Here is a 265860-nt window from a genome sequence, read left to right as displayed (position 1 = left end):
TCAGATCCATTTCTTGCACATGCACCCTGGGAAGGAGGGAGGTGATGACTCAAGGACTTGGGTTCCTGACAGGCTTGGAGACACTGGCTCCCGGCTTAGGCCAGCACAGCTGGAGCTGTTGCAGCTCTTTGGGAAGTGAACCAGTGGGTGGGAGTGCTACCTCCCTTACTCTCTTCTCTCTGCCTTTCAAATACAGAAACATCTTGAGAAGAGAGAGACAGAGACAGGATCAGGCGTTGTGTGGCCCCTGATGAAGCGCCCTTGGGAGGCCTGCATGTCGTACCAGAGTGCCCGTTGAAGCCCTGCTGCTTCCCTCCCTCAGCTCCCTGGGATGCAGTGGGTGACGACCCCTGCACTTAGGGCCCTGCCACCCAGGTGCGACCCGGATGGAGTTCCTCCTGGTTTGCCCAGCTCAGCCCAGTGAAAGCATATGGGGAGTGAAGTAGCAGATGGGAGACCAATCCGAGGACTTCCCTATCTTTGTGTCTCTCTGCCTTTCAAATCAGTACATAAATAAATAAGTCATTCAAAACAAAATTAGGCCGGATCCGCAGCTCAGTAGGCTAATCCTCGGCCTGCGGCGCCGGCACCCCGGGTTCTAGTCCCGGCTGGGGCACCGGATTCTGTCCGGTTGCTCCTCTTCCAGTCCAGCTCTCTGCCCTGGCCCGGGAGTGCAGTGGAGGATGGCCCAGGTCCTTGGGCCCTGCACCCGCATGGGAGACCAGGAGGAAGCACCTGGCTCCGGGCTTCGGATCAGCATGGTGTACCGGCCGCAGCAGCCATTGGAGGGTGAACCAATGGAAAAGGAATGAGCACAGCATGGGGTTGCTGTCATGGCGCAGGGCCCTGTGGCTTAGCCGTCTGCACCTGGCATCAAACTGGAGTCCCTGGCACTCCACCTCTGACCCAGCTCCATGCTACCAGCCTGGGAAAAGCAGGGGACGGTGGCCCCAAGTGTTTGGGCCCTTGAACCCACCTGGGAGACCTGGGTGGAGCCCCTGCTCCTGGTTTCAGCCAGGGTCAGCTAAGGCCTTTGTGGCAGCAGAGCTGTGGGCCGGCAGATGGAGGATCGCTCTCTTTCCCTGTCTCTCCCGCTCTCTTGGAAGTCTTTCAATAAATCAATAAAAGAGAAGGAAGCCTGTGTTCCCACGGAGCCCACCCCGTGAATGTTCACAGCGGCTGTCTGGGCCTTAACCCAAATGTCCTCAAGGCGTGCACGGACCACGTCCGGCCTTGCCCCAGAGAGGAGTCGAGTGCTGCCGCCCAGCCCCGCCCGGATGAAGGGGAAGGAGGCATCTGCACAGACTGCACCGACGACTCCATGGACACGACGTTCCTTTTGGGATTTACTTATTGGAAAAGCTGAGTTGTAGAGACAGAGACATGGAGAGAGAAAGAGAGAGAGGGACAGAGAAAGAGAGGGACAGAGAGAGAGAGGGACAGAGAAAGAGAGGGACAGAGAGAGAGGGACAGAGAGAGATCTTCCATCCAGGGTTCACTCCACAAACGGCTTCGAAGGCTGGGACTGGGCCAGGCTGGAGCCAGGAGCCTGATTCCATCCTGTGTGGCACAGAGGTGGCAGGCACCCAGGCTCTGGGGCCATCTTCTGCTGCTTTCCCAGGCACTGTAAGAGGGAGCTGGACTGTGTGGCAGGAAGGAACAGGGGAGCCCTGGCTCGGCTGGGCCGCAGTCCCTGTCTGAAATGCCCGTGTGCGCTCCCTGTGGACTGCACGCTGGGTTTTGCCTTGCAAAGACTGTGTAAAATGTGCTTTCCTGACTGCCGGGTGTGGGGCCCCCTCCCCCGGCTCTTCCTCAGATTCCCAAATACCAGGACCCACTTCTCGCACATCCCCCGCATACGGCCTCGGCGCAGGTGCACACTCATGGCGTCAAGCTGGCATGGCGGTGGACAACGCGGTCAAGAACATGGACAACTTGGATGGCACGCTGTCCACGCTGAGGCACACGCTCCCCTACATGCTTCGCGTGGACCCGGTCAACTTCAGGGTGAGCGCAGAGCGCAGACTCCCTCCTGTGGGCAGGGTTGGGGTCTGGGGCTGCCCACCCGCCCTGACTGTCCCCTGCCACGCAGCTGCTGCCCAACTGCCTGCTGGTCACCCTGGCCGGGTACCTGTCCAGGGACTTCACCGCCGAGTCGCACCTCACCTGGGACAAGTTCCTGCGCCACGTGTTCATCATCCTGACCGAGAAGTACCCCTGAGAGCACTCAGCACCCCTGGACAGCCGGACACCCCTCCCGTGTCCCTGACCCGCCCGGGCACCCTCTCCACTCCCCAATAAACTCATGCAGAAGGATGAGCTGTGTCCCGCGTTCCTTGTGCCAGGGGAAAGGGGCAGAAGCTGTGCCCAGCGGGCCGGGTCGGTGTCCACAGTGCGGGCCGACTCCCGCGACCCTAGCGGCTGCACTGGGGATCCGGCTGCTCCCTCCATCCCGGGGAGCATCCCCAGGTCCCTCGGAGAGTTCGAGCGGCACAGGCGCTCTGAGTCCCGCAGGCTGAAGGCTGGGCACTCCTTTGGCACAGGCCGGACGTTGATCTCATAAGGTCATGCAGGGCGGTGGCGCTGGCGCCGGCCAGGTACAATAAGCGCACCCGCCACATCCGGGTCCCGCTCCAGATCTCTGGCCAGGATCGCACATCCGGGAGGTGCTGGGGCACAGTGGGTCCTGCGGGGTTACAGACCCTCAGCGAGGCCAGAGCAGGAACTCAGTTCAGGAGCAGGGAAGAGCTGTCACTAGCCGTCAAGTCAGCTAAGGCCTTCGTGGCTGCAGAGCTGTGGGCCGGCAGATGGAGGAGCTCTCTCTTCTGTCTCTGCCTCTCTCTTGGAAGTCTTTCACTAAATGAATAAAATAATTTCAGCAAAACACTTGTACAAATATTCACCAGAAACAATAGAGCAGAGCAAATGAGCACACCCAAGGAGGCGTCCATGCTAGCAGAGGCACAGGGTGAGCCACAGGGACACACGACGGCATGCCCGACAGGACAGCCCGGAGGGACACGGTGGCACATTGCAGGCCGTGGCCCGTCCCTTCATGCCAACAGGGTGGGAACAGGGCAGCTTCCTAGGATGTCAGAGACACACGTGTCTACCCTGCTGGGAACCCTGCACAGAAGGAAGCCTGTGTTCCCACGGAGCCCACCCCGTGAATGTTCACAGCGGCTGTCTGGGCCATAGCAACCCAAATGTCCTCAAGGCGTGCACGGACCACGTCCGGCCTTGCCCCAGAGAGGAGTCGAGTGCTGCCGCCCAGCCCCGCCCGGATGAAGGGGAAGGAGGCATCTGCACAGACTGCACGGACGACTCCATGGAAACGATGTTCCTTTTGGGATTTACTTATTGGAAAAGCTGAGTTGTAGAGAGACAGAGACATGGAGAGAGAAAGAGAGAGAGGGAGAGAGAGAGAGGGAGAGATAGAGAGGGACAGAGAGAGAGGGACAGAGAGAGAGAGGGACAGAGAGAGATCTTCCATCCACTATTCATTTCACAAACGGCTTCAAAGGCTGGGACTGGGCCAGGCTGGAGCCAGGAGCCTGGACACCATCCTGTGTGGCACGGAGGTGGCAGGCACCCAGGCTCTGGGGCCATCTTCTGCTGCTTTCCCAGGCACATTAGGAGCGGGCTGGACTGGAAGAAGAGCAGCCCACCCTCCAACCGCTGCCCACATGGAATGCCTGTGTCACACACAGTGGCTTAACCCACTGTGCACGGTGCTGGCCCATATAGGACATTCTTGCAAAACACAAACTTGTAGTGGTTTCCAGAGGTTGGGAGGGGAGGAGGGCAGCCAGAGCGTGGCTGAGGAGTGTGCGGGTGATGGAGCTGGCTGTGTGTGGCAGCTGCTGGTTACAGCCCAGACAAGCCTAAAGCGACGGAGGTGACTATCTTGTGCTGGGATTTTTCTTCTATCTCGTCGTGTGGGGAGGCTATCGGCCTCACTGCTGGGAGAGCCGGGTCAGGGCCCACCTCCACTCCTGCTGGTGTGGCCCCGGGAGGCAGCACTGACAGCTGCACTACCTGGATTCTGCCACTCCCGCGGGAGACCTGGATGCACTTCCTGGCTCCTGGCCTCAGCCCTGGCCCAGCTCCTGCCGTCCAGGCCCTCGTCTGCCTGGCAAGTACACAAAGGATCTCGAAGACATAGAAGGCAGGTGCCCGTGCTGCAGCAGCCCCGCCCAGGGCAACACTGGGGTCCCCAGCAGCAGCACGTGACCTCAGGTGGCTGATCTCCCATCAGCCTGCCGGCTCCTCCCAAGCTCAGGGCACAGAGGGCTCCGCTCAGCGCCCCAGGGAGAGCCGTGTTCCTGGAGGGAACTCAGGGTCACAGACACCCGTGGGTCGGCCTGACCAGTGCCTGGGTGGGGTGGCCCGAGGGCGGGCAGCGGCCCCTGCTGCTCTGGTTGTCCCCATTTTGTGACTCTGGGAGGATGAGGACAGTGCAGCACAGCCATGCCGGGATGACCCCTGGGACGGCAGGGCCCCTATCTCCCCTGGACCCAGTGGAGAGACTGCGGCCAACGCCCCTGGAAGGCCCAGCAAGAGTGGTAGCCCCTCACCCGCCTCCCCCACCAGGCCCTGACCGCCTCTGTCATGGTGCCCAATAACAGACCCCACCCCCACAGCCCCTTCTGCTCCTCCCCTCTTCCCAGAAGCAGCCAGGGCCTGGCTGGACTCTGCTCCCCGTATATAAGGGAGCCTGCGGGCTGAGCACCACCACACCCAGTGCTCAGCACCTCCAGCCCCTGTGCAGCAGCCCAGCCCCGGCCTCACCATGTCTCTGACCAAGAGCGAGAGGACCATCATCATGTCCCTCTGGGACAAGGTCTCCTCCCAGTCTGAGGCCTTCGGCGCAGAGGCCCTGGATAGGTAGGTGCCCCATGGGTCACAGCCTGAGTGTCCAGACCAGGGACGGGGAGAGGTCAGGAGGAGGGACGGTGACGCAGTGGCCAGTCTTCCTGCTCACGGCCTCCACCAGCAGCTGGGGACTGAGTGGCAGGAACAGGGGAGCAGGGGCTGGGCTGGTCCGCACTCCCTGTCTGAAATGCCCGTGTGCGCTCCCTGTGGACTGCACGCTGGGTTTTGCCTTGCAAACACTGCGTGAAAGTGGGCTTCTCCTGACTGCTGGGTGTGGGGCACCCGCCCCCAGGCTCTTCGTAAGCTATCCGAAGTCCAAGCCCAGCTTCCCCCACTTTGAACTGCAAGAGGGCTCCGCGCAACTGCGGGCTTATGGAGCCGAAGTGGCGGCCGCGCTGGACGACGCAGTCAAGAACATGGACAACTTGGATAGCGCGCTGTTCTCTCTAAGCGACCTGCTGGCCTATAAGCTGCGCATTGACCCGGTCAACTTCAGGGTGAGCGCAGAGCACGGGCGACTGGGTGGGACGGGGCCTTGTGGGCAGGGCTGGGCGCGAGGTCCAGGCCGGGATCGGGGTTGGATTCGGGTAGGCTCTTGGTGTCTACCTCTCCGCCTGCTGCTGACCGCCCCCTGGCGCACAGCCCCTGTCCCACTGCCTGCAGGTCACCCTGGCCAGGAACCTGCCCAGAGACTTCACCGCCGAGGCCCAAGCTGCCTGGGACAAGTTCCTGGGCCGAATGTCTGACGTCAAGACCGCTAAGTAGTCCTGAGCGTGGCTCCGCACCCCTGGACAGCCGGACACCCCTCCCATGTCCCTGACCCGCCCGGGCACCCTCTCCACTCCCCAATAAACTCATGCGGAAGGATGAGCTGTGTCCCGCGTTCCTTGTGCCAGGGGAAAGGGGCAGAAGCTGTGCCCAGCGGGCCGGGTCGGTGTCCACAGTGCGGCTGCACTGGGGATCCAGCCGCTCCCTCCATCCCGGGGAGCATCCCCAGGTCTCTCGGAGAGTTCGAGCGGCACAGGCGCTCTGAGTCCCGCAGGCTGAAGGCTGGGCACTCCTTTGGCACAGGCCGGTCGTTGATCTGATAAGGTCATGCAGGGCGGTGGCGCCGGCGCCGGCCAGGTACAATAAGTGCACCCGCCACATCCGGGTCCCGCTCCAGATCTCTGGCCAGGATCACACATCCGGGAGGTGCTGGGGCGCCAGTGGGTCCTGCGGGGTTACAGACCCTCAGCGAGGCCAGAGCAGGAACTCAGTTCAGGAGCAGGGAAGAGCTGTCACGGAGCCTCACGGCTGCCTGCAGGTGCTCCTCCCAGGAGCTACAACGGGAGCAGGGGCCTGGCTTCATTCACCCCGAGGCACTCCCTGTGGTCCGTGTCGTTCCTGGGTCTTTTACTTTAAACATGCTAATATACCTCGTGATGTGACAGAGTTTAGACATTACGGGTTTTTTAAAGGAGATTTATTTATTTGAAAGGCAGAGTTACAGAGAAAGAGGCAGAGACAGAGAACAAGAGATCTTCCATCTGCTGGATGGCTCCTCAAATGGCCACAGTGGCCAGGGCTGGGCCAGACCACAGTCAGGCGCCAGGAGCTTCTTCCAGACCTCCCCGTGGGTGCAGGGGCCCAAGCACCCAGGCGTCTCCCACTGCAGTCCCAGGAGCATCAGCAGGGCGCTGGGTCAGAAGTGGAGCCCCCGGGGCCTGAACTGCTGCCCACACGGGACTTGGGCTCCACAGGCAGCATCTTTCCCCGCTACGCCACTACTCCACCCTTAGCCTGAGTCCTAACCGCCTAGCCACACACGGGCCTGAAGGGATGTTGAGGGCAAGCTGAAGGCGGTGCCATGCAGCCTCGTGCCCCCCCTCGGCCCTGTCCAGGGGCCCCTCCCCCAATCCGAGTCTCCCCGGGCCCCAGTAAGGAGCTAGGGTACTGGGGCTCCCAGTCTTGGAAACAACTAACACAGTGAGGAGATCCTGGAAGACAGCTCCTGGCTGAGGATCCCAGACTGTGCCGGGGCCGCCAGGCAGATGGCACCCAGCCCTGAAGAGGGGTCCTGAGCTGGGGTCTTGAGCCTGTTGTGCAGAGCTGCCCCTCCCCCACATACTGAGATCCTGTTCCCAGAACTGTGAGGGAGGGGCTTAGAGAACTGACCCCACGTTACCTGCAGATATGGGTAAGCTGGACCGGGGAGTTCCCCTGCCTTCTGCCCCCTGCACCCCCCATCCCCGCAGCCCACCCCTGGTCTTTGAATAAAGTCTGAGTGAGTGGCCGACAGTGTCCGTGGAGTCTGTGACCTGAGGTGCAGGGCCGGCCTGGGGACACGTCCGTGCACGTGCCGAGGCCCCTGTGCAGCTGCAGGGGACAGGAGTGGGCAACCGGCTGGTTCCTTCCTTCCTGCTTGCAAGTCCACGAGGGGCTGCTGAAAGAATCCCCCCCCCCGACACATGCACACACTCGTGCCACTCGGCTGCCTCCAGCCTGGGTCCCCGGCTCCCCCAGGATCTCGGGGGGGCACTGGCTCTCCCTCAGCCTCCCAAACGTACCCACCCACCCACCCACCCACCCACCCACGGTGCAGACAAAACCGGAGGTCGAGTGCAGGCTGCAGATCCCAGCAGCACCCGGGGACGCTCACTCCTAAGACCCTTAGGTCGCGCTTGGGGCCAGTGAGGCCCGGTGCCCACGCGGCCACCCTGGGGCTGGCACCCCTGCACTGAGGCAGCGGGGGCCCGGGGTGGACAGTGCCCGCGGCAGGCTTCCTTCCTGAAGAGGGAGGTTTGCCGTGCCATCCAGCCCCTGGCTAACACCAGTGTCCTCTCACGCCCAGTCTGGGGCTCCTCCTTGGAGGACACCGTGGCAGCCCCTTGGGCACCTCGGGGGCAGTGGGAGCCGTGGGAAGGGGTGTCTTTGCTCCTTGAGAGGAAGGGAGACAGGTGAGGGCGGGTCGCGACAGGTGCACCTGAGCAGGTGAGTGGGCAGACTGTGGTGCCGCCGTAGCCAGGAATGGTGGGGCACCGCCGTAGCCGGGAATGGTGGGGCACCGCCGTAGCCGGGAATGGTGGGGCACGGCTGAACCTGCAACACTGCCTGCTGAGGAGCAGCCGGGTGCAGGAGCCCACCCACTGGGGTAGAGACCCCGCTTCTCCAACCAGACGCCCAGCTCCGTGCAGCTCAGGTTGGGGAGCAGTGGTCATCGATGACCAGGCTGGAGACTCGGCTTCTTAGCCGCTGGCTTGCTTCCTCTGCTCCCGCCTGGGTTTTGTGGTCAGTCAGCAGAAGGGCGGGGGGGGGGGGCTCCAGTGCCCAGGTCTGTGGGAGGGGTGGAGGCACTGTGAGGGGACCACTTGGGGGTGCGGCTGGCAGGGCGTGACCCCATGTGCTCTGTGGGTCTCCTGGAGTTCCATTCAGGGACGTGGCCCCCACAAGTGCCAGGGCTCAGCAGTGGGAGACACACTGCCCGGAGGCGGCACACCCACATTAGGTGGACCACAGACGCCAGTCCTCTGCTGGCCCCGGCTGTGTCCGGCTTCCCCTGACCCCCGCGTGCCCTCTCGGGTCCAGGGCCACCTCTGCAGCAAGCAGAGGCGCTCACTTGCCTGGAATCACGGCAGGCCAGTCCTGCTTGGTTTAACCCAGAGTGGACACTGATAAGTGTCATAAGTAGAAAGTATAGCTAATTGGCGTCATGGGTATACAGCTGCTATTTAGTAGGTTAGGAATTTGTGTGTGTGGCTGTCTCTGTAATTACAATTACAACCTCAGTGCCTTAAGTCATCAACACTCAGCTTATAATGTCTGTGTGCATCTTGTTTCATAATTGGATAATGAATCTATATTCAAATTAATGTAACATTGATTTCTGTCCAAGAAAAATAAATGCAAGCATTTAAAAAATCTATGACTTTTTTTAAAAGTCCACATGTTGAATAATCCCATTTATTAAACACACACACACACACACAACAAGCAAATCCGTGGAAACAGAGAGGAGGTTGGTGGGCTGGAGGAGGGGCTGGAGGCACTGCCCCGGCAGTTTGGGAGTAGAGGTGGGGAGGGTCGCACGCGCTGGCTTGACAGCTCAGTGTGGGAGCTGCAAGGCTCGGCTAGGCACTCAGCAGGTGCAGGTGTTGGCCGCCCGCAACGGAACTCCTGCTGCGAGCCACCCCGACCGACCGCGCGGCGGCCCAGCCCGGGAGTCGCTGTCACCATCTCGCGCAGCGCCCGCGCTCTGCCGGGGTTCCGCGTCCTGTCCAGGTCTCCCTCTGCGCGTGTGCATAACATGTGTCTCCGCTGAATGTTTCAAATGTGTGTTTTGCTGAAAGGCCTGGGGTTCAGAGCGAGCCCGAAAGTGGCGGACCGAGACTGCGTGCGTGCGCGGGCCTCCGGGTGCGCGCGGCGGCGCCGCGGGGCGGGACGGGCCTGCGCCACGCCCCCAGAGGCCCGCGGGGACCCGGCCCGCCGCGCCCGCCGCGCCCGCCGCTGCCCGCCGCTGCCCGCCGCTGCCCGCCGCTGCCCGCCGCTGCGGGATGGCGCTGTCGGCGGCGGAGCGGGCGCTGCTGCGCGCCCTGTGGAAGAAGCTGGGGAGCAACGTGGGCGTCTACGCGACCGAGGCCCTGGAGAGGTGCGCACCGGGAGGGCGCCCCCGGCCCGCCGCGCCCCGCGCCCGCGGGGCCCCCACACGCACCACATCCCCCTCCTCCCGCAGAACCTTGGAGGCCTTCCCGCGCACCAAGATCTACTTCTCCCACATGGACCTGAGCCCGGGCTCCGCCCAGGTCAGAGCCCACGGCCGCAAGGTGGCCGACGCGCTGACCCTCGCCGCAGACCACCTGGACGACCTGCCCGGCGCCCTGTCCGCTCTGAGCGACCTGCACGTGCGCACGCTGCGCGTGGACCCCCACCACTTCGGGGTGAGCGCCGGGACTTCGCCGGGGAGGGGGCTCCCCTAGGCGGGGTGGGGGAGGAGAATCGATGGACCGCGAGCGGGAACGACCCCTCCCTGCAGCTGCTGGGCCACTGTCTGCTGGTGACCCTCGCCCGGCACTACCCTGGAGACTTCGGCCCCGCCATGCACGCCTCGGTGGACAAATTCCTGCACCACGTGATCTCGGCGCTGACCTCCAAGTACCGCTGAATGGAGGGTGGGAGGTCGTGGGACGCCCCGCCCCCCGCGACGCCGTCGTGTTGGAGTAAAGCCCCGGGGCAGCAGCCTGAACCGAGTGCTCCCTGGGGATGTGTGTGTGGGGATGGCCTCGGGTCCGCAAACCAAGGGGCTGGCGGGTTTGGGGCACCAGGTCCCAAATTCGAATTCCTTGGCCTTGGCCAGGAGGGTGGCAGGCAGGAGGTGGTCGGGGGGCTGTTGACGCCCAGTCCAGGCCCTTCGCAGTACTGCTCGCTTAGTCCTCCTGGACTCCGCTCAAACCCAGCTGCACAGGCCTGGTGCCAGGCCGAGGCCCTTCTGTCTCCCGGGGCGGAGTCCGGCCTAGGCCCTGGCAGCCGCACAGCGGACAATCGGGGAAGGGAGCCCCCTGCTGCCCAGCGCAGGAACCGGGCCCTGGACGTCGGAGGTCCGTGGCGAGACAGGACCCCTGGACCAGCCTTGCAGCCCACGGGGCTGGCGGGACCCCACCCCTCCCTGGAAAGCCAGAGCTGCCCTCGCCCAGGATTTTGCCTCAGATGTGCAGTCACGGCCACTGCAGAAACTCCACCTTCTGACCTACTTCTTCGAGGTCCACGTGACACTCGGCAAACTCACTCCTGCACGGCAGTACCGCTCGGCAGAAGCAGCCACATGGAGACACACAGCATTCTTTTGAGAGGGTTGATTTGAGAGGCAGAGTGACGAGGGGTGGGGTGGGGGAAGGTCTTCCACCGCTGGTTCACTCCCCAGACCTGCGATGTCCGAGGCCAGGAACCTGGAGCTCCATCCGGGTCTCCGACCGCATCTGCCCTCCCCGGCACCTGGATCAGAAGTGCACAGGAGCTGGGACTTGAGCCAGGCACTGCTACGTGGGACAAGGATGTCTGTAAACTGTGGTTTCTGGGGCGCCTGCGAGGTGTTCCCAGGAGAGAAGCGAGCTCAGGGGAAGATCCGCCGGCGTGGGTGTCGGGCCTAGCAGCCGAGATGCCCAGGCTGTGCCAGGACTTGATGCCTGGCTCCTGCGGACTCTGGGGGGTGACAGTCACTTCAAGCACCTGGGCCCCTGCCACCCATGTGGGAGCCCTGCATTTCCAGTCTGGGCTCCTGGCGTTGGCTTGGCCCGGCCACCGCCACTGCGGGCACCGGCAGTGAGCCAGATGGAAGGTCGTCCCTTTCACATAAATATTTGTGTAGTTTGGTGCGGTTTAGTGTATTTGCAGTGCTGGGTGCCCTGGCTCACCACGTTCTGGAACTTTTCTTCTTTAAAGATTTGTCCATTAGTAAGCAGCTGGGACTGGGCCAGGCTGAAGCCAGGAGCCTCCGGCATTCGTGGCAGGGGCCCAGCTGCTGCCTCCCCAGGGGCGTTAGTGGGACGCTGGGTTGGGAACGGAGCAGCTGGGCCTCAAACCAACACTGACACGAGCTTAACCCGCGGAGCCCCATCGGGGCACCGAGACCGCAACTTCTAGAGGACCACAATGCTGACGACGGTGCTTTGTCTGCCAAGACGCCCATGCAGTGTGGGGCAGGTGTTTAGCTCAGCTGTTAGGGAGCTCCTCGCTCCGGCTTCTCGCGCATGTAGTGCCGGCTCAAGTCGTTGGGTTCCTGCCCCGCACATGGGAGACCCGCACTCAACTCCTGTCTCCCAGAGAGAAGTTAACTACTGGAGGAGGGCTCTCCATTTACCTCCGAAACAATAAATTTAAAAACTATTTTTAAAGATTTATTTGAAAGGCAGAGTTTCAGGGAGAGACAGAGACTGAGTGAGATCTTCCATCTGATGTTTCACTCCACTAACGGCAGCGATAGCAGGAGCAGGGTGGATCCCCAGCTGGGAGCCAGGAGCCGGGAACTTCCTCCAGACCTCCCCGTGGGTGCAGGGGCCCAAGCACCCAGGCGTCTCCCACTGCAGTCCCAGGAGCATCAGCAGGGCGCTGGGTCAGAAGTGGAGCCCCCGGGGCCTGAACTGCTGCCCACACGGGACTTGGGCTCCACAGGCAGCATCTTTCCCCGCTACGCCACTACTCCACCCTTAGCCTGAGTCCTAACCGCCTAGCCACACACGGGCCTGAAGGCATGTTGAGGGCAAGCTGAAGGCGGTGCCATGCAGCCTCGTGCTCCCCCTCCCAGCCCTGTCCAGGGGCCCCTCCCCCAATCCGAGTCTCCCCAGGCCCCAGTAAGGAGCTAGGGTACTGGGGCTCCCAGTCTTGGAAACAACTAACACAGTGAGGAGATCCTGGAAGACAGCTCCTGGCTGAGGATCCCAGACTGTGCCGGGGCCGCCAGGCAGATGGCACCCAGCCCTGAAGAGGGGTCCTGTGGCTGGGGTCTTGAGCCTGTTGTGCAGAGCTGCCCCTCCCCCACATACTGAGATCCTGTTCCCAGAGCTGTGAGGGAGGGGCTTAGAGAACTGACCCCACGTTACCTGCAGATATGGGTAAGCTGGGGTCGGGGAGTTCCCCTGCCCCCTGTCCCCTCCCGCATCCCCACTCTGCACCCCACCCCTGGTCTTTGAATAAAGCTTGAATGTCAGTGGAGTCTCTGTGTCCCTGAGGTGGGGGAGATGGGCTGGAAGACTCCACGGGCACACACTGACCCCCTCTGCAGCAGCTGTGGGGCAGGGTGGGCAGGGGAGGAGGCCCCAGATTCCTCAGGGGGAAAGGTGTCCTGGGGCCAGCACCCTCCTTTGAAATATGGCCAACTACATCACACCCACCAAACAGAAGCAGGCTGTCCTACACAGAGGCAGCCACCAGAAATCCTCTCTCACTGACACCCATCCCCTGGAACCAGGGCCCCGGGTTGGAGAGTTCGTGTCGGGGGCTCCCCTCCCCTCCTCTGTTGCACAGCCCCAGAGCCAGGCCCTGGGCAGGCCCCTGGTGCCCTGCTTCCTGAGTCCTGCAGGCTGGCCAGGAGCTCACTGTGTGCCTAGGCCTCTGGCATCTCCCTCGTCCACGGCTGGCACCCCTGGAACTGGCCCCTGTCCTAGTGCAGACAGCCCAGACTCCGGCAGCTCTGGCACACCCTCCTGGCTGAATGCCCTGGGAGCGCCATCGGGCGTCCAGCCTGGCCCAACCCAGCACAAGCCTGGGCACCAGCCCTCGTAGCACTCTGGGCAGTGTCAGGCCCTGGCACCGCTTTCTCTGCCATGGCCCCGGCTGAGCCGTTGGCAGCTCCCTCCCCACCACCAACTCCCCCTGCACAGCCCCATCCATCTTCACTCAATATAGAAAAACACTGAAGAAATAACCAGGGGTGGGTGTTGGCACAGTGAGAAGTCACACCCACATCCCTGAGTGCCTGGGTCTGGGTCCTGGCTCCATGTGCGTCAGATCCATTTCTTGCACATGCACCCTGGGAAGGAGGGAGGTGATGACTCAAGGACTTGGGTTCCTGACAGGCTTGGAGACACTGGCTCCCGGCTTAGGCCAGCACAGCTGGAGCTGTTGCAGCTCTTTGGGAAGTGAACCAGTGGGTGGGAGTGCTACCTCCCTTACTCTCTTCTCTCTGCCTTTCAAATACAGAAACATCTTGAGAAGAGAGAGACAGAGACAGGATCAGGCGTTGTGTGGCCCCTGATGAAGCGCCCTTGGGAGGCCTGCATGTCGTACCAGAGTGCCCGTTGAAGCCCTGCTGCTTCCCTCCCTCAGCTCCCTGGGATGCAGTGGGTGACGACCCCTGCACTTAGGGCCCTGCCACCCAGGTGCGACCCGGATGGAGTTCCTCCTGGTTTGCCCAGCTCAGCCCAGTGAAAGCATATGGGGAGTGAAGTAGCAGATGGGAGACCAATCCGAGGACTTCCCTATCTTTGTGTCTCTCTGCCTTTCAAATCAGTACATAAATAAATAAGTCATTCAAAACAAAATTAGGCCGGATCCGCAGCTCAGTAGGCTAATCCTCGGCCTGCGGCGCCGGCACCCCGGGTTCTAGTCCCGGCTGGGGCACCGGATTCTGTCCGGTTGCTCCTCTTCCAGTCCAGCTCTCTGCCCTGGCCCGGGAGTGCAGTGGAGGATGGCCCAGGTCCTTGGGCCCTGCACCCGCATGGGAGACCAGGAGGAAGCACCTGGCTCCGGGCTTCGGATCAGCATGGTGTACCGGCCGCAGCAGCCATTGGAGGGTGAACCAATGGAAAAGGAATGAGCACAGCATGGGGTTGCTGTCATGGCGCAGGGCCCTGTGGCTTAGCCGTCTGCACCTGGCATCAAACTGGAGTCCCTGGCACTCCACCTCTGACCCAGCTCCATGCTACCAGCCTGGGAAAAGCAGGGGACGGTGGCCCCAAGTGTTTGGGCCCTTGAACCCACCTGGGAGACCTGGGTGGAGCCCCTGCTCCTGGTTTCAGCCAGGGTCAGCTAAGGCCTTTGTGGCAGCAGAGCTGTGGGCCGGCAGATGGAGGATCGCTCTCTTTCCCTGTCTCTCCCGCTCTCTTGGAAGTCTTTCAATAAATCAATAAAAGAGAAGGAAGCCTGTGTTCCCACGGAGCCCACCCCGTGAATGTTCACAGCGGCTGTCTGGGCCTTAACCCAAATGTCCTCAAGGCGTGCACGGACCACGTCCGGCCTTGCCCCAGAGAGGAGTCGAGTGCTGCCGCCCAGCCCCGCCCGGATGAAGGGGAAGGAGGCATCTGCACAGACTGCACCGACGACTCCATGGACACGACGTTCCTTTTGGGATTTACTTATTGGAAAAGCTGAGTTGTAGAGACAGAGACATGGAGAGAGAAAGAGAGAGAGGGACAGAGAAAGAGAGGGACAGAGAGAGAGAGGGACAGAGAAAGAGAGGGACAGAGAGAGAGGGACAGAGAGAGATCTTCCATCCAGGGTTCACTCCACAAACGGCTTCGAAGGCTGGGACTGGGCCAGGCTGGAGCCAGGAGCCTGATTCCATCCTGTGTGGCACGGAGGTGGCAGGCACCCAGGCTCTGGGGCCATCTTCTGCTGCTTTCCCAGGCACTGTAAGAGGGAGCTGGACTGTGTGGCAGGAAGGAACAGGGGAGCCCTGGCTCGGCTGGGCCGCAGTCCCTGTCTGAAATGCCCGTGTGCGCTCCCTGTGGACTGCACGCTGGGTTTTGCCTTGCAAAGACTGTGTAAAATGTGCTTTCCTGACTGCCGGGTGTGGGGCCCCCTCCCCCGGCTCTTCCTCAGATTCCCAAATACCAGGACCCACTTCTCGCACATCCCCCGCATACGGCCTCGGCGCAGGTGCACACTCATGGCGTCAAGCTGGCATGGCGGTGGACAACGCGGTCAAGAACATGGACAACTTGGATGGCACGCTGTCCACGCTGAGGCACACGCTCCCCTACATGCTTCGCGTGGACCCGGTCAACTTCAGGGTGAGCGCAGAGCGCAGACTCCCTCCTGTGGGCAGGGTTGGGGTCTGGGGCTGCCCACCCGCCCTGACTGTCCCCTGCCACGCAGCTGCTGCCCAACTGCCTGCTGGTCACCCTGGCCGGGTACCTGTCCAGGGACTTCACCGCCGAGTCGCACCTCACCTGGGACAAGTTCCTGCGCCACGTGTTCATCATCCTGACCGAGAAGTACCCCTGAGAGCACTCAGCACCCCTGGACAGCCGGACACCCCTCCCGTGTCCCTGACCCGCCCGGGCACCCTCTCCACTCCCCAATAAACTCATGCAGAAGGATGAGCTGTGTCCCGCGTTCCTTGTGCCAGGGGAAAGGGGCAGAAGCTGTGCCCAGCGGGCCGGGTCGGTGTCCACAGTGCGGGCCGACTCCCGCGACCCTAGCGGCTGCACTGGGGATCCGGCTGCTCCCTCCATCCCGGGGAGCATCCCCAGGTCCCTCGGAGAGTTCGAGCGGCACAGGCGCTCTGAGTCCCGCAGGCTGAAGGCTGGGCACTCCTTTGGCACAGGCCGGACGTTGATCTCATAAGGTCATGCAGGGCGGTGGCGCTGGCGCCGGCCAGGTACAATAAGCGCACCCGCCACATCCGGGTCCCGCTCCAGATCTCTGGCCAGGATCGCACATCCGGGAGGTGCTGGGGCACAGTGGGTCCTGCGGGGTTACAGACCCTCAGCGAGGCCAGAGCAGGAACTCAGTTCAGGAGCAGGGAAGAGCTGTCACTAGCCGTCAAGTCAGCTAAGGCCTTCGTGGCTGCAGAGCTGTGGGCCGGCAGATGGAGGAGCTCTCTCTTCTGTCTCTGCCTCTCTCTTGGAAGTCTTTCACTAAATGAATAAAATAATTTCAGCAAAACACTTGTACAAATATTCACCAGAAACAATAGAGCAGAGCAAATGAGCACACCCAAGGAGGCGTCCATGCTAGCAGAGGCACAGGGTGAGCCACAGGGACACACGACGGCATGCCCGACAGGACAGCCCGGAGGGACACGGTGGCACATTGCAGGCCGTGGCCCGTCCCTTCATGCCAACAGGGTGGGAACAGGGCAGCTTCCTAGGATGTCAGAGACACACGTGTCTACCCTGCTGGGAACCCTGCACAGAAGGAAGCCTGTGTTCCCACGGAGCCCACCCCGTGAATGTTCACAGCGGCTGTCTGGGCCATAGCAACCCAAATGTCCTCAAGGCGTGCACGGACCACGTCCGGCCTTGCCCCAGAGAGGAGTCGAGTGCTGCCGCCCAGCCCCGCCCGGATGAAGGGGAAGGAGGCATCTGCACAGACTGCACGGACGACTCCATGGAAACGATGTTCCTTTTGGGATTTACTTATTGGAAAAGCTGAGTTGTAGAGAGACAGAGACATGGAGAGAGAAAGAGAGAGAGGGAGAGAGAGAGAGGGAGAGATAGAGAGGGACAGAGAGAGAGGGACAGAGAGAGAGAGGGACAGAGAGAGATCTTCCATCCAGTGTTCACTCCACAAACGGCTTCAAAGGCTGGGACTGGGCCAGGCTGGAGCCAGGAGCCTGGACACCATCCTGTGTGGCACGGAGGTGGCAGGCACCCAGGCTCTGGGGCCATCTTCTGCTGCTTTCCCAGGCACATTAGGAGCGGGCTGGACTGGAAGAAGAGCAGCCCACCCTCCAACCGCTGCCCACATGGAATGCCTGTGTCACACACAGTGGCTTAACCCACTGTGCACGGTGCTGGCCCATATAGGACATTCTTGCAAAACACAAACTTGTAGTGGTTTCCAGAGGTTGGGAGGGGAGGAGGGCAGCCAGAGCGTGGCTGAGGAGTGTGCGGGTGATGGAGCTGGCTGTGTGTGGCAGCTGCTGGTTACAGCCCAGACAAGCCTAAAGCGACGGAGGTGACTATCTTGTGCTGGGATTTTTCTTCTATCTCGTCGTGTGGGGAGGCTATCGGCCTCACTGCTGGGAGAGCCGGGTCAGGGCCCACCTCCACTCCTGCTGGTGTGGCCCCGGGAGGCAGCACTGACAGCTGCACTACCTGGATTCTGCCACTCCCGCGGGAGACCTGGATGCACTTCCTGGCTCCTGGCCTCAGCCCTGGCCCAGCTCCTGCCGTCCAGGCCCTCGTCTGCCTGGCAAGTACACAAAGGATCTCGAAGACATAGAAGGCAGGTGCCCGTGCTGCAGCAGCCCCGCCCAGGGCAACACTGGGGTCCCCAGCAGCAGCACGTGACCTCAGGTGGCTGATCTCCCATCAGCCTGCCGGCTCCTCCCAAGCTCAGGGCACAGAGGGCTCCGCTCAGCGCCCCAGGGAGAGCCGTGTTCCTGGAGGGAACTCAGGGTCACAGACACCCGTGGGTCGGCCTGACCAGTGCCTGGGTGGGGTGGCCCGAGGGCGGGCAGCGGCCCCTGCTGCTCTGGTTGTCCCCATTTTGTGACTCTGGGAGGATGAGGACAGTGCAGCACAGCCATGCCGGGATGACCCCTGGGACGGCAGGGCCCCTATCTCCCCTGGACCCAGTGGAGAGACTGCGGCCAACGCCCCTGGAAGGCCCAGCAAGAGTGGTAGCCCCTCACCCGCCTCCCCCACCAGGCCCTGACCGCCTCTGTCATGGTGCCCAATAACAGACCCCACCCCCACAGCCCCTTCTGCTCCTCCCCTCTTCCCAGAAGCAGCCAGGGCCTGGCTGGACTCTGCTCCCCGTATATAAGGGAGCCTGCGGGCTGAGCACCACCACACCCAGTGCTCAGCACCTCCAGCCCCTGTGCAGCAGCCCAGCCCCGGCCTCACCATGTCTCTGACCAAGAGCGAGAGGACCATCATCATGTCCCTCTGGGACAAGGTCTCCTCCCAGTCTGAGGCCTTCGGCGCAGAGGCCCTGGATAGGTAGGTGCCCCATGGGTCACAGCCTGAGTGTCCAGACCAGGGACGGGGAGAGGTCAGGAGGAGGGACGGTGACGCAGTGGCCAGTCTTCCTGCTCACGGCCTCCACCAGCAGCTGGGGACTGAGTGGCAGGAACAGGGGAGCAGGGGCTGGGCTGGTCCGCACTCCCTGTCTGAAATGCCCGTGTGCGCTCCCTGTGGACTGCACGCTGGGTTTTGCCTTGCAAACACTGCGTGAAAGTGGGCTTCTCCTGACTGCTGGGTGTGGGGCACCCGCCCCCAGGCTCTTCGTAAGCTATCCGAAGTCCAAGCCCAGCTTCCCCCACTTTGAACTGCAAGAGGGCTCCGCGCAACTGCGGGCTTATGGAGCCGAAGTGGCGGCCGCGCTGGACGACGCAGTCAAGAACATGGACAACTTGGATAGCGCGCTGTTCTCTCTAAGCGACCTGCTGGCCTATAAGCTGCGCATTGACCCGGTCAACTTCAGGGTGAGCGCAGAGCACGGGCGACTGGGTGGGACGGGGCCTTGTGGGCAGGGCTGGGCGCGAGGTCCAGGCCGGGATCGGGGTTGGATTCGGGTAGGCTCTTGGTGTCTACCTCTCCGCCTGCTGCTGACCGCCCCCTGGCGCACAGCCCCTGTCCCACTGCCTGCAGGTCACCCTGGCCAGGAACCTGCCCAGAGACTTCACCGCCGAGGCCCAAGCTGCCTGGGACAAGTTCCTGGGCCGAATGTCTGACGTCAAGACCGCTAAGTAGTCCTGAGCGTGGCTCCGCACCCCTGGACAGCCGGACACCCCTCCCATGTCCCTGACCCGCCCGGGCACCCTCTCCACTCCCCAATAAACTCATGCGGAAGGATGAGCTGTGTCCCGCGTTCCTTGTGCCAGGGGAAAGGGGCAGAAGCTGTGCCCAGCGGGCCGGGTCGGTGTCCACAGTGCGGCTGCACTGGGGATCCAGCCGCTCCCTCCATCCCGGGGAGCATCCCCAGGTCTCTCGGAGAGTTCGAGCGGCACAGGCGCTCTGAGTCCCGCAGGCTGAAGGCTGGGCACTCCTTTGGCACAGGCCGGTCGTTGATCTGATAAGGTCATGCAGGGCGGTGGCGCCGGCGCCGGCCAGGTACAATAAGTGCACCCGCCACATCCGGGTCCCGCTCCAGATCTCTGGCCAGGATCACACATCCGGGAGGTGCTGGGGCGCCAGTGGGTCCTGCGGGGTTACAGACCCTCAGCGAGGCCAGAGCAGGAACTCAGTTCAGGAGCAGGGAAGAGCTGTCACGGAGCCTCACGGCTGCCTGCAGGTGCTCCTCCCAGGAGCTACAACGGGAGCAGGGGCCTGGCTTCATTCACCCCGAGGCACTCCCTGTGGTCCGTGTCGTTCCTGGGTCTTTTACTTTAAACATGCTAATATACCTCGTGATGTGACAGAGTTTAGACATTACGGGTTTTTTAAAGGAGATTTATTTATTTGAAAGGCAGAGTTACAGAGAAAGAGGCAGAGACAGAGAACAAGAGATCTTCCATCTGCTGGATGGCTCCTCAAATGGCCACAGTGGCCAGGGCTGGGCCAGACCACAGTCAGGCGCCAGGAGCTTCTTCCAGACCTCCCCGTGGGTGCAGGGGCCCAAGCACCCAGGCGTCTCCCACTGCAGTCCCAGGAGCATCAGCAGGGCGCTGGGTCAGAAGTGGAGCCCCCGGGGCCTGAACTGCTGCCCACACGGGACTTGGGCTCCACAGGCAGCATCTTTCCCCGCTACGCCACTACTCCACCCTTAGCCTGAGTCCTAACCGCCTAGCCACACACGGGCCTGAAGGGATGTTGAGGGCAAGCTGAAGGCGGTGCCATGCAGCCTCGTGCCCCCCCTCGGCCCTGTCCAGGGGCCCCTCCCCCAATCCGAGTCTCCCCGGGCCCCAGTAAGGAGCTAGGGTACTGGGGCTCCCAGTCTTGGAAACAACTAACACAGTGAGGAGATCCTGGAAGACAGCTCCTGGCTGAGGATCCCAGACTGTGCCGGGGCCGCCAGGCAGATGGCACCCAGCCCTGAAGAGGGGTCCTGAGCTGGGGTCTTGAGCCTGTTGTGCAGAGCTGCCCCTCCCCCACATACTGAGATCCTGTTCCCAGAGCTGTGAGGGAGGGGCTTAGAGAACTGACCCCACGTTACCTGCAGATATGGGTAAGCTGGACCGGGGAGTTCCCCTGCCTTCTGCCCCCTGCACCCCCCATCCCCGCAGCCCACCCCTGGTCTTTGAATAAAGTCTGAGTGAGTGGCCGACAGTGTCCGTGGAGTCTGTGACCTGAGGTGCAGGGCCGGCCTGGGGACACGTCCGTGCACGTGCCGAGGCCCCTGTGCAGCTGCAGGGGACAGGAGTGGGCAACCGGCTGGTTCCTTCCTTCCTGCTTGCAAGTCCACGAGGGGCTGCTGAAAGAATCCCCCCCCCCGACACATGCACACACTCGTGCCACTCGGCTGCCTCCAGCCTGGGTCCCCGGCTCCCCCAGGATCTCGGGGGGGCACTGGCTCTCCCTCAGCCTCCCAAACGTACCCACCCACCCACCCACCCACCCACCCACGGTGCAGACAAAACCGGAGGTCGAGTGCAGGCTGCAGATCCCAGCAGCACCCGGGGACGCTCACTCCTAAGACCCTTAGGTCGCGCTTGGGGCCAGTGAGGCCCGGTGCCCACGCGGCCACCCTGGGGCTGGCACCCCTGCACTGAGGCAGCGGGGGCCCGGGGTGGACAGTGCCCGCGGCAGGCTTCCTTCCTGAAGAGGGAGGTTTGCCGTGCCATCCAGCCCCTGGCTAACACCAGTGTCCTCTCACGCCCAGTCTGGGGCTCCTCCTTGGAGGACACCGTGGCAGCCCCTTGGGCACCTCGGGGGCAGTGGGAGCCGTGGGAAGGGGTGTCTTTGCTCCTTGAGAGGAAGGGAGACAGGTGAGGGCGGGTCGCGACAGGTGCACCTGAGCAGGTGAGTGGGCAGACTGTGGTGCCGCCGTAGCCAGGAATGGTGGGGCACCGCCGTAGCCGGGAATGGTGGGGCACCGCCGTAGCCGGGAATGGTGGGGCACGGCTGAACCTGCAACACTGCCTGCTGAGGAGCAGCCGGGTGCAGGAGCCCACCCACTGGGGTAGAGACCCCGCTTCTCCAACCAGACGCCCAGCTCCGTGCAGCTCAGGTTGGGGAGCAGTGGTCATCGATGACCAGGCTGGAGACTCGGCTTCTTAGCCGCTGGCTTGCTTCCTCTGCTCCCGCCTGGGTTTTGTGGTCAGTCAGCAGAAGGGCGGGGGGGGGGGCTCCAGTGCCCAGGTCTGTGGGAGGGGTGGAGGCACTGTGAGGGGACCACTTGGGGGTGCGGCTGGCAGGGCGTGACCCCATGTGCTCTGTGGGTCTCCTGGAGTTCCATTCAGGGACGTGGCCCCCACAAGTGCCAGGGCTCAGCAGTGGGAGACACACTGCCCGGAGGCGGCACACCCACATTAGGTGGACCACAGACGCCAGTCCTCTGCTGGCCCCGGCTGTGTCCGGCTTCCCCTGACCCCCGCGTGCCCTCTCGGGTCCAGGGCCACCTCTGCAGCAAGCAGAGGCGCTCACTTGCCTGGAATCACGGCAGGCCAGTCCTGCTTGGTTTAACCCAGAGTGGACACTGATAAGTGTCATAAGTAGAAAGTATAGCTAATTGGCGTCATGGGTATACAGCTGCTATTTAGTAGGTTAGGAATTTGTGTGTGTGGCTGTCTCTGTAATTACAATTACAACCTCAGTGCCTTAAGTCATCAACACTCAGCTTATAATGTCTGTGTGCATCTTGTTTCATAATTGGATAATGAATCTATATTCAAATTAATGTAACGTTGATTTCTGTCCAAGAAAAATAAATGCAAGCATTTAAAAAATCTATGACTTTTTTTAAAAGTCCACATGTTGAATAATCCCATTTATTAAACACACACACACACACACAACAAGCAAATCCGTGGAAACAGAGAGGAGGTTGGTGGGCTGGAGGAGGGGCTGGAGGCACTGCCCCGGCAGTTTGGGAGTAGAGGTGGGGAGGGTCGCACGCGCTGGCTTGACAGCTCAGTGTGGGAGCTGCAAGGCTCGGCTAGGCACTCAGCAGGTGCAGGTGTTGGCCGCCCGCAACGGAACTCCTGCTGCGAGCCACCCCGACCGACCGCGCGGCGGCCCAGCCCGGGAGTCGCTGTCACCATCTCGCGCAGCGCCCGCGCTCTGCCGGGGTTCCGCGTCCTGTCCAGGTCTCCCTCTGCGCGTGTGCATAACATGTGTCTCCGCTGAATGTTTCAAATGTGTGTTTTGCTGAAAGGCCTGGGGTTCAGAGCGAGCCCGAAAGTGGCGGACCGAGACTGCGTGCGTGCGCGGGCCTCCGGGTGCGCGCGGCGGCGCCGCGGGGCGGGACGGGCCTGCGCCACGCCCCCAGAGGCCCGCGGGGACCCGGCCCGCCGCGCCCGCCGCGCCCGCCGCTGCCCGCCGCGCCCGCCGCTGCCCGCCGCTGCCCGCCGCTGCGGGATGGCGCTGTCGGCGGCGGAGCGGGCGCTGCTGCGCGCCCTGTGGAAGAAGCTGGGGAGCAACGTGGGCGTCTACGCGACCGAGGCCCTGGAGAGGTGCGCACCGGGAGGGCGCCCCCGGCCCGCCGCGCCCCGCGCCCGCGGGGCCCCCACACGCACCACATCCCCCTCCTCCCGCAGAACCTTGGAGGCCTTCCCGCGCACCAAGATCTACTTCTCCCACATGGACCTGAGCCCGGGCTCCGCCCAGGTCAGAGCCCACGGCCGCAAGGTGGCCGACGCGCTGACCCTCGCCGCAGACCACCTGGACGACCTGCCCGGCGCCCTGTCCGCTCTGAGCGACCTGCACGTGCGCACGCTGCGCGTGGACCCCCACCACTTCGGGGTGAGCGCCGGGACTTCGCCGGGGAGGGGGCTCCCCTAGGCGGGGTGGGGGAGGAGAATCGATGGACCGCGAGCGGGAACGACCCCTCCCTGCAGCTGCTGGGCCACTGTCTGCTGGTGACCCTCGCCCGGCACTACCCTGGAGACTTCGGCCCCGCCATGCACGCCTCGGTGGACAAATTCCTGCACCACGTGATCTCGGCGCTGACCTCCAAGTACCGCTGAATGGAGGGTGGGAGGTCGTGGGACGCCCCGCCCCCCGCGACGCCGTCGTGTTGGAGTAAAGCCCCGGGGCAGCAGCCTGAACCGAGTGCTCCCTGGGGATGTGTGTGTGGGGATGGCCTCGGGTCCGCAAACCAAGGGGCTGGCGGGTTTGGGGCACCAGGTCCCAAATTCGAATTCCTTGGCCTTGGCCAGGAGGGTGGCAGGCAGGAGGTGGTCGGGGGGCTGTTGACGCCCAGTCCAGGCCCTTCGCAGTACTGCTCGCTTAGTCCTCCTGGACTCCGCTCAAACCCAGCTGCACAGGCCTGGTGCCAGGCCGAGGCCCTTCTGTCTCCCGGGGCGGAGTCCGGCCTAGGCCCTGGCAGCCGCACAGCGGACAATCGGGGAAGGGAGCCCCCTGCTGCCCAGCGCAGGAACCGGGCCCTGGACGTCGGAGGTCCGTGGCGAGACAGGACCCCTGGACCAGCCTTGCAGCCCACGGGGCTGGCGGGACCCCACCCCTCCCTGGAAAGCCAGAGCTGCCCTCGCCCAGGATTTTGCCTCAGATGTGCAGTCACGGCCACTGCAGAAACTCCACCTTCTGACCTACTTCTTCGAGGTCCACGTGACACTCGGCAAACTCACTCCTGCACGGCAGTACCGCTCGGCAGAAGCAGCCACATGGAGACACACAGCATTCTTTTGAGAGGGTTGATTTGAGAGGCAGAGTGACGAGGGGTGGGGTGGGGGAAGGTCTTCCACCGCTGGTTCACTCCCCAGACCTGCGATGTCCGAGGCCAGGAACCTGGAGCTCCATCCGGGTCTCCGACCGCATCTGCCCTCCCCGGCACCTGGATCAGAAGTGCACAGGAGCTGGGACTTGAGCCAGGCACTGCTACGTGGGACAAGGATGTCTGTAAACTGTGGTTTCTGGGGCGCCTGCGAGGTGTTCCCAGGAGAGAAGCGAGCTCAGGGGAAGATCCGCCGGCGTGGGTGTCGGGCCTAGCAGCCGAGATGCCCAGGCTGTGCCAGGACTTGATGCCTGGCTCCTGCGGACTCTGGGGGGTGACAGTCACTTCAAGCACCTGGGCCCCTGCCACCCATGTGGGAGCCCTGCATTTCCAGTCTGGGCTCCTGGCGTTGGCTTGGCCCGGCCACCGCCACTGCGGGCACCGGCAGTGAGCCAGATGGAAGGTCGTCCCTTTCACATAAATATTTGTGTAGTTTGGTGCGGTTTAGTGTATTTGCAGTGCTGGGTGCCCTGGCTCACCACGTTCTGGAACTTTTCTTCTTTAAAGATTTGTCCATTTGTAAGCAGCTGGGACTGGGCCAGGCTGAAGCCAGGAGCCTCCGGCATTCGTGGCAGGGGCCCAGCTGCTGCCTCCCCAGGGGCGTTAGTGGGACGCTGGGTTGGGAACTGAGCAGCTGGGCCTCAAACCAACACTGACACGAGCTTAACCCGCGGAGCCCCATCGGGGCACCGAGACCGCAACTTCTAGAGGACCACAATGCTGACGACGGTGCTTTGTCTGCCAAGACGCCCATGCAGTGTGGGGCAGGTGTTTAGCTCAGCTGTTAGGGAGCTCCTCGCTCCGGCTTCTCGCGCATGTAGTGCCGGCTCAAGTCGTTGGGTTCCTGCCCCGCACATGGGAGACCCGCACTCAACTCCTGTCTCCCAGAGAGAAGTTAACTACTGGAGGAGGGCTCTCCATTTACCTCCGAAACAATAAATTTAAAAACTATTTTTAAAGATTTATATGAAAGGCAGAGTTTCAGGGAGAGACAGAGACTGAGTGAGATCTTCCATCTGATGTTTCACTCCACTAACGGCAGCGATAGCAGGAGCAGGGTGGATCCGCAGCTGGGAGCCAGGAGCCGGGAACTTCCTCCAGACCTCCCCGTGGGTGCAGGGGCCCAAGCACCAGGCGTCTCCCACTGCAGTCCCAGGAGCATCAGCAGGGCACTGGGTCAGAAGTGGAGCCCCCGGGGCCTGAACTGCTGCCCACACGGGACTTGGGCTCCACAGGCAGCATCTTTCCCCGCTACGCCACTACTCCACCCTTAGCCTGAGTCCTAACCGCCTAGCCACACACGGGCCTGAAGGCATGTTGAGGGCAAGCTGAAGGCGGTGCCATGCAGCCTCGTGCTCCCCCTCCCGGCCCTGTCCAGGGGCCCCTCCCCCAATCCGAGTCTCCCCAGGCCCCAGTAAGGAGCTAGGGTACTGGGGCTCCCAGTCTTGGAAACAACTAACACAGTGAGGAGATCCTGGAAGACAGCTCCTGGCTGAGGATCCCAGACTGTGCCGGGGCCGCCAGGCAGATGGCACCCAGCCCTGAAGAGGGGTCCTGAGCTGGGGTCTTGAGCCTGTTGTGCAGAGCTGCCCCTCCCCCACATACTGAGATCCTGTTCCCAGAGCTGTGAGGGAGGGGCTTAGAGAACTGACCCCACGTTACCTGCAGATATGGGTAAGCTGGGGTCGGGGAGTTCCCCTGCCCCCTGTCCCCTCCCGCATCCCCACTCTGCACCCCACCCCTGGTCTTTGAATAAAGCTTGAATGTCAGTGGAGTCTCTGTGTCCCTGAGGTGGGGGAGATGGGCTGGAAGACTCCACGGGCACACACTGACCCCCTCTGCAGCAGCTGTGGGGCAGGGTGGGCAGGGGAGGAGGCTCCAGATTCCTCAGGGGGAAAGGTATCCTGGGGCCAGCACCCTCCTTTGAAATATGGCCAACTACATCACACCCACCAAACAGAAGCAGGCTGTCCTACACAGAGGCAGCCACCAGAAATCCTCTCTCACTGACACCCATCCCCTGGAACCAGGGCCCCGGGTTGGAGAGTTCGTGTCGGGGGCTCCCCTCCACTCCTCTGTTGCACAGCCCCAGAGCCAGGCCCTGGGCAGGCCCCTGGTGCCCTGCTTCCTGAGTCCTGCAGGCTGGCCAGGAGCTTGCTGTGTGCCCAGGCCTCTGGCATCTCCCTCGTCCACGGCTGGCACCCCTGGAACTGGCCCCTGTCCTAGTGCAGACAGCCCAGACTCCGGCAGCTCTTGCACACCCTCCTGGCTGAATGCCCTGGGAGCGCCATCAGGCGTCCAGCCTGGCCCAACCCCAGCACAAGCCTGGGCACCAGCCCTCGTAGCACTCTGGGCAGTGTCAGGCCCTGGCACCGCTTTCTCTGCCATGGCCCCGGCTGAGCCGTTGGCAGCTCCCTCCCCACCACCAACTCCCCCTGCACAGCCCCATCCATCTTCACTCAATATACAAAAACACTGAAGAGATAACCAGGGGTGGGTGTTGGCACAGTGAGAAGTCACACCCACATCCCTGAGTGCCTGGGTCTGGGTCCTGGCTCCATGTGGGTCAGATCCATTTCTTGCACAGTGCACCCTGGGAAGGAGGGAGGTGATGACTCAAGGACTTGGGTTCCTGACAGGCACTGGAGACACTGGCTCCCGGCTTAGGCCAGCACAGCTGGAGCTGTTGCAGCTCTTTGGGAAATGAACCAGTGGGTGGGAGTGCTACCTCCCTTACTCTCTTCTCTCTGCCTTTCAAATACAGAAACATCTTGAGAAGAGAGAGACAGAGACAGGATCAGGCGTTGTGTGGCCCCTGATGAAGCGCCTTTGGGAGACCTGCATGTCATACCAGAGTGCCCGTTGAAGCCCTGCTGCTTCCCTCCCTCAGCTCCCTGGGATGCAGTGGATGACGACCCCTGCACTTAGGGCCCTGCCACCCAGGTGCGACCCGGATGGAGTTCCTCCTGGTTTGCCCAGCTCAGCCCAGTGAAAGCATATGGGGAGTGAAGTAGCAGATGGGAGACCAATCCGAGGACTTCCCTATCTTTGTGTCACTCTGCCTTTCAAATCAGTAAATAAATAAATAAGTCATTCAAAACAAAATTAGGCCAGATCCGCAGCTCAGTAGGCTAATCCTCGTCCTGCGGCGCAGGCACCCCGGGTTCTAGTCCCGGCTGGGGCACCGGATTCTGTCTGGTTGCCCCTCTTCCAGTCCAGCTCTCTGCCCTGGCCCGGGAGTGCAGTGGAGGATGGCCCAGGTCCTTGGGCCCTGCACCCGCATGGGAGACCAGGAGGAAGCACCTGGCTCCGGGCTTCGGATCAGCATGGTGCACCGGCCGCAGCAGCCATTGGAGGGTGAACCAATGGAAAAGGAATGAGCACAGCATGGGGTTGCTGTCATGGCACAGGGCCCTGTGGCTTAGCCGCCTGCACCTGGCATCAAACTGGAGTCCCTGGCGCTCCACCTCTGACCCAGCTCCATGCTACCAGCCTGGGAAAAGCAGGGGACGGTGGCCCCAAGTGTTTGGGCCCTTGAACCCACCTGGGAGACCTGGGTGGAGCCCCTCTCCTGGTTTCAGCCTGGGTCACTTAAGGCCTTTGTGGCAGCAGAGCTGTGGGCCGGCAGATGGAGGAGCTCTCTTTCCCTGTCTCTCCCGCTCTCTTGGAAGTCTTTCAATAAATCAATAAAAGAGAAGGAAGCCTGTGTTCCCACGGAGCCCACCCCGTGAATGTTCACAGCGGCTGTCTGGGCCATAGCAACCCAAATGTCCTCAAGGCGTGCACGGACCACGTCCGGCCTTGCCCCAGAGAGGAGTCGAGTGCTGCCGCCCAGCCCCGCCCGGATGAAGGGGAAGGAGGCATCTGCACAGACTGCACCGACGACTCCATGGACACGATGCTCCTTTTGGGATTTACTTATTGGAAAAGCTGAGTTGTAGAGACAGAGACATGGAGAGAGAAAGAGAGAGAGGGAGAGAGAGAGAGGGAGAGAGAGAGGGACAGAGAAAGAGAGGGACAGAGAGAGAGGGACAGAGAGAGATCTTCCATCCAGTGTTCACTCCACAAACGGCTTCGAAGGCTGGGACTGGGCCAGGCTGGAGCCAGGAGCCTGGACACCATCCTGTGTGGCACGGAGGTGGCAGGCACCCAGGCTCTGGGGCCATCTTCTGCTGCTTTCCCAGGCACATTAGGAGCGGGCTGGACTGGAAGAAGAGCAGCCCACCCTCCAACCGCTGCCCACATGGAATGCCTGTGTCACACACAGTGGCTTAACCCACTGTGCACGGTGCTGGCCCATATAGGACATTCTTGCAAAACACAAACTTGTAGTGGTTCCCAGAGGTTGGGAGGGGAGGAGGGCAGCCAGAGCGTGGCTGAGGAGTGTGCGGGTGATGGAGCTGGCTGTGTGTGGCAGCTGCTGGTTACAGCCCAGACAAGCCTAAAGCGACAGAGGCGACTATCTTGTGCTGGGATTTTTCTTCTATCTCGTCGTGTGGGGAGGCTATCGGCCTCACTGCTGGGAGAGCCGGGTCAGGGCCCACCTCCACTCCTGCTGGTGTGGCCCCGGGAGGCAGCACTGACAGCTGCACTACCTGGATTCTGCCACTCCCACGGGAGACCTGGATGCACTTCCTGGCTCCTGGCCTCAGCCCTGGCCCAGCTCCGGCCGTCCAGGCCCTCGTCTGCCTGGCAAGTACACAAAGGATCTCTAAGACATAGAAGGCAGGTGCCCGTGCTGCAGCAGCCCCGCCCAGGGCAACACTGGGGTCCCCAGCAGCAGCACGTGACCTCAGGTGGCTGATCTCCCATCAGCCTGCCGGCTCCTCCCAAGCTCAGGGCACAGAGGGCTCCGCTCAGCGCCCCAGGGAGAGCCGTGTTCCTGGAGGGAACTCAGGGTCACAGACACCCGTGGGTCGGCCTGACCAGTGCCTGGGTGGGGTGGCCCGAGGGCGGGCAGCGGCCCCTGCTGCTCTGGTTGTCCCCATTTTGTGACTCTGGGAGGATGAGGACAGCGCAGCACGGCCATGCCGGGATGACCCCTGGGACGGCAGGGCCCCTATCTCCCCTGGACCCAGTGGAGAGACTGCGGCCAACGCCCCTGGAAGGCCCAGCAAGAGTGGTAGCCCCTCACCCGCCTCCCCCACCAGGCCCTGACCTCCCTCTGTCATTGCTCCAGATAAGAGACCCCACCCCCACAGCCCCTTCTGCTCCTCCCCTCTTCCCAGAAGAGCCAGGGCCTGGCTGGACTCTGCTCCCCGTATATAAGGGAGCCTGCGGGCTGAGCACCACCACACCCAGTGCTCAGCACCTCCAGCCCCTGTGCAGCAGCCCAGCCCCGGCCTCACCATGTCTCTGACCAAGAGCGAGAGGACCATCATCATGTCCCTCTGGGACAAGGTCTCCTCCCAGTCTGAGGCCATCGGCACTGAGGCCCTGGAGAGGTAGGTGCCCCATGGGTCCAGACCAGGGACGGGGAGAGGTCAGGAGGAGGGACGGTGACGCAGTGGCCAGTCTTCCTGCTCACAGCCTCCACCAGCAGCTGGGGACTGAGTGACAGGAACAGGGGAGCAGGGGCTGGGCTGGGCCGCAGTCCCTGTCTGAAATGCCCGTGTGCGCTCCCTGTGGACTGCACGCTGGGTTTTGCCTTGCAAACACTGCGTGAAAGTGGGCTTCTCCTGACTGCTGGGTGTGGGGCGCCTGCCCCCAGGCTCTTCCTCAGCGTCCCGCAGACCAAGACCTACTTCCCGCACTTCGACCTGCGCCCGGGCTCCGCGCAGCTGCGCACTCACGGCGCCAAGGTGGCGGCCGCGCTGGACGACGCGGTCAAGAACATGGACAACTTGGATAGCGCGCTGTCCCCACTAAGAGACCTGCTCGCCTACAAGCTGCGCATTGACCCGGTCAACTTCAGGGTGAGCGCAGAGCACGGGCGACTGGGTGGGACGGGGCCTTGTGGGCAGGGCTGGGCGCGAGGTCCGGGCCGGGGTGGGGTCCTGGATCCGGGGAGGCCCTTGGTGTCTACCTCTCCGCCCTCTGCTGACCGCCCCCTGGCGCACAGCTCCTGTCCCACTGCCTGCAGGTCACCCTGGCCAGGAACCTGCCCAGAGACTTCACCGCCGAGGCCCAAGCTGCCTGGGACAAGTTCCTGGGCCGAATGTCTGACGTCGAGACCGCTAAGTAGTCCTGAGCGTGGCTCCGCACCCCTGGACAGCCGGACACCCCTCCCGTGTCCCTGACCCGCCCGGGCACCCCTTCTACTCCCCAATAAACTCATGCAGAAGGATGAGCTGTGTCCCGCTTTCCTTGTGCCAGGGAAAAGGGGCAGAAGCTGTGCCCAGCGGGCCGGGTCGGTGTCCGCAGTGCGGGCCGACTCCCGCGACCCTAGCGGCTGCACTGGGGATCCAGCCGCTCCCTCCATCCCGGGGAGCATCCCCAGGTCCCTCGGAGAGTTCGAGCGGCACAGGCGCTCTGAGTCCCGCAGGCTGAAGGCTGGGCACTCCTTTGGCACAGGCCGGTCGTTGATCTGATAAGGTCATGCAGGGCGGTGGCGCCGGCGCCGGCCAGGTACAATAAGCGCACCCGCCACATCCGGGTCCCGCTCCAGATCTCTGGCCAGGATCACACATCCGGGAGGTGCTGGGGCACAGTGGGTCCTGCGGGGTTACAGACCCTCAGCGAGGCCAGAGCAGGAACTCAGTTCAGGAGCAGGGAAGAGCTGTCACGGAGCCTCACGGCTGCCTGCAGGTGCTCCTCCCAGGAGCTACAACGGGAGCAGGGGCCTGGCTTCATTCACCCCGAGGCACTCCCTGTGGTCCGTGTCGTTCCTGGGTCTTTTACTTTAAACATGCTAATATACCTCGTGATGTGACAGAGTCTAGACATTACGGGTTTTTTAAAGGAGATTTATTTATTTGAAAGGCAGAGTTACAGAGAAAGAGGCAGAGACAGAGAACAAGAGATCTTCCATCTGCTGGATGGCTCCTCAAATGGCCACAGTGGCCAGGGCTGGGCCAGACCACAGTCAGGCGCCAGGAGCTTCTTCCAGACCTCCCCATGGGTGCAGGGGCCCAAGCACCCAGGCGTCTCCCACTGCAGTCCCAGGAGCATCGGCAGGGCGCTGGGTCAGAAGTGGAGCCCCCGGGGCCTGAACTGCTGCCCACACGGGACTTGGGCTCCACAGGCAGCATCTTTCCCCGCTACGCCACTACTCCACCCTTAGCCTGAGTCCTAACCGCCTAGCCACACACGGGCCCGAAGGCATGTTGAGGGCAAGCTGAAGGTGGTGCCATGCAGCCTCGTGCCCCCCCTCGGCCCTGTCCAGGGGCCCCTCCCCCAATCCGAGTCTCCCCAGGCCCCAGTAAGGAGCTAGGGTACTGGGGCTCCCAGTCTTGGAAACAACTAACACAGTGAGGAGATCCTGGAAGACAGCTCCTGGCTGAGGATCCCAGACTGTGCCGGGGCCGCCAGGCAGATGGCACCCAGCCCTGAAGAGGGGTCCTGGGGCTGGGGTCTTGAGCCTGTTGTGCAGAGCTGCCCCTCCCCCACATACTGAGATCCTGTTCCCAGAGCTGTGAGGGAGGGGCTTAGAGAACTGACCCCACGTTACCTGCAGATATGGGTAAGCTGGACCGGGGAGTTCCCCTGCCTTCTGCCCCCTGCACCCCCCATCCCCGCAGCCCACCCCTGGTCTTTGAATAAAGTCTGAGTGAGTGGCCGACAGTGTCCGTGGAGTCTGTGACCTGAGGTGCAGGGCCGGCCTGGGGACACGTCCGTGCACGTGCCGAGGCCCCTGTGCAGCTGCAGGGGACAGGAGTGGGCAACTGGCTGGTTCCTTCCTTCCTGCTTGCAAGTCCACGAGGGGCTGCTGAAAGAATCCCCCCCCCCGACACATGCACACACTCGTGCCACTCGGCTGCCTCCAGCCTGGGTCCCCGGCTCCCCCAGGATCTCGGGGGGGCACTGGCTCTCCCTCAGCCTCCAAACGTACCCACCCACCCACCCACCCACCCACCCACGGTGCAGACAAAACCGGAGGTCGAGTGCAGGCTGCAGATCCCAGCAGCACCCGGGGACGCTCACTCCTAAGACCCTTAGGTCGCGCTTGGGGCCAGTGAGGCCCGGTGCCCACGCGGCCACCCTGGGGCTGGCACCCCTGCACTGAGGCAGCGGGGGCCCGGGGTGGACAGTGCCCGCGGCAGGCTTCCTTCCTGAAGAGGGAGGTTTGCCGTGCCATCCAGCCCCTGGCTAACACCAGTGTCCTCTCACGCCCAGTCTGGGGCTCCTCCTTGGAGGACACCGTGGCAGCCCCTTGGGCACCTCGGGGGCAGTGGGAGCCGTGGGAAGGGGCGTCTTCGCTCCTTGAGAGGAAGGGAGACAGGTGAGGGTGGGGCGGGACAGGTGCACCTGAGCAGGTGAGTGGGCAGACTGTGGTGCCGCCGTAGCCAGGAATGGTGGGGCACCGCCGTAGCCGGGAATGGTGGGGCACCGCCGTAGCCGGGAATGGTGGGGCACGGCTGAACCTGCAACACTGCCTGCTGAGGAGCAGCCGGGCGCAGGAGCCCACCCACTGGGGTGGAGACCCCGCTTCTCCAACCAGACGCCCAGCTCCGTGCAGCTCAGGTTGGGGAGCAGTGGTCATCGATGACCAGGCTGGAGACTCGGCTTCTTAGCCGCTGGCTTGCTTCCTCTGCTCCCGCCTGGGTTTTGTGGTCAGTCAGCAGAAGGGCGGGGGGGGGGGCTCCAGTGCCCAGGTCTGTGGGAGGGGTGGAGGCACTGTGAGGGGACCACTTGGGGGTGCGGCTGGCAGGGCGTGACCCCATGTGCTCTGTGGGTCTCCTGGAGTTCCATTCAGGGACGTGGCCCCCACAAGTGCCAGGGCTCAGCAGTGGGAGACACACTGCCCGGAGGCGGCACACCCACATTAGGTGGACCACAGACGCCAGTCCTCTGCTGGCCCCGGCTGTGTCCGGCTTCCCCTGACCCCCGCGTGCCCTCTCGGGTCCAGGGCCACCTCTGCAGCAAGCAGAGGCGCTCACTTGCCTGGAATCACGGCAGGCCAGTCCTGCTTGGTTTAACCCAGAGTGGACACTGATAAGTGTCATAAGTAGAAAGTATAGCTAATTGGCGTCATGGGTATACAGCTGCTATTTAGTAGGTTAGGAATTTGTGTGTGTGGCTGTCTCTGTAATTACAATTACAACCTCAGTGCCTTAAGTCATCAAAACTCAGCTTATAATGTCTGTGTGCATCTTGTTTCATAATTGGATAATGAATCTATATTCAAATTAATGTAACATTGATTTCTGTCCAAGAAAAATAAATGCAAGCATTTAAAAAATCTATGACTTTTTTTAAAAGTCCACATGTTGAATAATCCCATTTATTAAACACACACACACACACACAACAAGCAAATCCGTGGAAACAGAGAGGAGGTTGGTGGGCTGGAGGAGGGGCTGGAGGCACTGCCCCGGCAGTTTGGGAGTAGAGGTGGGGAGGGTCGCACGCGCTGGCTTGACAGCTCAGTGTGGGAGCTGCAAGGCTCGGCTAGGCACTCAGCAGGTGCAGGTGTTGGCCGCCCGCAACGGAACTCCTGCTGCGAGCCACCCCGACCGACCGCGCGGCGGCCCAGCCCGGGAGTCGCTGTCACCATCTCGCGCAGCGCCCGCGCTCTGCCGGGGTTCCGCGTCCTGTCCAGGTCTCCCTCTGCGCGTGTGCATAACATGTGTCTCCGCTGAATGTTTCAAATGTGTGTTTTGCTGAAAGGCCTGGGGTTCAGAGCGAGCCCGAAAGTGGCGGACCGAGACTGCGTGCGTGCGCGGGACTCCGGGTGCGCGCGGCGGCGCCGCGGGGCGGGACGGGCCTGCGCCACGCCCCCAGAGGCCCGCGGGGACCCGGCCCGCCGCGCCCGCCGCGCCCGCCGCTGCCCGCCGCGCCCGCCGCTGCCCGCCGCTGCCCGCCGCTGCCCGCCGCGCCCGCCGCTGCCCGCCGCTGCCCGCCGCTGCGGGATGGCGCTGTCGGCGGCGGAGCGGGCGCTGCTGCGCGCCCTGTGGAAGAAGCTGGGGAGCAACGTGGGCGTCTACGCGACCGAGGCCCTGGAGAGGTGCGCACCGGGAGGGCGCCCCCGGCCCGCCGCGCCCCGCGCCCGCGGGGCCCCCACACGCACCACATCCCCCTCCTCCCGCAGAACCTTGGAGGCCTTCCCGCGCACCAAGATCTACTTCTCCCACATGGACCTGAGCCCGGGCTCCGCCCAGGTCAGAGCCCACGGCCGCAAGGTGGCCGACGCGCTGACCCTCGCCGCAGACCACCTGGACGACCTGCCCGGCGCCCTGTCCGCTCTGAGCGACCTGCACGTGCGCACGCTGCGCGTGGACCCCCACCACTTCGGGGTGAGCGCCGGGACTTCGCCGGGGAGGGGGCTCCCCTAGGCGGGGTGGGGGAGGAGAATCGATGGACCGCGAGCGGGAACGACCCCTCCCTGCAGCTGCTGGGCCACTGTCTGCTGGTGACCCTCGCCCGGCACTACCCTGGAGACTTCGGCCCCGCCATGCACGCCTCGGTGGACAAATTCCTGCACCACGTGATCTCGGCGCTGACCTCCAAGTACCGCTGAATGGAGGTGGGAGGTCGTGGGACGCCCCGCCCCCCGCGACCCCGTCGTGTTGGAGTAAAGCCCCGAGGCAGCAGCCTGAACCGAGTGCTCCCTGGGGATGCGTGTGTGGGGATGGCCTCGGGTCCGCAAACCAAGGGGCTGGCGGGTTTGGGGCACCAGGTCCCAAATTCCAATTCCTTGGCCTTGGCCAGGAGGGTGGCAGGCGGGAGGTGGTCGGGGGGCTGTTGATGCCCAGTCCAGGCCCTTCGCAGTACTGCTCGCTTAGTCCTCCTGGACTCCGCTCAAACCCAGCTGCACAGGCCTGGTCCCAGGCCGAGGCCCTTCTGTCTCCCGGGGCGGAGTCCGGCCTAGGCCCTGGCAGCCGCACAGCGGACAATCGGGGAAGGGAGCCCCCTGCTGCCCAGCGCAGGAACCGGGCCCTGGACGTCGGAGGTCCGTGGCGAGACAGGACCCCTGGACCAGCCTTGCAGCCCACGGGGCTGGCGGGACCCCACCCCTCCCTGGAAAGCCAGAGCTGCCCTCGCTCAGGATTTTGCCTCAGATGTGCAGTCACGGCCACTGCAGAAACTCCACCTTCTGACCTACTTCTTCGAGGTCCACGTGACACTCGGCAAACTCACTCCTGCACGGCAGTACCGCTCGGCAGAAGCAGCCACATGGAGACACACAGCATTCTTTTGAGAGGGTTGATTTGAGAGGCAGAGTGACGAGGGGTGGGGTGGGGGAAGGTCTTCCACCGCTGGTTCACTCCCCAGACCTGCGATGTCCGAGGCCAGGAACCTGGAGCTCCATCCGGGTCTCCGACCGCATCTGCCCTCCCCGGCACCTGGATCAGAAGTGCACAGGAGCTGGGACTTGAGCCAGGCACTGCTACGTGGGACAAGGATGTCTGTAAACTGTGGTTTCTGGGGCGCCTGCGAGGTGTTCCCAGGAGAGAAGCGAGCTCAGGGGAAGATCCGCCGGCGTGGGTGTCGGGCCTAGCAGCCGAGATGCCCAGGCTGTGCCAGGACTTGATGCCTGGCTCCTGCGGACTCTGGGGGCTGACAGTCACTTCAAGCACCTGGGCCCCTGCCACCCATGTGGGAGCCCTGCATTTCCAGTCTGGGCTCCTGGCGTTGGCTTGGCCCGGCCACCGCCACTGCGGGCACCGGCAGTGAGCCAGATGGAAGGTCGTCCCTTTCACATAAATATTTGTGTAGTTTGGTGCGGTTTAGTGTATTTGCAGTGCTGGGTGCCCTGGCTCACCACGTTCTGGAACTTTTCTTCTTTAAAGATTTGTCCATTTGTAAGCAGCTGGGACTGGGCCAGGCTGAAGCCAGGAGCCTCCGGCATTCGTGGCAGGGGCCCAGCTGCTGCCTCCCCAGGGGCGTTAGTGGGACGCTGGGTTGGGAACTGAGCAGCTGGGCCTCAAACCAACACTGACACGAGCTTAACCCGCGGAGCCCCATCGGGGCACCGAGACCGCAACTTCTAGAGGACCACAATGCTGACGACGGTGCTTTGTCTGCCAAGACGCCCATGCAGTGTGGGGCAGGTGTTTAGCTCAGCTGTTAGGGAGCTCCTCGCTCCGGCTTCTCGCGCATGTAGTGCCGGCTCAAGTCGTTGGGTTCCTGCCCCGCACATGGGAGACCCGCACTCAACTCCTGTCTCCCAGAGAGAAGTTAACTACTGGAGGAGGGCTCTCCATTTACCTCCGAAACAATAAATTTAAAAACTATTTTTAAAGATTTATATGAAAGGCAGAGTTTCAGGGAGAGACAGAGACTGAGTGAGATCTTCCATCTGATGTTTCACTCCACTAACGGCAGCGATAGCAGGAGCAGGGTGGATCCGCAGCTGGGAGCCAGGAGCCGGGAACTTCCTCCACGTCTCCCAGTGGGTGCAGGGGCCCAAGCACCCAGGCGTCTCCCACTGCAGTCCCAGGAGCATCAGCAGGGCGCTGGGTCAGAAGTGGAGCCCCCGGGGCCTGAACTGCTGCCCACACGGGACTTGGGCTCCACAGGCAGCATCTTTCCCCGCTACGCCACTACTCCACCCTTAGCCTGAGTCCTAACAGCCTAGCCACACACGGGCCTGAAGGCATGTTGAGGGCAAGCTGAAGGCGGTGCCATGCAGCCTCGTGCTCCCCCTCCCAGCCCTGTCCAGGGGCCCCTCCCCCAATCCGAGTCTCCCCAGGCCCCAGTAAGGAGCTAGGGTACTGGGGCTCCCAGTCTTGGAAACAACTAACACAGTGAGGAGATCCTGGAAGACAGCTCCTGGCTGAGGATCCCAGACTGTGCCGGGGCCGCCAGGCAGATGGCACCCAGCCCTGAAGAGGGGTCCTGTGGCTGGGGTCTTGAGCCTGTTGTGCAGAGCTGCCCCTCCCCCACATACTGAGATCCTGTTCCCAGAGCTGTGAGGGAGGGGCTTAGAGAACTGACCCCACGTTACCTGCAGATATGGGTAAGCTGGGGTCGGGGAGTTCCCCTGCCCCCTGTCCCCTCCCGCATCCCCACTCTGCACCCCACCCCTGGTCTTTGAATAAAGCTTGAAAGTCAGTGGAGTCTCTGTGTCCCTGAGGTGGGGGAGATGGGCTGGAGGACTCCACGGGCACACACTGACCCCCTCTGCAGAAGCTGTGGGGCAGGAGTGGGCAGGGGAGGAGGCCCCAGATTCCTCAGGGGGAAAGGTGTCCGGGGCCAGCACCCTCCTTTGAAATATGGCCAACTACATCACACCCACCAAACAGAAGCAGGCTGTCCTACACAGAGGCAGCCACCAGAAATCCTCTCTCACTGACACCCATCCCCTGGAACCAGGGCCCCGGGTTGGAGAGTTCGTGTCGGGGGCTCACCTCCCCTCCTCTGTTGCACAGCCCCAGAGCCAGGCCCTGGGCAGGCCCCTGGTGCCCTGCTTCCTGAGTCCTGCAGGCTGGCCAGGAGCTCGCTGTGTGCCCAGGCCTCTGGCATCTCCCTCGTCCACGGCTGGCACCCCTGGAACTGGCCCCTGTCCTAGTGCAGACAGCCCAGACTCCGGCAGCTCTTGCACCACCCTCCTGGCTGAATGCCCTGGGAGCGCCATCAGGCGTCCAGCCTGGCCCAACTCCAGCACAAGCCTGGGCACCAGCCCTCGTAGCACTCTGGGCAGTGTCAGGCCCTGGCACCACTTTCTCTGCCATGGCCCCGGCTGAGCCGTTGGCAGCTCCCTCCCCACCACCAACTCCCCCTGCACAGCCCCATCCATCTTCACTCAATATACAAAAACACTGAAGAAATAACCAGGGGTGGGTGTTGGCACAGTGAGAAGTCACACCCACATCCCTGAGTGCCTGGGTCTGGGTCCTGGCTCCATGTGGGTCAGATCCATTTCTTGCACATGCACCCTGGGAAGGAGGGAGGTGATGACTCAAGGACTTGGGTTCCTGACAGGCTTGGAGACACTGGCTCCCGGCTTAGGCCAGCACAGCTGGAGCTGTTGCAGCTCTTTGGGAAGTGAACCAGTGGGTGGGAGTGCTACCTCCCTTACTCTCTTCTCTCTGCCTTTCAAATACAGAAACATCTTGAGAAGAGAGAGACAGAGACAGGATCAGGCGTTGTGTGGCCCTGATGAAGCACCCTTGGGAGGCCTGCATGTCGTACCAGAGTGCCCGTTGAAGCCCTGCTGCTTCCCTCCCTCAGCTCCCTGGGATGCAGTGGATGACGACCCCTGCACTTAGGGCCCTGCCACCCAGGTGCGACCCGGATGGAGTTCCTCCTGGTTTGCCCAGCTCAGCCCAGTGAAAGCATATGGGGAGTGAAGTAGCAGATGGGAGACCAATCCGAGGACTTCCCTATCTTTGTGTCTCTCTGCCTTTCAAATCAGTAAATAAATAAATAAGTCATTCAAAACAAAATTAGGCCGGATCCGCAGCTCAGTAGGCTAATCCTCGGCCTGCGGCGCCGGCACCCCGGGTTCTAGTCCCGGCTGGGGCACCGGATTCTGTCCGGTTGCTCCTCTTCCAGTCCAGCTCTCTGCCCTGGCCCGGGAGTGCAGTGGAGGATGGCCCAGGTCCTTGGGCCCTGCACCCGCATGGGAGACCAGGAGGAAGCACCTGGCTCCGGGCTTCGGATCAGCATGGTGTACCGGCCGCAGCAGCCATTGGAGGGTGAACCAATGGAAAAGGAATGAGCACAGCATGGGGTTGCTGTCATGGCACAGGGCCCTGTGGCTTAGCCGCCTGCACCTGGCATCAAACTGGAGTCCCTGGCACTCCACCTCTGACCCAGCTCCATGCTACCAGCCTGGGAAAAGCAGGGGACGGTGGCCCCAAGTGTTTGGGCCCTTGAACCCACCTGGGAGACCTGGGTGGAGCCCCTGCTCCTGGTTTCAGCCTGGGTCAGCTAAGGCCTTTGTGGCAGCAGAGCTGTGGGCCGGCAGATGGAGGAGCTCTCTCTTCTGTCTCTGCCTCTCTCTTGGAAGTCTTTCACTAAATCAATAAAATAATTTCAGCAAAACACTTGTACTAATATTCACCAGAAACGATAGAGCAGAGCAAATGAGCACACGCAAGGAGGCGTCCATGCTAGCAGAGGCACAGGGTAAGCCACAGGGACACACGGCGGCACGCCCGTCAGGACAGCCTGGAGGGACACGGTGGCACATTGCAGGCCGTGGCCCGTCCCTTCATGCCAACAGGGTGGGAACAGGGCAGCTTCCTAGGATGTCAGAGACACACGTGTCTACCCTGCTGGGAACCCTGCACAGAAGGAAGCCTGTGTTCCCACGGAGCCCACCCCGTGAATGTTCACAGCGGCTGTCTGGGCCATAGCAACCCAAATGTCCTCAAGGCGTGAAGGGACCACGTCCGGCCTTGCCCCAGAGAGGAGTCGAGTGCTGCCGCCCAGCCCCGCCCGGATGAGGGGAAGGAGGCATCTGCACAGACTGCACCGACGACTCCATGGACACGACGTTCCTTTTGGGATTTACTTATTGGAAAAGCTGAGTTGTAGAGACAGAGACATGGAGAGAGAAAGAGAGAGAGGGAGAGAGAGAGAGGGACAGAGAGAGAGAGGGACAGAGAGAGAGGGACAGAGAGAGATCTTCCATCCAGTGTTCACTCCACAAACGGCTTCGAAGGCTGGGACTGGGCCAGGCTGGAGCCAGGAGCCTGGACACCATCCTGTGTGGCACGGAGGTGGCAGGCACCCAGGCTCTGGGGCCATCTTCTGCTGCTTTCCCAGGCACATTAGGAGCGGGCTGGACTGGAAGAAGAGCAGCCCACCCTCCAACCGCTGCCCACATGGAATGCCTGTGTCACACACAGTGGCTTAACCCACTGTGCACGGTGCTGGCCCATACAGGACATTCTTGCAAAACACAAACTTGTAGTGGTTTCCAGAGGTTGGGAGGGGAGGAGGGCAGCCAGAGCGTGGCTGAGGAGTGTGCGGGTGATGGAGCTGGCTGTGTGTGGCAGCTGCTGGTTACAGCCCAGACAAGCCTAAAGCGACAGAGGTGACTATCTTGTGCTGGGATTTTTCTTCTATCTCGTCGTGTGGGGAGGCTATCGGCCTCACTGCTGGGAGAGCCGGGTCAGGGCCCACCTCCACTCCTGCTGGTGTGGCCCCGGGAGGCAGCACTGACAGCTGCACTACCTGGATTCTGCCACTCCCGCGGGAGACCTGGATGCACTTCCTGGCTCCTGGCCTCAGCCCTGGCCCAGCTCCTGCCGTGCAGGCCCTCGTCTGCCTGGCAAGTACACAAAGGATCTCGAAGACATAGAAGGCAGGTGCCCGTGCTGCAGCAGCCCCGCCCAGGGCAACACTGGGGTCCCCAGCAGCAGCACGTGACCTCAGGTGGCTGATCTCCCATCAGCCTGCCGGCTCCTCCCAAGCTCAGGGCACAGAGGGCTCCGCTCAGCGCCCCAGGGAGAGCCGTGTTCCTGGAGGGAACTCAGGGTCACAGACACCCGTGGGTCGGCCTGACCAGTGCCTGGGTGGGGTGGCCCGAGGGCGGGCAGCGGCCCCTGCTGCTCTGGTTGTCCCCATTTTGTGACTCTGGGAGGATGAGGACAGCGCAGCACGGCCATGCCGGGATGACCCCTGGGACGGCAGGGCCCCTATCTCCCCTGGACCCAGTGGAGAGACTGCGGCCAACGCCCCTGGAAGGCCCAGCAAGAGTGGTAGCCCCTCACCCGCCTCCCCCACCAGGCCCTGACCACCTCTGTCATGGTGCCCAATAACAGACCCCACCCCCACCGCCCCTTCTGCTCCTCCTCTCTTCCCAGAAGAGCCAGGGCCTGGCTGGACTCTGCTTCCCATATATAAGGGAGCCTGCGGACTGAGCACCACCACACCCAGTGCTCAGCACCTCCAGCCCCTGTGCAGCAGCCCAGCCCCGGCCTCACCATGTCTCTGACCAACAGCCAGAGGACCATCATCGTGTCCTCCTGGGACAAGGTCTCCTCCCAAGCTGAGGAAATATGTACCGATGCCCTGGAGAGGTAGGTGCCCCATGGGTCGCAGCCTGAGTGTCCAGACCAGGGACGGGGAGAGGTCAGGAGGAGGGACGGTGACGCAGTGGCCAGTCTTCCTGCTCACGGCCTCCACCAGCAGCTGGGGACTGAGTGGCAGGAACAGGGGAGCAGGGGCTGGGCTGGGCCGCACTCCCTGTCTGAAATGCCCGTGTGCGCTCCCTGTGGACTGCACGCTGGGTTTTGCCTTGCAAACACTGCGTGAAAGTGGGCTTCTCCTGACTGCTGGGTGTGGGGCGCCCACCCCCAGGCTCTTCCTCAGCTTCCCGCAGACCAAGACCTACTTCCCGCACTTCGACCTGCGCCCGGGCTCCGCGCAGCTGCGCGCTCACGGCGCCAAGGTGGCGGCCGCACTGGACAAAGCGGTCAAGAACATCGACAACTTGGCCGGCGCGCTGTCCAAGCTGAGCGAGCTGCACGCCTACGTGTTGCGTGTGGACCCGGTCAACTTCAGGGTGAGTGCAGATGGCGGGCGACTGGGTGGGACGGGGCCGGGTGGGCAGGGCTGGGCGCGAGGTCCTGCCTGGGGTAGGAGTTGGGGTCCGGAGCGGCCCGCGGCGGCCACCCCTGCCTGTCCCTGACCGCCCCCTGCCGCACAGCTCCTGTCCCACTGCCTGATGGTCTCCCTGGCCCTGCACCTGCCCGCGGACTTCACCGCCGAGACCCACGCCGCCTGGGACAAGTTCCTGTGGCTAGTGTCCGCCATCCTGACTGAGAAGTACCGCTGAGAGCGCTCCGCACCCCTGGACACCCCCGCCCCATACCTCTGAACCCCCCGGGCCCTCCCTCCACTCCCCAATAAACTCATGTGGACGGACGTGCTGTGTCCTGTATTCCTTGTGCTGGGGGGAAGGGGGCAGAAGCTGTGCCCAGGGGGCTGGGTGGGTGTCCCCAGTGAGCCTTCCATGCACTGAGTCAGGAGCCTGGCACCCTGTCACCCGTGACCCCAGTGTCTGAACTGGGTTCCAGCTGCTCCCGCCGTCCCAGGGGCATCCCCGAGACCTTGGATAGTGGGAGCAGCTCTGGAGCAGCTGTGGGGCAGGGTGGGCAGGGGAGGAGGCCCAGACTTCCTCAGGGGAAAAGGTGTCCTGGGGCCAGCACCCTCCTTTGAAATATGGCCAACTACATCACACCCACCAAACAGAAGCAGGCTGTCCTACACAGAGGCAGCCACCAGAAATCCTCTCTCACTGACACCCATCCCCTGGAACCAGGGCCCCGGGTTGGAGAGTTCGTGTCGGGGGCTCACCTCCCCTCCTCTGTTGCACAGCCCCAGAGCCAGGCCCTGGGCAGGCCCCTGGTGCCCTGCTTCCTGAGTCCTGCAGGCTGGCCAGGAGCTCGCTGTGTGCCCAGGCCTCTGGCATCTCCCTCGTCCACGGCTGGCACCCCTGGAACTGGCCCCTGTCCTAGTGCAGACAGCCCAGACTCCGGCAGCTCTTGCACCACCCTCCTGGCTGAATGCCCTGGGAGCGCCATCAGGCGTCCAGCCTGGCCCAACTCCAGCACAAGCCTGGGCACCAGCCCTCGTAGCACTCTGGGCAGTGTCAGGCCCTGGCACCACTTTCTCTGCCATGGCCCCGGCTGAGCCGTTGGCAGCTCCCTCCCCACCACCAACTCCCCCTGCACAGCCCCATCCATCTTCACTCAATATACAAAAACACTGAAGAAATAACCAGGGGTGGGTGTTGGCACAGTGAGAAGTCACACCCACATCCCTGAGTGCCTGGGTCTGGGTCCTGGCTCCATGTGGGTCAGATCCATTTCTTGCACATGCACCCTGGGAAGGAGGGAGGTGATGACTCAAGGACTTGGGTTCCTGACAGGCTTGGAGACACTGGCTCCCGGCTTAGGCCAGCACAGCTGGAGCTGTTGCAGCTCTTTGGGAAGTGAACCAGTGGGTGGGAGTGCTACCTCCCTTACTCTCTTCTCTCTGCCTTTCAAATACAGAAACATCTTGAGAAGAGAGAGACAGAGACAGGATCAGGCGTTGTGTGGCCCTGATGAAGCACCCTTGGGAGGCCTGCATGTCGTACCAGAGTGCCCGTTGAAGCCCTGCTGCTTCCCTCCCTCAGCTCCCTGGGATGCAGTGGATGACGACCCCTGCACTTAGGGCCCTGCCACCCAGGTGCGACCCGGATGGAGTTCCTCCTGGTTTGCCCAGCTCAGCCCAGTGAAAGCATATGGGGAGTGAAGTAGCAGATGGGAGACCAATCCGAGGACTTCCCTATCTTTGTGTCTCTCTGCCTTTCAAATCAGTAAATAAATAAATAAGTCATTCAAAACAAAATTAGGCCGGATCCGCAGCTCAGTAGGCTAATCCTCGGCCTGCGGCGCCGGCACCCCGGGTTCTAGTCCCGGCTGGGGCACCGGATTCTGTCCGGTTGCTCCTCTTCCAGTCCAGCTCTCTGCCCTGGCCCGGGAGTGCAGTGGAGGATGGCCCAGGTCCTTGGGCCCTGCACCCGCATGGGAGACCAGGAGGAAGCACCTGGCTCCGGGCTTCGGATCAGCATGGTGTACCGGCCGCAGCAGCCATTGGAGGGTGAACCAATGGAAAAGGAATGAGCACAGCATGGGGTTGCTGTCATGGCACAGGGCCCTGTGGCTTAGCCGCCTGCACCTGGCATCAAACTGGAGTCCCTGGCACTCCACCTCTGACCCAGCTCCATGCTACCAGCCTGGGAAAAGCAGGGGACGGTGGCCCCAAGTGTTTGGGCCCTTGAACCCACCTGGGAGACCTGGGTGGAGCCCCTGCTCCTGGCTTCAGCCTGGGTCAGCTAAGGCCTTTGTGGCAGCAGAGCTGTGGGCCGGCAGATGGAGGATCTCTCTCTTCTGTCTCTGCCTCTCTCTTGGAAGTCTTTCACTAAATCAATAAAATAATTTCAGCAAAACACTTGTACTAATATTCACCAGAAACGATAGAGCAGAGCAAATGAGCACACGCAAGGAGGCGTCCATGCTAGCAGAGGCACAGGGTAAGCCACAGGGACACACGGCGGCACGCCCGTCAGGACAGCCTGGAGGGACACGGTGGCACATTGCAGGCCGTGGCCCGTCCCTTCATGCCAACAGGGTGGGAACAGGGCAGCTTCCTAGGATGTCAGAGACACACGTGTCTACCCTGCTGGGAACCCTGCACAGAAGGAAGCCTGTGTTCCCACGGAGCCCACCCCGTGAATGTTCACAGCGGCTGTCTGGGCCATAGCAACCCAAATGTCCTCAAGGCGTGAAGGGACCACGTCCGGCCTTGCCCCAGAGAGGAGTCGAGTGCTGCCGCCCAGCCCCGCCCGGATGAAGGGGAAGGAGGCATCTGCACAGACTGCACCGACGACTCCATGGACACGACGTTCCTTTTGGGATTTACTTATTGGAAAAGCTGAGTTGTAGAGACAGAGACATGGAGAGAGAAAGAGAGAGAGGGAGAGAGAGAGAGGGACAGAGAGAGAGAGGGACAGAGAGAGAGGGACAGAGAGAGATCTTCCATCCACTATTCACTCCACAAACGGCTTCGAAGGCTGGGACTGGGCCAGGCTGAAGCCAGGAGACTGGACACCATCCTGTGTGGCACAGAGGTGGCAGGCACCCAGGCTCTGGGGCCATCTTCTGCTGCTTTCCCAGGCACATTAGGAGCGGGCTGGACTGGAAGAAGAGCAGCCCACCCTCCAACCGCTGCCCACATGGAATGCCTGTGTCACACACAGTGGCTTAACCCACTGTGCACGGTGCTGGCCCATATAGGACATTCTTGCAAAACACAAACTTGTAGTGGTTTCCAGAGGTTGGGAGGGGAGGAGGGCAGCCAGAGCGTGGCTGAGGAGTGTGCGGGTGATGGAGCTGGCTGTGTGTGGCAGCTGCTGGTTACAGCCCAGACAAGCCTAAAGCGACGGAGGTGACTATCTTGTGCTGGGATTTTTCTTCTATCTCGTCGTGTGGGGAGGCTATCGGCCTCACTGCTGGGAGAGCCGGGTCAGGGCCCACCTCCACTCCTGCTGGTGTGGCCCCGGGAGGCAGCACTGACAGCTGCACTACCTGGATTCTGCCACTCCCGCGGGAGACCTGGATGCACTTCCTGGCTCCTGGCCTCAGCCCTGGCCCAGCTCCTGCCGTGCAGGCCCTCGTCTGCCTGGCAAGTACACAAAGGATCTCGAAGACATAGAAGGCAGGTGCCCGTGCTGCAGCAGCCCCGCCCAGGGCAACACTGGGGTCCCCAGCAGCAGCACGTGACCTCAGGTGGCTGATCTCCCATCAGCCTGCCGGCTCCTCCCAAGCTCAGGGCACAGAGGGCTCCGCTCAGCGCCCCAGGGAGAGCCGTGTTCCTGGAGGGAACTCAGGGTCACAGACACCCGTGGGTCGGCCTGACCAGTGCCTGGGCGGGGTGGCCCGAGGGCGGGCAGCGGCCCCTGCTGCTCTGGTTGTCCCCATTTTGTGACTCTGGGAGGATGAGGACAGCGCAGCACGGCCATGCCGGGATGACCCCTGGGACGGCAGGGCCCCTATCTCCCCTGGACCCAGTGGAGAGACTGCGGCCAACGCCCCTGGAAGGCCCAGCAAGAGTGGTAGCCCCTCACCCGCCTCCCCCACCAGGCCCTGACCTCCCTCTGTCATTGCTCCAGATAAGAGACCCCACCCCCACCGCCCCTTCCCCTCTTCCCCTCTTCCCCTCTTCCCAGAAGAGCCAGGGCCTGGCTGGACTCTGCTCCCCGTATATAAGGGAGCCTGCGGGCTGAGCACCACCACACCCAGTGCTCAGCACCTCCAGCCCCTGTGCAGCAGCCCAGCCCCGGCCTCACCATGTCTCTGACCAAGAGCGAGAGGACCATCATCATGTCCCTCTGGGACAAGGTCTCCCCCCAGTCTGAGGCCATCGGCACTGAGGCCCTGGAGAGGTAGGTGCCCCATGGGTCACAGCCTGAGTGTCCAGACCAGGGACGGGGAGAGGTCAGGAGGAGGGACGGTGACGCAGTGGCCAGTCTTCCTGCTCACAGCCTCCACCAGCAGCTGGGGACTGAGTGGCAGGAACAGGGGAGCAGGGGCTGGGCTGGGCCGCAGTCCCTGTCTGAAATGCCCGTGTGCGCTCCCTGTGGACTGCACGCTGGGTTTTGCCTTGCAAACACTGCGTGAAAGTGGGCTTCTCCTGACTGCTGGGTGTGGGGTGCCCGCCCCCAGGCTCTTCCTCAGCTTCCCGCAGACCAAGACCTACTTCCCGCACTTCGACCTGCACGCGGGCTCCGCGCAGCTGCGCACTCACGGCGCCAAGGTGGCGGCCGCGCTGGACGACGCAGTCAAGAACATGGACAACTTGGATAGCGCGCTGTCCCCACTAAGAGACCTGCTCGCCTACAAGCTGCGCATTGACCCGGTCAACTTCAGGGTGAGCGCAGAGCACGGGCGACTGGGTGGGACGGGGCCTTGTGGGCAGGGCTGGGCGCGAGGTCCAGGCCGGGATCGGGGTTGGATTCGGGTAGGCTCTTGGTGTCCACCCCTCCGCCTGCTGCTGACCGCCCCCTGCCGCACAGCTCCTGTCCCACTGCCTGCAGGTCACCCTGGCCAGGAACCTGCCCAGAGACTTCACCGCCGAGGCCCAAGCTGCCTGGGACAAGTTCCTGGGCCGAATGTCTGACGTCAAGACCGCTAAGTAGTCCTGAGCGTTCTCCGCACCCCTGGACAGCCGGACACCCCTCCCGTGTCCCTGACCCGCCCGGGCACCCTCTCCACTCCCCAATAAACTCATGCAGAAGGATGAGCTGTGTCCCGCGTTCCTTGTGCCAGGGGAAAGGGGCAGAAGCTGTGCCCAGCGGGCCGGGTCGGTGTCCACAGTGCGGGCCGACTCCCGCGACCCTAGGGGCTGCACTGGGGATCCAGCCGCTCCCTCCATCCCGGGGAGCATCCCCAGGTCCCTCGGAGAGTTCGAGCGGCACAGGCGCTCTGAGTCCCGCAGGCTGAAGGCTGGGCACTCCTTTGGCACAGGCCGGTCGTTGATCTGATAAGGTCATGCAGGGCGGTGGCGCCGGCGCCGGCCAGGTACAATAAGTGCACCCGCCACATTCGGTCCCGCTCCAGATCTCTGGCCAGGATCGCACATCCGGGAGGTGCTGGGGCACAGTGGGTCCTGCGGGGTTACAGACCCTCAGCGAGGCCAGAGCAGGAACTCAGTTCAGGAGCAGGGAAGAGCTGTCACGGAGCCTCACGGCTGCCTGCAGGTGCTCCTCCCAGGAGCTACAACGGGAGCAGGGGCCTGGCTTCATTCACCCCGAGGCACTCCCTGTGGTCCGTGTGGTTCCTGGGTCTTTTACTTTAAACATGCTAATATACCTCGTGATGTGACAGAGTCTAGACATTACGGGTTTTTTAAAGGAGATTTATTTATTTGAAAGGCAGAGTTACAGAGAAAGAGGCAGAGACAGAGAACAAGAGATCTTCCATCTGCTGGATGGCTCCTCAAATGGCCACAGTGGCCAGGGCTGGGCCAGACCACAGTCAGGCGCCAGGAGCTTCTTCCAGACCTCCCCGTGGGTGCAGGGGCCCAAGCACCCAGGCGTCTCCCACTGCAGTCCCAGGAGCATCAGCAGGGCGCTGGGTCAGAAGTGGAGCCCCCGGGGCCTGAACTGCTGCCCACACGGGACTTGGGCTCCACAGGCAGCATCTTTCCCCGCTACGCCACTACTCCACCCTTAGCCTGAGTCCTAACAGCCTAGCCACACACGGGCCTGAAGGCATGTTGAGGGCAAGCTGAAGGCGGTGCCATGCAGCCTCGTGCTCCCCCTCCCAGCCCTGTCCAGGGGCCCCTCCCCCAATCCGAGTCTCCCCAGGCCCCAGTAAGGAGCTAGGGTACTGGGGCTCCCAGTCTTGGAAACAACTAACACAGTGAGGAGATCCTGGAAGACAGCTCCTGGCTGAGGATCCCAGACTGTGCCGGGGCCGCCAGGCAGATGGCACCCAGCCCTGAAGAGGGGTCCTGGGGCTGGGGTCTTGAGCCTGTTGTGCAGAGCTGCCCCTCCCCCACATACTGAGATCCTGTTCCCAGAGCTGTGAGGGAGGGGCTTAGAGAACTGACCCCACGTTACCTGCAGATATGGGTAAGCTGGACCGGGGAGTTCCCCTGCCTTCTGCCCCCTGCACCCCCCATCCCCGCAGCCCACCCCTGGTCTTTGAATAAAGTCTGAGTGAGTGGCCGACAGTGTCCGTGGAGTCTCTGTGACCTGAGGTGCAGGGCCGGCCTGGGGACACGTCCGTGCAGGTTCCGAGGCCCCTGTGCAGCTGCAGGGGACAGGAGTGGGCAACTGGCTGGTTCCTTCCTTCCTGCTTGCAAGTCCACGAGGGGCTGCTGAAAGAATCCCCCCCCCGACACATGCACACACTCGTGCCACTCGGCTGCCTCCAGCCTGGGTCCCGGGCTGTCCCAGATCTCGGGGGGGCACTGGCTCTCCCTCAGCCTCCCAAACGTACCCACCCACCCACCCACCCACCCACAGTGCAGACAAAACCGGAGGTCGAGTGCAGGCTGCAGATCCCAGCAGCACCCGGGGACGCTCACTCCTAAGACCCTTAGGTCGCGCTTGGGGCCAGTGAGGCCCGGTGCCTACGCGGCCACCCTGGGGCTGGCACCCCTGCCTTGAGGCAGCGGGGGCCCGGGGTGGACAGTGCCCGCGGCAGGCTTCCTTCCTGAAGAGGGAGGTTTGCCGTGCCATCCAGCCCCTGGCTAACACCAGTGTCCTCTCACGCCCAGTCTGGGACTCCTCCTTGGAGGACACCGTGGCAGCCCCTTGGGCACCTCGGGGGCAGTGGGAGCCGTGGGAAGGGGCGTCTTCGCTCCTTGAGAGGAAGGGAGACAGGTGAGGGTGGGGCGGGACAGGTGCACCTGAGCAGGTGAGTGGGCAGACTGTGGTGCCGCCGTAGCCAGGAATGGTGGGGCACCGCCGTATCCGGGAATGGTGGGGCACCGCCGTAGCCGGGAATGGTGGGGCACCGCCGTAGCCGGGAATGGTGGGGCACGGCTGAACCTGCAACACTGCCTGCTGAGGAGCAGCCGGGCGCAGGAGCCCACCCACTGGGGTAGAGACCCCGCTTCTCCGACCAGAAGCCCAGCTCCGTGCAGCTCAGGTTGGGGAGCAGTGGTCATCGATGACCAGGCTGGAGACTCGGCTTCTTAGCCGCTGGCTTGCTTCCTCTGCTCCCGCCTGGGTTTTGTGGTCAGTCAGCAGAAGGGCGGGGGGGGGCTCCAGTGCCCAGGTCTGTGGGGGGGTGGAGGCACTGTGAGGGGACCACTTGGGGGTGCGGCTGGCAGGGCGTGACCCCATGTGCTCTGTGGGTCTCCTGGAGTTCCATTCAGGGACGTGGCCCCCACAAGTGCCAGGGCTCAGCAGTGGGAGACACACTGCCCGGAGGCGGCACACCCACATTAGGTGGACCACAGACGCCAGTCCTCTGCTGGCCCCGGCTGTGTCCGGCTTCCCCTGACCCCCGCGTGCCCTCTCGGGTCCAGGGCCACCTCTGCAGCAAGCAGAGGCGCTCACTTGCCTGGAATCACGGCAGGCCAGTCCTGCTTGGTTTAACCCAGAGTGGACACTGATAAGTGTCATAAGTAGAAAGTATAGCTAATTGGCGTCATGGGTATACAGCTGCTATTTAGTAGGTTAGGAATTTGTGTGTGTGGCTGTCTCTGTAATTACAATTACAACCTCAGTGCCTTAAGTCATCAACACTCAGCTTATAATGTCTGTGTGCATCTTGTTTCATAATTGGATAATGAATCTATATTCAAATTAATGTAACGTTGATTTCTGTCCAAGAAAAATAAATGCAAGCATTTAAAAAATCTATGACTTTTTTTAAAAGTCCACATGTTGAATAATCCCATTTATTAAACACACACACACACACACACACACAACAAGCAAATCCGTGGAAACAGAGAGGAGGTTGGTGGGCTGGAGGAGGGGCTGGAGGCACTGCCCCGGCAGTTTGGGAGTAGAGGTGGGGAGGGTCGCACGCGCTGGCTTGACAGCTCAGTGTGGGAGCTGCAAGGCTCGGCTAGGCACTCAGCAGGTGCAGGTGTTGGCCGCCCGCAACGGAACTCCTGCTGCGAGCCACCCCGACCGACCGCGCGGCGGCCCAGCCCGGGAGTCGCTGTCACCATCTCGCGCAGCGCCCGCGCTCTGCCGGGGTTCCGCGTCCTGTCCAGGTCTCCCTCTGCGCGTGTGCATAACATGTGTCTCCGCTGAATGTTTCAAATGTGTGTTTTGCTGAAAGGCCTGGGGTTCAGAGCGAGCCCGAAAGTGGCGGACCGAGACTGCGTGCGTGCGCGGGCCTCCGGGTGCGCGCGGCGGCGCCGCGGGGCGGGACGGGCCTGCGCCACGCCCCCAGAGGCCCGCGGGGACCCGGCCCGCCGCGCCCGCCGCGCCCGCCGCTGCACGCCGCGCCCGCCGCTGCCCGCCGCGCCCGCCGCTGCCCGCCGCTGCCCGCCGCTGCGGGATGGCGCTGTCGGCGGCGGAGCGGGCGCTGCTGCGCGCCCTGTGGAAGAAGCTGGGGAGCAACGTGGGCGTCTACGCGACCGAGGCCCTGGAGAGGTGCGCACCGGGAGGGCGCCCCCGGCCCGCCGCGCCCCGCGCCCGCGGGGCCCCCACACGCACCACATCCCCCTCCTCCCGCAGAACCTTGGAGGCCTTCCCGCGCACCAAGATCTACTTCTCCCACATGGACCTGAGCCCGGGCTCCGCCCAGGTCAGAGCCCACGGCCGCAAGGTGGCCGACGCGCTGACCCTCGCCGCAGACCACCTGGACGACCTGCCCGGCGCCCTGTCCGCTCTGAGCGACCTGCACGTGCGCACGCTGCGCGTGGACCCCCACCACTTCGGGGTGAGCGCCGGGACTTCGCCGGGGAGGGGGCTCCCCTAGGCGGGGTGGGGGAGGAGAATCGATGGACCGCGAGCGGGAACGACCCCTCCCTGCAGCTGCTGGGCCACTGTCTGCTGGTGACCCTCGCCCGGCACTACCCTGGAGACTTCGGCCCCGCCATGCACGCCTCGGTGGACAAATTCCTGCACCACGTGATCTCGGCGCTGACCTCCAAGTACCGCTGAATGGAGGGTGGGAGGTCGTGGGACGCCCCGCCCCCCGCGACGCCGTCGCGTTGGAGTAAAGCCCCGGGGCAGCAGCCTGAACCGAGTGCTCCCTGGGGATGCGTGTGTGGGGATGGCCTCGGGTCCGCAAACCAAGGGGCTGGCGGGTTTGGGGCACCAGGTCCCAAATTCCAATTCCTTGGCCTTGGCCAGGAGGGTGGCAGGCGGGAGGTGGTCGGGGGGCTGTTGATGCCCAGTCCAGGCCCTTCGCAGTACTGCTCGCTTAGTCCTCCTGGACTCCGCTCAAACCCAGCTGCACAGGCCTGGTGCCAGGCCGAGGCCCTTCTGTCTCCCGGGGCGGAGTCCGGCCTAGGCCCTGGCAGCCGCACAGCGGACAATCGGGGAAGGGAGCCCCCTGCTGCCCAGCGCAGGAACCGGGCCCTGGACGTCGGAGGTCCGTGGCGAGACAGGACCCCTGGACCAGCCTTGCAGCCCACGGGGCTGGCGGGACCCCACCCCTCCCTGGAAAGCCAGAGCTGCCCTCGCCCAGGATTTTGCCTCAGATGTGCAGTCAGCCACTGCAGAAACTCCACCTTCTGACCTACTTCTTCGAGGTCCACGTGACACTCGGCAAACTCACTCCTGCACGGCAGTACCGCTCGGCAGAAGCAGCCACATGGAGACACACAGCATTCTTTTGAGAGGGTTGATTTGAGAGGCAGAGTGACGAGGGGTGGGGTGGGGGAAGGTCTTCCACCGCTGGTTCACTCCCCAGACCTGCGATGTCCGAGGCCAGGAACCTGGAGCTCCATCCGGGTCTCCGACCGCATCTGCCCTCCCCGGCACCTGGATCAGAAGTGCACAGGAGCTGGGACTTGAGCCAGGCACTGCTACGTGGGACAAGGATGTCTGTAAACTGTGGTTTCTGGGGCGCCTGCGAGGTGTTCCCAGGAGAGAAGCGAGCTCAGGGGAAGATCCGCCGGCGTGGGTGTCGGGCCTAGCAGCCGAGATGCCCAGGCTGTGCCAGGACTTGATGCCTGGCTCCTGCGGACTCTGGGGGGTGACAGTCACTTCAAGCACCTGGGCCCCTGCCACCCATGTGGGAGCCCTGCATTTCCAGTCTGGGCTCCTGGCGTTGGCTTGGCCCGGCCACCGCCACTGCGGGCACCGGCAGTGAGCCAGATGGAAGGTCGTCCTTTTCACATAAATATTTGTGTAGTTTGGTGCGGTTTAGTGTATTTGCAGTGCTGGGTGCCCTGGCTCACCACGTTCTGGAACTTTTCTTCTTTAAAGATTTGTCCATTTGTAAGCAGCTGGGACTGGGCCAGGCTGAAGCCAGGAGCCTCCGGCATTCGTGGCAGGGGCCCAGCTGCTGCCTCCCCAGGGGCGTTAGTGGGACGCTGGGTTGGGAACTGAGCAGCTGGGCCTCAAACCAACACTGACACGAGCTTAACCCGCGGAGCCCCATCGGGGCACCGAGACCGCAACTTCTAGAGGACCACAATGCTGACGACGGTGCTTTGTCTGCCAAGACGCCCATGCAGTGTGGGGCAGGTGTTTAGCTCAGCTGTTAGGGAGCTCCTCGCTCCGGCTTCTCGCGCATGTAGTGCCGGCTCAAGTCGTTGGGTTCCTGCCCCGCACATGGGAGACCCGCACTCAACTCCTGTCTCCCAGAGAGAAGTTAACTACTGGAGGAGGGCTCTCCATTTACCTCCGAAACAATAAATTTAAAAACTATTTTTAAAGATTTATATGAAAGGCAGAGTTTCAGGGAGAGACAGAGACTGAGTGAGATCTTCCATCTGATGTTTCACTCCACTAACGGCAGCGATAGCAGGAGCAGGGTGGATCCGCAGCTGGGAGCCAGGAGCCGGGAACTTCCTCCAGACCTCCCCGTGGGTGCAGGGGCCCAAGCACCAGGCGTCTCCCACTGCAGTCCCAGGAGCATCAGCAGGGCACTGGGTCAGAAGTGGAGCCCCCGGGGCCTGAACTGCTGCCCACACGGGACTTGGGCTCCACAGGCAGCATCTTTCCCCGCTACGCCACTACTCCACCCTTAGCCTGAGTCCTAACCGCCTAGCCACACACGGGCCTGAAGGCATGTTGAGGGCAAGCTGAAGGCGGTGCCATGCAGCCTCGTGCTCCCCCTCCCGGCCCTGTCCAGGGGCCCCTCCCCCAATCCGAGTCTCCCCAGGCCCCAGTAAGGAGCTAGGGTACTGGGGCTCCCAGTCTTGGAAACAACTAACACAGTGAGGAGATCCTGGAAGACAGCTCCTGGCTGAGGATCCCAGACTGTGCCGGGGCCGCCAGGCAGATGGCACCCAGCCCTGAAGAGGGGTCCTGAGCTGGGGTCTTGAGCCTGTTGTGCAGAGCTGCCCCTCCCCCACATACTGAGATCCTGTTCCCAGAGCTGTGAGGGAGGGGCTTAGAGAACTGACCCCACGTTACCTGCAGATATGGGTAAGCTGGGGTCGGGGAGTTCCCCTGCCCCCTGTCCCCTCCCGCATCCCCACTCTGCACCCCACCCCTGGTCTTTGAATAAAGCTTGAATGTCAGTGGAGTCTCTGTGTCCCTGAGGTGGGGGAGATGGGCTGGAAGACTCCACGGGCACACACTGACCCCCTCTGCAGCAGCTGTGGGGCAGGGTGGGCAGGGGAGGAGGCTCCAGATTCCTCAGGGGGAAAGGTATCCTGGGGCCAGCACCCTCCTTTGAAATATGGCCAACTACATCACACCCACCAAACAGAAGCAGGCTGTCCTACACAGAGGCAGCCACCAGAAATCCTCTCTCACTGACACCCATCCCCTGGAACCAGGGCCCCGGGTTGGAGAGTTCGTGTCGGGGGCTCCCCTCCCCTCCTCTGTTGCACAGCCCCAGAGCCAGGCCCTGGGCAGGCCCCTGGTGCCCTGCTTCCTGAGTCCTGCAGGCTGGCCAGGAGCTTGCTGTGTGCCCAGGCCTCTGGCATCTCCCTCGTCCACGGCTGGCACCCCTGGAACTGGCCCCTGTCCTAGTGCAGACAGCCCAGACTCCGGCAGCTCTTGCACACCCTCCTGGCTGAATGCCCTGGGAGCGCCATCAGGCGTCCAGCCTGGCCCAACCCCAGCACAAGCCTGGGCACCAGCCCTCGTAGCACTCTGGGCAGTGTCAGGCCCTGGCACCGCTTTCTCTGCCATGGCCCCGGCTGAGCCGTTGGCAGCTCCCTCCCCACCACCAACTCCCCCTGCACAGCCCCATCCATCTTCACTCAATATACAAAAACACTGAAGAGATAACCAGGGGTGGGTGTTGGCACAGTGAGAAGTCACACCCACATCCCTGAGTGCCTGGGTCTGGGTCCTGGCTCCATGTGGGTCAGATCCATTTCTTGCACAGTGCACCCTGGGAAGGAGGGAGGTGATGACTCAAGGACTTGGGTTCCTGACAGGCACTGGAGACACTGGCTCCCGGCTTAGGCCAGCACAGCTGGAGCTGTTGCAGCTCTTTGGGAAATGAACCAGTGGGTGGGAGTGCTACCTCCCTTACTCTCTTCTCTCTGCCTTTCAAATACAGAAACATCTTGAGAAGAGAGAGACAGAGACAGGATCAGGCGTTGTGTGGCCCCTGATGAAGCGCCTTTGGGAGACCTGCATGTCATACCAGAGTGCCCGTTGAAGCCCTGCTGCTTCCCTCCCTCAGCTCCCTGGGATGCAGTGGATGACGACCCCTGCACTTAGGGCCCTGCCACCCAGGTGCGACCCGGATGGAGTTCCTCCTGGTTTGCCCAGCTCAGCCCAGTGAAAGCATATGGGGAGTGAAGTAGCAGATGGGAGACCAATCCGAGGACTTCCCTATCTTTGTGTCACTCTGCCTTTCAAATCAGTAAATAAATAAATAAGTCATTCAAAACAAAATTAGGCCAGATCCGCAGCTCAGTAGGCTAATCCTCGTCCTGCGGCGCAGGCACCCCGGGTTCTAGTCCCGGCTGGGGCACCGGATTCTGTCTGGTTGCCCCTCTTCCAGTCCAGCTCTCTGCCCTGGCCCGGGAGTGCAGTGGAGGATGGCCCAGGTCCTTGGGCCCTGCACCCGCATGGGAGACCAGGAGGAAGCACCTGGCTCCGGGCTTCGGATCAGCATGGTGCACCGGCCGCAGCAGCCATTGGAGGGTGAACCAATGGAAAAGGAATGAGCACAGCATGGGGTTGCTGTCATGGCACAGGGCCCTGTGGCTTAGCCGCCTGCACCTGGCATCAAACTGGAGTCCCTGGCGCTCCACCTCTGACCCAGCTCCATGCTACCAGCCTGGGAAAAGCAGGGGACGGTGGCCCCAAGTGTTTGGGCCCTTGAACCCACCTGGGAGACCTGGGTGGAGCCCCTCTCCTGGTTTCAGCCTGGGTCACTTAAGGCCTTTGTGGCAGCAGAGCTGTGGGCCGGCAGATGGAGGAGCTCTCTTTCCCTGTCTCTCCCGCTCTCTTGGAAGTCTTTCAATAAATCAATAAAAGAGAAGGAAGCCTGTGTTCCCACGGAGCCCACCCCGTGAATGTTCACAGCGGCTGTCTGGGCCATAGCAACCCAAATGTCCTCAAGGCGTGCACGGACCACGTCCGGCCTTGCCCCAGAGAGGAGTCGAGTGCTGCCGCCCAGCCCCGCCCGGATGAAGGGGAAGGAGGCATCTGCACAGACTGCACCGACGACTCCATGGACACGATGCTCCTTTTGGGATTTACTTATTGGAAAAGCTGAGTTGTAGAGACAGAGACATGGAGAGAGAAAGAGAGAGAGGGAGAGAGAGAGAGGGAGAGAGAGAGGGACAGAGAAAGAGAGGGACAGAGAGAGAGGGACAGAGAGAGATCTTCCATCCAGTGTTCACTCCACAAACGGCTTCGAAGGCTGGGACTGGGCCAGGCTGGAGCCAGGAGCCTGGACACCATCCTGTGTGGCACGGAGGTGGCAGGCACCCAGGCTCTGGGGCCATCTTCTGCTGCTTTCCCAGGCACATTAGGAGCGGGCTGGACTGGAAGAAGAGCAGCCCACCCTCCAACCGCTGCCCACATGGAATGCCTGTGTCACACACAGTGGCTTAACCCACTGTGCACGGTGCTGGCCCATATAGGACATTCTTGCAAAACACAAACTTGTAGTGGTTCCCAGAGGTTGGGAGGGGAGGAGGGCAGCCAGAGCGTGGCTGAGGAGTGTGCGGGTGATGGAGCTGGCTGTGTGTGGCAGCTGCTGGTTACAGCCCAGACAAGCCTAAAGCGACGGAGGTGACTATCTTGTGCTGGGATTTTTCTTCTATCTCGTCGTGTGGGGAGGCTATCGGCCTCACTGCTGGGAGAGCCGGGTCAGGGCCCACCTCCACTCCTGCTGGTGTGGCCCCGGGAGGCAGCACTGACAGCTGCACTACCTGGATTCTGCCACTCCCACGGGAGACCTGGATGCACTTCCTGGCTCCTGGCCTCAGCCCTGGCCCAGCTCCGGCCGTCCAGGCCCTCGTCTGCCTGGCAAGTACACAAAGGATCTCTAAGACATAGAAGGCAGGTGCCCGTGCTGCAGCAGCCCCGCCCAGGGCAACACTGGGGTCCCCAGCAGCAGCACGTGACCTCAGGTGGCTGATCTCCCATCAGCCTGCCGGCTCCTCCCAAGCTCAGGGCACAGAGGGCTCCGCTCAGCGCCCCAGGGAGAGCCGTGTTCCTGGAGGGAACTCAGGGTCACAGACACCCGTGGGTCGGCCTGACCAGTGCCTGGGTGGGGTGGCCCGAGGGCGGGCAGCGGCCCCTGCTGCTCTGGTTGTCCCCATTTTGTGACTCTGGGAGGATGAGGACAGCGCAGCACGGCCATGCCGGGATGACCCCTGGGACGGCAGGGCCCCTATCTCCCCTGGACCCAGTGGAGAGACTGCGGCCAACGCCCCTGGAAGGCCCAGCAAGAGTGGTAGCCCCTCACCCGCCTCCCCCACCAGGCCCTGACCTCCCTCTGTCATTGCTCCAGATAAGAGACCCCACCCCCACAGCCCCTTCTGCTCCTCCCCTCTTCCCAGAAGAGCCAGGGCCTGGCTGGACTCTGCTCCCCGTATATAAGGGAGCCTGCGGGCTGAGCACCACCACACCCAGTGCTCAGCACCTCCAGCCCCTGTGCAGCAGCCCAGCCCCGGCCTCACCATGTCTCTGACCAAGAGCGAGAGGACCATCATCATGTCCCTCTGGGACAAGGTCTCCTCCCAGTCTGAGGCCATCGGCACTGAGGCCCTGGAGAGGTAGGTGCCCCATGGGTCCAGACCAGGGACGGGGAGAGGTCAGGAGGAGGGACGGTGACGCAGTGGCCAGTCTTCCTGCTCACAGCCTCCACCAGCAGCTGGGGACTGAGTGACAGGAACAGGGGAGCAGGGGCTGGGCTGGGCCGCAGTCCCTGTCTGAAATGCCCGTGTGCGCTCCCTGTGGACTGCACGCTGGGTTTTGCCTTGCAAACACTGCGTGAAAGTGGGCTTCTCCTGACTGCTGGGTGTGGGGCGCCTGCCCCCAGGCTCTTCCTCAGCGTCCCGCAGACCAAGACCTACTTCCCGCACTTCGACCTGCGCCCGGGCTCCGCGCAGCTGCGCACTCACGGCGCCAAGGTGGCGGCCGCGCTGGACGACGCGGTCAAGAACATGGACAACTTGGATAGCGCGCTGTCCCCACTAAGAGACCTGCTCGCCTACAAGCTGCGCATTGACCCGGTCAACTTCAGGGTGAGCGCAGAGCACGGGCGACTGGGTGGGACGGGGCCTTGTGGGCAGGGCTGGGCGCGAGGTCCGGGCCGGGGTGGGGTCCTGGATCCGGGGAGGCCCTTGGTGTCTACCTCTCCGCCCTCTGCTGACCGCCCCCTGGCGCACAGCTCCTGTCCCACTGCCTGCAGGTCACCCTGGCCAGGAACCTGCCCAGAGACTTCACCGCCGAGGCCCAAGCTGCCTGGGACAAGTTCCTGGGCCGAATGTCTGACGTCGAGACCGCTAAGTAGTCCTGAGCGTGGCTCCGCACCCCTGGACAGCCGGACACCCCTCCCGTGTCCCTGACCCGCCCGGGCACCCCTTCTACTCCCCAATAAACTCATGCGGAAGGATGAGCTGTGTCCCGCTTTCCTTGTGCCAGGGAAAAGGGGCAGAAGCTGTGCCCAGCGGGCCGGGTCGGTGTCCGCAGTGCGGGCCGACTCCCGCGACCCTAGCGGCTGCACTGGGGATCCAGCCGCTCCCTCCATCCCGGGGAGCATCCCCAGGTCCCTCGGAGAGTTCGAGCGGCACAGGCGCTCTGAGTCCCGCAGGCTGAAGGCTGGGCACTCCTTTGGCACAGGCCGGTCGTTGATCTGATAAGGTCATGCAGGGCGGTGGCGCCGGCGCCGGCCAGGTACAATAAGCGCACCCGCCACATCCGGGTCCCGCTCCAGATCTCTGGCCAGGATCACACATCCGGGAGGTGCTGGGGCACAGTGGGTCCTGCGGGGTTACAGACCCTCAGCGAGGCCAGAGCAGGAACTCAGTTCAGGAGCAGGGAAGAGCTGTCACGGAGCCTCACGGCTGCCTGCAGGTGCTCCTCCCAGGAGCTACAACGGGAGCAGGGGCCTGGCTTCATTCACCCCGAGGCACTCCCTGTGGTCCGTGTCGTTCCTGGGTCTTTTACTTTAAACATGCTAATATACCTCGTGATGTGACAGAGTCTAGACATTACGGGTTTTTTAAAGGAGATTTATTTATTTGAAAGGCAGAGTTACAGAGAAAGAGGCAGAGACAGAGAACAAGAGATCTTCCATCTGCTGGATGGCTCCTCAAATGGCCACAGTGGCCAGGGCTGGGCCAGACCACAGTCAGGCGCCAGGAGCTTCTTCCAGACCTCCCCATGGGTGCAGGGGCCCAAGCACCCAGGCGTCTCCCACTGCAGTCCCAGGAGCATCGGCAGGGCGCTGGGTCAGAAGTGGAGCCCCCGGGGCCTGAACTGCTGCCCACACGGGACTTGGGCTCCACAGGCAGCATCTTTCCCCGCTACGCCACTACTCCACCCTTAGCCTGAGTCCTAACCGCCTAGCCACACACGGGCCCGAAGGCATGTTGAGGGCAAGCTGAAGGTGGTGCCATGCAGCCTCGTGCCCCCCCTCGGCCCTGTCCAGGGGCCCCTCCCCCAATCCGAGTCTCCCCAGGCCCCAGTAAGGAGCTAGGGTACTGGGGCTCCCAGTCTTGGAAACAACTAACACAGTGAGGAGATCCTGGAAGACAGCTCCTGGCTGAGGATCCCAGACTGTGCCGGGGCCGCCAGGCAGATGGCACCCAGCCCTGAAGAGGGGTCCTGGGGCTGGGGTCTTGAGCCTGTTGTGCAGAGCTGCCCCTCCCCCACATACTGAGATCCTGTTCCCAGAGCTGTGAGGGAGGGGCTTAGAGAACTGACCCCACGTTACCTGCAGATATGGGTAAGCTGGACCGGGGAGTTCCCCTGCCTTCTGCCCCCTGCACCCCCCATCCCCGCAGCCCACCCCTGGTCTTTGAATAAAGTCTGAGTGAGTGGCCGACAGTGTCCGTGGAGTCTGTGACCTGAGGTGCAGGGCCGGCCTGGGGACACGTCCGTGCACGTGCCGAGGCCCCTGTGCAGCTGCAGGGGACAGGAGTGGGCAACTGGCTGGTTCCTTCCTTCCTGCTTGCAAGTCCACAAGGGGCTGCTGAAAGAATCCCCCCCCCCGACACATGCACACACTCGTGCCACTCGGCTGCCTCCAGCCTGGGTCCCCGGCTCCCCCAGGATCTCGGGGGGGCACTGGCTCTCCCTCAGCCTCCAAACGTACCCACCCACCCACCCACCCACCCACCCACGGTGCAGACAAAACCGGAGGTCGAGTGCAGGCTGCAGATCCCAGCAGCACCCGGGGACGCTCACTCCTAAGACCCTTAGGTCGCGCTTGGGGCCAGTGAGGCCCGGTGCCCACGCGGCCACCCTGGGGCTGGCACCCCTGCACTGAGGCAGCGGGGGCCCGGGGTGGACAGTGCCCGCGGCAGGCTTCCTTCCTGAAGAGGGAGGTTTGCCGTGCCATCCAGCCCCTGGCTAACACCAGTGTCCTCTCACGCCCAGTCTGGGGCTCCTCCTTGGAGGACACCGTGGCAGCCCCTTGGGCACCTCGGGGGCAGTGGGAGCCGTGGGAAGGGGCGTCTTCGCTCCTTGAGAGGAAGGGAGACAGGTGAGGGTGGGGCGGGACAGGTGCACCTGAGCAGGTGAGTGGGCAGACTGTGGTGCCGCCGTAGCCAGGAATGGTGGGGCACCGCCGTAGCCGGGAATGGTGGGGCACCGCCGTAGCCGGGAATGGTGGGGCACGGCTGAACCTGCAACACTGCCTGCTGAGGAGCAGCCGGGCGCAGGAGCCCACCCACTGGGGTGGAGACCCCGCTTCTCCAACCAGACGCCCAGCTCCGTGCAGCTCAGGTTGGGGAGCAGTGGTCATCGATGACCAGGCTGGAGACTCGGCTTCTTAGCCGCTGGCTTGCTTCCTCTGCTCCCGCCTGGGTTTTGTGGTCAGTCAGCAGAAGGGCGGGGGGGGGGGCTCCAGTGCCCAGGTCTGTGGGAGGGGTGGAGGCACTGTGAGGGGACCACTTGGGGGTGCGGCTGGCAGGGCGTGACCCCATGTGCTCTGTGGGTCTCCTGGAGTTCCATTCAGGGACGTGGCCCCCACAAGTGCCAGGGCTCAGCAGTGGGAGACACACTGCCCGGAGGCGGCACACCCACATTAGGTGGACCACAGACGCCAGTCCTCTGCTGGCCCCGGCTGTGTCCGGCTTCCCCTGACCCCCGCGTGCCCTCTCGGGTCCAGGGCCACCTCTGCAGCAAGCAGAGGCGCTCACTTGCCTGGAATCACGGCAGGCCAGTCCTGCTTGGTTTAACCCAGAGTGGACACTGATAAGTGTCATAAGTAGAAAGTATAGCTAATTGGCGTCATGGGTATACAGCTGCTATTTAGTAGGTTAGGAATTTGTGTGTGTGGCTGTCTCTGTAATTACAATTACAACCTCAGTGCCTTAAGTCATCAAAACTCAGCTTATAATGTCTGTGTGCATCTTGTTTCATAATTGGATAATGAATCTATATTCAAATTAATGTAACATTGATTTCTGTCCAAGAAAAATAAATGCAAGCATTTAAAAAATCTATGACTTTTTTTTAAAAGTCCACATGTTGAATAATCCCATTTATTAAACACACACACACACACACACAACAAGCAAATCCGTGGAAACAGAGAGGAGGTTGGTGGGCTGGAGGAGGGGCTGGAGGCACTGCCCCGGCAGTTTGGGAGTAGAGGTGGGGAGGGTCGCACGCGCTGGCTTGACAGCTCAGTGTGGGAGCTGCAAGGCTCGGCTAGGCACTCAGCAGGTGCAGGTGTTGGCCGCCCGCAACGGAACTCCTGCTGCGAGCCACCCCGACCGACCGCGCGGCGGCCCAGCCCGGGAGTCGCTGTCACCATCTCGCGCAGCGCCCGCGCTCTGCCGGGGTTCCGCGTCCTGTCCAGGTCTCCCTCTGCGCGTGTGCATAACATGTGTCTCCGCTGAATGTTTCAAATGTGTGTTTTGCTGAAAGGCCTGGGGTTCAGAGCGAGCCCGAAAGTGGCGGACCGAGACTGCGTGCGTGCGCGGGCCTCCGGGTGCGCGCGGCGGCGCCGCGGGGCGGGACGGGCCTGCGCCACGCCCCCAGAGGCCCGCGGGGACCCGGCCCGCCGCGCCCGCCGCGCCCGCCGCTGCCCGCCGCGCCCGCCGCTGCCCGCCGCTGCCCGCCGCTGCGGGATGGCGCTGTCGGCGGCGGAGCGGGCGCTGCTGCGCGCCCTGTGGAAGAAGCTGGGGAGCAACGTGGGCGTCTACGCGACCGAGGCCCTGGAGAGGTGCGCACCGGGAGGGCGCCCCCGGCCCGCCGCGCCCCGCGCCCGCGGGGCCCCCACACGCACCACATCCCCCTCCTCCCGCAGAACCTTGGAGGCCTTCCCGCGCACCAAGATCTACTTCTCCCACATGGACCTGAGCCCGGGCTCCGCCCAGGTCAGAGCCCACGGCCGCAAGGTGGCCGACGCGCTGACCCTCGCCGCAGACCACCTGGACGACCTGCCCGGCGCCCTGTCCGCTCTGAGCGACCTGCACGTGCGCACGCTGCGCGTGGACCCCCACCACTTCGGGGTGAGCGCCGGGACTTCGCCGGGGAGGGGGCTCCCCTAGGCGGGGTGGGGGAGGAGAATCGATGGACCGCGAGCGGGAACGACCCCTCCCTGCAGCTGCTGGGCCACTGTCTGCTGGTGACCCTCGCCCGGCACTACCCTGGAGACTTCGGCCCCGCCATGCACGCCTCGGTGGACAAATTCCTGCACCACGTGATCTCGGCGCTGACCTCCAAGTACCGCTGAATGGAGGTGGGAGGTCGTGGGACGCCCCGCCCCCCGCGACCCCGTCGTGTTGGAGTAAAGCCCCGAGGCAGCAGCCTGAACCGAGTGCTCCCTGGGGATGCGTGTGTGGGGATGGCCTCGGGTCCGCAAACCAAGGGGCTGGCGGGTTTGGGGCACCAGGTCCCAAATTCCAATTCCTTGGCCTTGGCCAGGAGGGTGGCAGGCGGGAGGTGGTCGGGGGGCTGTTGATGCCCAGTCCAGGCCCTTCGCAGTACTGCTCGCTTAGTCCTCCTGGACTCCGCTCAAACCCAGCTGCACAGGCCTGGTCCCAGGCCGAGGCCCTTCTGTCTCCCGGGGCGGAGTCCGGCCTAGGCCCTGGCAGCCGCACAGCGGACAATCGGGGAAGGGAGCCCCCTGCTGCCCAGCGCAGGAACCGGGCCCTGGACGTCGGAGGTCCGTGGCGAGACAGGACCCCTGGACCAGCCTTGCAGCCCACGGGGCTGGCGGGACCCCACCCCTCCCTGGAAAGCCAGAGCTGCCCTCGCCCAGGATTTTGCCTCAGATGTGCAGTCACGGCCACTGCAGAAACTCCACCTTCTGACCTACTTCTTCGAGGTCCACGTGACACTCGGCAAACTCACTCCTGCACGGCAGTACCGCTCGGCAGAAGCAGCCACATGGAGACACACAGCATTCTTTTGAGAGGGTTGATTTGAGAGGCAGAGTGACGAGGGGTGGGGTGGGGGAAGGTCTTCCACCGCTGGTTCACTCCCCAGACCTGCGATGTCCGAGGCCAGGAACCTGGAGCTCCATCCGGGTCTCCGACCGCATCTGCCCTCCCCGGCACCTGGATCAGAAGTGCACAGGAGCTGGGACTTGAGCCAGGCACTGCTACGTGGGACAAGGATGTCTGTAAACTGTGGTTTCTGGGGCGCCTGCGAGGTGTTCCCAGGAGAGAAGCGAGCTCAGGGGAAGATCCGCCGGCGTGGGTGTCGGGCCTAGCAGCCGAGATGCCCAGGCTGTGCCAGGACTTGATGCCTGGCTCCTGCGGACTCTGGGGGGTGACAGTCACTTCAAGCACCTGGGCCCCTGCCACCCATGTGGGAGCCCTGCATTTCCAGTCTGGGCTCCTGGCGTTGGCTTGGCCCGGCCACCGCCACTGCGGGCACCGGCAGTGAGCCAGATGGAAGGTCGTCCCTTTCACATAAATATTTGTGTAGTTTGGTGCGGTTTAGTGTATTTGCAGTGCTGGGTGCCCTGGCTCACCACGTTCTGGAACTTTTCTTCTTTAAAGATTTGTCCATTTGTAAGCAGCTGGGACTGGGCCAGGCTGAAGCCAGGAGCCTCCGGCATTCGTGGCAGGGGCCCAGCTGCTGCCTCCCCAGGGGCGTTAGTGGGACGCTGGGTTGGGAACTGAGCAGCTGGGCCTCAAACCAACACTGACACGAGCTTAACCCGCGGAGCCCCATCGGGGCACCGAGACCGCAACTTCTAGAGGACCACAATGCTGACGACGGTGCTTTGTCTGCCAAGACGCCCATGCAGTGTGGGGCAGGTGTTTAGCTCAGCTGTTAGGGAGCTCCTCGCTCCGGCTTCTCGCGCATGTAGTGCCGGCTCAAGTCGTTGGGTTCCTGCCCCGCACATGGGAGACCCGCACTCAACTCCTGTCTCCCAGAGAGAAGTTAACTACTGGAGGAGGGCTCTCCATTTACCTCCGAAACAATAAATTTAAAAACTATTTTTAAAGATTTATATGAAAGGCAGAGTTTCAGGGAGAGACAGAGACTGAGTGAGATCTTCCATCTGATGTTTCACTCCACTAACGGCAGCGATAGCAGGAGCAGGGTGGATCCGCAGCTGGGAGCCAGGAGCCGGGAACTTCCTCCACGTCTCCCAGTGGGTGCAGGGGCCCAAGCACCCAGGCGTCTCCCACTGCAGTCCCAGGAGCATCAGCAGGGCGCTGGGTCAGAAGTGGAGCCCCCGGGGCCTGAACTGCTGCCCACACGGGACTTGGGCTCCACAGGCAGCATCTTTCCCCGCTACGCCACTACTCCACCCTTAGCCTGAGTCCTAACAGCCTAGCCACACACGGGCCTGAAGGCATGTTGAGGGCAAGCTGAAGGCGGTGCCATGCAGCCTCGTGCTCCCCCTCCCAGCCCTGTCCAGGGGCCCCTCCCCCAATCCGAGTCTCCCCAGGCCCCAGTAAGGAGCTAGGGTACTGGGGCTCCCAGTCTTGGAAACAACTAACACAGTGAGGAGATCCTGGAAGACAGCTCCTGGCTGAGGATCCCAGACTGTGCCGGGGCCGCCAGGCAGATGGCACCCAGCCCTGAAGAGGGGTCCTGGGGCTGGGGTCTTGAGCCTGTTGTGCAGAGCTGCCCCTCCCCCACATACTGAGATCCTGTTCCCAGAGCTGTGAGGGAGGGGCTTAGAGAACTGACCCCACGTTACCTGCAGATATGGGTAAGCTGGGGTCGGGGAGTTCCCCTGCCCCCTGTCCCCTCCCGCATCCCCACTCTGCACCCCACCCCTGGTCTTTGAATAAAGCTTGAAAGTCAGTGGAGTCTCTGTGTCCCTGAGGTGGGGGAGATGGGCTGGAGGACTCCACGGGCACACACTGACCCCCTCTGCAGAAGCTGTGGGGCAGGAGTGGGCAGGGGAGGAGGCCCCAGATTCCTCAGGGGGAAAGGTGTCCGGGGCCAGCACCCTCCTTTGAAATATGGCCAACTACATCACACCCACCAAACAGAAGCAGGCTGTCCTACACAGAGGCAGCCACCAGAAATCCTCTCTCACTGACACCCATCCCCTGGAACCAGGGCCCCGGGTTGGAGAGTTCGTGTCGGGGGCTCACCTCCCCTCCTCTGTTGCACAGCCCCAGAGCCAGGCCCTGGGCAGGCCCCTGGTGCCCTGCTTCCTGAGTCCTGCAGGCTGGCCAGGAGCTCGCTGTGTGCCCAGGCCTCTGGCATCTCCCTCGTCCACGGCTGGCACCCCTGGAACTGGCCCCTGTCCTAGTGCAGACAGCCCAGACTCCGGCAGCTCTTGCACCACCCTCCTGGCTGAATGCCCTGGGAGCGCCATCAGGCGTCCAGCCTGGCCCAACTCCAGCACAAGCCTGGGCACCAGCCCTCGTAGCACTCTGGGCAGTGTCAGGCCCTGGCACCACTTTCTCTGCCATGGCCCCGGCTGAGCCGTTGGCAGCTCCCTCCCCACCACCAACTCCCCCTGCACAGCCCCATCCATCTTCACTCAATATACAAAAACACTGAAGAAATAACCAGGGGTGGGTGTTGGCACAGTGAGAAGTCACACCCACATCCCTGAGTGCCTGGGTCTGGGTCCTGGCTCCATGTGGGTCAGATCCATTTCTTGCACATGCACCCTGGGAAGGAGGGAGGTGATGACTCAAGGACTTGGGTTCCTGACAGGCTTGGAGACACTGGCTCCCGGCTTAGGCCAGCACAGCTGGAGCTGTTGCAGCTCTTTGGGAAGTGAACCAGTGGGTGGGAGTGCTACCTCCCTTACTCTCTTCTCTCTGCCTTTCAAATACAGAAACATCTTGAGAAGAGAGAGACAGAGACAGGATCAGGCGTTGTGTGGCCCTGATGAAGCACCCTTGGGAGGCCTGCATGTCGTACCAGAGTGCCCGTTGAAGCCCTGCTGCTTCCCTCCCTCAGCTCCCTGGGATGCAGTGGATGACGACCCCTGCACTTAGGGCCCTGCCACCCAGGTGCGACCCGGATGGAGTTCCTCCTGGTTTGCCCAGCTCAGCCCAGTGAAAGCATATGGGGAGTGAAGTAGCAGATGGGAGACCAATCCGAGGACTTCCCTATCTTTGTGTCTCTCTGCCTTTCAAATCAGTAAATAAATAAATAAGTCATTCAAAACAAAATTAGGCCGGATCCGCAGCTCAGTAGGCTAATCCTCGGCCTGCGGCGCCGGCACCCCGGGTTCTAGTCCCGGCTGGGGCACCGGATTCTGTCCGGTTGCTCCTCTTCCAGTCCAGCTCTCTGCCCTGGCCCGGGAGTGCAGTGGAGGATGGCCCAGGTCCTTGGGCCCTGCACCCGCATGGGAGACCAGGAGGAAGCACCTGGCTCCGGGCTTCGGATCAGCATGGTGTACCGGCCGCAGCAGCCATTGGAGGGTGAACCAATGGAAAAGGAATGAGCACAGCATGGGGTTGCTGTCATGGCACAGGGCCCTGTGGCTTAGCCGCCTGCACCTGGCATCAAACTGGAGTCCCTGGCACTCCACCTCTGACCCAGCTCCATGCTACCAGCCTGGGAAAAGCAGGGGACGGTGGCCCCAAGTGTTTGGGCCCTTGAACCCACCTGGGAGACCTGGGTGGAGCCCCTGCTCCTGGTTTCAGCCTGGGTCAGCTAAGGCCTTTGTGGCAGCAGAGCTGTGGGCCGGCAGATGGAGGAGCTCTCTCTTCTGTCTCTGCCTCTCTCTTGGAAGTCTTTCACTAAATCAATAAAATAATTTCAGCAAAACACTTGTACTAATATTCACCAGAAACGATAGAGCAGAGCAAATGAGCACACGCAAGGAGGCGTCCATGCTAGCAGAGGCACAGGGTAAGCCACAGGGACACACGGCGGCACGCCCGTCAGGACAGCCTGGAGGGACACGGTGGCACATTGCAGGCCGTGGCCCGTCCCTTCATGCCAACAGGGTGGGAACAGGGCAGCTTCCTAGGATGTCAGAGACACACGTGTCTACCCTGCTGGGAACCCTGCACAGAAGGAAGCCTGTGTTCCCACGGAGCCCACCCCGTGAATGTTCACAGCGGCTGTCTGGGCCATAGCAACCCAAATGTCCTCAAGGCGTGAAGGGACCACGTCCGGCCTTGCCCCAGAGAGGAGTCGAGTGCTGCCGCCCAGCCCCGCCCGGATGAGGGGAAGGAGGCATCTGCACAGACTGCACCGACGACTCCATGGACACGACGTTCCTTTTGGGATTTACTTATTGGAAAAGCTGAGTTGTAGAGACAGAGACATGGAGAGAGAAAGAGAGAGAGGGAGAGAGAGAGAGGGACAGAGAGAGAGAGGGACAGAGAGAGAGGGACAGAGAGAGATCTTCCATCCAGTGTTCACTCCACAAACGGCTTCGAAGGCTGGGACTGGGCCAGGCTGGAGCCAGGAGCCTGGACACCATCCTGTGTGGCACGGAGGTGGCAGGCACCCAGGCTCTGGGGCCATCTTCTGCTGCTTTCCCAGGCACATTAGGAGCGGGCTGGACTGGAAGAAGAGCAGCCCACCCTCCAACCGCTGCCCACATGGAATGCCTGTGTCACACACAGTGGCTTAACCCACTGTGCACGGTGCTGGCCCATACAGGACATTCTTGCAAAACACAAACTTGTAGTGGTTTCCAGAGGTTGGGAGGGGAGGAGGGCAGCCAGAGCGTGGCTGAGGAGTGTGCGGGTGATGGAGCTGGCTGTGTGTGGCAGCTGCTGGTTACAGCCCAGACAAGCCTAAAGCGACAGAGGTGACTATCTTGTGCTGGGATTTTTCTTCTATCTCGTCGTGTGGGGAGGCTATCGGCCTCACTGCTGGGAGAGCCGGGTCAGGGCCCACCTCCACTCCTGCTGGTGTGGCCCCGGGAGGCAGCACTGACAGCTGCACTACCTGGATTCTGCCACTCCCGCGGGAGACCTGGATGCACTTCCTGGCTCCTGGCCTCAGCCCTGGCCCAGCTCCGGCCGTGCAGGCCCTCGTCTGCCTGGCAAGTACACAAAGGATCTCGAAGACATAGAAGGCAGGTGCCCGTGCTGCAGCAGCCCCGCCCAGGGCAACACTGGGGTCCCCAGCAGCAGCACGTGACCTCAGGTGGCTGATCTCCCATCAGCCTGCCGGCTCCTCCCAAGCTCAGGGCACAGAGGGCTCCGCTCAGCGCCCCAGGGAGAGCCGTGTTCCTGGAGGGAACTCAGGGTCACAGACACCCGTGGGTCGGCCTGACCAGTGCCTGGGTGGGGTGGCCCGAGGGCGGGCAGCGGCCCCTGCTGCTCTGGTTGTCCCCATTTTGTGACTCTGGGAGGATGAGGACAGCGCAGCACGGCCATGCCGGGATGACCCCTGGGACGGCAGGGCCCCTATCTCCCCTGGACCCAGTGGAGAGACTGCGGCCAACGCCCCTGGAAGGCCCAGCAAGAGTGGTAGCCCCTCACCCGCCTCCCCCACCAGGCCCTGACCACCTCTGTCATGGTGCCCAATAACAGACCCCACCCCCACCGCCCCTTCTGCTCCTCCTCTCTTCCCAGAAGAGCCAGGGCCTGGCTGGACTCTGCTTCCCATATATAAGGGAGCCTGCGGACTGAGCACCACCACACCCAGTGCTCAGCACCTCCAGCCCCTGTGCAGCAGCCCAGCCCCGGCCTCACCATGTCTCTGACCAACAGCCAGAGGACCATCATCGTGTCCTCCTGGGACAAGGTCTCCTCCCAAGCTGAGGAAATATGTACCGATGCCCTGGAGAGGTAGGTGCCCCATGGGTCGCAGCCTGAGTGTCCAGACCAGGGACGGGGAGAGGTCAGGAGGAGGGACGGTGACGCAGTGGCCAGTCTTCCTGCTCACGGCCTCCACCAGCAGCTGGGGACTGAGTGGCAGGAACAGGGGAGCAGGGGCTGGGCTGGGCCGCACTCCCTGTCTGAAATGCCCGTGTGCGCTCCCTGTGGACTGCACGCTGGGTTTTGCCTTGCAAACACTGCGTGAAAGTGGGCTTCTCCTGACTGCTGGGTGTGGGGCGCCCACCCCCAGGCTCTTCCTCAGCTTCCCGCAGACCAAGACCTACTTCCCGCACTTCGACCTGCGCCCGGGCTCCGCGCAGCTGCGCGCTCACGGCGCCAAGGTGGCGGCCGCACTGGACAAAGCGGTCAAGAACATCGACAACTTGGCCGGCGCGCTGTCCAAGCTGAGCGAGCTGCACGCCTACGTGTTGCGTGTGGACCCGGTCAACTTCAGGGTGAGTGCAGATGGCGGGCGACTGGGTGGGACGGGGCCGGGTGGGCAGGGCTGGGCGCGAGGTCCTGCCTGGGGTAGGAGTTGGGGTCCGGAGCGGCCCGCGGCGGCCACCCCTGCCTGTCCCTGACCGCCCCCTGCCGCACAGCTCCTGTCCCACTGCCTGATGGTCTCCCTGGCCCTGCACCTGCCCGCGGACTTCACCGCCGAGACCCACGCCGCCTGGGACAAGTTCCTGTGGCTAGTGTCCGCCATCCTGACTGAGAAGTACCGCTGAGAGCGCTCCGCACCCCTGGACACCCCCGCCCCATACCTCTGAACCCCCCGGGCCCTCCCTCCACTCCCCAATAAACTCATGTGGACGGACGTGCTGTGTCCTGTATTCCTTGTGCTGGGGGGAAGGGGGCAGAAGCTGTGCCCAGGGGGCTGGGTGGGTGTCCCCAGTGAGCCTTCCATGCACTGAGTCAGGAGCCTGGCACCCTGTCACCCGTGACCCCAGTGTCTGAACTGGGTTCCAGCTGCTCCCGCCGTCCCAGGGGCATCTCCGAGACCTTGGATAGTGGGAGCAGCTCTGGAGCAGCTGTGGGGCAGGGTGGGCAGGGGAGGAGGCCCAGACTTCCTCAGGGGAAAAGGTGTCCTGGGGCCAGCACCCTCCTTTGAAATATGGCCAACTACATCACACCCACCAAACAGAAGCAGGCTGTCCTACACAGAGGCAGCCACCAGAAATCCTCTCTCACTGACACCCATCCCCTGGAACCAGGGCCCCGGGTTGGAGAGTTCGTGTTGGGGGCTCACCTCCCCTCCTCTGTTGCACAGCCCCAGAGCCAGGCCCTGGGCAGGCCCCTGGTGCCCTGCTTCCTGAGTCCTGCAGGCTGGCCAGGAGCTCGCTGTGTGCCCAGGCCTCTGGCATCTCCCTCGTCCACGGCTGGCACCCCTGGAACTGGCCCCTGTCCTAGTGCAGACAGCCCAGACTCCGGCAGCTCTTGCACCACCCTCCTGGCTGAATGCCCTGGGAGCGCCATCAGGCGTCCAGCCTGGCCCAACTCCAGCACAAGCCTGGGCACCAGCCCTCGTAGCACTCTGGGCAGTGTCAGGCCCTGGCACCACTTTCTCTGCCATGGCCCCGGCTGAGCCGTTGGCAGCTCCCTCCCCACCACCAACTCCCCCTGCACAGCCCCATCCATCTTCACTCAATATACAAAAACACTGAAGAAATAACCAGGGGTGGGTGTTGGCACAGTGAGAAGTCACACCCACATCCCTGAGTGCCTGGGTCTGGGTCCTGGCTCCATGTGGGTCAGATCCATTTCTTGCACATGCACCCTGGGAAGGAGGGAGGTGATGACTCAAGGACTTGGGTTCCTGACAGGCTTGGAGACACTGGCTCCCGGCTTAGGCCAGCACAGCTGGAGCTGTTGCAGCTCTTTGGGAAGTGAACCAGTGGGTGGGAGTGCTACCTCCCTTACTCTCTTCTCTCTGCCTTTCAAATACAGAAACATCTTGAGAAGAGAGAGACAGAGACAGGATCAGGCGTTGTGTGGCCCTGATGAAGCACCCTTGGGAGGCCTGCATGTCGTACCAGAGTGCCCGTTGAAGCCCTGCTGCTTCCCTCCCTCAGCTCCCTGGGATGCAGTGGATGACGACCCCTGCACTTAGGGCCCTGCCACCCAGGTGCGACCCGGATGGAGTTCCTCCTGGTTTGCCCAGCTCAGCCCAGTGAAAGCATATGGGGAGTGAAGTAGCAGATGGGAGACCAATCCGAGGACTTCCCTATCTTTGTGTCTCTCTGCCTTTCAAATCAGTAAATAAATAAATAAGTCATTCAAAACAAAATTAGGCCGGATCCGCAGCTCAGTAGGCTAATCCTCGGCCTGCGGCGCCGGCACCCCGGGTTCTAGTCCCGGCTGGGGCACCGGATTCTGTCCGGTTGCTCCTCTTCCAGTCCAGCTCTCTGCCCTGGCCCGGGAGTGCAGTGGAGGATGGCCCAGGTCCTTGGGCCCTGCACCCGCATGGGAGACCAGGAGGAAGCACCTGGCTCCGGGCTTCGGATCAGCATGGTGTACCGGCCGCAGCAGCCATTGGAGGGTGAACCAATGGAAAAGGAATGAGCACAGCATGGGGTTGCTGTCATGGCACAGGGCCCTGTGGCTTAGCCGCCTGCACCTGGCATCAAACTGGAGTCCCTGGCACTCCACCTCTGACCCAGCTCCATGCTACCAGCCTGGGAAAAGCAGGGGACGGTGGCCCCAAGTGTTTGGGCCCTTGAACCCACCTGGGAGACCTGGGTGGAGCCCCTGCTCCTGGCTTCAGCCTGGGTCAGCTAAGGCCTTTGTGGCAGCAGAGCTGTGGGCCGGCAGATGGAGGATCTCTCTCTTCTGTCTCTGCCTCTCTCTTGGAAGTCTTTCACTAAATCAATAAAATAATTTCAGCAAAACACTTGTACTAATATTCACCAGAAACGATAGAGCAGAGCAAATGAGCACACGCAAGGAGGCGTCCATGCTAGCAGAGGCACAGGGTAAGCCACAGGGACACACGGCGGCACGCCCGTCAGGACAGCCTGGAGGGACACGGTGGCACATTGCAGGCCGTGGCCCGTCCCTTCATGCCAACAGGGTGGGAACAGGGCAGCTTCCTAGGATGTCAGAGACACACGTGTCTACCCTGCTGGGAACCCTGCACAGAAGGAAGCCTGTGTTCCCACGGAGCCCACCCCGTGAATGTTCACAGCGGCTGTCTGGGCCATAGCAACCCAAATGTCCTCAAGGCGTGAAGGGACCACGTCCGGCCTTGCCCCAGAGAGGAGTCGAGTGCTGCCGCCCAGCCCCGCCCGGATGAAGGGGAAGGAGGCATCTGCACAGACTGCACCGACGACTCCATGGACACGACGTTCCTTTTGGGATTTACTTATTGGAAAAGCTGAGTTGTAGAGACAGAGACATGGAGAGAGAAAGAGAGAGAGGGAGAGAGAGAGAGGGACAGAGAGAGAGAGGGACAGAGAGAGAGGGACAGAGAGAGATCTTCCATCCACTATTCACTCCACAAACGGCTTCGAAGGCTGGGACTGGGCCAGGCTGAAGCCAGGAGACTGGACACCATCCTGTGTGGCACAGAGGTGGCAGGCACCCAGGCTCTGGGGCCATCTTCTGCTGCTTTCCCAGGCACATTAGGAGCGGGCTGGACTGGAAGAAGAGCAGCCCACCCTCCAACCGCTGCCCACATGGAATGCCTGTGTCACACACAGTGGCTTAACCCACTGTGCACGGTGCTGGCCCATATAGGACATTCTTGCAAAACACAAACTTGTAGTGGTTTCCAGAGGTTGGGAGGGGAGGAGGGCAGCCAGAGCGTGGCTGAGGAGTGTGCGGGTGATGGAGCTGGCTGTGTGTGGCAGCTGCTGGTTACAGCCCAGACAAGCCTAAAGCGACGGAGGTGACTATCTTGTGCTGGGATTTTTCTTCTATCTCGTCGTGTGGGGAGGCTATCGGCCTCACTGCTGGGAGAGCCGGGTCAGGGCCCACCTCCACTCCTGCTGGTGTGGCCCCGGGAGGCAGCACTGACAGCTGCACTACCTGGATTCTGCCACTCCCGCGGGAGACCTGGATGCACTTCCTGGCTCCTGGCCTCAGCCCTGGCCCAGCTCCTGCCGTGCAGGCCCTCGTCTGCCTGGCAAGTACACAAAGGATCTCGAAGACATAGAAGGCAGGTGCCCGTGCTGCAGCAGCCCCGCCCAGGGCAACACTGGGGTCCCCAGCAGCAGCACGTGACCTCAGGTGGCTGATCTCCCATCAGCCTGCCGGCTCCTCCCAAGCTCAGGGCACAGAGGGCTCCGCTCAGCGCCCCAGGGAGAGCCGTGTTCCTGGAGGGAACTCAGGGTCACAGACACCCGTGGGTCGGCCTGACCAGTGCCTGGGCGGGGTGGCCCGAGGGCGGGCAGCGGCCCCTGCTGCTCTGGTTGTCCCCATTTTGTGACTCTGGGAGGATGAGGACAGCGCAGCACGGCCATGCCGGGATGACCCCTGGGACGGCAGGGCCCCTATCTCCCCTGGACCCAGTGGAGAGACTGCGGCCAACGCCCCTGGAAGGCCCAGCAAGAGTGGTAGCCCCTCACCCGCCTCCCCCACCAGGCCCTGACCTCCCTCTGTCATTGCTCCAGATAAGAGACCCCACCCCCACCGCCCCTTCCCCTCTTCCCCTCTTCCCCTCTTCCCAGAAGAGCCAGGGCCTGGCTGGACTCTGCTCCCCGTATATAAGGGAGCCTGCGGGCTGAGCACCACCACACCCAGTGCTCAGCACCTCCAGCCCCTGTGCAGCAGCCCAGCCCCGGCCTCACCATGTCTCTGACCAAGAGCGAGAGGACCATCATCATGTCCCTCTGGGACAAGGTCTCCCCCCAGTCTGAGGCCATCGGCACTGAGGCCCTGGAGAGGTAGGTGCCCCATGGGTCACAGCCTGAGTGTCCAGACCAGGGACGGGGAGAGGTCAGGAGGAGGGACGGTGACGCAGTGGCCAGTCTTCCTGCTCACAGCCTCCACCAGCAGCTGGGGACTGAGTGGCAGGAACAGGGGAGCAGGGGCTGGGCTGGGCCGCAGTCCCTGTCTGAAATGCCCGTGTGCGCTCCCTGTGGACTGCACGCTGGGTTTTGCCTTGCAAACACTGCGTGAAAGTGGGCTTCTCCTGACTGCTGGGTGTGGGGTGCCCGCCCCCAGGCTCTTCCTCAGCTTCCCGCAGACCAAGACCTACTTCCCGCACTTCGACCTGCACGCGGGCTCCGCGCAGCTGCGCACTCACGGCGCCAAGGTGGCGGCCGCGCTGGACGACGCAGTCAAGAACATGGACAACTTGGATAGCGCGCTGTCCCCACTAAGAGACCTGCTCGCCTACAAGCTGCGCATTGACCCGGTCAACTTCAGGGTGAGCGCAGAGCACGGGCGACTGGGTGGGACGGGGCCTTGTGGGCAGGGCTGGGCGCGAGGTCCAGGCCGGGATCGGGGTTGGATTCGGGTAGGCTCTTGGTGTCCACCCCTCCGCCTGCTGCTGACCGCCCCCTGCCGCACAGCTCCTGTCCCACTGCCTGCAGGTCACCCTGGCCAGGAACCTGCCCAGAGACTTCACCGCCGAGGCCCAAGCTGCCTGGGACAAGTTCCTGGGCCGAATGTCTGACGTCAAGACCGCTAAGTAGTCCTGAGCGTTCTCCGCACCCCTGGACAGCCGGACACCCCTCCCGTGTCCCTGACCCGCCCGGGCACCCTCTCCACTCCCCAATAAACTCATGCAGAAGGATGAGCTGTGTCCCGCGTTCCTTGTGCCAGGGGAAAGGGGCAGAAGCTGTGCCCAGCGGGCCGGGTCGGTGTCCACAGTGCGGGCCGACTCCCGCGACCCTAGGGGCTGCACTGGGGATCCAGCCGCTCCCTCCATCCCGGGGAGCATCCCCAGGTCCCTCGGAGAGTTCGAGCGGCACAGGCGCTCTGAGTCCCGCAGGCTGAAGGCTGGGCACTCCTTTGGCACAGGCCGGTCGTTGATCTGATAAGGTCATGCAGGGCGGTGGCGCCGGCGCCGGCCAGGTACAATAAGTGCACCCGCCACATTCGGTCCCGCTCCAGATCTCTGGCCAGGATCGCACATCCGGGAGGTGCTGGGGCACAGTGGGTCCTGCGGGGTTACAGACCCTCAGCGAGGCCAGAGCAGGAACTCAGTTCAGGAGCAGGGAAGAGCTGTCACGGAGCCTCACGGCTGCCTGCAGGTGCTCCTCCCAGGAGCTACAACGGGAGCAGGGGCCTGGCTTCATTCACCCCGAGGCACTCCCTGTGGTCCGTGTCGTTCCTGGGTCTTTTACTTTAAACATGCTAATATACCTCGTGATGTGACAGAGTCTAGACATTACGGGTTTTTTAAAGGAGATTTATTTATTTGAAAGGCAGAGTTACAGAGAAAGAGGCAGAGACAGAGAACAAGAGATCTTCCATCTGCTGGATGGCTCCTCAAATGGCCACAGTGGCCAGGGCTGGGCCAGACCACAGTCAGGCGCCAGGAGCTTCTTCCAGACCTCCCCGTGGGTGCAGGGGCCCAAGCACCCAGGCGTCTCCCACTGCAGTCCCAGGAGCATCAGCAGGGCGCTGGGTCAGAAGTGGAGCCCCCGGGGCCTGAACTGCTGCCCACACGGGACTTGGGCTCCACAGGCAGCATCTTTCCCCGCTACGCCACTACTCCACCCTTAGCCTGAGTCCTAACAGCCTAGCCACACACGGGCCTGAAGGCATGTTGAGGGCAAGCTGAAGGCGGTGCCATGCAGCCTCGTGCTCCCCCTCCCAGCCCTGTCCAGGGGCCCCTCCCCCAATCCGAGTCTCCCCAGGCCCCAGTAAGGAGCTAGGGTACTGGGGCTCCCAGTCTTGGAAACAACTAACACAGTGAGGAGATCCTGGAAGACAGCTCCTGGCTGAGGATCCCAGACTGTGCCGGGGCCGCCAGGCAGATGGCACCCAGCCCTGAAGAGGGGTCCTGGGGCTGGGGTCTTGAGCCTGTTGTGCAGAGCTGCCCCTCCCCCACATACTGAGATCCTGTTCCCAGAGCTGTGAGGGAGGGGCTTAGAGAACTGACCCCACGTTACCTGCAGATATGGATAAGCTGGGGTCGGGGAGTTCCCCTGCCCCCTGTCCCCTCCCGCATCCCCACTCTGCACCCCACCCCTGGTCTTTGAATAAAGCTTGAATGTCAGTGGAGTCTCTGTGTCCCTGAGGTGGGGGAGATGGGCTGGAGGACTCCACGGGCACACACTGACCCCCTCTGCAGAAGCTGTGGGGCAGGAGTGGGCAGGGGAGGAGGCCCCAGACTTCCTCAGGGGGAAAGGTGTCCGGGGCCAGCACCCTCCTTTGAAATATGGCCAACTACATCACACCCACCAAACAGAAGCAGGCTGTCCTACACAGAGGCAGCCACCAGAAATCCTCTCTCACTGACACCCATCCCCTGGAACCAGGGCCCCGGGTTGGAGAGTTCGTGTCGGGGGCTCACCTCCCCTCCTCTGTTGCACAGCCCCAGAGCCAGGCCCTGGGCAGGCCCCTGGTGCCCTGCTTCCTGAGTCCTGCAGGCTGGCCAGGAGCTCACTGTGTGCCCAGGCCTCTGGCATCTCCCTCGTCCACGGCTGGCACCCCTGGAACTGGCCCCTGTCCTAGTGCAGACAGCCCAGACTCCGGCAGCTCTGGCACACCTTCCTGGCTGAATGCCCTGGGAGCGCCATCGGGCGTTTAGCCTGGCCCAACCCCAGCACAAGCCTGGGCACCAGCCCTCGTAGCACTCTGGGCAGTGTCAGGCCCTGGCACCACTTTCTCTGCCATGGCCCCGGCTGAGCCGTTGGCAGCTCCCTCCCCACCACCAACTCCCCCTGCACAGCCCCATCCATCTTCACTCAATATAGAAAAACATTGAAGAAATAACCAGGGGTGGGTGTTGGCACAGTGAGAAGTCACACCCACATCCCTGAGTGCCTGGGTCTGGGTCCTGGCTCCATGTGCGTCAGATCCATTTCTTGCACATGCACCCTGGGAAGGAGGGAGGTGATGACTCAAGGACTTGGGTTCCTGACAGGCACTGGAGACACTGGCTCCCTGCTTAGGCCAGCACAGCTGGAGCTGTTGCAGCTCTTTGGGAAGTGAACCAGTGGGTGGGAGTGCTACCTCCCTTACTCTCTTCTCTCTGCCTTTCAAATACAGAAACATCTTGACAGAGAGAGAGACAGAGAGAGAGACAGAGAGAGACAGAGACAGAGAGACAGAGACAGGATCAGGCGTTGTGTGTGCCCTGATGAAGCACCCTTGGGAGGCCTGCATGTCGTACCAGAGTGCCCGTTGAAGCCCTGCTGCTTCCCTCCCTCAGCTCCCTGGGATGCAGTGGGTGACGACCCCTGCACTTAGGGCCCTGCCACCCAGGTGCGACCCGGATGGAGTTCCTCCTGGTTTGCCCAGCTCAGCCCAGTGAAAGCATATGGGGAGTGAAGTAGCAGATGGGAGACCAATCCGAGGACTTCCCTATCTTTGTGTCACTCTGCCTTTCAATTCAGTACATAAATAAATAAGTCATTCAAAACAAAATTAGGCCGGATCCGCAGCTCAGTAGGCTAATCCTCGGCCTGCGGCGCCGGCACCCCGGGTTCTAGTCCCGGCTGGGGCACCGGATTCTGTCCGGTTGCTCCTCTTCCAGTCCAGCTCTCTGCCCTGGCCCGGGAGTGCAGTGGAGGATGGCCCAGGTCCTTGGGCCCTGCACCCGCATGGGAGACCAGGAGGAAGCACCTGGCTCCGGGCTTCGGATCAGCATGGTGTACCGGCCGCAGCAGCCATTGGAGGGTGAACCAATGGAAAAGGAATGAGCACAGCATGGGGTTGCTGTCATGGCACAGGGCCCTGTGGCTTAGCCGCCTGCACCTGGCATCAAACTGGAGTCCCTGGCGCTCCACCTCTGACCCAGCTCCATGCTACCAGCCTGGGAAAAGCAGGGGACGGTGGCCCCAAGTGTTTGGGCCCTTGAACCCACCTGGGAGACCTGGGTGGAGCCCCTCTCCTGGTTTCAGCCTGGGTCACTTAAGGCCTTTGTGGCAGCAGAGCTGTGGGCCGGCAGTGGAGGATCACTCTCTTTCCCTGTCTCTCCCGCTCTCTTGGAAGTCTTTCAATAAATCAATAAAAGAGAAGGAAGCCTGTGTTCCCACGGAGCCCACCCCGTGAATGTTCACAGCGGCTGTCTGGGCCATAGCAACCCAAATGTCCTCAAGGCGTGAACGGACCACGTCCGGCCTTGCCCCAGAGAGGAGTCGAGTGCTGCCGCCCAGCCCCGCCCGGATGAAGGGGAAGGAGGCATCTGCACAGACTGCACCGACGACTCCATGGACACGACGTTCCTTTTGGGATTTACTTATTGGAAAAGCTGAGTCGTAGAGACAGAGACATGGAGAGAGAAAGAGAGAGAGGGACAGAGAGAGAGAGGGACAGAGAGAGAGGGACAGAGAGAGAGGGACAGAGAGAGAGAGGGACAGAGAGAGATCTTCCATCCAGGGTTCACTCCACAAACGGCTTCGAAGGCTGGGACTGGGCCAGGCTGGAGCCAGGAGCCTGATTCCATCCTGTGTGGCACGGAGGTGGCAGGCACCCAGGCTCTGGGGCCATCTTCTGCTGCTTTCCCAGGCACTGTAAGAGGGAGCTGGACTGTGTGGCAGGAAGGAACAGGGGAGCCCTGGCTCGGCTGGGCCGCAGTCCCTGTCTGAAATGCCCGTGTGCGCTCCCTGTGGACTGCACGCTGGGTTTTGCCTTGCAAAGACTGTGTAAAATGTGCTTTCCTGACTGCCGGGTGTGGGGCCCCCTCCCCCGGCTCTTCCTCAGATTCCCAAATACCAGGACCCACTTCTCGCACATCCCCCGCATACGGTCGGCGCAGGTGCACACTCATGGCGTCAAGCTGGCATGGCGGTGGACAACGCGGTCAAGAACATGGACAACTTGGATGGCACGCTGTCCACGCTGAGGCACACGCTCCCCTACATGCTTCGCGTGGACCCGGTCAACTTCAGGGTGAGCGCAGAGCGCAGACTCCCTCCTGTGGGCAGGGTTGGTGTCTGGGGCTGCCCACCCGCCCTGACTGCCCCCTGCCACGCAGCTGCTGCCCAACTGCCTGCTGGTCACCCTGGCCGGGTACCTGTCCAGGGACTTCACCGCCGAGTCGCAACTCACATGGGACAAGTTCCTGCGCCACGTGTTCATCATCCCGACCGAGAAGTACCCCTGAGAGCACTCAGCACCCCTGGACAGCCGGACACCCCTCCCGTGTCCCTGACCCGCCCGGGCACCCTCTCCACTCCCCAATAAACTCATGCGGAAGGATGAGCTGTGTCCCGCGTTCCTTGTGCCAGGGGAAAGGGGCAGAAGCTGTGCCCAGCGGGCCGGGTCGGTGTCCACAGTGCGGGCCGACTCCCGCGACCCTAGGGGCTGCACTGGGGATCCGGCTGCTCTCTCCATCCCGGGGAGCATCCCCAGGTGCCTCGGAGAGTTCGAGCGGCACAGGCGCTCTGAGTCCCGCAGGCTGAAGGCTGGGCACTCCTTTGGCACAGGCCGGTCGTTGATCTGATAAGGTCATGCAGGGCGATGGCGCCGGCGCATCCGGGTCCCGCTCCAGATCTCTGGCCGGGATCGCACATCCGGGAGGTGCTGCGGCGCCAGTAGGTCCTGCGGGGTTACAGACCCTCAGCGAGGCCAGAGCAGGAACTCAGTTCAGGAGCAGGGAAGAGCTGTCACTAGCCGTCAAGTCAGCTAAGGCCTTCGTGGCAGCAGAGCTGTGGGCCGGCAGATGGAGGAGCTCTCTCTTCTGTCTCTGCCTCTCTCTTGGAAGTCTTTCACTAAATGAATAAAATAATTTCAGCAAAACACTTGTACTAATATTCACCAGAAACAATAGAGCAGAGCAAATGAGCACACCCAAGGAGGCGTCCATGCTAGCAGAGGCACAGGGTGAGCCACAGGGACACACGACGGCACGCTGTCAGGACAGCCCGGAGGGACACGGTGGCACATTGCAGGCCATGGCCCGTCCCTTCATGCCAACAGGGTGGGAACAGGGCAGCTTCCTAGGATGTCAGAGACACACGTGTCTACCCTGCTGGGAACCCTGCACAGAAGGAAGCCTGTGTTCCCACGGAGCCCACCCCGTGAATGTTCACAGCGGCTGTCTGGGCCTTAGCAACCCAAATGTCCTCAAGGCGTGCACGGACCACGTCCGGCCTTGCCCCAGAGAGGAGTCGAGTGCTGCCGCCCAGCCCCGCCCGGATGAGGGGAAGGAGGCATCTGCACAGACTGCACCGACGACTCCATGGACACGACGTTCCTTTTGGGATTTACTTATTGGAAAAGCTGAGTTGTAGAGACAGAGACATGGAGAGAGAAAGAGAGAGAGGGAGAGAGAGAGAGGGACAGAGAGAGAGAGGGACAGAGAGAGAGAGGGACAGAGAGAGAGACGACAGAGAAAGAGAGGGACAGAGAGAGAGGGACAGAGAGAGATCTTCCATCCAGGGTTCACTCCACAAACGGCTTCGAAGGCTGGGACTGGGCCAGGCTGGAGCCAGGAGCCTGGACACCATCCTGTGTGGCACGGAGGTGGCAGGCACCCAGGCTCTGGGGCCATCTTCTGCTGCTTTCCCAGGCACATTAGGAGCGGGCTGGACTGGAAGAAGAGCAGCCCACCCTCCAACCGCTGCCCACATGGAATGCCTGTGTCACACACAGTGGCTTAACCCACTGTGCACGGTGCTGGCCCATACAGGACATTCTTGCAAAACACAAACTTGTAGTGGTTTCCAGAGGTTGGGAGGGGAGGAGGGCAGCCAGAGCGTGGCTGAGGAGTGTGCGGGTGATGGAGCTGGCTGTGTGTGGCAGCTGCTGGTTACAGCCCAGACAAGCCTAAAGCGACGGAGGTGACTATCTTGTGCTGGGATTTTTCTTCTATCTCGTCGTGTGGGGAGGCTATCGGCCTCACTGCTGGGAGAGCCGGGTCAGGGCCCACCTCCACTCCTGCTGGTGTGGCCCCGGGAGGCAGCACTGACAGCTGCACTACCTGGATTCTGCCACTCCCGCGGGAGACCTGGATGCACTTCCTGGCTCCTGGCCTCAGCCCTGGCCCAGCCCTGGCCCAGCTCCTGCCGTCCAGGCCCTCGTCTGCCTGGCAAGTACACAAAGGATCTCTAAGACATAGAAGGCAGGTGCCCGTGCTGCAGCAGCCCCGCCCAGGGCAACACTAGGGTCCCCAGCAGCAGCACGTGACCTCAGGTGGCTGATCTCCCATCAGCCTGCCGGCTCCTCCCAAGCTCAGGGCACAGAGGGCTCCGCTCAGCGCCCCAGGGAGAGCCGTGTTCCTGGAGGGAACTCAGGGTCACAGACACCCGTGGGTCGGCCTGACGAGTGCCTGGGTGGGGTGGCCCAAGGGCGGGCAGCGGCCCCTGCTGCTCTGGTTGTCCCCATTTTGTGACTCTGGGAGGATGAGGACAGCGCAGCACGGCCATGCCGGGATGACCCCTGGGACGGCAGGGCCCCTATCTCCCCTGGACCCAGTGGAGAGACTGCGGCCAACGCCCCTGGAAGGCCCAGCAAGAGTGGTAGCCCCTCACCCGCCTCCCCCACCAGGCCCTGACCGCCTCTGTCATGGTGCCCAATAACAGACCCCACCCCCACAGCCCCTTCTGCTCCTCCCCTCTTCCCAGAAGCAGCCAGGGCCTGGCTGGACTCTGCTCCCCGTATATAAGGGAGCCTGCGGACTGAGCACCACCACACCCAGTGCTCAGCACCTCCAGCCCCTGTGCAGCAGCCCAGCCCCGGCCTCACCATGTCTCTGACCAAGAGCGAGAGGACCATCATCATGTCCCTCTGGGACAAGGTCTCCTCCCAGTCTGAGGCCATCGGCACTGAGGCCCTGGAGAGGTAGGTGCCCCATGGGTCACAGCCTGAGTGTCCAGACCAGGGACGGGGAGAGGTCAGGAGGAGGGACGGTGACGCAGTGGCCAGTCTTCCTGCTCATGGCCTCCACCAGCAGCTGGGGACTGAGTGGCAGGAACAGGGGAGCAGGGGCTGGGCTGGGCCGCAGTCCCTGTCTGAAATGCCCGTGTGCGCTCCCTGTGGACTGCACGCTGGGTTTTGCCTTGCAAACACTGCGTGAAAGTGAGCTTCTCCTGACTGCTGGGTGTGGGGCACCCACCCCCAGGCTCTTCGTAAGCTATCCGAAGTCCAAGCCCAGCTTCCCCCACTTTGAACTGCAAGAGGGCTCCGCGCAACTGCGGGCTTATGGAGCCGAAGTGGCGGCCGCGCTGGACGACGCAGTCAAGAACATGGACAACTTGGATAGCGCGCTGTCCCCACTAAGAGACCTGCTGGCCTATAAGCTGCGCATTGACCCGGTCAACTTCAGGGTGAGCGCAGAGCACGGGCGACTGGGTGGGACGGGGCCTTGTGGGCAGGGCTGGGCGCGAGGTCCAGGCCGGGATCGGGGTTGGATTCGGGTAGGCTCTTGGTGTCTACCTCTCCGCCCTCTGCTGACTGCCCCCTGCTGTGCAGTTCCTGTCCCACAGCTTGCAGGTCACCCTGGCCAGGACCCTGCCCAGAGACTTCACCGCCGAGGCCCAAGCTGCCTGGGACAAGTTCCTGGGCCGAATGTCTGACGTCGAGACCGCTAAGTAGTCCTGAGCGTGGCTCCGCACCCCTGGACAGCCGGACACCCCTCCCGTGTCCCTGACCCGCCCGGGCACCCTCTCCACTCCCCAATAAACTCATGCAGAAGGATGAGCTGTGTCCCGCGTTCCTTGTGCCAGGGGAAAGGGGCAGAAGCTGTGCCCAGCGGGCCGGGTCGGTGTCCGCAGTGCGGCTGCACTGGGGATCCGGCCGCTCCCTCCATCCCGGGGAGCATCCCCAGGTCTCTCGGAGAGTTCGAGCGGCACAGGCGCTCTGAGTCCCGCAGGCTGAAGGCTGGGCACTCCTTTGGCACAGGCCGGTCGTTGATCTCATAAGGTCATGCAGGGCGGTGGCGCCGGCGCCGGCCAGGTACAATAAGTGCACCCGCCACATCCGGGTCCCGCTCCAGATCTCTGGCCAGGATCACACATCCGGGAGGTGCTGGGGCACAGTGGGTCCTGCAGGGTTACAGACCCTCAGCGAGGCCAGAGCAGGAACTCAGTTCAGGAGCAGGGAAGAGCTGTCACGGAGCCTCACGGCTGCCTGCAGGTGCTCCTCCCAGGAGCTACAACGGGAGCAGGGGCCTGGCTTCATTCACCCCGAGGCACTCCCTGTGGTCCGTGTCGTTCCTGGGTCTTTTACTTTAAACATGCTAATATACCTCGTGATGTGACAGAGTCTAGACATTACGGGTTTTTTAAAGGAGATTTATTTATTTGAAAGGCAGAGTTACAGAGAAAGAGGCAGAGACAGAGAACAAGAGATCTTCCATCTGCTGGATGGCTCCTCAAATGGCCACAGTGGCCAGGGCTGGGCCAGACCACAGTCAGGCGCCAGGAGCTTCTTCCAGACCTCCCTGTGGGTGCAGGGGCCCAAGCACCCAGGCGTCTCCCACTGCAGTCCCAGGAGCATCAGCAGGGCGCTGGGTCAGAAGTGGAGCCCCCGGGGCCTGAACTGCTGCCCACACGGGACTTGGGCTCCACAGGCAGCATCTTTCCCCGCTACGCCACTACTCCACCCTTAGCCTGAGTCCTAACCGCCTAGCCACACACGGGCCTGAAGGCATGTTGAGGGCAAGCTGAAGGTGGTGCCATGCAGCCTCGTGCCCGCCCCGGCCCTGTCCAGGGGCCCCTCCCCCAATCCGAGTCTCCCCAGGCCCCAGTAAGGAGCTAGGGTACTGGGGCTCCCAGTCTTGGAAACAACTAACACAGTGAGGAGATCCTGGAAGACAGCTCCTGGCTGAGGATCCCAGACTGTGCCGGGGCGGCCAGGCAGATGGCACCCAGCCCTGAAGAGGGGTCCTGGGGCTGGGGTCTTGAGCCTGTTGTGCAGAGCTGCCCCTCCCCCACATACTGAGATCCTGTTCCCAGAGCTGTGAGGGAGGGGCTTAGAGAACTGACCCCACATTACCTGCAGATATGGGTAAGCTGGACCGGGGAGTTCCCCTGCCTTCTGCCCCCTGCACCCCCCATCCCCGCAGCCCACCCCTGGTCTTTGAATAAAGTCTGAGTGAGTGGCCGACAGTGTCCGTGGAGTCTGTGACCTGAGGTGCAGGGCCGGCCTGGGGACACGTCCGTGCACGTGCCGAGGCCCCTGTGCAGCTGCAGGGGACAGGAGTGGGCAACCGGCTGGTTCCTTCCTTCCTGCTTGCAAGTCCACGAGGGGCTGCTGAAAGAATCCCCCCCCCGACACATGCACACACTCGTGCCACTCGGCTGCCTCCAGCCTGGGTCCCCGGCTCCCCCAGGATCTCGGGGGGGCACTGGCTCTCCCTCAGCCTCCCAAACGTACCCACCCACCCACCCACCCACGGTGCAGACAAAACCGGAGGTCGAGTGCAGGCTGCAGATCCCAGCAGCACCCGGGGACGCTCACTCCTAAGACCCTTAGGTCGCGCTTGGGGCCAGTGAGGCCCGGTGCCCACGTGGCCACCCTGGGGCTGGCACCCCTGTCCTGAGGCAGTAAGGGGCAGAGTTTCAGGGAGAGACAGAGACTGAGCGAGATCTTCCATCTGCTGTTTCACTCCACAAACGGCTGCGACGGCCGGAGCTGGGTGGACCCGAAGCTGGGATCTCCTGCAGGTCTCCCAGGTGGGTGAGGGCCGTCTCCCACTGCAGTCCCAGAAGCATCAGCAGGGAACAGGATCACAAGTGGAGCAGCCAGGACTTGAACCAGTGTCCATATGGGATGTGGCTTTACCCACTACCCCATGGCACATTCCTGCGCCCCCACCCCAGTCAACTGAAGTCTGAGACGGGGCCCAGGAACCATGGCAATGAGTCAGCCTCCCCAGAGCAGGACCAGACAGCTTCCACCGCAAAGTGCCCTCCACGCCTCCCCTTCCCCCGCGGCACCACAGCAGGCAACACCCTCCCAGTGAAGCCCTGCAGCTCCCAGCGCCCAGCACCCGCGCCTGTGCGATGCAGTAAGGCCCAGGACCCGCCAGTACAGCCAGCGTGGGCCTCCCACCCCGACTATCGCTCTAGAGCTGGCTGGAGACCCACGCGTGTGCCTGTGCCCCACGGAGACTCCCATGGCCCACACGAGGTGCCCACCACCGTCCTCACTCCTGGTGTGGCTGGAGAGGACCTTGAGACAAGAGTGGCCAGGGCACCGGTTCTAGTCTCAGCTGCTCCAGCCCAGATCCAGCTCCCTGCGGATGCGCCCGGGAAAGCAACACAAGATGGCTCAGGGGCCAGCGCAGAGTCGCAGTGAGTTAATCCTCCAGCTGTGGCACGGATGTCCCATGTGGGCGCCAGTTCTAGTTCTAGTCCTGGCTGCTGCTTTTCTGACCCAGCTCTCTGCCGCGGCCTGGGAAAGCAGTGGAGGGTGGCCCGAGTGCCTGGGCCCTGTACCCCCGAGGAAGAAGCTGACTGTTACAGGCTTCGGATCCGCCCAGCTCCGGCCATTGTGGCCACCTGGGGAGTGAACCGGTGGATGGAGGACCTCTCTCTGTGTCTCTACCTCTCATAAATAAATAAAAGCTTTAACAATAAATAAGAATAATAAAGATGGCTCATATCCCTGGGCCCATACACCCACCTGGAGACTGAAAGCTCCTGGCTCCAGCCTGGCCAAACCCTGGCCATTGTGAGCCGGCAGATGAGCTCATTCTGCCTTTCAAACTAATAAGCCTTAAAAACAGAAGAGTGGCCAGGGCAGGACTCCTCCAGGGTGACCCAAAGCAGCCGAGTCCACCGTGACCTCAGATGGGCTCACCAGGCTCATTTACTTCCCACATTTTTGTATCCCAAACTAAAGGGTGAGAGAGAAGGCGGCTCCCAGCCCATGAGCTCCCCTCCGCTGGGCCTCACGTGTATGGAAAACTTCCAGGGCCGAGTGCACCCTATCACCCTGACACCACCCTCAGACCCACCGTACTGAGCCTGGTGGGTGGACACCTGATGGGGTGGGGGCAGACCAGCAGCACTGAGGGCAGTGGAGCCAGACCCCAGGACTGGGGAGGACAGGCTCTGCCGGCCCCAGACCCCAGGACCGGGGAGGACAGCCCTGCCGGCCCCAGCTGCCTTCAGGTGGCACCCCAGGCTCTCTCAGTCCAGGGGTCTCCCCTCTGCCATTTCAGAACCCCCCCTCCAGCACGTGGTGGTAAAGGCTGCACAGTGTGAACAAACCAACTGTACACTTGAAAATGGTGAGGACGATACACTTTAAATTTTTTTTCAAATTTATTTATTTGAAAGAGTTACGAAGACAAAGAGGGACAGAGAGGTCTCCCATCTGCTGGCTCACTCCCTAAACGGCTGCTCAACACCAGGTTGAAGCCAGGAGCTTCTTCAAGTCTCCTGCTGCTTTTCCAGACGTGAGCAGGGAGCCGGGACACACGCTGCTGCTCTTACGGGAAGCTGGAGCTGGAGGCGGCGGCTCCATCAGCTGCGCCGCAACACGGGCCCCACCATGCTCTTAAAGAGCACCCACATCCCCAGGGGCGGGCAGGTGGGGGTTCTCCAGCCCTCACGCCCCACCCTCCCAGGGGTACTGCCCAAGCTGGGGTCCTCTGCCTGCACCACGGCACCACGGGCCACCCTGAGCACTCGCTCCGGTCCCCATCCTCTTGCAGGACCACCTTGGCCGCCCCACGGCTTCCCAACGACCGTCTGCTCCCCAAGGCTGGCCACACCTCCAAGGCCCAGACCTTGCAGCTTCTCGATGAGGGGCCCTGCATGCAACATCGAGGACCGCTGTAGGAAGGGAGCAGGACCCTGGGCCCCCCAGTGCAGGCCACGGGGCCGGGTGCAGGCAGGATATCTGGGGGCAGGAAAGGCCTCTGGAGGTCAAGAGTTCAAGCTGACGAGCACCACCGGACGTGTACGTGGCACTGACAGAACTGTTCCCACACAGTGAGCGGCAGGAGTGTGGCTACAGGCTCTCCTCCCCTGGTGGGGCTACCAGAGGCCACAGCATCAACACTGCTGCTTTGGGGGGCTCAGCTGGTGCCAGCGTACAGAGAACACAGGATGTGGGTAACTCCACTCCCCGAGACTGCAGTGTAACTATCTGACCACACAGGCATTACTAGATAGAGAAGGGTCCACAGTGGTAGCTGGCTCCGAGGGAGGGCTGCCTGGGCGATGTCCGGGCAGTGCCTGCCTCGCTGGCCACCGCCTCAGTCAGCCTGGGATGGCTGCTGGGCGCACTGGGTAAAGCTGCTGCTGGGGACGTCGGATCCAGCTTCCGCCAATACGTACCTTCGGCTGCAGTGCTTGGTGCGCAGGACCTGCGTGGTAGACCCACACGGCATTAGGGGCTTCTGGCTGAGCCTGGCCCAGTCCCAGCTGCTGAAGCCATCTGAGGAATGAACCAGAGGATGGAAGACCTTTTTCTTTCAGTTACAGAGAGAGGGAGGGAGAGAGCTATCTTCCATCCACTGGTTCACTCCCCAAATGACCTCAAGAACAGCTGGAGGGGGGCAGTGCTGTGGGGCAGCGGGTAAAGCCACCGCCTGCAGTGCCAACATCCCATACAGGCGGAGGTTCTCATCCTGGCTGCTCCACTTCCCATGCAGCTCTCTGCTGTGGCCTGGGAAAGCAGTAGAAGATGGCCCAGGTCCTTGGCCCCTACATCTGTGTGGGAGACGCTCCTGGCTCCTAATCAGCACAGCTCTGGCCCTTGCGGCCATTTGGGGAGTGAACCAGTGGATACAAAAGCCCCCACCCCCACCTCTGCCTCTAACTCTGCCTCTCAAATAAATAAATAAATAAATCTTTCAAAAAAAAAAAAAAAAAAAAAAAAAAACCAGCTGCGCGAGTCTTAAACCAGGAGCTTCTTCTGGGTCTCCCACATGGGTGCAGGACCCAAGCACTTGGGCCATCGTCCATCTCTTTCCCAGGCCACAGCAGGGAGCTGGATGGGAAGTGGAGCAGCTGGGAGTTGAACCGGCCCCACATGGGATGCCGGTGTCTCAGGCAACAGCTTAAGCTCCAGGGAGATCTTTCTTAGTCTTTCTGCTGCTCTGCCTTTCAAGCAGATGAAAACAAACAGGCCGGCGCCGCGGCTCAGTAGGCTAATCCTCACCTAGTGGCCCTAGCACACCGGGTTCTAGTCCGGGTTGGGGTGCCGGATTCTGTCCTGGTTGCTCCTCTTCAAGGCCAGCTCTCTGCTGTGGCCCGGGAGTGCAGTAGAGGATGGCCCAAGTGCTTGGGCCCTGCACCCCATGGGAGACCAGGAGAAGCACCTGGCTCCTGCCTTCAGATCAGCGCAGTGCGCCGGCGGCAGCGTGCCAGCCGTGCTGGCCATTGGAGGGTGAACCAACGGCAAGGGAAGACCTTTCTCTGTGTCTCTCTCACTGTCCACTCTGCCAGGAAAGGAAAGGAAAAAGGAAAGGAAAAAGGAAAAAGGAAAGGAAAGGGAAAAGGAAAGAACCATGCCCACATGTCACCCTGCAAGGGGAAGCTACAGCAGGAGAGCGTGGGTGGGACCATCAGCCATGTCACCACTGTGATGGCCCCCAAACCCACACGACAGCGCTCACAGCCAACCAGCTCCAAGGCAGCTTTGCACCTCCGCAGAGACAGACAGGACGGGGTGACTCCAGGTCTCCATACTGTGCCCATCAGAAGCTTCCTCCAAAAACACCTTCCTAGCACTTCACTCTGGTCTCCTCCTCCTTCAGGGGCAATGACTGACCTATGTTCTGACAGGCAGACAGAGAATGGAGGGAAGCACGGGGAGAGGCAGACAGAGACCTGTAACCTGCTGGTTCACTCCTCGGGTGGCAGCAAAGCCAGGGCTGGGCCAGGCTGAGGCCAAGAGGTGGGAACTCCACAGCTGGGCAAGTACTTGAGCCATCGTCCACTGCTTTTCAATTACGAAAGCAGCAAGCTGCAACAGAGGTGGAGCAGCCAGGACTCCAATGCGGGACGCTGGCATCACGGGCGCTGGCTGGACCAGCCGTGCCACACCAGCCCCCACTCTGGTCTCAAAGTACCCATCTAGGCAGAGCAGCACAAAGAGCGGGCAGAGCACACAACAGTCAGGCCACACAAACGGGCCAAGGGGGACGGCTGCCACATGGGTGTCACCCGAGGTCTGCTTCAGTCCTGAATACACTCAGAGGGGGAGCTACAGTCCCGGGAGAGGCGGCAGCAACAGCCTCGGCCTGGCCGGTTCGTTCTTTTCTTTATGCCTCCTCCCTGCTGGGGCCTGCGCTGGCCCTGCACCGAGAGGCAGAGACGTGCAACCCAGACACCCAGCAAGCAAGGCCGGGAGCTGGGCAAGCCCCGCCCTCTGCGCACACCACCCAGGCCCTCCAGCGGAGAACAGAGTCAATGGAGGCGGCCCGTCAGATTCATTTATTCCCGTTCAGCACGATGCTGGAACACAGGAGCGACCGCACAGCTCTACGACTCACAGCTAGCTCCAAAACAACAGCAAGTTTAAACTACAAAAGATGAGCTGTATTCAGCAAATAGAAAGGGGAGCCGTAGGCTGTGCTGACCGCCGATCGGACTATATACAGTGCCGGGGCTCAGGTTCAGATCTCCCCAGCCTCCTTCTCCTCCGACTTCCGGGACGCCGACTTCCCGTTGGAGCTCTCCAGCCGCCAGTCGATGGCCCCCCGCTCGCTGCGCCCACACTCCCAGGACTCCTCCCTCGAAGCCCGTTCTCTGGAGAACCTGGGAAATGGGCACCGAGGGTCAGCGCAGGGTTCTGCTCAGGAACCCACAACAGCAGCTCTCGGCGCCAGGCTGGGGAAGCCGTGCACCCCAGGCCGCTGTGCTGTGCACAGCCCCTCTCACAGTAGCAGCTAATAAGTGACATCTACGAAGATGTTCACTGAGAGGGAAAGCTCCTAGAACAAACAACGCAGGAGAACACGACCCACCGCGTGGGAAGCCAGCAGAGAGCAGGGCCTGGCAGGACCCCAGTCTCCACTGCGGTTCAGCCGAGCTCTGTACAGGGCACACAGGAGCTCCTGCCCAGGCCCCGGCTCCCAGGGTCTCAGTCACCACTCCCCAAGGCCCGAAAACCTGGGGCACAGCCGCCTGGCCCTGTCACTACCAGGAAGGCCAGAGGGCCTGGCTGCCCGAGCCCCAGCAGACCCTGGCAACACGACGAGGAGGGGCTCGCTCCTGGTGGCAGCTACCCAAGGAGTCATGGTAGTTACTTGTATTTCGCACTCCCGTCCCGGGAAACCCGGCGGTGACCCCGGCTGTGGCTCCGCGAACGGCTGCGGTGGCGTCGGTGTCTGTCTCGGGACCGGGACCGGGAAGACTTCCTCCGCTCTCGGGAGGCAGACCTTGACCGCCTTCGACGCCGCTCCCGGGAACGTGACCTGGAAAAGTCCAGAAGACTCAGAGGGATGAGAGGCCAAAGGCGCCCAGCACCCCAGGACGCACCCGGACGCCTTCCTCCCTCGCAAGTTCTCCCAGTCCTCTCATCAATGTATGCTTTAGATGAACACAGTCTCTTGGGTTAGCATCTGCTGGCCAGCCCCGCGACCCTCATGATGCCTCCCGAAAACACTCCCCGGACGTGCAGGCCGAGGAGCAGCCGTGCCCTTCCCAAGTGACAGCTGTGCAGTGAGAAACAGTGTGGGAAGACTTCTGAGAATGCTTGAATCCATCTGGAAACCCACCTCCTGCGATCTCTGGTTCTCGATGCAGACCTAGAAAGGGAAAACAAGATGAGCGATTCCTGAGGCATCTCCCCCAGCACCTCCCCCCCCCCCCACAGTCCCCACCCCCGAGCCCCCCAGCACCCCAAGGCGGAGGGCTTATCCCAAAGCCGCCTGCCTATGCCTGGCTTTCAGCAGGAAGAGCCAGTGCCCACAGGGACAGCATCACCGAGTTACAAGGCCCATGGGAACGGAGCCCCCGCCACGTGTACAAGCTGGTGGTCAGCCACTGGCAGGCAGTTAGACAGTGAGAGAGACAGACAGAGAGAAAGGTCTTCCTTCTGTTGGTTCACCCCCCAAATGGCTGCTACGGCCGGTGCTGCACCGATCTGAAGCCAGGAGCCAGGTGCAGGGCCCAAGCACTTGGGCCATCCTCCACTGCATTCCCGGGCCAAACAGAGCTGGACTGGACAAGGAGCAACCAGGACAGAACCGGCGCCCCAACCAGGACTAGAACTTGGGGTGCCGGCGCAGCAGGCGGAGGATTAGCCAAGTGAGCCACGGTGCCAGCCCCTAGCCACTGGCTTTTCCAAGTCCTCCCGATGGACACAAGCATGCTGTGCGGCCACAGAGCGCGAGGTGCGTCAAAGCCCAGCTTCTAACGCGCACCCTGAGAAACGCACAGCACAGCAGATCTCATCTCCATCCATTCTGGAAGCACGGGGCAGCTGACAAAGACAAGGGGCTCCACACGGGCCTGCCACACATGTGGCCTGAAGAGCACTGTGTACGCAGACGTGCGTAACCACAGCTGTGGTCACCTCTGCAAACAGGGACCGAACAAACAAAAGACACGACACACAGCTGCCCTTTCCAACTCCCACACTGACACCCTTTCAGGGGAGTGCAGCTCTGGCTGCTGTCTCCAAGCTCTTCTCTGAGCACCAGCCAGACCCAGCACGTCTGCCTGCTGGCTACCAGGCACCTCCAAGTGAGCATGCGCAGAGCCATTCCCTTCCCCAGGCCCTCCTCACCCTAACACGCAGACCGCAGGTTCTCCCACCTGCACATGCTAACCAGGCAGAGACCACAAGGCCTACGCCTCCCTCGCACGGTTCCCCAACCAATCCCGTCAACACACCCAGAACCCTCCATGCCTTGGTCAGGTGCAAACTGCCACCTCCTTGGTGTGGAGTCTCCCAATCAGGTTCTTGGCGGTCTTCCCCCACGATGACCTACACTGCTCTTCAAGGGACAGCAGGTGCAACCTGGCAGTCAGATCCCAGCCTTCTCCGTAGTTGTCCAGTGGTCCCACGCAGTGCAGTGAACAAAACCCATAGACTCAGGAGGATCTCAGCTCCAGCCTGCCCTGTGAGCCGGGCACTACATCCCAGGGCTCAGCAGGGCAGCTTCTGTGGGTGAGGGCAGAGCCTCTTCCTCTCAAAGGCCAACACAGGTGGGCCTGTTTGTCATCAAAGCCCCCTAGCAATGAAGACCAAGTCTTAGGGCTGGCGTTGTGTCATAGTGGGCAACGCTGCCGCCTGCAGTGCCGGCTTCCCATAAGGGGCGCCGGTTCAGGTCCTAGCTGCTGCTCTTCCAATCCAGCTCTCTGCTATGGCCTGCGAAAGCAGTGGAAGATGGCTCAGGTCCTTGGGCCCCTGCACCCGCATGGGAGACCAGGAAGAAGCTCCTGGCTTCAGATCGGCCCAATTCCAGCCACTGCAGCCATTTGGGGAGTCAATCGCTGGGTGGAAGATTCTCTCTCTCCCCATCTCTGCCTCTGGTTCTCTGTAACTGTCTTTTAATCATAAAAAAAAAAAAAAAAAAGGCCAAGTCTTGGGCCAGCCTGTCCACTGCCACACAGAAAATGCTGTGTGTCTATTTTTCCTTAATGGTCACTTGGGCAAGGAGCAGACCCTGATGATCCCAAGCAACAGATCCACGGGCGCCGCAGGGCTCCCCGAGGCCCCAGCACCACCAGCACAGTAGGGCTCCCCAGCGGCCCGTCCCAGGTCCTAGTCTCACCTCCTGCTCAGCCGCTCCTCCCGCTCCCTCTCTTCTCTCCTCCGCAGGCGATCCTGATTTCTCTTCTCCTGCTTTTCAGCCACAGTTTTCTACACAATTGAGAAAATGAGGAAAGAGCAAGTTAAAAACAGGAATGTGAATGCTGCTTAACAAAACACTGTTCTCAGCCGGCGCCGCGGCTCACTAGGCTAATCCTCCGCCTGGCGGCGCTGGCACACCAGGTTCTAGTCCCGGTCGGGGCGCCAGATTCTGTCCTGGCTGCCCCTCTTCCAGGCCAGCTCTCTGCTGTGGCCCGGGAGTGCAGTGGAGGATGGCCCAAGTGCTTGGGCCCTGCACCCCATGGAGACCAGGAGGAGCACCTGGCTCCTACCTTCGGATCAGCGCAGTGCGCCGGCCGTGGCGGCCATTGGAGGGTGAACCAACGGCAGAAGGAAAGGAAGACCTTTCTCTCTCTGTGTCCACTCTGCCTTTCAAAAAAAAAAAAAAAAAAAGAAAGAAAGAAAAAGAAAATGTTAAAACATTGTTCTGGGGCTGGCGCTGTGGCGTAGTGGGTAAAGCCGCCACCTGCAGTGCCAGCATCCCATATGCGCGCCAGTTTGAGACCCGACTGCTCCACTTCTGATCCAGCTCTATTGTGGCCCGGGGAAGCAGCAGAAAATGACCCACGTCCTTGGGCCCCTGTACCTGCAGGGGAGACTCTGAAGAAGCTCTGGCCGTCACAGCCAATTGGGGAGTGAACCAGAGGATAGAAGTCGTTTCTCTCTCTCTCTGCCTAACTCTGACTTTCAAATAAATAAGTAAATCTTTAAAAAAATTTAAACTTCTTTTATTTATTTATTCGAAAGAGTTAAATAAACAGAAGGAGAGGCAGAGGGGTGGGGGTTGGGGAGGTCTTCTACCTGCTGGTTCACTCCCCAAATGGCCACAATGGCTGGAGCTGTGCCGATCCAGAGCCAGGAGCTTCTTCCGGGTCTCCCATGTGGGTGCAGGGGCCCAAGGACTTGGGCATCTTCCATTGCTTTCCCAGGCCTCAGCAGAGAGCTGGATTGAATGTGGAGCAGCCGAGACTAGAACCGGTACCCAAATGGGATGCCAGCACTGCATGTGGCGGCTTTACATGCTACTCCACAGAGCCGGCCCCTAAATCAATCAATCAATCTTTTTTTTTTTTTTTTTTAAAAGATTCAGGTCCCACACTAGAGTATCTTTAAAAAATAATAAAATAAAATAAAATAGGAAGGAAGGAAGAAGGAAGTAACCCAGTTACTCCACTTCCAACCTAGCTCTCTGCTATGGTCTGGGAAAGCAGTAGAAGATGGCCCCAGTGCCTGGGCCCCTGCACCCATGAGGGAGACCTGGAGGAAGCTCCTGGCTCCTGGCTCTGGATCAGCTCTGGCACTGTGAGCATTTGGGGAGTGAACTAGCAGATAGAAGATTTTCTCTCTCTCTCTCTCTCTCTCTGCCTCTCTATAGTTGTGCCTTTCAAATAAATGAGCCAATTTTTAAAACATTAAAATGGGGGGGCCCAACGCTATGGCTCAGCACATTAATGCCTGCAGTGCTGGCATACCGCTGGTTCAAGTCCTGGATGCTCCCTGCTACTGCGCCTGGGGAAAGAAGCGGAAGACAGCCCAAGTGCTTGGGTCCCTACACCCACAAGGGAGACCTGGAGGAAGGCCTGGCTCTTGCGACCATCTGGGGAGTGAATCAGCAGATGGAAGACCTTTCTGTGTCACTCCTGCCTTTCAAATAAAGACGCACAGCTTTAAAAATAAAGAAACAAAAACGTGTGAGAGCACAGAGGTGGCCGGAGCCAGGGAAGGGTGTGGAGGAGGCTGCAGACAAGACGGTGGAGGCTGGAGGGAGGCACAGCAGAGTGACTGTTGTTCCAACACTGGGGGGGTCACTGTGGTGGCCCCGCGGGATGCTGCCTGCAGTGCCACAGTCCCAGCTGTCCCACTTCTGATCCAGCTCCCTGTTCACGTGCCTGGGTGAACAGGAGACGGTCCACACACTGGCCAGGGCCACCCACACGGGAATACTGGGATCTGGTTTGAGCTTGGCCCAGACCCAGCCGTTACAGTGACTTGGATCGAGGCTCTCTCTCCTCTGTCATTGCCTTTCAAATACATACAAAAATCTTTAAAACAACAACAAAAAGCCTAGTAAAGAAAATTCTGAGTGTTCCAAAGACAACACTGCATCAATAAATAAGACAGGAGATCAGCGGGACTGAAGCAAAGCTGCAGAGAGAACACAGTGAGCCCCTGGAGCTGCCAACGGGGCGAGGCTGCTCCCCCACAGCCCGAGGCTCGCCCATCCTCAGCACACACACCAGCTGTGACGGCACAGCATCTTTCCAGCCTCCACCAGTGAGGTGGCGTGAGATGCAGCGGCGCGGCATCCCTGGCGAGCAGAGCGCCTGGCCTGGCATGGCCTGGCCTGGCCTGGCCTGGCCTGGCCTGGCCCGGCCCCTCGGCTAAGGTGCACCCGAGGGCAGCGGTGATGGCTCAAGTACTTAGGCTCCTGCCATCCACACGGGAGGCCCAGGTGGAGCCCCCAGTTCCTGGATTTGGCTGGGCTCAGCCCTGGCTGCTGTCGACCTCTCAGGAGCGGACCACGAAGAGCTCTATCTTGTCTCTCCATCTGTCTTCCAAGTAAAATGTAAGTGAAGAGAAACTTAAAAACAGAAGTTCCACTGGGATCACAGAGCAATCTGTCTGAAGCCCAGTGGCCAAGAACACCCTCAGTGCCCTCCTAATTCCCACTCCAGCCCCATGATCACCCGTCCCCTGGGGCAGCCCTCCACAGCGGGGAGGGCTCCTTCCTGGACGCAAATAAGGCCCCTGGGTGCCATTCAGCATTCCACACGCCACAGTGAGGGGCCGGGTGTCTGGCCTTTCCTCACTTCAGGTACAGAGGAGGGAGAGCAAAGTCAAAGTCATTCAGTCAAAAATGTGGTCACTGGTTCAACTCCCCTGGCCCTGCCCACACACAAAGCCCGAAAGTCCCACAGAAAGAGTTCTCAGGCGTTGAGTGCCTGGTCCAGTTTACTTACACACAATGTCCACAAGGACACCTGCCCAGCCACTATCTGGTCGACCTCAGATGAACATCACGCTGGTTAGTAACCACTGTGACCAAAGATTGTTGTTCCAAACTATCTAAGACTCATTCCTGTCTTTGAAAAGCTCTCCTTGGGACAGTGTACTACAGGATGCTTGTGCCTGGGATACCGGAATCCCTCTGCTGGAGTGCAGGTGCAAGCCCTGGCTGCTCTGTTTCCAATCCAATTCCCTGCTGATGCGCCTGGGAAAGCAACAGCAGCAAGACAGCCCAAGTCCTTAGCCCCTGCACCTACGTGGGAGACCCAGGTGGAGTCAACTCCTGGCTTCAGATGGCCCAGTCCCAGCCATCAAGGCCATCTGAGGAATGAACCAGCAGACAGTCAGCCTCGTTCTCTGACTTTCCCCCTCTGGTACCCTGCCTTTCACATAAGGAAACAAACAAAAATCTCTCTCCTTGTCTCAACTTCTTGTGAACAGGGGACGGCCACCCATGTGAGAGATCTGGATTCAGTTCGCAGCTCCAGGCCCTGGCCTGTCCGAGTCCTGGCTGTTACAGGAAGTGAGCCAGTGGATAGAAGAGTTCTGTTCTTCAAATTTATAAAGATTAAATTCTGGGAGAACACTAGAACATGAAGTGTTTATTGTTTAATTAAGAAACCATATACTCCATAAAAATGTTACATGTTAATCCAAAGTTTGAAAATGTTAGAAAACTGTTAAAAAGTAAAAGATGTGGCCGGCGCTGTGACTCACTTGGCTAATCTTCTGCCTGCGGCGCCGGCACCCCAGATTCTAGTCCCGGTTGGGGTGCCGGGTACTAGTCCCAGTTGCCCCTCTTCCAGGCCAGCTCTCTGCTGTGGCCCGGGAAGGCAGTGGAGAATGGCCCAAGTGCTTGGGTCCCTGCACCCGCATGGGAGACCCGGAGGAAGTACCTGGCTCCTGGCTTCGGATCAGCGTAGTGCCGGCCGTAGCAGCCATTAGGGGGGGTCAATCAACGGAAGGAAAACCTTTTTGTCTCTCTCTCACTGTCTATAACTCTGTCTCTCTAATTCTGCCTGGCAAAAAAAAAAAAAAAAAAAGTGAGGATGGCCAGATTTCTCCAGAAATACACTTACCCTCAACTGGTCGAGCTTCTCTCGAATCTGGATGAAGCCCAGGTGTAACTTGCCCCCGAAGTGGTCTGCCAGGCGGCGGTCGTTGTCATGGAGACCGAGGTAGGCTGAGCAGACCTCACACACACGCAGCTTTTGCTGCTGGAAGCTGGATGCAGGCATGGAATTCCTGTACTCCTCCTGAGGAACAGCACAGAAATGCAGGTGAGATACACACATGCCACACGCGCCCCACCTGCAGGTGAGATACACACATGCCACACGCGCCCCACCTGCAGGTGAGATACACACATGCCACACGCGCCCCACCTGCAGGTGAGATACACACATGCCACACGCGCCCCACCTGCAGGTGAGATACACACATGCCACACGCGCCCCACCTGCAGGTGAGATACACACATGCCACACGCGCCCCACCTGCAGGTGAGATACACACATGCCACACGCGCCCCACCTGCAAAATGAAAACGCTTGTGGGATGAGAGGTTCTTTTTTTTTTTTTTTTTTGACAAGGTATCATTTTAGACAGTGAGAGAGAAACAGAGCGAAAGGTCTTCCTTCCGTTGGTTCACTTCTCAAATGGTGTCCATGGCGAGCGCTGGCGCTGATCCGAAGCCAGGAGCCAGGTGCTTCCTCCTGGTCTCCCATTCGGGTGCAGGACCCAAGCACTTGGGCCATCCTCCACTGCCCTCCCGGGCCACAGCAGAGAGCTGGACTGGAAGAGGAGCAACCGGGACTAGAGCCCAGCGCCCACATGGGATGCCAGCACTGCAGGCAGAGGATCAACCAAGTGAGCTGTGGTGCTGGCCCGAAGAGGGTTCTTTTAAATAAACATTAAAAACTCAACTTTGGGGCCAGTGTTACAGTGCAGTGGGTTAAGGAGCTGCCTGTGATGCGGTATCCTATATGGGCACTGGCCCCCTACTGACGCACTCAGGAAAGCAGTGCAAGACAGACCAAGTGCTTGCAAACCTACACCCACGTGGGAGACTGAGATGGGAGTTCCAGGCTCCGGGTTTTGGCCTGGCCGACCCTGGCTGTTGCAGCCACACGCACACACACACACTGTCAAGATATCAAAGCCAGAAGTAAACTCCAACCACTAAGCAAGCAGGTTCTGCTCCCAGAATGAGCAGGTGAACAGACCCCTACCTGGACAGGAAATCTACAAACCAGCAAAGACAAGAGCCAGCCATGGACCTGTCACAAAGCCCAGGCAACCGCCCCAGTGCACCTCCAAAAGTTAAAATCTGGGGGATTAACCACATCAGATGCTTCCGCCAGGAAAAGGGATGACAGACTCGAACAAAATATAATCCCTCCTGAAGCCACTGCAGAAGCTGTGTCCAGTTACAGGAAGCATCAAACCTCAACCTTGGGGCTGGCGCTGTGGCACAGTGGGTTAATGCCCTGGCCTGAAGCAGCGGCATCCCATATGGGCGCCAGTTTGAGTCCCGGCTGCTCCACTTCTGATCCAGCTCTCTGCTATGCCTGGGAAAGCAGCAGAAGTTGGCCCAAGTCCTTGGGCCCCTTCACTTGAGTGGGAGACCTGGAAGAAGCTCCAGACTCCTGGCTTTGGATCGGCGCAGCTCCAGCCGTTGCGGCCCTCTGGGGAGTGAACCATTGGTGGAAGACCTCTCTCTTTGTCTCTACCTCTTTGTAACTCTTTCAGATAAATAAAATAAATCTTTTAAAAAAACCTCAACCTCAAGGCAACATGCACCAAATAGAGAAGGAAAGAAATCCCAGACACAGTTACTGCTGCTTACGCTAAGTTAAAACACTCCTTCAAATTCCACATAAAAAAATAGGAGTTGTCCTCTGAAATACTTACCTACTTTTAAAATTTATTGTTTGAGAGGCAGAGGGGAGAGGGAGGGAGGGAGCGAGAGCGAGTGAGCACACGCTTCCCTGGTCTTCTGACTTACTCGCCCAGTGGACAACAGTGGTCGGGCTGGGGCTGGGCTGGGGTCAGAGCCAGGAGCCTGAAACTCAGTTGAGGTTTTCCTCAAGGATGGCAGGAATCCAACTACTTGAGCCATCAACCTGCTGCCTCCCAGGGTGTTAATGATTCACAGGAAGCTAGAGGGGAAGCAGAGACAGGACACAACCTGGGCACTCAGATACGGAATGCAGGATCCACAGTGGCACCTCAACTGCCAGGTCAAACACCCCAACAGTCTGCTACATCTCTGGAAGGACAGTCATTATGGGCAAGGTGTGCCTCCCAGCGGGTGAAATGCCACCCGGGAAGCCCGCGTCCAGCACCAGAGCACCCGGGATCGAGTCCCACTTCTGTTCTCGATCCAGTTTCCACTAATGCACCTGGGAGGCAGCAGAGGGGACCCAAATTCTTGGGTTCCTACCACCTACGCACAGGACACAGATGGAGCTCCTGCCTCTGGGCGCCAGCCTGACACGGCCCAGCTGTCGTAGGCACTGGGGAGCCAGCCACAGATTGAAGGTCGCTAGGCCTCTGCCTTTCAAATCAATGGTAAAGACATGAAAAGTGCACACACTGGGCACCAGGGTCACAGGTCAGCGCTACTGAGTCACCAGGACCCCCCCACAAGGACAGCTCTCTCACTGACCAGTCACCAGGACCCCCCCCCACTAGGACAGCTCTCTCACTGACCAGTCACCTAGACCCCCCCTCAGGGACAGCTCTCTCACTACCAGTCACCGAGACCCCCCCACAAGGACAGCTCTCTCACTGACCATCACCAAGACCCCCCACAAGGACAGCTCTCTCACTGACCAGTCACCAACACCCCCCACAAGGACAGCTCTCTCACTGACCAGTCACCAACACCGCCCACAAGGACAGCTCTCTCACTGACCAGTCACCAACACCGCCCACAAGGACAGCTCTCTCACTGACCAGTCACCAACACCGCCCACAAGGACAGCTCTCTCACTGACCAGTCACCGAGACCCCCCCTCAGGGACAGCTCTCTCACTGACCAGTCACCAAACCCCCCCTCAGGGACAGCTCTCTCACTTACCTCCGCTTCCTTCTTCTTAGCACGAACCTTCTCCACCTCCGTAAGAATCTTCTGGGATTCGTCCACATTTCCTTCAGCTCCAAGCTGCTCGGCTTTAGCAAGGAGTTTTCCTATCTCTTCGTTCAACTCATGCACTTTTTCTGCCTGAGGGCAAAAAGAATCAGTTAAGCAGAAATTAAAAAGGAAAGATTTTTAATGCGAAGGAAACAAGCGCTTCTCCCACTGCGCTTCTGGTCTATTTCACTGGACAGAAACAGCTTACAACCCACAGAGCGGCCTGCACAGTCTACCAGTGACGGCACCGTTGGCCACCACTGAGATCTGACCGTGCACAGTACGCTCTGTCCACCTCTGCCCCTGCCACAGTGGCCCCCAGGATGATCACACGCTGCTCCTCTTCTAGGCTGTCTCATTTTCTGTCTATTACAGGCAGTCTCTGGGCAACAAAACATCTAGGTTAAATGCACCACGTGTGCTGGACAGAACTCCCAGTTACGGGATTTCAGAAACAAGACAGCAGCCATGGCCAACCTCAACGCTTGGGACCTTCGTGGGAAGAAGAGAAGCTGCTCAAACAGCAGGACAACCTGAAAGGGGAGCTGCCCCAACTACGCCCCGTGACGGGTGGGCGTGCCAGCTCCCCAAGACCCCAGCTGTGCACATTCTACAGGGTAAGAAATGCAGACCCCTGCCCCTGTGGCCCGAGAAGACGTGCGCCATGCAGCACTGGCTTGAGGCAAGAGCAGAGCCTGAGGACCAGGAAGAAGGAGCAGCTCCACCCCACAGAAGCACTGCTCCATAACAACTGAGCAGAGCCCTCCTGTGCCAATAAACACACCAAAGGGTAGAGGGCAGGAGACGAAACACCACCTCTGGCCCAAACACCACCTGCATGCGTCCTAAGAAACGCTCTCACAAAACTGAAGAGAGGTGGGTGTGGGCACAGCAGTGAACACGACACGGGAGACAGGTGCGTCCCATACTGCAGTGCCTGGGTTCCAATCACTGCCTTGCTTCTAATCCCAGTTTCCTGCTACTGTGTGCACTGTGACGCAGCAGCTGATGGCTCAAGTGCGTGGGTCTCTGCCACCCACACGGGAGACCCACACTGAATTATGGGCTGCTGGCTCTGGCCTGGCACAGCCCTGGTTGCTGCAGGTATTTAGGGAGTGAACCAGCAGATGAAATCGGTCTCTTTTGACTTTCAAATAAAAGTTTAAACATTGACAGTACTGAAAAGAAGGAGAGTGGTGCAGCTAACACCGTGGCCAGCCACAGATGGACCTCCAATCCACAACAGGGATGCACCACGGCTTTGCCATTGCCCTCTTGAGTCTGCTGCCGCCTGTCTTATGCATGGATGCTTGAAAACTGCATTTTAAAACACACGTACAGAGGAGGGCAAAATGGACAGGAGATAAAGACAGAAGGGGCAGCTCCTGGGGATCAAGGGTCACTGACGCCCTTCTTCCTCACAGTCGTCTGTGCATTCCGGGAAGGCACGCGGCAGAGCACACTGCCGGTCACCGGCAATGCAGTACTGCCCACAGGCGCACCTTTGCAGAGACCTCCGCACTGATCTCCTCCTGTGTCTCTGCCAGACGTTTCTTGGCGAGCTCAGTCCTCCGGTCACACTCCGCGATGAAGGACTCCAAGTGATCCATCGCCTGGCTCGGGAAAAGCAGAGAACTACGGTCACCCACGTCCCTCTGCCTCTGGATTCCTGAGTTGTTTCACAAAGCCTGCAGGTTCAAGGGGCTGAGCTATGCTGCAGCTAATGCATTCATGATCCCACAAAGTCAGGGGGCCAGGACGCCCAGGACTGCTCAGGAGCATCACCTCCGATCTGATTCTCTTTTAGACCCAAAGTTAGCAACAGGGCCTCTACCCTCAAGTTATTACCAAGACGTTTTGAGGACAACTGAAACACTTGGGGCAGCCACCGTGGCACAGTGGGTTAAGTTGCCACGCAGGATGCCTGATCCCATGTCAGAGTGCCGGTTCTAGTCCTGGTCACTCCATTTCCGATCCAGCTTCTCAGCAATACCGCACCTGGGAGGCGGCAGGTGATGGCCTGATTACTTGGGTTCCTGCCACTCGTGTGCGAGACCAGAATGGAGTCTGGGCTCCTGGCTCTGGCCTGGCCCAGAGACGAGCACTGCAGGTGTTTGGGTGCTAACCCAACAGATGGTAGATCTCTGCCTCCCTCCACGTGTGCTCCCCTTTTCAAGCAGATGAAAATACACGAACGTGTTCTAAAGTAAGCGAACACATGGCCATCACAGAGTTCTGAGGGACAGAAAAGCGTGACCAGAGACGAGCTAGTGCTGGAGGCCCCTCCTGCAGAGCTGTGGGAGATGCACAGGATGTACTCACTGGTCTTTGGGAACCACGCACACATTATCCCCTCATGTCCTGAGGGCACAGACCCCCCTTCCACCTCAAAGACAAAACAACAGAACAAACATTACTGAGAGCTGTGAGCACCTCCAGTTATTGTCTACTGTCTCACGTAACGGGAAACTCGTTACTATCTAGAAAAGAAACAGAGCTCGATGGTGAGAAACCGCAAGTGAGAACGAGCTGTCAGACATGCCACGTCCACTGCCACAGCCATGCAGAGGCCAGCCCAGTCCCCGCCCCCAAGGCCCACGTGTCCCACGGCTTGTCAGGGGCATGGAGTTTCACCTCCCAAGTTACACCTTCAGTTGTCTTACTTATGTCGGCCTCATGCTAAATATGACAGCAAGCGTGCTTAGCAGGGATACCAGGGTTACACTGTGCCACCTACCACCAAAGAACAGAAAAAAGAAAATTACGGTTGGAGAGGAAAAGGCACTGTGAATGACAAAGACCCCAGGGTGACTGTCCACCAGAGAGCACAAAGCAGGTGAGCTCTAACGACACGCTCTGGGACGTTCTATGTAGCACTGGATGGGTGACAGGGACGCCGGGAAGGGTTACAATGTCTTCCAGAAATCCTTTTAAATAATGACACCCGGGAGTAGGTCAGGTCCAGGGAGGCGTGGGGACAGCACCAGTCAGTGAGCGCGCCCCCAGGGCTCAGCCCGCGGTCGGGGAATGCAGACCCTGCCCACGGGGGTGATCTGGAAACATCTCAGTGCATTCCACCCAGCGGGACAGCAAACAGCAGTGCCTTTGCTGGCCCCCTCACGGGTGCATGCTGCCCTTGCTGGAGCTGCCTGTGCTCACAGTGTGGGATGCCTCTCCACTGCCTGCCCACCTGGGATCCACCGAGGGATCCACCCACCAGGAGCCAAGTGAGAAACAGACATCTGTCAGCTCCGCCCTCGCCAATCAAAGCAATTACCTCTACCTAAAACAAAACTCAAGTGCCATGGACTCAGCTGCCTGGTAATCTAGAAAACCAAAAGGTAAACTAGGAAAACAAGCATGCCATGGAGAGGGCTTTTCACTGCTCTGTACCAGGTGGTTCAGGGACAGGCAAATGGCACACAGCACAGCTAAGACACCACCTGGGACACTCCTGTCACATCTCAGAGCACCTGCCTTGAGTCGGAGCTCCTTGGCTTCCAATCCGGCTTCCGGCTAATGGGATCCGAGGGTGGCGCAAGCAGTTGGGTCCCTGACACCTAAATGGGAGACCCAGCTCTAGCTATTGCAGGCATTTGGGGGAGTGCATCTGCGGACAGATCTGCTCTACCCTACCCTACACACACACACACACACACACACACACACACACAAGTGGTTCTCTGTTCCTAAGGAAACAGCAGATGCAGGGGTGGAGTCTGGCCCAGCAGTTAGGATGCCAGCTGCAACGCCTGCACTGCTGGGTTAGGTCCTGGCTCCACTTCCAATTCCAGACTTCTGCTAACACAGACTCTGAGTCAGCAGTAACAGTTCAAGCAGTTGCGTCCTTGTCATCATGAGGAAGACCTAGATAAAGTCCCCATCTCCTGGGCCTGTGGAGAATGACCCAGTGGATGGGGGCTCTGTCCCTGATTCTCAAATAATCTGTACCGAGATTTAGATTGAAAAATCAGAGACATCTGAGTCCAAAGATTAGGTCCAAATCACACCTACCACCTACTAGAAAGTCACCCGACCCACACCACTGTCTCAAGGTGAGGTGAGACCCTCAAAGTACCTGGCCCCATGCCAGCAGCCCCTAGCACCCTCAGCAGGAATGCCCAACCCTCCACACAGGACTGCATGGTGCGGTTCAGCCATCCAGCCAGCCTGTCAGAGCTGACACAGCACCAAAAGACCTTGTGCCGCAAGCCTTACATGTGTTCAACAGCCACAGTCGACAAAATCAGACTCCAGCTTCCCAACTACAAAGTCAGGGTCAGGACACAAGGTCCTTAAGCGCTGGGTCCAGAAACCTTGCGTGGGACCCCCCAGCACCAGTCCAGTCTACAGATAAACATAAAAATCACACAACTTGCCCAAGGTCACACAGGGATTCGAACGCAGGGTAAATAATGTCACGTACACTACACATCATCTATGAGGTAGAAAAAGTAAGCATATGGGGTGAGCACTGTGCCACCACTTGGAATACCCATGGTTCAATCCTGGCTACTAGATTCCAGTCCAGCTTCCCCCTAATGTGCATCCGGAAGGCAGTAGGTAGTGACAGGTAGCTGGATCCCTGCCACCCACTGTGAGACCCAGATGGAGGGGAAGGCTTCTGGCTTCAGTCTGGCCCAGCTCAGGTCCAGCCAGCATTTGGGGACTGAATAAACAGATGGAGATCTTTCTCATTCTCTCTGCTTCCAAGTAAGTAAAAACAAACGATCAATAACATTTTTTTTTTTTTTGGACAGGCAGAGTTAGACAGAGAGAGAAAGGTCTTCCTTTTTCCGTTGGTTCACCCCCAAAATGGCTGCAATGGCCGGTGTGCTGCGCAGATCTAAAGCCAGGAGCCAGGTGCTTCTCCTGGTCTCCCATGCGGCTGACAGGGCCCAAGCACTTGGGCCATCCTCCACTGCACTCCAGGGCCACAGCACAGAGCTGGACTGGAAGAGGGGCAACCAGGTCAGAATCTGCCGCCCCAACCGGGACTTGAACCCGGGGTGCCGGCACCGCAGGCGGAGGATTAGCCAAGTGAGCCGCGGCGCCAGCCATGATAAATACCATTTTAAAGAAAACCACCCAGGTAGAATCAGAACTGGCTTCATGGGGCCAATGCTGGGGTACAACGGGTTAAAGCCCTAGCCTGAGGCACCACATCCCATCTGGGCACTGGTTCTAGTCCCGGCTGCTCCTCTTCCAATCCAGCTCTCTGCTGTGGCCTGGGATAGCACTAGAAGATGGTCCAAGTCCTTGGGCCGCTCACCCACGTGGGAGACCTGGAAGAAGGTCCTGGCTCCTGGCTTCGGATCATCACAGCACCAGCCATTGCAGCCATCTGGGATATGGGGAGTGAAGCAGTGGATGGAAGACCTCTCTCTCTGTCTCTACCTCTCTCTGTAACGCTTTCTTTTCTTACTTTTTTAAATTTTTTGACAGGAAAAGTGGACAGAGAGAGAGAGAGGCAGACAGAAAAGTCTTCCTTTTGCCGTTGGTTCACCCTCCAATGGCTGCCGCGGCCGGCACACCGAGCTGATCTGATGGCAGGAGCCAGGTACTTCTCCTGGTCTCCCATGCGGGTGCAGGGCCCAAGCACTTGGGCCATCCTCCACTGCACTCCCGGGCCACAGCAGAGAGCTGGCCTGGAAGAGGGGCACCCGGGACAGAATCCGGCGCCCTGACCAGGACTAGAACCCGGTGTGCCGGGGCCGCAAGGCAGAGGATTAGCCTAGTGAGCCACGGCGCCAGCCCTCTTTCAAGTAAATAATCTTAAAAAAAAAAAAAAGAACTAGCTTCATCTTCATTTGAAGAGAGCTCAGAAGTGACTTGATCTGTATGTTCTGAAACCTGTCAAACATTACAAAGCAAGACAATTTGGAGGAAAAGGTTAACTATGCTTTTGCTGAACTAAAGAAACAAATTCTTTGGACCAGTACCATGGCATAGTGGGTAAGGCTGCCGCCTGCAGTGCCGGCATCCCATATGGGTACGGGTTTGAGTCCCGGCTGCTCCACTTCTGATCCAGCTCTCTGTTATGGCCTGGGAAAGCAGTAGAAGATGGCCCAAGTCCTTGGGCCCCTGCACCCACGTGGGAGACCCAGAAGAAGCCGCTGGCTCCTGGCTTCACATTGGCACAGCTCCAGCCATTGCAGCCAATTAGGCAGTGAACCAGTGGATGGAAGAACTCTCTCTCTCTCTCTGCTTCTCCTTTTCTCTCTGTGTAACTCTTTCAAATAAATAAATACATAAATCTTTTTTAAAAAAAAGAAATTCTTTACATTTTTAATATGTGAACACTAAAAAAAATGTACTATTCTGTTAATGTTTTCATAGGTTAACTAAACTAACTTTGCTGTCTGCTAGTTTTTAAGTTGAAAACCTTGGGGGCTGGCATAGTGGTACAGTGAGTTAGGCTGCCACTTGCCATGACAGCATCTGGTGTGGGAGTGCTGGGTCAGAGTCCTGGCGGTTCCCCTTCTGAGCCACCTTCCTGCTAAGGCAGCTGGGATGCCGGCGGATGATGGTGCAACACACTCAGGCCCCTGCCACCCATATGGGAGACGTGGATGGCGTTTGTGGTTCCTGACTTTGGTGTGGCTCAGCTCGGGCTGTTGTGGCTGTCTGGGGAGTGACCTAGGGGACAGAAGATATCTCTGTCACTCTGTCTTTCGAATTAAATTCTTCTTTACAAGCTATCACGGGCAGGCGTCTGGCCTAGTAACTGAGACGCCAGGTTACAGCCAGCATCTCCCATGGGAATGCTGGGCTCTACACCTCACTCTGCTCCTGCCTCCAGCTTCCTGCTGATGCACACAGTGAGGGCTGCGCTGATCAGTCGGAAGACTGCGTCCCTGCTGCCCACGTGGGAGACCTGGGTTACGTTCCTGGTCCCTAGCTTTGGTGCCAGTCGGGGACCACTGCACACATTTGGAAGTGAGCCAGTGGATGGGAGTGCTCCAATTCTCTGCTTCTTAAATTAATGAATATAATTTCTTGAAAAAGATGGCAACAAATCTTTTCAAAAGGTGCCATGAAGCAACAATCATTACAATCAGGAAAGAAAAGCTTTAAAATTTAATTCAACAATTTGATTAAAAAGACTTACAAAAGCATTCTGGTGTATAACCCTTTACATCCTGGGTCAAACTATTAAAAAGTTTTGAGGCAATCAGACATTTTCCCAGAATGAATGTGACATTCACAACTGTCAAGCAGCAGTGTAATCTGTATGCCTTGGACACACAGTCTGCAGTACTTACGGAAGGAGTTCTCTCTCCATGAGCGGCTATAAAACAAGCCAGCAGGGAGGGGCCTTTGGCTCGGCAGAAGATGCTGCAAGGATGCCCCCGCCCCAGGGAAGCCGCTGGGTTCAGGTCCTGCATGCACTTCCCAGCCCACCCGTCTCTAACACACACGCTGGAAGCAGCAGCTGAGGCCAAGTACTCGGTCCTTGCCTCTCCCATGGGAGACCGGGACTGAGTTCCAAGCTCCTGGCTTCCAGCTCTAGCTGTTGCAGGCTTTCAGGGTGTGAACCAGAAAACAGAAGAAACCTCTCTCACATGCCTTTCAAATAAACAACAACAAAAAATATGTTGCAAAGATCCAGTCAGGAAAAAAAAGACAGCAAGATAAAGATAAAACAAAATAGTCGTCGTGTCAGTAAGTGTCATTAACTACTCTGCTCAAATCTGTAAATTTTCCCATACATTAAAAATAAAAAAAAAAGATGCTAAGTAGATTCGATTACAACCAAGGATATTCCAGGTTTTGTATACGGGTAAAGGGAACTTCAAAATCTGAACTATTTATAGATGAAACCTCAAGTCCTGGAAAGTCTGAGTTTCCTGAGAAGTGGGAACAAAGGGGAGACATATCTGGCCCTGCGCTCATCACAGCTGAAGGTAGGCGATGGGCACACAGTGACCAATTCATTTTGCAATTACTTTTACTTTCATACTGGAAATTTTCTACAAAAAGAAGTGTCTTAAAACAAACCACTGGGGCCGGCGCCTGCGGTGCTGGCATCCCATGTGGGTGCCAGTTCAAGTCCCGGCTGCTCTGCTTCCAATCCAGCCCTCTGCTATGGCCTGGGACAGCAGAAGATGGCCCAAGTGCTTCGGCTGCGGCACCCACGTGAGAGACCTGGAAGAAGCTCCTGGCTTCATATTGGCACAGCTCCGGCCACTGCAGCCAATTGGGAAATGAACCAGCAGATTTAAGATATCTCTCGCTCCCTCTGCCTCTCTAACTCTTGCCTTTCAAATAAATAAATAAATCAATCTTAGAGAACTGGCACTCAAAGAGATGCTAGCACTGCAGCAGAGGATTAGCCTACTGCGCCACAGCACCAGCCCCTTGGCTGCTCCACTTCTGATGCAGCTCTCTGTTGTGGCCTGGGAAAGTAGTACAGATGGCCCAAGTCCTTGGGCCCCTGCACCTGCGTGGGAGACCCGGAAGAAGCTCCTGGCTCCTAATCGGCACAGCTCCAGCCCTGTGGCCATTTGGGGAGTGAACCAGCTGATGAAGACCTCTGCCTCTCTGTAACTCTGCCTTTAAAATAAATAAAGGAGGCCTGCCCCAGGGTTCACTAGGCTAATCCTCCGCCTTGCAGCACCAGCACACCGGGTTCTAGTCCCGGTCGGGGCACTGGATTCTGTCCCGGTTGCCCCTCTTCCAGGCCAGCTCTCTGCTGTAGCCCGGGAGTGCAGTGGAGGATGGCCCAGGTCCTTGGGCCCTGCACCCCATGGGAGACCAGGAGAAGCACCTGGCTCCTGCCTTCAGATAGGCGCGGTGCGGCGACCATTGGAGGGTGAACCAACGGCAAAGGAAGACCTTTCTCTCTGTCTCTCTCTCTCATTGTCCACTCTGCCTGAAAAAAATAAATAAATAAAGGAATCTTTTTTAAAAAGTCAATCTTTAAAAAAACCAAACCCACTTGAGGGACTGCAGTTGGCCCAGCAGTTGTGTACCACATCAGAGTACCAGGGATCAATACCTGCCCCCCCCCTTTTTAATTAAGATTCTTATTGATTTGAAGGCAGAATCACAAACTGGGGGAGGAGGTAGGGACCGCAAGGCAGTTCCCCCATCTGCTCATCTACTGATTCACGTCCCAAATGGCCACAGTGGCAAGGGCTGAGCCAGGCCAAAGCCAGCACCTGCAACTGCACCTGGGCCTCCCGTACGGCTGGCAGGGGACCCAGCACTTGAGCCAGTTTCTGCTGCTTTCCCAGGCACCTTAGCAGGAAGCTGGCTCAGAGGTGTAGCATGCTGGCATCGCCTGCAACACTGGCATCCCCTGTGGGGCTGGTTCTACACCCAGCTGCGCCACTTCTTCTGTGGTTTTTAAAAATTTATTTGTATTTGAAAGGCAAAGAGTTACAGAAAGGCAGAGGCAGAGGCAAAGAAAGAGAGGTCTTCCATCTGCTGGTTCACTCCCCAGATGGCCACAAGCAGAGCTAGGCTGACCCAAAGCAGGGAGCCAAGAGCTTCTTTTAGGTCTCTCACACAGGTACAAGGGCCCAAACACTTGCGCCATCTTCCATTGCTTTCCCAGGCCATAACAGAGAGCTCTATCGGAAGTGGAGCTCCTAGGACCCAAACCAGCACCCGTATGAGATGCCAACACTGCAGGCAGCGGCTTTCCCCGCTAACCCACAGCGGGCTGCTCCACTTCTGATCTGCTCCCTACTAACGGCCTGGGACAAGCAGCAGAGGACGGCCCAAGTGCCTGGGCACCTGCCACCCATATGGGAGATCCAAAGAAGCTCCTGGCTCCTGGTTTCAGTCTGGCCCAGCCCTGACTGGGGATGAATCAGCAGATGGAAGATCTCTCTGTCTCTCTCTCTTTTTTTTTTTTTAATGTATCTGACAGATTTAGACAGTGAGAGAAAGAGACAGAGAGAAAGGTCTTCCTTCTGTTGGTTCACCCCCCAAATGGCTGCCATGGCTGAAGCTACGCCGATCCGAAGCCAGGAGCCAGGTGCTTCTTCCTGATCTCCGACGCGGGTGCAGGCGCCCAAGCACTTGGGCCATCCTCCACTGCCCTCCCGTGCCACAGCAGAGAGCTGGACTGGAAGAGGAGCAACCGGGACAGAACCCGGCACCCACATAGGATGCCAGCGCCGCAGGCAGAGGATTAACCAAGTAAGCCACGACGCTGGCCCTCTCCTCTCTTTCAAAAAATAAATCCTTAAAATGTAGCAGCCAGGACTTTAACTGGAGTGCTGTAGGCAGTGGCTCAGCCCGCTGTGCCCCAACACTGAAACGGTTAAAAGGTCAACCAACCATGGCCAGTCAGCTGTGGTACAGTGAGTAAAGCCACCGCCTGGACACTGACATCCTATATGGGGTCTGGTTCGTATCCCAGCTGTTCCACTTGTGATCCTGTTCCCTGCTCATGGCAGTGCAAGATGGTCCAAGTGCTTGGGCCCCTGCCATCCAGGTGGGTGATCAGTGTACAGCATTTAAGAACCGGGCTGCTGGAGCCAGCATGGTGGTGTAGTGGGTTCCGCTGTTGCTTCTGACACCCACATCCCACAACACAGCTCCTGGATTCCAATCCTGGTTCTACGTCCAATTCAAACTTCGGGCTAAACTGCACCTTGGGAGGTCGTGGACAACAGCCCAAGTAACTGGTTCCCTGCGAGTCCCACCCATGTGGGAGACCTAGATGGAGTTCTGGGCTTCCACCTGGCTCAGTCTTGCAGTAGCAGGCATTTAGGGAATGAACACGCAGATGGAAGCTCTCTTTTTCTGTCTCCTTCTCTCCCTATTGCTCTGCCTTTCAAATAAATAAATCTTAAAAAAAGATAAGGTTTTTTAAAAAATACCATTCGTTGAAAAAACAAACAAATATATTTTAGGTGTGGGCATTCAGTATAGCCATTGAAACACCAGTGAAGACACCTTGTACTACATCAGAGTGCCAGCTGGCATCCTGTCCGCTCTCAGGACTTCCTGCTAACGAACACGCTGAGAGGGGTGCCCAATGGCCAAGGACTCAGGTCCCTGCCACCTTTGTGGGAGACACAGGATCCCACCTTCAGCATGGCTCAGGCCCACCTGATGCAGGATGTGAATCAGTGGATGGAAGACACCTCTACCTGCCTTTCAAATAAAATAAAAATAATGATATTAATTTCTGAACCTGTCAGGGCTTACAGGTAACCCTAACCTGCGTGGAGAAGTGACTGCTCAGTGCTACACAGAAGCATCCACAGGGGCTGGCGCTGTGGCGCAGAGGGTAAAGCTGCTGCCTACAGCTGCAGCACTCCGTATGGCTGATCCACTTCCAGCACAGCTCCGAGTGATGTGCCTGGGAGCAGTGAAAGCCCCATCACTTGGGCCCTGCCACCCACGTGAGACCTAGAAGCAGCTCTGGCTGCTACCTTGTAGCTCAGCCCAGCTCCAGTTATTGCAGCCATTTGAGGAGTGAAGCAGTGAATGGAAGATCTCGCTCTCTTTCTCTATATGTGCCTTTCAAATAAATACATCTTTTTTAAAAAAAGAAGTATCCTTGGGGCCGGCACTGTGGCTTAATGGGTAAAGCTGCTGCCTGCAGTGCCGGCATCCCATATGGGTACCAGCTTGAGTCCTAGCTGCTCCACTTCCAATCCAGCTCTCTGCTGTGGCCTGGGAAAGCAGTGGAAGATGGCCCAAGTCCTTGGGCCCCTGCACCCTCGTGAGAGACCTGGAGGAAGCTCCTGATCAGCCCAGCTCTGGCCACTTGAGGAGTAAACCAGCGGATGGAAGATTTCTGTCTCTCTGCCTCTGCCTCTCTGTAACTCTTTGCTTTTCAAATAGATAAATAAATATTAAAAAAAAAAAAAGCCAGCAGCAGCACCCAGCACCCACTGGGAGGGAGCATGCACTGTGGCACAGGGTCTGCTGCCGCCTGCGATGCGAGCATCCCACATGAGCACCAGTCAGCCCCAGCTGCTCGGCTTCCAGCCAAGTGAATGGCCTGGGGAACAGCAGGTGATGGCCCTAGTGCTTGGGCCCCTGTCACCCACACGTGAGACCCAGACGGAGTTCTAAGCTCCTGGTTTCAGCCTGATCCAGCCTTGGCCTTTGTGGCCATTTGAGGAGTGACCAGCAGATGGAAGATCTCTCTGTTTCTCCATCTAACTCTGCCTTTTAAACCTAAGTTTTTTCTTTCTTTTTTTTTATTTTTTTGACCCCTTCTCTGCCTCTCAAATAAGAAACAACAACAAACACCAGGGGCGTGTTGCGGGTTAAACTGATGCTTGGAACGCCACATCCCACACTGTAGTTCCTTGTTCCAGTCCCAGCTCCTCCATTTCCATTCCAGCTTCCTGCGATTGTACCTGGGAAGCAGCAGATGGTGGCTCAAGTACTTGAGTCCCTGATGCCCACGGTGAAGACCCAGCTGACATACAGGACTCCTGGCTCAGTCCCAGCTGCTGTGGGCATTTAGAGACTGAACCAGTGGACGGAACACCTCTGTCTCTCCCCGTCTCTCTCTCAAATACACGATCTTAAAAAAGAAAAAAATCAGCTGGGGTTGTGGCATAGCAGGTTAAGCCAATGTTTTTTCAGAGCCAGCGTTCCGTTTCAGAGCACAGGTTCACCTCTGGGCTAGTCCATTTGCAATCCAACTCCCCAACGTGCCTGGAAGGCAGCACATGAAGGACCAACGCTTGGGCCTCTGCCAACCACATGGGAGACTAGAACGGACTCCCTAGCTACTGGTTTCAGTCTGACCCACACCTGCCTATTGCAGTCACCTGGGGAATGAACCAGCAGAGGGACAATCTCTTATGCTGTCTCTCCCTACTCTGTCATTCTTTCAAATACATAAATCTTTTAAAAAAAGAGATAGATTTAGAAACAAAACACTACGGAAGAATCCAAACCACACTGTGCTTCTCCCCATAACCTCCTCAGGGGTACTCCCACGTGGGTACGCAGCTGCTTCGTTCTCTCTTCCCAGCTGTCAATCATTCCACTGAAAGGAGGAGCTACGATTCAGCCCCTCCCTTTCAGGGCGAGTCTACTTGCTGGGTTCCTGCCTTCCGCAGGAGTATTCTGCGTACGCAAGGCTACAGTCAGAGAGCTGTCAGCACCCACACCGCTGGGTGTGTTTTCACATCTTCCCAGGTTACCCATCTCTCTACCTCCTTAGTTCTGAGTCAGGGTGAGCACCTGCCCCAAGATCAGATACACACAGCAAAATCATGTCCTTTTTTGCCCTTATCCAGTGCGTCTACCCACTGCCCCTGTCTTGAAGAATCTCATACATGAAGGAAACCAGTCACCCTCAAGTACACTGCGAATCATCTGTCCTAGTTCACTGATCTCCATGTAAATGCTTATGCAGCTTTTTTTTTTTTTTTTTTTTTTTTGACAGGCAGAGTGGACAGTGAGAGAGAGAGACAGAGAGAAAGGTCTTCCTTTGCCGTTGGTTCACCCTCCAATGGCCGCCGCGGCCGGCGCGCTGCGGCCGGCGCACCGCGCTGATCCGATGGCAGGAGCCAGGAGCCAGGTGCTTTTCCTGGTCTCCCATGGGGTGCAGGGCCCAAGCACCTGGGCCATCCTCCACTGCACTCCCTGGCCACAGCAGAGGGCTGGCCTGGAAGAGGGGCAACCGGGACAGAATCCGGCGCCCCGACTGGGACTAGAACCCGGTGTGCCGGCGCCGCTAGGCGGAGGATTAGCCTAGTGAGCCGCGGCGCCGGCCTATGCAGCTTTTTAAAAGTATGATTAGGCTGGCTCCGCGGCTCAATAGGTTAATCCACCTAGCGGCGCCGGCACACCAGGTTCTAGTCCCGGTCGGGGCGCCGGATTCTGTCCCGGTTGCCCCCTCTTCCAGGCCAGCTCTCTGCTATGGCCCGGGAGTTCAGTGGAGGTTGGCCCAAGTGCTTGGGCCCTGCACCCCATGGGAGACCAGGATAAGCACCTGGCTTCTGCCTTCGGATCAGCGCAGTGCGCTGGCCGCAGCGCACAGGCCGCGGCAGCCATTGGAGGGTGAACCAACGGCAAAAGGAAGACCTTTCTCTCTCTCGCTCTCTCTCACTGTCCACTCTGTCAAAAAATAAAAAATAAAAAAAAATAAAAAATAAAAGTATGATTAACAAAATCACACAGTTACAGTATGTTCTGATATATGTACACATTGTGAAATGAGTACTACAGCCAGGATAACTGACGCATCCATCACCTCGTGTCCGAGAATACTTAATTCAATTCTGTTAGCAACCTTCAAGGGAGCGACATGTTATTAGCTAGTCCCCACCCTGTGTCACTCCTGCAGACTCCAGATGACTGAACATCTACACCTCTCACTGTATCCTCCTGAGTCTCCCGCCCCACCTTACGTGGGAATTTTTGAGGTACTAATAAGTTAAGATTTTATCCAACCAAATGTATCCATCTTTTTCTCACAGCTTCTGGGTTTTATCAGATCTCAACGTGATAAACTCGTTTTTGGGGGGGTTCCAACTTGGGGAACTCACACCCCGGCACTGGGACATGAGATGCAGGCATCCCCAGTGGCAGCTTAACCCAGCGCACAAGGCCCACCCTGGGTTCTGTGCTTTTCCGCCCAAGTTCCCTCACACCACACTCCGTTGTCTCCTTCCAGGCTTCTCTCAGGAACCTGAAAGGCATCCAACCCCTCTGCCGATCCCTAGCCACACCAGCAAGAGAGGATGAAAGACAAAACAACTGAAATGGAATCGCTCTAAAGCATGCATTCTCAAGGGAGCCAGAAGTGAAAACTGGTCGGAAAGCGTGAAGGCATCTGATGTGACGATCGTCTGGGCCTGGCAATGGGTCACAGTATATAAACAGATATGCAGGTTATCAGGTACCAAAAGCCAATGGCGGTGTGGGGTGACGATTAGTAAGAAAGGTCTACAAAAGGCTGCTTTTCAGGGTAATAATGAAATAAAGGTTGAGAAAACGATACTGTAAATGCATTTACTAACATGTGTAAGATATTACTACTACTGAAAACTAAACAAATGTAAACTGGGACCATAATGAAGACTTTGAAATCACAAAATGTCAACAGTCCAATAATGGCAAGTGCTGGTGGGGGTATATGCACTGTTAATGTGGGTGGAAACTAATGGGTCCACTCAAGCCAGCAACACAAGCACAAACAGGACAACATCTCAGAAACTACCCGGAAGAATAGAGGCATCCCATGCATGCCAGCCAGCCATCCCTCTCCTGGCAGCACAGCCTAGAGAAATCCTTACATGTGACAAAAGATGGTTAAAAAGCCATAATATTGTTCATAATTATAAACAAAGAGACCTAAAAGTAATCCAAATGCCTACAAAGAAAGGATAGCTTACAATATATTTTAAGCAGCAATGAAAACAAATGATACCAAACAACTTGAATAAATACTGAACAAAAAAAGTTGTTGAAGGCTATCTATACTATGAAATCATTTTTATAAAACTCAAAAACACAATAAAAGAAATAAAACCTAACAAAAATATTACTAAAAGGAAAAATACAAAATTTAAGGAAGCAATGAAGTGGTAGCTACAAAGACACAAAAAGGCATTACTGCTAGGGCAGGTGTCTGGGCTAACAGTTACCCACCCTGGTTAAGATACTGGCATGGGGGCAGGCGCCGCGGCTCACTAGGCTAATCCTCCGCCTTGCGGCGCCGGCACACCGGGTTCTAGTCCCGGTCGGGGCGCCGGATTCTGTCCCGGTTGCCCCTCTTCCAGGCCAGCTCTCTGCTGTGGCCAGGGAGTGCAGTGGAGGATGGCCCAAGTACTTGGGCCCTGCACCCCATGGGAGACCAGGATAAGTACCTGGCTCCTGCCATCGGATCAGTGTGGTGTGCTGGTCACAGCACGCTGGCCATGGCGGCCATTGGAGGGTGAACCAACGGCAAAAGGAAGACCTTTCTCTCTGTCTCTCTCTCTCACTGTCCACTCTGCCTGTCAAAAAAAAAAAAGATACTGGCATGGGGGCCAGTGATGTAGTAGGCTAAGACTCTGCCTGTGGCGGTGGCATGCCAGTGTCGCTCCCCCTCTTCGTGGAGGAACGACACAGGACCCTGCGCTGTTCTTTTGTCTGCTCGGCCCTCCCCGGGTTTGCTGCTGGTTCTTCCCGGGTTGGCTACTGTCCCTTCCACCTCCGTGGAAGGGCGGTTCCCCCTGGCCACTTTCCCCACTTCCGCAGGGGAGCGGCACACCGCCGGCCGGCTCTCTCGGGGGCTGCACAGGTGTTCCCCTTAGATGTTCCCCTTAGATGTTCCTGGTGCATGCCGTTTCTCTCCTCCTTTATAGTCCTCCTCCGCCAATCCCAACTCGGCTGCCCACATGCTGAGTACGCTGCTCTCCTCCAATCAGGAGCAAGTCCTACAGTTTATTGGCTGAACTGGAGGCAGCTGTGTAGAAGCTATTTTCTCCTCTCCCAGCGCCATATTGTGGGAGAGCAGATGCATAGAATAAGTCTTAATTCCAGTAACTTAGTCTAGTCTGAGTTGCTCCCCACATGCCAGTTGAGTCCCCACTGCTCCTCTTCTAATCTATCTCTGCTATGGTCTAGGAAAACAGGATATGGCCTAAGTGCTTGGGCCCATGCACCCATGAGGGAGACCAGGAAGAAGGCTCCTGGCTCCTGGCTTCAGATCGGCCCAGCTATGGCCATTATGGCCATCTGGGGAGTGAACCAGTGGATGGCACACCTTTCTATCTCTCCCTGTCTGTAACTCTACTTCTCAAATAAAAACTATTAAGTAAATCTTAAAAAAAAAAAAAAAAAAAAAAGACGCTGGCATGGATTGGTGGGTGGAGAAGAAAAATGTGGTACAACAGCTGAGATGTCACTTGGGACCTGGTATCCCTTCTCAGAGTGCCTCGGTCTGGGGCCCCAGTTCTGCTTCGGACTCCATCTCCTGCCAACGCACACCCTGGAAGGCGGCAGTAGTAGCTCAAGTGCGTGGGTCCCCTTTCTCACCTAGCGGACCTGGACTGACTTCCCAGCTCCCTGCTCGGGCCTCTGCTCAGCCCCAACCACAATGAACATGTGGGGAATGAACCAGCAGATGGCAGTTCTGTCTCTCTGCCTCTCAAATAAATGGCAAAAAAAAGCGGGAGGAACAGAAAATGGTATTGGCCTGTTCTAGCTCCCAGCTAGAGGGGAGGACGACAAGTGTCCATGTCACCATCTGGCTTCACAACTTACACCTGTTACATGAGTCTGGCTAGTTCAGTATTTGGTTCTTCACAGTAAGGATGAACTCAACACCAAATAAAACTTACATCCAACTCAAAAAACAGCTCTCTCTCTTTACTGGCAATCTCATAATCTGCTCGGAGGGCCAGGTCGTGGATTTTGGTGCATTCTCCTAAGTCCATGCGCTGTGGGAAAAGAAACAAAAATGACACATGAACACCAACCATACAAAGCATGCGACAGATTGTTTAAATACTGAGACTATGGTAAGAAAACCAAACAGGTTTTTACCCAGCATGACTGCATGACACATGGGAGTGATGTACCTGAGAGTGAGAAGGCTTGGGCCTCTCAGATCGAGAGATAACTGGATCATAGCCATGGAAACGACATGAACAGCTTTTGCCAGTCTTGCGTTTGGATAGGTCTCAGCATTCAGTAACCACCAGCAGGGAGGTGCAACTGGCAAGAGGGCCAGAAAACAGCAGCACCGCCAGGGGTGTCCAGGAAGTGCTTCCTGCAACCCTGACTGCTCCAGGTGTTCCGTGCCCCAGGTGCAGACAAGGCCAAGAGCAAGCAGAAACCGCGGTTCTGGCAATGATCATCCAACCTAACACCTCTCTCTGTGTAGCTCTCTCAACACTACAGGGAACAAATGAGACCAGAGCTGTGGGGCAGCAGGTAAAGCCCCAGCCTGGCTCAGCACAGGCTGCTGCAGCCATCTGGGGAGCAAACAGTACATAGGAGATTTTTCTTTAACTCTTCCTTCAAATAAACAGGGGCCAAAATTGTGGCATAGTGAGTAAAGCCCTGCCTGTGACGCCAGCATCCCATATGAGTGCTGGTTCAAGTCCTGGCTGCTCCACTTGCGATCCAGCTCCCTGCTAATGCGCCTGGGAAAGCCATGGAGGGTGGCTCAAGTGCTTGGGCCACTGCACCCATGTGGGAGACCCATGAGAAAGCTCCTGGCTTTCAAATAAATAAATCTTTAAAACAAAATGATCTGCATTATAAGATTAGCTTGATATGTTACTATGTGCTCCAACCACAGGCAGAACAATCAGACAACACAGCTCATCTCTTATCTACACCCCGAGTACATACCTCCTACCTCTGGCCATGTAAACAGCACTAAGGAAGTTACAGATCATCTATTTATAAAACCCAACAACCCAAGCAGGTGACCCCTTGATCAGACAAAAGCACAGCTACACAACTAACAAAAATATACGAAAAACCAAAGTCACATTGGAGTGGATCCGGAAGCTCCTTTAAGCTACATTTCAAAGACTTAATGAGTCACAAAAATCCTTAGTATGGAGAGCTCTGGAGTGCCTGGCCCTTGAGCCATACAGGAAGTATGTGTCACACTCACTAACAAAGTATCTTTTTGGATCACCAGCAAAACAGCCAACAAGGGGCTGGGCAAACAACTGCTGCATTGTAGAGATTAAATTTCACTTAAAATCAACTTTTGGGGCCAGCACTGTATTGTAGTAGGTAAAGCTGCCACCTGCAGTGCTGGCATCCCATATGGGCACCAGTGCAAGTCCCAGCTGCTGCACTTCCCATCCAGCTCTCTGCTCTGGCCTGGGAAAGGAGTGGAAGATGGCCCAAGTCCTTGGGCCCCTGCACCCACATGGGAGACCTGGAGGAAGTTCTTGGCTTCAGATCCGCGCAGCTCCGGCATTTGTGGCCAACTGGGGAGTGAACCATTGGATGGAAGACCTCCCTCCCTCCCTCCCTCCCTGTCTCTCTCTCTCTAACTCTTTCAAGTAAATAAAAAAACTTTAAAAAACAAAAATCAGTCGGCACCGCGGCTCACTAGGCTAATCCTCCGCCCGTGACGCCGGCACACGGGGTTCTAGTCCCGGTTGGGGCACCGGATTCTGTCCCAGTTGCCCCTCTTCCAGTCCAGCTCTCTGCTGTGGCCCAGGAGGGCAGTGGAGGATGGCCCAAGTGCTTGGGCCCCTGTACCCGCGTGGAGACCAGGAGGAAGCACCTGGCTCCTGGCTTTGGATCGGCACAGTGCCGGCCGTAGTGGCCATTTGGGGGGTGAACGAACGGAAGGAAGACCTTTCTCTCTCTCTCTCTCTCACTGGCTAACTCTGCCTGTCAAAAAAAAAAAAAAAAAAAAAAAAAAAAAAAAAAAAAAGACAAGAGAATCAACCTGAAAAACCTTCTCTGTCTACACAACGCCCATGTGTGAGTGTTCCCCAAAATGCACCTACCGTCCCAGCCAGGATGTCATGGGGGCAGCAGTCCAGGAGGTGGCTCTTGCAGACACGGTCATCTGTAAACTTGACTCTCTGTCTGGTTTCGTCTCCTGAAATTCATTTGTGGTTGTAAATAAGACAGTGTTACCAAACTAACCACAAGGGTCTCTGGTGCCACAATTCACCTGGTGGTCTGCAGACTATCATGTCTGTGTTCTCCCCAACAAATACACTGACAGGCTCATCTAGAGATATTTACTTCTGGAGCAGAACACACATTTTTCTCTGAGGCTGAGCGTTTCATGAAGAATCACAATGAGATCTGACTCCATCGCTGTGCCAAAGAAGTCAAGGAGTCAGAAGGGAAGGCTGACCACCGAAAGCCCCGTCAGCCTGCATTTACACGTGGGCACTGCGGCACCAAACCCATGCTAGTCAGAGTGCCACGAACCACCAAGTAGGACTGACAGCTGGTAATCTCCACAAACAAAAGCTACTTATTCGACTTATCTTTCTGTTTCGGGAAAAACGCACGGGCAGTGTGCTGCCCCAAATTACATGAAGAACAAAGCTTTCAAACTCTTATCGCTGTTAATAACCTGGACCTGTTTTTCCTACCCCCTTGCATCCCCACCCGCAGGAGAGCTGGCACCTGGGAGTCACTTTTAGCAAGACAATACCGAAGAGAGCGAGAGGGGACGAGGTCAGTCAATACACACTGCGAGCTCCAACACACACTGTCCCATCTGCATTCTTCAAGCCCTCAGCTGCAGAATTTTATGCCCGCTGCTGAGAAGTTTTAAGGGGAAAGTGTTCTTGCCCACACCTGCAGTGAGGAAGTCGGGGGAACGATACAAGGTAAAGGCAAAGTGGCACGTGACAGATTTTAAAGCTGACCTGTGTACACGCACAGAGCTGTGCAACGCTAGAGGAGGAATATATTTTAGGATTTGCAAGCATCCAGAATTAATGTAGTGTCTTTACTGAAAATGTTTTCTTTCTAAACTACACTTTTAAAGTTACTTGTGAAAAAAGCAAACACTTTTTTGTTATAACAGCTTAGAAATTGGTTGTGACTCACGGCTCGATGAACATGAGGCTTTTCTGCAACTCCCTTGCAGATTGATGTAGGCAGGCAAAGATACACTGAACCTTTATAAATAAAATAGAGGGGCCACAATTGTTCAGTTTGTATGAAATAAAAATATGGGAAGCAATTCAAAAGCAACTCAACATACAAAGAAAGCTACAAGCGCTACTTCTCCTACGAAGTCCAGTGCGAGGAGTCTGCCCTGCCCTGCCGACCTGCCAGTGTGGCCTTTACAACCTCATCACCGGTCGAGAAGAGCACGCCAACCACAGCGGTGCGCAACAGCACGAAGCGCCCGCCTTCTCCAGAGACAAGCACCAGGCCCCTGCGCTCCGCCCTACGTACGACCTAGCCGACGACTGCCGAGCGCGGGCCCGGGAGTACCCGCAGGAGCCCCGCCACGGCAGCCCCCGGGGCCGGGCCCCCGAGCGCCCGGCTGCTACCCCCCGGAACAGCCCGAGGCGCGGCTCCCTCAGCGACGGCGCACGACGAGGACGGCCCGGGCCGCGGCGCCGCCCCGCAGCGGGGCCCGGCCGCCGGCGCGGACTCCCAGGGCGCAGACAAAGGCCCGGCGCCCGCGGTCGGCGCGCGGGGGAGGGGAGCGGCGCAGGCGCAGACGATCGAGGCCCCCGCCTCAGGCCGCTCGGCGGCCTCGCCTCTCTCCCGCCCAGCCCCTCGCCGGGCCGGCCGCCCCGACTCACCGTCCCGCGCCGTGCCCATGAGCTGGTCCAGCAGAGCCCGCATCTGCGCCTGGGCGGACATGGTGGCCGGCAGAGGCGGCGGAAGCAGCCGCGACAGGTCCTCTCAGGAGGGGGGTCCGCGGCGGCGGCGGCGGCGGCGGCGGCGGCGACGAGTCGCGTCGGCCTCGAGACGGCCGGCTCCTGTCGCCCGCGCGGCACGCCGGGAGGAAGTGCGTCGCGCCCGCGCACGGCCTGCCGGGAACTGTAGTTTCCCTCCGAGCCCGGGGAGCCCGAGGCTGCGGCCGGTCAGCGGGGCGGCCCAAGGGGCGGAGCCAGGCCCCAGCCCCCGCTTTACGGCGAACTGCATGCCCTAGGGAGACGAGGGTTTATAAGTCAGATAGGAACGGGAAGATGAAGCTCGTGCTGTTCGTCGCCGTCCTGAGCCCACGCGGACCCCACAGGTGCCTCCCGCGGTGCGGGGTTCGGAGGCTCGTCCAGGGCCCGCGGACACTGCTGCCGCCACAGTGCGCGTGTGTCCCGTGTCCACTCCGAGGCCGCAACCCTGACCCGGGCTCGTCTCATCGTGGACCTTCCGGGAGGGTCTCCCCGCCTCAGGGTCTGCCCCCGCCCCGAACTTCTGTCCGGAGCCCGCTCGGCACTGAGGATTCTGGCCCCGCTGGGCAGTCGGGCTCTGCGAAGGCTCTGGTGCTGGAAGGTCCGAGGCCGGCGGTGTAGAGGAAGCGTCGCGGGCCAGGGCCGCGGAGCCGCCGGGAACAGCGCTGGCCCTGCCTGCCTCGTAGCCCTCGCCCGGGAGAGTGGGCCCCTGCCCCTGGGTGCAGACGCGGGCACAGCGGGTCGCAGGCGTAGAGGCCCCGCTCCGACTCCGTGGAACCTGGTCCCCAGGTCTCGCCGTCGGGGGTTCTGGATGTGGCAAAGCCGGGCACAAACGTGGGAAATGCCTGGGAGCCAGGAACGCCTGGCGCCAGGGCCAAGCGGTCAAACAGCCGCGGGAAAGGACGCGGCACGGAGCTGCCCCAGACGCGCGGGCGGGCAGGGAGCTGCCCAGGCGTGAGCACGACTTGCAGTCACCCCGTCCTTGAACACAGTCCACAAGCGGTAATTGGATGTTATAGTTTCAAGAATCCAACAAGATTCAAAACCATCCAAACTCTGAGACCAGGTTTAAATTCTGTTTTAAGACACGACTTTGTTTCCAAATGGACATTCGAACAAACGCATTTAAACAACGGAATTAGGTATCTACTACATTGTCAAAATTCTTAAAAATCGTAGGTGCTGGTGTGGCACAGTCGGTTAAGCTGCTGCCTGCAACTCCAGCAACCTGTAAGAGCAGGTTCCAGTCCCGGCTGCTCCACTTCCAATCTGGCTCCCTGCTAATGCACCTGGCAAAGCAGAGGAAGACGGTCCACACACTTGGGCCCCTGCCACCCACGCTGGAGACCCAGACGAAACTCCTGGCTCCTGGCCCCAACCCTAACCCCAACCATTGCAACTACCTGAGGAGTGAACCAGCAGCAGATGGGAGATCTGTCTGTCTCTGTGTAACTCAGCCTTTCACATAAGGACATAAATCTTTCTAAAAAATTATTTTAAAATCTTACAACCAAGTACTGGTGAGAGTTTAGGGAAATACGCATTCTAATCCGTTATCGGGCATGGGCATGTGGCCCAGAGTTGAGGTGAAAGGTAAGACACACGCCTCACACACTGGAGTACTGGGTGTGATATCCAGCTCTTAACTCCAGCTTCCTGCTAATGCAGGAGACGGCAGTAATGGCCCAAGAAACTGGGCTCCTGCTACACTTGTGGAAGAAGTGGATTGAGTTGCTGGCTTCCAGCCTTGGCCAGGCCATTGCAGGCATTTGGGAAACGAACAAGTACCTGGGAATGCTCTTTCTCACTGCCTGTTGTCTCTGCCTCTTAAAAAAGTGGAATAACTCATACGCTAAATAAAACATGGTTATAAAGGAATAGTATTGAAGAGATTACACGTTCAAACTTGCAAGGGTACACCAAAAATGATAGTTAAAGGACAACATAGTTTTTTAAAAATATATTTATTTATTTATTTGACAAGTAGAGTTTACAGACAGTGAGAGGGAGACAGAGAGAGAGGTCTTCCATCTGCTGGTTCACTCCCCAGATGGCCGCAACAGCCAGAGCTGGGCTGACCTGAAGCCAGGAAGGAGCCAGGAGCTTCTTCTAGGTCTCCCACGTGGGTGCAGGGGCCCAAGGACTTGGGCATCTTCCACTGCTCTCCCAGGCCACAGCAGAGAGTTGGATCAGAAGAGGGGCAGCTGGGACTCGAAGCGGTGCCCATATGGGATGCCGGCACCTCAGGCGGAGGATTGACCTACTGCGCCTTGGCGCCAGCCCCAACATATAGTTTTTAATGCTTAAAATATTTTAAAAGAATTCTAGTTGAGGAGTTAGAAAACAGTATAACTACATAGAACATAAAGGAGATAAAAAGAAGTCAATCTAATAGGAAATAAACATACCCTAGAAAATATCAGCTGACTCCAAGGTGGGCTCTTTTTTTAGTTATTCATTTGAAACCAGAGTAACAAAGAGGGAGAGACAGAGCTTGTCTGCTGGCTCACTCCCCCGATGTCTGAGCCAGGAGCTGGGAGATTCTTCCAGGTCTCCCACATGAGCGCTGCGGGCTGTGCACATGGGCCATCCTCCACTGCTTTCCCAGGTGCATCAGCAGGGGGCTGGATCAGAGGTGGAGCAGCCAGTCTCAAACTGGAGCCCGTACAGGACGCAGCATCACAGATGGGATGCCAGTGTCACAGGTGGCAGCTGACCTGCTGTGCCACAATGCTGGTTCCCCAAAGGCGGACTGTTTCTTTTTTAAGAGTTATTTTAGGGTCCTGCGCGGTGGCGGTAGGTTAAGCCTCCGCCTGCGGCACTGGCATCCCACACAGGTGCTGGTTCGAGTCCTGGCTGCTCGGCTTCCGATCCAGCTCCCTGCTGGCGCGGGGAAACCTGCACTACCTCGTCGCTGGGAAGCACTTGTCAGAGGGCGCCCACCTCGTGTGATTGCTGGGAAGGCGCTGGCGGTGCTGGTCGCGCCTGACTTTAGTCCCGAGCCCCTCCGCAGGGGGTGGCTCAGGGCATGTGTCACCCACGGAGGAAGCCTGCATGAGCCTGGTCCTGCCCGAGCTGTTGCGGGCACCTGGGGAGTGGTGCTCTCTCTGTCGCTCTGCCTTTGAAAGAAAAAGCGGGCGCGGGCAGCAGAGCGGGGGCTGGAACACAGGCTCTCTGAATGGGAGGCGGCGGTGCCGGACGTTAGGGTCTCAGGAAGTCAGTGCTGCGGCGCGCCAGCTGGACCCCCAGGCAGAGCAGGCTGCGTGGACGTGCGCGGGCGGCCGGTCGCACACACGCGGGGGAGCCCAGTCCCGCGCCATCTTTCAGGTCCGCGAGTCTACCCGAGGTCACAGGGGAGCGAGGCGGGAGGCGCCGCGGGAGCCGTTCTGGGGACCGGGGAGGCCAGCGGCCTGCCACAGGCCAGCGGCGAGAGGCCAGAGGGCACGGACACGCGCCGCGTTGCTCGGCAACCAGGCGGGGCCCGAGGGGCGGGGCCTCGGGGTGGGCGGGGGCCCGAGGGGGCGGGCCCGAGGGGCGGGGCGGGGCCTCTGGGCCCGCTTCCGGCCCCCCCGCTCTGGCCGGCCGGAAGTGACGCGGGGGCGGGGCCTGCGGAGCCGGCGTCTGCCTGGCTGCCGGGCGAGCGGACGGCGCGGCAGGTGAGTGAGGGCGACCCCGCGGGGCTCGCGGGCCCGCCTGTCCGTCAGTCCGTCAGTCCTGGGGCGCCGTCTCCCCGCCTCGGCTACCACGGCTCCTCGACGGTCCCCGCCGGTCCCCTCAGCGCTTGAGTCCACCGCGCCGAGGACGGGGGTGCGGTCGGCGGGCTGCGGTGGGAGCCGACGCCCCCGAAGGGGTTCTCCCGGCCTCCCCGTCCCCGCGGCCTGGGCTTCAGTGCAGTTCAAGCCCCCGTTTTCCCCAGAGGCACGGGAACCCTCATGCCCGGAGGACCGGCCAGGCGGGCGCCGCTGCGATGGCCCGAGTGGCCTGTGCGGCTGCTGTGGGCGGGTCGGCCGGTCACTCGCGGAGCCCGCCTTGGTGGGCCGCCGACAGGCGGGGCGCGCCGCAGGCGGGCGGCTTGGGTGCTGGGTGCTCCCGGAGGCGTGCGGCGCGGGAGCGGAGCCTCGCGGCCCCGAGCGCACGTGCGGCGGCCAGGCACACGGCCGGGACGGGACCGACCTAGTTCACGATCGGCTCTAGCTGTGGAGAGCGAGAGCGCGCGCGCGCTTTGATCTGCCTGGAACAGCCAGGGCTGGCCAGCCCAAAGCCAGGTCTCCAGTCGGTTTCCCAGGAGGGCGCCGGGACCGGAGCGTGGGCCACGTGCGTTAGTGGAAGGCTGGAGCTCTGACATGGGCGCTCCCACGCGGGATGCATCGCCACACCCCGCCCCGAGGCTCTCCTTCCGTTCTCCCTGCTAGTCTTGTCTGCGGCTGTGCGCCAGCTTAACACGGTTTAACGGGCCGCAGCCACAAGCGTTACCTGCAGTGTCTGTGGCTCCCGTGGCCCAGCGTCTCGCCTGGGGCTGCCGGGTCCCGTTGCAGGAGGCTGGTGCACAGTCTTCATTGTCTGCTTTGGCGGCCTCCTTGGGTCTCCCGTCCGGCCTCTCCACACAGTGTGCCCTGAGACACGGCGAGACGGGCCGCTGTGTACCCCGGGACCGAATCTATTTTATGTATGCGAAAGGTCGAGGTAGCGAGGGAGAGACGAGAGAGCGGTCCTCCATCTGCTGGTTCACTCCCCAGGCTGGGGCTAGGCCAGCCTGATGCCAGGAGCCAGGAGCTTGCTCTGCAGGGGCCCACGCCCCTGGGCCATCCTCCATGGCTTTCCCAGACACATTGGTGGGGAGTTGTGATTGTGGAGCAGCCGGGACACAAACCGTCCCCCATGAGGGGTGCTGGTGCTGGGGATGGCAGCTTAACCCACTGCGCCGAAGCGCCAGGCCTGTAAGTGTATTTTAAAGCCGTGGCACTGAACAGCCCTGTTGGAAAAGGGTGTCTGTCATTGCGGCTGAAGGCCTGGTCTTTGTGAATGGAGTTAGCCAGGTCCCGGTCAGGAGCCCGCCCCGAAGTGAGGGGCACCAGTTCCGCCAGACCAGCGTGTGGGAAAGTGCTGCTGCCTGACAGGGGACAGATGGCCGTCCGACAGTCACGTGGCCCCTGCCTCTGAGCCATACCATTCATTCATTTGTGTCTGAAGATTTTTAAATTTAGTTTTGAGAGGCGGAATGACAGAGAGGGAGGGACAGATCTCACATCCTCTGGTTCACTCCCCAGAAGGCCCCAACAGCCAGGGCTAGGCCGGGCTGAAGCCAGGAGCCAGGAGTCCTCCACACCTCCTGTGTGGGCAGCAGTAATTGAGAGCTGGTCATTCCAGTACGGGATTTCAGCATACCAACCAGCCTGGACCGTTGGCCCCATATGCCTGTCCGGTGCCGTGGCGTAGCGGGTAAGGCCGCCACCAGCACCCCATATGGGCACCAACTCGAGTCCTGGCTGCTCCAAAGATGGCCCAAGTGCTAGGGCCCCTCCGCCCATGTAGGAGACCTGGAAGAAGCTCCTGGCTCCTGGCTTTGGATGAAGCCCAGTTCCTGCTGTTGCGGCCACTTGGGGAGTGACCCAGTGGATGGAAGATCAGTCTCTCTCCCTCTCTTTCTCTCTCTCTCTCCCCCCCCCCCCCCAACTCTGTCTTGCAAGAGAAGCAGCTGCTTCTGCTAGCTGAATGCGTTGATGAAGGGCCCCTCCAAGGCAGTGTGTGAGCAGAGTGGGGAGAGACCCGGACACGTGTTCCGGCAGCTGATGCTGACGCTGGTTTTGTGCTAGGCACTGAGCTTTGTCGTTGGAAAACAAGGCAATAAAACGAACGTGTGCCCTCCAGTTCTCGCCTCTGGGTGGGGTCTGATCTTTGACCGCGGAGCAGTGCGAGGGCCCTTAGCCAGCAGGGCGGGCGGCACCAGCGGGTTGAAGACAAAGTCTGAGTTACTTGGTGCAGGAGAGCAGGCGAATGAGTGAGGATGAACAGTGCCGTGGCTCCGGGGGAAACAGGACTGGAACAGACGCCGGGTGTGGGCTTGGAGAGAGAGGACGGCACAGAGGTGGCTGGCGGCCAGGTGCGAAAAGACCTGGACTGATCGCAGCTGAGGGGAGTCACTCGAGCTCTCCGCAGGGGAGTGACGTGGTGGGGAGACTCTTAGAAAGCTGTCTGACAGCACTGGGAAGGAAAAACCCGGCCTCAGCAGCGTCTGAAAAGGGGAGACGAGGCCAGCGTGGGCGTAGCGGGTAAAACCTCTGCCGCAATGCCAGCCTCCCATTAGGTCCCAGTTTGTGTCCAGCTGCTCTGCGTTTTTGTTTTTTTAAAGATTTATTTTATTTATTTGAAAGACAAAGTTACAGAGAGAGATAGAGACAGAGAGAGAGTTCTTCCATCCGCTGGTTCACTCCCCAGATGGCAGCAACGGCCAGAGCTGTGCCAAACCAAAGCCAGGAGTTTCTTCCAGGTCTCCCACATGGGTGAGGGGCCCAAGGACTCGGGCCATCTTCCACTGCTCTCCCAGGCCACAGCAGAGAGCTGGATCAGAAGTGGAGCAGCTGGGATTCGAACTGGCGCCCATATGGGATGCCAGTGCTGCAGGCCAGGGTATTAACCTGCTGCACCACAGCACCGGCCCCAGGCTGCTCTGCTTTTGATCCAACTTCCCACTAATGTGCCTGGGAAAGCAGTGGAAGATGGCCGCAACAGCCAGAGCTGGGCTGACCTGAAGCCAGGAAGGAGCCAGGAGCTTCTTCTAGGTCTCCCACGTGGGTGCAGGGGCCCAAGGACTTGGGCCATCTTCCACTGCACCCCCAGGCCACATCAGAGAGCTGGATCGAAGTGGAGCAGCCGGGACTGAAACCGGCACCTGTATGGGATGCCAGCACAGCGGTGACTTTACTAGCTCCTCCACAGCGCTGGCCCCAGTAAATACAAATTTAAAAGGTGTTTCAGCTACATAAGGAAAGGACCCACGCAGCGGCTTGGGAGCGTGTGCTGGGATATTTTTGCCTTCGGCAGGGAGCCATGACCTTAACATCTGTTCTCGTGAATGATGGTTACGTGCCTGTTCTTGTCTTAGGGCTGTTCTCGGGGAAGAGAAGGAGCACTTGTTCGCTGTAAACAACTGAAACTATAGCTGTCATTGTCTGACTTCTGCTGCGCTCAGCTCTTACCAGAGCCCCACGTGGTGTCGGGACACAGGCCACTCCCGGCCGTGGTGCAGCCTGTCATAGAAAGGACACTGCTAAATCGTCCGCTGGCTTTCGGACAGGCGTGCAGGCACGCTTGCTGTGAGATGGGTGGTGGTGACGGATCATGAATACCTGGAAACTCGGGCCTTTTGTGCGTTGCCTGATTCGGTCCCTGTTTGGACTTGTCTAGAGACGTACCCCATGCACTCTCCTCGCCCACCTGACCTGCGTTTATTGAGTGCCCGCTATGTGTTGGGCTCAGGGGACACCGCAGATTGCACTGGGCCTCAAACGTTTCCCCTCTCCCAGGTAAGAGGAATGAGATGAGTACTTGGAGGAAGTAGAATTCCCTGGTGTAGGAGGTAAGCCACCAGGGGCAGCAGTGGTCACGGGAAACTTCGGTGCTGTTTCAGCCAAGCCGGGGACGGCTAAGAAGAGCCAGGGCGTCCCAGGCCGGAGCAGTAGCACGGGCCAAGTGTTCAGCACACACACCCCCTGCTTTTCTAGGCACGGTGCACGCCAGGTGGCCAAAGGCTATCCACAGGCCGCTCACAGGTTAGAGAACAACCAGGCCCGGTGAGATGAACAAGGGTCACTTGTTCTGGATGATTCCTAGAGAAGTAGTCCAGGGGCCAGTCCTCAGCGGATCAGCCACCGCCCCTACAACACCGCGTCCCGTAAGGTGCCAGTTCGTGTCCTAGCTGTTCTGCTTCTGACCCAGCTACTTTGCCACCCACGTGGGAGGTCCTGATGAAGTTCCTGGCTTGGCCGGCTCAGCCCTGGCCACTGTGGCCATGTGGGAGTGAGCCAGCAGTTGGGAGACCTCTGTCTGTCCCTCTCTCTCTGTAACTCTACCTTTCAAATAAATAAAGAAATCTTTTTTAAAGAATGACTTTCGACCCTGTCAATATGGAGTGCTGGAGTGTTGAGTGATTGTTTCTTCAATCCGTTGACAAAATCCTTCCATTTTTCCTTACTAGTAAAGCTCAGGAGTGAAGTTCACCTGTAACCAGACCTTTCCACTAAGCACCCCACACGGTCTTCTCCGTTTACCAGGCTTCTGCTGGGAGTGGGTGCTGTGGTGTGGGGCTGAGGCACTGGCTGGGGCACCGGAGCACCTTGCCAAGCGCTGACTGGAGTCCCAGCTTCATGGTGCTGCGTCCTGCAGGCAGTCCACGGTGGCCTGTCCCTGGGCCCCTCCCTCCCACCTCCGAGAGCCGGCGGAGTCCTGGCTCCTGGCTTCAGTGTGGCCCACATCTGGGGAGTGAACCATCAAATGGAAGATCTCTCTTTGTCTGTTTCTCTGACTTTCAAATAAAATGAAATAAAAGTAAAAAACAAAATTTTTGAAATAATGAAAAATTAAAAGAGCTATGTGCTGTTCGCATCAATCTCATTTCTCTTCTTATTTAAATGTGCTTTTTGCTCTCAAGTTACAGGTGTAATTTTTTGCTCTATTTTATTTATTTTTGTTTATTTTAATTTGCAGCTGCCCTTGCTTTTTAAAAAGTCTGCTTTTGTAAAATTGCCGTTTTGACGAGGTTGAGTAATGCAAGAGAAAGTTTCCTTTGAGTAGTGGTAGCGTGCAGTTGTCTGCAAACACATGTGGGCCATCTTCATTCAGCCGCAGGGATCGCAGTGTAGACGCCGTCTTCATTCAGCCGCAGGGATCGCAGTGTAGACGCCGTCTTCATTCAGCCGCAGGGATCGCAGTGTAGACGCCGTCTTCATTCAGCCGCAGGGATCGCAGTGTAGACGCCGTCTTCATTCAGCCGCAGGGATCGCAGTGTAGACGCCGTCTTCATTCATCCACAGGGATCGCAGTGTAGACACCCCCCCCCCCCGCCCCGAAGTCCTTCCGGAAGTTCTGCTCCTACCCCGTGGCAGGTGTGTGGTGCAGCAGCGGGTGTCCCTCAGGGTGCCAGTGTCCCGGATTGGGGTGCTGCTCCAGGGCCTGGTCTCTGCTTCCATTCCAGCTTCCTGCTGATGTGCACCTCGGGAGGCATCTGATGATGGCTCAAGGACTTGGGCCCCTGCCACCCACATGGAGACCCTGATGGCGTCTGGGCTCCTGGCTTCAGCCTGGCCCAGGTCTGGCTGTCGTGGGTTTGGGAACGTGAACCAGGAGATGGAGTATTTCTTTCTCCCTTCGTCAATCAGTGTTTCAAGCAGCTAGATGCTTCTTGGGATGTCCACAGAGCCCGTATCCCAGTGCCTGGGTTCAGATGGCCCTGCTTCTAGGGAGGCAGCAGGGGCTGGCTCAGGTGCTGTCGACATGGGGCGGCTGGATTGAGTCCTGAGCTCCTGCCTTCAGACTGGCCTTAGCTGAGCTGGGCTTTTGAGGAGGGAATCAGCAGATGGAAGATCTGGTTTTGTCTGCCTCTGTCTCTTTCTCTGTGTCTCTCGGCCCTTCAAATAAAATTAGATAAACAGTTTAAAGTTGTGATTTTAAGACATACAGTTAATTTAAGCCATGGCATTCCAAATGGGCACCGGTTCTGATCCAGCTCCCTGCCAGCGTGCCCAGGAAGCCCCGGAGGATGGCCCAGGTACTCGGCCCCTGCGCTCGCGGGGGACCCGCATGAAGCTCTGGCTCCTGACGCTGGCCTGGCCCATCCTCTGCTGTTGAGGCCTTTGGGAAGTGGGCAGAAGAGCTCTGTCTCTGTCTCTCTCACTCTGTCTTTCAAATAAATAAATGATCTTTAAAAACAGATAGAGAAAGGCCTGAGCTGCCTGAGCCAGCACTGCTGCTTCCCAGGGTGTGCGTCAGCCGGAAGTTGGAACAGAAAGCGGAGCCCGAGGTCGTCTCGGGGGCCGGCCCTGCTGCCGCCCCACCCTGCGCTGGTGTGCTGCCCTGGCGCTGTCCGCTGTTCCTGGAGGCACCTCTCCTCTCCTCTCCTTTCTGCAGTACCGTGGCGCAGTCGTGAGGACCGTGAACAGCTGGTGGGCCAGTGACGAGTTTCCCCTCCGCACAGCTGTGGCCGCCCAGCACCCCTGATGGCAGAAGCTGAGTGCCTGACGGTTTCTGATACATCCGTAGGCCAGGGTATTAATCTGCTTAAAAAATCACATGCAAGGGCCATGTGTTTAGTTTATCCTGGTGAGTCATTTTTTACCTTAATATCACACTGATGCATTTTCTTTCCCTCATATTTTTGTTTATTTCTCGTTTTGCTTGATATTAAGTCAAGACATGGATTTTATTTATTTATTTATTTATTTTTGACAGGCAGAGTGGACAGTGAGAGAGAGAGAGAGAAAGGTCTTTCTCTGCTGTTGGTTCACCCTCTAATGACCGCCCACTGCGGCCGGCGCACCGCACTGATCCGATGGCAGGAGCCAGGTGCTTATCCTGGTCTTCCATGGGGTGCAGGGCCCAAGCACTTGGGCCAACCTCCACTGCACTCCCGGGCCATAGCAGAGAGCTGGCCTGGAAGAGGGGCAACCGGGACTAGAACCCGGTGTGCCGGCGCTGCTAGGTGGAGGATTAGCCAATTGAGCCGCGGCGCTGGCAAGACATAGATTTTATAAAGATTTATTTATTTGGAAGGGTTACAGAGAGGCAGAGAGAGAGAGGGGTCTTCCAATGCTGGTTCACTCCCCAAAGGGCCGCAACAGCCGGAGCTAGACTGATCTGAAGCCAGGAGCCAGGAGCTTCTTCCAGGTCTCCCACACAGGTGCAGGGACCCAAGGACTCGGGCCATCTTCCACTGCTTTCCCAGGCCACAGCAGAGAGCTGGATCGGAAGTGGAGCAGCCAGGACTGGAACCGGCACCCATATGGGATGCTGGCACTGCAGGCAGGGCTTTACCCGCTAGGCCACAGCGGGGGGCCCAGTGCCTGTTACATTTTAACAGGTTTCTTTCAGAGGACAGTTCTGTGTGCCCTCTGGTGTCTGGAGAGTGTTTGACTTCTCTGTGCACACACGGATGAGGGTTTCTGTTTTCCTGTAACGCATCTGTTGGCCTGGTGACAGGTACGGCTGATGTCCGCTTCCCCCGCGAGAGTACAGCTTGCCCCTGAGCAGCAGTGGTCCTCAGAGCCCCGCAGAGCCGCAGGGGCTGGCCGCCCTGCACGGTGCTGGCTGCCAGGATGCTTCTTCAGTCTGGTTCACAGATGCCTCGTGGTCTTAGAGGCAAGACCCCCTTTAGGTTCCCCTTTCCCGCTCTTTAAGTGGAACTTAACGATAGCTGTGACTTGAAACAGAAGCCTAGAGTTCCTGTAAATGCTCTGTTTGGGGACTGCGAGGGTCAGGGTGGCGCCTGTGGAACTTCCCTCGGGAGCCAGAAGCCGCAGTGCCCAGAGGTCTGCCTTCTCCGCAGTGGGGCGCAGACCTCACCGCTCGTCCACCAGAGCCGCTGTGGCCTCCCTGCTCCTGAAGGCGGCCCAGAGTGTCCGGACGCTTCCTGCGCCCAGAAGGAAATCCAACCTTGACGCCCTCTCCCCAGGCCTCCGGAAGGTCGCCGCGCTTGCCCGGGGCTGCGGGTGGCCCAGAGCCGCGGCACTTCAGCGAGTGGCGTGGGGGACAGGGCTGAGTCTGGCCTGGACCACCAAGTGGCGTGGGGGACGGGGCTGAGTCTGGCCTGGACGTCGTCCCCACGCTGTGCTGCGTCTCCACGCCCTGCTCCCTGGGAAGCTCTCCTGTGAGATCCCAAGTCCCTCGGAGAGCCCACGCATGTTTCAGAAGCCATTCTTGGCGCTCTACTTGCTGATTTTCGGGTTTTAAAACTCAAATGCTTGCAAAGGCCTTCCCTAGCAAAAGCCAGGAGCCACAGGTTCAGTCGGGGTCTCCCACCTGGGCGGCAGGACCCGTTGGTTGAGCTGTCTCCAGTGCCTGCCAGTGCCTCGTGGGTGGGAGCTGCCATCAGGAGCTGGCACTGCAGTGTGGGATGGGCCTAGGCTAAAAAGCCGTGGCCTGGGCCAGTGCGGTGGCTCACTAGGCTAATCCTCCGCCTGCGGCGCCAGCACCCCAGGTTCTAGTCCCGGTTGGGGCGCCAGATTCTGTCCTGGTTGCTCCTCTTCCAGTCCAGCTCTCTGCTGTGGCCCGGGAGTGCAGTGGAGGATGGTCCAAGTGCTTGGGCCCCTGCACCCGCGTGGGAGACCAGGAGGAAGCACCTGGCTCCTGGCTTTGGATCGGCGCAGCACGCTGGCCGTAGCAGCCATTTGGGGAGTGAACGAACGGAAGGAAGACCTTTCTCTCTGTCTCTCTCTCACTGTCTGTAACTCTACCTGTCAAAAAAAAAAAAAAAAGCCCGTGGCCTGACCCTGGGGTTCTGGTGTCTGCCTGGCTCCCGGCCTCACCGGCAGTGAGTGGAGAGGTCCTTGGGCAGTGCTGCAGATGGCGTCGGTGACCACAGCAGAGGAAACACCGTTGATCCATTTCCTGTGGTCTGTCTTTGCACCACACGGGAGTGTGAACTGGCCATCCTTGGCTGTGTTGCTGGGGAGGCCTTTATGACCACCCCTAACTTCCAGGAGCAGAGTTGTCCTGGGAGATCCTCAGAAGGAATTTCTGATGAGCTTTTCACGTTCTCCAAGGTGGTCATTATCCAGGTCAGACCCTGACACACAGCTCACTCGAGCCTGCACCCTGCGTGAGGGAGTTAGGAGGCGCTCACCGCCCTGCGGCCACTGATGCCTGCGGAAGTGACCCTTCTTGAACTCTGGGCTTGGCTTTGCGCGGTAGGTGAGGGGGCCAAGCGCGCTGTGCTGTGAGGAGCTGGGAGTGGCTGCCTGGGGTTCCAGCAATGATGGCGGGGTGGGGGCCCGCCGGTGGCCGGGGTCTCGGACATTCTTCCAGCTTCCAAGTGACTGCAAAGCTCCACAAACAACCTCCTGTCTTTGGAATAGCTTCATAGTGCGCTGGCTTTGAGACATCGTGCTGGGGCCTCTTAAACTGGTGTGACCTCTGGCCCCACCCCCTTTGCTAAAGGGTTTCTTTTCTTTGACTTAAAAAAAATGTTTTGAGCTAATTACAGCCTCACAAGGTGCTGCAGAGGTAGTACTGCCTCCAGGGAGCCTCCTAGACTGGGAAGCCATCTGTGTGCTCACTTGTACATCCATCTTTATGAGATTTTTTTTTTTTTAAGATTTATTTATTTGAGAGAGTTACACAGAGAGAGAGGTCTTCCATCCGCTGGTTCTCTCCCCAATTGGCTGCAAAGGCCGGAGCTGCGCTGATCCGGAGCCAGGAGCTTCCTCTGGGTCTCCCACGCGGGTGCAGGGCCAAGGACTTGGGACATCTTCCACTGCTTTCCCAGGCCACAGCAGAGAGCTGGATCGGAAGTGGAGCAGCTGGGATTGGAACCAGTGCCCACATGGGATGCCAGCACAGCAGGCGTAGGATTAACCTACTGCGCCACGGCACCAGCCCCATAAATGTTTTTTTAAAAAAATAATAATCCCGCAGGGCCAGAATTTGCCCCAGGGTAAGGACCATGGCCTTCTGGCAGTGCCTGCAGTGAGGCCTGGGCTGCTCCAGGCTCAGGCTGCAGAAGTGGGAGCCACCATTCCTGGATTCCTCATTTTGAAGAGCTCTGGGGGACCGCTCCTGTCTGTGTGTTCCGCAGGACTCGGTGCCTGGTGCTCACTGCTGGCTCCAGACTGGGGGAGGAACAGGGAAATGGACGAGTGTCTGGTCTGAGGGTTCTAGGTTGCTCGCAGAACTACCTGTGCTGGGGGAATCCCCACTGTGAGAGACTCCAGGGACCCAAGGGCGCTGGCGCCCAACAGCGTCTCAGCCGCCTGCCCCGAGGCTGTGACCTTGGTGCTGCCGCGGCCGCTGTCCCCCGCGGTGCCGGGTGCTCTGAGTGTGCTGCGTCTTTTGGCAGCCCTGGGTGCCGCGGTCTCCTCGCAGGAAGTCTTTCCTGCCTGAGTTGGCGCTGAGCTTCGGGCAGCTGAGAACCTTGCCGGGGTAGAGAAGCTTGGTGCTGTGCCTGCGGTGCCGCAGGTGGAGGGCGGGGCCGGACACGAACACAGGCTCAGCCCAGAGCCCCACGGCTGCTGCACCTGACCGTGCCGAGTCCCAGAATATTAGGCGGAGCTGACGGTGACTTGGGGTGTGTTGGATTTGTGTTCCCAAGTTAGGATGTTCTCTTTTTGGCGTTTTCAGACAAACACCATCCTTCAAAAGTAGCCAGAAGCAACATTGCTTTTGGGTCATGTGTGGTTAGAAAACCCAGAAAGGTTTAAAAATAAGGTGGCGTTCACCATCGGCTTGTGGGATGGGTGGGGTTCGATGGGGAGGAGTTGTGCCACACTGGACAGGACAGTGCCGGCGCGGGGAGCGTCAGCAGGACAGCGGTGAAACCACCTGAAGGCGTTTGTGGAAGACTGCTCCTCGGACTCCTGAGGCGCTCGCCGGGCGTCAGGGCCAGTGGGCACTGCCGGGCACGGGAGCCGGGTGCGCGGGCAGCCGGGAGGCCTGTGGCACGGCCCAGGCTCGGGCTGTCTGCCCAGACAGATTCACAGCACCTCCTGCATCGCGACGCTCGCCGTCGGAAGGCTCTGGCTGTGAGCAGAGCCCGGCCCCGTGGTAGGTCACTCGACTTCCAGCTGTGTTCCAGTGAGCCTTCGGAGGGTTTTCCCCTCTCTGCTTCTGAATTGTACCCAGAGCTGAGTGGTGCCTGGAGGGAATGCTCTCAGGACGGCCTGAGCCGGAAGCCCCCCCCCGGGTGCAGACCCTCCTCCTGACCGGACGTCCCATGTGGTCCGACGACAGCAGACCCTGAAGTAGAGATAACAGTTTGAGGTTTTTTTCCCTTTACTTTTACCTGGCGTCTAGTCACATTCAGAAACACCAGGGCACCACAGGTTCAGTGCTGCTCACTGCATCGGCACCCAGCTGCTCTGCCCCTGATCCACGCCCCTGCTAATGCCCTGAGAAGCAGCAGGTGATGGCACACGGTCTTGGACCCTTGCCACCGTGTGGGAGAGCTGGATGGAGCTCCTGGCTTCAGCCTGGCTCAGCTCAGGCCATTGCAGCCATTTGGGGAGTGAAACGGTGGATGGAAGTCTCTGTCTTTCTGGTCACTCTGCCTGTGAATAAATAAATCAATCTTTTTTTTTCTTTTTTTAAGAAATGGAATAGCTCCATTTACTAGTGTGAGGTTTGCCTTTGGACTAAGCTTTTGGATAACTGAGGAAGCCCAGAGGGACAGAATGGGGGACAGGACAGGACAGGACAGGGGCAGGACAGGGACGGAGACCAGGACAGGACGGGGACAGGCTCGCTCTTGGTTGCTTTCCTTTCCCCAGGCTGGCAGTAGACGAATGTGGCTGCTGTCTGATGGCCAAAGTGGACGAGCAGAACAAGGGCAGATTTCTTGGCCAGGGCGTCTCTCCTTGGTGGCACCTTGGAATTGCCGGGCACCGCCCGCCCGCCCGCCTGCCCCCTCCCCAAGAGAGGCTGCTTTAATTGGCCAGGGGGTGTGGCATCCTGATTGTGAAAGTACCCGGTGGTTCTGCTGTGGCGCCAAGGCTGAGTGCCATCGTGCCCTTCCAGGCTGCCTGCGGTGCACCTTACCCGCGGCTGCTGAACCCCTGCATTTGCCTGGTTTTTGAAGGCACAGACTCAGCCCAGACCCAGAGGTTGGGTGTGCACGTGGCTGGCCAGGAGCTGAGGTTGAGCGCACCCTCCCAGGTAGGTCTGGGAGACGGGCTCGTGGGATGGAGGGGCGTTCTGCCAGACTGGTGGCTTCCCTGTGCCTCTCCCGCTCTCCCGGCAGGCTCCCGGGCCCGTGGCGGCAGCCAGGCCTGAGCTTGCGTGGTAATCGGGCTCTCAAGATGGAATCTACAGTCGTAGCGTTCTCCTCCCCACTCCGCTTGCTTTCCTCGGCCACATTTGTGTTGTAGACATTTCAAGCGTCTGTTCGCATGGAGCACGGGCTGCGCCTGCTGGCTGGTGGTTTTCTCCTCTTTAGGCCCTGAGCCCTCGGCCGGTAGCCCTCCACTCCCAGCTTCTGCTGCCGGCTTTTTGCCTGGTTACCTTTTGCAGACACCGTGCCACACCTGCCCCACGCCCAGGGCAGGGCTGCTGGGGCTGGGTTTAGTGACCACACGTCCTCACTCGCTGGCTCTGCCTGTGGGAGGGAGGCGCCTGCATGCTGGTTTGCTCTAGGTGGTGGTGGAACGCAGGTCGCAGAGCCCTGGGCTCAGCCCCGCCCTCCGCAGCCTTTGACCTGCCTCCTGCCCTGGGCCTGCCTGCTGTGTGGATTCCGCAGGACTCAGCCTGCCTGTTCCCTTCATTATTTCCGTGTCAGCACTTCATTGCTTTTTTTTTTTTTTAATTTTATTTATTTATTTGAGAGGTAGAGTTACAGACAGTGAGAGGGAGAGACAGAGAGAAAGGTCTTCTTCCATTGGTTCACCCCCAAAATGGTCGCTACGGCTGGCGCGCTGCGCTGATCTGAAGCCAGGAGCCAGGAGCCTCTTCCTGGTCTCCCATGGGGTGCAGGGCCCAAGCACTTGGGCCATCCTCCACTGCACTCCCGGGCCACAGCAGAGAGCTGGCCTGGAAGAGGAGCAGCCGGGACTAGAACCCGGTGCCCATATGGGATGCGGCGCCACAGGCAGAGGATTAGCCAAGTGAGCCACGGCGCCGGCCTGCCATCAACATTTTTTAAAAAAGATTTTTCTGTATTTATTTGAAAGGCAGAGATAAAGAGAAAAAAAATCGATTTTCCATCCACTGTTTCACTCTCCCCAAATGGCCACAATGGCCAAGGCTGGACCAGACTGAAGCCAGGAGCCAGGAGCCAGGAGCTTCTTCTGGGTCTCTCACCGGGGTGGGTGGGGGGCTGTGTGTGTGTGTGTGTGTGTATACAGGGGCCCAGGCACTGGTGTGTGTGTGTGTGTGTGTGTGTGTGTGTGTGTGCAGGGACCCGGGCACTTAGGCCATCTTCTGCTACTTTCTCAGGCCATTAGCAGGGAGCTGGATCAGAAGTGGAACAGCTGGGATTTGAACTGGCGTCCATATGGGATGCCAGTGCTGTAGGACATGGCTGTACCTGCTACACCACAGCCCATCCCCCTTCAACCCCCAGGGTAATTCGTTTGCAGTGGCCTGGCTCTTGGCAGAGCTGACAGGGCTCCTCGGAAGCCGGCTCCGTCACGACAGCTGTTTGCCCTGTCTGCTTGACGGCAGATGACCGTGTGAAGCAGCAGTTAGGGGACCTGCCACCCATCCCGACACTGTTCCTGCTTAGCTCCCTCCTCCCTCTCCTGGTCTCCAGGAACACAAACCACAGAGGCGACTTTTAGGATGGCAGCCACGGGTGCTCAGCCCATCCCTCATTTTGGAAGACCTATTTTAGTATCAGGGTGAGCTGGAAAGCTATGGTCATGGGCACGTCCTGACACTTGGTATTTCTCTGAGTTAAGACCGTGCCCATGAGACTGTCCTTCAGGTGAGATCACATGTCCTGTCCATGTGTTTGGACATGGTCTCCCTCTCCCTCTGGAACGCAGAGGGGCGTTCTGCTCGTTTATTGTGCACATAGCAAAACAGCTCCAGCTGTGGAGCCTGCAGTTCAGCCGCATTCTCTGCCTGTGCTCTTTGGGCCTCTGTTTGTGGCTGGGCATTACTACAGAAAAAGGTCAGCCACCCACGCCTTCTATAAATCTGGGAATCAAAGGTAGCAGGGAGTCAGGGATGTCACCTTCCCAGCTGCAGGAGCAGGGGGAGGCGTGAGCTCAGCCCAGCCCTGCTCACTGCGAGCCCGGTCTTGGAGGGCGCTTCTGCCTTCCCTAGGCTCCAAGATTTTCACCGTGCAGCCAGTGGGTGACGGGCCTGGGTTGCTGGTTGGTTGGTTTGTTTTTCCTTCTTTTTATAAGTTATTTATTTGTTAGAGAGTTACAGACAATGAGAGGGAGAGACAGAGAGAAAGGTCTTCCATCTGCTGGTTCACTCCCCAGACTGCCGCAACAGCCAAAGCTGGGCCAGGCCAAAGCCAGCAGCCAGGGCTTCTTCCCGGTCTCCCATGCAGGTGCAGGGGCCCAAGTGCTTGGGTTATCTTCTGCTGCTTTGCCACTTTTTTTTTTTTTTTTGCCATTGGTTCACCTTCCAATGGCTGCCACGGCCGGCGCACCGTGCTGATCCGATGGCAGGAGCCAGGTACTTATCCTGGTCTCCCATGGGGTGCAGGGCCCAAGGACTTGGGCCAACCTCCACTGCCCTCCTGGGCCACAGCAGAGAGCTGGCCTGGAAGAGGGGCAACCGGGACAGAATCTGGCACCCCGACTGGGACTAGAACCCGGGGTGCAGGCGCCGCAAGGCAGAGGATTAGCCTAGTGAGCCGTGGCACCGGCCTTGCTTTGCCACTTTTAACTAGTGTTAACATGTAAGCCATGAATGTGTACTAGAACCTACTGTGCAATACAGAACAGTTTTCAGATTCGTCCAGTAAGTTTTCAGGGCTTCCAGACTTTGACCGTGTAGCTGTGAGCTTTCCTGGGCTCCTGGGACCCCGCTGTCCAGTGTCTGCTGCGTAACCGGCCTCAGTCTACGTCTCTTTTGGAACCCTTCCTCCCTTCTGACCCGCGTTTGGAACTGGCAATGCCTGGCTGTTCACTGTTAGCTTGACTGAGCCTTTGTGAGTCCCTCTCTAAAGAATCTGGCTAGCAAGGCTGAGACTGGAGCAGCTAAAGAAAAATGCTCATAACTGAAGTTTAGCATCATTTCACATCTTGCAACACTTTTAATATCATCCAAATAGCCTAATTGGTTCTTATCTCTGCAAGAGGAGAGATGTATCCTTTGACGTTTCCAGAGGCCCAACTGGAAATACCAGAGTCCAGAAGGCTGAGAACCTGATTTTCAGAAAATCTGTTAAAGATGCCAAGAGAGCTTAAAGTATCTGAAGTGGAATTCCTCCCCGTTGCGAAATCCTGTCGTTAGGTTTGGAGTAGCTCGAGGTTCTGGCCTTGCGTACCCACAGGAAAGAGATGCAAAAAGGAGCCGGAGCTGACCTCCACGGAGCCAGGCTGCTTTATTGAAGCAAAGAGGAGCACTGGGCACCGGGCACGGAGGGCTGGGTTTTGTCTGGCTGAGGAGGGGACCTGCCCTGGTGGGCCGCAGGGGCTTGCAGCTGTGGGAAGCAGGGAGTAGGGGCTTCTGCAAGCCGCTGGGAACTTTTCTCTCGGCTGTCTCACAAGCTGCCCGTGCAGCTGATGTGTTGCCAGCTGCTGTGCAAGGGGCCTGGGGGCGGTTGAGCCTGGTTCCTGCACCCAGGGTCTCGGGTGGGTCACCCCCTGTGGGCTTTATTGCCCTTTAATGTCCATCCACTAGTCAGGGTGGCTTTACCAGTTGTGGACCAGAGCTAATCACAATAGAGTGACCAGATCTTTTAAGTAAGTACATATTTACAGTAATTTTAACTTTTATTCAGTGCTGTCCAACGATCAGAGCTTGACAGACAGTAGAGAACGCAATAGATTACTTTAGCAGAACACCAAATCTGTGCCTTTTTGGTTGTCAGAAAAATCAGAAATAAAAACCGTAAATATAAGAGCACATGAAATCACTCCAGAATTTGGAACAATTTAACAGTGTCAGGAAAGAGCTTATAGGCCCGAACTAGAAAGTTGGAGAGGAGCCAGCTCTGTGGCACAGAAGGCTAAGCCCCCGCCCACAGTGCCGGCATCCCATCTGGTTGCTGCTTCAAGACCAGGCTGATCCGCTTCCAGTTCAGCTCCCTGCTGATGCACCTGGGAGGGCAGTGGATGCTGGCCCAGTGCTTGGGACCCTGCCCCCACAGGCGAAACCCAGAAGAGGCTCCTGGCTTCTGCTTGGCTCAGCACAGCCATTGTGGTCATTTGGGGAGTGAAGCAGGAGGTGGAAGCTCCCTCTCCCTCTCCCTCTCCCTTTCCCTGTCCTCTCCCTCTCCCTCTCCCTCTCCCTCTCCCTCTCCCTCTCCCTCTCCCTCTCCCTCTCCCTGTCCTCTCCCCCTCCCTCTCCCTCTCTCCCTCTCTCTCTCCCTCTCCCTGTCCTTCTCTCCCCCTCCCTCTCCCCCTCCCTCTCCCTCTCTCCCTCTCCCTGTCCTCTCCCCCTCCCTCTCTCCCTCTCCCTCTCCCTCTCTCCCTCTCTCCCTCTCCCTCTCCCTGTCCTCTCCCCCTCCCTCTCTCCCTCTCCCTCTCCCTCTCCCCCTCTCTCCCTCTCTCCCTCTCCCTCTCGTCCTCTCCCTCTCCCTCTCCCTCTCCCTCTCCCTCTCCCTCTCTCCCTCTGCCCCTTTTGTGTATCTCTGCCTTTCAAATAAATGAATTAAAAAATGAAAATTGGCAGAGAGTAACCAATTAAACAGAAGCTGGAAACGTTACGGGTTTTTGCAAACACAGATTTTTAAATTCAAGATCAAGGCTGTTTCCAGATACTCACATGTTGGTTCACATGTTTCTACAACTCATTGCTTTACGGAAGATCAGAACTTAATGTCAATGTAACTTTGAAAGTAACGCTCAATTTGTAGAAAAATTTGTAGGCCGGCGCCGCGGCTCACTGGGCTAATCCTCCACCTAGCGGCGCCGGCACACCGGGTTCTAGTCCCGGTCGGGGCGCCGGATTCTGTCCCGGTTGCCCCTCTTCCAGGCCAGCTCTCTGCTGTGGCCAGGGAGTGCAGTGGAGGATGGCCCAAGTGTTTGGGCCCTGCACCCCATGGGAGAGCAGGATAAGTACCTGGCTCCTGCCATCGGATCAGCGCGGTGCGCTGGCCGCAGCGCGCCAGCCGCAGTGGCCATTGGAGAGTGAACCAACGGCAAAGGAAGACCTTTCTCTCTGTCTCTCTCTCTCTCTCACTGTCCACTCTGCCTGTCAAAAAAAAAAAAAAATTTGTAAACACTATTTAAAATTATGATCAATTTTATCACACATAAATTTTTCTTTTTTTTTTTTTTTGACAGGCAGAGTGGACAGTGAGAGAGAGAGACAGAGAGAAAGGTCTTCCTTTGCCGTTGGTTCACCCTCCAATGGCCGCCGCTGCAGCCGGCGCACCGCGCTGATCCGATGGCAGGAGCCAGGATCCAGGTGCTTTTCCTGGTCTCCCATGGGGTGCAGGGCCCAAGCACCTGGGCCATCCTCCACTGCACTCCCTGGCCATAGCAGAGAGCTGGCCTGGAAGAGGGGCAACCGGGACAGAATCCGGCGCCCTGACCGGGACTAGAACCCGGTGTGCCGGCGCCGCAAGGTGGAGGATTAGCCTATTGAGCCACGGCGCCGGCCTAACACATAAATTTTTCTTCCAAGATTTACTCCTCTCAGACTTTTTGTGGCTCGTCACACCTCTTGTGACTTGCTTAGACCTTTAGTTTCAAGTAGTCTAGCACTGTCATGCTTGGAGAATTTAGGGGGATGTAATTGTCAGTAAAGCAACCGTCTGCCGTACAGAACCGGAGATGCTGAGCGTACACAGGCCTGTACCGGAACTCCCCTTTTCCCAGGCTGTGTTTAGCAGCTCTGCCTAAATGACTCAACACGTGGAGATAATAATGAGTACCACATCATTATCTGAATTAGAAAACTTTTATTCAATAAATATAAATTTTGGAAGCACAACTTTTGGATTACAGTGTTTTCCCCCCATAACCTCCCTCCTACCTGCAAACTGTCCCCTCTTCTATCCCTCTCCATCCCATTCTTCATTAAGATTCACTTTTAATTGATATACAGAACATCAGCTTAGTATATACTGAGTAAAGATTTCAACAGACTGCACCCACACAGACACCTGAGTTAGATTTAAGGTCAGAATTACATTCCCATGTTCTGAAATAACTGTCCAGGCTAAGGATAACACCTCCTGACCAGCAGCCACAGGCACTAACCTATGTTAGCAACTTTGAAACTACCTTTGACCCTTTATTTATTTTTTAAATATTTTGAAAGGTAGAGTTACAGAGAGAGGGAGAGGCAGAAAAGTCTTCCATCCGCTGGTTCACTCCCCAGGTGGCCACAACGGCCTCAGCTGAGCCGATCCGGAGCCAGGCGCCAGGGGCTGCTTTGGGTCTCCCACAGGGATGCAGGGGCTCAAGCACTTGGCCATCTTCTACTGCTTCTCCAGGCCATTAGCAGGGAGCTGGATTGAAAGAGGAGCAGCTGGGACTCGAACCAGCACCCGTATGGGATGCTGGTGCCGCAGGTGGAGGCTTAGCCTACTTCATCACAGCGCTGGCCCCTCTGTCCCTTTGCAAAAGTGCAAAGCAGATGATCAGAGAGTCGCGGAAACAGTGAACTGACATGCATTTGGATTAACATAATTTTTCTGAGCCAATCTGTGCTGGCTCACTTTGGTATGACAATAAAAAGCCTTGGTATACAGAATTTACTCCCTTTTTTAATTAAAAAAAAAAAAAAAAAAAAAAAAAAAACTCCAGTTGGAAAACAGTGACATGAATACAACATAAAATTGGCGTCATTTTATGACCTTACAATGTACTTTTTTTTTATGACCTTACAATGTACTTTACATAATCTGAATTGACTCGAGTTCCAGGGATGCGATTGGGAGTTCCGGAGTCAGGAGGCTCGGCTGGAATTCTAACGTCAGGGCTGGCGCCGTGCACGGCTGGAATTCTAACGTCGGGCTGTTGCCGTGGCTTGGTAGGCTAAGCCTCCGCCTGTGGCGTTAGCATCCCAAATGGACGCGAGTCTGTGTCCTGGCTGCTCCTTTTCTGATCCAGCTCTCTGCTTGTGGCCTGGGAAAGCAGTGGAAGATGGGCCAAGTGCTTGGGCCCCTGCACCCTCGGAATGGCCCAGCGCTAGCCATTGTGGCCATTTGGGGAGTGAACCACCAGATGGAAGACCTCTCTGTCTCTCCCTCTCTGTAACTCTACCTCTTGAATGAATGAATGAATGAATGAATAAAATCTTTAAAAAAAGAGAACTTTAAAATTGTCAGAGGATAATACAATAATACACTTAACCTGAGCATTTTAACCAAAGCTGTGGGCCAGATCTGATCAGTTCAGGTGATCACTCAAACATTCAAAATAGACCATGTTGGGGGGGCCAGTTCTTCCCTCCTTTTCTCCATCGTCCACTGGTTCACTCCCCAAATGGCTGCAACAGCCAGGACTGGGCCAGGCCGAAGCCAGGAGCCTGGAGCTTCCTCTGGGTCCCGCGCAGGGGTGCGGGGGCCCAGCACCGGGCTGTCCTCCACTGCTTCCCCAGGCACATCAGCAGGGAGCTGGTTCTCGAACCGTCACCCACGTGGGATGCTGGCATTGCAGTGGAGGTCTGACTGGCTGCACCACAATGGTGGCCCCACGTTTTGTTTGTTTGCTTGTTTTTAAATATTTGTTCATCAATTTGTTTGAAAGAGTCCATCCCTGGTTCATTCCTCAGATGACTGCAGTGGCCAAGGCCGGGCCAGGCTGGAGCCAGGAGCTTCATCCTGGCCTCCCAGGCGGGTGCAGGGCCCAAGCACTTGGGCCGTCTGCTGCTGCTTTCCCAGGCCACAGCAGAGAGCTGGATGGGAGGTGGAGTGCCAGGACGGGAAGCAGCGCCCATATGGGTTGCTGGCGTTGCTGGTGGTGGGTTTACCCACCGTGCCGCGACACGGGCCCCATGTGCTCTCGTTTTATTAACACAGTGACCAGAAGTTAAACTCTGGGATGTGCACATGATAATGGACAACAAGGATCTGGAAGCTGAGATCCACCCTTTGAAGAATGAGGACAAAAACTCCCAGGAAAACCCGGGAAAGCGAGTGAAGAACGGAGAGGACTTGAGAAGCTCGCCCGCCCAGTCCCGGCTCTCCCGATGCCGGGCGGCCGCCTTCTTCCTCTCCCTGTTTCTCTGCCTTTTTGTGGTGTTCGTCGTCTCCTTCATCATCCCGTGTCCCGACCGACCTGTGTCGCAGCGGATGTGGCGGGTCGACTACAACGCGGCAGGTGAGTCTCCCGGGGAGGGGAGGAACCAGCGTGTCTGAGTCTGCAGTGTCCTCGTCCGCGGCGTCCCCGGCCCGCCCTCTGCAGGAAGGTCCAGCGGGGAAAGGAGTGGGGGGCCGCCGGGTCGCTTTGCGCAGGTGAGACAGACGCTGGAATTCCGGTGGACAGCAGCTGTCCCGCGCATGAAGGGTGGGGCAGGTAGCGTGCAGTCCAGCTGAGGCGCCCAGCCAGCACCCGTCAGCTGGAGGAAAGCACACGGCCCCTTCCGCCTGTGCAGCCGGCCCGTAGGGATCTGGGCCTTCATGGGATCCGGCGTGGCTGAGGGTCCCGGGGGAGACATGGCCCCCGGGAGGGTGTGCCGCAGCCGGGCGCCAGGGCCTCGGAAAGGCGTCTTTGGTTTCCATTTCCTTGGTGAGCGGTGGTGATGAGTGGGCTCTGTGCTTACTGGTCAGCTGTGTGTCTGTGGAGAAAGGCCCACTACATCTTTTGCCCACGTTGGCATTAGGTTTTTTTGGTTTGGGGTTGTAGGAGGGAGTTCCTTATGCAGGAGTACTTTGAAAAGTTCATACAGAGGGGCTGGTGCTGTGGCGCAGTAGGTTAATCCTCTGCCTGCAGCGCCGGCATCCCATAGTGCGCCAGTTCGAGTCCCGACTGCTCCTCTTCCCATCCAGCTCTCTGCTGTGGCCTGGGAAAGCAGTGGGAGATGGTCCAAGTCTTTGGGCCCCTACACCCGTGTGGGAGACCTGGAGGAAGACCTCTCTCTGTCTCTCCCACTGTATGTAACTCTACCTCTCAAATAAATAAATAAAATTTTAAAAAAAAAAGAGAGAGAGAAAAGTTAATTCAGGGTGGAATTAAAAGATGTTTATATTGGAGCAAGAATGTTTTTTTAAAAAAATGCATCCAAGCAGTTTTCAAAACATTCATGGAAAATGCTTATTATGAAAAAACAATGATTTAAGCTTATCTTGTAATGCTATTTTCCATGGACCTTTTTTTTTTTCATTTGTTTATTTATTTAGAAGATGGAGTTACAAAGAGGAGAGGCAGAGAGAGAGAGAGAGGTCTTCCATCCACTGGTTCACTCCCCAGTTGGCCGCAACAGCCCAGGATGGGCCAGCCAACACCAGGAGCTTCATCCGGTCTCCCACGTAGGTGTGGGGCCCAGGCACTTGGACTGTCCCCCACTGCCTTCCCAGGTGCATTAGCAGGGAGCGGGATCAGAAGTAGAGCAGCCACGATGGGAACCGATGCCCTTACGGGATGCCAGTGTTGCAGGCAGCGGCTTTACTTGCCACGCCACAGCATAGGCCCCACACCAAAGGTGTAATTTTGCTGAAGTCTACTTCATTTTTTTCTTTTGTTGCCTTGTTTTTGGAGTTATAGCAAACTCTTACTCATTCAGTGTTACAGACGTTAGCTCCTGAATCAAAATGGATCAAAACTGGAACCTTCGGTTGTGTGTCTGTCGTAGCTAAGGGTCGACCGTCACCTCCAGGCGTGTGTTTGGAGACCTGGAATGAAAGGAGGAAGCGGTCCCTCACGAGTGTGGAGTGTGGGTGGACACTGGTGCTTGGGACCTCCCCAGTGATCCCCAGAGCGACCGTTCCCTGGCACGGGCTGTTGAGAGCTCCCTGTGCACCCTGCCCCCTTCCGTTCCTTCCTGACCCTGTCTGTCCACGAGGGGCGGCTGCTCAGGGTCTGGCCCAGCGCACCGCAGCGACCGGTTTTCTCTTGCAGTTACCTATGACTTTCTGGCCATGGAAGACGTGAATCGGGACAGGACCCAGGATGTTCTCTTCCTGTATAAGAGTGCCGACGGTGGGAGCCACGCCAACTGGTCCTGCACTGACGAAGGTGATGGGTTTTATCTGAAAAGCAGGGCTCTGTGAGTCATCCTGTCCCGCTGACAGGGTTCAGGGGGCAGCTGCTGGGGTCTGGGCACAGCTCAGCACTCTGGGAGCCATGCTAGGGGATCTCGGAGGGTGGGGTGCAGGGGGCAGCTGCTGGGGTCTGGGCACAGCTCAGCACTCTGGGAGCCGCGCTAGGGGATCTTGGAGGGTGGGGTGCAGGGGGCAGCTGCTGGGGTCTGGGCACAGCCCATCACTCTGGGAGCCGCGCTAGGAGATCTCGGAGGGTGGGGTGCAGGGGGCAGCTGCTGGGGTCTGGGCACAGCTCAGCACTCTGGGAGCCGCGCTAGGGGATCGCGGAGGGTGGGGTGCAGGGGGCAGCTGCTGGGGTCTGGGCACAGCTCAGCACTCTGGGAGCCGTGCTAGGGGATCGCGGAGGCAGAGCCGGCTCCCTTGCCCCCTCGGCTCCTGACCCTGTGGGGCGAGTGAGCGCCCCGCAGTCTGAGTTGGGGGAAGGGGCGGGGGGGCTGCGGCTGCACGCTGAGTGCCCCGTCTCCCTTCCAGGATCGTCTGCCTGTGCTTTTGTGGCTGCAGTGTCCGGGGCCAACGGCAGCATGCTGTGGGAGAGGCCTGTGGCCCCCGACGTGGCCCTCGCAGAGTGTGCCATTCCCCAGCGCACGGACAGCGAGGCCTCTTCTGCCTGCGTCCTTGTGGGCAGGCCTGGTACCTTCATCGCAGTCGATGTGTTCACAGGTGGGTCAGCGGGGAGGGGCTTCGCCCCCCAGGGTCAGGGCTGGGCTCCTGAGGGTGGTCCCTGGAGGGGGTGAGCACTCGGGTGACTCTCACCTGCAGTCCGGTGTCCTGTTACCAGCCAGGAAGTCTATACCTAGATTTGGAGGATATTAGCATTTCTCTTCCAAGCTGTAGGTTTTTGTTGTTGTTGTTATTTAAAGATTTATTTATTTATTTGAAAGGCAGAGTTACAGAAAAGGCAGAGAGAGAGCGAGCGAGCGAGCGAGCTTCCATCTGCTGGTTCACTGCCCACATGGCCGCAACAGCCGGAGCTGAGCCTGTCTGAAGCCAGGAGCTTCTTCCGGTGTCCCCTACAGGTGCAGCAGACCAAGCACTTGGGCCGTCTTCCACTGCCTTCCAGGCCATAGCAGAGAGCTGGATCGGGAGTGGAGCAGCCGGCACTGCAGGCAGCGGTATTGCCCACTACACCACAACACCCGCTCCCAAGCTGTGGTTTTAAGAATACAGAGTAAATAAAGAGCTGACTGGACATGCTTTACAGCCTGTCCCATCGGCCTTAGGAAGGGGCTGGGGGACTGGCACTGTGGCAGGCGGGTAAAGCTGCCGCCTGCGACTCAGCATCCCATGGGGCGCTGGGTCGAGTCTCAGCATCTCCACTTCCTTGTTTTGTATTTTATTTGAAAGGCAGAGTTGCAGAGAAAGAGAGAGAAAGAGGTCTTCTATCCGCTGGTTCATTCCCCAAATGGCCACAACAGCCAGAGCTGGGCCAATCCAAAGCCAGGAGCTAGGAGCTTCTTCCGCGTCTCTCATGCAGGTATAGGGGCCCAAGGACTTGGGCCATCCTCCTCTGTTTTCTGAGGCCATAGCAGAGAGCTGGGTTGGAAGAGGAGCACCTGGGACTAGAACCAGTGCCCATATGGGATGCCGGCACTGCAGGCGGTGGCTTTACCCTGCTACACCATAGTGCCGGCCCCCAGCTCCACTTCTGATCCAGTTCCCTGTGTTCCTGCAAATGGCCTAGAAAATTAGCAGTGGAGGATGGCTCACGCGTTTGGGTCCCTGCACCCATGTCGGAAACCTCGAAGAAGCTCTTAGCTCCTGGCTTTGGCCCAGTCCTGGCCATTGTGGCCATTTGGGTCGTGAACCAGGGGATAGAAGATCTCCGTAAGTCTGCCTTTCAAATAAATTAATAATTATTGAACAGAAAAGGGCGAGATAGCTAGGGGTGGCGCTTGCCCTGGTGATGAGGTTAATGTGTCTGCGTCTGGGGCTGACGCTCTGGCGTAGACGGTTAAGCTGCTGCCTGCGACACTGGCCTCTTGTGTCGGTGCAGTTCCAGTGCCGGCTGCTCTACTTCTGGTGTAGCTCCCTGCTACTGCACCTGGGAAAGCAACAGAAGACGACCCAGGTGCGTGGGCCCCTGTGCCTACCTGGGAGACCCAGATGAAGCGCCTGGCTTCTGGCTTCCATCTGGCCCAGCTGCAGTCGTTGTGGCCATTTGAAGAGTGAGCCAGCAGATAAAAGGTCTCTGTCTCTCCTCTCGCCTCTCTGTAACTCTGCCTGTCAAGTAAATAAAATAAATCTGTATTAAAAAAGACATCTGCAGGGGCTGGTGCCGTGGCTCACTTGGTTAATCCTCCACCTGTGGCACTGGCATCCCATATGGGTGCCGGTTCTAGTCCCGGTTGCCCCTCTTCCAGGCCAGCTCTCTGCTGTGGCCTGGGAGGGCAGTGGGGGATGGCCCAAGTGCTTGGGCCCTGCACCCCATGGGAGACCAGGAGAAGCACCTGGCCCCTGGCTTCGGATCAGCACAGTGCCGGCCGTAGCGGCCATTTGGGGAATGAACCAACAGGAGGAAGACCTTTCTCTCTGTCTCTCTCTCTGTCTATAACTCTACCTGTCAAATAAAAAAATAAAATATTAGCAAAAATAATCACACTAATAAAAAGACATCTGCATCCCACATCAGATCACCCCGGGCCTGGCTCCGACTCAGGCTTCTTGCCGGAGCACACCCTGGGAGGCAGTGGTGCGACGGAAGTCACTGGGCTCTGGCCACCGTGTGGGACACACGGCTCCCAGCTTCTGCGCCTGCTGGGGGCCGTCGTGAATAGTTGGCAAGTGCCCCAGAGAGTGGGACATGTCTCCCTCTTTCTCTCTTCTTCTCTCTCCTCCTCTGCCCCTCCCCTCCCGTTTGCCTCTCAAGTAAATAAAAACAATGTTTTAAAGAGGGAGTGTTTGGGCGAGCTCATGCCAGGATCTGTGGGTGACCTTCCTGGGGCTAAAGGCCCCCTCCTCCCAGGGCCGGGGAGTCAGTCCTAGCCTGGGCGTTCTAGGACAGACTCGAGCAAGCTGGTTGCCAGGAGTCATACGTGGCCAGCTGTGTGCCCACGGGCGTGTTGTGCGTCAGGCACACGTGCTTGGCCATGCTGCCGGGCCCCAGGACGGACGCCGCGACGTGACTGCCACGTGGCCGTGACGCCCCCGCAGCCCACGTGCCATGGCTGTGCTTGCTTGCAGGGGAGACGCTGTGGAGCCACCCGAGCGGCATCGGCAGCAACGCCTCCATCTTGAGGCCACTGCTCCGGGTGCCTGACGTCGATGGCGACGGGGCCCCGGACCTGCTGATCCTCGCCCAGGAGGGAACGGAGGTGCAGATGCGCACGGCCACCACTGCCCCCTGCCCTCCACTCGTGCCTTCCCAGGCAGAATCGGTCTGCCGGCGGGCGGGATGTGTCCAAGGCCCGCGTCCTGACCCCTCAGGCCCCACGTGCGGAGCGACGGCTCTGCCGGGGGGCTGACAGCACTCGCTGTTGGTGTGCCTGGTGGTGGTAGGGGTTGGGGTCCTGAGGGTCCCGCCCGGGGCTGTGTGGGCTGCTCTGGGGAGGCACAAAGCTCTGGCCCCAAACCCAGCAGGCCTGCGTCAGCAGCACGCCGGCTCCTCGTGGGGTCTGGGCCTGTCTCACTGCCTGCCTCCCTCATTGCAGGTGCACGGCTACATCTACTCGGGCAGCACTGGCCACCAGATCGGCGACAGAGGCAGCCTCGGGGTGGACGGAGGCAGCAGCCCCCTCCTGCACGTCACCAGGACGGGCGCGCACTACATCCTCCTCCCCTGCGGTGGGTCGTCCCGCCACGCCGGAGGGCTGGCTTCACGGCTAGGCGGCTGGTCTCAGAGAGGAGGCCGGCCCCCAGGGAAGCGACGCTGAGCAGGTCGGAGAGGCCTGCGGCTCTCGGCTGCCCCCCGTGACCCTGGTGGCTTGGGCCTTGTGTGTTTCGAACAGCAAACTCCCTCTGTGGCTGCTCTGTGAAGGGCCTCTACGAGAAGGTGGCTGGGAGAGAGGGCCCGTTTCAGAAGGACCCGCTCTGGGAGAGCCTGCTGGACACCACCACTCACAGGGTGCTGTCGCACAGGTTGGTCCGACCCCGCCCAGGCAGCACGCAGGCCGTCACCGCCGCGGGCGGCTCCAGGCCCTGGTCGTGGGCTGCCGTGAGACCGTCCTCAGCTCAGACACTGGCCAGCAGCCGCCCAGGCAGACCCGAGGAGAGAGCCTCCCGGCGGGCTGCCACCGGCTTGCGTGTATTTCACGTTGGAGAGCAGCAGTGTGGGGGTTGACTCGAGCCAGCGGGAAGGCCTGGGCCAGGCAGTGCCTTCCCGCTTGCTCGCCCGAGACCCGTCCCCTGAGGCTCTGTGCCGTCCCTCTCCCCTGTAGCGCTGGAGCTGTCCGCCACCTGATGAGCGTCCCCGGGAGAGCTGGCCAGGACGTGCTCCTCGTGGGATCCGAGGCCTGCGTGCTGCTGGACGGGCAGGAGCTCACAGCCCGGTGGACGCTTGGCGCGGCCCAGGTCCTGAGGTACGGGCTTCTGCAGGCGCCGTGCGCTGGCTGCAAACCTCGGAGCCCACGAGCCAGCACCCCAGGCTGCCGCGCTGCCCAGCAGGGAGGCTGCCCTGCGGAGGGGCCGTGTGCGCGTCTGCCGGAGCCCTCGCGCTTGTCCTTGTGCTCGCCCGCACCCTCGGCGCACAGTGGCCCACACAGACCCCCACTCCGCCCGCCCCGGGCCTCTGCTCACCTGGGCAACGGGGGCGGGTGCAGCCAGACCCAGCGGCACACGTGTGCCAGGCTTGTCCTTCCCTTCACAGAGACCCCTTGTGAGTTCGTTCTTATTCTCCTAGAAAACCCATCCTTGGCCACTATAAACCGGATGCCTTGGCCGTGGTCATCGAGAACGGAACTGGCATTGACAGACAGGTTGGCCGTGCCGTCTCCCCGCCCTGCGCTGCCCTGCCCGTGGGTTTGCACTGAGCTGCTCCCTCAGGGACCAGCTGCCTTCAGCGCTGGCACAGGCTGGGGTGCTTGTGGGCCCCCCACAGCGTCTCCTCCCTCCCTAGATCCTACTCCTAGACCTCAGCACAGGGAACACCCTCTGGAGCCAAGCTCTGCCAAGCCTCCCTGGGGGGCCGCCTTCCACAAGCCTGCCCACTGCAGACCACCGCTCCGCCTTCTTCTTCTGGGGCCTCCACGAGCCAGACAGCGCGAACGAGACGGTACGGCAGGGACCGCTCAGGACCCTCCTGTACCAGGTGCACCGGCCACCGACACCGAGGAGTCGGCCCGGCTCAGGCCTGAAGGCCGGGGGAAGCTGCCCTGGGGCCTTCTTGGGGCTGGATGCGTGAGGATCGGGAAGCAGCGCTGTTGGGCCTGTGGGGGGGGGGTTGGGACAGAGCCCAGCGGGTGGCTCTCGAAGGCTCCAGGAAGGGTTGGGAGGGGCTGGGAGGAGGGTGTAGCGTTGGAGTCAGTGCTGTGGGGGACCCAGGCGGGGCTGCTGCACCAGAGCCTCCTCCGGGGGTGATGAGGGCCAGGGTGCCAGGGTGCCCCCAGGCACAGTGGGGCACCCGTCACTGGCTCTCACCGCAGGGGTCTGGAGCCAGCCGGCACAGTCTGTACATGTTCCACCCCACGCTGCCCCGTGTGCTGCTGGAGCTGGCCAACGTCTCTGCCAACATCGTCGCCTCTGATGGTGAGCGTGGCCCCGGCTGGGCGCCCCGCCAGTGGTCTGCCCTCGCCTCCTGCCAGGGGCCTGGGGGACCTGATGGCCGTGTCCCCACAGTGGTCCTGTTCGAGCCGAGCCGCCATGCTGCGTACGTCCTCCTGACGGGCCCAGCCAGCTCGGACAGGCCCGGCCTGGTGTCTGTGACCAAACACAAGGTGCGGGACCTCGTCCCGGGCAGCAGAGTGGTCCGGCTGGGGGAGGGTGGGCCGGACAGTGACCAGGCCGTCAAGGACCGGTTCTCCCAGCTGCGGTACCGGAGTGAAGCCTAGGGGGCGTCAGCTGGAGCTCGTAGGAGACACGGCTGCAGCCGCTGCCGGCCCTTCCCTCCGTCTGCTCGCCGACTCCTACGGCCTCCAGGGAGCCGGGACCTTGCGGGGCCCCGGAGGTGCGTGCCTGGGCGAGGGCTCTCGCTGCGTGCCCTGTTTGCCTCACTGTGGTGTCCCACGTCCACTTGGGGCAGAGCATGGCCCCTGGTGCCCTCACCTTCCTGGCTGCCCCTCAGGAAAGCGGCCAGGACCTGTGCTCCCCAAGTCTCCCTGCAGGAGCCCCCTCCTCTCCTCTGCACTGTCGCACGGGGTGGCCACGGGGTGGCTTGGGGCAGCTGCAGCCCTTCCAGCTTGGTGGGCGGACCCTGGGGCACCTGTGGCCTGGCCCAGGCAGAGCAGGGATCTGCCCCGGCCCGTGAGGCTGGCTGCTGCTGTGTCCTAAGGAACCGGCCCCCGGCCCTCGGTCCACACTGGAGCTGGGCGTCCTCACGAGGCCCCAGTGCCCCTGGCCTGGTGAGTGCCTCCCCCACCCCGGCGTCCACCTGACACGCCACTCACCTCTGTGCCTTGCTGCCCGAGGCCTCAGGGCAGCTGATGGCTCTGTGTGGCTCGGCGCCGCCCGGACAGCAGAGCACTCGCTTTGTAGCCAAAGCAGCCGTCACCACAGGAAACCAGAATAAACGACTTGCACTGTGTGAAAAGGCCGTGGTCAGCTGTGAGCTGGTGTGTGTCTCCCTGGCCCCAGGAGATGGATGCCTGTGTGCCGAGTCCTGACTGAAGCCAGCCTGCCAGCCCCGGGGTCAGGAGCTGGGCCAACCAGCCAGCCCCGGGGTCAGGAGCTGGGCCACCCCAGCCAGCCCCGGGGTCAGGAGCAGGGGCCACCCAGCCAGCCCCGGGGTCAGGAGCAGGGGCCACCCAGCCAGCCCCGGGGTCAGGAGCTGGGCCACCCCAGCCAGCCCCGGGGTCAGGAGCAGGGGCCACCCAGCCAGCCCCGGGGTCAGGAGCAGGGGCCACCCAGCCAGCCCCGGGGTCAGGAGCTGGGCCACCCAGCCAGCCCCGGGGTCAGGAGCAGGGCCACCCAGCCAGCCCCGGGGTCAGGAGCAGGGGTACCCCAGCCAGCCCCGGGGTCAGGAGCTGGGCCACCCCAGCCAGCCCCGGGGTCAGGAGCAGGGCCACCCAGCCAGCCCTGGGGTCAGGAGCTGGGCCACCCAGCCAGCCCCGGGGTCAGGAGCTGGACCACCCCAGCCAGCCCCGGGGTCAGGAGCAGGGGCCACCCAGCCAGCCCCGGGGTCAGGAGCAGGGGCCACCCAGCCAGCCCCGGGGTCAGGAGCTGGGCCACCCCAGCCAGCCCCGGGGTCAGGAGCAGGGGCACCCCAGCCAGTCCCGGGGTCAGGAGCTGGACCACCCCAGCCAGACCTGTGTGGTCAGGAGCTGGGCCACAGCCTTCTCAGCAGAGCCTGCAGGGGTCTTACCCCGAGGCCTCCAGCCCCACGAGAGTGCATGCACCCCTGGGTGCCAGGGTGTGGCCTCCATGCCCCACATCCTCGGTGGGCAGGCAGTGGGAGGGCGGGGGTGAGCTCTGACCGCCACCCAGCAGGAGGCAGCTTGGCACCGCCTCAGTGGTGGGCGGCTCGGGCGCTGTTGGCGGAGCCGCAGGAGTTCCCAGGCCGCAGCCGCCCAGGTCCTAGGAAGCAGAAGTCCACTGTCGCTGAAGATGAGGCTCCTCACACACAGCCTGGACACGGGATGCAGTCACCTGCCGGCCACTGGGGACAAGCAGCCTTGCCCCACGGGCAGTGCTGGGGGCCCTGGTCCAGGTGTCCCCGAAGCCCTTCCTCCCTCTTGGGTCCTGGCATCCTCTGGCTGGGGGCCTCTCCTCCCAGCGTCCTCTCTTGGGTCCAGGCATCCTCTGGCTGGGGCCCTCCTCCCAGCGTCCTCTCTTGGGTCCAGGCATCCTCTGGCTGGGGCCCTCCTCCCAGCGTCCTCTCTTGGGTCCTGGCATCCTCTGGCTGGGGCCCTCCTCCCAGCGTCCTCTCTTGGGTCCTGGCATCCTCTGGCTGGGGCCCTCCTCCCAGCGTCCTCTCTTGGGTCCAGGCATCCTCTGGCTGGGGGCCTCCTCCCAGCGTCCTCTCTTGGGTCCAGGCATCCTCTGGCTGGGGCCCTCCTCCCAGCGTCCTCTCTTGGGTCCAGGCATCCTCTGGCTGGGGCCCCTCCTCCCTGTGTCCTCCCTCTTGGGTCCAGGCATCCTCTGGCTGGGGCCCTCCTCCCAGTGTCCTCCCTTGGGTCCAGGCATCCTCTGGCTGGGGGCCTCTCCTCCCAGAGTCCTCTCTTGGGTCCAGGCATCCTCTGGCTGGGGCCTCCTCCCAGTGTCCTCTCTTGGGTCCAGGCATCCTCTGGCTGGGGCCCCTCCTCCCAGTGTCCTCTCTTGGGTCCAGGCATCCTCTGGCTGGGGCCCCTCCTCCCTGTGGTCCAGCAGCGCGTGGTGCCCCCAGCTGTCTTTCCCAGGACCATGTTCCCCCAGTCCACAGCCCAGGAGGGCTGGGTCACTCACACACGGGACCTTCCCTGGAGGCTCTCACACGTGGCCCACCACAAGAGTGCACACGCACACACGTCTCACGTCCACGCCCCAAGCAGGGCCCACACAGGACGAGGGCCTGAGCATCCTTTATTTATATGCTGGAAGCTGCGCCGGTCAGCTGCACAGGAGCTGTGCGCGCCTGCACCGCGTCTGGGGAAGGGATGGGCCAGACCTGGGCCCTGCCACACTGGCCGAGCTCCACCTGCCGAGTTGGAGGGGCGGTGACGCAGTCACCGTGCGCGAATCGGGCAGAGGAGCCCCGGCCTACACCCGTGGACGTGTGCAGCGACGTCCAGGTGAGGCGGGTGCTTGCTGGCCAGCGCGACGCAGCCCGGACCGGCTCCCCAGGATCGCGGCAGGGAGGGAGCTGCTGTGGGAGCCGCGTTTCCGTGTCATGTGACAGACACTTGCAGGGATTTGCTGGCAGGTTCCCTGGATCTTGAGATGGGAGGGGCACCCAGAGCTGTCCTGCTCAGCCTGGCCTTGGCCGATGGCGCTCCATCCCTGGAGCAGTCCCTCTGGGTAGGGGAGGGTCTGCCCAGGAAGAGGAGGCAGCGGAGAGACTTGGGGTCCAAGTGAGGCAGCTGCAGGGACCCCGGCCCAAGAGGAGGCTGGGCGGCAGGGCCGGGAGGTGACCGGAAGTGAGGCCCTCCTAGTCCTCCCCGCCCCCCCCAGGGCCTGCGGTGGGGAGTGCGGGGCTGGGGCTGCAGTGCCGTGGCTTCCGCATGAACGGGAACACCCTGTGGAGGAGAAAGGGCGAGTGCTGGGTGCCCCCACACGCTTGCCCACTCCTGGGGCGGGCCGGGGCGGGGCCGGCCTGGGCTCACCGTCTCTTGGTCTCCACAGGCACCGTAGCCTCCGTCAGCAGGCCCTTGTACATGTCGGACTTGAGGAACCTCGGGTAGGAGTCCTGCACGAGACGGCGTCCAGCCCTTGACCTCCCCTCCTCTCTCAGAGGGTCCAGCCACCAGTCCCCAGTGGACGGGGTGCTGGAGGGCAGAGCTGGCACCCACCCAGCGGGGCAGGGCCTGCCGTCCACGCGTGCCAGACAGAGAAGGCGTTGCCAGCAAGGCCCCCGGAGGCGGCTGTGGCCCAGAGGTGAGGGCAAGGGGATGAAGCCAACTCAGAAGCGCCTGTGGTGCCAGCGGCTCCACTTGCAACCCAGCTCCCTGCTCGTGCCGGGGAGAGTGGGGAGGTGGCCCCAGTGCCTCCCCCGGCACGCACGGGGCAGGCCTGGCCCAGCCCTGGCTGAGGTGGGCGTGTGCGGAGCGAGACAGCAGATGAAACCTGCTCTCTCCCCCTCTTGCCTCTGCCTTTTAAATACAGACGTTTTTAAGACGGAGGAAAGCTACAATATTAAATAGAGGAGTCGGTGACCACAACTGCTTATTTGTTTGTAAAAGAAGTGTTCAGTTGTTGGGCTGGGTGGGGAGTGGGCTGGGGAGGCCACGCCACACAGGGGCGCCGCCCCAGGAGGCCGCAGCCGATGGCCAGCAGCTGGGCCCCTGCCACTCACGTGGCAGACGCGATGGAGCTCCCGGCTCCTGGCTTCAGCCTGGCCCAGCCCTGGCTGCTGCAGGCGTCGGGGGACTGAACTAGAGGGCAGAAGAGCCCTTTGTCTGTCTGGCAAGTAAAATAAATAAAAACTTAACACCAACAGACAAGAAAGACGGCGTGACGCAGCCGGGCCGCTGGGCGGCGCCCTCCCCGCACTCAGCCGACAGGGCTCACCTTCATTTTTTTATTACTTATTTGACAGGCAGAGTTAGCCAGTGGGAGAAGTGAGAGACAGACAAAAAGGTCTTCCTTCCGTTGGTTCACCCCCCAAATGGCCTCCATGGCCGGCACTGCACCGACCCGAAGCCAGGAGCCAGGTGCTTCTCCTGGTCTCCCATGGGGTGCAGGGCCCAAGCACCTGGGCCATCCTCCACTGCACTCCCGGGCCACAGCAGAGAGCTGGGCTGGAAGAGGCGCAGCCGGGACAGACCCTGGCGCCACGTGGGATGGCGAGAGAGCCACGGCGCCGGCCCCAGGGCTCACCTTCTTCATGAGCATGTAGATGTGCAGCTGTGCGTCGTCCAGCACGTAGCGGTGAGGCCGGCACAGCCCTGCCAGGGTGCGCTCCATGGTGCGGCTGTCGATGTTGACCCAGCGGGCAGCACCGGGGGCCAGGAACTGCCTGGGGCAGGGGGCGACGGTGGCAGAGGGATCGGGCTGGGCGGATCCAGCCCGCGGTCCGCCCGTTCCCAGCCTGCCGCACTCACTGGTACACGGCGTCCACCAGAGCCGGGACCTGGGCCTGCCCTCCGTAGCGCAGCTGCTCACAAGCCTCCCAGAAGCTGAGGTTCTCCGCTGGGGGCCGGGCACCAGTCAGGGCCGCCCGGGGCTGCGGTCCCTCTGCAGGGACCCGGGGGTGCTGGGGGAAGCCTGGGGGAGGGGACGGGGCGGCCGCCTCCCTTGGGAGGCCCAGAGCAGAGGGGGTGGAGGCTTCTCACCGCTGAACTCCTTCTCCAGAAAGTCCATGAAGTGCGCCCGCCCCACGGGGTCTTCCAGGAGCTCCTGGAAGCTGAAGCCCCAGCGCTCCACTCGGAGCCGCGTTGGGGTGGCCGCCCTGGGGGCACGGGCAAGGGTCGGCCTTCCTGCAGCTCTGCCCCCTCCCCAGGCAGGGCACCTCCCACAGCCCCCCACAGCCCTGGGCTCACGTGGGCGCGTTCACGGCCCAGTAGGTGTCGTCATCCGTGACCCAGGGGTTGCTGGGCAGGCACCCAGACAGGATGGGGTCGTGCGGCCCACGCTGGCTGCTGAACTTCAGGTACCTGGTCAGGTGATACCAGGGCTGGTGCCGAGCAGAGGGGGTCGGGCTCAGGCCTGGGCTCCCCAGCTGCCCCCTCACCCACTCACGCCTCCAGGCAGACGGAGGACTTCAGCCGGTTCCGACCCAGCGCCTTCCTGGCGTACTCGATCTAGGGCGCAAGCCCCGTGGGTCGGGGCCTGGGCAGGGCAGGGCAGGGCAGGGCAGGGCAGCCCCACCCCGCCCCGCCCCCGCACCTACCTCCCATTTGTAGAAATCCAGGCTCTTGCACTGCAAGGGGACGGGGGGGGCTGTCAGAAGACGGCCACCCTCCCTAACCTGCAGCCCTGGGGTCCCCCTGGGCTCAACCCTGGCCCCAGCTCAGCTCCCTGTCCTCCAGCGGGTCTGACTCTCCAGAGACCTCTGGGAACTCGGAGTCCGGAGCTTTCCAGAATGTTCCCAAAGGCTCTCAGAGTTGCCTTGACCTTTCCAGCTGGGAGTAGCAGCACCGTCCACGCATTTCTGTGCCTCCACAACACGGTTCTGGAGCTGCACCGCGTGTCACTTGGAGTCGGGCTGCAGGTGCCACGGCTGGCCAGCGGCCGCCGTCCTCCCCACGTTTACGGGAGTGAAGGTTGGCATTTGAAGCTAGCAGGACGTGAGGGGCGACCCTGGGCCTGGGAAAGGGCTCAGAGGGTGTCTGTCTGGGCTGGGTTTCTGTTGGTTTTCCAGAGGCCACTGGAGGCTCTGATGTGGGGTGGCTGGGGCCACGGTCCTTCAAGGCACAACCCCGCTCGTCACCCCCCAAGGCCCCGCCTTCCCCTGTCCGGGGCGAGAGAGGCACAGGAGTGGAGGGGGCCGGAGGACGGGCAGATGGCAAGACAGGTGGGTGGGTGACAGCCCCCACGCGTCCCCCTGAGGGTGCGCTGCGCCCACGGCCTCAGGGCAGGAAGGGGCGGGGAGTGGCAGGCGCCCCGGCGGGCGGTGCTCACCGTTTGCAGTCGGCTGGCGGCACAGGAGCCCCTCTCTGGACCCTGCTCCAGCACGTTAGGGACCCCCGGCTGCAGCAGGGAGATGAGGTGGGGGTGTGGCTGCTGCTGCACCCAGACTCCCCCACACTGAAGCAGGGACTGACCCCGCCCCGACCCCATCCCCTCCCCACTCGCTCCCCATCGCCACCACCAGAGGGCCCACACAGTAGGGGGGCTCAAGCCACCTCCCGTGACCACGGTTCTGGGGAGGCCCCAGCCAGGAAGCCCTGACCCGTTCCCCCTGTGGGCGGCTGCCCCCTCAGCCGCGACCTTGTGACCCCTGGGATCTGAGTCACACAGCAGAACCTCCTGTCACCGGCCAGAACCCTGGCTCAGAATGGGAGCAGCCAGCACCCCGGACACCTGTTGCCCTCAGGGGCTCACCGGCGGCCTGTTCACCAGCCAGTACGCCTGCTCCTGGCACGTGATGACCAGCCTGTCCCCTCTGCGACGCTGCTTCATGGCCCTGGGAGGAACAGGAGAGCTGGGGCCAGGTGGTGCTGGCTCCAGCGTCCCTCCTCTGGCCCAAGCCCGAGCCTGGGGTGTCCCGGGGCCACCAGGGAGCCCAGCTCGGCGCTCACCTCAGCTGCTCCCTGGCCTGCGTCACCACCAGGTCCCAGGCGTGGCTGATCTTCCACTGCAGCTGGTCATAGTGCTCCTGCCAGATACGGGGTGCACAGCCCTGGGGCGGGGCCCCGCCTCCCCGGAGCGGCTGCAGGGAGTGGGGGGGGGCGTCTGGGCCAGCTGGGCCTCGGGCCTCACCTTCTCGTGGTCCAGGAGGGCGCCCCGCCTCTGGATGCTCCTCTTGGCCAGGTAGATGGCTGCAAGGACGCACGTCAAGCCTCACCCTCCGGCCCTGCCCGTGCGGCCACTCTCCTGGGACCTTGTCCCTGCTTGCCCGGCCCCTCCTCACCATAGTCCAGCTCGGAGGCTGGCCACACGGTGCTTGCCCAGAAGTACGGCGTCTGGCATGGCGCAGGGAGAAGGGTGTCCAGGATCCCGGGGCCTCCCCACCTGTTGTCACCCCACCCGCCCAGCTCTCTGGGCAGGAGCCGTCCAGGGTGGGTGGGAAGGGGTGGGGATGCCTGGGGGCAGCCTGGGGCCTGGATGAGGTCAAGGAAAGCAGGAAGGGGCTCCCCCAGTGTGGGGGCCACACCCCGAAACGGGCAAGGCACTGGGGCCCCTTGGTGGGGTGAGGAGCTGAGGACCCTAAGAGGCTAGAGTTCTGGGCAGGTGTTGTCCTCTGTGGGGTTGGGCAGACGTTTCTCTCCAGGGGATGGACACTTGTGGCCCAGGCCTTTTGGGCAAGGGAGGGACGGTGGACCCCTGGCCTCGCGGGCTCCCACCTCAGCCAGCCAGGCCCTCCCGGCGCCCCCACCCATCAGGCCGCTGGTGGAAGCCACCCGCTCCCCCTAGCCTGACCTGGAACCTGTAGGGTGTCTCGTCGGGCCGGAGCGCGAGGCTGCGGGGGTCCCGCAGAGGGTACAAGTATCCGTGCCGCACCAGCAGCGCGCCCAGGTGCAGCGCCTCTGCAGAGGGCGCAGGGGACCGCCCGGTTGTAGGCCCCGCTGCCCCCTCCCGCGCACGCCCGCCCGGGGCCGCCCCTCACCGTCCTCCGAGACGCGGAACTTCTGGGTCAGCCACTGTACCACGTCGCCGCCTGAGCGCGAGACACGGGCGCGGGTGGGGGTGGGGCGAGGCGCCCCAGGCCCGCCCCAGCCCGGCCCGACCCCGGGCGGCGTCTCACCCGCCACGGCGTGGGGGATGACGGTGATGAGCAGGCGTTGGCTCCGCATCTTCACCCCTTCGTCGGGGTCCTGCATGCTCACGACCATGCGCTCCATCTGCGCCGAGCGCCCCGTGAGGGGCTGCCCCGGCCCCGCCCCGCCCCCACCCGGCCGAGAGCCCCGCGCGCCCGGGCCCCGGACCCCGGGCAGCGGCTTAGACCCGCGGAGCGCCGGGCCGCGGGGGTCCCGAGCCCGCCAGGGCAGCCAGGGCCGCGCGCGGCGCCCACCTTGTCCAGATTCGGCCTCTGCGCGCGGGCGCGCCCGCCGGCGGCCATGGTAGCGGCAGGTGGCGCAGTCCGGTCCCGCCCCGCGCCGGGTTAATCCTATGGCCACGCGCCAGCGACCCCGAGTGTCCCCCACGCACGGAGCCCTCAGAGCCGGGTTGTAGGGGTGGCTCTCCGAGGGTCGAGGGGTTGGTGGCGGAGGCTCACCTGGGGTGGGCTCCCCCTCCCCGGGTAGGGTCTTGGGGAGGGGCATTTGTTGACAGCCGCCTGGGGTGGAAAGAGTGGCCTGGGGCCCAGCTCAGATGTGGTCAGGGGTCACCGCCGCGGGTGTGGCACTGCTGTGACCGCTGTGGTGGGAGAGTGATAGGGCAGGGAAGATGGGGACGCCCATGGCCATCCCCTGCCGGCCGCAGAAATGCCTTCAGTGGAATGGGGGGGGGCTGTGCGGGCGGGGCCCGCGAGGAGGCCAGGTGGAGGGGGTCATGGTGGTGGGGGTCATGCTGTTATGAGTGTGGGAGCTCTGGCGGGGGTGAGATGGCCAGACTGGCCGGTCTCGTCCCTGTGAGTCAAGAAGGATCTTCGGAATTAAGCTCCTGGCTCCGGGCCTTGCTGGGGTCCCCCAGGCTGAGCGCAGAGTGGGGGCTGGGCAGGCTGCCAGGCACCTTTGGCTAAGAGAGGGGGGCTTTCGCCAGCAGGGGAGCCCCGCACACCTCCCAGCCAGACTCACCAGCGGCCACCTCTACCTGGTGACCTGGGCAGGGAGCTGGTGCCAGGAGCCTACTAACGAGGCCATCTTCAAGTCCAGTGGGGACAGAGGGGCTGGAGGGGACCCTACCCCCCTGCCCCTTGCCCAGGGGAGCAGGCTGTCCTGGGCCTGGGCGTCCACCAGTAGCCTTTCCTTGGCGAAGGGGAGGCTGGGGCCAGCCTTAGGCAGCTTGCAAGCAGGTAAATGTCCAAGGGGACCTTACTGGGGGGGCCGGCTCTGTGTGAGTGACTGTGGGGACAGCTGTCCTCAGGCCTGGTGCCCAGGACCGGCCGCTCAGACAGGACAGGTTATGTCAAACCCTGCTGGCCCCAGAGCATGGGATGGGGCCAGGCTGGGGCTGCTCCTTTCTCAGGCCCTGCCCCCCTTGGGTCCCCCAGTGGCCAGGTGAGGTTGGGTGTCCAGGTTCGCTGCCGCCCAGCACTGCGGTGCAGGGTCTATTTGGCCTCACTGCCCTCCTCTTCCCAGAACAGGCCCTGGGAAACTGAAGAGACCCCCCCCCCCATGCGCACTCACACAGGGCCAACCCCCCAGGAAGCGTCTTGGTCGTGTGTCTGGCTTCTGTGAGCCGCTGGGGCTGTGGGGCCGGCCCAGGCTCTGGGAGCGCCGAGCGCGGGGCCCCAGGTGTGGCCTGCACCACCTGCTGATAATGAGAGCCCGGGGACGCGGTGCGGGGCGCGCACCTGCTCCGAACGGCGCCGCCCGCCCCGCCCAGAGGGCTTCCCGGGAGACCCTCAGCCTCTCGCCGGCGCCGTGGGGGTGGGGCGGCCGGAGCGGGTGCGGCCGGGCGACGGGGACCGTGACGGCAGCTGGTGTGGAGCCGCGGTCGGGCGCTCGGTGCGGGCAACGGGCGTGTCGCGGCGGGGACGGCCCGGTGCCAGCGCCGTGCGGGCGACACGCGCGTCTCTGCGGGGCTGCGCGGGGTCCGCGGAGCGGCTGGGGGCGCGCGGCGCGGGCGCGGCGCTGGGCGCGGGGGGCGCTGCCGGCCGGGATGAGCTCACCGCAGTCGCGCCGGGGCTGAGCGCCGAGCCGGGCGGCGGCTCCGCGGCGGGCCGGGCCGCGCGCCACCATGCTGGGCCTGGACGCGTGCGAGCTGGGGGCGCAGCTGCTGGAGCTGCTCCGGCTGGCGCTGTGCGCCCGAGGTGAGCTGCCGGGCTGGGCGGTCGGCCACGTGGGCGGGGGGCTAGGACCGGGGCGGGGGCCGTTCCCCCGCCACCCCCCGCGCGAGAACTTTGGGGGCGCGCGCGGGGCCCTCAGGCTGCGGATGGGGAAGGAAGCCAGCAGGGGCTGGGCCTGTCTGTGAGGCAGGGGCAGCAGGTTCCGGGGGGGCCCCTCTCCCCTAGGTGGGGCCCGTAAGGGCTGGAGGCAGTGGGCAGGCGCTGAGACATCCCTGCCTCCAGGGGGAAGGGGCTACAGGAGAGGGCGGGAGGGGGGCCCAGGTATGGAGGGAAGAGCTGGGGGGTGGGGAGCCCCCGGAGGCCGGTGTTGTGGGAGCTGGTCTTGGCCCCCCCCACCTCGGCCTTGGATGAGGCGCGCCAGGGACCGGGTGGCCTCGGGCTGGGCCGGGTCTCGGGTGGGGGCGGCAGTTTGGTGCTGGAATGCCAGGGTCAGCCGTGGGCAGCTGCTCACGCACCTTCCCTGACCGGCAGTCCTCCTGGCCGACAAGGAGGGTGGGCAGTCGAAGCCTGACGAGGCGCTGGAGGAGGGGGTGCTGGACGAGGCCGTGCCGGGCTACCAGGCCCCGCGCAGGAAGAGCCTGCTGGAGATTCTGCAGCTGGACCCGGGGGACGCCAGCCTGCTCACGTACAAGCGGGTGCTGCTGGGGCCCCCGCCGCCTGTCGTGGGTACGGTTCAGGCCCTGGCCGTGGCGGGAGGCGGCGGGGCGGGCGGGCGGGCGGGGCACCCTGCAGACCCCATCTCTCCCCAGACCCCAGCCTGCCCGACGTGCAGGTGATGAGGCTGACGCTGCTGTCCGAGCAGGCCCCGGCGCCCGTCACCATGGACCTCACAGGTGGGTCCTCCGCCGAGCCCCCAGGCCCCGGGCTCCGGGGTGGGGGCTGCCCCGGGTCTCACTGGCCGCCTCCCCTGGCAGGAAACCTGGCTGCGCTGAAGGACCAGGTGTTTGTGCTGAAGGAGGGCGTGGATTACAGAGTGAAGATCACCTTCAAGGTGAGGCAGCGGGGGCCGGGGCCGCGCTGGGGCCGCGCTGGGGCCGCCCCGGGGGCACCCCGGGGCTCCGGCTGAGCGGCTCTGCCCCCGCCCAGGTGAACAGGGAGATCGTCAGCGGCCTCAGGTGTGTGCATCACACCTACCGGCGCGGCCTGCGTGGTAAGGTGGCACAGCGGGGGCGGGGCGGGGGACGGACGCGGGCAGGGGGCGGCCCCTGACGCCCTCGCCCTCCCCCACCCCCAGTGGACAAGGCCGTCTGCATGGTGGGCAGTTACGGCCCCAGGGCCCAGGAGTACGAGTTTGTGACGGCCGTGGAGGAGGTGCCGCGGGGCCTGCTGGTGCGGGGCCCCTACATGGTCTCCTCGCTCTTCACGGATGACGACAGGACCAGACACCTGTCCTGGGAGTGGGGCCTGCTCATCTGCCGGGACTGGGCCGACTGAGCCCCCAGGCTGCCCCCCACCTCCTGCAGTTGCTGCACCGGGACCCCCCACCCCCGCCCTCTGTCCGTGGCCCTGCCCCCGCTGCCCCTTGGGCCTGCTGCTGTGCCCTGAACAGCCCTATTAAACGTTCCCCTGTCTCCGTGCCTTGGTGTCGCCTCTTTCTGCTCCCTCCCTCATGGGGGTGGGGGCTCTCGGGCCTTATCTTCCCCGCGAGTGGGCGGGCGCCACGTGGCGGCTGCTGCCTGGCCCCTGGGCCCCTTATCTGCCCCTGCGCTGCAGGGCCAGCGCTGCCATGGAGTGCCAGCTCCTGCCCGTGCTGCTGCTGCTGCTGCTGGGGGCCTCTGGGCTCCGAGGACAGGGTCAGGGCCCCGAGGAGGGGCCCCCCGAGGAGGAGCCCCCCGAGGAGGATGGGGTCTTGGTGCTGACCCAGCACAGCTTGGACAGGGCCCTACAGGAGCACCGCGCCCTGCTGGTGGAGTTCTGTGAGTGCCTGGGACCAGTGGGGCGGGGACAGGCAGGGTTTGCGCCAGGGCTCCCCAGGAGGGCGCTGGACCTGGGCACGTGGAGGTGCATACCGAGGCCCCAGGTAGAGGAGCACCCGCAGGGCTGGCCAGGTGGCCCGGGGTCGAGGTTGGGCTCCCGGGGACCTGCACACGCCTTGGGCTCCTCCAGGCCCCTTCAGCAGCCTGGACACCATTCCCAGCCTCGGGGCTCACCAGGCAGCCCCACGGAGCCTGGACCCCCAGCCTAGACCTCGCTGGTCCCTACAGCCAAAGCCTCCGGTCTAGGGTGCTCTGCCCGACTGTGGCAAGCCTCGGGGCCCCTGGGGAAGCCAAGTGTGCTCAGAACACGCTTGCTCCCCTGGACCCGACCCCAAGGGGCAGCTGTGGCAGGCCGGGGGTGCCGAGTGCCCGGGAGCTCACGGCCCTGTCCCCTAGACGCCCCATGGTGTGGGCACTGCCAGGCCCTGGCCCCGGAGTACAGTAAGGCAGCTGCCTTACTAGCGGCCGAGTCGGCCCGGGCCACGCTGGCCAAGGTGGACGCGGCCGCAGAGCCCGAGCTGGCCAGGGAGTTCGGCGTGACGGAGTACCCCACGCTCAAGTTCTTCCTCGACGGGAACCGCACCCACCCGGAGGACTACACAGGTACGGGGCGGGCTCGGTGCAGGCAGGAGGCGGCGCTGGGCCTGGGCTGAGGGGACTCTCCACAGGGCCCCGGGAGGCCGAGGGCATCGCGGAGTGGCTGCGGCGGCGGGTGGGGGCCAGTGCCACCCGGCTGCAGGACGAGCAGGGCGCCCAGGCGCTGATTGACGCCGGGGACGTGGTGGTGGTCGGATTCTTCCAGGTAGGCTGAGGGGCGGAGCCCGGGCGGGGCTCGGTGCTGGCGCCAGCGCCGGCCTCACGGGGTCGGGCCCTTAGGACCTCCAGGACGAGGACGTGGCCACCTTCCTGGCCCTGGCCCAGGACGCCCTGGACATGACGTTCGGCCTCACTGACCGGCCACAGCTCTTTCAGAAGTTTGGCCTCACCGAGGACACCGTGGTCCTCTTCAAGAAGGTGGGGCTGGGCCGGGGTGGGGGGGCCGGGGCTGCTGCCCCCCACCCGGCCCCCCACCCTTCACCGACCTGCCTGGTGTCCAGTTTGATGAGGGGCGGGCCGACTTCCCAGTGGACACAGAGCTGGGGCTGGACTCGGGAGACCTGTCCCGCTTCCTGGTCACCCACAGTATGCACCTGGTCACGGAGTTCAACAGCCAGGTGAGTGCAGCGACAGGTGCGGCCAGGGGACAGCAGGAGCGGGGTGTCCCCAGGAGTGACGCGTCCACGCCCCACAGACGTCCCCCAAGATCTTCGCCGCCAAGATCCTCAACCACCTGCTGCTGTTCGTCAACCAGACGCTGGCTGCACACAGGCAGCTCCTGGAGGGCTTCCGGGAGGCGGCCCCTCCGTTCCGGGGACAGGTACGGGGGGGGGGGGGGTCGGGAGGGCAAGGCGGGCGGTGGCAGGGCCAGGGCCCGCACGCACTGCTGCCCGCAGGTGCTGTTCGTGGTGGTGGACGTGGCTGCGGACAACAGCCACGTGCTGCAGTACTTCGGCCTCAAGAGCGAGGAGGCCCCCACCCTGCGCCTCATCAACATGGAGACCTCCAAGAAGTACGCGCCGGCGGCCGGGGAGCCCGTCACGGCGGCAGCCGTCACCACTTTCTGCCGGGCTGTCCTCGGCGGCCAAGTGCAGGTCCCCTGCTGGACTGCCCACTGCGGGGGTGGGGGGTGGTCGCTCTGGGGGCCCCCCGTGAGCACTGGCCTGGCTCCCCAGCCCTACCTCCTGAGCCAAGACGTGCCCCCTGACTGGGACCAGCGGCCAGTGAAGACCCTCGTGGGCAAGAACTTCGAGCAGGTGGCTTACGACGAGGCCAAGAACGTGTTTGTCAAGTTCTGTAAGTGCCGCAGGCGGGGGGGGGGGGGGGGCTCGGCGGGCGCGGCACGGAGCCCAACACCCGTGTCCTAGATGCCCCGTGGTGCAGCCACTGCAAGGAGATGGCCCCGGCCTGGGAGGCGCTGGCTGAGAAGTACAGGGACCGCGAGGACATCGTCATCGCAGAGCTGGACGCCACGGCCAACGAGCTGGAGGGCCTGCGCGTGGCCGGCTTCCCCACCCTCCTGTACTTCCCCGCGGGGCCGGGCCGGAAGGTGAGGCGGGGGCGGTCGGTGGGCGAGCACAGGGCGGGGCAGGCCTGTCCAGGCCCCTCCTCCACCTCTCCCCCTCCCCCCTCAGGTGATCGAATACAAGAGCAGCCGGGACCTGGAGACCTTCTCCCAGTTTCTGGACAGCGGGGGCGAGCTGCCCGCCCCCACCGAGGAGCCTGCAGCCCCCGTGCCGGTGGGCACCCCCGCCCAGGGGTCCAGGCCTCACCCTGAGCCCTGGCCCGGCAGGCAGGCAGGCAGGCAGGCAGGGCAGCGCTCTGAGCTGGCCTCTCTGCCTCTCTCTTCTCTAGGAGCCACCGGCCAACTCCACGGTGGAGCCCAAGGAAGAGCTGTAGGCGGCCTGGCCCCCTCCGCACCCCCTCCCGGGGCGGCCCGGCCCCCTCCGCACCCCCTCCCGGGGTGGCCTGCTCCCAGCTGTGAATAAAGAGGTTGAGTTCTGGACGTGTGCGTGGTTCCTGGGCCCCTGGGCAGAAGTCGAGCCAGGCCCAGGGGGTCCCTAGTCCAGAGCCGGCCACTGCGCCCCAGGGTCCCCCCGCTGTGCCAGGAGCTGGCCAAGGACGTGTGCCCTCAGCAGGCCCCTGCAGCGAACAGGTGTGTTCCACACCAGAGCAGGTTCAAAAACTTTTATTTCATTATTATCCAAGTACCTTTGAAAAGACCATTGTACAAGTCAGCGCATGAAAAACGGGCCTGGGAACTGTACATATTTACACGTGGCCAGGGGCTGCAGGGCCGGCTCCGGCGCGGCTCTCACAGTGGCAGGCGAGAGACGGCTGGCGGAAGGCACTGGGTGGCACGTACAGTCCAGAGACGCGCGGGGACTCCTGGGCCGGGCCAGCCGAGCGGGGACACCAGTGGCCGGCCAGACTCTCCGAGTATTGCTATGGGAAGTGGATGGGCCCCTCCTGGGGCCGCACGGGGCAGGCGGCTGTTCGTCAGCCAGACGCTGGCTGCACACAGGCAGCTCCTGGAGGGCTTCCGGGAGGCGGCCGCCCCGGCGCGGGCTCAGTCGACCTTCTCCACCTTGCCGACGACCTTCTCCTCGAAGACGGGCAGCACGGCCTCGTCTTCGCGCACCTCCTCGAACACCACTCCACAGTCGAACTCGTCACTCACCTTCTTGAAGTAGTATCTGTGGGGGCGGGGCGGTGAGGGCGGAGCCCGGCAGGAAGGGGCCTGCGGGTGCCCAGCCCGGGGTGGAGGCCCTGTCCCTGAGCCCGCGGCCTGCTGCCCGGGGCCTGGTGCGCCCTCGGTTCCTGCAAGGCCTGCTCAGGGGCCGGTCGTGGGGGACAGGCTGGACCTGGAGGCCACGGGGCTGGCCCGGGTCAGAGCACACAGGACCGCAGCCCCACGCCTGAGCCTGTGCTCCCACCTTCAAGAGGAGAGCCCAGAAGTGGGCGCGGGGGCCCTCAGGCCCCGTCCTGCAGCTGCTCCGTGGGAGGCTAAGTGGAGGAGGGGTCACCCCAGCCCCTTCGAGGCTCACCTGTAGCTGCCCTTCTTGGTCAGCAGCTCCTTGAACTGGCCCAGGGTGACAGCACGGCCCCTGACCAGGGTCCGGTAGGGGATGGGCTCCCCGCAGAAGTAGTACGCCACCACGATGCTGTCGCACGCCTGGCTGCCCCCGCCGGCCCCCTTCCGCTGTGACTTCGTCCTGAGGGCAGAGACGCTGGTGACCTCTGGGCTGTCGGGGCTGCATGGGTGCCACCCACCCCCGCAAGGCACAGATGGCCGGGGCGAGCACGCCGTGGCCCCCGCGCCCAGCTCGCTCCCCCCGTCACGTGGACACTCGTGCGCAGCTTCCCAGGCCAGGAGGCAGGGGTCCACCCGCTCTGGGTGGAGGGTGGGCTGTGCTACCCGGCAGCCTCACGCACGACGTAACCGCGCCTGCCCCACAGCAGAGGGCCTGCTGCCCGGGCCGACAGCCTGACCGCTGGCTGCTGTCTCCTGTTCCCAGGCGAGAGCTGTGCCCTCACTGGGCCCGGCCCCTCCTCCTGCTGGGTGCACCTGAAGCTTCTAGGGCCCGAGTCCTGGCCGTCAGGCCGCGAGGGCCCCCTCCACCCTGTCCGCTTCGCAGGCCTGGGACCTTTGCCCAGGGCTGGGTTCAGGAAGGCCGCGCAGGGCGAACCCTGGAGCAGAGGCTCTGAGCGCACGCAGCAGCCCCTGGGCCTGGTAGGGGTTTGTCAAGGGTCAGCGTGGTGAGGCCCAAGGCTCAGGGGACGCCCACATGGAGGCCCTCTCGGGGCGACCCCAGCCCGCGGCTGTCTTGAAAGGCGCAGGCACGCCCGGTGTCTGGCCGGCACCACCTGCGGCAGCGGTCCCAAGCTCCCCCTGGCCGCAGGCCCCGCCGTGTTCCAGACGGGCAGAGCGCGGTCTTCGGTCAGGCAGGGCTGGGAGGCTGCTGAGACGCCCGCATCGGCCAGAGGCCTCCCGTCACCCCGTGGCCGCTCGTCACGGGTGGAGACGGGGACGGCTCTGGGGCGGCCTGAGGCCTGACCCCGCGGGGGCTCCTCCAGCCGCAGCCGCTCCGTGTCCCCGGAGCAGCAGCACAGGCCCTGGTGGGAGAGCCCTGGGGCACACGTACTCTGTCTCGGAGAGCTCCGTGTCCGACACGGCTGGCACCACGCTCAGCACAGGCACACACGCGGGCCTGGCGCAGCTGCGACCCCGCTGCATGACCTCCTGCACATGCCTAGGGAACAGCCCGTGTCAGCGGGGACGCGCCCGGTGACGCCACGCCTCCTTCCAGGCCACGGTGGGGCCAGAGGCCCCAGCACAAACGGTCGACGACGAGCGTGCTAAGGTTGTTCTGTGGCACCGACCCGGCCACGTGGTGCACACGGCCTCCCAGAGAAGTGCCCGCAGCTCCGCCCAGGGCCTGCTCCCCCACTCGGCTCTGTGAGGGCTTCCCAAGCACAACTGGACTGTCCACACCTGGGGCGCTGTGCCACAGACTGGCCTGGGCGGGGGGTGCTGGCGCCAGGCCCTTGCTCACACAGCCCCGCGCCCTGGATGTAAGACCCGGCAACTCCAGGCTGTCCAGTGGAGACGGTGGGGCCAGCAGCCTAGACCAGGCACTGAGCAGTTCTCACGGCAAGACCAAAAGCAAATCCTGCCCGAGACAACGCAGGCCCAGGCGTCAGGTCCGTTCCGCCTCCCCACCGCTCCACGAGCCCTGCTAGGTCCCAGCTCCTGCCGGACGGCACGCTGTCGGCACAGGCTCGGCTACATGGGACCACCTGGCTGCAAAGTGGTCACTCTGGTCCAGGGTCACTGCAGCCCCTTCTGACACCCAAGCTGGCGCCAGGTTCAGGGCGCGGTACAGACCCGTGGAGGGACACACGTCTCAGCCTCCAGGTGCCCAGGAGGACAGCCCCATGGACGGTGCAGCCCCAGAGCCCAGATGACCTAGGATGGACAAAAGGAGCTGGCAAGCTGAGGTCAACAGTGACCTGTGTGACAGCCCTGCGACCGGGGTGAGGGGCCGCCCCAGGGCTGTCGCAGACCCTGACCTGCCTGGGTCCCACGGGGCCAGGGCACCCAGGGAGAATGAGAGGACACAGCTAGGGGGAGAACAGACCCTTAGGGGCGAGGCGGGTGCGGCCGGAGTCTCTGCGGGATGTCTCGGAGCTGCCCAGCGTCCGCCTGTGCCTGTGCCTGTGCCACGTGCGGCTCTCAGCAGAGGCAGCCACAAGGCCCCCAGCGCCCAGCCCGCGGCCGTACCTCTGTTTGGAGGGCAGCTTGCTGGCTCTCTTCTCCTCCTCCTCCAGACGCCTGCGGGCCTCCTCCAGCTGGGTCAGGGGGTTGGGGGCGGGGTTGGGTGGCATGGTGGGGTCTTGAATGAAGAGATGAGAGGGCTGGACGGAGTTCCGGAGCTGAGCACTGACCCAGGGGTGCACGGCCCCAGGGCGTTCAATGGACAAGGGCCTGGAGCTCTCGTGGGCCTGCTGCTTCCGCACCCCAGAGGACCTTGGGGAGCAAGAGAACAAGGCACGGCAGAGCGTGAGCCCTGGCTCCTCTCACCACACGGCACGGCAGGTGTCAGGAATGAGGGCGACGTCCCACCCACGGGCTCATTCCCCGGTGCCTGCAACAGCGGGGCCGGGCCAGGCCAACGACCACCCCGTCTCCCAGGCGGCAGGTGTGCGCGTGTGGAAGCATCCCCGCTGCCCCGCACGCCAGGCGCTCCGATCTGGGACACGCGTGTGCCCGCGCTGGCTTAACCCGCCATGCTAACGCCTGTCCCTTACTTCTGACTTTGAACAGCTTTTCTGATACAAATCATGTACTATATAAAGCCCTTTCAAAAGAAAATTTTTACTGTTCAAAGAGTTGTTCAAATTCAATGCATGCTCACTGTGGAAATCCTGGGACACACAGGACACTCAAAGGCAAGCGAGGGCCCCACTGTCACAGCTTAGACACCCCCCCCACCCCGAGCTGCTGCACCCGAGCACCGCCCGCCACTCAGCCAGGAAGGCCTCTCGTGGCGAGGGCAATAGCTCCCACCGGGGGCTCCACGCTCCCAAGGCAGGCTCGGCACTGGGGGGCGGGGGTGGGGGATGGGGGTGCAGAGACCTCCTAGCCCTCAGCCGCCGCCTGGGCAGCCCTCACTGCGGGGACCCCCTAGCCCAGGGCCTGCTCTGCGAAACCCACCCAAGAGAAATCCAGACCCCAGCAGCCTGCCCCGCGCAAACCAGACCCAGACAGGAGCTCCAGAGGCCCTCAGGGGCAGGGCCAGAGCCGGCAACGCCTCACGGCCGGTCCTGCTGGGGGTCTAGGTGCAGGTGGAGATCGGGGAAACCCGGGGCTGAGGAAAGAGGGGCTGTACCTCCTCTGGGGCCCTCGTCCCTCCTGCAGGCATCACCATGAGTAGGGTCCCATGAGACGCAGGGAGAGGAGGGGTGGCACCCCGAGACCAATTCACGCAAAGCAGTAAGGGTGGGGCTGGGTGTGGGGGAGGGGTCATTCCATGCTGCTCCCAGCAGCCTCTGCCCGTGTGGGCGCCCAGCAGAGCGGAGCGCGGATCAGCGTCCCCCCAGATGGGGCTGGGATAAGCAGGTGTGCGCACCCACAGCTTCTCCCGCGGGCTGTGCGTGCAGCGAGGTCGGGTGCCTCAGCTGGGCACTCCTGCGTGGGGGTCGCCAGCCAGAAAACCAGCAACGCCCTCCCAGGAGCAGCTGTGCGGCCTGCAGGCGGGGGCGATCCTGGCCTCCCCCCAGGAGCAGCGAGTACCCCCGGCTGCCCCGCCACCGGCCCAGAGCCGGCTCCGGGGGCCTGGGCCTCGGCACTCTGCACGGCTGCGGCGGGGCGCGCGGCTCAGCGGCTCTCACCCGTGGCCGGTCTTCCGGTGCCTGCTGATCTCCTTCTCGCCCTCGATGAGCCACTGCATGATCTTCTGGTTCCGCTCCGTGTCCTCCGAGGCGCCCGGCACCTCCGCAGCCGCGTTCTTCCCAGACTCGGCCTTCTTGGCGCTTCTTCTGGAGGGCATGCCTGCTTTCCCGCTGCGGGAACAGGGACAGAGCGTCACCCCGTCCATCCACGGCCCCCACACGGGCCCCTCCCGTCCCAACAGGGCTGACCCTGGACTTGGAGGACAGAGGGTACATGGGCGTGGCCTCTGGCCGTCGGCACCACACCCACCGTGGACCTGGCCAGTGGCTCTGCCAGCTGTCCTGTTGTTGGTTTGTTTCCCCCTTGAACACATGACGTGCCCCACACCGAGAACAACGCCACGGGCAGGGCCACAGCTGAGGGGCTGCAGCCCTTGCGCTTCACCCTGCGGCCCTGCGGCCCAGGCTGGCGGCAGCTGTGGGTGTCCGGTGACTGCTGGCGGGGAAGCGCCAGCCTTCCGCAGGCACAGACAAGAGGAAGCCGTGGCGTCCACTCCCCAGTGGCTCCCCCGCACCCGACAGTGCCGCGCACGGCTCACCTGTAGGCCAGGCTGTCGCCGGCGCTGGGGGTGGCACCCATGCCCTCTGAGTGGCTGCGGGTCTTGGCTGTGTGGCTGTGCGGTTCCGGGCCCCACGCGAAGCTGCTCTGGACCCTGCGGGCAGCCTCGGCCTCCACCTGCTCCTTGGGCCTGGCTGTACTGTGGTGGACGTGGTGGTGGACGTGCCTGTGGTGATGCAGGCCGGCCACGTCCAACTTCGCCCCCGACTTGGGCATGTGCTTCCCGTGCCCCGAGGCCACGCCACCCAGCGTGGCCGACACCTTGGCCATGTGCCCGCTGTCAGGGGAGCGGTGGCCAGGGCCGGGAGACTGGCAGCCAGGGGTCCGCATGACCCGCTGCACGTGCTCGTCCAGGATGCTCTCGGGGTTCTCCTCGTGTGCGTCCCGCAGCCCGGCGCAGCCCAGGTCCACACAGCGGGCCGGGAAGTGGTGCCAGGCTGGGGCAGGAGGCAACTTGTGGCTCGCCCCTGGGGGCCCAGGGGGAAGGTCACCATCCTCTCCTTCTTCCTCCTGCGTGGGGCGAGGCAGCAAGTCACACGGGGGGTGGACAGGATGGCCCCGGCACAGTGCGTCCTGGAGGCCAGGGCCCCCAACACGTGCTGGCTCTGCAGAGGCAGCGGCTGGGCTGGGACCGAGCGCCACACCAGAGGGCTCCAGGGCTCCCCGTCCCGACTGATCCCTGCTCCCATGATGCTGGGCTGCTGGCCAGGAGCAGGCAGACTGGAGCAGGGTGAGCACGGGGCCCCTGGAGCGCAGAGGGCACATGCAGTCATGGCACTGAAGGCTCTCCATCGATTTTCTTGTTTCTTTTTTGTTATTGTTGTTGTTAAAGATTTTATTTATTTAAAAGGCAGAATTACAGAGAGAGAGAGGGAGAGGGAGATTCATTGATTGACTTCCCCAATTGCCCAACGGCCAGGTCTGGCCAGGCTAAATCCAGGAGCTACATGCAGGTCTCCCACGTGGTAGAGAGGCCCAGGCACTTAAGTCCTCCTCCGCTCCTTCCCAGGCCACAGCAGAGAGCTGGATCAGAAGTGGAGCAGCCGGGACTCGAACCGGCGCCCAGTGGGACGCCAGAGTCGCGGGCTCTAGCTTAACCCACTGCACACAATACCGACATCTCTATGTTCTTCTACGTTCGCAGCAAAGACTGCGTTTCCTTCCAATTCCTCTATTCCTGTTTGCCAAGAGAATCCTGCCCCTGCACACAGAGCTGACTCAATGCTCGCACTCGGCGGGCACACTTCTGCATCTGTTACCAGGCGTGGAAATGCACACGGTTTGGTCACACCTCAGGGTGGGTGCTGCGTGCAGTGGCACAGGTTACGCTGCGTCCCACACCCGAGTGACAGTTCAAATGCCAGCTACACTGCTCCTGACCCGCGTGCGGGCAGCACGTGGAAGACCATGTACTCCGTCTCTCCGGCTGCGCCTCTTCCTTTCAAAATAAACCAACCTTTTTAAGGTGCTGACTGAATCTGGAATCAATCAAAAAGGAAGGTGGAGCCTACGTCATCCCCTGGGTTTTATTTACCCATTTATTTTTTTTTTAATTAATTAATTTATTTGAAAGTCAGAGTTAGAGAAGGAGAGGCAGAGAGACAGAGACAGAGACAGAGACAGAGAGAGAGAGAGAGAGAGAGAGAGAGAGACAGAGAGAGAGAGAGAGAGGCCTTCCATCTGCTAGGTCATTCCCCAGATGGCTGCAACACCCGGAGCTGTGCCAATCCAAAGCCAGGAGCCAGGAGCCTCTTCCAGGTCTCCCACGTGGGTGCAGGGGCCCAAGCACCTGGGTCATCCTCCACTGCTTTCCCAGGCCACAGCAGAGAGTGGGATCGGAAGAGCAGCAGCCAGAACTCGAACCGGCACCCACATGGGATGCCGGCGCTTCCGGCAGGGGCTTTAACCCGCTGAGCCACAGCACAGGTCCCTTACCCATTTATTTTTAAACATTTATTTATTTATTTGCTTTATTCAAAAGGCAGAGCAAGAGAGAGAGAGAAGGGTGGGGAGACGCAAAACAATCCTCCACCTGCTGGCTACTCCCCAGGTGCCCCAGCGTCACACCTACTCAGGTCGCCCGTGCAGGTGGCAGGCCCCGACCACCTGAGCCAGCACTGCTCCCAGGGGCCCACCAGCAGGAAGTGGAGTGGAGGGCAGAGCTGGGGCTCAAACCCAGGTGCTCCAATGTGGGATGCAAGTGTCCACGCCCTGTTCTGAATGCTTTATTTATTTGAAAGGCAGAGTGACAGAAGAGAGAGAGACAGAGAGATCTTCTATTTGCTGGTTCACCCCAAGATGCCTGCAGAGCCAGGCCAAGGCCAGGAGCCAGGCCCTCCGTCTGGGTCTCTCCTATGGGTGGCAGGCCGAAACACTCAGGTCGCCATCTGCTGCCTCGACAGCAGCACTAGTAGGGAGCAGACGGGAGGCCAAGCAGCTGGCACCGACTGGCACTCGCTACGGGGTGCTGCATCACGCGCATCTAGCCCACTGACCCAATGGGGGCTGGCCCAAAAGGACATAAATGTCTTTTAAAAATATATTTATTTCAGAGGCAGAGCTACAGAGACAGACAGACAGACAGGAATTCCATCTGCTGGTTCACTCCCCAAATGGCCTCAACGGCTACAGCTGGGCCAATCCGAAGCCAGGAGCCAGGCAGGCGCTTCTTCCAGTCTCCCACATGGGTGCAGGGGCCCAAGGACTTGGGCCATCTTCTACTGCTCTCCCAGGCCACAGCAGAGAGCCGGATTGCAAGTGGAGCAGCCAGGACACCGGCACCCATATGGGATGCTGGTGCCCCCGGCGGAGGCTTAGCCCACCACACCACAGCAGCAGCCTGGATTCAACCATCTTCACTCTAGGACAAGACACTCCCTTCACCCTTGGATTTTAGTATAAGCAGACCTCAGATATCCTAAATTTCTCACAAGTGCAAAGCAAGACAAGACAGCAAGGTCTGTCAACTACAAGATCTTCAGCTGGTGCCGGGGAAGCACCAGCAGGGCAGACTGGGGCCCCGGCGGACTCCGCCTGCCTCCTGCTCCCGTTCAGGGACTTTGGGAGAGTCTTTGTCGAGGGTCCTCCCAGAGTTTTCGCCCTGTATGCTGCGCAGGTGCAGTGAGGAAGGAGACCCCCCCACACACAGGGGGCGACGGGCAGGGCTGATGCCTCGGCAGCACGGCAGTGCAAAGACCGCCGTTCACTGTAGGCTCCGGGCATCCAGCCTCACGCAGTTACTTCCCAACGTTGACTCTTGTTCTGGGGGTGGCATCGTGGTGCAGGACGTTATGGCCCTGCCTGGGACACTGCACAACGCCACAACGCCAGCACATGGGCACTGAGTCAGAGTCCCAGCTGCCCCATGAATGGCCTGGGGAAGTGGTGGAGGACGCCTAAGTGCGTGGGCCTGCACACAGGGGGAGACCTGGACAGAAACCTGGCTCCCGGCTTTCGCCTGGCCCAGTCCTGGCTGTTGAGGCCGTCTGGGGAGTGAAGCAGTGGATGGAAGACCTCTCTCTCTGTCTCTCCCTCTCTCTGCTTCTCCTTCTAACTCAAATAAGTAAATATTTTTTTAAAAACACCTGAGTTTCTTTGAAAAAAGGATCACTACTTGTAACAGATGTAAACAGAGTCACATGTTGTAACAAACAGCAGCTACGCTCAAGTTCAGCTAACGTGTCCCCGGCCAGTGTCCGTGGCACCCACCTGCACAGTGGAGGTGGGCTGGCCCAGGGCGTCTGGCCAGGTAGCTGCTGTCTTCCCTGCAGCTGGACACAGAGCCACCCATCCAGTCGCAGGCAGAGACTCCCCAAAATGAGGGAGCCTTAGGGCGCAGACACCAGAGAAGCATGCTAACACCTGCACTGACACCTGCCTTTACTGTATTTATTTATTTATTTTTTAAATTTTGACAGACAGTGAGAGAGACAGAGAGAGACAAAGGTCTTCCTTCCATTGGTTCACTCTCCAAATGGCCCCTATGGCCGGCACTGCACCGATCCGAAGCCAGGAGCCAGGTACTTCTCCTGGTCTCCCATGGGGTGCAGGGCCCAAGCACTTGGGCCATCCTCCACTGCACTCCCGGGCCACAGCAGAGAGCTGGCCTGGAAGAGGAGCAACCGGGACAGAACCTGGTACCCATACGGGATGCCGGGGCCGCAGGCGGAGGATTAGCCGAGTGCGCCACGGCGCCGGCCCTTCTCTCCCTCTTTTCCTCACTCTGCCTTTCAAACAAATAAACATTTCAAAATAGAACAAAAGGTCTTGCCCAGCAAGTCTTGGGGCCAGCATCCTAGTTTGAGCCCTGGTTTGTGAGTCCCAGCCGCTGTGCTGGGTCCCTGCCACCCACGTGCACGACCTGGCTGCAGCTCGGCCCAGCCCTGACTGTTGCGGGCATCCGGGGAGTGAACGAGCGGATGATCTTCTATCACTCTGCTTACGGAAACACACGAACACCGTGGGACACAGTGGTTCCGTCGCCGCCTGCAAAGCCAGCAATCCATGTGGGAGCTGCTGCAAGTCGTGGCTGCACCACTCTGATCCAGCTCCCTACTAATGACCCGGGACAGCGGCAGAAGATGGTCCTCCTGCTTGGGCCCCTGCACCCACGTGGACGATCCGGGTGAAGGGCCTGGCTCCTGGCTTCAGCCTGGCTCAGCCCTGGTCATTGTGGCCATCTGGGGAGTGAACACGTTGATGGAAGCACTCTCACTCGCTCTTTCCCTCTCTCTTAACTTGACTACAGAAATAAATACAATTTAAAAAACTAAAAAAAACCCAAAAAACAAAAAAGCAAGCACTTGAACAGTTGGTGTGCCTGGAAAAGCAGCATCCACCAGGGACGGACACAGAACGAGCCCAACAGCTCCGGTCACAGCGACATGCCTGGACTCCTTTCCCAGAGTTCTTCATGAGCACACTGGAAAGTTAAACGTGAACTGTGGGGCCGGCACTGCGGTGCAGTAAGTTGAGCCTCCGGCTTATGGGTGCTGGCTCGACGCAGCTGTTCCGCTTCCAATCCCGCTGCCTGCTGGTGCATCTGAGAGAGCAGCAGAGGATGGCCCAGGCGCCTGGGCCCCTGCACCTCACGGGCACCTGGAAGAGCTCCTGGCTCCTGGCTTCAGCCTGCACCAGCCCTGGCCATTGCAGCCATTTGGGGAGTGAACCAGTGGATGGAAGATCTCTTTCAAATAAAGAATTATTAAGAAACAAGCTAACTGACGGCCTCAGGCCACTCTCACAGCAAAGACGTCCACACCATGGCCTGCTGCCGTGGCGGGCGCTGGCTCTGCCGCAGCACACGACCCAGGACCCGGGGCCTAATGCCTCCTGGTTCACGGCGGCTCTGGCCCCGGCGCTAGGGTTTCCAGGTGCTGAGGATGCTCGCACCATGCCCCTCCCTCGCCCTCAACCCTTCCAGGGTTCCAGTCCCTCCCAGCCTGCCTGGCCAGCACAGGGCTCCTGAGGCCACCATGGTGCCCAGGGCAGTGTGGGAACTTCACCCCAGCCACCAGCAGAACTGCACTGGTGACGCTGCCTCTGCACAGTGGCTGTCAGGTGTCGCAGCCAGGCACCTGAACCTCAGGTATTGTGTGGGGTGGCCAGCACCCACCCAACTGGCTCTCTGCCCCCGTGGGTCCAGTGTGTCTCTAGTTGTCAGGGGGTGGGGATGGAGAGTTTAGGTGTCTGTGCTGGCAATGTGGACACGCAGACGCCTCCCTGGACAGCCGCTCTGTCTGGGAGCTCCGTCACTCCAAAGTCTGCAGAACCACACCTGGGGCTCACTCCCAGTCCCACCAGGGGTCTGCTCTCTCAGCAGAGATCACCAGCACCCAGGACACGACCACCGGGCATCCTACTAGGGAATGGGAAAAAGGCAAGAAGCAGCACCTGCCCGAGGGGTCTCACGGGTCTGAAGGGGCGTTCAGGGGACGAAGCGGTGACTCCTGGGAGAAACACTATCCACTGCAGAGGGGACGGAGGGCACCCTGGAGACCCAGCACCCTGGCAGGGAGTCACCCCTGCAAGCAAACCCCTCCCTGCACCTGCACACCAGTCTCTGCGAGCCACGGCTGAGCACAGCAGCACGGACCACACCTGAGGGTCACAGCCGCTGCTTCTGTGAGTCACTGGGGGCAAAGGGGCCTCCCACTGCAGCCTCTCAGCCCCAGAAGGGCAGGGGCATCGCAGGCGGCTGTGCTGCTCACCCCGCCCCCGCCAAGTGCTGGGATCCCCAAGGACATCTCCCTGGAGGGGCCCCAGCTCCGGGTCAGGAGTGGGTGCACAGGCAGCACGTGTGAGGGCGGGCTGCGACGCGGGGCCACTCACCATGCGGACACGCTTGAGCCGCTCCTCCAGCTTCTCCTCGGCCTCCCGCGTGCGCTGCACGGCCTCCAGCCGGTGGATGAGCTCCTCGGCGAACTTCTGCGGCTCCACACGGATCTCCTTTGGCATTCGGTAGGTGCGCTGCGGGGCACAGGCCATCAGGCGGCGCCGCCTCCACCCTCCCAGGCCCAGGACTTGAGGAGCATTGGGTGGGGGGGGCACGTGAAATCTACACGTCTTCTTTTTAAGACTGACTTATTTATCTGAAAGGCAGTTACAGGGATGAAAGGACAGAGCTCCACCTGCTGGCTCGCTCCCCGATACCTGCACCAGGGCTGGCCCGGGCCGAGGGCAGGAGCCACATGGGTGGCAGAGGCACTGAGCCCTCCATTGAGCTAGCAGCTGGACAGGAAGTGGAGCAGCCAGGACTCACATCGGCACTCACACAGGAAGCCAACGATGCAGGCAGGGTTTAACCTGCTAAGCCACAACGCTAACGCCTACATTTCAGCTTTTTTTGTTTGTTTGTTTGTTTTTTAAGATTTATGTATTTGAGAGGGACAGACAGAGAGAGATCTTCCACCTGTGGGTTTACTCCCCAGACGATCCCATGGCCAGGATTTAGCCAGGCTGCAGCCAGGAGCCAGGACACGAACTGGTACCCATACAGGATGCCAGCAGCCGCCAGCAATTTGCCAGCTCCGCCACAGCACCGGCAACCACTTCTCATTTTGAAGCAGGTGTTCACTTGCCCTGTTCACCTGAACATCAACATCCTCTCCCCCAGGCCTGAGGCCTCTTCACCCAACACTGTCCCCCAAGTGGGGCTGCTCCTTCCAGCCGGCAGCTCAGGACTCACAGCAGGAACGAGTTCTCTGGGAAGAGCTGGAGGTGGTCAGGGTTTAGGGCAGGGCGCTGGGTGAGTAGCAGGTCTGTGTTCCTACGTCAAGCGTGTGCCACACCGGACAGCGGTAGGCCTCACCAGATGGGCCTGTGTGGTCTGAGAAACGCTCCTAACACAACTGACCAGGCTGTGGCCAGCACCGGTGTCTGCATGGGGCGATCATGCCTGGGGCTCCAGATGCAAAGACCACCGAGGAGCCGAGAGGCCCAAGACGGACCAGGGCAGCACCAGCTACTGGGAGTGCCTTCTTGCAGGACACACCCAGGGCCAAGAGCGGACAGTGCTACGGGGACCCACACAGGCGCCGATGCCTGTGGACAGACAGCGAGCAACACGTGACCCAGAGCAGGGTGAAAAGCTCGTGGTCGGGGCGGCTGTGGACACTGGGGGGCCAGTGCCTCCCAACAGACCCAGGTGCCCAGCGGCTGTGTGACAGAGGTCCCGCAAGCAGCTCAGAACGACCAGCTTGAGGACCAGAAAACCAGGCTGCAAAGGAAAACTCTAGCTGACGAGAACTGCAAAACTTCCAAGGAATTAGAGAAAAGAGGCCCTGTGTGGGTGTCAGAACTCGCAGCCCACACATGCCACCTCGCCCCAAACTTCCCGCAGGTCACCTGCGCGGGTGACGGACAACCACAGAGCCACCAGAAAGCGGCATTTCCTAAGCAAAACAGACTCCAAACAGCACCCAGCAGCAGGAAGGCAGAGGAGCCACAGGCCCCGGGAGTCCAGGCCCACAGGACCCGCCCCGCCAGCCACGCCCTCACTGACGGAGCAAAAGATGTGGACACAAGCATGGGCCACTCCCGTGACCTCAGCCAGGGGCAGGACCTGCGGTGACCAGAGCACACACGGCACTCGGCTGTACTTCCCCGAGTTGGCTGTGACCTTCCAGGACCCTGGGCGTCTCCTCGGTGAGCGCTGAGCTCTGTAGGCTCCAACACTGCCTAACGGACCTACTGAAGTAGCTGTGAATCTGCAATCAATCTCAAACTTGTAGAAAACCTGCAAGGACAAACAGGGTCCTTCCCAAATCTCTCAAGAGTCAGCTGCCTACATCTCTTCCCCTCCAAACTTGCTAGGATCACTTCCTGCACATGAAGACGAGCCTGCGTCCAGCCCCCACGCAGCTCAGGCCTCCTGTCCCGGCAGCTCAGAGCAGGCAGCAGCCCAGCCCTCGGCCAGCTCCGTCTCCAGCAGGCCCTCAGCCTCCTGGATGTCCGGGGCGCCGTGGCAGGGATCCAGATCCAGGCCGGGCGACGCTGCACCCGTCTCACGCGCAGACGCGGGACAGCCCTCGTAGCGACCCCGCCGTGAGAAGGTATCTGACAGCGTAGGTCCCCGCCCCACGTGTCAGTGTGCTGGACTCCTTCATCAATGCACAGGCCACTGTGTTGGCTAGGGCGGCCCCCGTGCTCGTGCAGGCAGGTTCTGGGACAAGGCGTTCTGGCTGCTATCCACGCCCACGAAGTGGCCAAGCTGACAGCCGCACCTCCTGAGCAGCCCCTGCAGTGCCGGCTCACGCGTCAGCACAGGAAGCCCAAGTGGAACAGGGTGGCTCAGCTCAGGCCCAGACTGCTGCAGACACACCCAGGCCATCTGCAGCACACACACCTGCACGTACCTGCTGCCTACAGGACTGACTGACAATCTCAATGGCCAGCTTCAGGCAACTGCCACGGCGGGCGCTGCCACAGGCCAGGTCACTGCTCGCAGCACTGGTGCCCTACCCGTATCAGAGCGCGGGCTCCAGTCCTGACCGCTCTGCTTGGACCCCGCTCCCTGCTAATGTGACAAGGAAAGCAGCAGAAGATGGCCTGCCACCCGTGTGGAGACCTGGGTAGAGTTCCTGGCTGACTTCCGCGGTTGCTGCCATTGGGGACAGAACCAGCAGGTAGATCTGTCTCTCCCTCTCTGCGTCACTCTGGCTCTCGAATCAGTAAATCAACTTTAAAACAGAGTGACGTTGGTGCTGAGACCTCGCACTTCACCTCGAGCAGCAGCACAGGCACTAAGCCGCGCCACGGGGCCGGCAACCACGCAGGGCCCGGCTCCCAGCTGGCGAGGGAGGCTCAGAGCTGCCCTCCCCCAGGGAGAACACGTCCTGCCACCCTGCAGAGGCGAACCCACACTGCTGCTGGCCCTGCCGCCCGCAGTCAGCAGGCGCAGGGCACAGCTCACACCCAGGGCCCGCCCAAGCACAGAAGCCAGGCAAGTACGTGCCACTGCCAGCGCCCCTGCACGGTGAGGGCTCAGCCCTGCTTATGCGATGTGAGGTAGGTGGGGTGGGTGGGGGATTGGGGCTGTACTCACGGGGATGTGAGGGGGGTAGGGTGGGGGATTGGGGCCGTACTCACGGGGATGTGAGGGGGATAGGGTGGGGGATGGGGCTGTACTCACGGGGATGTGAGGTGGGGTGGGGGGGGATTGGGGTGTACTCACGGGGATGTGAGGTGGGGTAGGGGGAATGGGGCTGTACTCAAGGGGATGTGAGGGGGTAGGGGGGGATTGGGGTGTACTCACGGGGATGTGAGGGGGGTAGGGGGGGATTGGGGCTGTACTCAAGGGGATGTGAGGGGGTAGGGGGGGATTGGGGTGTACTCACGGGGATGTGAGGGGGTAGGATGGGGGATGGGGCTGTACTCACGGGGATGTGAGGGGGTGGGGGGGGACTGGGGCTGTACTCACGGGGATGTGAGGTGGGGTGGGGGGGGATTGGGGTGTACTCACGGGGATGTGAGGTGGGGTGGGGGGGATTGGGGCGGGCTGTACTCACGGGGATGTGAGGGGGGTGGGTGGGGGATGGGGTGTACTCACGGGGATGTGAGGTGGGGGATGGGGCTGTACTCATGGGGATGTGAGGTGGGGGGGGGATTGGGGTGTACTCACGGGGATGTGAGGTGGGGGGGGGATTGGGGCTGTACTCAAGGGGATGTGAGGGGGTAGGGGGGGATTGGGGTGTACTCACGGGGATGTGAGGGGGTAGGATGGGGGATGGGGCTGTACTCACGGGGATGTGAGGGGGTAGGGGGGGATGGGGCTGTACTCACGGGGATGTGAGGTGGGGTGGGGGGGGATTGGGGCTGTACTCACGGGGATGTGAGGTGGGGTAGGGGGGGGGATTGGGGTGTACTCACGGGGATGTGAGGTGGGGGGGGGGATTGGGGTGTACTCACAGGGATGTGAGGTGGGGTGGGGGGGATTGGGGCTGTACTCACGGGGATGTGAGGGGGGTGGGTGGGGGATGGGGTGTACTCACGGGGATGTGAGGTGGGGGATGGGGCTGTACTCATGGGGATGTGAGGTGGGGGGGGATTGGGGTGTACTCACGGGGATGTGAGGTGGGGGGGGATTGGGGTGTACTCACGGGGATGTGAGGTGGGGTGGGGGGGATTGGGGCTGTACTCACGGGGATGTGAGGGGGGTGGGTGGGGGATGGGGTGTACTCACGGGGATGTGAGGTGGGGGATGGGGCTGTACTCACGGGGATGTGAGGTGGGGGGGGGATTGGGGTGTACTCACGGGGATGTGAGGTGGGGGGGGGATTGGGGCTGTACTCACGGGGATGTGAGGGGGGTGGGTGGGGGATGGGGTGTACTCACGGGGATGTGAGGTGGGGGATGGGGTGTACTCACGGGGATGTGAGGTGGGGGATTGGGGCTGTACTCACGGGGATGTGAGGGGGGTGGGGGGGATGGGGCTGTATTCACGGGGATGTGAGGGGGGTAGGGGGGTATTGGGGCTGTACTCACGGGGATGTGAGGTGGGGGGATTGGGGCTGTACTCACGGGGATGTGAGGTGGGGTGGGGGGGGATGGGGCTGTACTCACGGGGATGTGAGGTGGGTGGGGGGGATTGGGGTGTACTCACGGGGATGTGAGGGGGGATGTGAGGGGGGGGATTGGGGTGTACTCACGGGGATGTGAGGGGGGGATGGGGCTGTACTCACGGGGATGTGAGGGGGTAGGGGTGCCCGGGCTGTACTCACGGGGATGTGAGGGAGGGTGGGGGGGGATGGGGTGTACTCACGGGGATGTGAGGGGGTAGGGGGGATGGGCTGTACTCACGGGGATGTGAGGGAGGGGCACCCGCCCGTTGACCTGGACGCTCTCCTGCATCTCTCTGCGGTGCTGCTTGCGCATCCTGTACGGCGGGATCCCATCCCTGTGAGGAGAAAGGGGCCCGTGAGCTCAGGGGGACGCGCTCAGCGAGCTCCTAGGCCTGACCGTCCACAGGCAGCCGATGGCAACGGCGGCTCACACCACACACAGGGCAGCAAAGCCCAGGGCCACCCCGTGTCTGCCAGCGTTCACACCCACACACACAGGACAGCAAAGCCCAGGGCCACCCCACGTCTGCCAGCGTTCACACCACACACACAGGGCAGCAAAGCCCAGGGCCACCCCGTGTCTGCCAGCGTTCACACCCACACACACAGGACAGCAAAGCCCAGGGCCACCCCGTGTCTGCCAGCGTTCACGGGGCCTCTGACCAAGCTGAGCTGCGCTTGGGAAATGGCAGCCTGAGGCCTGCTTCTGGAGTCTGAGAGCTAAGTGTGCCCTCGCATTTTAAGGGTGAGGGACACGAGACACGTGTTGTGAAGCCCTGCTGCACAGCCTGGGCCAGGCAAGGTTTGCTGCGTGGAGGGGGACAGCCAGATAGAAGGGAAACACTTGAGGCTTGAGAGATGGGCAAGCCGGACAGCCCAGAGCCCTGAGAAAGGGAGGCGATGCCCAGTCCAGCACTGTGCTGCCCTCCAGGCAAAGCCACAGAACAGGGCGCCCTGGGGGTCAGGGCTCGGCCACAGCCCTTCAGAAGGTCAGGACAGGGCAGGCGTTTGGCCCAGCGGCCCAGCCGCCACGTGGGACGCCCACATTTCCTAACACATGGCTGGTTCAAGTCACGGCTGCCTATAATGTGCACCCTGGGAGGCAGCAGGTGATGGCTCAACTACTTGGGCACCTGCCACCCACATGGTAGACAAAGAGGCTCCTGACTTTGGTGTGGCCCAGCCCTGGCCATTGTGGCCATCTGGGGAGTGAACCAGTGGATGGAAGACCTCTCTCTCCCACTCTCTTCTCTCTTTAACTTTCAAATAAATAAATAAATATCTTAAAAAGAAAAAAACCCACATACTTTGGAGCCGAGTTCTATTTTTTTTTAAAGATTTATTTTATTTATTTGACAGGCAGAGTTACAGAGAGAGGTAGAGACACAGAGAGAGGTCTTCCATCTGCTAGTTCACTCCCCGGATGGCCACAACGGCCGGAGCTGCACTGATCCGAAGCCAGGAGTTTCTTCCGGGTCTCCCATGCGGGTGCAGGGGCCCAAGGACTTGGGCCATTTCTAGCTGGATTGGAAGTGGAGCAGCCGGGTCTCGAACCGGTGCCCATATGGGATGCTGGAGCTTCAGGCCAAGGCGTTAACTTGCTGGGCCATAACATTGGCCCCAGGAGCTGAGTTCTAAGTGGAAATAGAGCTCTTTGGGTCAAAATACAGTGGAGGAAGGCTGTGAGGGTCTCCCCTCCCCCCTCAGCCCCCTGGCATCCTCAGTACCGGCTGGCGCTACACTAACAGTGGGGCCACGCAGCCGTCAGACTGTGCCATGGGGCAGATCAAGAGACGGCAGCTCTAGAAACAAAGGAGTCTAAAGCACACTCGAAACACCACTCGCACGTCCTCGGGGTTTGTTTCTCCTTCCTACAGACTGAGTGCTTTGAGTCCCACACGTCAGAGGCCAGCACACCTGGGCCTTCACTGAGCACAGTGCCCGGCCCAGGCCAGGGACGGCGCCATCCCACGCCTCTGACCTGCACTCAGAGCTCTGCAGCGACTCTGCCTTGCAGGTTCTGCACAGAGCACCGCGGGCACGCGCAGGGTGCCTGTGGGCAGCACTGCCCTTCTTGGGGAAGGTCAGGAGGCTTCCTGAGCAAACTGCGTGGGCAGCTCCATCCTCACGAGAGCAAGTTCTCGGGAAGAGAAGGATTTATCTCAGACCAAGCGCCACACACAACGCCTCAGATTCATGACAGGCAAGACTGGAAACCCAGTAATTACTGGTAAGACTGCTGCTAAAAACACGTCATTGTTTTCTCTTGAAACAAGAAACACCACACAGAGGCTGGACCTGAGGGACAGTGGGAGGCAGCGACAGGCCAGCCAACTTTGGTTCAGACACAGCAGGGAACGCCTTCCTGTGCACTGAAATTTCAGGATTGGAAGATTTAAAGACTGGTCAAGGGGCAGGCATCACAGCCCACCAGGTAAAGCTGCCAACTGCAGTGCCGGCATTCCTTACGGGCGCCAGTTTGGGTCCCAGCTGCCCCACTTCCAATCCAGCTCTCTGCTAATGCACCTGGGAAAGCAGCAGCAGATGGCCCAAGTGCTTGGGCCCTGCACCGTGTGGGAGACCAGGATGAAGCTCCTGATCCTGCTTTCACCTGGCCCAGCCCCAGCCACCATGGCTATCTGGGGAGTGAACCAGTAGATGGAAGATCTCTAACTCTGCCTTTCAAATCAATTAAATAAATAAATTTTTTGAAAAAGGCCAATGGAAAGGGTAAGCCCTAGAAGTGGAGAGTGGAACCCTGCTTAGAGACACACAGTCATGCGGCCGGCACTGTGGTACGGCAGCTAAAGCCCTGGCCTGCATCCCCAGCACCCCCTGAGGGCGCTGGTTCCAGTCCTGGCTGCTCCACTTCTGATGCAGCTCCCTGCTAATGCACCTGGGAGAGTGGAGGAGGACAATCCAAGTCCCTGGGTCCCTGCACCAAGAGGGAGACCTGCAAGAAGCTCCTGGCTCCTGGCTCCAGATTGGCTCAGGGCAGTGAACCGGCAGATGGAAGACCTTTCTCGGTCTGTGTCTACCTCTCTCCCTGTAACTCTGTCTGTCAAATAAATAAAATACATCTTAAAAAAAAAAAAAAAAGACATACAATCAGGGAGCAGGATTCAGGTTAGCACCTAGGATGCCCGCTCCCACGTGGGAGTGCCTGACTCCCAAGTCCCCTTCATTCGCAACCCAGGAGGCAGCAGTGATGGCTCAAGTACTGGGTCCTTCTCACCCACGGCGAAGACCTGGATTGTGTTTCCTGCTCCCAAATTTGGCCTTGATCATCGTGGGCATTTGGGGAGTGAACCAGCCCACAGGGGCTCTCCGTCTCTCTCCACTCTCAAATAAAGAGAACAAACAAACACACACCTCAAAAACACATTCACCAAAAGATGAAGTGGGATCCTTCAGCAGGGAAGAAGCCCTGCCCCGTCTCCCTCAAATCTTTCTGACTCCAACATCGAACACAAGAATTAAGTGGGGCAGGGGAGGCGTCCCGATGACCACACAGCCCGTGGGTGCGGCCAGGAGCCCCGGTGGGCAGGCCTGAGTGGTTCCAAGTGAAGCCACCAAGATGGTGGCCGCAACTCACACCACATCAGCAGCCACGGCCAAAGGCTTCTTGTGACCCTGGAGGGGAACCTGGGGGCCCTGGCTCAGTCCCAGCCCTGGCAAGCTGAGCAGGCTCACAGCTCCTGGGTGACCACGACCCACCTGACCCCACCAGGACAGACAGTGGCCCCGCAGCCCGAGCCCACCTGACCCCACCAGGACAGACAGTGGCCCCGCAGCCCGAGCCCACGTGACTCCACGTGACCCCACCAGGACAGACAGCGGCCCTGCAGCCCGAGCCCACCTGACCCCACCAGGACAGACAGCAGCCCCGCAGCCCGAGCCCACCTGACCCCACCAGCACAGACAGTGGCCCCACAGCCCAAGCCCACGTGACCCCACCAGGACAGACAGCGGCCCCGCAGCCCGAGCCCACCTGACCCCACCAGGACAGACAGCGGCCCCACAGCCCGAGCCCACCTGACCCCACCAGGACAGACAGCAGCCCCGCAGCCCGAGCCCACCTGACCCCACCAGCACAGACAGTGGCCCTGCAGCCCGAGCCCACCTGACCCCACCAGGACAGACAGCGGCCCCACAGCCCGAGCCCACCTGACCCCACCAGGACAGACAGTGGCCCCGCAGCCCGAGCCCACCTGACCCCACCAGGACAGACAGCGGCCCCGCAGCCCGAGCATTTACACTGTCCCGTCTGCACGCACAGAAGACCAGGGCACGAGACAATCACACCTGTGAAGGGGGCTCCCGGAAGCGTAAGCTCACTCTCGTCATCACAGCAGCAGGGGACCTGCACGCACCAGGCTTCCCTGAGCCCTGGAGGCACCAGGCTTCCCTGAGCCCTGCACGCACCAGGCTTCCCTGAGCCCTGCACGCACCAGGCTTCCCTGAGCCCTGGAGGCACCAGGCTTCCCTGAGCCCTGCACGCACCAGGCTTCCCTGAGCCCTGCACGCACCTGGCCCGGCACAGCACAGCTGTTCCGTCTGTTCTCTGCCCTGCCCCAGCTGTTCGCCTGACATGAGCCAGTGCAGAACAGGTTGCCAGCACAGGTGACGGCAGCAAGGAGCCTTGCAGGGAGCGCCTCTCCGTCACCGCCACCTGGTGGGCAGTGGCCCTTCTCATCACCAACCTGAACCTGTGCTGGGTCTGCACGGCTCTGCAGTGTGTCTACCGCAGGCTCGGCTCTAGCCTGGGTCAGGGTTTCAGGGGCCCATTGAACACGCAGTTGTCTGCATCCCCAGTGCACCAAATTCTGAGGGACCCAGGGAACTTCTGCCGTGAATCCAGGCCAAGGCAGTGCTGTGGGAGGCACCAGAGGTGAGGCAAGCCCTCGTGCTGAGCGGGCCGCACTTTCTCCCCAGGAAGGGCACGACTTACACGCTGCTGTCTGTGAGGGACAGGGTGTCGGCGTCGCTGGACAGGCTCTGCTGCTCGCTGTCATTGGCACTGGTAGCTGGGGCCAGGGCGTAGCCAGAGTTGACGTAGTAGGGGTTGACAGGCTCCCGCCAGGACCCGTATCTGCAAACAGGAAGTCATGTGAGTGGCAATGCCTCTTAAGCTAATCCACTTTCAGACTCGTCTGCATGTTTTAATACATGAGCTAAAATGCAAGCAACTCAGAAAAAGGAGCAGCGAAAGCCAAGATCACCATTGCTCCTCCCTCACCCGGCCCTTCCCGGAGGGGCGGGCACCTCTCCAGGTCTTTCCTCAGCTTTCAGCCAGATGTCCAAGTGCAGGTTCACAGTCGTCTGGGCTGGGGACACAGTTCTGCCCCTGGAGGTGGTCCGTGAGCCCTGCTGCTGGCTGCCACCTGGGACCAGACTCCTGGCCAGCACTCCGGGCAGCACACACAGGGATCAGTGAGGCCGGAGCCAGGCGCCAGCTGGGCCCCACCCACCCACCCTTACGCTGGCGCACACTCCCCGGAGGGCTCCGTAACTCTCGCTGTCGCACGAGCAGCTGGGAAGTGCACTCTTAACCCTAATTCTGATCAGCAGGTAGAGTCAGTTCTTCCTCTTTACCTGTTCACACCACTTGTCCGTTTTCTTTTCTGTTTCTTATTAGCTCCCATCTAATGATTCACTGCCTACATGCCTGCAAACAGCTGGGGCTAGACCAGCCTGAAGCCAGGAGCCCAGAACCCCACCCCAGTCTCCCACGTGGGGGCAGGGCCCCAATTACTTAAGCCACCACGGCTGCCCCGCAGGGTGCACGTTAGCAAGAATCTGAGTCAGGAGGGGACACAAGCACCCTAACTGTGAGGGCAAACGCCTTTCTTTCCTGTCCATTTCCTGCTGGGTGGTTCAGGGGTCCTGGAGACTGATTTAAGTATTTAAATGTTCTTATTACTGAGGCCAGTGCTGTGGCGTAGTGGGTAAAGCCACCGCATCCCATCCAGGCACTGGTTCGAATCCTGGCTGCTCCATTTCTGATCCAGCTCTCTGCTGTGGCCTGGGAAAGCAGTAGAAGATGGCCCAAGTCCTTGGGCCCCTGCACCCACATGGGAGACCGGAAGAAGCTCCTGGCTCCTGGCTTTGGACTGGTGCGGCTCCAGCCGTGGCAGCCACTGGGGAGTGAACGAGCAGAGGGAAGACCTCTCTCTCTGCACCTCTCCTTTTCTCTGTGTAACTCTTTCAAATAAATAAATATTTTTATTAGTAATTTCTGGTTATTTATTCAAAAAGCATTTTCTCCCTTAATGTTACCTTTCTTTTTGTTTATGTTGATTTTGGATACACGAAAATCAGATTTCCCAATCATTCTTGTGCAGGCGCCCAAGGACCTGGGCCATCCTCCACTGCTTTCCCAGGCCACAGCAGAGAGCTGGATCGAAGAGGAGCAGCCGGGACTCGAACCGGCACCCATATGGGTTACTGGTGCTTCAGGCCAGGGCTTTAACCCGCTGCGCCACAGCGCCAGCCCCAACATGTCCCATCTTTCCTTTCCTTTCTTTTTTCTTTGAAAGGCAGAACAGGGACTGGTGTTGTGGCACATTGGGTCAGGCTGTGTCTGCCATGCTAGCATGCCATACGAGCACTGGTTCAAGTCCCAGCTGCTCCATTTCCAATCTAGCTTCTTGCTAACGTGCTTGAGACAAGCAGCGGAAGATGGCCCAAGTGCACAGGCCCCTACCATCCCCGTGGGAGACCTGGATGGAGCTCCTGGCTCCTGGTTCCAGCCTAGGCCAGCCCTGGCCATTTTGGCTACTTGGGGAGTGAACCAGTACATGGAAGAGGCCCTGGCTCCTGGCTGCAGCCTGGCCCAGTCCAGCTGTTGTGGTCACCTGGGGAGTGAATGCACGGGTGGAGATTTGTCTTTCTGTGTCACTCCTCCCCTCAAACGGATCCAAGTATGTAAAACGGATGACCACTCAGCGTGAAGAGCTCCAGACTGCAGACACAATCGTGAGACGTGTCATCAAGGAGGACGGACACGCGCTTAGGGAGTCTCCCGTTGACTCCACGCTCCCACAGCTCTTCTGAAGTAGGTTCTTTGTACAAACGGCAGCAAGCACACAAAACTATTCCAACGCGACAAGCCACGAGGGGATGCAATCAACACAAGGCAGGGATGGCTAAAATACGACAGGGAAAAGAAAAACAAAAAGTGCTGCAGAGTGTGGGCAAAGTGGCTCCCTCAGGCCCGTGCTGACGGGAAAGCCACCCTGGAGAAACCTGTGTCCTCACAACCACACGGGCAGCTGGTCGCCCTGAGACGCGAACACCTGAGCTCACACAAAGCAGACGCAGCGGGCGGGAATTCCGCACAGCCGAGACACTGCTTGGGAGGCCACATCCCATCTCCCCGGGGTTCCAGTCCTGGCCCCGCTTCCAATTCCAGCTTCCTGATGTGCACCCTGGGATCCCCACCACCCATGCCGGAGAGCCCGAGGGAGCGCCAGGGTCCCAGCTGCAGCCCAGCCTAGCCTGGCTGTCGTGGATACTTGGGGGTGAACCAGTGGATGGGCTTTGTCTCTCTGTCTTTCAAATACAACAAGACGGGTTCTCTCTGAGCGTGTGTGCATCTCTAACTTTCAAATAAAATTAACAAACAAGCAAATGAATGCTGACAGCAGCTTCATCTGCAACCGCCACGCTGCGCTTCAACAGGTGAGTGGTGTGCAAACCGTGGCACATGCACGCCAATGCAGTCATCAGAAATCACTAGGCAACTGCCTGCGCCAACAGCCCGCACGCACGTGCCTCCCGAGAAGTACGCCGAGGAGAGCCAATCCCAAAGATGACCAGCCACAGCGTTACAGTCCCGTGACCTGACTTTCTTGCTTGAATTTAAGAGGCAGAGACAGACACAGCTGGAGAGAGTGAGACCCTACCTAGTGGTTCACTTGCCAAATGTCCACAGTGACTAGAACTGGACCAGGCCAAAGATGGGAGCTGGTCATTCAATCCAGGTCCTGCACGCTGGGAGGCAGCAGAAGCAGAAGTCCAGAGCCAGCGCTGGGTACTGAACTCGGGGACTCTGGTGTGGGACATGGACATCTTAACCCCAGTGAGACCACACACCTGCCCCACAGAACATGTCTTAACCGCAGGACTCTGGCTGCTAGTGGCTTCCGAGACCCCTGCTGCACTCTGGGACTCGGAACTCAAAGACCGGCTGGCACGTGTGGAATAAAGGAGAAGCTGGGGCCGGTCCTTCAGAACAGTGACCCGGTGCACTGCCTGCCTCTTCAGCAGGGCCAGGAAGTTCCGTTTCCAGTATGATCCGCCAGCAGCGGGCCCGTTACCTTTCTCCCAAGAGGCAGACAGGCAGGCTGCCGGGTCGGGGAGGCAGATCTGAGAGCAGTGCACAGCGGCCTTCCCTCCCCTGCACCTCCTACCCCACCCGAGTCACACCTCCAACCTCGCCGCCCTGCCTTCATTTCTATGCCGCAGACACATCAGCACCCCTCCCCGCCCAACCCCAGTCTTTGGCAAGGCCCACGGCACTGAGCATAAAATGTGCACCGTTGTGGGATAGCTCCGTGGCCTCGCGAGTCAGTCACGAGGGGCACTGGACAGGCGGGCCTCCTTACACCGTGGCACCTGCTTGGTGTGGGAGAACAGAACGCAGGGCCCAGCGTGGGCACTGCCAGGGGCATGACAAATCTCCGAGCCCGAGCTAACTCTTGGGATGTCCAGAAGCGACAGCTTTTCATGCTGCCTCGTCAGACACAGCCCACCTGCCACAGGCTGGCAGAGGGGACAGACATGGGCACACCTGGGAGCCACTGCAAAGCAGGCCCTAGGGAAGGGCGGGTGCAGAGGGTGGGCCGAAAACGTTCCTCAGGAACTGAGGACCCTCGGGGGGACAGGAGGGACAGGAGCAAGGTCAGCCCAGAAGAGGCCTTGTAGGGGGCACCGGGAGGCGGGAGGTGGTGCCGATGCAGGGCCGTGAGGCTGGTGGCCTGAGTGGGGTGGGCTGGAGGCGCAGGAGAAGGTGGCAGCCAGAAAGGCGAGTGGTCCTACGGCCTGCCCGGGCTCCCCTCCTGATGGCAACACTGCTCGGCCTCCTGGAGGGTGCTGGCCTGGGGTTAAGACGCCCACTCCTGCATCCAAGTCAACGGGTTCAGCTCCTGCCTCAGGTGTCCTTGTAACGCAGACCCTGGAGGGCAACAGTGGGTGGGTTCCTGGGACCCACAGGACACTTGGGTCGAGTGCCAGGCTCCTAGCTGGGCCCTTGCAGGCACTTTGGGAGTGAACCAGCAGATGGAGGTCTGTCTCTACCTGTCGGCTCCCTCTGCCTCTGTCTCCTTGCCTCTCAAATAAGCAACTGAAGATGTAAAGCCGGGCCTGGTGCCCGCTGTTTGCCGTCCTGGGTGTCTCAGGACTGGCCCTCCTCACACCAGGCCTGCAGCCACGCCCCACTCCACGTCCCGACCTGAGCACACACCGGTGGCTGCCCACACCAGCAGTCCTTGCTGCCAGGGCAACGCCCACCATGCTTCTCAGGCCCCACGCCCCAGGTTCCAGTTGCTGACTGATGCGCCCTGCGGAGCCTGCTGCAAAGTGATCCGTGTTCTGGGCTCTGCCCAGCCATTCAAACCCTGTTTGCCTACACTCTTCCAGACTCCATGCCAGATGTCTGCTTGGGTCCCGGTCATCACGTAGGCAGACAGCTCCTCAGGCCACCGACTTGTCTACTCTTGGAGGCCTTCACTCAAGAGCGTGACGCCCGGAGCACCAGCAGATGGCCACACACACACCCTCAAGCTCCAGGGAGGCATCCCCTGCCCTGGCTCTGGTGCCGCCTCCTCCCACAGGGGACCGTCCCAAACACACACACCTTGAGAGCCACTTCTGGTCACCTCTGGCCAACCTGTCGCTCGCTGACTTACACCCACGTGCTCGTCAGTGGCCCCGCTGCCGTCCACACGTGTTCTATGCAGGCTGGCTACCTCAGTGCCCACTCAGCACTCCCGCTCCCCCTCCCAGAGACCACCTGGGCCTACATGTGTGTTTCCATGGAGAGTCAGGGAGGAGACAGTCACTGCTGTCCACACATGGCCAGTCTCTGCACCTCCGTGGACTCAGAGCACATCTGATCACTTTAGTTGACTAACGTACAAGTGACACAGGCCTTGGGGCCAGTGCTGTGGCGCAGTGGGTTAAAGTCCCTACCTGCAGTATGTGGGCGCCGGCTCTAGTCCTCGGCTCAAGAAGCTGTCTGAGCTCTGTCTCTCTAAGCCCAGGCCCCACAAAGAGAGCACCTGTGCCCAGGGGGCCTCTGCGGCTGTGCCTCCCCAGGCCCAGGCTGGGGGGGGAGGGGGGGAGCGAAGCAGCCAAGAAGCAGCACACAGGTATCTGGAGTCTCAGGCAGACGCCGTGCCAAGCCCGACTCCTCACCTGGGGGCTTTGGGCCACAGGTCCTCCCCCACGGCACCTACCTGAGACTGCAAACGAGATGTGGGTAGACACCTGTCGCAGGATCATGACAATCAGGACGCTACCGCCAGCACCAGACACGGCCAGAAAGGTCTTCCCCACACAGACCCACGTGCCCCACCTGCGGACTGACAGGTTCCAGGTGGGTCTGGGAGGCCACTCCCCCCAGCCTCAACCCCTCAGCCTGGACCCACACCGGACTTCAGTAAGAGGGGAGCCTGGGCAGTGCTCCCGCCCCCGCCTCTGGCCCCGGTCTGGGGAGGGGCTCAGGCAGGGGCAGCTGGGAAGTCGCCCAGGAGAAGACAGCGGCCTCGGGGGGCCGAGCTGGGGCGTATCTCAGGCTCCAGCGTATGTCCCCTGCTCCACAGCACAGTGGACACACGACCTTCACCACCTCTGGGACAAAGCAAAAGGCAGCAAAAGGGCGCAGGATGCAGAAGCTGAGCATCAGACTACCCCTAGGGAGCCCCACGGCTCACACCCAGGACCAAGCACGTGGACCGGTGGCCCACAGGGACACAGGCTTTCGGGCAAGGGTAGAGAGTGATTACAGACCAGCACCCAGGTCAGGGACACACAGCGAGGCTACTAGAACAGGCACTGTCACGTACCTGGCTGGGACACCCCCATCCCATGCCAGAACACGGGTTCAAGTCCCAGCTCCCCCACTTGGGACCCTACTTCCTGTAGTGCACATCCTGTCAGGCAGCAGTGACGGCTCCAGGGCTTGGGTTCGGGCCACCCCCGTGGCGGGTGCAGATGGAGCTTCAGATTCCTGGCTGGCCTGGCCCAGCCCCAGCTGTTGCAGGCATTTGGAGAAAGAACTAGGAGATGGGAGAGTGCGCACTCTCTCTGTAGCTCTGCCTTTCAAACAGATGAAAATACAAGTATTTACAAAGTGAAGCTACATCTGCCTTCCTGTCGCTCCTTCCTGAGGGACCGTGAAGGCAGACACACGTGCACAGGGCAGCAGCTCAGCGAAGGGGCGAGAACTGGGAGGTGGGCAGACAGGCACAAGCTGCACTCAGCCAGGTCTAGGGACACCCTGTGGCCAAGGTCACAGCGAGCAGACTCCAGACTGTCCATGGGGTCCTCTCGGACCTCCTGGCATGGAGAGAAGCCTGCAAAGGCCATCTAACACCAGCAGACGGTTACAGCGTGTGGTCACCTTAGCTGTGAGGAGGATGAACTTGGCAGCCATTTTGACAACACAAGTAACAATCTACACTAGAGGGGGAAGAGCTGCCCAACCCAGACTGGACACCACCCTCAGTCTGCACTGACCCACGGAGACCACGACCCAGACTGGACACCACCCTCAGTCTGCACTGACCCACGGAGACCACGACCCAGACTGGACACCACCCTCAGTCTGCACTGACCCACGGAGGTCACGACCCAGACTGGACACCTCCCTCAGTCTGCACTGACCCACGGAGACCACGACCCAGACTGGACACCACCCTCAGTCTGCACTGACCCACGGAGACCACGACCCAGACTGGACACCACCCTCAGTCTGCACTGACCCACGGAGGTCACGACCCAGACTGGACACCTCCCTCAGTCTGCACTGACCCACGGAGACCACGACCCAGACTGGACACCACCCTCAGTCTGCACTGACCCACGGAGGTCACGACCCAGACTGGACACCTCCCTCAGTCTGCACTGACCCACGGAGACCACGACCCAGACTGGACACCACCCTCAGTCTGCACTGACCCACGGAGGTCACGACCCAGACTGGACACCTCCCTCAGTCTGCACTGACCCACGGAGACCACGACCCAGACTGGACACCACCCTCAGTCTGCACTGACCCACGGAGGTCACGACCCAGACTGGACACCACCCTCAGTCTGCACTGACCCACGGAGACCACGACCCAGACTGGACACCACCCTCAGTCTGCACTGACCCACGGAGGTCACGACCCAGACTGGACACCACCCTCAGTCTGCACTGACCCACGGAGACCACGACCCAGACTGGACACCACCCTCAGTCTGCACTGACCCACGGAGACCACGACCCAGACTGGACACCACCCTCAGATGCACCTGACCCACGGAGGTCACGACCCAGACTGGACACCACCCTCGGTCTGTACTGACCTACGGAGACCACGACCCAGACTGGACATCACCCTCAGCTGTACTGACCCACGGAGACCACGACCCAGAGTGGACACCACCCTCAGTCTGCACTGACCCACGGAGGTCACGACCCAGACTGGACACCACCCTCAGTCTGCACTGACCCACGGAGGTCACGACCCAGACTGGACACCACCCTCAGTCTGCACTAACCCACGGAGACCACGACCCAGACTGGACACCACCCTCAGTCTGCACTGACCCACGGAGGTCACGACCCAGACTGGACACCACCCTCAGATGCACCTGACCCACGGAGGTCACGACCCAGACTGGACACCACCCTCGGTCTGTACTGACCTACGGAGACCACGACCCAGACTGGACATCACCCTCAGCTGTACTGACCCACGGAGACCACGACCCAGACTGGACACCACCCTCAGTCTGCACTGACCCACGGAGGTCACGACCCAGACTGGACACCTCCCTCAGTCTGCACTGACCCACGGAGGTCACGACCCAGACTGGACACCACCCTCAGTCTGCACTGACCCACGGAGGTCACGACCCAGACTGGACACCTCCCTCAGTCTGCACTGACCCACGGAGACCACGACCCAGACTGGACACCACCCTCAGTCTGCACTGACCCACGGAGGTCACGACCCAGACTGGACACCTCCCTCAGTCTGCACTGACCCACGGAGACCACGACCCAGACTGGACACCACCCTCAGTCTGCACTGACCCACGGAGGTCACGACCCAGACTGGACACCACCCTCAGTCTGCACTGACCCACGGAGGTCACGACCCAGACTGGACACCACCCTCAGTCTGCACTGACCCACGGAGGTCACGACCCAGACTGGACACCTCCCTCAGTCTGCACTGATCCACGGAGACCACGACCCAGACTGGACACCACCCTCAGTCTGCACTGACCCACGGAGACCACGACCCAGACTGGACACCACCCTCAGCTGCACTGACCCACGGAGACCACGACCCAGACTGGACACCACCCTCAGTCTGCACTGACCCACGGAGACCACGACCCAGACTGGACACCACCCTCAGTCTGCACTGACCCACGGAGGTCACGACCCAGACTGGACACCTCCCTCAGTCTGCACTGACCCACGGAGACCACGACCCAGACTGGACACCACCCTCAGTCTGCACTGACCCACGGAGGTCACGACCCAGACTGGACACCACCCTCAGTCTGCACTGACCCACGGAGGTCACGACCCAGACTGGACACCTCCCTCAGTCTGCACTGACCCACGGAGGTCACGACCCAGACTGGACACCTCCCTCAGTCTGCACTGATCCACGGAGACCACGACCCAGACTGGACACCACCCTCAGTCTGCACTGACCCACGGAGACCACGACCCAGACTGGACACCACCCTCAGCTGCACTGACCCACGGAGACCACGACCCAGACTGGACACCACCCTCAGTCTGCACTGACCCACGGAGACCACGACCCAGACTGGACACCACCCTCAGTCTGCACTGACCCACGGAGACCACGACCCAGACTGGACACCACCCTCAGTCTGCACTGACCCACAGAGACCACGCAGCCAACAGATTAGAGGTGGCCCTGAAGGCACGTAGTGCAGCTCCTGACACAGACTCACAGAGACTTGGTCCCGAACCCTGACCCTGGGACCCTGCGGCCGGGGCCCGCTGCCACTAGTGCCCTGTGGAAGTCAGCGGCCCTCAAGTTTGAAGAGCACAGAGCCCTTAGACGGATGAAGGGAAGCAAGCTGCTTCATTTTAAACCAGTTTGACTTGGGGCCGGCGCTGTGGCGTAGCGGGTAAAGCCACTGCCTGCGGTGCTGGCATGCCATACGGGTGCAGGTTTGAGTCCCGGCTGCTCCTCTCCCAATCCAGCTCTCTGCCATGACCTGGGAAAGCAGTAGAAGATGGCCCAAGTGCTTGAGCCCTGCACCCACATGGGAGACCAGGAGAAGCTCAGAAGCAGCTCCTGGCTCCTGGCTTTGGATCAGCCAACTCCATCTGTTGCGGCCATCTGGGAAGTGAACCAACAGATGTAAGATCCCTCTCTCTCTCTCTCTCTGCCTCTCTGTAACTCTGCCTTTCAATTAAATAACTAAACTTTTAAAAATAAATTAATTAAGTCTTTCAAAAATAACAGTCCAAAAAATAATAGTTTGGCTAAGGGGACAGGTTGTGGCATAGCCACATCCCATATGGGCACCAGTTTGTGTCCCAGCTGCTCCACTTCTGATCCAGCTCCCTGCTGATGGCCTGGGGAAAACAGAAGATGGCCTAAGTGTCTGCGGCCCTGCACCCATGTGAGAGACCCAGATAAAACCCCTGTCCAGCTCTGGCCTGGCTGATGCGAACCCTGGAGGGTTCAAAACCACACAGAAAGGGAGACAAAGGCTCCGGGGAGTTCGGACACACGTTTCCTCGCTTCAAGTGAACACCTGCACGAAAGGCAAAACAGCGGCCGCAGGTGGAAGCCCGCGCGGCTGCCTCGCAGCCCTGCAGCAGCCCACGTGCCTGCTGCCCACACTCAGACACCACCACTTCCACAAGACAACGAGGAACTCCGCAGCGACGTGAGTGGGCGGGCCTGGGGCCCCACTCGGGGGGCCTCTGCTTCCAGCGCAGCCTCCCGCTCGCGCACCTGAGAGACAGCACGTGACGACTCACAAAACTGAGTTCCCGCCTCTTGCGTGGGAGAGCCAGGTGGAGCTCCTGGCTGCTGACTGCAGCTGCTGCAGGTGTCTGGGGAATGAACCAGCGGATGAAAGATCTCCCCCCACTCCACCTCTGTCACTCTTTCAAACAAATAAGTAATTTTTTAAAAATTTGATCAAAATGAGGTCAATGTCAGCTATAAGAATCTGTATTTTCTTTCCCCCAGGCAACATCAGAAACCTGTCCTCACTCTGACTGCCTGCCGAGGTTCCCAACAGCCCCCACTCAGCCACCTATCAGGAGCTCTGCTTAGATGACTGACCGTTCACGTGCCCCTCTGACCCCACGCTGAACACCGGCTGGGGCTGCGCTAGCGCAGGCTGCTCTCCCGTGCGGGGAGGACGGCAAGGCTGCAGTGAGTCCCCGAGTCACAGGACGGGAGGAGCTGCTCCGCCGCCACCCTGCTGATGCCTCAGGGGAAGCCGCAGGACTCTGCTCCCCGCGGGTGTAGCACGTCCACGTCCACCTTCCCGCGCCCCGCAGAACATCAGACCCTGAGACGGGGGCGTGTGTCCTGCAGACACCTACAGCAACAAGACGACTGCTGGGGACCGCCCAGCGGCCATTCCCACGTGCCTGCTTGGGTACTGATGACCGTGAGGCTGCAGCCAAAAGCCCCCTCACCAACACTGACCAGCTACTGACCTCAGGCAAGTCACTGCCTCGCTAATCGTAAGTGACAACGGCTGGTTCTTCCTCGGGCTTTTCCGGCATCTTGGCGAACAGCACACACCAGGTGCTGGGCGAGGGCCAGCACACACCAGGTGCTCGGGCGAGGGCCAGCACCTGACAGAAAAGGCCCTCAACACAGTGGCACAGGGTCCCTCCTGCTCGTCAGAGGGAGGACGAGGTGGCGAAGACGGCAGCTCACCGCGCAATCCCATCATGCCAACTCACTCCCTGCAGGAGGTAACACAAGCGCTTAGGCAAATCCAGGGCTCTAGCGTCAGAAGAACATGGTTGCGGCAGCCCAGTCATGGCTCTGGAAGGCATGCCACAGCTAGCCTGCAGACAGAAACCTCATTTCCATACACGGGGGGGGGGTCTCGCATGAGGTTCTCTTTGTCACAATTCCCACCACACCTCGCCGCCCTACGCAAACCAGTAACTGAAAACAAACAGGAGAGCACCCGGCACAGCCATTACCACGCTCTGGGGAGGGCAGCACCCGTATCAGAACGCCAGGTCTCAAGGCCAGCTCTGCGCCCAGGTCTAGCTTCCTGCTCCTGAGCACGGTGGCAGGCGGCAGGTGACGGCGCCAACAGCTGGGTCCCTGCCACCCACGTGGGTGACCTGGACTGCATTCCTGCCCTGGGCCCTGGGCCAGCTTCAGCAGTTGCAGCCATTTATGGGTGGGAGCTCTCTGTATCTGTCTCTCTACCTGTCAAATAAATTTTTCTAAAAATCAAGCTCTACATAGGTAGCTGATACAAAAATAAGAATTTCATTCAGAGACGTGTTCATTTCAAATACAGGAAGCCTTGGTGGGCCCCTGCCTGTGAGCGGTGGAGCTCCCACGGTTAAGGCGCCAGGACTTGGAGCGGCAACGAGATTTCCAGGGCAGCAGCAACCTGACACGGACGCGGTCGTACTCGTCTCCTTGGGACGCTCCCGCAGCGGAGGCCGAGAACGTGGCCGGGAACCCCAAGCCAGGCTGCCAGGGAAGGCAGGGCCCGCTGACACCCCCCAGGCGGCCGCCCCAGGCTGCCTGCAGCGAGGGCCATGCGGAAGCATCAGGAAGCCCTCACGGCAGGAAAACATCCCCAGAACTTCCAGTGATCTCCAAGATGCTGGGATACAACGCCGGTATTCAACAACAGACTGTGCAGAACAGGACACACGACCGACGACTGAAAAACAGGGTCAAACCGGAAAACAGAAACAAAACAAAAATCCCGACACAGAAACCACCAGACACTGAAGAACACGTGACTGCTACGTTCAACAGGCTGGTTGAGAAGAGAGGGAGCGTTTCAGGGGGCTGGTGTTGTGTCACTGCTCCAACCCAAGCATCCCACACCCAGCACTGGTTCAGGTCCCAGCTAACCGCTTCCAATCCAGCCTCCCGCTGACGCACCTGGAAAAGCAGCAGCAGATGACCCCAGTTCCTGGACCCTGCCACCCAAACAGAAGACCCACACAGAGCTGCTGGCTCCTAGCTTCAGCCTGGCCCAATCTTGGCTGCTGTGAGCATTTGGAGAGCGAACCAGCAGACAGTTGATCTCTCTCTATTGCTGTGTCTGATGCCTTTTTTTTTTTTTTGGACAGGTAGATTTAGTGAGAGAGAGAAAGAGAGAGAAAGGTCTTCCTTTCTGTTGGTTCATCCCCAAATGGCTGCCACAGCCGGCGTGCTGCACCGATCCGAAGCCAGGAGCCAGGTGCTTCCTCCAGGTCTCCCATGCGGGTGCAGGACCCAAGGACTTGCGCCATCCTCCACCGCCTTCCCGGGACACAGCAGAGAGCTGGACTGGAAGAGGGGCAACCGGGACAGAATCCAGTACCCCAACAGGGACTAGAACCCTGGGTGCCGGCGCCGCAGGCAGAGGATTAGCCTAGTGAGCCGCGGCACAGGCCTGATGCTCTTTCTACTAGTTTTTTCCTCAAAAAAAAAAAAAAAAAAAAGTTTATTTATTTGAAAGACAGTTACAGAGAGATGGGGAGACAGAGAGAGGGGCATCATTCCCCCGATGGCTGCAGTGGGCCAGGGTGAGGCCAGGCCAAAGCCAGGAGCCTGGACCTCCGCCCGGGTCTCTCGCATTGGTAACAAGCGCCCAAGCACTCAGCCATCTTCTGCTGTTTCCCAGGTAACTATCAGGGAGCCGGATCAGAAGTGGAGCAGCAAGACTTGAACTGGTGCTGGCACTGCAGGCCGCAGCTTAATCCACCGTACCACAATGCCAGCCCGAGCTCTGCCTTTCAAATAAACAGGTAAATTTGGGCCAGCGCTGTGACGTAGTAGGCTAAGCCCCGGGCTGCGATGCCAGCATCTCATATGAGCAGTGGTTCAGGTCCCGGCTGCTCCACTTCCAGTCCAGCTCTCTGCTGTGGCCTGGGAAGGCAGTGGACGATGGCTCTGCACTCACTCTGCGCTTCAGCTGGAAGAAACTCCTGGCTCCGGAGGTTGGCCTGGCCCATCCTGGGCTGGGGCAGTCATCTGGGGAGTGAACCAGCGATGGAAGATCTCTCTCAGTCTCTCTCTGCCTCTCTGTAACTATGCCTTTCAAGTAAATAAATCTTTAAAAAAGAAAAGTTTACGGGGACCACATCCCTAAGAAAACAGCAGTTTACAAATGTATAACTCGTTTTAAGAAGGGATGAGAAGGTGTTGGACATGACACCCACAGCAGCAGACCATGCCTCAGTTTTCAGGGGACTCTAATCTTATTAAAACCCTAACTGGAGGGGCCAACACTGTGGCGCAGCAGGTAAAGCTGCCACCTGCAGTGCCGGCATCCCATATGGGCACCAGTTCTAGTCCCAGCTGCTCCACTTCCGATCCAGCTCTCTGCTATGGCCTGCGCAAGCAGTAGAAGATGGCTCAAGTCCTTGGGCCCCTGCACCTGCATGGGAGACCTGGAAGAAGCTCCTGGTTCCTGACTTCGGATTGGCACAGCCCAGGCTGTCATGGCCAACTGGGGAGTTAACCTGCAGATGGAAGACCTCTCTCTCTCTGTTTCTCTCTCTGCCTCTCCTTCTCTCTGTGTGTAACGCTGACTTTCAAATAAAATAAATAAATTAATATATATATAAACCCTAACTGGAGAGGACCACAGACAGTTTACACAATTCTCTCTGAAAGATTAAAGTGCAACAAACTAGCTTCGGCAGGCAAAGCTGCTGCCTATGACGTCGACATCCCAGCTGCTCCCTTTCCAATCCAGCTCCCTGCTAATGGCCTGGGAAAGCAGCAGGATTTGGCCCAAGCGCTTGGGCCCCTGCACCCATGTGGGAGGCCTGGAAGAAGCTCCTGCCTCCTGGCTTCAGCCTGGCCTGACCCCAGAAGTTGCAGCCATTTGGGGAATGAACCAGCAGATGGAAGATCTCTCTGTCTCTCCCTCTATTTCTGACTTTCAAATAAGCAAACAAATCTTAAAAAAAAAAAAAAAAAGATAAAAGATTTATTGATGCATGTAAAAGGCAGAGTTACAGAGACTCTCCCTCCCTCCCCTGGAGGGAGAGCGAGCGAGTGACCAAGCGCATGAGGGCACTTCTACCTGCTAGTTCACGCCCCAGATGGCCGCAAAGGCCAGTGCTGGGCCAGGCTGAAGCCAGGAGTTCGTCTGGATTACCTGTGTGGGTGCAGGGGCCCAAACACGTGGACAATCTTCCACTGCTTTCCCAGGCCATTAGCATGGAGCTGGTCAGAAGCAGAGCAGCTGGGACACGAATGGGATGCTGGCGTCACAGGCAACAGCTTTACCCACTATGCCCCGACGCTGGCCCTTGGAGCAAACTTTCTGATGATGGATATGAGAATTGTTTTGTCTAGATCAGCACCAGACAAGAGCACAGCTTTCAATGGAAATATGAAACAGGCAGGATCCAGATCCTAAAGTATTTCACAAATACTGTAACGGGATGAAACATGGCTCTACCGGTGCAAACCTGAAGACAAAACACAATCAAATCGGGGCTGGCGCTGTGGCATCAGTGGGTGAAGCCGCTGCCTGCAGTGCTGGCATCTCATATGGGTGCAGGTTCGAGTCCTGGCTGCTCCACTTCCGATCCAGCTCTCTGCTGTGGCCTGGGAAAGCAGCAGAAGATGACCCAAGTCCTTGGGCCCCTGCACCCACATGGGGAATGCAGAGGAAGCTCCTGGCTCCTGGCTTCGGATGGGTGCAGCTCCGGCCGTAGCAGCCAATTGGGGAGTGAACCAGCAGATGGAAGACCTCTCTCTTTCTCTGCCTCTCCTCTGTGTAACTCTGACTTTCAAATAAAATAAATAAATCTTTAAAAAAAACCACACACACGGTGGCAGGGTCTGGGGAAGGGGCGGCAGGCGCCATGTCCGGCCGGGAAGGTGGCAAGAAGAAGCCCCTGAAACAGCCCAAGAAGCAGGCCAAGGAGATGGATGAGGAAGATAAGGCTTTCAAGCAAAAACAGAAAGAGGAGCAGAAGAAACTCGAGGAGCTAAAAGCGAAGGCGGTGGGGAAGGGCACCCTGGCCACAGGTGGAATTAAGAAATCTGGCAAAAAGTAAGCTGTTCCTTGTGCCTGAAGTGATGACGCCCTTGATTGCATTCCTAGCTAAACATCTCGATTCCCGGCCATAACATCTTATGCCACCGTAGTTAGAATGAAGTGTTAAGAGTTAAGTGTTATCTTGGAGCCTGTTGTACATTTACAAATAAATTTTTTTTTTTTTTTTGACAGGCAGAGTGGACAGTGAGAGAGAGAGACAGAGAGAAAGGTCTTCCTTTGCCGTTGGTTCACCCTCCAATGGCCGCCACGGCCGGCGCACTGCGGCCGGCGCACCGCACTGATCCGATGGCAGGAGCCAGGAGCCAGGTGCTTTTCCTGGTCTCCCATGGGGTGCAGGGCCCAAGCACCTGGGCCATCCTCCACTGCACTCCCTGGCCACAGCAGAGGGCTGGCCTGGAAGAGGGGCAACCGGGACAGAATCCGGCGCCCCGACCGGGACTAGAACCCGGTGTGCCGGCGCCGCTAGGCGGAGGATTAGCCTAGTGAGCCGCGGCACCGGCCACAAATAAAATTTTGTAAAAAGGGGAAAAAACAAAAAAAAAACCACACACACACAAATCAAACCAACGGATACCAGGGGTTAGAAATGGCCCAAAGCAGAGCAGAGATCACAGAACAGGTTTTTGGATGTCCAAGGCATTTCATTGTTGCGCTTCCAGAGTCAAGAATAAAAACGTCTGCTCATTAGGAGAGTGAGCCAAAGGTAGAGCAGGAACACCCTCAGGAAAGCTTCCTCCGGGACCCCCCACCCCACCCTGCACAGCGCTCCTGCACCTCTAACAAGAGGGACCGCGCGTTCTGACGACCACTGGACAGCCACCTCAGCATCCTGCCCAGGCTCCCTCTGGTTTCCTCTGGTTCCTTAGTCTTCTTTAAAGGACATCTGCATTTGCTCAGTCAATAATGCAAACGCGCCAGCACTGTATGGCAAATTCCCAGGACCCTCAATTCTTTAGGGAAGTGTCTTGAACTTGATGGAGCTTATGTTGAGAAATAAAGGTTAGGTTTTTCATTTTTATTTTTATTTATTTATTTATTTTTGACAGGCAGAGTTAGACAGTAAGAGACAGAGACAGAGAGAAAGGTCTTCCTTTGCCGTTGGTTCACTCCCTAAACGGCCGCCACAGCCGGCGCTGCACCGATCCGAAGCCAGGAGCCAGGTGCTTCCTCCTGGCCTCCCAAGCGGGTGCAGGGCCCAAGCGCTTGGACCATCCTCCACTGCCCTCCCGGGCCACAGCAGAGAGCTGGACTAGAAGAGGAGCAACTGGGACAGAATCTGGCGCCCCGACCAGGACTAGAACCCGGGGTGCCGGCGCCACAGGCGGAGAATTAGCCTAGTGAGCCACGGCGCCGGCCTCATTTTTATCTTCTAAATGCAATTTTCCCATGACCTTTTTGACGTGCCCTGAGACTATACAACTATCACAATTAAAGATAAATTTTAAAATACTAAAACAACATGGTACTAGCATAAAAACAGACACACAGACAGCAGAACAGAGTCCATAAACAGCCCACCCAGCTACTCTCAGCTGCTGGTCAGCGAAGGTGCCGGGCACACACACTGGGAAGGACAGTCTCTCCAGCCAGTGGAGCAGGGAACTGAGATTCCAGGTACAGAAGAATGACGCTGGGGCCCGCGCTGTGGCACGGGGTGAAGCCACCACATGCGTGCCAGCATTCCACATGGGCGCTGGTTCGAGCCCCGGCTGTTCCATTTCCAGTCCAGCTCTCTGCTGTGGCCTGGGAAAGCAGAGGAAGTTGGCCCAAGTCCCTGGGCCCCTCACTCACGTGTGAGACCCGGAAGAACCCTCTGGGCTCCTATGTCAGGCTGCTGCATCAACCTGGGGAGTGAACCAAGGGATGGAAGACCTCTGTCTCTCCCTCACCCTCTCCCTACGTGTAACTTTCAAATAAATGAATAAATTTTTCTTTAAAAAACAGAATTAAAAAGGTGTTTGTCCGAGCCGGCGCTGTGGCACAGCGGGACAACGCCCTGGCCCATATCCCATGTGGGCGCCAATTTGAGTCCTGGGTGCTGCACTTCCAATCCAACTCCCTGCTGATGCACCTGGGAAAGAAGTGAAAAATGGCTCAAGTTCTTGGGCCCAGCACCCATGTGGGAGACCCGGGGTAAGCTCCTGGCTCCTTGCTTCAGATCAGTTCAGCTCCAGCCACTGCGACCATGCGGGGAATGAACCAGCGGATGGAAGACACCTCTTTCTCAGTCTCTACCCTTCCCTATAACTCTGTCTTCAAATAAATAGAACAAATCTTAGGGAAAACAAACAACACGTGGGACACCCACACCCCACAGGGAGCGCTGTGCCTCCAGTCCTGGCCGCACCCGACTCCACCTTCACGCAGGGACACACGATGAGAGGCTGCAGGTAGGAGCCAGACTGAGCTCCCGGCTCCTGGCTTTGGCCTGGCCCAGGCCCAGCAGAGTGAACCAGAAGATGGGAGATCTCTGTCTCTCTGCCTTCCAAATGAGTAACACACACACGCGTGCACACAATACACGCAGGCACACACACACACAGCAGTTTTAAGATCCCCGGGGTGAGCGCTGAGTCGGCAGCTCAGAGGCCAGCTCCAATCCCGTGTCTCACACGGCGACACCTGGATTTCATAGCTGGCTCCCGACTTCCTGCTAACACAGCCCCTGGGGGCAGCAGCGATGGCGCCACTCAGTGGGTCTGCAGGGTCTTTCCGGGCTGTTTACCCTGGAGTAACAGGAGTCCAACACAGCTTCCCTGAGACGCAAACACCGAAGGGCTGCAGCTAGCCTGGCAGGACCTTCCACAAAGCTCAACCCAACCGGACCCCCCCTTCGTGGAAGGGAATCCTTGGGATTCAGCGCCTCTCGTCCCGCTGTCTAGAAATGTGAACAAGGGACCTTAGGGACACGACGCTCAGCCTTGCTATGGAATTCCCCTGCCCTGCACCGCAAGGTCCACCTCGTCAGCCCGAGAGAGGCTGGAGGACGGCGCTCCAGACGCCCCAGGAGGGCAGGCCTGTCACCTGAGCACAGACGGGCTGCAGGGCTGAGAGCCTCTTAGAAAAGAAGACACACTGGTCTTGAGGGAGGCGCCGGCGAGCCGGGACGTGAGGCACTCAGACGCTGGCGCGGCTCTGCCTCTGCCACGGACGGGACAGGAAGGGACTAGGACAGAGGTTAGCAGAAACCACTGGCAACTGTTCTTGCTACCACTTTTCTATTTTTTTTTTTTTTTTTTTTTGACAGGCAGAGTGGACAGTGAGAGAGAGAGACAGAGAGAAAGGTCTTCCTTTGCCGTTGGTTCACCCTCCAATGGCCGGCGCACCGCGCTGATCCGATGGCAGGAGCCAGGAGCCAGGTGCTTTTCCTGGTCTCCCATGGGGTGCAGGGCCCAAGCACCTGGGCCATCCTCCACTGCACTCCCTGGCCACAGCAGAGAGCTGGCCTGGAAGAGGGGCAACCGGGACAGAATCCGGCGCCCCGACCGGGACTAGAACCCGGTGTGCCGGCGCCGCTAGGCGGAGGATTAGCCTAGTGAGCCGCGGCGCCGGCCACCACTTTTCTACAGCAGACAGAGAACGCGAACCTCGGCTGGGCCGCGCCTGTACACCGTGACGGAGGCCCTGCACCTCGAGCTGTGCCGTCTCTCTCCCAGCTTCCGTCACTAATCCGCATGGAATCCGAGCTTGGCGGTATTGGAGTGACTCCCGATATCCTTGAGTTCTTTTTGATTTGACCCAGAAAGCACCAGCTGTCAGTTTCAAGTGCTCCCATGAGTTTCAGGACATTGTGGTTAGTGAAATGAAGCCCAGCACCAACAACTGACACACAAAGCAACCTGTGGGAGAGGAGTGTACAGAAAACAATGGACATTTTGGCTACAGTATAATAATTAGGGCAGATAGCTATTCTGGTTTTCAAATGTTTGATTACAATTCTGTTGTACTGTTTACATAAAAACAAAAACAAAAACAAAAACAAAAAAAGCAGATGGGTTTCTACATGTGGAAGACCTAAGTTGAGGGGCTGGCGCTGTCACTTAATAGCTTCCACCTGCGGCGCCAGCATCCCATGTGGGCACCGGTTTGAGTCCCGACTGCTCCACTTCCGATCCAGCTCTCGGCTGTGGCCTGGGAAAGCAGTGGAAGATGACCCAAGTCCTTGGGCCCCTGAGCCCACGTGGGAGAACCCGAAGAAGCTCCTGGCTCCTGGCTTCGGATGGGTCCAGCTCTGGCCACTGCAGACATTTGGGGAGCGAAATAGCAGAGATGGAAGATCTCTCTATCTGTAACTCCGCCTCTCAAATAAATAAATGTTTTTTTAAAAAAGAATTATTTTATTTATTTGAAAGAGGAGTTAGAGAAGTAGAGCCAGAGAGAGAGAGAGGTCCTCCATTCTGCTGATTCACTCCCCAAATGACCACAACGGCCAGAGCTGAGCCGATCCAAAGCCAGGAGCCAGGAGCCCCTTCCAGGTCTCCCATGTGGGTGTGGGGGCCCAAGCACTTGGGCCATCTTCCACTGCTTTCCCAGGCCACAGCAGAGAGCTGGATCAGAAGAGAAGCAGCCGGGACTCCAACCAGTGCCCATATGGGATGCCAGCACTACAGGCAGCGGCTTTATCTCCTACACCACAGCACCAGCCCCAAATAAATGAATCTTTAAAAAAACGGGCCGCTGCCGCGGCTCACTAGGCTAATCCTCCACCTGCGGCGCCAGCACACCGGGTTCTAGTCCCGGTTAGGGCTCCGGATTCTGTCCTGGTTGCCCCTCTTCCAGGCCAGCTCTCTGCTGTGGCCAGGGAGTGCAGTGGAAGATGGCCCAAGTGCTTGGGCCCTGCACCCCATGGGAGACCAGGAGAAGTACTTGGCTCCTGCCTTCAGATCAGTGCGGTGCGCCGGCCGCGGCGCGCTGGCCGTGGCGGCCATTGGAGGGTGAACCAACGGCAAAGGAAGACCTTTCTCTCTGTCTCTCTCTCTCACTGTCCACTCTGCCTGTCCAAAAAATAAAAATAAAAAAAATAAAAGATCTAGGTTGGCCTCTTGGCTCTAGCCTGGTCCAGTCGCGACTATTGCAGGCATATGAGGAGTGAACTAACAAATAGGAACTGTCTCTCAAATACATAAATAAACTTAAAAAGATGCTTATTTCAGAGCCGGCGCCGTGGCTCAATAGGCTAATCCTCCACCTTGCGGCGCCGGCACACCGGGTTCTAGTCCCGGTCGGGGCGCCGGATTCTGTCCCGGTTGCCCCTCTTCCAGGCCAGCTCTCTGCTATGGCCAGGGAGTGCAGTGGAGGATGGCCCAGGTGCTTGGGCGCTGCACCCCATGGGAGACCAGGAAAAAGCACCTGGATCCTGGCTCCTGCCATCGGATCAGCGTGGTGCGCCGGCTGCAGCGGCGGCCATTGGAGGGTGAACCAACGGCAAAGGAAGACCTTTCTCTCTCTCTCTCTCTCTCTCACTGTCCACTCTGCCTATCAAAAAAAAAATTTAAAAAAAAAAAAAAAAAAGATGCTTATTTCAGATAAAAAAAACTTTTTTTTTTTTTTTGACAGGCAGAGTGGACAGTGAGAGAGAGAGACAGAGAGAAAGGTCTTCCTTTGCCGTTGGTTCACCCTCCAATGGCTGCCGCGGCCGGCGCACCGCGCTGATCCAATGGCAGGAGCCAGGTGCTTTTCCTGGTCTCCCATGGGGTGCAGGGCCCAAGCACCTGGGCCATCCTCCACTGCACTCCCTGGCCACAGCAGAGGGCTGGCCTGGAAGAGGGGCAACCGGGATAGAATCCGGCGCCCCGACCGGGACTAGAACCCGGTGTGCCGGCGCCGCTAGGCGGAGGATTAGCCTAGTGAGCCGCGGCGCCGGCCCAAAAAACACTTTTAATAATAAAGTAAAACTAATCACTTTTCATTAAAAACACTTTCCATGAACTGTTTTTTTTTTTAAATTAGTCAATCTTATTTTTTTTTTTTAATAATTTATTTTGAGAGGCAGAGTTACAGAGAGAGGGGGAGAGAGAGAGAAAGGTCCTCCATCCACTGTCTCACTCCCCAAATGGCCAGGGTGGCCAGATTTGGGCCAATCCGAAGCCAGGAGTCAGGAGTTTCTTCCAGGTCTCCCACGTGGGTGCAGGGGCCCAAGGACTTGGGCCATCTTCTACTGCTTTCCCAGGCCAGAACAGAGAGCTAGGTCAGAAGAGGAGCAGCCGGGACGGGAACCAGCGCCCACTTGGGATGCTGGTGCTATAGGCAGAGGCTTTAACACACTACACCGCAGTGCCACCCCCCTTTTTCTGTTTTTAAAGATTTATTTATGGGGGGGCCGGCGCTGTGGCACAGTGGGTTAACGCCCTGGCCTGAAGCACCAGCATCCCATATGGGTGCCGGTTCGAGACCTGGCTGCTCCACTTCTGATCCAGCTCTCCGCTGTGGCCTGGGAAAGATGGTCCAAGTCCTTGGGCCCCTGCACCCACGTGGGAGACCTGGAAGAAGCTCCTGGCTCCTGGCTTCGGATCATCACAGCACCGGCCATTGCAGCCATCTGGGGAGTGAACCAGTGGATGGAAGACCTCTCTCTATCTCTGTATCTGTCTCTCTCTCTCTGCCTCTCCTCTCTCTGTGTAATGCTAACTTTCAAATAAATAAATAAATAAATCTTTAAAAAAAAAAAAAAGATCTATTTATGGGGCCAGTGTTGTGGCATAGCAGGTTGAACCACTGCCTGTGATGCCCACATCGCATACCAATGCCAGTTTGTATCCCAGCTATTCCACTTCTGATCCAGCTCCCTGCTGGGAAATTGGGAAAGCAGCCAAAAAGGGAACTGGTACTCAGGCTCCTCCGTCCACATGGGAGACCCAGAGCAGGCTCCTGGCTCCTGGCTCCCACCTGGCCCACCTCTGGCCAGTGTAAATATCTGAGAAGTGAACCAACAGATCGAAGATCTTCCTGTCTCTCCCTCTCTTGGTTTAACTCTGCCTTTCAAAGAAATAAGATAAATCTTTCTTTAAAAATGCTTATTTGAGAGAGAGAGAAAGAGAGAGAGAGAGAGAGATACCCTGGTTCACTCCCCTAAACAGCCGCAACAACCAAGTCTGGGCCAGGCCAAAGCCAAGAGCCAGGAGCCAGGAGCTCTGTCCTGGTCTCCCACGTGGGTGCAGGAACCCAAGTACGTGGGCCACCTTCCTCCGCTTTCCCAGGGGTTCTAGCGGGGAGTCGGATCGTAAGTCGAGCAGCTGGACCTGAAACTGGTACTCAGATATGTAATGTGCATCTTGGCCCGCTGCACAACAATGCTGGCCCAGCAAATTCATTTAAACCTGGGGCTGGCGCTGTGGGCACAGCAGGCTAAGCCGCGGTCCGCAGCACAGGCACCGCATACGGGCATCGGTTCAAGCCCCTGCTACTCCACCTCCAATCCAGCTCTCTGCTAATGCCCGCGGGAAAGCACGGAACGTGGTCCACGTGCTTGGCCCCTGCACCCATGTGGGAGACCAGGATGAGACTCCCGGCTCCTGACTCAGCTCACCTAGTTCTGGTAGTTGTGGACACTTGAGGAGTGAACCAGCAGACGGAAGATCTCTCTCTCCCTCTCTATCTCTGACTTTCAAATAAATAAATCTTCAAAACAAAAAAAGTTTAAACCTTAGAAATGCTTAGTGCTGTTTTATCAGAAAGCAGCCGACTCCTCTGTCCCAGTGCAGAGAGGAGAGCTGGTCCAGTGCACGGCAACTGCACGGGCAGCCGCGACACTAAGGGGCGTGTCCTCCGAGTTCTGTCTAGATCAGCAGGGGCCACCCAAGCTCCAAGCTGTCAACGCTGCGCAGGTGCCAGCTCCTGGGGACAGGGGGGAAGCGCAAGAACTCTGCTCCCAGGAGGAACACACACCAGCAGCAGCCCAACGGCTCCCTGTAATCACGGAGGGTCACGGGAAAAAAGAAAAGCCGCGGTTCCAAAGCTCTAACACTGGGGACGCCCCAGGTGTCCACACAGGCGGGAACAGTCCAGACACCGCGGGTGCCCTCACCCATGGGAGAACACAGGCGGGAACAGTCCAGACACCGTGGGTGCCCTCACCCATGGGAGAACACAGGAGGGAACAGTCCAGACACCCGTGGGTGCCCTCACCCATGGGAGAACACAGGAGGGAACAGTCCAGAGACACCGTGGGTGCCCTCACCCATGGGAGAACACAGGCGGGGACAGTCCAGACACCGTGGGTGCCCTCACCCATGGGAGAACACAGGCGGGGACAGTCCAGACACCGTGGGTGCCCTCACCCATGGGAGAACACAGGCGGGGACAGTCCAGACACCGTGGGTGCCCTCACCCATGGGAGAACAGAGGCGGGAACAGTCCAGACACCGCGGGTGCCCTCACCCACACAGGAGGGAACAGTCCAAAGACACCCGTGGGTGCCCTCACCCATGGGAGAACACAGGCGGGGACAGTCCAGAGACACCGTGGGTGCCCTCACCCATGGGAGAACACAGGCGGGGACAGTCCAGACACCGTGGGTGCCCTCACCCATGGGAGAACACAGGCGGGGACAGTCCAGACACCGTGGGTGCCCTCACCCATGGGAGAACACAGGCGGGGACAGTCCAGACACCGTGGGTGCCCTCACCCATGGGAGAACACAGGCGGGGACAGTCCAGACACCCGTGGGTGCCCTCACCCATGGGAGAACACAGGCGGGAACAGTCCAGACACCGTGGGTGCCCTCACCCATGGGAGAACAGCCAAGGTCACCCCCTGGGTACTGTGAACTCTGCGCCTCCCAGCAGCACTGCCATGTCAGGCAGGCAGAGATCTGACCCTGCGGCTCCAGCCACAGCTGCAGAAGTCTTCAGAGGACCTGGCAACCCCCCACACAAAGGTCTCAGCACTGTTCCTGGCCTCTAGGGAGCACCTCAGCACGCCACTATCGCGGGGAATGATCCAGAATTCCCCAGCTACCAGTGCATTCAGACGGCCACTCCTCCCTTTACCAAGCCGAAGCACGAGACCCACCCGGTAAGCCCCCAGGACTTCAGAGCGGTGGGTCTCAGTGCAGGTGTCAGCAGTAGTGCTCACGACCTCCACACCCAGGCTTCTTATCTGTTCTTGATCAAGGCGTTCTGGACAACACGACCATAAAAACCGCTACTGAACGTGCAAGTACCACGCGTCAGAATCAGAGTCCTAAGTCAGCCCCAAGGGCAGCCGGGCACTCAGCCCACTGGTCGCCCACACCTTGCCCTTGCCCGCTCTCCAGGTCTCAGGCGAGGACCGAAAAGGGACACCTGGTGCCCACTCACCTGAACTCTCTGCCTTCGCTGTACCGTCTCCCTGAGGAGGCCCTCGGGGCAGCCGTCTCCATGAGCAGCTTCTGGGTGAGCCTGCTGGGAGGCGCCGCGTCCCGCGCTTCCTCCTCGTCCGTGTCCTGGTCACACTTCCACTCCTCGTCTTCATTCAGAGTGGGCAGGTATCCAGACAGGCCCTTCCCTGTGCCTGACCCAGAGCTCTGGTCACTACAGACCTTTGGGCTCTCCGAGCCTGTCCTCGTGTACTCCAAATAAATGTCAGACTTGAGGAAGGAGGGGTAGGTGTTCTCCTCCATGGTGGCCTGGATCTCCGTCTGGGCCTGGTCGAACATGGCGGGGTCGACCTGCTGCCTCACGATGCAGTCCTTGATGAAGCTCTTGGTGGCCGGCTTGGTGTGCCTGGACACGATGCCAGTGCTGTCCAGGATGTACTTGCGGTAGATGGCTCTAGCCAGCTTCAGCCTCTTCTCCTCATTCGCATCGCAGGGCTCCAGCTTCCTGAAGCCACTGCAGGCAAACCAGAAGTCCAGAAGGTCAGCACAGCCCTCCTGCTTGAGGAAAGTCCTGAACAGGCTGATCCCGTCTTGATCGTCCAGCAGGGAGTGCAGGGACTCGGCCCACTTCAAGTATGGCGGCGTGGGAGACGCACTGCCCTCGGGCTCATACCCCAGGTCCAGATCCGAGCGCCTTGGAGTAGCCGTCGAAGTCTCAGCTTTAACGCCAGCAGCTTTGCCGGAGCAGAAGCTGTGGCTGGCGGGCCTCGGGTCTGTGGACACCAGTTCTCCCTCCTCCCCAGGCACCGGGGGCCGGGGGGCATCTTCGGTGAAACTTGCTCCGAGGTCCAGGGGGAAACCCTGCTCCTGGACGCTCATCGTGGGACTCTGTGCGGCAAGCGACAGCGAGCGCCGCCCCCTAAAGCATCCGTGCTCGCAGCTCGCGGTGAGTCAGGCCGTCCTGCGGGAACCAGAGAGGACGCGGGTTAGGAAAAGGTGGGCCCCCGCACACACGGCCGAGGGGCTCCCTCCAGACGAGACTGGCGATGACCCAAAGCCAGAAAGTCCGTGTACAGTTGAAACGGAGACACATTTTGGCCGCAAGGTTTGCTCCACATCAAAACAATCCCTGCAGACTCCTACAACCACAGGAACGCTTCTCATGCCAAGGGAGCACCCAGAGCACAGAGAACGCACTGCCTCCAGCAGCACTCTGAGCACCGCAGAGGCCCTCCGAGCGGGCCGAAGAGCTGAGTGAGCAGGAGGGCAGGAAGGCCGGGGTGGGGGGGGGGGGGGCTTTCAGGTGAGAGCTGGTCCCTCACACACCCGGGACAGTCACCCCAGTCAGACGACACGCAGATGAGAGGGGGAGCCCCGACACCCACTGCGGGGAGGCCGCTCTGGCTCCCACACCGGCCAGGCCCACAGCCAGGGTTCCTGCCTCCTGTTTCACCTCACACACGGGGGCCGTGCAGCACGTGCGAACAGACCGCAGGAGCAGCCGACCGGGGGTCACCTTCAGCACCACGAACCCGGGGATGGAAAACACCCCCCACGCACAGAGCAGCCTTCCCCACGCGGCCTCTCTCCTAAAAGACGCACTCAAGAGGCAGAGGGACAAGCAGGCAGAGGGCTCCCCTCTGCTGATTCACTCCTCAAACGCCCACAACGGCGGGGCCGGGGCCGGGGCCCGGCTGAAGCCAGAAGCTGGGGATTCAATCCAGTCTCCCACATGGACGGAAGGACACAACCTGGCACAACACTTGCTACCTCCCAGCGTCTGCGAAGACAGGAAGCTGGAATCAGAACTGGAGCTGGGAACAAGCAGACGCTCTGACACAGGACACCAGGCCATGTCTGCCCAGGAAATGCCCTCCTGACAGCAAACGGTACCCAGGGACCTCCGGGACAGAAACGATTTAGAAAAAAATGAAAGGCAAATGCAACTGCACTGCTAAGGAACCATGCAACTCACAGGACAACTCTAGAGCAACACCAAGCACTCAGCCCCTTGGAGGCCGGGGAACTGCGAGTTTTGGGTGCTGCGCCCACAAGGGACACGCAGACTTTGCTAGATCATGACACAGTCAGGACTCTGCCACGGTCTCTGGCCCTTCCTGCCATGCCCCTCTCAGCCCCACAGAGACCATGCACCTGGCAATAATGCCTCTCGGCTTAGCCAAGGCACTGACTGCAACACAGCCCGGCACAATGTAATCAGTTCTGGCTAAAAGTTAGCTGGAGAGGGGCTGGCACTGTGGCGCAGCTGGTAAAGCCGCCACCTGCAGTGCCAGCATCCCATGTGGGTGCCAGTTCAAGTCCCGGCTGCCCCACTTCCGGTCCAGCTCTCTGCTGTGGCCTGGGAAAGCAGTGGAAGATGCCCTAAGTGCTTGGGCCCCTGCACCTGTGTGGGAGACCTAGAAGAAGCTCCTGGCTCCTGGCTTCGGATCAGTCTAGCTCCGGCCATTGCAGCCAACTAGGGAGTGAACCAGCGGATGGAAGACTCTCCCCCTGCCCCGCGCCGCCTCTCCTTCTCTGTGTGCAACCCTGAATTTCAGATAAATAAATAAATCTTTAAAAAAAAAAAAAAGTGAGCTGGAGAAAGGACTTTACTAAAACACATCAACCTCAAATGCCCAGAGCACTGACGCGGAGGGGCACTCCCAGCCACCACCGCGTGCTGCGGTCTCTGCCTGCCTTCCCACACCGCACACGCCTCACAGGCATCCACAGACGGGGGATGGGCCACAACGGTGCCCCCACTGACACTTCCACGGCTAGTGACTGCGGGCTGCAATCTCAGCAGGACCAGCCTGTCTCCTGAGGTCAAGGCCCCCAGCTGTGCCCTGCTGCTCCAAGAGCACTGCGAAAGCAGTCACTCCCTCGAGGTGCCATCAGCATGGGAGACCCCCGGATACCTGCAGCTCCGCATGGGAGACCCCCGGAAACCTGCAGCTCAGGATGGGAGACCCCCGGATACCTGCAGCTCCGCATGGGAGACCCCTGGACAGCTGCAGCTCCGCATGGGAGACCCCCTGGATACCTGCAGCTCCGCACCAGCTGGTGGACATCTGCCGTCCTCCGTCCAGAATGTCAGCACAGGAAGGCAGGCCTGCGTGCTGACCATCTGATCCGCCAGCCCCTGGACAATCCACAGTTCACCAGCCCTGCCAAAGAGCTGAGTCCCAGACCCTGGCGGCGTCAGCACGGGAGGCTGTTCAGTGTCCCTCTGCAAGGTACTGATGCCGCCCACGTAACTCCATCACGCAGCAGGACCCGCTGCGCAACTGACAAGCACCAATCAACACGACTCATCGCTAGAAAGGCGACGACACTTGCTGTGAGGCCAAACACGAGTCCTGGCAGACCCGCAACGCTCATGCTAGGAAAAAGCAGCAAATTCAAGCAACAGCCCTTGGTGACAAAACTGGGGCTGTGACGTTTTAATTTATGTGTGAGCCGTGTCCACCCGAATCACTTCAAACTAGCTGTCAGGGCCCAAAAGCACAATCCACATCTATTTTTAGCTGTCGACTGGCAGAGACCTGGGGTGTCCCTGGAAGCACGTCTGGCGCGGGTGGAACCTGCTCCGCACACACGCTCTCACCACACGCAGAGCAGTTACATTAATTCAAGCTGGAGTCAATGCCCACAAGCACTGAATCTGGCCCGCAGCCTGGAACCACCATCAATAAAGTGATGCCATAAAAGGAACCTGGAAGTCTAAGGCGGTATTTAAAATTCCCTCGTCACCACCCCAGGACGCAGCCTGGGCACCATGGCGGCAGCCCAACGCTACACACGTGCATTTCACTCAGGTAACTTCTGAACATCCGAGTTACACGACGTGTGGCCGTGACAGAGCACGCTGACCGAGCTCCTGAAGGGCCAGGCTGCTTCACAGGCAAGCCACACGTCCATCACCCAAATCCTCAACGACGGCGGGACCCAAAGTCCACTCGGCTTCTGAAACCAGAAACCCAAGAAAAGTCAACACCTGCTGGAACTGAAGGGAAAACACTGTTTTATCTGCCTCCCCTCCTTGTCCTGAATGGAAGTCCTTCGAGCTGAAACGACACAGCTATCTCGGGTCATCAGCCGTAGAATGCGGGTTCTCCAAACAGGGCCTGGGGACCCAGCGAGCCTGAGATTCCTGCCGGGGGCGGGCAAGGGCACACAGGAGCCCTGCACTCTGAGGAGCAGGCACCGTGTTCCGTCTTCCTCGCTGAGCTCAGAGCCCTGCGGCCCGGGCTGTGCAGGCCTTGGGTCCCGGGGGCTGCGTCCCCGGGAGCGCGGTGCGGATGGACTCCGAGGCCCACAGCCGGGCCACGGGCTCCTCGGCTCTGACTCACTCCCACTTTCCCCAAGGCCCTGCACACCCACCACCACGAGCCCCGCGGCCCAGGCGCACACCAGCAAACACACGTCCAGCCAGGAGTCCTCGCGCCTCCTCAGAACCCTGGGTCTCCAGCCTGGCCTCCGCGCCCACCCCGTGCCCAGGGCGCTGGCCCGCGAGCCTCCACCAGCCGCCTTCCCGCCGCCCCAGGCAGTCCCGGGCCCCGCCGCCTACCGCCCCCACCTCGCTCCCGGGACCCGGGGACCCCCGCGCTCTTCCCTCGACCCTGAGGGTGCCGCTCGCCCCGCCCCTCCCCTCCCGGAACCCGGCTCCCCGCGCGCCCCGCGCGCCCCGCGGACCTCTGCTCACAGCCGGGACCCGCGCCGCCCTCCCCGCGCCCCCGGCGCCCTCCCACACACGCCCTCCGCCCCACAGCCTGCGCTCCCCGCGCCCCTCTTCCGGGTCCCGCGCCCGGGCCGCCCGGCCGGCCTAGCGCGGCCTACAATGCACGGCCGCGGGGCGCAGGCCCGCCTCCCTGCGCAGCGCCGCCCGCCCCACTCACCCGCGCGCCGCGGCGGCGAGGCCCCAGGCCCGGCTCCCGGCGCGGCCCATGCGCTCAGCGGCGGCGCGGCGGGCGGGACCCGGCGGGGGCGCGGCCCGAGGCGGCCCCCATCGCGGCGGCGGCGGCGGCTCGGCGGCCCGAAGATGGGCGCGAGGCAGGCCGCGGGGACGCCGCCGAGGCCCGGCCGCCCGCTCTCAGCCGCCCACTCGGCGGGACGCGCCTCCGGCCCGGCTCCGGCCGGCTCCTGCGGCGGCGGCGGCGGCGGCGAGATCGCTGCCCGGAGCCGGGAGCCCGAGCCCAGAGCGCCGAAGCCCAGGCCCGAGCGCCCCCGCCGGCGCCGCCCGGAAGTGCGGGGGCGGGGCCGGGGCGCGGGGCGGGGCCGGGGCGGGGCCGGGAAAGCGCGGACTGGGGCAGCGCGTGGGGGCGGGGCCTGGGCAGGGGGCGGGACCGGGACGGGGCGGGGCCTGCGCGCCGAGTGGGGCGGGGCAGAGAGGCGGTCCCCGGGCTCCCGCGGCGGCGCAGCGGCGGCGGAGGTTCCCGGGAAGGTGGAGGCCGGCGGGTGCCCGAAGTGTGGCTTACGCCGAGTCGCAGCCCTTTCCCGCTGCCCACACGCCAAGGGCGCCCCGGGCGTCCACCCCGTCCAGCTGCGCCAGCTGACTGGGCCCCACGGGAGCTCTGCCGGGTCAGCCCTGGACAGGAGGCCCCTCGCCCGGACTGTCACCATGGCGCCCAGGCAAGTGGACATCCCAGGAGTATAGCGCTGACCTGCTCACGTCCTGCCCCTCGGTTCTCCTGGTCAACGTAACTGACCGTGACCCTGAGGAGGTGGGCGGGGGTTCTGCTCTCCTTGATCGCCGTGCGGGAGGGACTCCCACTAGGGTGCGGAGTGGCAGCCCACGGAGTGGCCCTCAGGCGGGAGCCACAGCCTCTGAAGAGCAGCGGGCAGAGCTGGTCGCGACTCCCCTGCGCTGGTCCCCTTGACCTTGATTTCTCCCAGGCACCATCAAGGATCCCAAGGGCTGCCCAGGGGTCCAGCTCACCCAGGCCAGCCTGACAGCAAAGACTTCTGGGTGTCGCAGCCTCCCTGCTCCTGTGCCAGCCCGTGCCGGGGTCTCGGGTGTAAAGCATGAAGCCCCAGCTTGTCAGCTCCATCCAGGTCCCCTGCACACACCCAGGCCCTGGAGTCAGCAGCCCCAGCACCACGCCGCCAGAACCAGCGCTGTGCTCACCTTCCCTGGCCCTGCCAGGCCTCAGAAGGAATTTCACCTGCCACTCCCACCCCCAGCCCAGGACAGCCCAGGACCAGTTGCAGAGCAGTTTGGGGCTGCTGTCCCATGGGATCCCACAGACTAGGCGGCTGCAGCTGCCAACACCTGTCAGTCACACAGCTTGGACAGCAGCCCTCCCTGGCTGTCCCTCTGCTTTCAGCCCCTCACAGCCCTGCAGGGCCCTTTCTGAAGATCTCGCTGCCCCCGCACCTGCCCACACCCATGCCTCCAGGATGATGCCACCCTCACCCCCCAAGTCACCCCTCATGGCACCCCACCCGTCCTGTGGATGCTGCTCACCCATCACACATCAGGACTCCTAGCTCGGGGCTTCCCCCCAGCTCCCCCCCCCCCCCGAGTGTGCCTGCTGCCTGCCTCTCCCAGGACTCAGCACGGTGCCCCTTGCTGGGTTTGCCGTGTGAGGAAGGGCTCCGGAGGCATTCCCGTCTACTGGGGACCCAGGCCACTCCTAGGGCCAACACTGGCCCCACTGTGTCCGGGTACCAGGTGGCAAGCCCCGTCCACCTCAGATCCTCGGTGCTGGACACTCAGACCCCCTGAAGCCCCTTCTCCAGCCTGTTCCACCTCAGAGGACACACAGTGGGTGCTTCATGGCACAGCAGGGTCTCCGTAGGATGCGGGAGTCCTGGGTGGGCGCGGCCGAGAGCAGAACCTCTCAGCCGGCCTTTGAGCTCCCTCCCCACTCCCAACATGGCCCCCATGCTTGCCTTGTTCTGCAGAGCTGCTGCTGCGGCCAGGCCAGGCTCTTGGGTTCTGTCCACGTCCATCTTCCACCTGGCCCATGGTGGTGGCTGTCCCCAAGCCCCGGGACCAAAACAGGGCCCTCGGACCTCTGGCTCCTCGGGACCCCTGCCCTGCAGGGACAAGAAAGGAATCAGAAGCCAGAAGGAAATGCAGCGGCTCTGCTGAGTGGGGCTGTGGTGTGTGCCTGGGGGTGATTTGTGGGCCTGGGCTGTGCTGTGGGCCTGGGCTGTGCAGTGGGCCTGGGCTGGGCTGTGGGCCTGGGCTGGGCTGTGGGCCTGGGCTGTGCTGTGGGCCTGGGGTGTGCTGTGGGCCTGGGCTGGGCTGTGGGCCTGGGCTGTGCTGTGGGCCTGGGCGTGCTGTGGGCCTGGGTGTGCTGTGGGCCTGGGCTGTGCTGTGGGCCTGGGGTGTGCTGTGGGCCTGGGCTGGGCTGTGGGCCTGGGCTGTGCTGTGGGCCTGGGGTGGGCTGTGGGCCTGGGTGTGCTGTGGGCCTGGGCTGGGCTGTGGGCCTGGGCTGTGCTGTGGGCCTGGGCTGGGCTGTGGGCCTGGGTGTGCTGTGGGCCTGGGCTGTGCTGTGGGCCTGGGTGTGCAGTGGCCCTGGGGTGTGCTGTGGGCCTGGGTGTGCTGTGTGCCTGGGGGTGATTTGTGGGCCTGGGCTGTGCAGTGGGCCTGGGTGTGCTGTGGGCCTGGGGGTGATTTGTGGGCCTGGGCTGTGCAGTGGGCCTGGGTGTGCTGTGGGCCTGGGGGTGATTTGTGGGCCTGGGCTGTGCTGTGGGCCTGGGCTGGGCTGTTTCCTGGGCTGTGCTGTGGGCCTGGGCTGTGCTGTGGGCCTGGGCGTGCTGTGGGCCTGGGTGTGCTGTGGGCCTGGGCTGGGCTGTGGGCCAGGGCGTGCTGTGGGCCTGGGCTGTGCTGTGGGCCTGGGGCGTGCTGTGGGCCTGGGCTGTGCTGTGGGCCTGGGCTGGGCTGTGGGCCTGGGTGTGCTGTGGGCCTGGGCTGGGCTGTGGGCCTGGGCTGTGCTGTGGGCCTGGGCTGGGCTGTGGGCCTGGGTGTGCTGTGGGCCTGGGCTGGGCTGTGGGCCTGGGTGTGCAGTGGCCCTGAGGTGTGCTGTGGGCCTGGGTGTGCTGTGTGCCTGGGGGTGATTTGTGGGCCTGGGCTGTGCAGTGGGCCTGGGTGTGCTGTGGGCCTGGGGGTGATTTGTGGGCCTGGGCTGTGCAGTGGGCCTGGGTGTGCTGTGGGCCTGGGGGTGATTTGTGGGCCTGGGCTGTGCTGTGGGCCTGGGCTGGGCTGTTTCCTGGGCTGTGCTGTGGGCCTGGGCTGTGCTGTGGGCCTGGGCGTGCTGTGGGCCTGGGTGTGCTGTGGGCCTGGGCTGGGCTGTGGGCCTGGGTGTGCAGTAGGCCTGGGGCGTGCTGTGGGCCTGGGCTGTGCTGTGGGCCTGGGGTGTGCTGTGGGCCTGGGGTGTGCTGTGGGCCTGGGCTGGGCTGTGGGCCTGGGTGTGCTGTGGGCCTGGGCTGGGCTGTGGGCCTGGGCTGTACTGTTGGAGCAGGGTGGGGTTCAGGTAGGCAGATAAGGGAGCTCAGGGGCACCCCCTCAAAGAAATCCATCAGAGATGTGGAGGACGGCTCCGAAGGCTATAGAGGAAGGCAGCCCTGGCTGGCCACCTGCACCTGTGTCCAGGGGGCCCACACCCTCTCTCGTCCCCACTCCTGCACCTGTCCAGGCCCACACCCTCTGTCGTCCCCACTCCTGCTCCTGTCCAGGCCCACACCCTCTCTCGTCCCCACTCCTGCACCTGTCCAGGCCCACACCCTCTGTCTTCACTGAGGTCCCCACTCCTGCCCCTGTCCAGGCCCACACCCTCTCTCGTCCCCACTCCTGCCCCTGTCCAGGCCCACACCCTCTCTCGTCCCCACTCCTGCACCTGTCCAGGCCCACACCCTCTGTCTTCACTGAGGTCCCCACTCCTGCACCTGTCCAGGCCCACACCCTCTCTCGTCCCCACTCCTGCCCCTGTCCAGGCCCACACCCTCTCTCGTCCCCACTCCTGCACCTGTCCAGGCCCACACCCTCTCTCGTCCCCACTCCTGCCCCTGTCCAGGCCCACACCCTCTCTCGTCCCCACTCCTGCACCTGTCCAGGCCCACACCCTCTGTCGTCCCCACTCCTGCTCCTGTCCAGGCCCACACCCTCTCTCGTCCCCACTCCTGCCCCTGTCCAGGCCCACGCCCTCTCTCGTCCCCACTCCTGCCCCTGTCCAGGCCCACACCCTCTCTCGTCCCCACTCCTGCACCTGTCCAGGCCCACACCCTCTCTCGTCCCCACTCCTGCACCTGTCCAGGCCCACACCCTCTCTCGTCCCCACTCCTGCACCTGTCCAGGCCCACACCCTCTGTCTTCACTGAGGTCCCCACTCCTGCACCTGTCCAGGCCCACACCCTCTCACGTCCCCACTCCTGCACCTGTCCAGGCCCACACCCTCTCTCGTCCCCACTCCTGCACCTGTCCAGGCCCACACCCTCTCTCGTCCCCACTCCTGCCCCTGTCCAGGCCCACACCCTCTCTCGTCCCCACTCCTGCACCTGTCCAGGCCCACACCCTCTCTCGTCCCCACTCCTGCACCTGTCCAGGCCCACACCCTCTGTCTTCACTGAGGTCCCCACTCCTGCACCTGTCCAGGCCCACACCCTCTCTCGTCCCCACTCCTGCACCTGTCCAGGCCCACACCCTCTCTCGTCCCCACTCCTGCACCTGTCCAGGCCCACACCCTCTGTCTTCACTGAGGTCCCCACTCCTGCACCTGTCCAGGCCCACACCCTCTCACGTCCCCACTCCTGCACCTGTCCAGGCCCACACCCTCTCTCGTCCCCACTCCTGCTCCTGTCCAGGCCCACACCCTCTCTCGTCCCCACTCCTGCACCTGTCCAGGCCCACACCCTCTCTCGTCCCCACTCCTGCACCTGTCCAGGCCCACACCCTCTCTCGTCCCCACTCCTGCCCCTGTCCAGGCCCACACCCTCTCTCGTCCCCACTCCTGCACCTGTCCAGGCCCACACCCTCTGTCTTCACTGAGGTCCCCACTCCTGCCCCTGTCCAGGCCCACACCCTCTCTCGTCCCCACTCCTGCCCCTGTCCAGGCCCACACCCTCTCTCGTCCCCACTCCTGCCCCTGTCCAGGCCCACGCCCTCTGTCTTCACTGAGATCCCCTGGGACAGACCTGCTTTGCCACGCAAGGCTCCTGTTTGATGAGCTGTAAGTGCAGTGGTTCAGGTTTTCTTTCCAGAAACCAAAGGAAAGGCTTAAAAGATAACATTATTTTCTTCGCGGCCACAGAGAAGGAACACTTGGAAACTGTGTTCCTCCGCGAGGACCGGGAACACCAGCAGCAGAGGCCGTCACAGGGGCGCGTGCGGCAGGTGAGGCCCGGCAGGGGACTTCTCGGTCCCCCGTTTTGGGCTCTTTGGTCAGGCCCGGTGGTGGTCAGAATGCTTGGGAGGAGGAGGCAGAGGAGCCCAAGTGACCGAGCACCGCACTCAGCGGGAGGCCCAGCCCACAGGCCCCAGGCCCCAGGCCTCACCCCTGGTTCAGAGCTTTGGGGGTCGGGGGAGGCAGGTCTCGTGCCTCAGCCCAGGGCCAAAAGAGGGCGCGGGGTGCGCCTGTGAGACAGGCCGCAGGGAGAGGGGCGCAGGACCGCACGCAGAGGCTGTGATGGGGCCGTGGAAAGCAGCACGCCAGGGACTTGCCGCTGCCTCCTGGAAGGGAGCAGAACTGTGCGTCAGCTCGGGAGCCTCGTGCCGTGAACACGCCGTGGCTGTCACGTGGAAACCACCGCGCGTCCCTCCAGCGACGCCGGCACCAGCTAACCCTTCCGAGAGAGGTGGGCTGCAAAGGCACCGGGCCTGGCTGACGGAGCCCACCGCAGGCAGTGTCAGCCCTGCATGGTGACTGCCACACCACACCAGCGTGGCCTGGGGCCCGCAGGGAGCACCACCTTCGTGGGAAGTGCACGCTGCCTTGGGCTTCCCGGGCTGGAGCCTGCCAGAGCTCGCCCACCGGGGGGGAGCAGCTTCGAGAACGACTTTTACCCACGTTCCCTGCATGGACCATCCACCCAGGAGCCCTGACACAGCCCCCACATCCTCCAGCTCCAGGAGGCGAGGTTCAGGCTCCCAGGGCCAACAGGAAAGGAGAAGCACCAGGTACAGGGTGACCCCGCAGGCTTGCCCGCCTGAGCGGTGCCCGCGGCAGCTCCGTCCCAGGCACAGCCGCCACCCTACTTGCCATCAGATCTCACCCTGCTGTCCTGAGAGGAGTCCCTCCCACTGCGCCTGTCCCCAGGGCTCTCATCCCAGACACAGGGTCCAGGAGTCCAGGAGCCAGGACAGGGCCAACACCAGCAGAGAGCTGAGTTGGGTCAGGGCTGGCCCATGAATGTGGGGAGTACAAGGTCCAGACAGCGCTCGTCTGCCACCCCAGCCACAGAGGCCAACGAAGGAGGGCGGAGTCAGCCTACCCCCACCCCAGTGCCTCCCCAACCTCAGGCCTCGGGCCCAGCCCCTCTTCCTCGGAGGCGAGCATCTGCCTGTGTCTGGGTGAGACAGGCTGTCTGCTCTGGCCCAGCAGGGGCCTGAGCACACCTCACAGCTCAGAGGCCCGTGTGCGACCCTCTCGGACCTGTGCTGGGCAGTGGGATGGAGCCTACAGCCTCAAGAAGGGGCAGGGGCCTGCTGGCCTCCCGCGACCCCAGGCCAGGGGGTTTCTGAGTGAGGGCTTGTACCTGAGGGGCTCAGCCTGGCTTCTGGAAGTCACGCCTCCCCAGGAGCCTGCTGTGGGCTCGCTGGGACGTCCTGCCCCCTGCTGGTAACCAGCACCCCACAGCAGGCCCTGCGGCCCTGGCAGCTCCTGCGGCCCTGTTAGCCTCGCTCTCCCGCCCGACTCGGCCCTGTGGCCCCTCTCCCGAGAGGCCTGCACCATCCGGGGACCAGCAGCCACGCCTGGAGCCAGGGGCTCAGGCCAGCTGCCCTGCCCCAGGGCCCACCAGCGCCCCTCCTCTCTGCTGCCCCGAGATGTCTCTCTTGGCTGCCACTGCCGAGTCCCACGTGTGTGATTCTGTGTGCTGGGCTCCCTCTGGCCCCTCTGCGGCCGCCATTCTGTCATGCAAACAAAAGTGCACTGGATTAGCCACAGTGGATTAAAAGATTTACTCCTCAGAGTTCACCAATGACCGAGCGACCGAGGCGACGGAGGCTTTGAGCCCCAGGACGTGCACGCAAGGCCTCCTGGGGCAGCAGGACCGTGGTCAGGGTGATTCCACACAGCCAAGGCCGTCCTCAGCCAGCGCTGCCCATGGCCAGGCCTGCACTCTCCAATGGCCCCTGCTGGGCCGGACACTAGAAGACGGAGGCACAGGTGGGAGCACCAGGCCCCGTCAGGACCGCCTTCCCGGGGATGTGGCCGTCAGCGGCCAAGCCTTGCCTGCGCCCAGCCCAGCCACCCTGCAACCACCCACGGGTGCCACACGCAGCCGCAGCAAGGACGCGGAAACGTGCTCAGTGGCCACGGCGGGCAGGAGAGCGCCAGGCCCTGCCATGCTGCCTGCGTGGCCCGCCCGCTCACACGCGTGCACACGCAGGTTGCACACGCGCAGACACACAAGCACGCCCCCCTTTCATCTCCAGAGGAGACTCCATTGACAAGCTCTCCAGCCCCAGCTGGCCAGCAGGGCCGTCCTCTGAAGTCCGAGTAATGGGATTTGGCGCTCTGATCCATCTGGGCTGGCCGCCCCTGTTATAGGTGGACATTTTTTTCAATCGCTTTTTTTCTCCTCAAAAAAAAAAAAAAAAATCACAAGGCTCCTTAGACTGCACTGACTCGACCCAGCTTGCCGCCGCCTGGCCCTGGGAGCAGTGGCCGGCATGCCCGGGGCCAGGCAGCCGGGGCTCGACACAGCCTGCCACCTCCGTGTGAGGCACACCACGCGGTCTGGGCGCTGGCGCGGTGGGAGCGTCCTGCTTCGCGCCATGTCCTTTGTCTCTCCCCCTGACCCTTCCTCGGGACCTCTGGGGAGAAGGCGCATGGGTGGGCCGAGGGCAGGGCCGCAGCCAGAACAATGGGCACGGGGAGCACGTCCAGCTGCACACCTGCCCACCCGCCCGTCTGGCCGCCCGCCCGGCTCACCTCACCTGCTCGCGTCCCGCTGTCCTGCCGGCCGCCATGATGGGCTTGGCTGTCCGTCCGAGCACTTTCTGCCACTCCAGGACGCGGGTCCCTGCTCTTGGCCACTGTGTGGCTGGGAGGCAGAAGCGTGACTCTGGGCTGCAGCTCAGGCTCCCACCGCCGATTGGCTGAGGCAGGGACCAGATGACGGCCTCAGAACCCTATGGTAACCATGGCAACCAGCCCCTTTAGACACCGCCACCCCTGAGCCACTCCCGACTGCTGAGGGAGCAGCTGGCACCGCCGGTGGGCCCGTGCCAGGGTCCCCTCAGAGGGCAAGCCGGGTGTGGCTGAGTGACAGCTGCTTGTCACCAGCCGCTACGTGTCTGCGTGCGTGTGTTCCGTGCACATCTAGCATGAGGGGCTCCTGGCCCTCTTGTGGCCTGTCCCGGGCTGCTGCAAGCCCCGCCTGGACCCCTGTGGCAACCCTTGCTGAGAGGGCTTCAGGTCAGGCTTGCCCCAGGGGCCGAAGGCCGGGCCTGGGCAGGCAGGGTGGGAAGGACAGGGAGAACTCCCCACCCACCCCAGAGAAAAGGGCCTCTCCGCTACCCTCTCATTCGCCACCACCTGCGGAACCCCCAGATGCACCCTCTTGGGCCCCCAGCATAGTCCTGCTTCCTGTGGACCCCTGGGCCCCACCAGGAAGGGCTCTGGGACTTCCATGCCCAGGCAGACTGTTGATGGCCACACCCCCGTGACTCCTGCTTCTCCCCCCAGTCCCAGCCCCAGCCCCCTGCAGTGTCCGCCCACATCAGCCCTGGGCAAGCCTTCCCCAGATGTGTCAAGACCAGGGTGCAGTGGGTCATCACTCCAGTCACCCTCCAGCATCCCAGTGAAGCAGAAACTGGCCCTGGCCTGTCCATACACCCTGGGAGCTCAAGGCACCTGGGAAGGCCTTTTAAGAGCGCAGGAGGGGGCTGGCGTGGCGGCACAGTGGGTTACGCTGCCACCTGCAGCTCCGGCACTGCCAGTCCTGGGGGCTCCACTTCCGAGCCAGCTCCCTGATAATGCGCCTGGAAAAGCAGGGGAAGATGGCCCAAGTTCAGGTGGATTTTCTCGCTCCTGGCTTTGGCCAGGCCGGTGTAGCGACCTGGGGAGTGAACCAGAGGATGGAAGATTCTCCTCCTCTCTGTAACTATTTCAAGCAAATAAATAAAAAATAATAATAAATAAGAGCCCCAGGAGGCTGCATCCCACTTCTTAGCCCAAGCCAAGTCCTCCCTTACTCAACAGCACCGGTGACAAGCGGTTCCAGGGCTGTGGCAAGCCCCCGCGGGCCAAGGCTGGGGGACCCACGATCCAGGGGGATCTGGAACACAGATTCTTGGGGACCCCACACACAAGGGAGTGAGCTTGGGGCTGGCCTGGCTGGTCTGGGGGGAGAGGACACAGAGGCTGCTTGGCCAGCACGCTGGCCTGGCCTTGTCCGGAGCTGCCCCTTGGCCCCGAGTCTTGTCCAGGACAGGCTGAGTGGGGATGCCAGTCTGGGTCAGGAGGAGGCGTTTGGGAGTGGAGTCCCCTTCTCGGACATGAGGCGCCTGCAGGGAGGGCTGGATTGTGCTGCAGCAGCAGGAGCTGGGATGGTGCAGGGCCCCTACTGCTGACCAAGTCCATTTGGCCCAGGGCTCAGCTAGGGGATGGCTGGTGGCTGTTAGACTCTGGTGAGCCCGTGGGCCCCACACAATCTGACCCTGTATCTGGGCCAGCAGAATGTTCCAGCTGTAGGCAGGTGGGGGTGCTTACACAGAGGGAGACAGCCCAGAACATGAAGGTGCCCACCAACCAGTCCCGGGTGGGCCCCTGCTGAGCTGAGCACCTGGCAGAGGTGCAGGGCAGAGGCCAGGGAGTCCGGGCGGCCCAACCGCACCTGCTCTGCTTCCCAGCCCTCCGCCACCCTGCAGCCCTGTGCGCCTGAGCAGGCTGCAGAGGCTCAGCACCAGCCTCGTGAGCCCTGCCCCTCTAGCCTTGGCTGTCCCCTCCGCGTGGAGGGACAGGGTCCCCCCTGCCCTTCCTGGGCCTCCACTGGCCCCACTGCACAGCCGCAGTGAGGTCCATCGCCTACAGCCCGGCAAGTCAATCGCTGGGACGCTGGCAGACTTCTGGCCTCCGAGAGCTGGCACAGGGGCAGCTTTGACCGCGGTCGGCAGAGTCCCCACTCCCCGCACCTGAGCAGCTGCGGCTTCAGCAAGGGGCACTCACAAAGGTGCTGACACAGCGAGGAGCTGGCAGGCGTCACCGGGTGGAAACGAGGACGGCGGCTGGGCCCGGCCAGGGCCTGCGACGGGCGAGACCTGGAGGGCAGGCACCTGGGCAGGACTGCTCCCCAGACCACCTCCTAGGCCCACAGCGGGTGTGCACATGCGTGCACGTCTGAGCATGTGCAGGCCTCTACCCTGACGGCAGAACAGTCTGCTGGGGCCTGGCCCAGACCCGGGTCACCGTTTGACTTGCGGGAAGGGGGGACTTTGGCACTGTCTGGGGGATCCTAGCCTTTCCTGAATCAAGTTTGCTGAAACTGACCTAGAGGACAGCATTGGGACACAGCAGAAATCCCTATGTCCCAGCTGCTCCACTTTTTTTTTTTTAAGATTTATTTGAAAGTCAGAGTTACACAAAGGAGAGGCAGAGAGAGGTCTTCCATGCGCTGGTTCACTCCCCAGATGGCTGCAATGGCCAGAGCTATGCTGATCCGAAGCCAGGAGCCAGGAGCTTCTTCCTGTCTCCCACAGCAGGGACCCAAGGAGCTGGGCCATCTTCCACTGCTTTGCCAGGCCACAGCAGAGAGCTGGATCGAAGTGGAGCAGCCGGGTCTAGAACTGGTGCCCATATGGGATGCCGGCACTGCAGGCGGCAGCTTTACCAGCTACGCCATCGCACTGGCCCCCGTTCCACTTCTGATCCAGCTCCCTGCTAATGGCCTGGCAAAGCAGCAAAGGACAGCCCAAGCGCTTGGTGAAGTTCCTGGCTCCTGGCTCTGCCTACCCCAGGCTGCTGTGGCCATTTCGGGAGTGAGCCAGAGGATGGAAAGATCTTTTGTCTCTCCTTCTCTAACTTTATTAAAAATTAAAAGTAATAATAATAAACAAATCCCATCAGAAAACGGCTGCTTTAGGGGTTCAAGGCCACTCCCAGAGGCCACCTCAGCCCTCCTGGTGGTGGAGACTGGCCCCCGGTTTTGGGACCTGCTGAGACCACACTCAGCTGCTCTGGTCAGCAGCCCAGCAGCCAGTCTGGGCCCTGTCCTGCAACCCTCAGACCCACACACACAACTCCAAAGGACAGTGCAGGCCATGACCTGGACACCTCACCTGGCAGCCTAGCCACACCTCCCTCCGTGCTAGCCCAGGAGCCTCGGGTGAGCTGGCGATGTCCCAGGCACCCCGGGGGAAGCCAGTGCAGGTTGAGGGCTGGAAAGGAGGAGGCCAGGACGGACAGAAGCATCCGACACACCCTTCTCTACCTGTGCTGGGGAACCTCCCTCTTCTCCCTGAGGCCTCAGTGGGCCTCAGGGCGCACAGCGCTACGACAGGTGCGGGGAGAAGGTGGGGACTCCCCACACTTCAGGCGGCGAGGGCCCAGGGGCAGCAGGCCCCCTCCAGCAGGCCCCCGGGGGCCGCTGTGGGGAAGACACTGAAGCTGGAGGGCCGGAGCCTCCACTCGGCTGCCACCAGCAGTGCCCTCGGGCCCGCTGCCAGCCCCTGCAATGCCCGGCCGTGCCTCCCACTCTACCTGCAGGACTTTCCCGAACAGGCAGGGATGTGGAAGTGGGAGGACCAGCACCTCCCCGACGCACCCCAGAGGAAACTTTGACTGTGCTGGACCCTCTCCCAGAGGGAAAACACAATGAGACCGAGTCTCCACTGAGGGGCCCACCCCGGCCGCTGGGCAGCAGGTGGCAAGGCCAGGACCTTGACCAGCCCCAGTCCCCCGAGCAAAGAAGCACACACACGGCCCGGCTCACACTTTACTCGTCCCCAGCCCCACAAGCCCGGCAGGTGCTGCCCAGACCGCGGGGCCCTGCCTGGGCAAGGCTCCGCCGGGCGCCAAACCTCTTAGGACAAAGGCACCCGCCTGGGGCTGAGTGGCCGGCACCTGAAAACCAGGGGCTCTCACTGTCCACAGATGGCCCTCACGGTCACCCCAGGCTCTGTGCCCGCAGCACACACGGCTGGTCAAAACCGCTGAGCCTGGTGGTCGGGCCCGGGAGGGTCACTTGCTGCTGGCTCTCTTCCGCATCACCACGGGCTCCGCCAGCACCTGCTGCTGTAGCTGCTGAACCAGCTCCTCCACGTAGACCTTGAACAGCGGAACAGGGGCCTGGGGGGGGACAGTGAAGACAGTGAGGGGGCCTGGGGGGGGACAGTGAAGACAGTGAGGGGGCCTGGGGGGGGACAGTGAAGACAGTGAGGGGCCTGGGGGGGGACAGTGAAGACAGTGAGGGGGCCTGGGGGGGACAGTGAAGACAGTGAGGGGCCTGGGGGGGACAGTGAAGACAGTGAGGGGGCCTGGGGGGGGACAGTGAAGACAGTGAGGGGCCTGGGGGGGGGACAGTGAAGACAGTGAGGGGCCTGGGGGGGACAGTGAAGACAGTGAGGGGCCTGGGGGGGACAGTGAAGACAGTGAGGGGGCCTGAGGCGGACAGTGAAGACAGTGAGGGGCCTGGGGGGGGGACAGTGAAGACAGTGAGGGGCCTGGGGGGGACAGTGAAGACAGTGAGGGGCCTGGGGGGGACAGTGAAGACAGTGAGGGGCCTGGGGGGGGACAGTGAAGACAGTGAGGGGCCTGGGGGGGACAGTGAAGACAGTGAGGGGCCTGGGGGGGGACAGTGAAGACAGTGAGGGGCCTGGGGGGGGACAGTGAAGACAGTGAGGGGCCCTGGGGGGGGACAGTGAAGACAGTGAGGGGGCCTGGGGGGGGACAGTGAAGACAGTGAGGGGGCCTGGGGGGGACAGTGAAGACAGTGAGGGGCCTGGGGGGGGACAGTGAAGACAGTGAGGGGCCTGGGGGGGGGACAGTGAAGACAGTGAGGGGCCTGGGGGGGACAGTGAAGACAGTGAGGGGCCTGGGGGGGACAGTGAAGACAGTGAGGGGCCTGGGGGGGGACAGTGAAGACAGTGAGGGGCCCTGGGGGGGGACAGTGAAGACAGTGAGGGGGCCTGGGGGGGGACAGTGAAGACAGTGAGGGGGCCTGGGGGGGACAGTGAAGACAGTGAGGGGCCTGGGGGGGGACAGTGAAGACAGTGAGGGGCCTGGGGGGGGGACAGTGAAGACAGTGAGGGGCCTGGGGGGGACAGTGAAGACAGTGAGGGGCCTGGGGGGGGGACAGTGAAGACAGTGAGGGGCCCTGGGGGGGGACAGTGAAGACAGTGAGGGGGCCCTGGGGGGGGACAGTGAAGACAGTGAGGGGGCCTGGGGGGGGGGACAGTGAAGACAGTGAGGGGGCCTGGGGGGACAGTGAAGACAGTGAGGGGGCCTGGGGGGGGACAGTGAAGACAGTGAGGGGGCCTGGGGGGGACAGTGAAGACAGTGAGGGGCCTGGGGGGACAGTGAAGACAGTGAGGGGGCCTGGGGGGGGACAGTGAAGACAGTGAGGGGCCTGGGGGGGACAGTGAAGACAGCGAGGGGCCCTGGGGGGGGACAGTGAAGACAGTGAGGGGGCCTGGGGGGGACAGTGAAGACAGTGAGGGGGCCTGGGGGGGACAGTGAAGACAGTGAGGGGGTCTGGGGGGGGACAGTGAAGACAGTGAGGGGGCCTGGGGGGGACATTGAAGACAGTGAGGGGGCCTGGGGGGGACAGTGAAGACAGTGAGGGGCCTGGGGGGGGACAGCGAAGACAGTGAGGGGCCTGGGGGGGACAGTGAAGACAGTGAGGGGCCTGGGGGGACAGTGAAGACAGTGAGGGGCCTGGGGGGGACAGTGAAGACAGTGAGGGGGCCTGGGGGGGGGACAGTGAAGACAGTGAGGGGGCCTGGGGGGGACAGTGAAGACAGTGAGGGGGTCTGGGGGGGGACAGTGAAGACAGTGAGGGGGCCTGGGGGGGACATTGAAGACAGTGAGGGGGCCTGGGGGGGACAGTGAAGACAGTGAGGGGCCTGGGGGGGGGACAGTGAAGACAGTGAGGGGCCTGGGGGGGACAGTGAAGACAGTGAGGGGGCCTGGGGGGGACAGTGAAGACAGTGAGGGGCCTGGGGGGGACAGTGAAGACAGTGAGGGGGCCTGGGGGGGGGACAGTGAAGACAGTGAGGGGGCCTGGGGGGGACAGTGAAGACAGTGAGGGGCCTGGGGGGGGACAGTGAAGACAGTGAGGGGGCCTGGGGGGGACAGTGAAGACAGTGAGGGGGCCTGGGGGGGACAGTGAAGACAGTGAGGGGCCTGGGGGGACAGTGAAGACAGTGAGGGGCCTGGGGGGACAGTGAAGACAGTGAGGGGCCTGGGGGGGGACAGTGAAGACAGTGAGGGACCTGGGGGGGACAGTGAAGACAGTGAGGGGCCTGGGGGGGGACAGTGAAGACAGTGAGGGGCCTGGGGGGGGACAGTGAAGACAGTGAGGGGGCCTGGGGGGGACAGTGAAGACAGTGAGGGGGCCTGGGGGGACAGTGAAGACAGTGAGGGGCCCTGGGGGGGGACAGTGAAGACAGTGAGGGGGCCTGGGGGGACAGTGCTGCAGTGAGGGGATCTGGGGGGGACAGTGAAGACAGTGAGGGGGTCTGGGGGGGGACAGTGAAGACAGTGAGGGGCCTGGGGGGGGGACAGCAAAGACAGTGAGGGGGCCTGGGAGGGACAGTGAAGACAGTGAGGGGGCCTGGGGGGACAGTGAAGACAGTGAGGGGCCCTGGGGGGGGACAGTGAAGACAGTGAGGGGGCCTGGGGGGACAGTGCTGCAGTGAGGGGATCTGGGGGGGACAGTGAAGACAGTGAGGGGGTCTGGGGGGGGACAGTGAAGACAGTGAGGGGCCTGGGGGGGGGGACAGCAAAGACAGTGAGGGGGCCTGGGGGGGACAGTGAAGACAGTGAGGGGGCCTGGGGGGACAGTGAAGAAAGTGAGGGGCCCTGGGGGGGACAGTGAAGACAGTGAGGGGCCTGGGGGGGACAGTGAAGACAGTGAGGGGCCTGGGGGGGGACAGTGAAGACAGTGAGGGGGCCTGGGGGGGACAGTGAAGACAGTGAGGGGGCCTGGGGGGGGACAGTGAAGACAGTGAGGGGGCCTGGGGGGACAGTGAAGACAGTGAGGGGCCTGGGGGGGACAGTGAAGACAGTGAGGGGCCTGGGGGGGACAGTGAAGACAGTGTCGCAGTTAGGGTCCTGGGGGGACAGTGCTGCAGTGAGGGGGCCCTGGGGGGGGGACAGTGAAGACAGTGAGGGGCCTGGGAGGGACAGTGAAGACGGTGTCGCAGTTAGGGTCCTGGGGGGGACAGTGCTGCAGTGAGGGGGCCCTGGGGGGGGGACAGTGAAGACAGTTAGGGTCCTGGGGGGGACAGTGCTGCAGTGAGGGGGCCCTGGGGGGGCAGGGCCGCGGTGAGCGGGGTGGCTGAGTGGCAAGGGCGGTCAAGCCATGAGGCCCTGGCTCCAGGACCACACACTCTACCCCCAACCCTCCAGAGCCACACAGGGGCAGCCAGGCCCTGCCACGGAGGCTGTCGGCTGCCACAAGCTGCTTCCTTCTAGGGAAGATACAGACGAAGGACACTCAGGGCAGGAGGAGGCTGTGCTGCAGGGGCCGTGCCTTGCTGCCCCCGCCCTCCACAGCGTCCAGCGGCCGGCACCCACCTTCTCTTCCAGCAGCCGCTGCTTCTCCACCGCCTCCTCCAGCGTCAGGCCGACCCACTCGGCCTCAGCCTCTGGGATGGCAAACTCCTGGGCAGGCAGAGGCACGGGCACGGTGAGGGCCGGGCCCAGCCAGCAACGCAGGGAGCAGGTGCACCGGGCGGGGAGCGCACCTTGTACTTGTCGTAGATGGCCGCCCGGCGCTGGGGGTCGTCTGGGTGCAGCTGGGAGTCCTGCCGGGCGAGTCTCAGCAGCATTGCTCGTCGCAGGTCCATCCCGAACTTGGAGCACAGGTCCTCCTTCGGGGTCTGGCAGGAGGGCGACATGGAGCCGAGGGTGGACGGCAGGGCCCAGCCCCACCCACCGACTCCTTTCCAGCAGCCAGAGGCCCAAGGCCGGGCCTGGCAGTGGGGTCAGGACAGAGGCAGAGCCCCCAGCAGGGAAGGGGGCCGACCTGCCCACTCAGGCCCCACCGGCAAACCAGCCACACACAGCCCCCGCCCCGCCCCGGCCAGCCCAGCTAGGGGCGTGGCTCCACTCGGCACCTTCCAGGGACCTCGGCCCAGGACACCAGCCTGCCCCGCTGCGCCCTGACGGCCCCCACTTGCCTTCAGGATGTAGAAGTCGAACCCGTAGGCCTCGTCTATGAGATCCAGAGTCCGCATGGTCACCGTCACGGTGAACGTCTTGTCCAGGATCTCGCTGTAGAGCTCACGCTGAAGCAGCTGGGGCTTCCACACCTTCCTCACCCTCTTGGAGAGCTGGGGCAGGCAAGCAGTTTGCCCCCAAGGCACGTTCCTCGCGCCTGCACCGAGGCCCAGGGCGCAGCCCTCCTCCCGCCCCAGGGATGCGGGTCTCAGACGCGGCGGGGCTCACGGGGACCCGGGGACCCACAGCACAGCAGGCCTCGGGACGCAGCCTCGGCCGGGCAGGCGGCCTGGCGCTGAGGGTCTCCCGGCCTCCCTGGCCGCGCCGAGGGAGCCACGCCGGCCGCCGGCCGCCGCCCTCCGCCCTCGTGCCCCGCAGCCGGCCGGGCGGCGCTCACCCACCTTGTCGTCGCCCACGTATCTGTAGCCCAGGATCCAGCCCTCGCCGCCCCACAGCCCCCGCTGCGACTCCGGCGGGAAGTGCACGGGGACCGGGACGTCCTGCACACGCTCCCGCTGCCCGTTCTTGGGGTTGATCCTGAACTTGGCGCCGCAGGGCCGGTAGTGCACGGGCGCGGGCGTCCGCGCCCCCTCCAGGGAGCGCAGGTAGTGCGCGGGCAGCCGGGCGTAGATGCCCTCCCGCAGCCGGAGCCGCCTCCACAAGCCGACCGGGAACTTGTGCAGGGGCATCGCGGCGGCCCCCGCCCCGCCTGTCGGAGCGCTGCGCCCGGCGGCCCGCCGGAACCGGAACCGGAACCCGCGCCGGCCCGCCGGGACCCGCTCCCGCCGCCGACTGGCTGCGACGCCCGTCCGTCTGCCTCTCGTCCCACCCCCTTCCCGTACTTGGGAACCGTGAAAAATACCCCGCGGAGACAGCAGCGGCCCAAGGCACCGTCGGCAAAGTGCGGCCCAGGCGCTTCCGGCGAGCCGCGGCCGGGAGCGGTGGGCTGGCTCTCCTGCCCGCCCCGCCCCCGCCCCTTCCCCTCCCACCGCCAGGTAAGAGGCGCAGAACACACGTGGAAACTCGTTTGGCTTGAAAAATCACTGTAGAATATTAAATTCACCAATCATAGCGAAATCATCTCTACATAAAAATATATCTCAATGTCTTAGAATCTTTTACCCCGAAACGTCACATTCACGTTTCCCACGCACGAGCCTAGAAAATGCTTTGGTGGCCAAGTGCAGGGTGGCAGGGTTTGGGGAAGACACCCCGCGAAGGAAACCCCCAGCCGCCCCTTACTCTCGCCTTAGGGCGGGGCAGGGCACTGCTGCAGGGAGCCGGGGCCAGGTCTCTTGGGCCCCTCCCCAAGCACCTCAGCACCAGGGACCCACTCAAGAGGACACAGGGCGGGGCCCTGGTCCCGGGTTCCCCACCACAGGCAGGCTGGAATTCAGGCTGGGCCAGCTTCAGTGCCAGGCTCAGGCCTGCTGGGAGCCCTGGGTCTCACGTCACAGCTTCACAGGGCATGGGGCAACGGGGAATCCACATTCCTAAGCACCCCCAGGACCCCCCTCCAGGCCACTGCAGAGCAAGACCAGCCCGAAGACCGGCTCGGAGCAAACAAAGGTGCTGGGCAGGTTTATTCGGGTGCAGCCAAGCTACAAGGGCGGGCGGGCTCCTGGCCATCACGTGACCGCGTACAGCTCGTCCCGGTCGTTCCTGCAGATCTGATAGTGGCAGGGCAGCTTCTGGGCGCAGGCCCAGGGCTCTGCGTGCCGGTCGCGGGGCGGCAGCAGCAGGGCCGCGCTCCCGGCCAGCAGGATGTGCCAGATGCTGTGAGTGTAGTAATAGTTGTCGTTGGTCATCATCGACGTGTAGATGGTGATGCCCACAGAGGCCATGGAGATGCCCGGCAGCAGGTAGAAGACCCAGCGCTGCCACGAGGTGGGGTAGCATTGGTGCCGGTGCCCACAGCGGTACACCTGGGGGAGACGGCCACAGGAGTGTTGGCCCAGGGCCAGGGGTCACCGGGGACGCCAGGTCTGGGCAGCAGATCCACGAGGGCGGCTGCCCGGACGAGGCTCCGGGGCATAGGTCACCGGTCCTCAGACCCACCCAGGCCTTCGTGCCAGGCCCCCGCCCATGCGCAGTGCTGAGGCCTGGCCCAGGCTGTCGCAGCAGGACTGGGGGCATGGCCAGAACGAGGGCTAGGCAGCGCCTCCCGCCCTGGGTACTTACCCACATGGAGGCCATGATCACAAAGGCAAAGAGGCAGGGCCCCATCATGTTCCAGATGCCCCTGCGGTCCAGCTGCAAGGACATGGCGATGACCAGCGTGCCCAGTAGAAACAGGACCTGGGCAAGACACAGGGACCGCTGTGGGGTCACAGGGGATGGCACAAGCCCCAGTGAGAGCAGAGCGGAGGCGCACCGGTGTCCCCGACGGCCGGGACAGAAGCGCCCGCTCCTGCGGCTGCAGCTTTGGGGTCACTGGTGCCTCTGAGCAGAGGTGTGGCCAGGCAGGCCCCTCCGGGGGCTAGCAGGGGCTGCTCCTCCCTCAGCTAGGACACAGAGTGGACAGCCACACGTGGCAGCTCCCAGACCCCCGGTTCTGGGGGTCTCCCACCAGGCAGCCTCACCAGATGCCACCCCTACGTCTCCGCCAGAAGCCCCAGCGCACAACCTGCCGACTGCTGTTCCGCAACACTGCACTGCCCCTCACCCCTGCCCCTGGGCTCCGTGGCTGCCTCCTCAGAGCAGCACTGGGCCTGCAGTTCCCAGGCCCAGCACGGACAGCGGACACAGCTCCCAGGCACCAGACCTGCGTCCACCAGGGATCCCAGCAGCAGGTCTGGGGCAGCAGGGAGGCCCCGCCTGGGATGTAGGCCCCTCTCTGACAGGGCCCAGGGAGAAGGACTGAGGGGCCTCACCTGACCCCACCCACCACCCCTTCCCGGCTGCCCATGGCTTCTTCCAGCGGGGACACGATCCATCACAGGGGACTCGAGGTTCCCGGGGCAGTGGCCCCAGGCCCCACCTCCGTCCTGCCCTCCCTCTGTGTGGCCTCACCCCACCACCCGCCGAGCCCAGACCAGCCTCAGAGGGCACTCACGTATTTCAGGACCGTCTTCAGCCGGGCCATGCACAGGATGGTGACCCAGGTGGACACCCCGGAGCCCAGGAAGTCGCAGTACTGCAGTGTGTCATAGCTGAGGATACACAGCACGGCCTCCCCCGGCTGGTCGCAGGCGTGGTAGAACTGCGGGGCGGGACGGTGAGCGCGGCCCCGCCCTCCCGCCCCGGGCCCCGGGGAGCGCCAGGCCTACCGTGGAGAAGAACATGGTGTAGGAGTAGACGGAGGCTTCCACCAGGAAGGCGCGGTGCACCGACACCGTGATGGGCGCCAGGAACATGAGGTTGCTGAGCGTGAGCAGCAGCGCGGCCACCCTCTGCTGGGCCACCGTCTGGGCAGTGCTGTTGTCGCTGCAGCTCCACCCGCGCCAGCCTGGGGGCCGCACAAGGCCACGCGGCTGAGGGCAGGCCACGGAGGCCAGGCCGGGGACGGCCAGGGGGGACGGGCGGCTGAGGGCGGGCCACGGAGGCCGGGCCGGGGACGGCCGGGGGGACGGGCGGCTGAGGACGGGCCACGAAGGCCAGGCTGGGGACGGCCAGGGGGGACGGGCGGCTGAGGACGGGCCAAGGAGGCCAGGCCGGGGACGGCCAGGGGGGACGGGCGGCTGAGGGCCCCGCCCTCCCCAGGGCCCTGGACCCAAGCCCCTTTTGCACCCAGGAGCTCGCTGGGCAGCGGTGGGTGGGCAGTCGTGGGGCACCTGTGAGGTGGTGCAGGCAGGCGGGAGCGGGCGGGAGCCGCCGAGGCCCTCACGGTGGGGTGCCGGAGTGGGGTGGCGGGGCGGGGCGGAGGCAGTGGGCCCGCCCTCACCTGCCTTGCAGCTGCAGCCGGCATACAGGTAGCCATATCTGCGCAGCAGGAGACACTGGCCGTAGGGTCCACAGTCGTTCCAGCAGGGCACCAGGCACAGCGCGGTCTCCACGGGGACCACGGCTTGCTCACAGCCCCTGCGGGGAAGGGGCCCCGCGAAGGCTGGCTGCATGGCTGCACGGCTGCACGCACCCAGCACCGAGCCCCCCAGCCCCAGTAGCCCCCGCAGCGGCCACGGATGCAGATGGGGACTCCTTTGTCACGGCGGCCGCCGGCAGGCTGCCCGGTCACCCCACCAGGCGGCCAGTTTCCTTACTCGGGACTCCCAGGGCACAGGAGCTGCAGGGAGAGGTACCAGGTGCCAGTCTCTGGGTAGGGAACGATGAGGTTCGCGGTGAGTGATGAGGTGTTCAGCGACAAGGCATAGCCCTGGAAGAAGGCTGGGGGTCGGAAGGGCCGTCAGAGGCGTCGGGAGGGCCGTCAGAGGCGTTCAGAGCAGCCGGCCGCACACCCGACCTGCTCGGCCCACCCTACCTGTAGTGCAGCTGAAGGAGGTGTTGAAGCCGAGGAAGGGTGAGGCCATGTTCACGCAGGCCGCCACCAGGGTTCCATTGGCGATGTTGGTCTGCAAGGGGAGGCGGGGCAGGCTCAGCCCCGGCCCGGGGTGGGGGGTGGGGGGGCAGCCTGCAGCCCAGGGCCCTTCCACCTGCAGGCCCAGGTGCACGGCCCAGCCCTGGGGGAAGGCCCAGGGGCCCACACCCTCACAGACCCCTGGCCCGGGTACCTCATTGGCCTTCAGGGAGATGGTGAGGGAGCCCCCACTGTCCATGCCTGTGTTGAGGCGGAGCTGCATGAGGGAGGGTGTGGCCGAACGCACCAGCACCAGGACCCTGCCCAGGGGCTGGAAACGCACAGACATCACGTCCACGTCCTCCCGCAAGACTGGGTAGCTCGTGAGGCAGAAGGGGTCGCCGGCCACCCCGCTGACCCGGGCCAGGTCTGGGCGGCCGGAGCCAGGGGGCAGTGGGCCAGCCGTGCTGTTAGAGCTCTGGGTCAGGCTGCCCTCCATCAGGTGCTGGGAGCTCACGCTCCAGGGCCTGCAGGCTGTCACAGGGACAAAGCGGCTCAGCGCAGGGAGGCCGGGCGTCCAGGGTGCACCCGGCGCCTCCCTCCCCTTCCAGGCGGCCCACCTGTGAGGGCAGCGACGGCACGGAAGACCACCGACGCATGGGGGCCCGCCAGGCTCTCAGCCATCACTTGCAGCCACTGGTCCCAGGGCGGTGAGGGCAGCAGCAGGCGGCAGGCTGGGGTGGGCCCGGTGCAGGTGAGCACCTTCTGGGAGCTGCCAGGCAAGGTGACGGAGCCGACCGTGAGGCGCACAGGGCAGCCCTGGCTCCCGTTGCACGCACAGCCTTGCAGCTCCAGCTGAAGCTCCCGGGTGTACTCGGGGACGAAGACCCTGCAGCGAGGGCGTGGGCTCAGGCTCTGGGCCCCTCCCACTCAGGGCCCTGCCCCCACCTGTGCCTGGGGTCCCAGACCCCCCCCCACTCCCACCCTGGGGGTCCGAGGGGCTGAGCATGACCCCAGAGCCGAGAGCTCGGCCTTCTCACCTACACGGGGGAGACGGAGGAACCACCACTCCACCGGAGAGAAGGGCCGGGGTCACGGGCAGACCAGGCGCACACCCCCCCGCCCTGCCTTCAGGGCCCCACTCACTTGAGGTAGCTGGGGTGGGAGAGGAGGGTCTGCGGAAGGGGCACGTCAGGCTCCACGATGGAGACCTCCACCACCCGTGTGATCAGCATGTCAGGTTGGAAGACGTAGGCACAGGTGGGAACAAAACCCTGGGAGGGAACAGGTGTGGGGTCAGGACCCCAGGCAAGGTGGGGGCAGGGCCCTGGGAGGGAACAGGTGTGAGGGTATGGGGGGGTCAGGACCCCAGGCAAGGTGGGGGCAGGGCCCTGGGAGGGAACAGGTGTGAGGGTATGGGGGGTCAGGACCCCAGGCAAGGTGGGGGCAGGGCCCTGGGAGGGAACAGGTGTGGGGGTATGGGGGGTCAGGACCCCAGGCAAGGTGGGGGCAGGGCCCTGGGAGGGAACAGGTGTGGGGGTATGGGGGGTCAGGACCCCAGGCAAGGTGGGGGCAGGGCCCTGGGAGGGAACAGGTGTGGGACGATGGGGGCGTCAGGACCCCAGGCACAGGTGGGGGCAGGGCCCTGGGAGGGAACAGGTGTGGGGGTCAGGACCCCAGGCAAGGTGGGGGCAGGGCCCTGGGAGGGAACAGGTGTGGGAGCATGGGGGCGTCAGGGACCCCAGGCAAGGTGGGGGCAGGGCCCTGGGAGGGAACAGGTGTGAGGGTACGGGGGTCAGGACCCCAGGCAAGGTGGGGGCAGGGCCCTGGGAGGGAACAGGTGTGGGAGCATGGGGGCGTCAGGGACCCCAGGCACAGGTGGGGGCAGAGCGGGATCCAGAGTGGGATGGCCAAGCCCCAAAGCAATGATGGCAGGGCCCAGGCGCCCGGGCACCCAGGCACCCCAGTCTCTGGAGGGCAGCCCCTCACCTGCACCTCGATCTTTTGGGAAGACGGGGGCAGGTGGGCAGCCACAAACCAGTCCCCAGGCGCAGGGTGGGGGACGCTGACGGAGGAGTTGCCCAGCAGCATCGTGACGTGATGGGACGGCTGCACCGCGCTGTCCTCGGGGAAGCTGGTGCCCAGCGGGTCGATGACGGGAGGGGCGCCGTAGCGGAAGTGCCTGCAGGCGAGAGCGCGGCGGCGTGAGCTGCAGGGCCGCCCGGCCAGGCGCTGGCGGAGGCAGGGCAGACACCTACACGGTGATCTCCAGCTCGGTGCACGTGTGGCCGCTGTCCCGGGACGCCTGCAGCAGCCAGCGCAGCAGCACGGTGTCCGGGGGCACGTGGAAGCGGAACAGCCTGGCGCTGCCGTACCAGCTGTAGGCGGACAGCTTCTGTGGGGCCTGTGAGAAGTGCTCGGAAACCAGCCCGGCCTCTGCGGAGACAGCCCAGCCGGCCGGCAGCCGCTGGTCACCCCGGGGCGCGGCCGGCAGCCGCTGGTCCCCCCCCCCCACGTCAGCCAGCCGCTGGTCACCCCCGGGGCAGCAGTCAGCTGCTGATCACCCACCCACGTCAGCCAGCCGCTGGTCCCCCCACGTCAGCCAGCTGCTGGTCACCCCAGGGCGCAGCAGTCAGCCAGCCGCTGGTCACCCCACATCAGCCAGCCGCTGGTCACCCCCACGGGGGGCGCAGCAGTCAGCCAGCCACTGGTCCCCCCACATCAGCCAGCCGCTGGTTGTCCCCCCACCTCCGCGCAGCAGTCAGCCAGCCGCTGGTCCCCCCACGTCAGCCAGCCGCTGGTTGTCCCCCGCCCTCCGCGCAGCCATCAGCCAGCCACTGGTCACCCCCACGTCAGCTGGTCCCCCCCAGGGCGCGGCAGTCAGCCGACCGCTACACTGGTCGTGTCCGTCCCCCCCCCCCCCCCCGCGTGCAGCAGTCAGCCAGCCGGTGGTTCCCCCCCGGGGGGCGCAGCACGGGCAGGAGGCCCTCCTGCACGCAGCTGCACTCAGAGGCCTCCACAGGGGGAGGGCTGGCACCCCACTGGGTCACTGCCACCCTCCTGCCCCTGGAGGCCCCCCTGGGCTGGTCAGGGGTCCCCCCAGGCGGCTGGTCCTCCACCTGCCTTCCTGCCAGGTGCCCGGCCTTCTCACACCACAGCAGCTTCCGAAGGACACACTGGATGCCTCCCGACTGCCCCAACCTTGGAAGAGCCCCCCACCCCCGAGGACAAGAGCCCCTCCTCCCGCCGCACAGCAGCCATCGGCTCCATCCCCTGCCTGCGGCCCAACACACAGGCAGTCGGGGGAGCCAGACCTCTCTGGACACCAGGACACTCCTGCCCCCAGCTTCCTCTGAGCCTCTTGCAGCCTGGCATGGTGGTCATGCAGGCAGTCCTCCTGGACAGGCGTGGAGGCTGGAGGCCCGCTCAGGCCTGGGGCAACACAGCTGGACCACAGTCCAAGTTCCCCCTTTCCCAGAATGTCCCGCTGAGAGGGGGGGACCCCTGGCCTGCAGTGAAGTAGGGTCAGCAAACCTGCCCTGGGGATGAAGCCCTGGCCTGAGGCGCAGGGAGCAGGCAGAGGCCCGCAGCCCCCAGCCCGGGGCTCCCCGGGCCCCATCCCTGTAGCAGCTCTCGGATTCCCAGCCCAAGCCCAGGCCGGCGCAGGGACCTGCGCCCGGAATGAGCCCGGCTTTCTCTTCCTCTTTCCGGGTCCTAGTGTTCTCACAGTAGCTGAGGACAGCGTGTTCTCCCTCCAAGGTTAATGGGTGGCCAGGTGCTCCAGGGAGGAATGTGCAGTGGCCACAACAGGGCTCGGCCACCTGGGAAGCCTCACTCGGCCCAGAGCCCCCAGGAGAGGGCTGAGGGAGCGAGGGGAGCGGCTGGCCCTCCGGCCAGCCTCCTGACCGCTCTGGTCCCCCGGAGGCCCCTGGAGAAAACCAGCAGCACGATGGCCAGGCCCGTGCAGCTCCAGAGGGGCCTGGTGTGCCGGCGGGGCGGGAGGGCCATTCCAGGCTACCCAGGTGTCTGCTGACCACCAGCTCCCGCTCACCCAGCTGCTGCAGGCCCTCGGGCTGTGAGTGACAGGGAAACAAAAAAGCTGGGGCACTCGGCAGGGCACCCGGGGGCCCAAGCAGGACGGGGAGTGTGCAGCTCTGCTCATCTGCTAGGGGCAAGGCCCTGGGCCCCTCTAGCCCTGGGGCACACAGCCTGAGGGGATACCTGGAGCCCGCTGGCCTCTGCAAAGCCTCAGCAAGTACACAAGAGATAACAGACCTGCTCAAGTTCCCTAGGACCTGGCCCCCAACTCCCAGGGCCACACAGCTTGGGCCCCAGAGGACAGCCTAGGCTCCCTGTCCAATGATACCCACACTGCTTCTCGAGTCTAAGCTGTTCGTGACGTCGGGCGGGAAGGGCGAAGACCAGCCGCGGAGACACAAAGAAACCGCAACCCAGGCAGGACAGGGACCTGCTGGGGAGCCCGCCCACCCCTACTGCAGGGGCAGCGCCACAGAGCTGCCTGGCCCTTGGCAGGCCTGACGCAGCCTCAAGGCTCCTGCCTTGTCCCACCCTGGTTCACGTGTCCGCTGATCATCCCATGGTGACCCATCACCCAGGCCTGGTCCCACGGAGGAAGAAAACAGGGTGGCAGAATCCTGCCAAGCAACGTGATCGGGAGTTGGATCCTCAGGGAAATCTGCCTTTCGTCTGGAGCTGCGCCAAGCTCAGAAACCATAAGGCACAGCCCTGGGAAGAAACCCGGGCTCAGAGGAGCGGCGGGGGCTCCCGAGGCAGGCAGCAGAGGGGCACCGCCGCCCACTGCCCCGGGGCATCCTGGTGGTCCAGGGGCCTCTGGGCCCTCCCAGCCCGCCAGGTCAAAGGCGCCCCAGGGAGTTCCAGGGTGTTGCAGCCAGAGGAAGGCACTCCTCACCCGCAGGTGCCAGGGCCTGGCTGTCCACGCCTCAGTGCCTGCCCCAAGCTGAACCCGGAAGGGAGCACCCTCTCTGATCCAGCCACCTGCACTTCGGTCAGGCAACAGACAAAGGGATGCCAGCAAGTTGCCCCCACACCTCTCCCACTCCGCCCCCCAGCACCAAGAAGGGGGCCTGGCGACCCCACCGCCCGGCCACTCTCCCCACGGGGCCGCCCAGCAGTTGCAACCCCCGACGCCCCCAAGTGTGCCAAGGTCGTTCCCGACCCGAACGCATCAGCAGGTGCAGCCCGCGGACAGCCCAGCCCCGCTGCGGGGCGTCCTCTCCACCCCGACCACCTGGACACGGGCTGCTCCTTGAGGGGCTGCCCTGCGCCCCCAACCCGCGACGGGAACCCGGGCCCCGCGCCTGCGCCAGGTGAGCGCACAGGCGCCCCCAGGGGAGTCACAATCTCGGCCCCGCCCCCGGCCGCTCCCCGCCCCGCGCCCCTCGCCGGCGCTCGCGGGTTCTCGCTCGCTCACCGCTCCTCCAGCTGTCGCCGGCGGCAGCAGGCGGGGGCCGAGCGAGCAGCAGCAGCAGCAGCGGGCCCGCCACCGCCACCGCCGCGCCCCCGGCCCCGGTGCCAGCCCGGCCCATGGCTCAGCGCTCGGCCGGCGCTACCCGGCCCGCGTCCCCGGCTGCCCGCCCCCGCCGCCGCCCGGGCAGCCCCCGCCGCCAGTGCGGCCGCCGCCGCCGCCGCCGCCGCAGCCTCTGCCCGGGCCTCCCATGGCCCAGCCGGTCCCAGTCGCCGGCGCCCCGGGCACTTCCGCCTGCGCGGCCCCGCCCCGCAGGGCGCCGGCCGGCCGGGCGGGGCGCGGGGCGGGGAGGCCGTGCGGGGCTAGCGGGTCCGCGGGCGGACGCGCGGCGCGGGGTGAGGTGGGGACCGAGCGGCGCTCGAGAGGCGGTGGAAGGGAGGTTGCGCGCACCGAGCGGGGCCGAGTCACGCGGGACGGAGAGGGGGCGTGCGGGGCACAGTGGGTGCGCGGGGCAGTGGCGCGGGCCGGCGGGGAGCGCACGAGGCAGTCACGCGGGATGCAAGGGGGGGTGCGGCGGTCACGGGACGGAGAGGCCTCGCGGGCACGCGATGGACTGCGCAGGGGATGCCAGGCGGCGGGGCACCTGAGAACCCCTGGGACTTCCTCCTGGAGCGCGGACCTGCGCGTGTGAGGCCGGGGTCGCGGGATAGGCCGCCTGCGGCCCCAGAGCCACGCAATCAGCGCCCGGAGCTGGGAAGGAACACTTTCAAGGAAAGATAAAAAAAAAAAAATCCTTTCTACCCGGGAATATGGTGCGCAGACACGGCGGCGGGGCCCCGCAGTGAGCCCTGGGTCCCGATCGGGTTAAAGATCGAAGCCTCAGGAAGGAACCGCAAACGCGCTAGGGGAACCTGCGAAGGGAGCTGAGGAGTAAATGCATGGAGAAGACAAGTTCTCTGCGGAAGGAGCGTCATAAACACAGTCTAAAATAGTCCACGTGAGGGGCAGGGGAGGGGACCGGCTTTGCTTGTCACAAAGGGCTGACCTTGATAGGGTGAGGTTCTTCGTGAAGATTTATTAGGAAGGCAGAGTTAGATCCACCACCCGCTGGTTCACTCCCCAAATGGCCCCAAACCGGGCACTGGGTCTGGGCAGGCAGAAGCCGGAGCCCAGAACTCCATCCCGGTCTCCCATGAGGGTGCAGGCTTGTGCTGCGGCTTCCCCAGGTGCACTAGCAAGGAGCTGAATCCCAAGTGGAGCGACCAGGACTCGAACCTGTGCTCCTGAGGGGTGAGAGTGGCTTAGGCCGCTGCACCTCAACGCGGGCCCCACAACTAGCGGTGCCAGGAGGAGAGCTGAGACCAACCCAGCGGAGACCGGACGCCTCCCACAGAGATGCAGATGGGCCGGCGCTGGCATCCACCCCTCCTACAGACATGCAAATGTCCGGCCCTAGGGTTGCTTGCATTCTTCCCCTGGAATGGCGAGGGTGAGCCCACAGACGCTCATTTTTCTTGGGGAGCCACACGGGAGCCCAGTAGCAGGAGCAGTGGCCCTCGACTCAGGGGTGCGTGGCCGAGTCCCCCGCCCGTGCTCTCTCGCAGGAGCGCGGGCTCATCCGGAGGGCCGTCGCCTGGACCTTGGTCATCAGCTCATAGGGCAGTCAAAGCTGGGGCTGTCCATGCGGCCGCGCGTGCCCAAAGGGAAGGTCAGGAGGCGCCTGTGCTGTTGGCCTGGTCTCCCAGATGTACTACTGGCTGAAGAGGGACGGGCGGGGGAGGCGCATCTTGTGTCACAAGGCACAGAAGGCCTCTGGGACAATCCCGCAGCAGCTTACCTGGGTTGACCCTGAGGGAGGGGACCAGGTCTCTGCCTGGGGGAGGGGGCGCTGACCTCACAAGCGCACAGCCACTGGTGGCCAGAGGAGGGGAGGTGGAGGACAATGGACTGGGGGGATCACGCCCCAGAATCTGGGCTGGGCCCTCCTCACCCCCGACCACAGGGGCTCCCAGTGGTACCGTGCCGCGAGTGTGGCTAAGGGGAAAGCGAGATCTCTTGATCCAAAATGTGCTCTTCCCCCGAACACGTCAGCAGGGGGAGTTTTGAATGGACAAGTGGGACCGGTGTCCTGGCATAGCAGGTGAAGCCGCCGTCTGCAGTGCTGACGTCCCTTGTGGGTGCAGCACTGAGGTCTGGCTGCTCCACTTCCAATCCAGATCACCCATGTGAAGACCCGGAAGAAGCTCCTGACTCCGGCCAGGCCCTCTGGGGAGGGAACCAGCAGCGATGGAAGCTCGCTTTTGCTAGCTCGCTCTCTCTCTGACTTTCAAATCAATAATGAGGGTCCATCCAGCTCCACCAGGGAAGCCCGGGCGGGGGGCACCGAGGGTGGGGCTCCGCATCGTGGGTGGAAACTCCTTTGTTAGCTGGTGCAAGTCCACCGTCCCGATCACCTCCCTCAGGAGGCTCCTTTCTTGTAAGATTCTATTTATTTATTTGAGAGGTAGAGTTACAGACAGAGAGAAGGAGAAATAGAGGACATGTCTTCCATCCACTGGTTCCCTCCCCAAATGGCCGGAGCCATGCCGATCTGAAGCCTGGAGCCAGGAGCTTCTTCCAGGTCTCCCACGTGGGTGCAGGGGCCCAGAGACTTGGACCATCTTCCACTGCTTTCCCAGGGCACAGCACAAAGCCGGATTGGCCGGATTCTGTCCCGGTTGCCCCTCTTCCAGGCCAGCTCTCTGCTATGGCCAGGGAGTGCAGTGGAGGATGGCCCAAGTACTTGGGCCCTGCACCCCATGGGAGACCAGGAGGAGCACCTGGCTCCTGCCATCGGATCAGCGCGGTGCGCCGGTCGCAGCGCGCCAGCCGCGGCGGCCATTGGAGGGTGAACCAATGGCAAAGGAAGACCTTTCTCTCTGTCTCTCTCTCTCACTGTCCACTCCGCCTGTCAAAAAAAAAAAAAAAAAAAAAGCCGGATTGGAAGAGGAGCATCTGGGACTAGAACCAGCATTCAAATAGGATGCCAGCGCCACAGGCAGAGGCCCAGCCTACCACACCACAGCACCACCACCCCCGGAAGGTTTTGTTATGCAAATGTTACCATTCACCAGGCTAAACGCAGGTGATTCACAATACCGGAAGCTGGGTTTTATTATATAAGATAAGAAAAAAAGGGCAAGGAAAGGAAGGTGCTTTGATTAGGGCCACAGCGGGCCCCACGCTGATCTCAGCATGGAGGCCAGGCTGTCAGTCACCCCCTGGCTTTGCTGAGCACCCCGCGGCATCCACCCACCGAGTCGACGGCTGTGGTCAGCACCAAGGCCTGGAAATGTTCCGTCCGAGATCATGTTCTGGCCCGGGCCAGGCTTGGCGGGTCGTTGGACATCAGCCTGCGAGGGGGCTGAAGAAAAAGGGCATTCCTGTGTGCTGGAACACAGACAGCTGTGCGCCGGCCAGCAGCGACTCATCCAGTCTCACTGTTGATAACCGTGTGTGTGTGGGGGGGTGGTCCCAGCCCTCTCCAGAGGACGGCAGAGGGGGGTCCTCCCTGCCCCACACCCTTGGGGCTGAAAGGGGGGGGATTTCAGGAACTTCATGCCCTCTACCTAGTCGTATCCCAGAAGCAGCAGGTGGTTCACCACGGGGGTGGGCAGAAGGGGGCAGGTCTGCGGATCTGCGCCCCTGAAAGGCTGAGACGCTGGGGCGCCACCCGCTCCACCAGGTGCACCCTGACTGCCGCTCTGTGTCACGTCCGAATCCTTTCTTGCCTGAGGACAAGCAGCTCTCTGCCTTTCACAGAAATAGACTTTTTTAAAGCTAGCGTCCAGAAATCAGCGCACGGCCCACTCAGAGGCTGGGAGCTCAGACCAAAGCAGCGCACGGCCCACTCAGAGGCTGGGAGCTCAGACCTTCCCGGCGCGGCAGGAACAGGAGCCGTCTCAGCCTTTGGAAAATGAAGGCAGAAACACAGAAATTCGATAGGCAGCAAAAGGTGTGAGGATGCCACGGGAGACGCAGGAGGAGGGGCTGGGCACAGGTCCTCAGGGTCCCCTGTGGGAGGCGGGAGGCAGCAGGTGCATCTGTGGGCACAGACGGGCACCCTCACGGGGATCCCAGGGAGAGTGCCTGGGGAAAGCAGGTGAAGTGTAGTGAAGGGCACAGCTGACAGGCCAGGTGGGCGGCGCAGCAGACACCTGCGAGCTCCCAGCTCAGTCTGGATTCAGGCCGGGGCTCCTAAGGGCAGGGGTCCAGGTCATCCTGCCGGGTCTCCCCCACCCTCTTCTGGACGAAGGTGAGGAACAGGAGAAAGCCCTCCTACACAGGCAGGCAGGATTCTCCTGGGGGGGGGGGGCTGGGACCACCCACAAGTCACTGGGTGTGGGCAGGACGCTGTAGGGTGGAATCGGGTGCTTTCTCACACACAGAGGCTGACTCCAGCTTCCTGCCCAACATCGCCCCTGAAGAGAAGTTTCCAGAATCTTACGGGGTCGAATGGGTGACGGTCTGACTTCTGCGTTTCTTCCACCTGCCATGTGGGTGGAGGGCTGGGTTTGGGTGTTCTCTTGTCTGTCCTATGGTATGTGAGTGTGGCCCTGCACCAGCCGGAGGACTGGTCACAGCACCCAGCAGGACATGCATGTCCCAGGGCCATCAGGAGCTGGACGGCTTGTGTTCTGCTAGAGAAAAAGCGAGCAAGGGCGTTCAGGTCAGCCTGTGTAGAGCACTGTTCTGGCCCGAGAGTCGTTCAGCCCTTAGGCAGTGCCGTGTGGGAGCCTGGCTCTGCTGCCCAGTGCTTGCCCAGTGCCCGGGCTTCCACACTGGTAACAGCACAGATGACAGGTGCTTTAGCTGGGCTGGCCTTGCTGCTCCTTTTCAGAGCAGACCACCCGCAGCTGGGCCTGCCGCCTGTCGGCTGCCACAGAACACGCCAGACGCCGGAGTGAAGGCAAAGGGCTTATGGATGGGACACCGACAGACCAGAGGGAAGGGGCGAAGAAGGAAAAGAGAGATGGAGACGCCATGTGTGCAGGAACAGGTCCTCTTGGACTTTTGCCAAGGGGCGGGCAGGGAAGTAGGAGCAGTGAATCCCACTAGAGCCGGGGTGGAGCTGACGCTGGGGTTGGGCCATGGGGCCACCCGGCTTCCAGCAATGGCGGCGGGGGCTAGAGCCTAGGATGGTGTCGGGGTGTAGATGGCGCCGTCTTACTAACACCGCCACTTCTTCCTGGCTCGCTCCTCTTCCTCCTGGTCTTGGTTAAAGTGGACCACGGAGGCAGCCGTTGGGATGTCAGCCGGGACGGTGCTTGGTCCCATCCCTAATTCTGAAGCTTCCTTCTGCTCTCAGGCACGGCCCGAGCTGGAATCCAGTCGTGGGTCTGCTCCGATGCTGTCTCTCCCTGAGTTCGGTCGGTGCCCGGGAGGAGGGCTTTGTACTTCCAGGTGAGATCAGACACGCCAGTCGCCCCAGGCTGTCTGTCTGCCCGTGTGTTGGGGTTCTCAGGACAGGTGTGAAGCAGGGACCTGTCCACTTGCTCTGATCTACACCGTGCCAGGCAGCGCCCAGGGAAAGACCGAGGGCTGGGGATGGGACGGCGGCAGCTTTGCAGACCATCTCAGGACAGTCGCCCGGCCAGAGTCGACTGGGGGAGAGTCGGGCCTCCCTGAGGTTCCCCACGCACGAGGGAAGCTGGCTTTTGCCCTGGGTTTGCAGACTCGACCCAGGCTCACCACGTAACCCACACTCAGCCAGCTCTGTCTCTTCCCGTGGGCAGGGGGAGGGGTCAGCTCCAGACCTGGTTCCGGAAGCCGTGGCTGAGCCGGCTGCCTCTGTCCACAGCCAAACTGCGGCCAGTTTCTGAGTATGCGTGCTGGTGGTGAGTTGTGTGGCCATGAGGCCAGGGGTCCCATCTGAAAGAGGACAGAGGAGAAACGGGCAGGGGTCCCTCTCATTCAACCTCCCCACTTGGGATCCCTGGGACTTCCGGACTTGGACCACATGCAGCCCGTGGGTTGTGGGGTTAACCAGAATTAGCCGGCTTTTACCAGAGCTTACCAGGTCACCCATCTGGACTTTTGGACCTAACTAGAATTCATAGCCACTGCAGACCCTGGCTCAGCCAGCCACGGGCCTCCTCCCAGCTGGACCTCCTGGGGGCCAGGCAGTGCCTGGTCAGTCAATGTTTAGTTGGCTCAGCCTCCCTCAGTTCCCCACGCCTGCTGCCAGCGGCCAGTTCACTGCTGTTTTGCCTTCTCTTCAGCTGGAAAGATCAGAAACGCGTGTGGCTGCCAGCGCTCCTACTCCCAGGGCGGCCCAGCAGCAAGGACGCCCCAGGGGGCCACATTCCTCCCACACCCCCTGGGTGGTTAACCCTTGGTGCCTTGAGGGCTGGGCTAGCTACCTGGAGAGGGCAGGGGAGGGTTACCAGCAAGGAGGACAGGAGATAGACTGGCAACCTGTCCCAGCGCCGGCAGGCTGCAGTGGGCGTACCTCCCTGCCAGCACCTGTCGCACAACCAACAGGACTCGCAGGACAAGCCATGGCTGGCACAAGGCCCTGGGGGTCCCCCTGGAACCGCAGTGATGGTCCTGAGGGCAAAACATCAGCATGAAACAAGTGCAGCAACGTGAGTCCATCCTCTGCTATCCCGACAGTGCCCTTGACACGGCACAAACCACTCAAAGGTCTGTCATCGCTCCAGCCAGAGACCCAGCCTCAGAAACGTCCAGGGATCTGTAAGTCTCAGTTAGAAGGTTCAGTCTGGGGCCAGCGCTGTGGTGCAGTAGGCTAAGCCTCCACCTGCAGTGCCAGCATCCCATGTGGGCACTGCTACGAGTCCCGGCTGCTCCACTTCTGATCCAGCTCTCTGCTGTGGTCTGGGAAAACAGTGGAAGATGGCCAGAGCTCTTGGGCCCCTGAGCCTGCGTGGGAGACCTGGAAGGAGCTCCTGGCTCCTGGCTTCGGATCGGCCCAGCTCTGGCCATTGTGGCCATTTGCGGAATGAACCAGCAGATGGAAGACCTCTCTCTGTCTCTCATTCCCTTTGTTTGTAACTCTGGCCCTCAAATAAATAAATAAAATCTTTAAAAGAAAAAAATTCAGCTTGGAACTTAGGTTCAAATGATTTGCTCAAAGCAAGATCTCAAAGCATTGCAAAAATAATCCTTCTAAACAGGGCTTTAACCAAAGTATGGGCCAGACCTCATTAGAGTTAAGAAAATCATTTAAACACTTAAAAATAGATAATGTGAACTCATAATGTGAACAGATAATGTGATTCAGTTTTTCCAAGTGGTCAAGCGTCACTACAGGGGCCGGCGTTGTGGCATGGCGAGCCAAGCCGCTGCCTGGGAAGTCAGCACCCCACATGGGATGTCGCTTTCCCATGCGCATTAGCAGGGAACTGGATCAGAAGTGGAGCAGCTGGGACTTGAACCAGTGCCCACATGGGATGCTGGCACTGCAGGCGGAGGTTTAACCTGTTACACCACAACACAGGCCACCTATGTCTTTTCTTTACTTTTTTAAAAAATATTTATTTTTTCATCTATTATTTTTCACTTTATGTTTCTTTGTGGGAGCAAACTGTTGAAATCTTTACTTAATGTATACTAAACTGATCTTCTGTATATTAAGAGAATCGAAAATGAATCTTGATGTGAATGGAAGGGGAGAGGGAGTGGGAAAGGGGAGGGTTGCGGGTAGGAGGGACGGTATGGGGGGGGGGAAGCCATTGTAATCCATAAGCTGTACTTTGGAAATTTATATTCATTAAATAAAAGTTTTAAAAAAATGCAAATTTGCTCTCCAAAAAAATATTTATTTTTATTTATTTGACAGGCAGAGTTACAGAGAGAGGTAGAGACAGAGAGAGAGGTCTTCCATCTGCTGGTTCACTCCCCAGATGGCCACACGGCCGGAGCTGCACCGATCAGGAGCCAGGAGCTTCTTCTGGGTCTTCCATGTGAGCACAGGAGCCCAAAGACTTGGGCCATCTTCTACTGTTTTCCCAGGCCACAGCAGAGAGCTGGATCAGAAGAGGAGCAGCTGGGACTAGAACCGGAGCCCATATGGGATGCTGGTGCCCCAGGCCAGGGATTTAACCCGCTGCACCACAGCGCCTGCCGCTTTTCTTTAATTTTTTAAAAGATTTATTTGTAAAGATCTTTTGTTTGAAAGAGCTACAGAGAGAGGAAGAGACTGTCTCTCTCTCTCTCACACACACACATACACATACACACACACACAGATCTTCTATCTGCTGGATCACTCTCCCAGTGGCTCCAAGGGCCAGGGCTGGGCTAGGCTGAAACCAGGAGCTCAGAGGTTGCCCAGGGTCTCCCACGTGGGTGCAGGGACCCAAGCACTTGGGCCATCTTCTACTGCTTTCCCAGGAACATTAGCAGGGAGCTGGATCGGAAGTGGAGCAGCCGGGTCTGGAACTGGTGCACATATGGGATGCCGGCACTGCAGGTGGCGGCTTCACCTGTTACACGACCCACGTGCTTGTGCCCCTGCACCTATGTGCACCTGCTCTGGCTCCAGATCGGCCAAGCTCCAGCCATTGCAGCCATTTGGGGAGTGAACCAGCAGCCGAAGGGCCCCTCTCTCTCTCTAACTCTGCCTTCCAAATAAATAAATTAAGAAAAAAAAGAATATGGGTTGAAGTGGAAATGCGTGTGTGCTGGGGCCTGCTGGCTGGCCTTACCTCAGGTTCTCTCTCCACACCTGAACAGATTCAAAGATGGACACACAAAGCGTGTGGCAGAGCCAGATTTACGAAAAGCAAAACAGAAGTGCAACTCAGTGACCCGGTGGTGGTGTATGACAAAGGCCAAAGAGAAACCCCTCAGGAGGCAGGACAGCCAGCAGTGCCAGTTCTGGACAGAAGCCTTCCCTCCCTGCCCTCAGAGGCACCAAGGGCAATGCTTGTCCTGGAGCCCAGCTGCTGGCAGGGCCTGGGCACCGCCCAGTTCCTTGCCCTTCTGGGAAGTCTGGAAGTGTCACGGTGCCGGGAGCATGATGGCAGTGGGTGTGTCCCCAGGGCGATTTCAGTATTATGACATTATTACGACACCCCCTGCGCCATGTTGGATATAGCTAGCTAGTGCTGGTTCGCAACATTGTAAAACCTGCAGTTTCCACCCACAGAAGGAAGTTGGTGCCGGTGCAAGGGTAGTGGAGCTGGAGCAGCCACAGAAGGGGCAGGAGGGGACTTGTCACGCGGGCCGGCCAGGATTCACCTGGAGCTGGCGCCACCGACCACCTCTCACAGGTTCGGCAAGGAGCGGTCAGAGCTCAGCGCCTCCCCCGAGCTGCCCATCTTCTCACCCAGGGGAGGCCTGGCTGGCGTTCCTGGCTCCTGGTTTTGGACTGGCTCAGCCCTGGTTATTGTGGCCTTCTGGGGAGTGAACAGTGAATGGAACTTCTCTCTCTCTGGCTCAGAATTTCAAATAAGTGGTCGATCTTGGGGCTGGCGTTATTGGGCGGCAGGTTGAAGCACACTTCAGTGCCGGGCGAGGCCCGGCTGCTCTGCCTCTGCTCCCCGCTGACGTGCTGGGAAGGCAGCAGAAGCCGGGCTAGGTGCTTGGGGCTGCTGTCAGCTGGGAAGTTAGGGGTTGGCTTCTGTGCGTACGAGGGGCCTGGGGAGCACAGTGCCCGCGGGGAGGAAGGCGGCACGCTCAGAAGCAGCCCCGTTTTCACACGACCAAGCCCACCCAGGCGGGTAAAGCTGCCGCCTGCAGCTCCAGCATCCCATGTGGGCACCAGTTCGAGTCCTGCTCTCTGCTAATGCACCTGGGAAAGCAGTGGCAGATGACCCAAGTACCTGGGCCCCTGCACCCACGTGGGAGGTCCAGAGGAAGCTCCTGGCTTCAGCCTGGCCCAGCCCTGGCCATTGCGGCCATTTAGGGAGTGAACCAGTGAATGGAAGACCTCTCTCTCTCTCTCCCTCTCTCTCTCTCTTTCTGCCTCTCCTTCTCTGTAATTCTGCCTTTCAAATAAGTAAATAAATCTTAAATAAAAAATAATGACAGTAACTTCACAGGTGCTCACAGGATTCTCCTATGCTTGGTGCCAAGTGGGCTACGCAGTCTGATAACGCAGAGTCATAAAACATTAAGAGGGATTTTGCCTATTTCACATCCAGCAAACCTTTTGTCCATGAGAAGGGGGCAGAGGGAGGAGAGCCTGGCATCATGGCGTAGTGGATAAAGCCATCGCCTGCAACACCAGAATCCCAAGTAGGTGCTGGGTTGAGTCCCAGTTGCTCTACTTATTTATTCATTCATTTTTAAAATTTTACTTGTTTTAATCAAGTAATGTAGCTGCTGGAAACAGGGACTTTTAAGACAGTTCAATAGAGCAAAGTGAAGGACTGCAAGGATTGCTCTGCTAGGATACCCTCCCTGAATAAAATTCCGTGGATTACGTGAATTCGAATTCCATGGAAATTTGGCGCCAGACTGAGCATTAGTCCAAGCCAAAGTTTTCCCGCTAGTGTTGAGAAGCCCTACACACGTTTTCTCCAGGTGGAAGCAGAAGCTCCGGAACAGAACCTGATCAGCGACACTGTCGCGCGCAGCGCAGCGGAGGCACCAGGTTCTCCTGCCGTCTCTCGGCCCCGGCGAGGCGACGGGTGCGCCTGCAGCTCCGCTCTCCGGGGTGGCACAGCACATTCCGCCCAGGGATACGGCTCCTGTTCCACTCAGCAGACCTACCAAAGGCAGTTGTAAATAAATAAGATTCTAGGCTTCAGTTCCTCAAACCATCAAGCTCACACGGTTTTATTTTATCAAATGTTTGTATACTTGCAACGTGAAAAGTTTTTTACAGACACTTGTTAAAGTCTCATAATCTGAGATGGGTCACAGGAAATAAGGAAACGCTGTGAAAACCCTGCAGCGCAGGCTTACCCCCAGCTCCCAGCTCCCAGCTCCCAGCTCCCAGCTCCCGCCGGGCCCTCCTGCAGAGAGGAAGCAGCACGGCCAACTCTTGAAGAGGATTGCTCAAGTGTAGTCGGATCCAGTGAGTTCATTAGCTGACGGGCAAGGAATCCTCCCACAGGACAAACCCAAGCCCTGCAGGGGCGCAGGCCCAGTCACCCGCACTCGGAGCCAGCGTCCCAGACCTCTGGGTGCCTGCCTGGATTCAACGTGAAGTAAAAGTATCCCACGTCTTCCACCGAAATAGAGGCGCTGACTTAGACACGTGCTCTTAACCTTGTTTTAAAGTAAGACAGGAAGAAAATCAAGTTTGAAACACATAACTTATTTTTTAAAAATATTTTTTAAATTGATTTATTTGAGAGGTAGAGTTAGAGACAGTGAGAGGGAGAAACAGAGAGAGAGGTCTTCTGTCCCTTGGTTCAATCCCCAAATGGCCGTAACGGTCGGAGCTGCGCTGATCCAAAGCCAGGAGCCAGGTGCTTCTCCTGGTCTCCATGGGGTGTAGGGCCCAAGGACCCGGGCCATCCTCCACTGCACTCCCTGGCCACAGCAGAGAGCTGGCCTGGAAGAGGGGCAGCCGGGACAGAATCCGGCGCCCGCCCACGTGGGATGCTGGTGCTGCAGACTGGGGCTTTCACCCAGTGCGCCACAGCAGCAGCCCAGAGGTAAAGCTTTACTGTATTTCTTAGCGGCTGAATAAGGTCGTTACAAATACGTAGGCTTACACTCTGAAGACCTCCTTATGGTCTGAGACCTAACAATGCACCACAGGCTCCAAGAATCCTATCAGGTTAAATGATGCACATTTTACAAAGCAGCCAACGACTTCAGCCACAGGCCCTCAGAGCCGAGTCTTTATTCTTGTTAACTGCATAAACGTGATCCCAACGTGGATCCATCACTAGTTTTTCCAAAAGAAACATGCTGTAAAATGAGCAACCTACATCCGCTCCCTGGTGACGGCTCATCGGGCTTAGTTACGGATCCCTCACGGTGACAGATTCTAGCAGAAAGTGCGGCACGATGCTAAGCTTTTCAGCTTCCGCACACACGTTGCGCTTCTGGCTGATAACGCAGAAAAAGGTGCAGCGTCAAGGTCAACGTCCTCGTCCTCATGCCCCGGCAGCCTCCGAATACTCCACCTCTGTTCCCGTCTTCACCCCAGAACTCCTCCTCTGCCTCCTTCAACCTGTGATGGGGGTTCTGCTCCGGCAGTCTCCTGGGCAAGCTCTTCTGAGACGGAGCTCTGACCTCTCCAAGGCTGCATCCTTCAGCACGCCTGGAGTGCTGGCGGCGGCTGCTCCCCCTCACCCACTCCCCGCTCAGGCCTGGGAGAGCCGCCGAAGCCGCCCGCGTGCTTGGACCCCTGCCCCCACAGGGGAGACCCGCGGCAGCTCCCGGCTGCCCACTGCAGCCATCTGGGAAGTGAACCAGCGGATGGTCTTCGCTCTAATTCTTTCAAGTAAATAAATCCTTTAAAAGAGAGAGCTGTCTTCCATCTTCCCACCTGCTGGTTCACTCCCAAAGCAGCCGCAGCAGCCAGGTCTGAGCCAGGCTGAAGCCAGGGGTTGGACTCTCCATCTGGGTCTCCCTCATGGATGGGAGCGTGAAGTGTGCACGGAGGCCTTCACTCAAATTGTTTTTAAGTGAGGCTTACACGATCAACACAGGTGTTCCGTTATAGAAACAGAGTGGCGGGGGGGGGGGCAGTACACGAAGAACCAGGTACTCAGCCCTGAGCACCCCCGGGGGACCTGGCTCCTGGCTTTGGTCTGGCCCAGCCCTGGCTGCTGAGGGCGTGTGGGGAGTGAGCCAGAGGATGCACGCTCTCTCACCCCCCTCTGCGTTGCTCTTTCAAATAAATCATACAAAGGGATAAACTGAAAAAGGAAATACCTTGAGATGACTGAGAACAGAGGCTCGTGGAGGACATTCGGAGGGCAGGAGTACCGCTAAAGCCTGCTCCGCGGGGATTTGCAGCCGTCAGTGCCTATATTTAGAATGTAAGTGGACGCCCTAACCTTGGAAACACCGGTCACTGCTGTCCAGCGATGCCCTGGGGGCTCCAGCCAGAGCGGCCACGGGAAAACGAGATAACGGGCATGGGGTAGAGAAGGCGGAAGTGACACGCATGTTTCCACATGACACGCGTGGAAAACTCCGGGGAATGCACTAAAGACTGGCATGAGGATCAGTAGGCGCACGCGGTCAGGCCGCAGGCTCAACACAGCCACTGAGCCAACAACCCCTGTGCACGCGCAGGAGACTGGGTCAATGGCTCCTCAAAAACGCGCCGAGAGCCCTCAGGGTCACCACGACGCGCCGCCGCGGCTGCGGCCGGGAGCTCCGGCACGCGCCGAGACGCGGGAAAAGGCGGGCCCGGGCACCCGCCGCCGCCCTGCAGGTGGAGCGCGGCCGCCCGTGCCTCTCCGGGCCGGGTTTCCTGGCCGCAGCCCCGGAGACGCGCGGCAGGAGCTCTTCCCGCGCGTCCCCGGGCTCGGCGGGAGCGCGCGGGCGGGCGGGCGGGCGGGCGCCATGGGCGGCCTCTTCGGGCGCGCGGCGCTGCGGCGGCTCCTGTGCGGTCCGCGCGCGCCGCGGCGCCCCTGCTCGGGTGAGTGGGCGCCTGCTCGCGGCCGGGCGGCGCCGCGGGCCCGGGGCTGCCGGGGGAGGCCGTGCCCAGCGGAGCGGAGCGCCCAGAGGGGCCGCGTGCGCGCGGCCGGGGCCCGGGGTCGGCGCACGCGGCCGCAACCCCGCCGGGCCCTCCCGGTCCTCTCTCTGTCCGGGTCGCGGGCCTGCGGCGGCTCGGGGAGCCAGCCTCGGCGGCGGGGGCTTCGGCCCGCTCGCGGGCTGCGGTTAGCTTTGTCTGCTGGGCACCCAGGCGGCTCCGGCGCCCTTTGTGTGGGACATCCAGCGGCTGGGCTCCTCTTACAAGCACGCTTTGGCCTGAGCCCGTGAGGGCGGTGAGGACGTCTCCCTGGCTGGGCAGACCTCAGGCCTGCCCTGGGCTGGGAACCCCACAGTGGGCAGGCCTGCGAGGAGGAGCCCCCGACTCTCCCCAGCTGCCAGCCAGGAATCCTTGCCCAGCGCCTGTGGCCCACCTGCTGGGGGAGGGGCCATTCCTTCGCCCCAAACCTCAGGGTGTAGACAGTGTCTGTGGTCACCGAAGGGCTTTGCTGCCAGTGCAGCAGCTCCAGACCGCCCGGGAGCTGGCCTGTGTCCCTGGCACGCTGACGGGCCTTCTCAGGGGGAGCAGGTCCCTCTCGGGCAGCGAAAGCCAAGGCCCCTGAGACCCCGAGACCCGCTGGAAGCCCCCAATCCAGAGCTGCGTGCAGAGAGGCAGACGGCCGGAAGCCTGGTGACACCTGGGCCCTGGCACGGCGGCCCAGGCTGCAGGGACAGGGATCGGTGAGCTGTTGGCAGCCCTGACCCCTCCTCTTTTAAAGGAGAGCCCTCCTGGGCCCGGGAGCGGACCCTGGTCGCGGTGAAGCCGGATGGGGTTCAGCGGCGGCTCGTGGGCGAGGTGATCCAGCGCTTTGAGAGACGAGGCTTCAGGCTGGTGGGGATGAAGATGCTGCAGGTGCGGGGCTGGGCCTGGGGGCTTCCCTGGGGTCGGGGGGGGGGGCTCGGGGGCACTGCTCCGCCCTGCACGACTGGGCCTGGGGGCATCCCTGGGGTCGGGGGGGGGGGGGCTCAGGGGCACTGCTCCGCCCTGCACGACTGGGCCTGGGGGCATCCCTGGGGTCGGGGGGCTCAGGGGCACTGCTCCGCCCTGCACGACTGGGCCTGGGGGCATCCCTGGGGTCGGGGGGGGGGCTCAGGGGCACTGCTCCGCCCTGCACGACTGGGCCTGGGGGCATCCCTGGGGTGGGGGGTGGGGGGCTCGGGGGCACTGCTCCGCCCTGCACGACTGGGCCTGGGGGCATCCCTGGGGTGGGGGTGGGGGGCTCAGGGGCACTGCTCCGCCCTGCACAACTGGGCCTGGGGGCATCCCTGGGGTGGGTGGGGGCTCAGGGGCACTGCTCCGCCCTGCACGACTGGGCCTGGGGGCATCCCTGGGGTGGGTGGGGGCTCAGGGGCACTGCTCCGCCCTGCACGACTGGGCCTGGGGGCATCCCTGGGGTGGGTGGGGGCTCAGGGGCACTGCTCCGCCCTGCACGACTGGGCCTGGGGGCATCCCTGGGGTCGGGGGGCTCAGGGGCACTGCTCCGCCCTGCACGACTGGGCCTGGGGGCATCCCTGGGGTGGGTGGGGGCTCAGGGGCACTGCTCCGCCCTGCACGACTGGGCCTGGGGGCATCCCTGGGGTCGGGGGTGGGGCTCAGGGGCACTGCTCCGCCCTGCACGACTGGGCCTGGGGGCATCCCTGGGGTGGGGGTGGGGGGCTCGGGGGCACTGCTCCGCCCTGCACGACTGGGCCTGGGGGCATCCCTGGGGTGGGTGGGGGCTCGGGGGCACTGCTCCGCCCTGCACGACTCCGGGCAGTGGCAGGGAGTGTTGGGGCGTGGGGGCTGGAAGGGCGAGAGGCTGCGGACGCTCCTGGAGCTCTCAGTTCTCCCCACCGCTACCCAGGTGCCCGAGAGCGTCCTCGCGGAGCACTACCAGGACCTGCAGGGGAAGCCGTTCTACCCAGCCCTCATCCGCTACATGAGCTCCGGGCCTGTGGTGGCCATGGTACGGCGGGCAGAGGCGGAGAGGGTGCCCGTGGGTGCTTCCCACCCCGCCCTAACCTTTGTCTGCTGCAGGTCTGGGAGGGCCACAACGTGGTGCGCGCCTCAAGGGTCATGATAGGAAACACCGACTCCGGCGAGGCCGCGCCCGGCACCATCCGGGGCGACTTCAGCGTCCACATCAGCAGGTACGGGGCCCTGGCTCCGGGGCCACCGCTGCAGGGGGCACGCGCCACTCTTGGGCGGGGTGCTGGATGTCAGCTGGCCCAGCTCCCTCATGGCAGGACCACGCAGGATTCCCCTGTGCTGCAGGTCCTCTGCATCACTGTTATCCCAGGGGTCGGCATGCAAAGGCCAGGAGGAAAATGAGGCTAGGGTCTGGGAGGTGTGGCTGGAAGCCAGCTTCCAGCTCCCGTCACTGCTGTCCCCTCTGCACACCCCCAGCTTGCTCCCCTAGACAGAGAGGGGGCAGCAGACTGTCCTGAGACCCCCGGGGCACACTGGAGCCTGAACCTTTCTGCCTGTCGCCTGGCACAGGAACGTCATCCATGCCAGTGACTCTGTGGAGGGGGCCCAGAGAGAGATCCGGCTGTGGTTCCGGAGTGGTGAGCTGCTGGACTGGGTGGCTGGGGACCACCAGAGCTGCACCTCTCCAGCCTGAGGGCCCACGCTGCCCCTGGACGCTTCAGTGGCCACCCAGGACCAACTACCTCGGTCAACAAGAACTCAGGCCACACCCACACCTGACTACCCCAGCCACTTCCTGTTCCCCTTCTGCCCAGAGAAGTTTGAACCCCAAGTTTACGTGCCTTTCCACAGCTGAAGCCAGCCCAAGATTGGACCCAGAGCACCTTCGGGGGGTCCTGAGGGGGGACCTCTCTCCCAGAGGAGACATTAAAGTTCACTGTGGCCTATGTGGTGCTGGTGCCGTGCCGTCTGTCTCGGGCAGGCCCACGGGGCAGTGGTGGTGCCGTGCCGTCTGTCTCGGGCAGGCCCACGCGGTGGTGCTGGTGCCGTGCCGTCTGTCTCGGGCAGGCCCACGCGGTGGTGGAGCTCACCATGACGTCTGCCTTGGGCAGGCCCACGCGGTGGTGGTGCCGTGCCGTCTGTCTCGGGCAGGCCCACGGGGCGGTGCTGGTGCTGTGCCGTCTGTCTCGGGCAGGCCCACGCGGCGGTGGTAGTGGTGCCGTGCCGTCTGCCTTGGGCAGGCCCACGCGGTGGTGGTGCTGTGACATCTGTCTCGGGCAGGCCCACGCGGTCGTGGTGCCGTGCCGTCTGTCTCAGGCAGGCCCACGTGGCGGTGGTAGTGGTGCCGTGCCGTCTGCCTTGGGCAGGCCCACGCGGTGGTGGTGGTGCTGTGACATCTGTCTCGGGCAGGCCCACGCGGTCGTGGTGCCGTGCCGTCTGTCTCAGGCAGGCCCACGTGGCGGTGGTGCCGTGACGTCTGCTGTCTCAGCGGCAGGGAGAACACTGCTATGCAAGTCTGATTAAGTTGTTTTTTTTTTTTTTTTAAAGCTTATTTATTTGAAAGGTGGAGCAAAAGAGATTTTCCATCCACTGGTTCGTGCCTCAAATGTTCACAACGGCTGAGGCTGGGCCAGGCCAAAGCAGGAGTGTGGGACTCCATCCAGGTCTCCGCCTGGGTGGCAGGGGCCCAGGTGCTGCCCCGCAGGGTGCCCGTCGCTGGGATTTCAGCCGGGCACGCCGGCACGGCAGTGGGTGTTCGGGTGTTCAAGCAGCAGCTTTGCCTGTACCCCCTGTCTCTCTGCCGTGTTGCTGACGTGCCTGCGCCCTGCAGACCAGCACTGGCCCTGCTTGAGCCCGCGTGAGGACCCAGCGGCAGCCCCGTGGCTGGAACCGGCTCTGCTGGCCCGGGAGGGAGCAGCTTTTCTCCCGGAGGCCTCCCCTGGCTGTTGGCTTCCTGTGCCCCCGGAAGCCGGGTGCGCCGATGCCGAGTGCCGTGAGTTAACGTGCCTGCTGTGAGCAGTGCGGGCTTCTGCACGGTACGTGTGTCTTACCACACGCTCGCAACGAGGCAGTGCCTGCCGCTCACCAGCCGCTGTGGTCTGCTGACCGGTGACAGCCCTTCCACGCGGCTGCGACACTGCGGCAGCTTTAACCTAGCCCTGACACCCGGGGTTGTAGTGTGCCTTCGTACTGATGATCTCAAGACAACCGCAAAAGTATTGCTTTTGCATATCCCCACCTCCATATTACCCTAAAAGGACTACGTTCCTAAGAAACAAATTGCCTTAATTTCTCTAAATATTCAAAAACAGAAAGAACAGAAGGCAACTCGATATTCATAAAATGAGAAGTGGTAGGTTTTCCTTTAGTTCCTTTTTAAATAAAATTTTAGATTTCTTTCCTTTTTTAAAAAAAATTTATTATTTGAAAGGCAGTTAGAAAGAGAGAGAGAGAGAGAGAGAGAGAGAGAGAGAGAGGTCTTCCATCCGCTGGTTCACTCCCCAAATGGCTGCAACAGCTGGAGCTGCGCCGATCAGGAGCCAGGAGCTTGTCTCTGGGTCTCCCACGTGGTGCAGGGGCCCAGGGACCTGGGCCATCTCCCACTGCTCTCCCAGGCCACAGCAGAGAGCTGGATCGGAAGTGGAGCGGCCAGGACTAGAACTGGCGCCCATATGGGATGCCAGCACTGCAGGTGGCGGCTTTACCCGCTACACCACAGCGCCGGCCCCTGTTTTCATTGATTTTCAGCTCAAGACTATTCTATATTCATGACAACATTCCCTGTGCCTACAACAGACTTTGGCACACACGAGGGAAAAAGCTACTCAGCGGCTTTTCCGGTGGACAGGAGCACGAGTGGTCAGTATCTGGATTACTGCCTTCACTGGCACAGGCAGGTGACCTGACCCCTCCCGGCTGGTAAAGCACCGAGCTTCCTGTTCCAGCAAGGGCTGCTTAGTTGGCGAGAGACCTCCAAACATGTCTATTTCAACTTCAAGACATAACAAAGTCTTTAAATACAACCGGTTTGTTGTCAAAACTGGTTTTGGGTTAGGGTTAGGGTTAGCCTTCCAAGTCAGCCACTCTGCACAAGGGATGTGACAGCTCAAAGACGAGCACTGGGGGTGGGGGGCCGGCGCTGTGATGTGGCAGGTGAAGCCGCTGCCTGCAGTGCCCGCATCCCCTACGGGCGCTGGTTCGAGGCCCGGCGACTCCACTCCGATCCAGCTCTCTAAACAGGTGCAGGCGGCGACCCCGGCGCCCACCAGGGACCAGCTGTGCTGACTCTGCAGGCCCAGAGCCCGGCTCCGAGCTGGCCTGGCCTGCTGGCCTGGGCCGCAGAGCCCCTACTCCGGCCTCCGGTGCACAGCTCCAGCCGCTGGAAGAGGCCCCGCCACCGCGCCGCACCTCTGGCGGGGTACACGCTCCCCAGGTTTATTTAGATTTTTTTTTCGTTTTTCGAATTTGAAGGGCAGAGAAAGAGAGCCCGGCAGAGATCGCCACCCCCAGGCTGACTCCCCAAGTGCTGAGCCAGCAGCTGCAGGCGGGTCTCGCGTGGGAAGCCGGCGTGCGACACTGCAGTGAGCGCTGCCGGCTCCCAAGCGGCACCCTAGCCGCCACGCCGGGCTCCTAGGAGGAGTGCTGGAGAGGCACAGACCTCCACGCTCGGCATCAGGTCTGGGGGTCTGGGCTGGGGTCGCAGGATCCTGCAGGGTCGCACACGGCCGGAGCCGGCGCCCGGGTCCAGGACTTGCCAGCTGTGCTGTGAAGGCCGGACGGTCCCCAGGCGTCCATCCTCGTCCGCTCTCAGGTCCGGCGCTGACACGTTTCTGGAACCAGAGGTGGCGACCGGGCGGCTCAGCACAGGCACAGGCCCGGCACCGAGCGATAGCGGCCTGCGGCGGAGCCCCGCCCACCTCAGCTCCGCCCCCGCTCGCCTGAGCTCCGCCTCCGCCCTGCCCCCGTCCCGCCTCAGCTCCGCCTCCGCTTCAGCTCCGCCTCCGCCTGAGCTCCGCCCCACTTCAGCTCCGCCCCGTCCCGCCTCAGCTCCGCCTCCGCCTGAGCTCCGCCCCACTTCAGCACCGCCCCGCCCCGCCTCAGCTCCGC

The 265860-nt window shown here is 61.3% G+C and overlaps 25 protein-coding genes, 1 long non-coding RNA gene and 1 pseudogene across 89 annotated transcripts; 21 read left to right on the top strand and 6 right to left on the bottom strand.

The window, feature by feature from the left end:
* The first annotated feature begins 1678 nt into the window (after positions 1 to 1678).
* On the top strand, positions 1679 to 2313 carry LOC138846967 (hemoglobin subunit zeta-like). The gene is made up of 2 exons (XM_070064325.2): positions 1679 to 2007; positions 2093 to 2313. Exons 1-2 carry the CDS (start codon positions 1900 to 1902, stop codon positions 2219 to 2221), a joined length of 237 nt encoding a protein of 78 aa, XP_069920426.2. The 5' UTR covers positions 1679 to 1899; the 3' UTR covers positions 2222 to 2313.
* A 2405-nt stretch (positions 2314 to 4718) lies between these two features.
* Positions 4719 to 5734, top strand: LOC100358143 (hemoglobin subunit zeta). Its single transcript, XM_070063788.2, has 3 exons — positions 4719 to 4887; positions 5168 to 5372; positions 5518 to 5734. Exons 1-3 carry the CDS (start codon positions 4793 to 4795, stop codon positions 5638 to 5640), a joined length of 423 nt encoding a protein of 140 aa, XP_069919889.2. The 5' UTR covers positions 4719 to 4792; the 3' UTR covers positions 5641 to 5734.
* A 3609-nt stretch (positions 5735 to 9343) lies between these two features.
* LOC149120673 (hemoglobin subunit theta-1-like) lies at positions 9344 to 10096 on the top strand. Its single transcript, XM_089321651.1, has 3 exons — positions 9344 to 9502; positions 9587 to 9791; positions 9887 to 10096. The coding sequence occupies exons 1-3, from the start codon at positions 9408 to 9410 to the stop codon at positions 10013 to 10015; spliced, it is 429 nt and encodes a 142-aa protein (XP_089177777.1). The 5' UTR covers positions 9344 to 9407; the 3' UTR covers positions 10016 to 10096.
* A 4819-nt stretch (positions 10097 to 14915) lies between these two features.
* Positions 14916 to 15665, top strand: LOC149120672 (hemoglobin subunit zeta-like). Its single transcript, XM_089321652.1, has 2 exons — positions 14916 to 15356; positions 15442 to 15665. The coding sequence occupies exons 1-2, from the start codon at positions 15249 to 15251 to the stop codon at positions 15568 to 15570; spliced, it is 237 nt and encodes a 78-aa protein (XP_089177778.1). The 5' UTR covers positions 14916 to 15248; the 3' UTR covers positions 15571 to 15665.
* Positions 15666 to 18067: 2402 nt separating this feature from the next.
* Positions 18068 to 19083, top strand: LOC149120671 (hemoglobin subunit zeta-like). Its single transcript, XM_089322007.1, has 3 exons — positions 18068 to 18236; positions 18517 to 18721; positions 18867 to 19083. Exons 1-3 carry the CDS (start codon positions 18142 to 18144, stop codon positions 18987 to 18989), a joined length of 423 nt encoding a protein of 140 aa, XP_089178133.1. The 5' UTR covers positions 18068 to 18141; the 3' UTR covers positions 18990 to 19083.
* A 3576-nt stretch (positions 19084 to 22659) lies between these two features.
* LOC138843175 (hemoglobin subunit theta-1) lies at positions 22660 to 23443 on the top strand. The gene is made up of 3 exons (XM_070064223.2): positions 22660 to 22849; positions 22934 to 23138; positions 23234 to 23443. Exons 1-3 carry the CDS (start codon positions 22755 to 22757, stop codon positions 23360 to 23362), a joined length of 429 nt encoding a protein of 142 aa, XP_069920324.1. The 5' UTR covers positions 22660 to 22754; the 3' UTR covers positions 23363 to 23443.
* A 5954-nt stretch (positions 23444 to 29397) lies between these two features.
* Positions 29398 to 30409, top strand: LOC149120670 (hemoglobin subunit zeta-like). Its single transcript, XM_089321655.1, has 3 exons — positions 29398 to 29573; positions 29840 to 30044; positions 30212 to 30409. Exons 1-3 carry the CDS (start codon positions 29479 to 29481, stop codon positions 30311 to 30313), a joined length of 402 nt encoding a protein of 133 aa, XP_089177781.1. The 5' UTR covers positions 29398 to 29478; the 3' UTR covers positions 30314 to 30409.
* A 3445-nt stretch (positions 30410 to 33854) lies between these two features.
* On the top strand, positions 33855 to 37284 carry LOC149120669 (hemoglobin subunit theta-1-like). 2 transcript variants are annotated; one of them, XM_089321654.1, is made up of 3 exons: positions 34025 to 34234; positions 34319 to 34523; positions 34619 to 37284. In XM_089321654.1, the coding sequence occupies exons 1-3, from the start codon at positions 34140 to 34142 to the stop codon at positions 34745 to 34747; spliced, it is 429 nt and encodes a 142-aa protein (XP_089177780.1). In that variant the 5' UTR covers positions 34025 to 34139; the 3' UTR covers positions 34748 to 37284. The 2 variants fall into 2 exon arrangements, with proteins under 2 accessions (XP_089177779.1, XP_089177780.1); XM_089321653.1 differs by having other exon boundaries at positions 33855 to 34523; positions 34619 to 34890.
* Positions 37285 to 40536: 3252 nt separating this feature from the next.
* On the top strand, positions 40537 to 42051 carry LOC149120668 (hemoglobin subunit zeta-like). The gene is made up of 3 exons (XM_089321664.1): positions 40537 to 41204; positions 41485 to 41689; positions 41834 to 42051. The coding sequence occupies exons 1-3, from the start codon at positions 41110 to 41112 to the stop codon at positions 41960 to 41962; spliced, it is 429 nt and encodes a 142-aa protein (XP_089177790.1). The 5' UTR covers positions 40537 to 41109; the 3' UTR covers positions 41963 to 42051.
* Positions 42052 to 46022: 3971 nt separating this feature from the next.
* LOC149120667 (hemoglobin subunit zeta-like) lies at positions 46023 to 46870 on the top strand. The gene is made up of 3 exons (XM_089320837.1): positions 46023 to 46117; positions 46398 to 46602; positions 46748 to 46870. Exons 1-3 carry the CDS (start codon positions 46023 to 46025, stop codon positions 46868 to 46870), a joined length of 423 nt encoding a protein of 140 aa, XP_089176963.1.
* A 3832-nt stretch (positions 46871 to 50702) lies between these two features.
* LOC100328804 (hemoglobin subunit theta 1) lies at positions 50703 to 51310 on the top strand. The gene is made up of 3 exons (NM_001171501.1): positions 50703 to 50797; positions 50882 to 51086; positions 51182 to 51310. The coding sequence occupies exons 1-3, from the start codon at positions 50703 to 50705 to the stop codon at positions 51308 to 51310; spliced, it is 429 nt and encodes a 142-aa protein (NP_001164972.1).
* Positions 51311 to 57275: 5965 nt separating this feature from the next.
* HBZ (hemoglobin subunit zeta) lies at positions 57276 to 69961 on the top strand. 4 transcript variants are annotated; one of them, NM_001171414.2, is given in 3 exon segments: positions 57276 to 57519; positions 57786 to 57990; positions 69744 to 69961. In NM_001171414.2, coding segments are annotated over 3 exon segments (429 nt in total). In that variant the 5' UTR covers positions 57276 to 57424; the 3' UTR covers positions 69873 to 69961.
* Positions 61943 to 65194, top strand: LOC127490060 (hemoglobin subunit theta-1). Of its 2 annotated transcripts, XM_070064326.2 has the most exons (3): positions 61954 to 62144; positions 62229 to 62433; positions 62529 to 65194. In XM_070064326.2, the coding sequence occupies exons 1-3, from the start codon at positions 62050 to 62052 to the stop codon at positions 62655 to 62657; spliced, it is 429 nt and encodes a 142-aa protein (XP_069920427.1). In that variant the 5' UTR covers positions 61954 to 62049; the 3' UTR covers positions 62658 to 65194. The 2 variants fall into 2 exon arrangements, with proteins under 2 accessions (XP_089177901.1, XP_069920427.1); XM_089321775.1 differs by having other exon boundaries at positions 61943 to 62433.
* Positions 69962 to 73932: 3971 nt separating the features above from the next.
* LOC149120666 (hemoglobin subunit zeta-like) lies at positions 73933 to 74780 on the top strand. The gene is made up of 3 exons (XM_089320836.1): positions 73933 to 74027; positions 74308 to 74512; positions 74658 to 74780. The coding sequence occupies exons 1-3, from the start codon at positions 73933 to 73935 to the stop codon at positions 74778 to 74780; spliced, it is 423 nt and encodes a 140-aa protein (XP_089176962.1).
* HBZ2 (zeta globin pseudogene) lies at positions 78852 to 79466 on the top strand (annotated as a pseudogene).
* LOC138846942 (hemoglobin subunit zeta) lies at positions 81906 to 82893 on the top strand. Its single transcript, XM_070064221.2, has 3 exons — positions 81906 to 82044; positions 82325 to 82529; positions 82675 to 82893. The coding sequence occupies exons 1-3, from the start codon at positions 81950 to 81952 to the stop codon at positions 82795 to 82797; spliced, it is 423 nt and encodes a 140-aa protein (XP_069920322.1). The 5' UTR covers positions 81906 to 81949; the 3' UTR covers positions 82798 to 82893.
* A 6689-nt stretch (positions 82894 to 89582) lies between these two features.
* LUC7L (LUC7 like) lies at positions 89583 to 121534 on the bottom strand. 40 transcript variants are annotated; one of them, XM_089321765.1, is made up of 14 exons: positions 121315 to 121469; positions 120605 to 120675; positions 119539 to 119633; positions 117394 to 117492; positions 103607 to 103689; positions 102793 to 102862; positions 102563 to 102609; positions 101632 to 101742; positions 100076 to 100219; positions 97071 to 97247; positions 92888 to 92976; positions 90884 to 90913; positions 90413 to 90580; positions 89583 to 89921 (listed from the first exon to the last, which is right to left on the bottom strand). In XM_089321765.1, the coding sequence occupies exons 8-14, from the start codon at positions 101737 to 101739 to the stop codon at positions 89780 to 89782; spliced, it is 858 nt and encodes a 285-aa protein (XP_089177891.1). In that variant the 5' UTR covers positions 101740 to 101742; positions 102563 to 102609; positions 102793 to 102862; positions 103607 to 103689; positions 117394 to 117492; positions 119539 to 119633; positions 120605 to 120675; positions 121315 to 121469; the 3' UTR covers positions 89583 to 89779. The 40 variants fall into 40 exon arrangements, 30 of the variants coding, with proteins under 30 accessions (XP_089177891.1, XP_089177882.1, XP_089177890.1 ...); XR_016226248.1 differs by lacking the exons at positions 102793 to 102862; positions 103607 to 103689; positions 120605 to 120675 and adding an exon at positions 91532 to 92149 and having other exon boundaries at positions 102547 to 102609; positions 121315 to 121521; XR_016226247.1 differs by lacking the exons at positions 102793 to 102862; positions 103607 to 103689; positions 120605 to 120675 and adding an exon at positions 92004 to 92149 and having other exon boundaries at positions 102547 to 102609; positions 121315 to 121521.
* Positions 121535 to 124992: 3458 nt separating this feature from the next.
* On the top strand, positions 124993 to 154121 carry FAM234A (family with sequence similarity 234 member A). 2 transcript variants are annotated; one of them, XM_008253161.5, is made up of 12 exons: positions 124993 to 125063; positions 145202 to 145502; positions 147240 to 147356; positions 147914 to 148102; positions 150623 to 150753; positions 151090 to 151222; positions 151387 to 151516; positions 151816 to 151956; positions 152277 to 152352; positions 152493 to 152648; positions 153019 to 153121; positions 153212 to 154121. In XM_008253161.5, exons 2-12 carry the CDS (start codon positions 145232 to 145234, stop codon positions 153421 to 153423), a joined length of 1659 nt encoding a protein of 552 aa, XP_008251383.3. In that variant the 5' UTR covers positions 124993 to 125063; positions 145202 to 145231; the 3' UTR covers positions 153424 to 154121. The 2 variants fall into 2 exon arrangements, with proteins under 2 accessions (XP_008251383.3, XP_051698090.2); XM_051842130.3 differs by lacking the exon at positions 124993 to 125063 and adding an exon at positions 137047 to 137262.
* Positions 154122 to 156070: 1949 nt separating this feature from the next.
* Positions 156071 to 162210, bottom strand: RGS11 (regulator of G protein signaling 11). 8 transcript variants are annotated; one of them, XM_051842129.3, is made up of 17 exons: positions 161838 to 162027; positions 161571 to 161667; positions 161433 to 161483; positions 161246 to 161352; positions 160737 to 160788; positions 160586 to 160644; positions 160405 to 160481; positions 160208 to 160289; positions 159785 to 159853; positions 159054 to 159083; positions 158903 to 158964; positions 158704 to 158817; positions 158497 to 158612; positions 158266 to 158353; positions 158042 to 158180; positions 156829 to 156911; positions 156071 to 156741 (listed from the first exon to the last, which is right to left on the bottom strand). In XM_051842129.3, the coding sequence occupies exons 1-17, from the start codon at positions 161883 to 161885 to the stop codon at positions 156654 to 156656; spliced, it is 1362 nt and encodes a 453-aa protein (XP_051698089.1). In that variant the 5' UTR covers positions 161886 to 162027; the 3' UTR covers positions 156071 to 156653. The 8 variants fall into 8 exon arrangements, with proteins under 8 accessions (XP_051698089.1, XP_051698088.1, XP_069920308.1 ...); XM_051842128.3 differs by having other exon boundaries at positions 156505 to 156741; positions 160405 to 160505; positions 161838 to 162028; XM_070064207.2 differs by lacking the exon at positions 160737 to 160788 and having other exon boundaries at positions 156505 to 156741; positions 160405 to 160505; positions 161838 to 162208.
* A 1229-nt stretch (positions 162211 to 163439) lies between these two features.
* ARHGDIG (Rho GDP dissociation inhibitor gamma) lies at positions 163440 to 165353 on the top strand. Of its 5 annotated transcripts, none has more exons than XM_051842132.3 (6): positions 163440 to 163739; positions 164247 to 164441; positions 164525 to 164608; positions 164690 to 164766; positions 164862 to 164890; positions 165010 to 165353. In XM_051842132.3, exons 1-6 carry the CDS (start codon positions 163667 to 163669, stop codon positions 165143 to 165145), a joined length of 594 nt encoding a protein of 197 aa, XP_051698092.1. In that variant the 5' UTR covers positions 163440 to 163666; the 3' UTR covers positions 165146 to 165353. The 5 variants fall into 5 exon arrangements, with proteins under 5 accessions (XP_051698092.1, XP_051698091.1, XP_089177873.1 ...); XM_051842131.3 differs by having other exon boundaries at positions 164862 to 164925; XM_089321747.1 differs by having other exon boundaries at positions 163528 to 163739; positions 164578 to 164608.
* Positions 165354 to 165495: 142 nt separating this feature from the next.
* PDIA2 (protein disulfide isomerase family A member 2) lies at positions 165496 to 168353 on the top strand. Its single transcript, XM_051842123.3, has 11 exons — positions 165496 to 165691; positions 166148 to 166354; positions 166420 to 166553; positions 166628 to 166765; positions 166849 to 166965; positions 167043 to 167168; positions 167245 to 167442; positions 167524 to 167644; positions 167716 to 167897; positions 167983 to 168087; positions 168203 to 168353. Exons 1-11 carry the CDS (start codon positions 165502 to 165504, stop codon positions 168245 to 168247), a joined length of 1563 nt encoding a protein of 520 aa, XP_051698083.3. The 5' UTR covers positions 165496 to 165501; the 3' UTR covers positions 168248 to 168353.
* A 167-nt stretch (positions 168354 to 168520) lies between these two features.
* Positions 168521 to 219970, bottom strand: AXIN1 (axin 1). 3 transcript variants are annotated; one of them, XM_089321740.1, is made up of 11 exons: positions 219622 to 219941; positions 214725 to 215684; positions 189873 to 190013; positions 185160 to 185256; positions 180192 to 180329; positions 173842 to 174371; positions 173243 to 173413; positions 171633 to 171878; positions 170494 to 170601; positions 169396 to 169563; positions 168521 to 169044 (listed from the first exon to the last, which is right to left on the bottom strand). In XM_089321740.1, the coding sequence occupies exons 2-11, from the start codon at positions 215600 to 215602 to the stop codon at positions 168918 to 168920; spliced, it is 2604 nt and encodes an 867-aa protein (XP_089177866.1). In that variant the 5' UTR covers positions 215603 to 215684; positions 219622 to 219941; the 3' UTR covers positions 168521 to 168917. The 3 variants fall into 3 exon arrangements, with proteins under 3 accessions (XP_089177866.1, XP_089177867.1, XP_051698079.2); XM_089321741.1 differs by lacking the exon at positions 219622 to 219941 and adding an exon at positions 217767 to 217880; XM_051842119.3 differs by lacking the exon at positions 170494 to 170601 and having other exon boundaries at positions 219622 to 219970.
* LOC127490065 (translation machinery-associated protein 7) lies at positions 205169 to 205582 on the top strand. Its single transcript, XM_051842134.3, has one exon. It carries the CDS (start codon positions 205232 to 205234, stop codon positions 205424 to 205426), a length of 195 nt encoding a protein of 64 aa, XP_051698094.1. The 5' UTR covers positions 205169 to 205231; the 3' UTR covers positions 205427 to 205582.
* Positions 219971 to 231812: 11842 nt separating the features above from the next.
* Positions 231813 to 237019, bottom strand: MRPL28 (mitochondrial ribosomal protein L28). Its single transcript, XM_051842167.3, has 5 exons — positions 236676 to 237019; positions 236235 to 236387; positions 235800 to 235934; positions 235630 to 235716; positions 231813 to 232179 (listed from the first exon to the last, which is right to left on the bottom strand). The coding sequence occupies exons 1-5, from the start codon at positions 236961 to 236963 to the stop codon at positions 232072 to 232074; spliced, it is 771 nt and encodes a 256-aa protein (XP_051698127.2). The 5' UTR covers positions 236964 to 237019; the 3' UTR covers positions 231813 to 232071.
* Positions 237020 to 237300: 281 nt separating this feature from the next.
* PGAP6 (post-GPI attachment to proteins 6) lies at positions 237301 to 246440 on the bottom strand. 2 transcript variants are annotated; one of them, XM_051842147.3, is made up of 13 exons: positions 246180 to 246440; positions 242986 to 243163; positions 242717 to 242909; positions 241874 to 242001; positions 241348 to 241616; positions 240942 to 241261; positions 240692 to 240782; positions 240474 to 240597; positions 240158 to 240294; positions 239544 to 239722; positions 239330 to 239476; positions 238456 to 238572; positions 237301 to 238199 (listed from the first exon to the last, which is right to left on the bottom strand). In XM_051842147.3, the coding sequence occupies exons 1-13, from the start codon at positions 246292 to 246294 to the stop codon at positions 237903 to 237905; spliced, it is 2295 nt and encodes a 764-aa protein (XP_051698107.2). In that variant the 5' UTR covers positions 246295 to 246440; the 3' UTR covers positions 237301 to 237902. The 2 variants fall into 2 exon arrangements, with proteins under 2 accessions (XP_051698107.2, XP_089177864.1); XM_089321738.1 differs by having other exon boundaries at positions 241348 to 241499; positions 246180 to 246426.
* Positions 246441 to 250659: 4219 nt separating this feature from the next.
* LOC138846940 (uncharacterized) lies at positions 250660 to 259249 on the bottom strand. Of its 4 annotated transcripts, XR_016226244.1 has the most exons (8): positions 259017 to 259157; positions 258065 to 258185; positions 257088 to 257393; positions 256731 to 256888; positions 252575 to 252761; positions 252229 to 252433; positions 251969 to 252083; positions 250660 to 250849 (listed from the first exon to the last, which is right to left on the bottom strand). It is a non-coding gene; the product is annotated as an uncharacterized LOC138846940 (long non-coding RNA). The 4 variants fall into 4 exon arrangements; XR_016226243.1 differs by lacking the exon at positions 258065 to 258185 and having other exon boundaries at positions 250660 to 250852; positions 259017 to 259249; XR_016226245.1 differs by lacking the exon at positions 258065 to 258185 and having other exon boundaries at positions 259017 to 259249.
* Positions 259144 to 262700, top strand: NME4 (NME/NM23 nucleoside diphosphate kinase 4). Of its 2 annotated transcripts, none has more exons than XM_051842165.3 (5): positions 259144 to 259731; positions 260564 to 260697; positions 261689 to 261790; positions 261862 to 261974; positions 262324 to 262700. In XM_051842165.3, exons 1-5 carry the CDS (start codon positions 259305 to 259307, stop codon positions 262445 to 262447), a joined length of 900 nt encoding a protein of 299 aa, XP_051698125.2. In that variant the 5' UTR covers positions 259144 to 259304; the 3' UTR covers positions 262448 to 262700. The 2 variants fall into 2 exon arrangements, with proteins under 2 accessions (XP_051698125.2, XP_089177863.1); XM_089321737.1 differs by having other exon boundaries at positions 259176 to 259731; positions 260564 to 260640.
* The last annotated feature ends 3160 nt before the right edge of the window (positions 262701 to 265860 follow it).

Source organism: Oryctolagus cuniculus, chromosome 19, assembly GCF_051225735.1.
Source record: "Oryctolagus cuniculus isolate XC-2025 breed Fujian yellow rabbit chromosome 19, ASM5122573v1, whole genome shotgun sequence".
In the NCBI taxonomy this organism is placed as follows: domain Eukaryota; kingdom Metazoa; phylum Chordata; class Mammalia; order Lagomorpha; family Leporidae; genus Oryctolagus; species Oryctolagus cuniculus.
This window is presented reverse-complemented; position numbering and strand designations above follow the sequence as displayed.

Bases quoted from the DNA above. Each gene is read 5' to 3' on its own strand.
- LOC138846967 (XM_070064325.2), top strand. From the start codon at position 1,900: ATGGCGGTGGACAACGCGGTCAAGAACATGGACAACTTGGATGGCACG. The intron at 2,008-2,092 runs GTGAGCGCAGAG...CCTGCCACGCAG, and splicing joins TGGACCCGGTCAACTTCAGG to CTGCTGCCCAACTGCCTGCT.
- LOC100358143 (XM_070063788.2), top strand. From the start codon at position 4,793: ATGTCTCTGACCAAGAGCGAGAGGACCATCATCATGTCCCTCTGGGAC. The intron at 4,888-5,167 runs GTAGGTGCCCCA...ACCCGCCCCCAG, and splicing joins GGCGCAGAGGCCCTGGATAG to GCTCTTCGTAAGCTATCCGA. The intron at 5,373-5,517 runs GTGAGCGCAGAG...CCTGGCGCACAG, and splicing joins TTGACCCGGTCAACTTCAGG to CCCCTGTCCCACTGCCTGCA.
- LOC149120673 (XM_089321651.1), top strand. From the start codon at position 9,408: ATGGCGCTGTCGGCGGCGGAGCGGGCGCTGCTGCGCGCCCTGTGGAAG. The intron at 9,503-9,586 runs GTGCGCACCGGG...CTCCTCCCGCAG, and splicing joins GCGACCGAGGCCCTGGAGAG to AACCTTGGAGGCCTTCCCGC. The intron at 9,792-9,886 runs GTGAGCGCCGGG...CCCTCCCTGCAG, and splicing joins TGGACCCCCACCACTTCGGG to CTGCTGGGCCACTGTCTGCT.
- LOC149120672 (XM_089321652.1), top strand. From the start codon at position 15,249: ATGGCGGTGGACAACGCGGTCAAGAACATGGACAACTTGGATGGCACG. The intron at 15,357-15,441 runs GTGAGCGCAGAG...CCTGCCACGCAG, and splicing joins TGGACCCGGTCAACTTCAGG to CTGCTGCCCAACTGCCTGCT.
- LOC149120671 (XM_089322007.1), top strand. From the start codon at position 18,142: ATGTCTCTGACCAAGAGCGAGAGGACCATCATCATGTCCCTCTGGGAC. The intron at 18,237-18,516 runs GTAGGTGCCCCA...ACCCGCCCCCAG, and splicing joins GGCGCAGAGGCCCTGGATAG to GCTCTTCGTAAGCTATCCGA. The intron at 18,722-18,866 runs GTGAGCGCAGAG...CCTGGCGCACAG, and splicing joins TTGACCCGGTCAACTTCAGG to CCCCTGTCCCACTGCCTGCA.
- LOC138843175 (XM_070064223.2), top strand. From the start codon at position 22,755: ATGGCGCTGTCGGCGGCGGAGCGGGCGCTGCTGCGCGCCCTGTGGAAG. The intron at 22,850-22,933 runs GTGCGCACCGGG...CTCCTCCCGCAG, and splicing joins GCGACCGAGGCCCTGGAGAG to AACCTTGGAGGCCTTCCCGC. The intron at 23,139-23,233 runs GTGAGCGCCGGG...CCCTCCCTGCAG, and splicing joins TGGACCCCCACCACTTCGGG to CTGCTGGGCCACTGTCTGCT.
- LOC149120670 (XM_089321655.1), top strand. From the start codon at position 29,479: ATGTCTCTGACCAAGAGCGAGAGGACCATCATCATGTCCCTCTGGGAC. The intron at 29,574-29,839 runs GTAGGTGCCCCA...GCCTGCCCCCAG, and splicing joins GGCACTGAGGCCCTGGAGAG to GCTCTTCCTCAGCGTCCCGC. The intron at 30,045-30,211 runs GTGAGCGCAGAG...CACTGCCTGCAG, and splicing joins TTGACCCGGTCAACTTCAGG to GTCACCCTGGCCAGGAACCT.
- LOC149120669 (XM_089321653.1), top strand. From the start codon at position 33,870: ATGTTTCAAATGTGTGTTTTGCTGAAAGGCCTGGGGTTCAGAGCGAGC. The intron at 34,524-34,618 runs GTGAGCGCCGGG...CCCTCCCTGCAG, and splicing joins TGGACCCCCACCACTTCGGG to CTGCTGGGCCACTGTCTGCT.
- LOC149120668 (XM_089321664.1), top strand. From the start codon at position 41,110: ATGTCTCTGACCAACAGCCAGAGGACCATCATCGTGTCCTCCTGGGAC. The intron at 41,205-41,484 runs GTAGGTGCCCCA...GCCCACCCCCAG, and splicing joins TGTACCGATGCCCTGGAGAG to GCTCTTCCTCAGCTTCCCGC. The intron at 41,690-41,833 runs GTGAGTGCAGAT...CCTGCCGCACAG, and splicing joins TGGACCCGGTCAACTTCAGG to CTCCTGTCCCACTGCCTGAT.
- LOC149120667 (XM_089320837.1), top strand. From the start codon at position 46,023: ATGTCTCTGACCAAGAGCGAGAGGACCATCATCATGTCCCTCTGGGAC. The intron at 46,118-46,397 runs GTAGGTGCCCCA...GCCCGCCCCCAG, and splicing joins GGCACTGAGGCCCTGGAGAG to GCTCTTCCTCAGCTTCCCGC. The intron at 46,603-46,747 runs GTGAGCGCAGAG...CCTGCCGCACAG, and splicing joins TTGACCCGGTCAACTTCAGG to CTCCTGTCCCACTGCCTGCA.
- LOC100328804 (NM_001171501.1), top strand. From the start codon at position 50,703: ATGGCGCTGTCGGCGGCGGAGCGGGCGCTGCTGCGCGCCCTGTGGAAG. The intron at 50,798-50,881 runs GTGCGCACCGGG...CTCCTCCCGCAG, and splicing joins GCGACCGAGGCCCTGGAGAG to AACCTTGGAGGCCTTCCCGC. The intron at 51,087-51,181 runs GTGAGCGCCGGG...CCCTCCCTGCAG, and splicing joins TGGACCCCCACCACTTCGGG to CTGCTGGGCCACTGTCTGCT.
- LOC127490060 (XM_089321775.1), top strand. From the start codon at position 62,050: ATGGCGCTGTCGGCGGCGGAGCGGGCGCTGCTGCGCGCCCTGTGGAAG. The intron at 62,434-62,528 runs GTGAGCGCCGGG...CCCTCCCTGCAG, and splicing joins TGGACCCCCACCACTTCGGG to CTGCTGGGCCACTGTCTGCT.
- HBZ (XM_089320641.1), top strand. From the start codon at position 69,020: ATGTCTCTGACCAACAGCCAGAGGACCATCATCGTGTCCTCCTGGGAC. The intron at 69,115-69,394 runs GTAGGTGCCCCA...GCCCACCCCCAG, and splicing joins TGTACCGATGCCCTGGAGAG to GCTCTTCCTCAGCTTCCCGC. The intron at 69,600-69,743 runs GTGAGTGCAGAT...CCTGCCGCACAG, and splicing joins TGGACCCGGTCAACTTCAGG to CTCCTGTCCCACTGCCTGAT.
- LOC149120666 (XM_089320836.1), top strand. From the start codon at position 73,933: ATGTCTCTGACCAAGAGCGAGAGGACCATCATCATGTCCCTCTGGGAC. The intron at 74,028-74,307 runs GTAGGTGCCCCA...GCCCGCCCCCAG, and splicing joins GGCACTGAGGCCCTGGAGAG to GCTCTTCCTCAGCTTCCCGC. The intron at 74,513-74,657 runs GTGAGCGCAGAG...CCTGCCGCACAG, and splicing joins TTGACCCGGTCAACTTCAGG to CTCCTGTCCCACTGCCTGCA.
- LOC138846942 (XM_070064221.2), top strand. From the start codon at position 81,950: ATGTCTCTGACCAAGAGCGAGAGGACCATCATCATGTCCCTCTGGGAC. The intron at 82,045-82,324 runs GTAGGTGCCCCA...ACCCACCCCCAG, and splicing joins GGCACTGAGGCCCTGGAGAG to GCTCTTCGTAAGCTATCCGA. The intron at 82,530-82,674 runs GTGAGCGCAGAG...CCTGCTGTGCAG, and splicing joins TTGACCCGGTCAACTTCAGG to TTCCTGTCCCACAGCTTGCA.
- LUC7L (XM_089321749.1), bottom strand. From the start codon at position 121,375: ATGTCCGCCCAGGCGCAGATGCGGGCTCTGCTGGACCAGCTCATGGGC. The intron at 102,610-117,393 runs GTAAGTTTTATT...TTTCTTTTCTAG, and splicing joins AGCTGTTTTTTGAGTTGGAT to ATAGTAACGAGTTTCCCGTT. The intron at 101,743-102,546 runs GTAATGTTTGTT...TTCCCGAGCCAG, and splicing joins GGAGGTGCTCACAGCTCTCA to GCGATGGATCACTTGGAGTC.
- FAM234A (XM_008253161.5), top strand. From the start codon at position 145,232: ATGATAATGGACAACAAGGATCTGGAAGCTGAGATCCACCCTTTGAAG. The intron at 147,357-147,913 runs GTGATGGGTTTT...TCTCCCTTCCAG, and splicing joins CTGGTCCTGCACTGACGAAG to GATCGTCTGCCTGTGCTTTT. The intron at 152,353-152,492 runs GTTGGCCGTGCC...CTCCCTCCCTAG, and splicing joins GAACTGGCATTGACAGACAG to ATCCTACTCCTAGACCTCAG.
- RGS11 (XM_070064207.2), bottom strand. From the start codon at position 162,087: ATGCCCCTCCCCAAGACCCTACCCGGGGAGGGGGAGCCCACCCCAGGT. The intron at 158,354-158,496 runs GTGAGAAGCCTC...CCCGGCCCCCAG, and splicing joins TCTGGAGAAGGAGTTCAGCG to CGGAGAACCTCAGCTTCTGG. The intron at 158,181-158,265 runs GTGAGTGCGGCA...CCCCTGCCCCAG, and splicing joins CTGGTGGACGCCGTGTACCA to GCAGTTCCTGGCCCCCGGTG.
- ARHGDIG (XM_051842131.3), top strand. From the start codon at position 163,667: ATGCTGGGCCTGGACGCGTGCGAGCTGGGGGCGCAGCTGCTGGAGCTG. The intron at 163,740-164,246 runs GTGAGCTGCCGG...CCTGACCGGCAG, and splicing joins GCTGGCGCTGTGCGCCCGAG to TCCTCCTGGCCGACAAGGAG. The intron at 164,609-164,689 runs GTGGGTCCTCCG...CTCCCCTGGCAG, and splicing joins CGTCACCATGGACCTCACAG to GAAACCTGGCTGCGCTGAAG.
- PDIA2 (XM_051842123.3), top strand. From the start codon at position 165,502: ATGGAGTGCCAGCTCCTGCCCGTGCTGCTGCTGCTGCTGCTGGGGGCC. The intron at 166,554-166,627 runs GTAGGCTGAGGG...TCGGGCCCTTAG, and splicing joins TGGTGGTCGGATTCTTCCAG to GACCTCCAGGACGAGGACGT. The intron at 168,088-168,202 runs GTGGGCACCCCC...TCTCTTCTCTAG, and splicing joins AGCCTGCAGCCCCCGTGCCG to GAGCCACCGGCCAACTCCAC.
- LOC127490065 (XM_051842134.3), top strand. From the start codon at position 205,232: ATGTCCGGCCGGGAAGGTGGCAAGAAGAAGCCCCTGAAACAGCCCAAG.
- AXIN1 (XM_089321740.1), bottom strand. From the start codon at position 215,602: ATGAGCGTCCAGGAGCAGGGTTTCCCCCTGGACCTCGGAGCAAGTTTC. The intron at 174,372-180,191 runs GTGAGTGGCCCC...CGCCCCACGCAG, and splicing joins GGCTCAAGCGTGTCCGCATG to GAGGAAGAAGGAGAGGATGG. The intron at 173,414-173,841 runs GTGAGCCGTGCG...CTGTTCCCGCAG, and splicing joins GGCGACAGCCTGGCCTACAG to CGGGAAAGCAGGCATGCCCT.
- MRPL28 (XM_051842167.3), bottom strand. From the start codon at position 236,963: ATGCCCCTGCACAAGTTCCCGGTCGGCTTGTGGAGGCGGCTCCGGCTG. The intron at 235,935-236,234 runs GCAAGTGGGGGC...CCCTCCTGCCAG, and splicing joins TCGACTTCTACATCCTGAAG to ACCCCGAAGGAGGACCTGTG. The intron at 232,180-235,629 runs GTGGGTGCCGGC...GTCCCCCCCCAG, and splicing joins AGCGGCTGCTGGAAGAGAAG to GCCCCTGTTCCGCTGTTCAA.
- PGAP6 (XM_051842147.3), bottom strand. From the start codon at position 246,294: ATGGGCCGGGCTGGCACCGGGGCCGGGGGCGCGGCGGTGGCGGTGGCG. The intron at 242,910-242,985 runs GTAGGTGTCTGC...TCTCGCCTGCAG, and splicing joins ACCGAGCTGGAGATCACCGT to GCACTTCCGCTACGGCGCCC. The intron at 242,002-242,716 runs GTGAGGGGCTGC...GTTCCCTCCCAG, and splicing joins CCCAAAAGATCGAGGTGCAG to GGTTTTGTTCCCACCTGTGC.
- NME4 (XM_051842165.3), top strand. From the start codon at position 259,305: ATGAGGATCAGTAGGCGCACGCGGTCAGGCCGCAGGCTCAACACAGCC. The intron at 260,698-261,688 runs GTGCGGGGCTGG...ACCGCTACCCAG, and splicing joins TGGGGATGAAGATGCTGCAG to GTGCCCGAGAGCGTCCTCGC. The intron at 261,975-262,323 runs GTACGGGGCCCT...CGCCTGGCACAG, and splicing joins TTCAGCGTCCACATCAGCAG to GAACGTCATCCATGCCAGTG.